The 288358-nt window shown below is 42.0% G+C and overlaps 4 protein-coding genes, 1 non-coding gene and 1 pseudogene across 17 annotated transcripts; 2 read left to right on the top strand and 4 right to left on the bottom strand.

The window, feature by feature from the left end:
- Positions 1-13944: 13944 nt before the first annotated feature.
- On the bottom strand, positions 13945-30733 carry FBXO47 (F-box protein 47). Its single transcript, XM_043963876.1, has 10 exons — positions 30553-30733; positions 29017-29187; positions 25719-25795; positions 23245-23322; positions 21670-21778; positions 21140-21316; positions 18044-18190; positions 17238-17380; positions 14507-14666; positions 13945-14057 (listed from the first exon to the last, which is right to left on the bottom strand). The coding sequence occupies exons 1-10, from the start codon at positions 30731-30733 to the stop codon at positions 13945-13947; spliced, it is 1356 nt and encodes a 451-aa protein (XP_043819811.1).
- A 50492-nt stretch (positions 30734-81225) lies between these two features.
- LOC122754815 lies at positions 81226-81948 on the top strand (annotated as a pseudogene).
- A 17314-nt stretch (positions 81949-99262) lies between these two features.
- Positions 99263-227909, bottom strand: PLXDC1 (plexin domain containing 1). Of its 6 annotated transcripts, none has more exons than XM_044003724.1 (14): positions 227804-227909; positions 200401-200588; positions 183293-183436; positions 181401-181470; positions 176484-176606; positions 175369-175487; positions 160839-160938; positions 136018-136113; positions 131495-131576; positions 119496-119556; positions 116655-116790; positions 111613-111648; positions 108054-108214; positions 99263-106225 (listed from the first exon to the last, which is right to left on the bottom strand). In XM_044003724.1, the coding sequence occupies exons 2-14, from the start codon at positions 200533-200535 to the stop codon at positions 106106-106108; spliced, it is 1383 nt and encodes a 460-aa protein (XP_043859659.1). In that variant the 5' UTR covers positions 200536-200588; positions 227804-227909; the 3' UTR covers positions 99263-106105. The 6 variants fall into 6 exon arrangements, with proteins under 6 accessions (XP_043859659.1, XP_043859661.1, XP_043859657.1 ...); XM_044003726.1 differs by lacking the exon at positions 227804-227909 and adding an exon at positions 217317-217339; XM_044003722.1 differs by lacking the exon at positions 227804-227909 and adding an exon at positions 216380-216732.
- On the bottom strand, positions 220020-220091 carry TRNAC-GCA. The gene has a single exon. It is a non-coding gene; the product is annotated as a tRNA-Cys (tRNA).
- A 22501-nt stretch (positions 227910-250410) lies between the features above and the next one.
- CACNB1 (calcium voltage-gated channel auxiliary subunit beta 1) lies at positions 250411-273982 on the bottom strand. Of its 7 annotated transcripts, XM_044004532.1 has the most exons (15): positions 273698-273982; positions 270170-270256; positions 266039-266158; positions 265715-265837; positions 265093-265229; positions 263448-263524; positions 262705-262859; positions 261449-261529; positions 259711-259769; positions 259391-259500; positions 258445-258596; positions 256489-256584; positions 255260-255541; positions 253242-253251; positions 250411-252935 (listed from the first exon to the last, which is right to left on the bottom strand). In XM_044004532.1, exons 1-15 carry the CDS (start codon positions 273779-273781, stop codon positions 252466-252468), a joined length of 2043 nt encoding a protein of 680 aa, XP_043860467.1. In that variant the 5' UTR covers positions 273782-273982; the 3' UTR covers positions 250411-252465. The 7 variants fall into 7 exon arrangements, with proteins under 7 accessions (XP_043860467.1, XP_043860462.1, XP_043860460.1 ...); XM_044004527.1 differs by lacking the exon at positions 253242-253251 and having other exon boundaries at positions 250412-252939; positions 255356-255541; positions 273698-273979; XM_044004525.1 differs by lacking the exon at positions 253242-253251 and having other exon boundaries at positions 250412-252939; positions 255356-255541; positions 270170-270259; positions 273698-273978.
- Positions 273983-282096: 8114 nt separating this feature from the next.
- Positions 282097-286793, top strand: RPL19 (ribosomal protein L19). Of its 2 annotated transcripts, none has more exons than XM_043964023.1 (6): positions 282097-282244; positions 283635-283741; positions 285079-285201; positions 285674-285794; positions 286117-286227; positions 286600-286793. In XM_043964023.1, exons 2-6 carry the CDS (start codon positions 283636-283638, stop codon positions 286721-286723), a joined length of 585 nt encoding a protein of 194 aa, XP_043819958.1. In that variant the 5' UTR covers positions 282097-282244; position 283635; the 3' UTR covers positions 286724-286793. The 2 variants fall into 2 exon arrangements, with proteins under 2 accessions (XP_043819958.1, XP_043819957.1); XM_043964022.1 differs by lacking the exon at positions 282097-282244 and adding an exon at positions 282269-282402.
- The last annotated feature ends 1565 nt before the right edge of the window (positions 286794-288358 follow it).

Genomic DNA, 288358 nt, shown 5'->3' with positions numbered 1-288358 from the left:
AAGGAAAAGGAGCTATCATTACTGGAAAGGTAAAGGACGGAAGGCTTTTTGAAGGAAGTGGGTCACTGATTCAGAGATGGATCAGTGGATTCCTACACAATATCTTATTTGCTTATATATATATATATATATATATATATATATGTATATATGTATATATATATACACATACATATATGTATATGCATATATGTATATATATGTGTGTATATATAAAAACCAAACTATCTTTAGGATTGGTTATTGAGTCACAGCCTATTACTATTTTTCTAGGAGCAGAATAGTGACTAGAGCGGATCAGGGAGGAAAGAGAAAGGGAGAAGCAGTAAGGGGTGGGTTCCCTAGAGATTACATCTTTTTCAATGATATGCCAGTTTCATATGTGGATACAAATGAATGAGACTACATTGCTGGAGAGGAATTATGTCTCCTCTGTGGTACCTTGTCTAAATCTAGCATTTCCCAGGCTATTTAAGATGCTGAATTTTTGATTGGCTGACAGAGAGAGGGGTAGGGAAAGAAAAGGGTGATGATGGAGTAGCAGCGACATCTCAATCCCCCCACCCCCCCCCACCAGCCAGGGAGGGGGGTGGGGATAAGGATAGGGGGGTAGGAGGGAGGAGGGAGCTTTCTGCTTTTCCTGCTCACTGTCTCACCTCCCTCCCTCTCTCCGTTTCTCCCTCCCTCCCTCCCTCCTTTGCTGCAGCATCAGTGCCTACGGCTCCTGGGCTTCCCAGAAGCCTGAGCATCCACCATGCTGGATATTTTTATTCTGATGTTCTTCGCTATTATAGGCCTGGTCATCCTGTCCTATATCATCTATCTGCTCTAGCATCCTAGGAGCCCTCTTGGTGGGGAGGAGGGCCTTGTGGAGGAGAAGGATGGAGCCCAGAGGCCGAGCAACCTGCCTGCCCACTTCCAAGTGGACTTGTGCTTCTGATCATCAGATCATCACTTCGGGTACTAACGGGTCCAGAAACCCCTTCTTCCCCTAAAAAGTATTTCTTTTCATTTTCCTTTGCTGCATTGCTCTAAAGCTTCTTAAGGTATACTGAAAATAGTCATTTAAACATAGCAGTTGTTTTCTGGTTCAAAAATATGTTTGGGGCCTGATTTAAACTATTATGGGATCTTGTTTTTATGCAACCGTTCTCTTCATAATAAAAAAGATTTGAGGCAGGAAGAAGGGAGGGGCTGGAGGAATTACTGTTCTTCGTTTCTTGTTTGAGTCAGGTTTTCAGTCGGCAAATCTCCTTTCCCACAAGCTGTAGATAGGGTGTTTGTACTCATCAGCAGACAGGTTTATAGAAACAGTGCAATTATAAATGCATTTGTCAGTGACTCATTCTGGCTTGAAGATGAGACTGCAAATGAAATTTATTTGGGGGAGGGGAGGGCTTGTGTTTCTCCTCATCTGGGGCACTCCAGGGATGTATTCATGCACATGTGTCTAGCTGGGTTTGGTTTTCTCCTTCATAGGGGAAGTGTCGGGGTGAGGGGGAAAGGGGGGATTCTGAGCAGAGGTTGTTGCTTGTGTTCACATCTGTGCTGTCCCTCTACTCTGGATTTTCCACAGCTCCTGGTCCTCCAGTTCAACAAGAGACTTCTTATCTTCAGCCGCAACCACAGATTACTGCCCTCGCAGGACCTCTCCCAGAGCTTTCTGGAGACTGTTAACCCTTGGCAAGCAAATGGCATTTTGAAATGGAAGCCAGAGGCAGACTGAGAAGCAGCTGCATCTCAGCATGTCCAGCAGAATCCATGGATGTTGCTGGCAGGCTATGCAGGCCATGATGAGTTCAAGTGGCAGAAGAATAGCCGTGAGAAGACAGTTGGAATGTGAAGTCATCAGAGTCCCCATGAAGGGCTGCTAAGATTTGAGACAGCCTTTTGTGGGTTGTGTGTGCAAGTGAATCTTACTGTACAATTTCCCATGTGTCCTTTCCCCCTTTTCCTTCTCACTAGGGCTTCCACATGCAAGGCTTTCCCATGTAAATTCAAGGACAACTTATATGTCTCCATATATGGACTGAATACATTATTGCAAGGGAGTAGGATGCATTTTTTTCACTTTGCAAACCCATTTTTAGAACTTGTCTCCAGCTCTGCTCTCTTTAGGCTGAAGAAACTTGTCCTTTCAGCTGTTGATGCTGCTTTATCATTCTTTCCCCCTCCTCTGGTCCAGGTCCTCATTATAAAGAGAAAAATCGTGGTATGTAAATCCTCATTCTTTGTGCCTGATGAACTGAGGAATTGGAATTGTAAATCATAAATAAGATGGCCACCTTCTTCACCTTCAGCCCTGAGAAGAGGGGTTTGTTGTGAAATCTCTGTATATATTATACCCAAAATAGGAATATTGTAGAGATAGTTGCACCCTCCTCCAAAAAGGCATTTTCTGTGTCTTTGTATTATCAACTACCATCAACTGAATCCTCAATCCAAACAGGGTTGAAGAAAGGATTAGACTCAGTCCAGCATACAGGTTAGCATCAGAATTCAAAAGCTGAGGCTGGGGCATCCAAGCCTGTTACTGTGCATTCCTTTGAAAAGGCCACAGCATTGGTTTAATATTGGGAATACTCCTTCCATGTCCTATAATCTTTTTAAAAAAGGAATGAACGTGAAAAATTAACAATTTTTATTATGGACTCATCATAAATGGAAGCATTTGCGCAGTGTTTTCAAATAATTAGGACTGAGGAGATGTTTTTTAGTTACATTGGAAATGAAAAGCTTATATTCTTTAAGCTGACACTGGAAGGAGAATCAGGTCAGGATTCTATACATAGAGCTGTGTTCCAGGCCCAATTTGTCCACTAATTAGCGGTATGACCTTGAGCAAGTCAAGTTCCTTCTCCAGCCCTCAGTTTTCTCATTTGTCAAATGATGAAGGTGGAATACATTGTCTCCAAGGTGCCTTCCAGCTTTAAAATTCTATGACTCAGTAGTTATAAAGACCAGGTCTTTGGAACAAACTCTTATGAATTAAGCAATAATCCCTTCTTCTCTTCCCACAAATCAGGTTTTATAATGAAAACCCTGATGCAACATAAATTATTATAGCATAAATAGCCAGATAAGGAAGAGAAAATGATGGCGATTTATTTTATTACTTGTGACTTTTAAGTTTTATTGTATGGTGATATTTGGCAATGACAACTTGAAAGATGCATAAATACCAAGAAGAGAATTTTGAAAAAAATTTTTTAAAGTGCTGGAATATTTGAGGACATCAGCAGAATTCTAAATGCATTGCTTCCTTTTCTTTTTTTCTTGCAGGGCAATAAGGATTACATGACTTGCCCAGGGTCACACAGCTAGTAAGTGTCAAGTGTCAAAGGTCGGATTTGAACTCTGGTTCTCCTGAATCCAGGGCCGGTGCTTTATCCACTGCACCACCTAGCTGCCCCCCTAGCATTGCTTCCTTTTAAAAATATTCTTCTGTTGTAAAGATCTATGGCATATGTCTCTATGGCATATGCATAAATTCTAGCCTGAAATTCCTTCCATTTTAGGCCAGAGTGCCAAGTCTATGCTAGCTTTTCAATAATTCAGACAAAATTGGCAATTTGGGGGGAGATCTAATGATGTAGTTAATGTAGCTCTTCACGGAAAAAGGTTCATTCATAAGTTATGCACCCTTCTTTAAAAAAACTGTTTTATTTTTATGAACTTGACAAATATGAAGAAACATGATCATTTCCATATTCATACAACAGAAAAAGAGGATTCTATAAGAAACTACAAATCTATTATGTGTAGCTTGTTTCTTTTTAAAGTATATAATAAAACTATCCTGCTTCTCTGTCTCTCTGACCTTCTTTTTGCTCTCCTCTGTACATCTTAAAAATGTTTTTTGGGGGTTTTTTTTGGTTTTGTTTTTTGTTTTTATGGAACAATGAGGGTTAAGTGACTTGCCCAGGGTCACACAGCTAGTAAGTTATTACTGTGATTTTTTAATCACTTTTTTTTTGGGGGGGGCAGGGCAATGAGGGTTAAGGGACTTGCCCAGGGTCACACAGCTAGTAAGTGTCAAGTGTCCGATGCTGGATTTGAACTCAGGTCCTCCTGAATCCAGGGCTGGTGCTTTATCCACTGCACCACCTAGCTGCCCCCTAAAAATGTTTCTTTAACACACTGTTTATTTCCTTCTTTTTTTTTTTTCTGGGCATCACTTTCCTTTCCCTCCATAACTCTCCTTGGGGGGAAAAAAGCCCACCTTTGTAACAAATACAAATAAAAGAAACCCACACATTGGCCATGTATGAAAAATATGTCTCATTCTGTACTTCTAGTGTAACATCTTTCTGCTAGCAAGTGGGGAGCATGATCAGTCTTCTGGAGTTATGGTTTGCCACTGCATCGATCAGATTTCTTATGTCTTTTACAATGGTTTTTCTTTATAATGTAGTTATTGTATAAATTATTCTGCTTTTTCTCACTTCACTCTGTATTACTTCATATAAGACTTCCCAGACTTTTCTGAATCCATCCCTTTCATTGTTCTTACATTGCAATAAATATTCTGTTCCGTTCATCTATCATCATGTGTTCAGCCATTTCATAGTTAATGGGCACCTCCCACAAGGAACAGAACACCAGGCCTGGAGTCAGGAAGACATGGGTTCAAATTTGGCCTTAGATGCTTAGTAGCTGTGTGACCCTGTGTGACACTTAACCTCTGTGTGCCTGTTTCCTCTATGTGTAAATGTGGTTCATAATGGATCATAATAGCACCTACCTCCTAGGATTGTTTTGAGGATGAAATGAGATAGTATTTGTAAAGCACTTAGCATAGTGCCTGGCACATAGAAGATGCTTAATAAATACTTCCTTCCTTCCTTCTTTCCCCCTAGTTTCTACTTCTTTGCTATAATAAAAAGAACTATAAATATTTTTGTACATATGAGTCCTATTCCTCTTTCTTTGATTTCTTTGGGGTAAAGACCTAGTAGTGGCATCACTGGGTTGAAGCTTAGTGACTTTCTGGGCATGGCTCTAAATTGCTTTCCAGATATTACTGGAACAATATATAGCACCAAAACCAGTATTTTTTTTTCCAGGGCAATGAGGGTTAAGTGACTTGCCCAGGGTCACATAGCTAGTGTCAAGTGTCTGAGGCAAGATTTGAACTCAGGTCCTTCTGAATCCAGGGCCAGTGCTTTATCCACTGCACCACCTAGCTGCCCCCCAAAACCAGTATGTTAATGTGCCTGTCGTATAATTGTAATTTTCCTTTTTGTTATCTTTGCCAATCTGATGGGAGTGAGGTGGAACCTAAGAGTTGTTTTGATTTGCATTTCTGTTATTATTAGTGATTTGGAACATTTTTTCATATGGTTGTTGATAACTTCACTATCTTTCCTTGCCTGTTCATATCTTTAGATGATTTATTTATTGGGGAATGGCTCTTGTTCTTATTTATTTGCTTTAGTTCCCCTTATATCTTGAATATCAGACCTTTATAAGAGAAATTTGCTGCAAAGATTTTTTCCCCAGTTAACTTTATTCTCATTTGATTGATTTTGTGTAAAAACTTTAAAATTTTACGTAATAAAAATTGACCATTTTATTTGTGATCTTCTCTGTACTTTGGTCAAGAACTATTCTCCTTCCTATAGTTGTGAAAGGTGCCTTGGTTCACGGTCCTCTATTTTGTTTATGGTATAAACTTTTATTTCTAGGTCATGTATTTATTTGGAGTTTATTGAAGTATAAGATGTGAGATATAGGTATAAACCTAATTTCTGCCAGAGTGCTTTCCAGTTTTCTCTATAATAAACCTGTTTCACAGTTCATTTTTTTTTTTGTTTTTAAACTAGTAGTTTTGATGATTACTGCTTTGTAGTATAGTTTGATATGTAGTACTGCTAGGCCTCCTTCCTTCTACAATTAAAAAAATTATTTACCTTGAAATTCTTGACATATTGCTCCTATAGATAAATTTTATTGTAATTTTTTCTAGTTTTACAAAGTAACGATTTAGTAGTTTGACTGGTATGGTACTAAGTCTGTAAATTAATTTAGGTACTGTTATAATTTTTGTTATGTTGCATATCCTCACCATGAGTAATTAATATATCTCCAATTATTTAAGTGTCTTTATTTCTGTAAAGTGTTTAAAGTTATATTCATATAATTATATAGTTGTATTCATATAATTCATGTGTTGTAATATATAATAATGTGTTGGAAGATGGCCTCCCAAATATTTTACACATTTTGTAGTTATTCTGAATGAAGATTCTATTACTTCCCATTGGGTTTTGTTGGTAATATACAGAATTTTATGTGGATTTATAATTTATGTGGATGTATTTTATTGTCCTTTGCTAAAGTTGTTGTTTAATTAATTTTTTAGTTAAAACTTTAGGATTCTCTTGGTCAATTATTACATTTGCAAAAAGCAATAATTATGTTGTTAATTCTCCTTTTTCATTTTTGACTTTAGTAATTTGGAACAAAACCATGGCCAGGTCTTGAATTTGTTTTTCTTAACTCCCTCTGTCACCTTTGAAGAAATTGTGATTTTTTTTTTTAAGGCAATTGGGGTTAAGTGACTTGCCTAGGGTCACACAGCTAGTAAGTGTGTAAAGTGTCTGAGGCCGGATTTGAACTGAGGTCCTCCTGAATCCAGGGCCGGTGCTCTATCCACTGCACCACCTAGCTGCCCCAGAAAATGTAATTCTGAAGGGGAACTTGTCTCTTCTTCCCCCATTAGAATGTAAGTAGATCATCCTCACTTAGTCTTTCAGTTCTTCAAATGTATTTACCTCTTTAGGTTCCTCTCAACTCCTATGTTTGCATTTCAAAATTTCTATTCCACTTTAGGGCTTTTCATCAGGAATGCTTAAAAAACTTGTTTTCCCCCTATGTGATTAAATTATTTGTAATTGTAAGCCATTTTTTTCCCTTTTGGACTATCCCAAAGTCCAAGATTTTTGCTTATTTATATGGTTCCTCAATTCTCAAACTCTATTTCTTCCTGTTTGAAGTATTTTGCCTTCTTAATCTAGGAGCTCTGAATTTTGGTTATGACATTCCTGGATGTTTTCAGTTTGGTATTTCTTATAGGAGGTTATCAGTGGATTGTTTCTATTTTCACTTTTCCTTCAAATACAATAGATTTGGGTATTTTTCTTTTATGATTTCTTGAAATATGGCATTCAAGTTGTTGTATAGTCATAGTTTTCAGAGTGCCCATAGAGTCATAAACTCTCTCCTGGATCGGATTTGCAGATTCATTGTTTTTGATTAGCAGATACCTTAGATTTTCTCCCACTTCCCCCCAAACCCCATCTTTTCATTTCTTGTATCCTAGAGTCACTAAATTTTGTATACTCCATTCTAATTTTCAGGTAGTCTGTTGTTGTTGTTCAGTGGTTTCAGTTGTGTCCAACTCTTTTTTCTTTCTTTCTTTTTTTTTTAGTGAGGCAATTGGGGTTAAGTGACTTGCCCAGGGTCACACAGCTAGTAAGTATTAAGTGTCTGAGGCCGGATTTGAACTCAGGTACTCCTGACTCCAAGGCCGATGCTCTATCCACTGCGCCATCTAGCTGTCCCGTGTCCAACTCTTTTTGACCCCATTTAGGGTTTTCTTGGTAAAGATACTAGAATGGTTTGCCATTTTCTTCTCCAGCTCATTTTACAGATGAGAAAACAGTAACAGGGTTAAGTGACTTGCTCAGGGTGACAGACCTGGTAAGTATCTGAGGTCAAATTTGAACTCAAGAAGATGAGTCTTCCTGACTCCAGGCCTGGCACTCTAGCCACTGTACCTACCATCTAGCTACTTTGGGTAGTCTACTACTTAAGTAAGGCTTTCCACCTCTGTCCCAAGCTATTTATGTTCCTTCTCATTTTTCTTCTATAGTTTTTATTTCACTCATAATTTAATTTTTTTATCTTTTAATTTTTTTCAGAAATTGAAATATAATTTCTTAATTTTTTTCATACTTTTAATTCCATATTTTTGAATTTTCCCTCCTTGAGGTTCTATTTGCAATATAGAATAATCATCTTTTGGGTTTACCTTTTGGGCATCTCTAAAACCATTATATTTCTTCATTGTGCTTGGTGCTTTCTTCTCTCTACTTATATTACCAGGGGCCAGCTAGGTGGTGCAGTGGATAAAGCACAGGCCCTGCATTCAGGAGGACCTGAGTTCAAATGCAGCCTCAGACACTTGACACTTACTAGCTGTGTGGCCCTGGGCAAGTCACTTAACCCTCATTGCTCCACCCCCCAAAAAAAGTTACATGGTCCATATAACAAAAATGTATTTCTCTACTTATATTACCAGCCTCAGTCCTGATCTGGGATTTTGTACAAGATCCAGAGTCTGCTCCTTCTGACTCTTTTGGCTGGAATAGTCAGGTCTCATTTGGTCCTGTCTTCAATTTCTTGGGTCTCTCTGCTCATTTCCATCTTCCTTGGTAGATGTGCTCTCAGGTTTCAGGCTCCAGTGACCTCACTAGAACATCCCAGCTGAGCTCTATTTACTTTTTGTACCCCCACTCTTGCATGTGTGCCTGAAAGCATGTCAAGTGATACCCCTGAGAGTCAGGACCATTTTCCCAAAACACACATGTCATTTGTGAAGTCCTGGGCCAGAAGGAGTGTACTATTATTTTGCTTTGGTTATCTTAATCATTATTCAGTCTGGTATCCTTTTTAGCTCTTTTCTGGAATACATGTAGAAGATTTGAGCTCTTCTATTATTTTTCATGTCACATTTTAGCCTGACCCTTAGTCTGATGCTTCTTTCAAACACTGAGGCTAAGACTCCCTGGGCAATACTATAACAACTAGTGTATTCAGTGAAAAAAAATCAAACCAGTCACAGTGGGATTTTTTTCAACAGTGTTATTAGAGAGAGGGCTAATACTTATCTCACCAAATGATTTTTATATTGTTTTTATTTTATTTGTGTTTCAGGGGATATGATTTGTCTGGTTGTATGTTTTATTTAATTTAGTAACATGCTATATTATAACATGGTTGTAATATATTTGGCATCATGTAGACCAAAACCAGATTGGTTGACTTTTAGCACATATTATAATAAAGAGTCAAAGCAAAAAATTCTGTAATATAAAATTTTTGACAAATTTGTATTTTAATGTCATAATTATAATGTATAATATAATGGAGATAGCCTGATTAGGATAAGCAAAACAAAACACTTTTTCAGATTGTGAATAATTTTTAAAAATTGATATTCATAAAAATGAATGTAGTATTATATTAAAATAACAAATCTGTTCAGAAAAGAGATTCATTTTTGATAAGGATTACAAAGTGGGGATAGTCTGAGAAGCAGCACTACAATGCGTAAGTGGTTATTGCTAAATTTGAACCAATCGAATTCTGGTACTGAGAGTTGTTAGCGAAATCCTATTGATATGACAATTTCTTGATTTTTAGGAACATTGCACATTTTTAAAAGGCTTGCAGAATCTTAGACTTCCAAAGACTCTCAAAATATAATTTAAATATAAGATGGCTTAGGAAAATTGGGGTTACATTTTTCTTCGTGATACTTAGGCTAAAAAGAGAAGTGGAAAAATGTCTTGGGAAAGTGTATACAGTGGATTTATCAAATCTTAAACATTTGCTAAGCCTGGAAAAGCCTTTCAAAAGTCTCCACTTCTCTCTTGTTTAAATATAAACAAGACCCAATTTTTATGATTTGGGGAAAAACAGTTGACCTCAACCACAGAAAAATCTTCTCTACCCCCAAACCAAGTAAGCAGTTGAGTAGAAAAATTTAGTATTTAAGACTATCTTGTTCTTTAGAGAAATTCTCCAAGGATTGATGATCTAAAGAAGATAGAGTAATGGGAAATTGCAAGTAATCCAAAACACTTAATTATCTACTTTGTTTTAAAACAAAACAAGACAAAAACCATTTACATGACAAATAATAACAGATATTTGTAGCATATCTAGTTTGGCAACCACTGGAATGTAAATTCTTTGAGTTTGCAGTGAGAATAGAATAGTGCAGATTAAAGTAATATTTCACTCATATTAAATGTTGCTTTACTTTTTTTTTTTAATTTTATTTATTTATTTTGCGGGGCAATGGGGGTTAAGTGACTTGCCCAGGGTCACACAGCTAGTAAGTGTTAAGTGTCTGAGGCCGGATTTGAACTCAGGTACTCCTGAGTCCAGGGCCGGTGCTTTATCCACTGTGCCACCTAGCCGCCCCCTGTTGCTTTACTTTTGTTAAATATGTAGGGCAGGCTGCAATTTGTATAACTAGAGGGAATAACTACACAGATTAGATCATAGATCCGCCGATGTACTGATGTTAAATGTTGATAACAATGTCAAATTATCGATGCAGTTACCTGCATCAGTAGGTATGTGTATATATGGCTGTGTTATTTAAATGCAAAACATCACTTTTGACCGTAATAGGATTGTAATAAAAATTGATGGAAAGATGAGTTTCTACAGAAACATAAACAAATTAAACTTCAGGTACTTTAATAAAGTCAAACTTGGAATAAGTTGGTGATACTTCCAAATTTACAAATTCACTTTATTAATATGAAATAAAATATAATTTAGCAAATATGAAATATTGGTCAGTTAAATACATTTAATCATAAATATAAAACTTTTTATAACAATATATATTTTTCAGTGTTTTATACACATTTAAGAAAGCAATGATCTTGGAATTTTACCTATATTAAATATCTTTTTTCAAAGTCAAGACTCCTGTAAGATACAATTTGCTTTTTAAAAAAAAATCCAGTTCTTATTTTTGGTATCAGAGGTATGTTCTGGGGGGGGTTTTCCCCCCGACTTTCCTGAAGAAAAGTATTCAGTATTTCTACTTATTTCTCTGACTGGAGAAACTTAGATAATGCAGATATCTTTTAGTTTATCTCTTCTTCCTCAATCTTGTTTTAGCTAAGTGGGTAGCATGTGTATCCTTATTTCTTCTAGACTTCATAGCTAACTGATTTGTAGAATTGGTGGTAAAGTCATATCGCTAGTAAGGTATATAATAACTATGTTCGCACCCACCAAATGCTTCCTTTTTATACTTAACCTTTTTTGACATAAAATATGGTTTCCAATTTTACGTTTGTATGTATGTATAGATGTACACATATGCACACATATACATATATATACATACATACTTACATAAGGGTGTATGCATATCATGGTTGCTCCAGTCCTCAGAAGGAAATGAGAATTTTGGCACTAACTCCTTTTTTATTAACAGAAGAACTGAGAGTATAAACTACCTTATCCAAAGAACCAAAATGCATAAAATAAGGTACCCATCATCTAACCCTTCAAGCACATCATAATGATCAGCAACTTGACAAGATCAACTTCTAGGTAGCAATATAGCTACTTACCACTTGCCAACTGAATAAGATGAAACTTGGGGTAAAAATTGTACAAAAATAACTGTTACAAGAGATAGTCTATAGTTTCATGAGGTATAAAGCACTTGTCACTAGGTAAAAACTGAATTCATTTTTAATTAGTATTATTATGATTAATGACATTTTGGAAACTGTTTTCTTGTGGAAGTGACTTTTATCCTATCAACAGGTCACAGGTGACTAAGGAAACCAATGGAAGAAAAGGCCAACAGACATGTCAATCTAATTTATGGAAAAATGGATGTAATTTTTAATATTTTCAATATTATTATGATTTTTTCTTATTGTAGTTGAAAATTTACTAACAGCCCTTCTTGTAGGGTATTAATGCTATTTATGTCCCCCAAATGCCTCTGCTTTGTAGCAACTATATATATCCCTCCCTTTAGTGGTGGTAATTTTAAAAACAATAATAATTTCTGAGGACAAATACACAAGTATCACTTCATGGAAAACTGGACTGGTTGGATTGAGGAAATTGAAAATTTGGTTTTGAATGTCTGTAGTACTCAAAGATAGGCCTTAAAATCTGTCAGTTTATTCTTTGTCGGTGGCAAAATAAGGCAAGTTGGCCACCATCAATAAAGAATGAATGTAGTTTTTGGTTTTTCCCCAGTTCTGTCTGGGAGGTGATTTAACATTTCACTGTGAAAAAGTATAACAAAATATAATTTTTCTCCTTTATAGTAGCCAACTTGTCAATATAAGTCAATACAACATAAGACCTAAAATCCAGGTTGGAGTATATTTGACAGAAACCTAACAACTATGTTAATTTTGCAATCTTGTTGAAAACAACCAAATAGCTTTGATAATGTTCAATAGTAACCCAAGAGAAACCTTGACATGCCAAATTTCTAGCACTAAGATGCATGATGCTTAGCTTTTTACGGTGAAACAATATGAAAAATCATTGCTACCTGCATGAAAAATTACCTTTAAAGCTAGTATTATCACTATTAAAAAAGAATTACCCCTTTTCACCCTAAAATTATTCAATAGGGTGTATTTTCAACTTAGGTTCAACGATATTCATAGGAAATAAATATTAGTATGTACAAGGCTTTTTATGGATACAACACTATTATATTGAAATGAAAATCATATTAGATATTCTGGTATCTCCCAACTTTTAATTTTTAGACCTCAACTGGGGTCTAAAAAGAACAAAATGAACCAAAAATAAAGGAAAAAGTTTTGTCTTTTGCAGAAAAAGCTAAACCAGAACCTGGAACAAAAACTCCCACTGTCAAAGAAATTAAAATTGGCTCATTTTTCTCAAATGCTTTAAAAAGTTCTATGCAAAAACTTTTATCACAGTAAGGAAATGTTCATTTCTGATCTAAAAGCTATATTTTCCAAGATAAATTCTGTTGGAACAGAAACAAGTGAAACCCTGCTTTTACGTTATCACAACTAATATTTTCCCACAAAATTTCCTGTCTTATTCATGTACCAAACACAACCAAACATGCCAGAATTTCTCACAATTGGCATTTCCTTATGCACTAGCCCCATTCACTAGAGCTATCCTATCTTCAAGTAACTTTCACTTCTTAAGCTTACTCTTCAGGGTCCTTTCTATATTCCCAGGAGAATTATTTCAAGTGGTTTGGGGAAGGAAGCTGGAGATCTGATGAAAGAAGTCAAACCTAGAGTGCCAGACCCAGAAAGGATCATGGTAGGGCACCAACAGTTTATCTTCAGTAGAAGTAAGTGATGAAAGGTATAGCTACAGAGAGATGGATTCCAACACAATTTTAGCCCCATTGGTGACTGACTTTTTTTATAATTGTGATATGGCAGAGACAGTTGGTTAAGTTGAAATTATCCTAGACCTATGCTCTTCCCAAGTTGCTCTTCCTGGCATTTAATTAATTTGGTTGTAGATACAGCACTGTCCTTTGAACTAGACCTCTCCGAGGCTAATTCATCTGTTCTAACCTCTGATATTTCCAGTTTTCTTTTTTAGACCCTCTTGAAGTAACTCACTTTCTGAGGATGAAGGAAAAACCTTATGGAAGAAGCATTGTACTAGAAAAAGTAATAGTTAATTCTGAAGCTGTTCAGGCAGCAAAGTAGGTAATTTCCTTCCTTTTATACTTTTCCTCTATTTGCAACATTTATCTCAATCCCTAGCAAAGTATATGATTAACTTTAAAGAAAAGGAGCAAAATGTTTTCTTTATATCTTGATGATGTTACTGTCTGCAAAAGTGAACAGTGACATGAATAATATTCTCATTGTGGTTATAGATTCAGAGAGATGGCAAAGAATGTGAATTTATATTTTAAACAGGTCCAAACTCCTTTACAAGTCTTAACAAAACATTCTAGTTTCAATGGTATAATCAGTTCTTGCTAATACTCTAGAGCACCTTTTTTTGGCTCTTAGGACAGGGTATCTAGTTGATAAAAAAAATCACACAGACATTTTTCATGTGTGAAAAGATGAACATGGAGAAAAAGCAGCTGTCTATAAAGGTTGGATCAGTGAGGCACTCTCTAAAATCATGTCTGAGTATTTAGGTGGAGGTACTGTTCATGGTTATATATAAAACTTCCTTATGGAAATTAGCCTGTGCATTCACAAGATGAAACAAATTCAAAAAGCTGCTATCCTCTTCATCTCGGTCTCCTAAACGCCAGAAACAGGATAGAGAGAGTGGGGAGAGGAAGAGAATTAATTTTAAAATATGATTTATTTGAAACACAAGATTTCCAAATTTTCCCTGAATAATTTTTTTTTTAAGTGAGGCAATTGGGGTTAAGTGACTTGCCCAGGGTCACACAGCTAGTAAGTGTTAAGTGTCTGAGGCCAGATTTGAACTCAGGTACTTCTGACTCCAGGGCTAGTGCTCTATCCACTGCGCCACCTAGCTGCCCCTTCCCTGAATAATTTAACAGAAGACAAGTCAGCAAGCTTCACCCAATCAAAAATCAATTATGACAATCATGAAATCCTGTAATAAAATACACTGGACTAGGAGTCAAAAAACATGGGTGCTACTTCTACCTCTTCCCTATCCTAATGTGACCTTGGGCGTTCTTATTGTACATTTGTGTAATGCCTATGTAAGTACTCACCAGACATAACTGACTGCAGCATGTCCATTATAACCCGTGCAAATGCATTTTCCACATTTTGTAGGAAGTTATTTCTCTCCACCTGAGTGCTAAAGACTTTGCAGACTTTTTGCATCATTTTTACTGCCCAGTCCATGCAGTACAGGTCCTTCTCGCAGACCTGATTTAAACACACAAAGATTATTATAAATGTCAGTGTTCTTGGAGTTGGAATTTGGCTCTTCCTTGAATACAACACTATCTTCTAACACACTATGCATTTTCACTGACTCTCCCCCATGCCTGGAATTCTCTTCCTCCTCTCCATCTCCTGACTTCCTTTGTTTCCTTTGAGAACCAGCTAAAATCCCACCTTTTTGCAAGAAGCCTTTTCTGAACCCCATTAATACTAGTTAGTACTTTCCCTCTGTTGATTATCATCAATTTATACTGCATATATCTTTTTTGTACATATCTGCGTGTTGTTTCCTTTATTAGACCCTGAGTTCCTTGAGAGATTTTCTTTGTATCCCCAGCACTTACCACAGTGCCTACCTAGCACATTGTAGGAACTTAATATATAAATACTTGTTGACTTGGCATAGACAGTAATAGTTGTGTAAGGTAACTAGATTAGGAGTCAGGGGACTTGGCTTTGGTACTTACTAACTATATGACCTTAGGCAAGTCACCACATTCTTGAATCTCAGTGCAAAAAATGGATATAATTATACTTGTATTAACTACCTCAGGGCAGCTAGGTGCTAGTGTATAGAGTGCCAAGCCTGGAGTCAGGAAGACCTGAGTTCAAATTTGACCTCAGACACTAGCTATGTGACTCTGGGAAGTCACTTAACCCTGTTTGTCACAGTTTCTTAATGTGTAAAATGAGCTGGAGAAGGTAATGGCAAACCACTCTACTATCTTTGCCAAGAAAACCCCAATGGAGTCGCAAAAAGCTAGACACAACTAAAACTACTGAACAACAACAATGCTACCTCACAGCATTGTTAGGGGAATCAAACGAGATAGTAACATATAAAACAATTTGTAAATTGTAAAGTGCTATTTAAATGTCAGCTATTATTAGGATGTATACTGCTAATAATAATTACAGTTATCCCTTTCACATCATGGGAGTTAGAGGTGCAGTGCCCCTGCAATCTGGAAAATCCGTGTAAAACTTTTTGGTCCTTTCTTTGTACTGGAGAAGTTTGAATTTTTTCTTTTTTGTTTTTGGGGTGTTTACATCACCTCATTGTAAAATTTGGGTTAAGTACTTGGTCTTAGGCTCTGTCTTGTCTGCTGGACTTCACGTGTTGTCTGTGGCTTCTGCAAAACTCCCCCAAAATTCCTATTTAATTTCTTATGCTGAACCTAGATCTATCAAAACCATGATGGGTAAAGTTGAGATGTGTAAAGAGAATGCTGAGCTAGATACAATTACTTTCTATACTATCACTCTTTGACTTTTACAGATATCTTTCACAAGAAAGAAATATTACTGTTGATTTTTAAAGTATTTAATTGGGTTGGGTCATGATGTGCTTTGAAAAATATTCAATTTTAGCAGAAATATTAATTATGAAATTATATATTATAAAAATTCTATTTGGCATTTTTGACATGAAAATGGGCTGACTTCTTTATATTAGCTCCAAAATTCTCCAAACCTCCTTTTATCTCAATGATAGCCATACCTCCCATCTTCCTTCCTCTAATTCCCACCAGCATATGTGGCTTTTATTAATATTATTGCAAATCTAAAAGTGTTCTACAGCTCAATTAATTTTGAGAAATTGCTAAAGAGACGTTCAGGTCCATGATTGTCACAAAATATTACTACTTAACATAAGAACCATCATAGGAAAAGTTATCTTTTAAAAATCTAATAATTTTAATGTATACATGGTATTTTAGAGGTTATTTATATTAATTTAAGTATTTTATAAGTAATGATTACATATATGTAGCATATATACACCATGAAAAACTAGATCAAAATATGGATAACTAATTATTATAGTTAGAGAGCAAGCACTTATTGAATATCTCCTACATACAAAATGCCACACTAGGGTCCTAATGAATAAAAAAAAAATCCCTTCCTATAAAGATTTTACAGTCCTTAGGAATGATGAAATATATACATATACAAATGACAAGAATAATAGCAAAGATAGTAGAGAAAGTAAAGATCCTAGAATCACAGAGTTGAGATAGAATACAAACTGAACATAGAAGTTTTAGAGAAAAGGAGAGCTTAAATTTAAGTCAAGTTAAATAGGAATGTATTCCTGGAGGTGTTTTGAAAAAAAAAAGTCAAAGGTATAATGGAAAGAATACTAGATTTGAAGTCAAAGGAACTGAATCTAAATTCTGGCTGTGCTACTGATTATCAAATTAATCTTTGGTGAATCAGTTTTCTCAAGTGTCAAATGAAGGGATTGATGATCACTAAGGTCTAACATTAAATTCTATCCTCCTAAGGTGGTGAGGGATATGAATTGGAAGAGGGGAGGGGATAAGGTAGGGAAGGAGAGAGAAGAAGGATATTTCAGAAGATGTTACTTTATTGTATATATTTTGAAAACATGATATTTCAAATTAAGATATACTTACACAATCCCTCAAAATACTTGATATTTTAAGTATATTTCTGTTATACAGGGAGAGTGATCCATCAGGTTTTTAGGTGGTAGTGAATATAGTGTTAGTCTGGGTACTAGAAGAGACTTTATTCTGCACTTACCAAAGCCAAAAAGACTATCATCCGAGCTAGTTCGTTGGCTCGTCCATTCACAGCTTTGCTAGCCATGAAGGTGAAACAAATGTTGTTCCCACTTAGGATAAGGAGACGTGCATTATTTTCCAGAAGCCATTCTCGGGGAACCACTTTTGTTGTAGAAAAAAAATTACTTAATGAGAAATTGTTCAATGGTTGCAGTAATAATTGTTAAACACATATATTACATAATGTTATTGAAGATAAAAAGAATATCAAGAGAACAACTCAAAAATACTTTAGTTTTTCAATTACAATATTCAATCAGAACAAAAATTTTAATGTTATGCAGCTATTCCAGATATATTAGAAGTATATTTATTACAACTCTTTGACTCATATATCACAAGGCAGGATGGTATGAACCTGTGTACAGTACCTTTCTTTAGGATTGTACAGGGGTCAGAAACTAGTCTTTCCTCCCTGTAGGAGTGGCAAGTGGAGAGTTTTCTCTCCAATGTATCATTAGAAGGTACTTTGTTAAAATATGCAGGAATGGAATTTGAGGCCTGAGCTGATTAATTTACTATAGTTCAACGAAGAATCTATAAATTGTATATGCATAGATCTAACTATAGCTGGTATTTGGATTAAGTTATATCCATTCTCTTCAACCTTAAAATCAAACTCCCTAAATTCACTATTATAAAAATATTTGAGTATTATGATTTAAAATAGGAAATTTATTCCCTGTAGAAATTGCCTTATGTTTAATAAGTATGATCTGATAGCAGAATTCTCAGTAATCAACATTGATAAACATAGAGTTTTACCTGATAGCTCATCTACAAGACTGATTACATCATCTGCTGTCCACTCTTTAGTGTCAGTGTCATACAGTAATTTAATGGCATCAGCTAAACCTTTTAGACTGGTTTCATCTGTAGGTCCTTCCGTCATTTTCTGCCAAACCACCTGTCCTGAATAATCGAAACAATAAAATGTGACAAAATTTCTTTGAGATGCAGATGGTTTCAGTAGTTTAAAAATAATAGGATTAGGGGCAGCTAGGTGGCGCAGTGGATAAAGCACCGGCCCTGGATTCAGGAGTTCCAGAGTTCAAATCCGGCCTTAGACACGTACTGGCTGTGTGACTCTGGGCAAGTCACTTAACCCCCATTGCCCCGCAAAAAAAAAAATAGGATTAGAAAATGAAATCCCATTATTTAAGCATATTACATTTATTTGAACTTTCATAATGAAAGGTCAGTTTAGATTGCAATATATTTTAAGATGTTCCTTATTAGAATGAGGAAACATATTAACAGCATTTAAAAGAATCAAAAGAAGGTTGTTTTTGGGCAGCTAGGTGGTGAGTCAGGAGGACCTGAGTTCAAATCTGACTAGCTGAGCAAGTCACTTAACCCCAATTGCCTCACCAAAAAAAAAAAAAAGAAGGTTGTTTTAGTAAGCAAAGTAATGTTTTCAGTATGAAAATAATGCTACTGATATGCCATAAACAGGGATAGAGAAAAATGGAATTTTTGTAACTTTAATATTTATTTGATAAAAATAATAAACACTGATTTGTACAAAGAATATGCCTATCCTTGGTACCTTTTAAAATATTTTAATCAGAATATACAAATCATGTCAATTTAAAAATTATCTGCTTGTAGGAAAGAAAAAGTACATATGGGCACACATATATCACAATACATTATAAAAAACAAATGTAGATTTTTGACTGCTCTTTTGGATTTCTAGTTGCATTATTCTTGTCTGGTTACCTAGACAACAAAGAATTGAATGAATATTGAAAAATATATAGCATCTTTTTTTTTTGCTGCCCCATAGCATCTTTTAAGTTAAAAAATCAGGGGGCAGCTAGATGGCGCAGTGGATAGAGCACCAGCCCTGGAGTCAGGAGGACCTGAGTTCAAATCTGGTCTCAGATGCTTAACACTTACTAGCTGTGTGACCCTGGGCAAGTCATTTAACCCTAATTGCCTCACTAAAAAAAAAAAAAAAGAAAGAAAAATTTAAAAATCAGGGATAATGGAAATATATTTGATAATTAATTGTAACAGAACAGTTTCCATCTTTGAAGTTTAAAGTTTACACAAGCTAATACACCTGTATAAAATATTCTGGGAAAAATGGAAATAGTGTGGAAGAAATTAGGTATATATAGACCAACCTCTTATACTAAATACTAAGATAAACTCCAAATAGATACATGACTTAGACGTAGATATTAACATAATAAACAAATTAGGAGAGCAAAGAAGAAATTATCTTTCAGATCTATGGATAGAAGAATTCATGATCACAGAAGATAAAATAGACATTTTTTTTTCTTTTTTTTTTTTCAGTGAGGCAATTGGGGTTAAGTGACTTGCCCAGGGTCACACAGCTAGTAAGTATTAAGTGTCTGAGGCCGGATTTGAACTCAGGTACTCCTGACTCCAGGGCCGGTGCTCTATCCACTGCGCCACCTAGCTGCCCCTTAAAATAGACATTTTTATTATGTAAAATTAAAAAGTTTTTGTACCAACAAAATCAGTCAGAATTAAAGAGGAAACATAATGGGGGAGATCTTTTTAGCAAGTTTCTCTAATAAAGGTTCTATATCCAAGATACAGAAGGAATGCATTCAAAGTTATAAGAACAAGAACTATTCCCCAATAGATAAGTGATCAAAGGATATAAACTGGCAGTTTTCAAAGAACAAAATCCAAGCTATCCACAACCATATGAAAAAAATGCTTCAAATAACTAAACATTAAAGAAATGCAAATTAAAGCAACTCTGAGTTCTACTTCATGCCCATCAGATTGGCAAAGATGACAAAAATAGAAAATGACAAATGTTAGGGGGCTATGGAAAAACAGAAACACTAATAATATATTGTGGAGCTAGCACTTTGGAACTATGCCCCCAAAATCACCAGACTTGGACCTAGCAATACTACTAGTAGCTCTATACCCCAGAGAGAGCAAGGGAAGAAGAAAAAGATTCATATGTACTATGTGTGTATATATGTATATGTATATGTATATCTATAGATATATAGATATGTATATACACATACATATCTATATCTATAGATATATAGATATGTATATACACATACATATCTATATATATTTATATAGTGGCTCTTTTGATAGTAGCAAAAATTAGAAACTAAAGGGGTGCTCACTCATTGGGGAATACCTAAATGAATTACAGTATATAAATGTAAAAGAATATTGCTGAACCTTCAGAAACTATGAAATGGAGAGTTTCAGAGGAAAATAGGAAGATCTCTATGAATGATGGCAGAGTGAAGGAAGCAGATGCAGCTGAACAATTTATACATGGCAACATTAAAAAGAAAAGCAACTTTGAAAGAATTTAAAACTCTGATCAATGCAAGGACAAGCCATGATTCCAGAATACCAAAGATGAAAAATACACTACCACTTGCTGCCATAAAGTTAATAGACTTAAAATACAAACTGACACATTCATTTCTGGACATTACTAATATGGGAATTTGTTTTTCTGGATTTTGCCTATTTATTATGAGTTTTCTTTTTTTATTGTTCAATTTTGGGGGGTGGGGAAGGCAATAGGATGGAAAGTAAATTCTAGTTAAAAAAAGTAAAATTAAAGTTAAGTAAAGCAAGAAAAAAAAAAGACTGCAGAGAGGTAGATTTAGGTTTAATATAAGGAAATACTTCCTAAAAATTAGATGGCTACAAAGTGAATGGGCTACCCCAGGGAGTGCTGTGTTTCCCCTCACTAAGGGTCCACACCTGTAGAATCATGACATATAGCATGATTATTAGGAATGGGGAAACCAAATAGGTATTACAAAACTATATTTCCCCCTTAAAATAAGTTAAACAGAAATGTGGCTTTACTGGAAAATAAGTGCTTACCATCCTGGGATGATATTGGTCCAAAGATTATATAGAGCAGTCGGGCCTGATTCACCATTGGCCATGGTTTTAGTATTCGAGTCAACCAAAAGGCAGAGTCACTTCGCTGTATCCAGTGATCTAGTAGGACACTCCGACAGAATAATCTAATCCTTAACTCCAATTTTCGGGCACTTCCTAAGAAAGAAATTAAATGTCTACCTTCAAAAAATTTCTGGAAAATCAGAAGCAACATAATGCCCACAATTATAACACAGTGATTCTTTTTTTTTTTTTGGCAGGGCAGTGAGGGTTAGGTGACTTGCCTAGGGTCACACAGTAAGGGTCAAATGTCTGAGGCTGGATTTGAACTCAGGTCCTCCTGAATCCAGGGCTGGTGCTTTATTCACTGTGCCACCTAGCTGCCCCCAAAAGTGGTATTTAAAATTAATTTTTCAATACTGTATTGGGCTACTGAATCTATGTTTGAGTTTGGTCTCTATTTCTTTTTTTCCCCCTTAAAATAGTTTGCTGGAATATCACATCTTTACCTGGTTTACTGCAAACAACTGTCTGCACCTTGCGGGGTAGATTAGTCAATTCACATAGGAAGTTATAAACCCGATGGCACTCCAACTCATCCCAACCTGCTGTTAGGGTCTAAAGATAACAAAATAAAGGAAACATTGCAGGTATACGAACCATCAAATTGAAGTTCAGGTCACTTTTGCTTTTTATAGAGATGATGTACAACATATTTTATTCATATCTATTATGGATTTTCCACATATACAGGAAATAATTTCTATAAACAATATCTTTATATGCTCCAAATCTAAATTCCTTTCTTTTATTGAGAAAGGCAACAACTTTTCAATGGACTGTCTAAATGACACCTGAAGCTCTTGTATATACATTTTATTATTTTATTACATGCACTGTGACTTGAACTTCTGATACCTGAACTGACACCTGATCTTTGATAATAGCATATTGAGGAAAATTTGATTTTTTTGGACAAGATTTCAGGAACACTGATTTAGGGATTTCACTTAGAATTATACTGTGGTACTTAGTTTTAGAATTATTAACAGAGATTATAGTGAAAAATAAACAAAATACTATATTTGCCAATAGTTAAAATATGATAAATATTAGCATTCATTTATAACACTTAGATTTAAGCAGCAGAAGAATTTATTGCAGCTAAAATTTCTGATTATCTATTAGGAAAAATAACAGAGCTAATCAGATATCTGTTAAAAGGAAATTAAAAACAAAAAAGGTGATTAGGTACATAAATTCTTCACTAGAATAATTCAATTGAATTTCTGCCATTTAAAAATGTCTTCTTTAAGTTATTTAGAATTGCTTCCAGCAGATTAAGTTAGAAAAATATTTAGCTTTTAAAAAAAGGTATCCCTAAATACAGCCTCAGAATTAATCAGTCTTTACTCTTTATAATATTAGCCATACCACAGCTTTTTATTAAAATGAGAATTTCAGTAACAAAAAGACTGATTCCTGAAAGTATAGATGTACCAGTGCTCGCAATATATTTTAATGAGTTAGCCCAAGTCTTTGAATTCATTAGATGTACTGTATTTTTAGGACCACAGTATTTTCTCTTCTCTTTTCCTTCTTTCTAGATCCAGAGATTACTGGTACAACTCCATAAATTTTATGCATTTATTCCAAACTTTATCTCTATAATGAGAAATTAATAATAAAAATTTAAGGTAGAGTACAGGCAAGCCCTACTTATGGTTTCAGGAAATCACAGATTTTGGTGAAACAACCTTATCAAGGGCAGCTAGTGTTCTGCAGGAACTATATTATAAATAGGATATTGGTCAAAGACATTAGAGTTTCACAACTTTAAGGTAGAGATTTAGTAAAATGTATTAATGATTACAAAATAGTGTCTATTAGAGCAATGTAGTTAGGGCAGATATGAAGTATGTTGCCTATAACAGAATAAGATGGTCAAAAGTTCAATTATTTAGTGTTGTTCCCTTTCGAATTATTCCAACCTCTATTATTTAGCCAGAGGACACACTTTAATGTTCCATTTCCTGCTAAGTAATAAAAAATACTTTTTCTCCTTTGCTTAAAAAGGTACATACCTGTAAAAACATTCCATAACATGGCAGTCCTAAACACTGCATAGGAATTCCACAACCACTGAATTTAAAACATGAAACCTGTAAAGAGAAAAGCTGTTATTTCCTCATCAATTAAATATTAGTTTGACTTTCAAATTTATTTTAATAACATTTATTGAGTAACTGGCTATGTGCTATATCTGTGCATGGTAGATACAAAAAGCCCTATTAAGTGGGGTCTATTCTTCCAAGAAATTTACAATTTCTTTGGGGGAGATAAATTTACACAGTTAAATAATAACAAAAGTTAGTTTATGTATAAATACTAAATTGGTTGGAAAAGGCAATTAATATAAGAGTTAAATGGAGAAAGAAATCCATTTGGAGTAGATCAGTCAAAGCCTTCATGAAAGAGGTGGGACTTGACTTAACCTTGAAAGATTGGTATGGTTTATTTATTTATTTATTTATAAATTTTTGCAGGGCAATGAGGGTTAAGTGACTTGCCCAGGGTCACACAGCTAGTAAGTGTCAAGTATCTGGGACTGGATTTGAACCCAGGTCCTCCTGAATCCAGGGCCAGAGCTTTAACCACTGTGCCACCTAGCTGCCCAAGATTGGTATAATTTAGACAGGGAGGAGAGAGAGGACATTTCAAGTGGCAAAATAGCATGGTTAAAGGAAAGTATACAGAAATTAATACAGCATATTCACAGAACAGTAAGGTATGCCTGAACAATGTTCATGTTAGATTGGTTAGATGGAACAAATTGGAGAGGAGATATAGGGTTAAGAAATTGGATTTTAGGGGCAGCTAGGTGGTGCAGTGGATAGAGCACTGGCCCTCGATTCATGAGGACCTGAGTTCAAATCCGGCCTCAGACCCTTGACACTTACTAGCTGGGTGACCCTGGGCAAGTCACTTAAAAAAAAAAAAGAAAGAAATTGGATTTTATCATGCAAAAAATGGGAAAATCTTGCAAGTTTTTATGTGGGAATATAACAAGAAAATAGTAGTGTTTTAGGAATTTTGAATTATAGTCAAGGAAGATACACTTTGGGTCAATGTATAGAAGGTACTGGAGAAGGGAGTCACAGAATGCAGAAAGGTCAGTTTTGGAGATATTGCAACAATTTAGGCTCATTTAAAATGAATACCATATCAGCATAATAATAACAATATAAAAATAATATATAAGAAATATTTTATATCCTACTAACTAGGAACTATGACTAAATTTGTGATTTTATTAGTACAGGGAACTTCTGGGCGAAGAAACTACCTCTTCTAACAAAAGTAGGAACCTTATAAGTTGCAATTACAGACTGAATTACTAGCATTAGGTGATTGTTTCTGTATAGTGAAAATTGTTATTTGAACACTGTATATATCAGTGTTGTTATAAATTTATGATACTATTACTGGTATCTTCTAAATTTGATGTTTTTGCTATGATTAAAGTCAACTTTAACTTTTTCTGGATGTCTAAACAATAAAGGTTTTTTCCTCCAAAAATGATTATTACAATATAGTAATAGAAGGAGGGCAGCTAGGTGGCACAGTGGATAAAGCACTAGCCCTGGATTCAGGAGGACCTGAGTTCAAATCTGACCTCAGACACTTGACACTCACTAGCTGTGTGACCCTGGGCAAGTCACTTAACCCTCACTGTCCTTCTCCCACACTACCCAAAAAAAGTACTTTGTAATAGAAGGAAAGTGCTAAAAACTCTATGCTATCTACCTCCTGATAGTGAAACATTGGATTCAGAGTGCAAATTAGGCCATATTTTTTTTTCTGGACATGACCAATCAATTCTAGAATTTGTTTTGATTGACTATGGGTGTTTGTAACAGGGGTTTTTGTTTTTTTGCTTTCTAAATAAGGGGGTGGATGGAAGGAGAATGGGAAGGGAAATGGGAGGTGGGAGAAAAAGGAGGTGGATATTTCTTTGAAAATAAAATAAAAGCTAATGAGAAAACCCCATTATAATAACAATGCATGTTTAAAAAAAACCCATGGGAAATCGTAATAGCTCACATTTATATAGTACTTTATAGTGCTTTCCACATAGCAACCCTATGATGTAGGTGGTATAAGTATTGTTTATCCACCTTTAATTCATGAGGAAACTGATTTAAAGAGTTAAGTGACTTTCCCACAGTTATGTAGCTAGGAAATATCTTAAGCTAGAAAATGAATCCAGATTTTTTTCAATTCCAAGCACAGTGCTTTTTATACTTGCCCACAGAAATCCCATGAATTTAAGTAAAGTCCTTAGTTACATTTAAAAGGTGATTAAAAAACATATCTGTTTTATAATATCTGAGCACATGAAGCATTTGATCATTATGTATAAAGTATACTTCATTGTCCTAAGACAAGAATTGGAAATTATAAGAAATAGATTTAAAATGATTGAAACACAGTTATATAACAGGTTTGCTATAAAATAAATTTATGTAAATATTCAGAAGCATAAATTTATTCTTACTTCTGAGAGTATCTTGTGAATGTACTTTAGCCTTTCTTTTGTGGGTAGCAGCAATGTACACCTTTTAAACAATAAACCTGAGAAAGGAAACAGAGAAAGTGGCAGATCATTTGAACAGACCAAGTAGACATTCTTTTGAGTGTAATACCATACCAAGTCAACTGTGACCTGGTAATACAAAGTTTGGCAAGAAGGTACAAGGTATATGCTGTTTACTAAGTTGTTTTAATATTCATTGATGATACCCAAGGCCATATTATGTAAAAAATATGATATTGTATCTAAAGTTGCAAATGTGGGAAAATATTTGGATTAAAAACAGACATAATGAGTAAAATCTGGAGATTTATTAGGGAAACCTATATGTCTTGGCATCATATAAGACATATTCTAGTTGTCAATGAAGACCCTGACTAGAGTGACAAAAACAATTTTAGCCTTTTCCCCAATATGTAGAAATTTAAAATTATAAGTATTTAAAATTCTAGCAGTTAGAAGTAGGTTTGTTAACACAAAGTGTTTGTTTTGGAATAACAATTGTGTTAAAAAATTTTCCTTCAGGGGGCAGCAAAGTGGCGCAGTGGATAGAGCACCGACCCTGGTGTCAGGAGTACCTGAGTTCAAATTCTGCCTCAGACACTTAACACTTACTAGCTGTGTGATCCTGGGCAAGTCACTTAACCCCAATTGCCACACTTAAAAAATTTTTTTCCTTCAAAAATATACTTTTGGGGACCATATAAAGGTATTACAGTATTGTTTTTAAAATTTAAAAAAATCTTTAATTTCAGATTGTTTTTAAAAAGCTTCAGTTTCCTTTGAACTATTATTACAACAGTGTCAGTAAGTAGATTATGTGCTTTCTGTGACTTTCTGTGGACTTTACTCCTAAAATGGAAATGTATTAACAGTCCTATGACAGATGTGATCTATCTATCCTTATTTCAGAGGGGAAAAACTTTAAAACATGGCTTCCATCAGCAGCAAAGGCAATAATTCTTCCATTAAAAATGTTCTACATGACTAATATGGAAAGTATGTTTTGTATGACTGCACATGTATAACCTATATCAGATTGCTTGCCTTCTCAATAAGGGGGAAGGGGAAAGAGGGTGGGAGAGAATTTGGAACTCAAAATTTTAAAATCAATATTAAGAATTGTTCTTACAAGTAATTGGAAAAAGTTAAAAGATTAAAAATGTTACATAAATTATATAAACTTGTAAATTCCATGCATATAATTTTTGAAAATTATTCCATTTGAACAACTTATGGTAAAATATGAAGTTTAAACATTGACCCTGCTTAGTTTTATATGTAATAGACTTCCAGTGGTGAGTGTTTTCCCTTCATATTTTTGCACTTAATCTTTAGCAAAAAAGCAATAATTGAACATTAGTTGCTTCCTGTAATATAAAAACCTTACTTTCAAGGTATATCATGTCCATAAAATGTTAACAATACTGGCTAACTTTTCTTTTCTTTTTTCTTCCTTTTAAAAAAAATTTTAGACACAAGGTGCTCAGAGCAGTTACAGACCAATTAAAAAAATTTTTTTCCTGCTACAAAAATAGACTTAGAAGCAATGCTCTCTCCATATTAGCCATCTGCTCTGTTTCTTGTGTGAAGGCAGTAAATTAAAATTCATAATCTTCAGAGTGAAAGAGTCTGAAAATGTTAGCTTATTGCCTGAAAACAATAAAAGATCTGGGAAGAACAGCAATAAGAAAAAATGATCCATGAACTTAAATGTTAAGAAACCTGAAGAATGAGGTATCTACAACCAAAGTAAAATGGAAGCTTAAGGTAAACACATGAATCAAGGGTAAATATATAATCAAATGAGATGCAATATAAAAAGTGATATAGAAATCTAAGATTATTATTATTATATAACTAATTCATTCAAGAAATTAGGAAATTCAGGCTAATGAAGGATTCTTGCTTGTTATTCAAGGCTTTTTTGTTTAAGTAGCTAAGACTTGATCATGGTAAAAAAAAAAACTATGCTAATTTGTTCTTTTGTTTGGTCAAAACCAAATACTGAAATAAGCATTTTAATTCTCCTCCTCCCCCCATAAACCTTGAAAAAATATATAATTTTTAATAAGAAGTAGCTAAAAATAATGGCTAAATTCAGTTAATCTTCATTAATCTGGTTTATTAATGCTGAAAAAATGTGGTAAGATTATACAACAAAATTTCTACTCATCTTAGTTAAATTTATTTATATATTTAAATATTCTTATTTTATGCTTGGAGTCTTACAGATAATTATCTTAAAATTTGGCATTCTTGAGCTACAAAAATACAGCATTTGCTTAGTTTTGCCTTTATTTAGGCCTGAATTTCACCCTGATGTATTTTGGTTTTATTACCATGCTAAGGTTAATTATATACAGCAGTTTCATGATTAAATTGATGCTCATCAGCAAGGTCCAAATTAGATTTTTATTTCATTATTCCTCTTAGAGAGAATGGGAAACAGTAAACCAGGAGAAAAAAAACCACACAAGATAAATGATTACAGGCCAAGGGAAGAAAGATTATATAGGACTCCCTTTGATAAGAGCAATTTATTTTTATTAAAAAAAATTTTTTTTGACAAGAACAATTTAGAATACATGATTTATTAACAAATGTGGATGGATAGTATTTTTTTAAAAGGAAACCATGATTTCTTATTAGAGAATAAGTGATTTTTTTTTCAATGTCTTATTTTAAAATCTTGACTCATTTTATACAGGATTGGAACATGATTGAAAGGAATAAGAGGTGGGGCAGCTAGATGGCACAGTGGATACAGCACTGGCCCTGGATTCAGGAGGACCTGAGTTCAAATCCAGCCTCAGAACCTTGACACTTACTAGCTGGGTGACCCTGGGAAAGTCACTTAACCCCAATTGCCTCACCAAAAAAAAAAAAAAAAAGGAATAAGAGGTTCAGAGATAAAGCTCATTATGTTTCACAGAAAGCTGCTGCACAAAAATGTCATTTCCCTAAACTCTTAAATTCCAATTCATGCCACATAACAAAATGAGAAAAAGTGGCCACATAAGTTTGTTCCTTTCAAATATACTCTGAAGATAAGCATATCACTAAGTAACTGTTGGAGTTATAGTTAGAAGAAAATATATGATTAATGGGAAAAGATCATATTGAAAGTAACGGAATCATCCATATATTAGGCAATATTTGGAAAACATCCCCACTTCCCACTGGCAAAAGAGTTATATAACAGAATCCCCTTAATTAAGTGTAGTTCTTTATTTGTCACAATTCTCATTACATAGGTCACCTAGAGATCTGTAGTGCTCCAGGATATAGGATCCTTGTCTTCTGCCAGACAGCTCCAGGTTATGAAAATCTTGCTGTAAAAGCCTTCTGCTTCCTGATGAAGTTGAGATGTAATTAATAAGGCGGTGGCTGATGGTTTTTGACACCATGCTTAGCATGCTGATATCCTTCACTAAAACAACAAAACCCAATACAACTAGCTTAATTATAGGAACTTCACTATTGCTATACTTTAGTTATATAACTAATCATATAAGTTAGCACAGAATAAACTATTGAAAAAATGGATCTTTTCTATCTTTTACTAATATATTAGGAACAAATAACAATAATATTACTTCAATAAAGCTAGGGCCATGCCTTAAAGAGCTGAAGCTACTTTGTTTCTGGTACATCCTAAGTTCCCCTTCTGGGGTGTGTGTCCACAGTGGATATGAGAAGCTTGTGTATCCACAGTGGATATATAAGGGTTTGTGGGGAATGTTTGGTAAATAACTCTATTATCCTATTGAAATATTTCCAAAGTAGAGTTAGTTAATTTGTGGACTGGAAAGAGAACAGGGTAGTATGAGGAAGAGAGGTTGGAGTGGAAAAGGAAGAGAGCATTATAGTACATCTGAAAAATTTGAGACAGGTGAAGAGATAATTTCTACTAGTCAAGACAAAATGAATTGAGGTTTGTTACAAAATTATTTGTATATTGATCTAGAAGAAATCAGCAACAATGACCAAGTGAAAGATAAATTAATCGATCTTGGAAATATCCAGAAACTTTGATTTCTAATCAGTGAAGCCACATAATTTTTGGTGTATTCTTAAAGAATATCCCATTCTTACTAAACATGTTTAGGCCTAATATAGTTCATAAAAACTCTTTGAATAAGTATTTACTGCTCTTTTAAAAAATTTATATCCAAAGCAAGAAGCAAATTGGAGGCTGAATATAATATGGAGGTATCTCTTTCAGAAACTAGATCTTAACTTTTTTTGTGTCACAGACTCTTTGGCAGTCTGATGAAACCTATGGACCTCTTCTCAGAATAATTTTTTTAATATATAAAATAAAATATATCAGACTACAAAGGAAACCAATTATACTGAAATACAGTTATTAAAATATTAAAAATCCAAGTTCACTGATCCCAGGTTAAAAACACCTACCATGAATAAAACTGTTGGCTGAGAATGATATTAAAATGTTATTTACATTTAAATTGTTTTCTGAAAATTTGACCTCTTTATTTTTTATGTGCATATGCTTGGTAAACACCAGAATTTACTTCCCTTCATACTGAACTGGAGGTGGGGTTACAAGAAGGTTACTTAAAGCCAAGAGATATAGGAACCAAAAAAAGTTTGGAACCCTCATCATAGGCAACTATTGTTACCTCTCAGAAAATTAAGCTTAGAAATTAGTTTAAGTTAGGTTGAAATATATTAAACAGGGTCCATTGGAAAAGTATAGTTTCTTAAGGAAAATGGATATAGTGAATTCTGTAGTTTACTTACAGCAATATTTCCTCTCCTAAAACCTCACCTGACAGATATTCCAAAATTATTTGGAAAAGCTCTAATGGCAGTGCTTTAAAATCCCCAAGTGTTGATAAGTTTTGAGAATCTGAACCAAGGATGTTGCAAGAATGGTTGGATCGTCTGTTGCTACGTCTATATTTCTGGTTGGGAATCAAGGTGAAGCTGGTACTTACAATGGATGTCATCCTTTCCTTATCCCATAAATTTCTCCTAGTTAAAAAAAATAGAGGGAACATAGAGGGAAGAGAATTAAAACAGTGGAAAGATCAAAAGAAGATGAAGATGTGAACGAATCCAGTACCACCTTACTGTTGTACCCTTGCCTCTTCTTGCTCCAGCCAAACTAGGTACTCTTTGTTCCACTGACTGGTTCATTTACTATCTCCATTCCTTTGCTCACATGGTCCTTCATAAGCCTGGAATGCCTTCCTTCTCAGCCCTTACTTCTACCATTCTCCCTGGCTGAACCTGCTTATCATTATAAGATTTAGAACTAGAACTTTGTAATTTTATAGATGAAGAAACTGAAGCCTGGTGAGGGCATGTGACCTGCCCAAGGCTACCTCCTTCATATACTTTCCTTAAACTCTCTGGCCAGAAATAATAAAAGTAGCTGACATTTCTTTTAAGGTTCACAAAATGTTTTACAGATCTTTTCTCATTTATATTTACTTCATATATATTTTGTATTTGCTTATTGTGTACATGTTGTTTTTCTCCCAAGAGAATATAAGATTCTTGAACATAAAGACTTTTCATTTTTTATATCCCCAGAATCTAGCATATTGCCTAGCCCATAGTAGGTACTTGATTAATGCTTGTTGAATTTAATTGAATCCCAGCTCTTAGAGTCACAGATATAGCAATGGAAGGGATTTTGGGGGTCATCTAGTCCAACCCCCTCATTTTACAGATGAGGAAACTGAGGCCCAAGGAAGTTAAATGATTTGCTCAAGTTCACATAGGTAGCAAACATCCGAGGCAGGATTGGAACTCATGTCCTCTGACTCCAGAAAGAGTTGCTTTTTTTTTTCTTTAAACTGAACCACACTGCCTCTGTTACTTACTAGCTAAGTATGACCTTATACAAATTACCTAACTTTTCTAAGACTCATTTGTAAAATGAGGAGGTTGGACTGGATGGCCTGGGATATAACTTTTGGTTCTAGATCTATGATACTATGATTTTTAAAAATGCCCACATGATAGCTCGATAGGTTACAAGTGTCTTCTCATATAAAAGGGGATACAATTTCTGTTTTAGTTAATATGATATGCAATTTATGTTGTTACCTTTATGGAGTTCTTGTACTCTAGTCATTTGCCATTCAGTATTGCCAGATGAATAGGGCAGCTTTGGAGTAGATCATAGAATCATACTCACATAAAAATGGGAGTCATTAATTCATGGATTAATGGATCAATTACTCCCATTTTTATGTGAGTATGATTCTATGATCCAGTCCAAAGCTTCTTAAACTGTAGGTTCCAACACCATAACTTAATGTGGAGGTCAAGAAAAATTTGCCAATAGTAAAAGGTTCTGTATGCCTATTTTATATACCTAGATACCCAGGGTCGAGTAAAAATTTCTTGGGCAAAAAGTGATGGCCATTGGGACAAATTTAAGAAGCCCTGATCTAGTCCAATCCCTTCACTTTACAGATTTTACTGAAACCCAGGGAGGTTAAGTGACTTGCCCAGTGTGATATGGATAGGAAGTTTTAAGAAGCAGGATTTGAAACCAGAGGCTCTGATCCCAGTGTTTTTTCTTTGAAGCCACTTTTACTTCCTCAGCTCTCTTCCTCCGCTGTTTCCCAAGCCTTCAATGTCCTCTCTACCATCTTTGTCTGTTGAAACTCTTTCAGGATTTAACTTAAATACTACCACCTCCATGAACTCTTACCTGGTCCCCCTAATCAAAATTTATCTTTCCCAGATTGGACCTGGCATGATACATTTTGCATTTCTCATATGTGATGTGCCAATCCATGTTGAAAAATAGTCAGCTAAATACGTGCCATATTCCTTTAGTAGGCTGTAAATTCTATGAAGGCAAGGATCATGTCTTATTTATCTGTGTCCACCCTATCTATTCAACAGCTTCTATTCAGCACAACCTTTGCACAAAGTAGTAGGCTTAACATTTAACTGAAATGAGTATATGCTAAGATAAGGAAAATAATACTGGGTATGAAGAATAGTGCATAAGTGCTATGAAAAAGATCAAAATGATAACATAAAGCATGAATTTCCATCAAATAGCATGGTGCTTCAAAATAATTATAAACAGAAAGCAAGGGGCAGCTAGGTGGCACAGTGGGTAGAGTACTGGCCCTGGAATCAAGAGGACCTGAGTTCAAATCTCACCTCAGACACTTACTAGCTGTGTGACCTGGGGCAAGTCACTTAACCCCAATTGTCTTAAACATCTAGGGCCTTCTCCAGTCGTCCTGATGAATATCTTGCCACTGGCCCTGATGGTTCTGGAGGAGAGAGTGAGGTTGGTGACCTTGCACAGCCCTCTCTCACTTAAATCCAATTCCCTGTGATGTCAAGGTCCTCTTCCAGAAGGAAGTACAAACGACAACAAAGAGAAAGCAGTTAATGTGTCTTTAAAAATAGCATTTTTTTTTGTCTCTTTGGAATTAAGTACAATCATGTACCTTGTTTGTAGCAAGAAAAACAACTAAAAAAGAAAGAAAATACAGATTTCCAAGACAGTCTATGCTGTATTTAAATTGGATGGCTCTAGTATATTGAGAATATAATTCGAAATATATGTATTATTATTCACAGACAATGCAACTAGACTTGTTCAATGAATAGAACCCAAATAGGAAACAACTAAATCTCCCTTTGATTCCATTTTAAGATAAAAATTACTTTCTTTAATGAGAGACTGGACAATGATTTGAAGAATGAAGATTTACTGATAAGGTTTATAAAAGTCAATAGATTATTTACTTGTATGAAACAATCAGTTATAAAGCATCTTTTTTCTTATGTATAGCCAAATTGCCAACATGATTTTGTGACACTTGATTACCACACTTCGGAAAATACTTAATTTCAGTGTAAATGCTGTTGGTTTGGTTTTTTTTGAAGGAATTAAACAATCAAGACATTTCACTAAAGCACCGCAAATATGGCTGAACAAAATCTATTTTCTGCTTTGTGCCCAAAATACTACTCTAGCTAATTTGTCACTTATTCACTTAAGGAACTGTACTCTATTTAACTTATCTTAAATTAGTTATGTGATGTATTAAGTATAAATAAACCAAAAGCTTAATTTTTTTACTTGGTTCATGTACAATTTTAGTAACTTTAAAAAACACCACAAAGAACTTTGCATCACTTTTTACAGATCATGCCCTATAGACACAAAAATTAATATGTATTTTTAAAAGTAATTTTTGTTATATTTACAAATGAAAAGCTCCATCAGTGAAAATAGAAGAGCATAACATAGCTTACGCTTCTCAAAGGTTCCAACTAAAACATGACACTAATAAGAGCCTGCAGCTTTCTTCAATGACTGAGTCCTGTAGTCACCTGTCTTCTTTCTGGGACATCCACTTATACCTGCAGATTAACTAAACCAGGGAAATAAAAACCAACTTAAAGTGCTTACACATTTTACACATATACAGAATTTTTTCATCCCCTCAAAAGACTAACACATTTTGCCATAAATTGGCTCTAAAATGAGAACCAGTGATCCCCTTCCCAAAAACCCCCTTGCTATTCCTCCCTGCCACATGCATAAGATCTTAATGTCACAGCTTTAGGTTGGAAGAGGCCCAAGAGTTGATCTAGTCCAGTCTCCTTTCACAGAAGAAGAAACCAAATTCCATGTTTTAAGGATGAGAATGGAGGGGGAATCAGGCTTCTTTGTACATCTCTAGGATATGTTTACAGTTCAGTTACCTTAGGCTGGGGTGTTTTTTTTCTCCCCTGCCTTTACAAATACCCTCTTGGGGTATTTCATGCCAATCTCCTGAAAACTTAAATTATGGGGTTTTTTGCTTGTTTTTTTTTTTTTTGCTTTTGATACAGTGGCAAGCTTTTGAAAGCCTACTAGGCAAAGGATTTTCTTGGGGATGAGCCATCAAGTTACAATTATTATTATTATTATTATTTTTTTAAAAGAACGAAACCAGCAGCCCAGGGGCAGACAGGCCCTGGAAGGCCCAGGTCGACGTCCAGGGGTCAGTCACCCTCCCCAGGCTCAGAGGGTGGGCCAGGCCTTGGCCATGGAGCCTCTCTGGTCCAGCCCCCACCCCCCCACCCCTCCCTGGGGGAGGGTTCTGAGAGGACCTCCAGGCAAGGAAGGAGGAAGGGAAGGGGACAAGGCGCGAGGGGTCTCCAGAAGGATTCAGGTCCCAAGGTGGCTTCCTCCTCCTCCCCCACTTCAGCTCCATCCCAGCTGCTACGAGCCTCTCCTCAAGAAATCGCCTGGAGCTCACATTTTACCACAGGGTTTGACAGTTCTCTGCCCAGGGTGTCACAGGAAAACGAGGCGGGGTCGATTTTTCGCCCCTTAACTCCCTATTTGAAGTCTAAACCTTAAAAAAAAAAATTCTAAAAAAAAAAAAATTTCCCTCCTCCTCAAGTTCTCCCCGCGTGGGAGGAAGTGGGGAGGGCTGAGAGGTAGGGAGGCTCGAGACCAGGAGGCGCTTCCGCTCCCTTCCCGCCCTCTCAGCCTCCTCAGCCGCCTGCGCGTGCGCCCTCACGAATAATCAATTTGGAACCCGCCCAGGAGCGGGGCGTGCCTGGTGCCTCCAGCCCCACCCCCTCATGAATAATCAAATGACCCAACTTTCAAACCTTCCCTTCTCCATCCAACCCAAGGCCTCTCCTCACGCCTAAATAGACACAACTGTCTCCCTCCAGCCCTTCACACTTTTGGGCCCCGCCCTCCCTCCCTTTCTTTCCCTTCCAACCTCCTGTGCTCATGAATAATATGGGAGGGTTAAGTCACCTTTGCTCAGGAATGGTTAAATGGAGTGTGTTGGGCTCACCCCGCCACCTTCGGCTCGTGAATAATTGATGTGGAAAAGCTGCACCACTAACCTCGGGTTTAAGTGAAAGGTTGGACCCGCCCATCTCTCTCATGAATATAATTATTCCTATAATAATTCTTATAATAATGATTATGTTCATGAATATGATTATGCAGTATGGAGAACCGAGGCCAATTACCACCTGTAAATATGAGAGGGTTGGGCCCGCCCACTTCTGTTATTAATATCATTAGTCCAATAATAATCATTCATATAATTGTGTTCATGAATATAATTATTCAGTGCGGAGAGCTGGGACCACTTACCCCAGTAAGTGGGACCCTCCTCCTTCTGCTCATGAATAATTAATTTGGAAAATGGGACCACTTACCATGGGTTTCAGTGAAAGGGTTGGATTGCCTAACTTCAGCTCATGAATGTTTACTCACCCACTTCTCATGAATAATTAATATCGAAAACCCGTCCACTTTTCACGAATAAGTAATGTTTGAAGAGGACATTGGTTAAATTGAAGGGTTGGACCCACTCATTTCTTCATTAATAATTAACGAATAATTAATAGAGATGGTCCCACTTCCTCTGATTAATTTGAGAAGGTTGAACATCATTTCCTCCCAGCCTTCCACTTCTGTGGAGAATAAGTAATATAGAGGACTGGGAGGGCTTATCTTTGGTTGATATGAGAGGGTTGAATCCATCTCCTTCTGTCCATGAATAATTGAATAATCAATCTGGGAGGGCGGAGTCCACTCACCTCTGCTTGTGGTAAATAAGGCTGTAGGACTTGGCCTCTTCTGCTCCTGAATAATTAATATGGAGAACCACACCCACTTATGTCTGATCAATGTGATTAGAGAATTGGACCTGGTCACTTCAGCTCATAAATGGTTAAAGTGGGAGAGTTGGAACCACTCACCTCTAGTTAAGGGTGAGAGTTAGATATGCCCACTTCTGCTTACGAATAATTAATATGGGAGATGGCAACTTGGTGGTTCAGTGGATAAAGCACTGGCCCTGGATTCAGGAGGACCTGAGTTCAAATCAGACCTCAGACACTTGACATTATCTGTGTGACCTTGGCAAGTTACTTAATCCTCATTGCCCTGCAATAAATACATTAATTAATAGATAGATAGATAAATGTGGGAGAAGGAGCAGGAGGGCCATTCTCTTTTAGTTAATAGGAGAGGTTGGACCCTCCCATTTCTGCTCAGGCATGGTCAGTGCAGACTGTAAGGTGGCACCTCTTTCCCCCAGCACTACAGGTCTCTCCCCCACCCTCCCACCTGTAACTCTGGAGTGGTTAAAGGTGGAAGACTGAGAAGAGAGCTGGGCCTTTATGTGTGGTATGTGTGCATGTGCTTTAAAGCATAGGGGGACATCCCCTTCTCCATAATGGGATTGGTTGTAAAGTTTATCTATCATAGGTTTTAGGGATGAAAGACACTTTAGAGATCTAGTCCATCTCCCTCACTTTAGATTTGAAAAAACTATGGTCCAGAAACAAAATAATCCGTCCAAGGTCAAGTAGAGTTGAGATCCACATTCAGGTCTGAATGATGCTGAATTTTGAATTAACACACAAAGCCCCCTAAAACAAAACAAAAAATACTATGTGTCAGAGACAGGATGTGAATGGAGGTCTTCCTGGCATTTGCTATTTTCTAGTAGTGTTGTTGTTTCAGTTGTGTCTGACTCTCTGTTACCCAAAGATACTGAAGTGGTTTTTCATTTCCTTCTCCAGATCATCTTATAGATGAGGAAACTGAGGCAAACAGAATTAAGTCTTTCCTAGGATCATACAGCTAGTAAGTGTCTGAGGGCATATTTGAACTCAGGAAGATGAGGCCTCACTTCAGACTAGGCCTCTATCTAATGTACCACTTAGCTGATCAATGCCTTGGGTAACATTTAGCTGTCCTTTGGCACTATATTAGATGGCAACAATACTAGAGCTATCATAAATACTAGGTCCTAGAGCCAGAAGAGGCACCAAAACATCATCAGGTTCACTAAAACTAAATCTCCTTTCATTTGATAGGCAATATAGGCAGCTAGTCGGCACAGTGGATAGAGCACTGGCTCTGGATTCAGAAGGACCTGAGTTCAAATCCAGCCTCAGACACTTGACCCTTAGTAGTTGTGTGACCCTGGGCAAGTTACTTAACCCTCAGTGCCCCACAAAAACAAACAAAACAAATAACAACAACAAAAACCCCAGGCAATCAAATGGCATGTCTTAGGGATAATCAGGACAGTTTGATTAGACTGAAGAGTATGGGAAGGAGAGTAATGCTTTTTTTGGTTTGTTTTTGTTTGGTGTTTTTTTGGTAAGGCAATTGGGGTTGTGACTTGCCCAGGGTCACACAGCTAGTATTAAGTGTCTGAGGTGGGATTTGAACTCAGGTTCTCCTGACTCCAGGGCCGGTGCTCTATCCACTGCACCACCTAGCCCGCCCCGAGAGTAATGCTTTAAAAAGCTATAAAGGAAGTTTGGAGCCAGGTTAAGACACCTGGCAGCTATATTACCACGGGAAAAAACATCCTATCTCCTTAGTCTGTCTGCAACCCATGCCTGAAATTCTCTCATTCTTTGTCCCTGCTTCTGGCTTCTGTTAACTTCTTTCAAGGCCCAGCTAAAACCCCACCTTCTATAAGAACCCTTTCCCAATACCCCTAAATTCCAGTACTTTCTCTCTGTTATTTCCATTTATGTAGTTGTTTGCTGGTTATCTCTCCCATTAGATTAGGAGTTCCTTGAGATCTGGGACTGCCTTTTGTCTTTCTTTGGAGGTTTAGCACAGTGTTTGGTAGATAGTAAGCACTTAATAAATGCTTATCAACTGACTGAGATAACAGGGATAACTGTCATTTATTGAGCAGGGGAGTGATGGGGTTAGATCTGTGCTTTGAGAATGCAGCTTTTGTGTGTTTTGAGAGTAGATTGGAGATTACTTTCCTTGAACATGGGTTATGCTTTTTTCTTTTCTTTTCTTTTTTTTTGTGTGGGGCAATGAGGGTTAAGTGACTTGCCCAGAGTCACACAGCTAGTAAGTGTCTGAGGCTGGATTTGAACTCAAGCCCTTCTGAATCCAGAGCCAGTGCTTTATCCACTGTGCCACCTAGCTGCCCCTGGTTATGTTTCTTAAGATGCATCCTACCCTAGTGCTGCCTAGCACCCAGGGTGATGGGAACATTGGTTTAAAGAAAGGATACACTGGGGCAGCTAGATGGTGCAGTGGATAGAGCACCAGCCCTGAATTCAGGAGTACCTGAGTTCAAATCTGGCCTCAGACACTTAACACTTACTAGCTGTGTGACCCTGGGCAAGTTGCTTAACCCCAATTGCCTCACTAAAAAAAAAAAAAGAAAGAAAGGATACACTAACCTTAGTACAGGTGAATGGTAATGTTAAAGTCAAAGAGTAGGATCAGATTCAGAATGACAACTACATTTCACTGCTTCTTTCACGAATTGATATTTTTAGGAATGCAGTACTAGAGAAGATGAGCTCACACACAAAAAATAAATGAATAAAAATCACACATTGGGTGAGATGTACAAATGCAATAACACAGAAAATATGTCAAAGGAGGGAGCTCAGATTTAATTCTTATTGTGATAAATCTGCAATTAAGGGAAACTGAGGCACAAAAGTGTGAATATAATCTATTTATTGGGAAGGTTAGCAATAACCAATAATAGAGGTCAATGGCCCTTCAGGGACCACAAATACACCTTACCATCAGAGCATCCTTTTATAGAGTCTGGTTACATAAGTGCATTACATAATGTCAACTAGTGCCAACTAAACCAGGACTATGATTGGTCCATAATTATGCTGACTTGCAAAAGAGGTCTTTCAGATCCCATGGTAACAGGGACACAGAATTAGTCAACATCTCTGGAAAGTCCCCAACCCAACACTCCTCTGTACTATAGATATCCAATGCTAGGAAAAACATCCTGTGACCAGGTTGAATCATCCTCCATTCATCTTCTTTATTTCCTTCAAGTGGCAGGTTCACTCAGAATGGCCTGCAATGTCTCCTATCAAGTATCATACAACCAAGGCCTACACAAAATAGTTCCAAATCTAAGCCATTGGAAAGAATGATTTTTGCTATGATAAGTTAAAATGTTAAACTATTAATCAACCAATAATCAATTTCTCATTCTCTTGTGAATACTTTCTCATGAGGGACATAAAATAAAGAAGGAACATGTGGGAATATAGCCCATGGTTGAATAAAAAAGAATTCAGAATAATGACTAATGCAGAAATATGTTTAATGTGATTGTACATATCTAACCCATATCAGATTGTCCTCTGTTTTAGGGAGGGGGAGAAGGAAAGGAGGGAGGGAGAAAAATTTGGAATTCAAAATCTTACAAAAACAAATGTTGAAAAAAGAATTCGGATTAGACTAGAAGGGGGTAGATATAAAGAACAAATCAATACTTTTTGAAAAAGGGTGAATAATGTAGAGTCATTTAATCTAAGAAGTTGTATAGGGTCACAGGAGAGAGCATTTTGAATATGCTATTTGGGCAAAGAGACAGTTAAAAGATTGTATGACATAAAATGTAATCATTAAATTTCCACCAAGATGTATATCTTTGTTTTGTTTTGTTTTGCGGGGCAATGGGGGTTAAGTGACTTGCCCAGGGTCACACAGCTAGTAAGTGTCAAGTGTCTGAAGCCGGATTTGAACCCAGGTACTCCTGAATCCAGGGCCGGTGCTTTATCCACTGCGCCACCTAGCTGCCCCCAAGATGTATATCTTTGGCTTGTGTTCCCTATATTATTTTCTATTTTATTGAATTGTAGTTGGTAAAGAATATTTAATATTTCTGCCTTTAAATATTTATTTTAATTTCTCTGTGCCCTGGTATATGGTCTGTTTTTGTAAAGGAACTATAAATAAATATTAAAAAGCAGAAATATCAAACATATCCTTTACCAATGATAATCCAATAAAATAGAAATTAATATAGGGAACACAAGCAAAAAAATATAGATCTAAATGGAGATTTAAAGATGATATTCTGAAGAACAGCTGAGACAGAGAACAAATCACAGAAGCAATTAACAACTATTCAAACCAAAGGATAATGTTTAGATAAGATAATAAAAATTTTTGGATGCAGCTAAAGCAGTCCTCAGAGGAACAGTAATATCTTTGAAAATATACATTAAAATATATTTTAAAAAAGAAAAAAGAAATTTACATGAGAACTTTATTATATATTTAAACAGAATAGCAAGTTGAATTTACTACTTTTGCAGTTTCATGTGCAATCATATTTTTTATTATACTATGTTATGGAAATTCTTGCTTTCCATAAATTAAAAATGAAAAAAAGAAATGTGAAAAAAAATATACATTAACAAAATAGAAAAAGAGAGGCAGCACACGTAATGGATAGGGCACTGGAGTTGGAGTCAAGAGGTCCTTCATTCAAATCTTGCCTCAGACACTAGTTGTGTGACCCAAGGCAAATGGCAAACTCTCTGTGCCTCACTTTCCTCATTTGACAAAATGGTTGTGAACTGTGGTGAGAAGCTGAATTTGATGACATCTAAGTTCCTTTCCAGTTCTAAATCTTTGGTCCTAAGAACATGCAACTTAAAAAACCAGAAAATCAACAAATGAACAAAATCAAAAGACATACAAAAGAAGTAATTACTAGAAAAAAGTTTCATTGTTGTTGTTGTTGTTGCTGTTGTTCTTTGGTTGTTTCAGTTGTGTCTGACTCTTCATGACATGATTTGGGGTATTCTTGATAGAGACACTGGAGTGGTTTGCCATTCCTTCTCTAACTCATTTGACAGATGAGGAAACTGAGACAAACAGGGTTAAGAACTTGTAAGTGTCTGAGACTGGCTTTGAGTTCAGGAAGGTGAGTCTTTCTGACTCTAGCCCACTTAACTTAAAGAATACTACACCAAAAAAAAAAAATAAAAAAAAAAAGAATACTCCTCCTCTGGGGCAGTTAGGTGGCACAGTGGATAAAGCACCGGCCCTGGATTCAGGAGGACCTGAGTTCAAATGCAGCCTCAGACACTTGACACTTACTAGCTGTGTGACCCTGGGCAAATCACTTAACCCTCATTGCCCCATCCAAAAAAAAAAAAAGGAGAAGAAGAATACTACTTCCAAAAACATTTCTCTATACAAAGATGTGAGAAAATAATGGGGTTTGGGGCTCCCAGAGGCCCTCCAACTTTAGGGCCTAACTCCAGAGCCCCAACTCAAGACCGACCCAGAGTCAGTCAAGTTGGACCTTGGACTGTGCGTACAGATAATAGAGATTAAAACCACACCTACCTGAAAGCCTTTCCCCTCAGAGGGTCTGTCCTCTGAGACTCTGACCTCAGCACGTACTGCTCAAGGACCCACCCTCAAGTACAGTAAACCAATAGATTTGAATGATGCTAGCCAATTAGCTTGGAGCAGTGTGTAAGGGCTGCCTCTCCTCTGGACCACAGGAAGCTTATACTCTTTCATGCTCTCTTGGCTAGGGATGCTGGAAAGGCAACCACACGCCTTGCTCTCTCTCCCTTCTGTCCTAAGTAGGGCTTCTGAACTTTTGGAGCCATGTGCTCTCTCTTTACTAATATTTAATATGCTTTAATAAATGCTTAATGCCCCAAACTAGTGCTATAGCCTCTAATTTCTAAGTAACAATATATTAGAAATCCCAGCTAAATTCCCTAAAACTTGGGACAGAGATAGGCACCCCCATGTAATTTCAAACGACACAAAGAACAGAAAAGTAGTATTATAAAACAATAAATACTGAATATTGCAAAAGTATAAAGAACAAGCTTGGCCCCAAAGAAGAGATATGAGAATACAACTAGCTACCTCTACTTCTTTGCAAAGGTAGGAGGCCAACAATGTGGAACATTGCATATATCAGGCTTTTTTGATGTGTTGATTGGTTTTGCTGAATTTTTTCTATCCCCACCTCCTTTTAAAAATTAAGATTCTTTATCATACAGGATTGCTTTCTGGGAGAAGAGAGCCAGAGAAATGGGGAAATCTAGGAGATGTAAAAACAAAGACAAAATTTTAAATCTATTTAAAAGATTATGTGTGAAGTTGTGAATCTCTATTATATGTAACTTATTTTTTAAAAGCATATAATAAATTAAACATGTTACTTTCAAAGCTGTCCTTGTCACTGTTTCCTTCTGGACTTCCTTCTGATCTTTTGTATGCATTTTAAAAGTTTAAATAACCCTCTTTTATTCCTTTTCTTTTTCTTCTTGGTAATTACTATCTTCCAGAGATGTTCAGGATTCTAGCGATAACTTGAGGGGCAGAGGCATTTCTCCTCTAATGTTATCATGCTAGTTTTTTCCTTAAGAGGTATTGAAATCATCCCCAAGACTTCACTGGCACAGAGGATTAAAGGCTCAGGACATGCAGTTGACATCCTGGTCACCTCAGTACAAAACAACCATAAGCATCTCTAGGTGCTCTCTGATACCTGACTGGGGGACTGTGATGGACAATTCAGGCAAGGAAACTTTGCTCAGCTGAAGCAACTCAGGGTGTTTTCAATGCATATCTTTGTGGAATATCCTTCTCCTGCCATAGCTAAGTTAACTGCCCTTTGTTAAATGCTTATTTCAATAAACATTTGTTAAGTGCCTACTATGTGCCAGACAGTGGACCAGGTACTGGGATACAAGTGAAAAAAAAAGCAGTACTTGACCTCAAGGAGCTTTCAATCGAATGGGGAAAGACAACACAGAAAAGAAAGCTAGAAAGTTGTGGGATGTGGAGGGGAGCTTCTGGGGGTATCTTGTTCTGTGGAGTTGAAACCAAACTGAGCTGCAGATGGAGAGTACCTCATTTTGTCCTAATAACAAGAATAAATTACCAGAGTACTGGCCTTTTTCAGACATAGGCCACATCAATCTACCAAGACATACTCAACCCTTATTGAAATATTTTTTTTGATTTTTTTTTTTTTTTTTTAGTGAGGCAATTGGAGTTAAGTGACTTGCCCAGGGTCACACAGCTAGTAAATGTTAAGTGTCTGAGGCCGGATTTGAACTCAGGTCCTCCTGGATCCAGGGCCGGTGCTCTATCCACTGCGCCACCTAGCTGCCCCCCTTATTGAAATATAATTACAAAATTCTCTTTATAGGAGCAATTGTAAAAGAAAAACTATGCTCTGCAATTTATCCAAAGTCTGTCAGATACAATTTATTAATATAGAAGCATTTCTCTCGGAGCAAGTTTCAGCTGATCCATGAAACTTCCAACTTACATTTTATAATATTAATGAAACAAAATAAAATTACACATCAAAGTGAAACAGAGATGCATTGTTGAAGTTTATGGTTGGCTGATTCACCAAACAGAATGTGAATGTTCAACACTGGGGAAGAAAATGTCTTCCTGAAACTGATGACTTCCCCTTTAGCCATTCCCTCAAAGAATTCCCTTTTCTGTTTTTTTGTTTTTGTGGGTTAATGAAGGTTAAGTGACTTGCCCAGGGTCACACAGCTAGTAAGTGTCAAGTGTCTGAGGCAGGATTTAAACTCAGGTCCTCCTGAATCCAGGGCCGGTGCTCTATCCACTGCGCCACCTAGCTGCCCCCGAGAATTCCCTTTACGCTAGTCAAATAGGGGCAAAGTGAAGTCTTTTAATTGAATTGATCAAAAGATGTTTCCACTCTTAGTTTCATCAACATATATAAGTCAAACTCTTTCAAAGAATTTTAGTTTCAGGGAATCATTGAAGTCCCTCCCTGAAGCTGATTAATTCTTCTGCTTAAAGAATGTTGATTAGGTCTTTGAAACATGGTCACAATATTATTTCTTAACACAACTGAGGTTTTAGTGGTATATGCTTCCACATAAAGAAAGACATAATTGGGGTGACATCATTGCTTATAGTTGGTCATACCAATATCAAAGCAAGTATATATTGGCTTACTTTCCCAGAAAAAGGTTGGCTACATCACGCTCTCAGAGTTTAGGGTACCTTAGAGGTTTGTGGGTTGTTCCTTCTTTAATGCTATGATGCTGTAAGCTTAAGTCTCCATTGGATATGTTTCTTCCACTGTTGGGTGCCAGTGAGTAGCACCCCAGTTTCATTTAATCACTTAATATCAATTAGCTTTTACAAAGGGTAATTAACTTTAAAGACATAGCAAGAACAAAACTACAAATATTTTCTCTCCCCTAACACTTTGGAGGCCCACTGTCCCCTACAATACTTTAGTTTGTGGGGAGAATGGGCATGCCCTTGACATAATTACCCTATAGCATAATTCCATATATAATATAGGATAGAATAATTGCCAAGTTCATGACCAGATAAGGCCCTGTCTTAGCTAACACTGGGCTGGGGTCACTCCTGGGAGATGGTCACACCTAAAGGCCACTCCTTGCTTGTTGGAGTACTGATGCTGAAGTAGCTGTTGGGATACCAGGATACCCTGGAGCTTGCTCTTCTGACCTTTTGAAACTCAGAAAATTGGAAGCTTCAAGCCTTTTCACTTACAATAGAAAAAAAATAGGTCCCAATATGTGTGAACAACGAATCCTGTGAAGTAGTCACATATTCTAATTCACACTATTTGAAATTATAATAGTATAAAATATTGTAATTCATCCTAGAATAAGAAAATAATGTGGGTACTAATAGGGAGATGGAGCCAAGATGGCAGAGGAAAGGCATTAACCTCTTGGACCTCCTGACACAATCATACCAAAAAACTCCAGATAATGCCATAAGACAATTCCTGGAGTAGCAGAATTCACAAAATGATGGTCTGAGATAATTTTCCAGCCAAAGATGGCTTAGAAGGTCAGCAGGATGGGGCAGCTAGGTGGCGCAGTGGATAGAGCACCGGCCCTGGAGTCAGGAGTACCTGAGTTCAAATCCGGCCTCAGACACTTAACACTTACTAGCTGTGTGACCCTAGGCAAGTCACTTAAGCCCAATTGCCTCACTAAAAAAAAAAAAAAAAAAAAAAAAAGAAGGTCAGCAGGAGGGGGCTGCTGTGCCAAGGTGGGAGTGGAGCCAATCCCCGTGGTCACACTGACACAGATCCAGACCCAGGCTGGTTGCCCAGACCTGGGTCATGCTAACACAGATCCAGCCCCAGGCAGGCCATGCCAGAGAAATTTACCCCCAGAGTCTCTGAATTGGCTGCAGCACCAGTGTCTTCTGGAACTAAGCCAATGGTCTGGTGAGAGGGTTGAGCAGTTATCCAACAGGAGGATTACAGGGGTCTCTGCTGGAGCTGAGGCAGAATTCAGTTGTTCTACCCCAGCTGAGAACCAGGAAGCAATCTTGAGTGGTGGCAGCCCAGGAAGGGGAGGGGCACAGGCTTGCCAGAGCTATCAACCACAGAAAACAAAATTTTGTTGCCCGGTTGAATAGCAAGTAGGTTTGGGGTTATTTACAGACCAGAGCACAGTCCAGGCAAGTGAAGAAGCTGCCCCGACTTAAATCATACCACCTTGGACCCCCTGAAGCTTGGGACAGTGCATCTTGTTTTCTGTTTTGTTTTCTGTTTGTGTTTTTGAGGGGCAATGAGGCTTAAGTGACTTGCCCAGCATCACACAGCTAGTAAGTATCAAGTGTCTGAGGCCAGATTTGAACTCAGGTCCTCCTGAATCCAGAGCCAGTGCTTTATCCACTGTGTCACCTAGCTGCCCCTGGACAGTGCATCTTGGAAGCAGTGCCCCACTTTAAGAAGGAGTTAAAAGTCAAGAAATAGGCAGGCAAAATTAGCAGACAGAGAGAGATGTGGACCATAGAAAGTTTCTTTAGTGACAAGGAAGATCGAGGTGCACCCTCAGAAGAGGATAGCAACATTAGGGCTCCTACATTCAAAGCTTCCAAGAAAAATATGAATTGGTCTTAGGCCATAGAAGTGCTCAAAAAAGACTTTGAAGATAAACTAAGAAAGGTAGAAGAACAAATGAGAGTGATGCAGGAGTCATGAAAAAAAGTCAACAGCAACAAAAAAGTCAACAGCTTGAAAAGCCAAATGGAAAATCTCTCTGAAGAAAATAATTGCCTAAGAATTAGGATTGAACAAATGGAAGCTAGTGACTTTATGAGAAACCAAGACACAATAAAGCAAATCCAAATGAATAAAAAAATAGAGGGCAATGTGAAATATCTTCCTGGAAAAACAGCTGACCTAGAAAATAGATCCAGGAGAGACAATTTGAAAATTATTGGAGTACTTGAAAACCATGATCAAAAAAAGAGCTTAGACATCATCTTCCAAGAGATTGTCAGGGAAAATTTCCCTAATGTTCTAGAAACAGAAGGTAAAATAGAAATTGAAAGAATCCACCAATCACCTCCTGAAAGAAATCCCAAGGGCCAGCCAGGTGGTGCAGTGGATAGAGCACCGGCCCTGGATTCAGGAGGACCTGAATTCAAATCTGGCCTCAGACACTTAACACTTACTAGCTGTGTGACCCTAGGCAAGTCACTTAACCCCAATTGCCCCACCCCCACCCCCAAAAAAAAGAAAGAAAAAAGAAAAAAGAGATCCCAAAATGAAAACTCCCAGGAATATTATAGCCAAATTCCAGAGCTCCCAAATCAAGGAGAAAATATTGCAAGCAGCCAGAACGAAACAATTCAAGTATTGTGGAGCCACATTCAGTATAGCACAAGATCTAGCTGATTCTACATTAAAGGATTGGAGGGCATGGAATATGATATTCTGGAGCACAAAGGAATTGGGATTACAACCAAAAATCACCTACCCAGGAAAGCTGATAATCTTTCAGGGGGAAAAATGGGACTTCAATGAAAAAGAGGACTCTCAGGCATTTGTGATGAAAAGACCTGAACTGAATAGAAAATTTGACTTTCAAATACAAGACTCTAGAGAAGCATAAAAAGGTAATCAGGAAAAAGAAATCATGAGGGATGTTAAAAGGTTAAACTGTTTACATTCCTACATGGGAAGATGATAGTCTAACTCATAAGACTTTCTCAGTATTAGGGCAGAGGCTAGGAATACATTTAGACAGAGGGCATAGGTGGGAATTGATCATGAAGGGATGATATCTGTAAAGCATTTATTTTTTATTTATAATTTTTTTGGTGGGGTGGTAAGGGTTGGGTGGCATGCATGGGGTTGTGGAGTTGGTGAGTGTCTTGTGTCTGAGGCTGAATTTGGGCTCAGGTCCTCCTGGGTCCAGGGTGGGTGCTTTGTCCACTGTGTCACCTAACTGCCCCATAATGACATATTTAGGGTAAAATTGAGGGGGGAGAGGATTGAACTGGGGGAGGGGGAAGGGGAGAGGTAGAATGGGGTGAAATCTCACATGAAAGAAGCAGAAAACGGCTTATGGAGTGGGGGGAGAGATGGGGGAGGAGTGTGGCAGTGAATGAGCCTTACACTCATCAGAATTGATTCAAAGACCTTTCTCTCATCTGAGTTGGCTCAAGGAGGGAACAACATATATACTCACTTGGGTGGAGTAATCTATTTAACCCTGCAGGAAAGTAGGAGGGGAAGGGGATAAGGAGGGAGGGGTGAAAGAAGGGAGGGAAGAGTGGGGGAGGGGGCAGTGAGAAGCAAAACACTTAAAAAATTTTTTTTGAAGCAAAACACTTTTTTTTTTGGTGTTTTTTTGGGGTTAAGTGACTTGCCCAGGGTCACACAGCTAGTAAGTGTTAAGTGTCTGAGGCTGGATTTGAACTCAGGTACTCCTGACTCCAGGGCCAGTGCTCTATCCACAGCGCCACCTAGCTGCCCCACAAAACACTGTTGAGGAGGGATAGGGTGACAGAAGATAGAAAATAGAGTAAATATCACGTAGAGGGAATAGGATGGAGGGAAACAGTTAACAATAGTAATTGTGAAAAAAATTTTGAAGCAGAGGCAAGAGTAATGTAAGATGATGATGATTATTGATTGGTTGATGGATTGATGATGATTGGATGAAGATGAGGATTGAATGATCAGGATTGATTGATGATGAGGACTGATTGATGATGGGAATTGATTGAGGATGATGAGGATCGATGGGTCATGATTGAGTGGTGATGATGACAAAATGTATGGTACTTATTTTGCTGGGCTATTGTGAAGAAAATTCTTTGTCAGGTATAAGGTACTATATAAATGGTATCTATTACTGTTGTTGCAATAATCAAACTTATGGGTTTATTGTAAGGAAATCTCTCTTTAAAGTACTATATAAACGTAGTTTACTATAAAAAGTGATGAGCAGGATGCTATCAGAAAAACCTGGAAAGACCTACATGAGCTGATGCAAAGTAAAATGTACTGTACACAAAATAACAGAAATATTCTTTTTTTAAAAATAAAAGTATTTTATTATTTTCCAGTTACATGTAGAGATAGTTTTCAACATTTGTTTTTATAAGATTTCCAATTTCAAATTTTTCTCCCTCCCCCCCCAGACAGCAGGTAATCTGATATAGGTTTTATATATATATATATATATATATATATACACACACACACACACATACATATACACATATACATATATACATATATACACATATATACATATAACACATCAAACATATTTCTGCATTAGTCATATTATAAGAGAAGAATCAGAGCAAAAAGGAAAAACCTCAAAAAAGAAAAACAACATCACCCAAACCAAAAGAAATAGTATTGTTCAATCAGCATCCATACCCCACAGTTCTTTTTATTTTTCTGGATTTGGAGATCCCCTTCCACCATGAGTCCCCTGGAACTCTCCTGTACCATTGCATTGGTGAGAAGAATCTAGTCCATCACAGTTGATTAACACACAATGTTCTCCTAGTTCTGCTCATCTCACTCAGCATCAGTTCATGGAAGTCCGTCCAGGTTTCTCTGAACTCCTGCTCATTGTTTCTTTTTTTTTTAATTAATAAAGTATTTTTTTCCCCGTTACATGTAAAGATAGTTGTCAACTTTTGTTTATATAAGCTTTCCAATTTCAGATTTTTCTCCCTCCCCCCTCCTCTAGACAGCAGGTAATCTGATATAGGTTATATATATATATATATATACACATAATAACATTAATCCTATTTCTGCATTAGTCATGTTATAAGAGAAAAATCAGAGCAATGATGAAAAACCTCAAAATAGAAAAAACAACAGCACCAAAACCAAAAAAAATAGTATGGTTCATTCAGCATCTATACTCCACAGTTCTTTTTTTTTCTCTTGGATTTGGAGATCCTCTTCTATCATGAGTTCCCTGGAACTCTTCTGTACCATTGCATTGGTGAGAAGAATATAGTCCATCACAGTAGATCAACACTCAATGTTGATGATACTGTGTACAATGTTCTTCTGGTTCTGCTCATCTCACTCATTATCAGCCCACGCAAGACCCTCCAGGTTTCTCTGAACTCCTCCTGCTCATCGTTTCTTATAGCACAATCGTATTCCTTTATATTCATATACCACAACTTGTCCAGCCATTCCCCAATTGATGGGCATCCCCTCAACTTCCAATTCCTTGCCACCACATAAAGCTGCTCATTGTTTCTTTCTTTCTTTTTTTTGGTGAGGCAATTGGGGTTAAGTGACTTGCCCAGGGTCACACAGCTAGTAAGTGTTGTGTCTGAGGCCAGATTTGAACTCAGGTACTCCTGAATCCAGGGCCGGTGCTTTATCCATTGCGCCATCTAGCTGCCCCTGCTCATTGTTTCTTACAGCACAATAGAGTTCCATTACATTCATATACCACAACTTGTTTAGCCATTCCCCAACTGATGGGCAGCCCCATAATTTCCAATTCCTTGCCACCACAAAAAGAGCAGCTATAAATATTTTTGTACATGTGGGTCCTTTTCCCTTTTTTTTATGGTCTCTTTTGGAAAAAGACCCAAAAGTGGTATTGCTGGGTCAAAGGGTATGCACAGCTTTATAGCCCTTTGGGCATAATTCCAAATTGCTCTCCAGAATGGTTGGATCAGTTCACAGCTCCACCAACAATGCATTAGTGTTCCAATTTTCCCACAGCTTCTCCAACATTTATTATTTTCCTTTTTTGTCATATTAGCCAATCTGATAGGTGTCAGGTAGTACCTCAGAGTTGTTTTAATTCATAATAGCAATATTCTAAGATGATCTTCTGTGAATGACTTGGTTATTTTCAGCAATGCAATGATCCAAGACAACTCTGAAGGTCTTATGAAAAATGCAGTCCATCTACAGAGAGAGAACTGATGGTGTCTGAATACAGATTGAAGCATAATTTTTTGTTAGTTCCTTTATCTGAAGTTCTGTTTTTGTTTGTTTTCTTTCACAACCGGTTAATGTGGAAATGTTTTGCATGACTGCTAGTGAATTGTTTGAGTTTTTTGAGGGGGAGGTGGGAAGAGAATTTGGAACACAAAGTTTTTAAAAATTGATATCAAAATTTGTATTTTACATGTAATTTGGGAAAATATAATTCCAAATATTGAAAATTTTAAAAAAGAAAATAATGTGGTTGCTTCAGGGGATTCATTATTCATACTAATTAATATGTAGCTATAAATATAAGACTAAGGGTTGAAGGTTATTTCTTGGGACCAAACAGCCTCAGAGAAGTTTTGTCTCTCACTTGATACCACTGGAGAAGAAAACATTTATATAATGCCAGATACTATCCTAAGCATTTTTTTTTGCAGGGCAATGAGGGTTAAGTGACTTGCCCGGGGTCACACAGCTGGTAAGTGTCAAGTGTCTGAGGCCAGATTTGAACTCAGGTCCTCCTGAATCCAGGGCTGGTGCTTTATCCACTGAGCCACCTAGCTGCCCCTATCCTAAGCACTTTTTATAAAAATTATCTCATTTGATCTTTACAACAACCCTTGGAGGTACATACTATTATTATACCTTTTTTACAGTTGAGGGAACTGAGGTAAGTGGGATTAAGTGACTCACCCAGTGTCACATAGCTAGTATTTGATATAGGATTTGAACTCAGAACTTGCTGAGTTCAGGCCCAGTGTTCTCCCTACTGCTCCAACAGCTGCCCAACACCACTAGTGAAGGATTCACATCATCAGAGAACAATTGAAGAGAATGAGGGGAAGAGACTGTGACAAGGCTGATTTAGGCCTTTTGGAACATGCTTCCAGTTCTAGACAAGCAGCCAATCAAAAAAGGCTTCTCCTAATTATGTGTTTCGGTGTCTTCAAGGCACTTTCATCACAGGTTATCAAGACTCTTCTGGGGCAGCTAGGTGGCTCAGTGGATAGAGCACTGGCCCTGAATTCAGGAGTACCTGAGTTCAAATCCAGCCTCAGACACTTGACACTTACTAGCTGTGTGACCCTGGGCAAGTCACTTAACCCCAATTGCCTCACCAGAAAAAAAAAAAAAAAGACTCTTCTGGAAGCAGGCTCCCTTTCCTTGCTACATGGGAAATTTGTATCAGTTGAATGCACTGCTAAATGACAAATGCTCCAGCCCCAGTTACACTCTCTCTCTGTTTGAAAAATTTGTCACTCTTGCTAAATTGGAACATACTGTCCATGTCCATATGCCCCATATCCCCATGGGTCTTGGGGAGGCCTAAGCATTGTCTTTTCATTTGCTTCCCTTGTACCATATAGGAAAGATTCTCGAAACAGTTAATGTAGCAATATGTTATATAGTTCCATGTATATAGATGAAAATCTATATCCATGTATATAGATGAAAATCACAATTGTCCTGAAAGATACAAGTATGCAGATTTAATAAACAAGGTAAATTTTGCAAAGTTTGCCAAAAGTAAACTGCTTAGTAGGCAACATTTGCCTGTCTTGGTGCTTGAACAGCTTTTCCCAACCTGAAGGCAATAAAGAAAAGAAAAGGATAAAAGAAAATTAGTTTCTGATTTCAAAATGAAATCTGGCCCCTACAGAGCTTCCTAGAGCATATATAGTTCTTCCTAAAGGGATTTGAGACCTCAAGTTAAAGTCACCCTAACTCTTAGGTAACCAAACCCACTTGGCTTAGTTCTTATAAACCCTCTCGGGGTGGGAAGGGTGGGGGCTAGGAGTGGGGGAATAGGGGGGTGCTTTACCCTTTGCCTTTTCCCCTAACCATCCTCTTTCCCTGCTCATTCTAGACCCATGCATATAAACCAGGTCTAAACATTAAGTAACTCCAAAGGGGGAAACATCTTTTCAGAGGCTCACTCTTGATTCCTTTGTTCACAACATCCAGTGGCACCTAACAGTGGATGAAAAGAGGACTTAAGTATGGCATTAGAGGAGAGACATCCTTAGTCTTTCAAGGTACCACAAAGCCATGAGGAAGAGATGAGGGGCTCAGTCATGCTCTGAGAGAATAAGGGTAGGGTATACTAATTTACAATAAGAATAATGATTCTACTTACATTAATTTATAGATTTTAGTGCTCTGTCAATCAAACTACTAAGGTATTTCTTCATAGAGGTGGTAAACAGTCATAGAAATCATCTGAAGGAACAAAAGGTCAAGAATCTCAAGATAAATATGGTGGTGGGGGGGAGCAGTACTAACAAAAGGGGAATCACATTTTCTGATTCCAGAAAGCTTTATAAAGCAGTAACCATCCAAAGTATTTGGTATTAGTTAAAAAATAGGTCAATGGAAGATGGTAAATAATTAAGAATAAACAAACTCAATAACCCAGTGTTTGATAAACCTAAGAACATAAATTACTTATAACTCTTTATTCAGTTAGCACTGCTGGGAAAAGTAGAAAGTAGTTTGACAAAAAATAGACTTAGATCAGTATCTTATACCATACATCACAAAAAAGTTCCAAATAGACTTATGGTCACATCTTTTTTTAAAAAATTGAGGAGAAAGTGAAAGGTGGTATCTTTCACAACTACTGTTGGGAGAGAATTCTTAAGAAAATAAGGAATAGAAAAGATCACAAAAGATAAATTAGACAATTTCAGTGACATAAAGTTGAAAAGGTTTTGCATAGACAAAATCAGGATAAAAAGGCAAAATACTGATTGGGGGAAAAACACCTTTGTATTAAATATCTTTGGTAAAGATTTGAAAGACACAATATAGAGGAAATTAATGTAAATATATAAGACTAAAAGCCATTCCAAAATTTAAGAAATGGCCAAAGGATATAAACAAACATTTCTCAAAAGAATTTCAAACTACTAATTAACACATAAAAATAACTCTAATTACAAGTGATAAGAAAAATGCAAATTAAAATAACTCTGAGGTTTTACCTCATACATAGCAAATTTGCAAAAATATGAGGCTTAGACAGAAATGTTCAATATTGGAGGATCTGCAGGAAGATAAGAATACCAATAGGTTATTGTTAATGCCATAAATTGATTCAACCATTTTGGAAGACAATTTTGAATTATAACTTGACATGTTCAAAATTGAATTCTTTCCTCTAAACCCTACACCCTTTCTACCTTCCCTATTACTGTGAGAGCAACACTATCCTCCAAGTCCCTCATACTCAAAACTATCATGAGTGAAATTTAGTAAAAGTAGACAGGGGGCAGCTGGGTGGCACAGTGGATAAGGCACCGGCCCTGGATTCAGGAGGACCTGAGTTCAAATCCGGTCTCAGACACTTGACACTTACTAGCTGTGTGACCTTGGGCAATTCACTTAACCCTCATTGCCCAGCAAAAACAAAAAAACAAACAAACAAAAAAGAAAACAAAAGTAGACAGAGGGACATTCTTTTTTTTTTTGGCAGGGCAATGAGGGTTAAGTGAATTGCCCAAGGTCACACAGCTAGTAAGTGTCAAGTGTCTGAGGCTAGATTTGAACTCAGGTCCTCCTGAATCCAGGGCTGGTGCTTTATCCACTGTACCACCTAGCTGCCCCAAAGCACATTCTTTCTAAGCAAGATAACAGTTTACTAACAGGGTGCAAACCTATTAATAAAGGGTCAATATCTTGCATTGATTTATTCCAAAGACCCTGAGATGAGCACTTACCTCATTTTTATAGGGTTAGAAGAAAGAATAGAGGACATCATGGGTGACATCATGGAACTAAGGACAACATGACTGGTTGGAAGTTGGAAATGAAGGGCTCACAACAGCTCCCCCCTTCCCTCCTGTGATTAAGAAAAATTCATTGTTTGAATCCACCTACAAGGTTAAAAGATAGTGGGCCAGACTTCTTTGGATAGCAAACCAGACATCCTTGAAGAATAGCTTGGTGGTGTAAAGATATTAGACCAAACTGCTTGATGTCCACCTGAATTCCCCAAAGATGGCAGAATTCCTCGAAGCCAGAATAGAACAGTGATAAGCAAGAGAATTGAATTTCTAAACTTAACTCATTACAGACTAGCTGAATTTCTGCACTAAGTTCTGAGACAGAGAACCATGACTTAGGCAGTTATAGGACAAAAACAATTCATTGTAAATAGCATCAATAAACAAAGAATATAGAGTCAATTTAATCTTCCCAAAACCTAGGTATCATCCTTGAGTGCTCACTATCTCTCTCTCTCTCTTTTTTTTTTTTTTGGTGAGGCAACTGGGGTTAAGTGACTTACCTAGGGTTACACAGCTAGTAAATGTTGTGTCTGAGGACGGATTTGAACTCAGGTCCTCTTGACTCCAGGGCCAGTGCTCTATCCACTGTGCTACCTACTTGCCCCTGAGTCCTCACTATCGCTCATTGAACTCCCCCTTCCCATATCTAATCTGTTATCAAGGCCTGTCAATATCACTTTTGTAACATCTCTCCAATAAGCCTTCTCTCCTCTGACATTGCCACCACCCTGGTGCAGGCCCTCATCACCTAGACTATTGTAGATGCCTGTTGGTGGGTTGGCCTGCCTCAAATCTCTCCCATTCCAACATGTCTCCCATTCAGTCACCAAAGTGATTTTCCTAAATCACAGGTCTGAGGATGTTATTCCTCTAATCAATAAGCTCCAGTGTCACTTCCAGGATGAAATACAAAATGCTCTGGCATTCAAAGCCCTTTATAACCTAACTGCCTCCTTCCTTTCCAGTCTACTATACCTTATTCTCTATCATATCCTCTTTGCTCCAGTGACACTGGCTCTCATGTGCTAGTGCTCCTCCTCACCCTAGGACTGTGACCTGGAACCCAGTATGGGCAACGAAACAGATAGTCCTATACCCCATTGCCTAAGAATTAGGATTGAACAAATGGAAACCAATGACTTTATGAGAAACCAAGACACAATAAAGCATATCCAAATGAATAAAAAAATATAGGGCAATGTGAAATATTTTCTTGGAAAAAGTGCTGACCTGGAAAATAGGTCCAGGAGAGATAATTTGAAAATTATTGGTCTACCTGAAAACCATGATCAAGGAAAGAGCTTAGACACCATCTTCCAAGATATTCTCAGGGAAAATTGCCCTGAAATTCTAGAAGAAGAAGCTAAAATAGAAATTGAAAGAATCCACCGTTCACCTCCAGAAAGAGATCCCAAAAGGAAAACTCCTGGGAATATTATGGCCAAATTCCAGAGCTCTCAGGTCAAGGAGAAAATATTGCAAGGTGCCAAAAAGAAAGAATTCAAGTACTGTGGAGCCCCAGTCAGGATAGCACAAGATCTAGCAGCTTCTACATTAAAGGACCGGAGGGCATGGAATATGATATTCCAAAGGGCAAAGGAAATGGGATTACAACCAAGAATCACCTGCCCAGCGAAACTCAGCATTATCTTTCAGTGGAAAAAATGGGACTTTAATGAAAAAGAAGACTTTCAGATATTTGTGATGAAAAGACCTGAACTGAATGGCAAATTTGACTTTCAAATACAAGATCCTAGAGAACCATAAAAAATTGGAGTTGGGAGACATACCTGGGGTCGTACAGTGAGCAACTGCCTTGTGTCTGAGGCTGGGTTTTGGCTGTGATGCTTTGTCCACTGTGTCACTTAGCTAGGTGATGACATCTTTGGGGTTAAATTGAGGAGTGAAGGGAATTCAGTGGGGGAGGGGGAAGGGCAGAGGTGAAATCCTACATGAAAGAAACAGGAAAAGGCTTATGGAGTGGGGGAAGAGATGGGAGAGGATCAGGGCAGTAAATGAATTTTATACTCATCAGAAAAGGTTCAAAGACCTTAAACTCTTCAGAGCTGCCTCAAGGAGGGATTAACAGACACACCCAACTGGGTTGAGTAATCTATTTTTTTTTTTTAGTGAGGCAATTGGGGTTAAGTGACTTGCCCAGGGTCACATAGCTAGTAAGTGTTAAATGTCTGAGGCTGGATTTGAACTCAGGTACTCCTGACTCCAGGGCGCTCTATCCACTGTGCCACCTAGCTGCCCCTGGAGTAATCTATTTAATCTGGGCAGTAAATGAGTCTAACACTCATCAGAATTGGCTCAAAGAGGGAATAATGTACACATCTCTCTAACCCTGGAGGAAAATAGGAGGGAAAGGGGGAAAGAGAGAGGGGCAAAAGAAGGAAGGGCAGAGTGGGGGAGGGGACAGACAGAAGTAAATCCCTTCTGAAGAGGGATAGGATGAAAGATGGATAATAGAGTAAATATCATGGGGAAGGGAATAGGATGGAAGGGAAACAGTTAACAATAGTAATCATGAAAAAGAGAAAAGGGGGAAAATTGTACAAGAAATATTTATAGCAACTCTTGGTGGAGGCTAAAAATTGAGAATCTGAGGGAATGTCCATCAATTGAGGAATGATGGAAAAAGTTGTGTTATGTGGTTGTAGTGGAATGGTCTTGTGCTACAGGAAATGACAAACAGGATGATTCCTCAAAAACCTGGAAAGACTAATGAACATCAATGTATAGTGAAGTGAACAGAGCTGGGAGGACATTGTGGGAGTGACAGCAGTATTGTTCGATGAGCAATTGTGAATGACTTAACTACTCTCAGCAATGCAATGATCCAAGACAATCCCAAGGAACTAATGAGGAAGCTTACTATGCACCCCTATAGAAAGAACTGATAAAAAGAACACTTGTGGATTATACATATATAACCTGGTTGCAATCTTGTGGAGGGGGGAGGAAAGGGAGGGAGGGAGGGAGAAAAATTTGGAACTCTAAATCTTATGAAAATGAATGTTGAAAAGTACCCTTACATGTAACTGGAAAATAAAATTAAAAAAAAAAAAGGAATCAGTTTCCCTAAGATCCCATGTGTGTCCCTGAGGTGTGTGTGTGGTATAATTGGAACTAAGAAAGAGATGATGGATGGTAAAGCATACAGGAGAGAGAATTAGGGTATTTTTTTTTAGCAGTCAGAGAAACAGACACAGACACATATATACCCAGAGAAAACACACACACAGAGGGTGTGAGATTTTTTTTAATCATTAGGGACTGGTGGCAGCTAGGTTGTGCAGTGGATAAAGCACCAGCCCTGGATTCAGGAGGACCTGAGTTCAAATCTGGTCTCAGACACTTGACACTACACACTTGAGCCTGGGCAAGTCATTTAACTCTCATTGCCCTGAAAAAAAAATCACTAGGGACCTTCCCAGTTGGAGGAAATAGATGAATAAGGGGGTTTTGGGGCAGCTAGGTGGGGCAGCACTGGCCCTGGATTCAGGAGGACCTGAGTTCAAATCTGGACTCATATACTTGACACTTACTAGCTATGTGACCCTGGGCAAGTCACTTAACCCTCATTGCCCAGCCCCCCAAAAAGAAAAGTTATGAGTTTTTATTATTTTAGGTTCCCAAGAGCAGAGAAGGACAAGTGAATCTGGACCATCCTGGACAAAGAATGAAACTAACAGCATGGGGGTACACATGGCGGCTCCTCAGGCATTACCTCTGTTTTCCAAAGTTGAGTTCCTTGGCAAGTTTATAAGCCAACTCATCACTCATAGGCAGAGCTGAAATGTTGATAAAGAGAAAAATTATGCCTGAAGGGAGGAAGCAGGGTTGAGAATTAGTTGTGCTGCCCGCGAGGGTGGAGTCCATCTAAAAGGAATTCACTACTCCTGTCCACCAGCTTTCATCTTTTATGCTATTGTTCAGTCATTTCTGACTCTTCATGACCCCATTTGGGGTTTTCTTTGCAGAGATACTGGAGTGGTTTGCCATTCTCATCTCCAGTTCATTTTATAGATGAGAAAACTGAGGCAAACAGGGTTAAGTGACTTCCCCAGGGTCACAGAGCCAGTAAGTGTCTGAGGCCAGATTTGTACTCAAGCAAGATGAATTCCAGCACTCTCTCCACTGTGCCACCTTGCTGCACAGACACTATTTTAGAAGTTTTGGAAAGGCTGTGCAGATAGAGTTTTTTTATTTTTAAAATGTGTATGAGTTAAAAAAAAAGTCTTGACAGAGATGAGCCAGCAATGATAAAATGCTTATATTATTAAAAAATGTATCCATCTTTCTTTTTAGGGGAGGGAGCAATAACATTATATAACATAAATCCTCTGAAATTTAAAAGAGTCTTTTTCAGCAATGATTATAGTAATAATAATTCAATTGTTCCATTGTCCTATAAAATACCTTTCCTCAGACATCATAACAACAGGCCTAACATTCAGATTGTAACTAAAACAAAGAATGTCTCAATAGACCTGGCAGTAGACTTATTACAAAGGTCTAAACAAGAAAGAAGAAACAAAAAAGAACTTCTCAGTGGAAAAGTGGAAAAGATTTTTTTTTTAAAGTCCAGATGGTCAAAAATGTACTAGTTTGAACTTCAGCCTGTTAGAATATGAAGCAACTACTTTGAAACTTAAAAAAAAAATTATTGATGGCTTTTTCCTTCCTCCATAGAGGCCTAATAAAGGAATACAGTTAAACAAAAGTAGTATTATTGGGCAATATATAGAATGAGACCATTCCACTCCTGAATTCTTCTACCTTTTTATCCATATATTTCGTTATCTGGCTTGTGAAATCACAATTGGTCATTGCATATAAATGATTCAGTTGCCTTTTACTATTTTCATTTACATTATTGTACTTAATTGAGTATGCTCTTCTCCTAGCTCTATTTTCTTCATTTATTGGGTATAATCAGTAATCGGGGACAGTCTAATTCCCTTCTCCCTATCACCATTGGTTCTGGCTAAAGATCACCCATTGTCCATGCCTGCAGTGGGGCCCCTTTAGGTAATATGCCACATGTGCCTCCTTGAAACTGGGCTCCATATGGTGATATATTTACAGGTGCTGAAAGACCTGGAATTTGGGATGATGCAGCATCCTTTGGTTCCCATGACAGCAGCTGTAAGAAGGGGCTGCGTCAAAGAGAACTGGCTGTTGATGTCAGAAGAGTCACCTACAGAGCAGATATTTAAAGGAGTCACCCTGGCCTCCGATGCTCCCTCTTCCTTATACTCTCTAGAATGTATGGATTGTACCTTTCTCTCACTGAGACTTCCCATTGAAAGAAGGCACTCCCCTCCTGCCCTCCCCAGCCAGGCTGGAATCAGGTACACATGCATAGGTTCAAAACTTGAGGCTTCTTTAGAAATCCGTCAATAATAATCAACAATCAAAAAGCATTTATTAAGTACCTACTATGTGCTGATGAGATCACCAAGGGAAGTAGTATAGAGGGAGAAGAGAAAAGGGCTCAGGTTCCTCAGGACCTGAGGGACATGTATGGTCAGAGGGCAAATGAACGCTCCAGCCACCTAGGGTTCAACAATGGTTCCGTATTATTGCACTTGTGGGTCTTGTCTAGGATATGAGGAATTTATTTGAATCATTCCAAGGAGTTAAGCCCTTTTTGGGAGGTCCACATGTGTTTATGGCTCATCTGAGTTTGTTAGCTTTCTTTTAGAATTAGGCTTGCTTATTCTAGCATTAAATGATTTCGGACCTCCTTTTGGATTGCCATACACATTATAGGGATCCATTGGATAAAAGTGGGGAGCCCTGTGTGTTTCAGGGACCCATGGAGAGATTTTGCATTAGTTCATCTACGTCTTCTCATGTTTCTCTGAATTACTCAAATTCATTGTTATTTACAGTGCAAAAATATTCCATTATATTTATATACCATTGCTTCTTCAGTCATCCCAAATAATTGATACCCATTTTGTTTCCAGTTTTTTGCTACTTCAAATAGTGCTACTACAAATATTTTGGGACCTTTCCACCTCTTACTTCTTTAGAGTATTTGTCCAGTAGTGGGATCACTGGGTCAAGTAAGATGATTTTCAGATAATTTCAGATTGTTTTCTTGAATAGTTAAACCATTTCACAGCTCTATCAATGACATTCTCATATTTTAGCACACTTATTTTCCCAAAGTCTTTCTAGACTATTTTTGCCTTTTATCATCTTTGCCAATTTATAGGGTGTAAGGCAAAACCTCAGAGATGTTTTCATTTATGTTTGCTTTATTTTTAATGATTTGGAATCATTTTTCATGTGATTGTTGATGGCTTGTATTTCTTCTTTTGAAAACCATTCACATGCTTTGAGTTTTCAAAGGAATTGTTAAGAATTTATGTGAAGAAAAAAGAGTGATTCTTGTCTCATGTATGGCCTCATATATTTTGAGTGTGTTCCATAATAATTTCTTCTTATATAGTGGGGATTGATTCTTAGTCAATAAATCAACAAGTATTTACTAAGTGCTTAATATGTGCCAAGAACTATGCTAAAGTTTCCCTTGCTTAGGAGTTGGTATGACTTCTAAGTGATGGATTTCTGTCAGTACCCTATATATTATATATTGAGGAAAACCCAAACACAACACATTAGTGCCTATTTGTTGGCTGAAAATTCTAGTTAAGTTACTATGTTACACTGGTAAGTGATTCCCCCTTTAGAGTTGCTGTAAGAGAGCCTATTTGATTTTTTTCATTTTGGCTATTGTCCAACAGGTGGCAGCAGAGGGCTACAGCAGCTTTATTAGGGCTTTCTCAAATTGCAGTAACATCTTGTCAAGATGAACTCTTGACAATATGCAAATGTATTATAAAATTATCCGAATAGTCTGTAAGCTAGCTCAACCAGGTATGTAATACATGATATTTAATATTAATATTGGCAAATATGATTAAATAAATTATTGAGATTTTCCACAACTCTAACAAAGTAAGAATTTACCATCCCAAACATTTTCATATTAAAAGATTTGAGAACCCATAGAAAGTTATGATGTGACAGGGAGCTTTTAAAGGAAGCATTAGTAGTTTATCTGAAAAAAAAATAGTGCCTCCTGTCTTGTGCATGACCTCAAATATTTTGACTATGTTCTATAACTAATATCTATTTATCTGAATTTTCTCTAATCTCTGTTGCTTGTATGATAATGACTGTAGACATATGAAAGAATATCCATGGTATGACAAATTAGCAACTTTATAACATTAGACTGTGTACTATGCAGTTTTAGAATCTTAACATAGGAAGGGACTTATGAGGTTATCTAGTCTATCTCCCTCTTTCATTCAGGAATCTCCTCTATGATTTCCCTGTGAGATGGTCATTTAGCCTCTATTTAAACCCTTTCAGTAATGGGAAAGTACCTTACAAAGGCATCTTATTTCATGCCGGGGTAGCTTTAATTGTTAAACAATAAGCTTTTCCTTATATTGAGCTAAATTTTGCCTTCCCGTGACTTCTACTTATTGGTCCTAGTTCTTTCCTCTGTAGCTATGTAGAATGAGTAATTCTTTTTTTCTTTAGGAAAAATGAATAAATGAACAAATAAATTTATTAAGTGCTTACTGTGTGCAAAGCACTGGGTATATGAACAGAAAAGTGGAGATGGTCCCTACTCTCAGGAACTCACATTCTAATGGGGGAGATAAAATATATAGGAGGTTTCAGATACAAACTAGATGGAAATGTTTGATGGTACTTAGGGGACAATGGCAAATCAGATGGTAATGTGTATTGCAAATTTGTAGATTGCATATGTTCTGTATAGGGGAACCAACACCTAGTTTTTTGTTTGTTTTGTTTTTGTGGGGCAATGAGGGTTAAGTGACTTTCCCATGGTCACATAGTAAGTGTCAAGTGTCTGAGGCCGGATTTGCCTTGCAACACCTAGTTTTGTTTTGTTTTTGCAGGATAATGGGGGTTAAATGACTTGCCCAGGGTCACACAGCTAGTAAGTGTTAAGTGTCTGAGGCCAGATTTGAACTCAGGTCCTCCTGAATCCAGGGCTGGTGCTTTATCCACTGCGCCACCTAGGTGCCCTCATAACACCTAGTTTTGAACCACCTGACCTGGCTTCAAAATCTAACTATCCCACTAACTAGCCTTGTGACTATGTACAAGACACTTAGCTTTCTGTTCCTTCTTGTCCTCAAATGTAAAAGCAGGAGTTATAATACTTGCGCATTTTCACTAATAGCCTCACAGGCTTATTGCAAGGATAGTGCTTTATAAACAATAAAATGCTACATAAATGTAAGCTATCATTTTCATTATCATGTTTTTCCTCTACTCAAAATCCTTCAATACTTTCCCATTGTCTACAGCAATGATCTCCGAACATTTTGGATCACAAGTACCATCAATAAAATTTTTTGAGCAAATGCCCCACTAGATGTATATTTTTTTTGTTTGCTTTTTTTTTTGCAGGATAATGAGGTTTAGGTGATTTGCCCAGGGTCACACAGCTAGTAAGTTTCAAGTGTTTGAGGCTGAATTTGAACTCAGGTCCTACTGGCTCCAGGGCCAGTGCTCTATCCACTGCACCACCTAGCTGCCCCCTCTTGGATAAAGTTTTGCACCTCTTGTACTAAGCTATTTATTTGCCTTTTGGTTCTTTCCTTTATAACTTGTTTCATTTATAGTATCTTTTTTAAAATTGAATTTTGTTTTATTTTTTCAGTCCATATTCTCTCCCTCCTGCTTCCCTCAACCCCAGAAAACAAGAAAAACAAAACCTGTTACAAACGTGTAGCCAAGCAAAAAAAATTCTCTCATTGACCCTGACTGGGGATTAGGGGCTGGTGGTGGGGAAAGCCTCAATCTGTACTTTAAGCACATGAGTTCTCTATCTGGAGGTAGATAGCACATTTCATTACTAGTCCTCTGGAATTGTGGTTGGTCATCATGTTGATCAGAGTTCCTAAGTGGTTCAAAGTTGTTTGTTTTGACAATACAATTATCGTATACATTGTTCTCCAGATTCTTCTCACTTCACTTTGCATCAGATCAGAGAAGTCTTCCCAGGTTTCTCTGAAACCATCTCCTTCATCATAAAACATCTGTTTCAATCTTCTGTTTTATCTCTTCCAGGAGTTCTAATCAGTCATATCTTCTTTTCTGAGTCTCTACCCATAGTAACTGTGGAGTTACTTGCTTCCTGTATGCTTGTATCTTGGATATCTGTGAATCTATAAAATTAATTTTTATTGATTTTTTTAATCCATATTTCTAACTTTCCTTCCTGAATTGAGAAGTGGTTGATCCCATACTCCTTGGAGTCATGCCAGAGCTCCTGCTTTGGAAACAATTAGCCTACAGAATAAAATTCAAATTCTCTAGCTTGGAAACCAAGCCTCTCTGTAGTCTGGGTCCTTTCTAATTAAATCTTCATATCTAATACTACTCCCCTCCACATGCTCTATATTCTGGTTAATTTAGACTGGTCTTATGAGGCTTATAGTATTTTTTTCTTTTTCCCTTCCTTTATTCATGTTGTTCTTTATATCTCAAATTCATTTTCTATTTCCTCTTCCTGATGAAATCCTACCACCCTATTAAAATCCAGTTCAAATGCTACTGCCTTTATGTAGATCATTACCAAGAGATAATGATCTTCCACATGTCTATTTGATCATTATTTGGTTGGCAAAAGGTAGCCATAGGAGAATCTGGTGCAAAAGAGTAATTACAATAAAGTTCACTTAGTATTTAATTTTTTTTTTTTTTGCAGGGCAATGAGGGTTAAGTGACTTGTCCAGGGTCACACAGCTAGTAAGTATTAAGTGTCTGAGGTCAGATTTGACTGAATAATTTTTTAAAACCAGTCTTGTGTTATAGAAAGAAGGCTGACTTGAGAATCAAGAAGACCTGAGGTCTAGTTCTACCTCTGACTTATACTAACTAGGTAGTACTAAGCAACTCTCTAAACCTCCAAGTACTCCAGGAAACTTCTCTATTACTAAGAGTTACAGATGAATTGATGATTAAGACACACACACACAAAATCCTATTAAAATGTGAATTGCTGGAGGGGAAAATTTTTTTCTAACTGCCTTATTTCCTATAGTTCCTAAGGCTCCACAAAGGGAGAGTATAAATGGGGGCTCTGTTTTCTGGCTACATGAATTCCTAGGACATCTTTCTAAGATAAACCGATGCGTTGTGCACCAAACATCTTTGAAGTCTCAGAGTTTTGTTTGCAATCTAAGAACTTCCCATATTCTGTTTTGTGTCTTAGGTATGTGTACAGTCTTGCTTATAAGAGAAATGATTTTTAATAACCAATGATTTGGGAGATTCAGATTTTCTCTCTTTTTTTTAAAATCATTTCAAGACCTCAGTCTCTGAAGTTTGAGTTAACCTTCTCTATTCAGACCCCACCCAGGTGGGGCAGCCATTATGTTCCACTCAGGTTTGAGTAGGTATAAATTTGAATAGATTGCCCAAGACTGGGGCTAATTTAGAAGTAGATGACATATTTAAAGTCCAGGTCCAACCCCTCACTGTAATAGTCATTCTTTCATTAACCAATAAGAGTTGATTGCCCCTCTTGGGAATACCTACTCTTCTTCCTAGAGGCTTAAAAACTGTAAGTCAACCCACCATGATTGTCTCTGGTCTAAGAGAGAGATGGCCAAATGATTATCCTTTCATTAAAGTGCTGACATTATTAATAAAATGATTAATTTACCCAGAAATTATGTGTCTCAAACCTTTTAAAACATCACACTTACTTCACTATTTTGTAAGCTCCCTGAGATCAAGAACTCATACATCTAATAATGATAATGGTAATACCAACATACACCATTTGTATAGTTCTTTACAATGTAAAATAATGATTTTTCTGTTTATAAAATAATGCTTTGTATAAATTATTTCATTTTACCCTCACAATAATCCTGTGAGTTGGGTAGGGCAAAGACCTTAGACAAGTCATCTAATCTCATTTCAATTTATTTATTTTGGGGGGGCAATGAGGGTTAAGTGACTTGCTCAGGGTCACACAGCTAGTATCAAGTGTCTGAGGCTGGATTTGAACTCAGGTCCTCCTAAATCCAAGGCCAGTGCTGTTATCCACTGCACCACCTAGCTGCCCCAAGTCATCTCATCTCTCTAGGCTTTAGTTTCGTCATCTGTATAATGAGGGATTTGTTGAGCCTTGAGGTCCTTTTTACTTATAAATATATGAAACTTATTATCCCCATTTTATAGATGAGAAAACCTAGGTACAGAGAAGTTAGCTGACTCGTCCAAGGTCAGTTTCCTGACTCTCATCTGTGCCTACTTTCTACCACTTCCATATAGAACACCTTGAACAGTATATTCAGTAAGTGTTGAAACTTAACTCAGATGAAGACATTTTCTAAGATAAAGTATAAGATAATCACCTGTAAAGAATATTTCCATAAATTGAATATTAAGGAGGTTGTAATAAAATTCGAAAGTCGATATATAATAATTAAGTTTAAAAAAAAGTTAAAGTAACAATAAAATTAACCCTAACCCTCCTCCCCTCCAAAAAAAAGAGTAGGAAAAACAAAACCAAGTTTTCTTTCCCAAAGGAGAGCTCAAAGGCAAGCCCCAAATATGTGTATATGGAGTTTCTAGAAGGGGTTTCTTCTGAGCTGTTCAGGCTTACTATATATTGGGGAAAATAGTCCAGAACTACTTAAAAAGGAAATCAAAGTATCTCAGTTAAGCTATGCTAACAGTCCATGTTAGAGAAGAGCTTTCCTAACAGTAAGGGTAAGTAGTGTAGTTATTTTCCTCCTAAAAATCAAGCAAAGACTAATGATACCTTTAATATATAGTAGTAATTCATGTGTCCAATAACACTAGTGGTAATAGTAGCATAAAACATTTATATAGTAATAATAACAATAAGAGCTGTCATTTATATAACACTTAAGGGTTGCAAAATGCTTTGTACATGTCATTTAGCTCTACCAGTTGGGGCTGTGAGTTAGGTACTATTATTCAATTGTTGTTGTTGTTTACCCTTCATTCTTTTTTTTTTTTTTTTTTGCAGGGCAGTGAGCATTAAGTGACTTGCCCAGGGTCACATAGCTAGTAAGTATCAAGTGTCTGAGGCTGGATTTGAACTCAGGTCCTCCTGAATCCAGGGCCAATGCTTTATCCACTGCACCACCTAGCTGCCTCAGTTTGTCCTTCATTCTTGAAGAGGATCATGACAGATGCCATGACTTTCATTGAATTGGGTTTAAGTGAGGGAGGACTGTGCAAAGTCACCAGCCTCACTCTCCTCCAGAGCCATCTGGGTCTAGTGGCAAAATATAGATCAAGACGACTAGAGATGTCCCAGGATGCAATGGGAAACCTAAGCCTTTTAAGCTAAGGCCTTTCATAGGTCTCAGTTTGCCTGAAGCAAAGCCCTTTCAGTGATTAAGGCTAGATCAGAAAGGAGGCAAAGAAAGGCCTCTTTTACTTAGTCAAAAAAAAAACAAACTGATAAAAAGATGGTGGTGGTGGTGGTGCGGAGACCCTCAAGGTTTCTGACCAAAAGAGATCCATTGGCTATTTAGGCCCACCCTGAGCTATCAAGAGGCCAAACAACGACAAAATGGGGCTTGAGCTGGGACCTATTGTTGGCCAATCAATGAAGTCCAGAATGAAATAACTCTGGTTTAAGGACTGGTGGTAGGCCCTGGGAATTGTGTTTTCCAAATTCTTTGGACCCCATCTGCATTCCTGGAACAGCAGGTTGAACTTTTTTCTCATTTAGCTAATTATGCTAAGAGGGAAAAGGTATAGAATCCTTCAGTCCTTTCAGTGGTCTGGGAGCCCAACACCCTATGAGCTACAGGCTAGAATTTTTTTAGCAAATGAGCTTTCCTGGCTTTGGTGGGTGGGTAAGAATCTGACAAATTCTTCTGAAAAATGAATGGGGGATATATGCCTATTTTAGCAGCTACAGAAGCATAGCAGTGACCAGCTGGGCCTGAATGAATGGACTCCATGCCAAAAAGTTAAAAACAAACAAAAAAACCCCTGACATATCTATCTACCCACAGGCCAATGCTAGACAGATCCTGGCTGACACATTGGATTTTGGTAAATAAACAAAAAAGGATATTAAGCAACTATTTTTGAATACTGTTTTCACTAGGGCCAAATATTTCCAGAAGATCCAGCTTTGGGAGAGATTACTTAACTCTAAGTGAATGGGCCTTGGAGTCACGGGAGCCCCTTTCGAACACACTGTTGATATGTTCTGAAAAAGTTAATACCCTACTTTTCCTGCTTCCTAGTCTGGAGGCATTGAAATTTAGACGTAGAAATAATCGATCTTAGCACCTTAGGAAGGGTAATTGCTTAAAATAGGAAACTGTCTCCTTGTTTCCTTCTTACATACACATGGCACCCTCTGTGATAGCATCCCAACTAGGTTACTCTCTGGTCTAGCCTAACCCTCCCAAACCCATGCACACTTGCATCCTAGGTCATAGCATCACAGGTGAATTACTCTTTGGCTTAGCCTGATCCAGCAGTGGTTACCCCACCAGTGGTTTCATGGTATTGTTATGGGCCCAGAGCACCCCAGAAGTTCTCTGGGGTACATCAAAGAACCTTCTCCTTGAGAAACTAAATCAGGGCGGCTAGGTGGTGCAGTGGATAAGGCACCAGCCCTGGATTCAGGAGGACCTGAGTTCAAATCCGGCCTCGGACACTTGACACTTACTAGCTGTGAGACCCTGGGCAAGTCACTTAACCCCAATTGCCTCACAAAAAAAAAAAGAAAAAAGGGAAACTAAACCAGGGCAGCTAGGTGGCGCAGTGGATAAGGCACCAGCCCTAGATTCAGGAGGACCTGAATTTAAATCTGGCCTCAGACACTTGACACTTACTAGCTATGTGACCCTGAGCAAGTCACTTAACCCCAATTGCCTCACAAAAAAAAAAAAGAAAAAAGGGAAACTAAACCAGGGCAGCTAGGTGGCGCAGTGGATAAGGCACCAGCCCTGGATTCAGGAGGGCCTGAGTTCAAATCCGGCCTCAGACACTTGACACTTACTAGCTATGTGACCCTGAGCAAGTCACTTAACCCCAATTGCCTCACAAAAAAAAAAAGAAAAAAGAGAAACTAAACCAAAGGACAGACACACCTAAAGAGATAAGTGGAACCTGATCAGGGCTGAGCTAGCTCCAGGACCATCACCCTTCATTCCAGTCTTCCCCACCCCTGGGGAGATAAGATTAGGTGTGGCTGCTGCCTTTGTGTCCAGAGGAGAGAGATGGCTGGAAAGATCTGCAGCCACCCCTCACCCAACTCCCCCAGCCACCACCAGGGGGGGGTGGTCCTCCCTCACTAAGGGAACTTTCCACAGTCAGATGTTCACCCCTATCAGTCCTCTATAAAAGTATCTGCCTGTCTCCTGCTCCAGGAGATTGGTATCTCAGAGCCACGCTCTGTGCCATGCCTTTCTCCCCATGAGAAGTCTGAGGATTTCTCTCTTGGATTCCCTTCCCTTCCCTTGCCCCTAAATAAACTACCATCTTATTCTAATTACTTTTGTGTGCAAGAGGTTGTAATTCCTTTAAGAGGAATTCCTAAGGACCTCAAACCCCTACCCCATTTTCCCCATGTCAGTATTCCTGGTCTCTGTCCATGGGATCCTGTGTCCTAGAGTCTAAGATCTCCCCAGTCCTCCTCTCCACCAATCCCCTGTTCATTTGAATTTGATTTTTTTGTTTTTGTTTTGCGGGGCAATGGGGGTTAAGTGACTTGCCCAGGGTCACACAGCTAGTATGTGTCAAGTGTCTGAGGCCAGATTTGAACTCAGGTACTCCTAAATCCAGGGCCAGTGCTCTATCCCCTGCTCCACCTAGCTGCCCCCGAATTTGATTTTTTTTTAAGGGAAGAAAGTTTCCTCCTTCCCTCCGTCCCTTTCTCCCTCCCTCCCCCTCTTTCTCTTCCTTCCTTCCTTCTTTTCTTTTTCCTTCTTTTCTCTGAGCTTTTTATTAGAAAGGAGGAGGTCTGGCTGTGCCATACCGTAAGTAACCTAGGAGACCCAGCAGGGCTGGTACCATGCCCATGCCCACAAGACAATTTTCACCAGCTTTTGCCAGTAACTGACTTGTACCAACACAATCGATTCTACCTCAAACTGTAGCACTGCATCCCCTGGGATAGAAGGTGGGCTAGTGGTAGGAGAGAGAATTCAACATTTCTGTAGGCTGAAGAGGACTGATTGTTCTTCATTTCTCTCCCCTACACATATCCAGCAGGCTCTGCTCCAGGCCTGAGATGACCTGCTTTTGTCCATCTCTCTGACCAAGGGGTCTCTGATAACTGAGGGAGGCATCTTACTTCTCCATCTTCGAGACTGCCCATGTAAGGAATGTGAAGCTTATCTCCAGAGGCAGTGGGCTCAGAGCACGCCTCAAGAGGACTTTACCAGGGTTTCAGTTGGCGGATCCTGATGGAACTTGCAGTCTCATCTCCAGGCTCCATCAGTCTCTTTGACCTGCCATGCCACAACAGCAGCAGCTAGTGAAAGTCCCAAGTGATGTGAAATCAGGGCTAGACATGGGGCAGGACAGGGGCATGGACACTGGGGCAGGTAAGAGGGAAAAGCAGAATTTCTTTTCTGAATTTCTTTTTAAAAGTTGATCTGATTGTGCTTTGCATGCCTCTTCCCCTGGCACATTTTTCAGTGCTTATCCCAGGTACCAGAATAGCTAATTATGACCTGGAGTATAATAAATGGTTTCTAATTTGAATGTGACTAGTAATCAGTCTCAGCTCCATTCTGAACAAAGTTAAGTTAAATAGTTCAGGGAAACAAATCCCAAACTGTCAAGTCTGGGAAAGAGAACACATTGCCAGAGGAAGTTGTGCAACCTCCTTCAGTGGTGTTACTCAAGAACAAGACTACATAGAGTATCCTTTGGCATTAATTAATGAATACAGGTAGGGATACCACTCAAATGGCCCCTCTGTGAAGCAGGGAACTTTTCAAGGGGGGGTAGGCTTATCTTGAAAGTGACAAAAGGGGGCAGCTAGATGGCACAGTGGATAGAGCACTGGCCCTGGATTCAGGAGTACTTGAGTTCGGATCTGGCCTCAGACACTTAACACTTACTAGCTGTGTGACCCTGGGCAAGTCACTTAACCCCAATTGCCTTACTAAAAAAAAAAGAAAGTGACGAAGGATTAGGAAGTTTTTGCTGATGTCTTCATTTGGGACCCTAGAATTTAAATTTATTCCCCATCAAAGGACAATGGAATCTGTACAGCAAAAAATAAACCAACCCAAAAAGCAGAAACAAAGAATTAGAGAAACCACTAGAGGTCTCTTACAAACCAAGAGAATTCCGTCGTTTAAATGGATGTGCCTCTTTTAAAACTGGAACCATTTTCAGAGATCTGGGCTTAGATACTTATTAACTGTATGACATTTCTCTTCCGACTGCCTCAGCTTCCTATTCTGTAAAAAGGGGGTAATAATAGTGCCTCCCCTTGCTGGGTTGTCGTGAAGATCAAATGAGACAATATTTGTAAAGTGTATTGTAAACCTTGAAGCACTTTGCAAATGCTAGATATTACGATTGCTGAGCACTGCTGCTTTTGAAATAAGATAAACACATTTGGAGCATCTTATTGACCTTGAATTTCATTAAACACCACAAAGTTCTTTGAATGTAATAGCTGATATTAGGGCACACCAAAGAAACAAAATACACAGCAGATAGGCTGTTCCCCAGATCTGTAACGCTCCCTCTCCTCTCTGCCTATTAAAATTCTGCCCATTTTTTCCGGAATTGGTTGAAATTTGTCTCTTCTGTGAAAGTTTCCCTGACCACTCCAGCTGCAGCCTATCTCTTCCTACACTGAACAATAGCTTATATTGTCCGTACTGATCAGTTGGCATTTCTTACAGATGTCCTTGGAGTATTTTTTTTTTTAATGTGGAGAGGTCAAATTTCCCCAGCCAGACTCTAAGCTCCCAGAGGGCAAATACTAGGTCTTATACTTCTTTGTCTTTTCTAAAAGCGTCTACCATAGTGCCTCGCACAACACAGGCCTTCAGCCAATGCTTTTGGGTTGATTGATATTTCAAAGACCTAGGATTCCTTTGGTGTTGGTTTATCCTTCACCCACATTGCTAGCTCTCCATTCCTTGGTGAATGGGCTTCATGGGTCATCCATCATTCAGTCACTGACCTTCTGGGGTAAAGTCTCTTTTCACTTAGGCTGGCTGGCCCTTGGAGAACAGAGACTTACTTGGGGCCTCTATTCAAAGCTTTTCCAACTAGGTAGGATCTCCCAGAGCTTGTGCATCAATGGACATCATCTTTGAGAGCCCAAGGTGGCCTTCCCACTACAATGAGGCCTCAGAGCAGGATTTCACTGGTTTGGCTGATACTTTGGCTCTTCTGTGGATGTCCTCAGCATGACAATGGGGGGACTCCCTTGGATAAGGGGGGTGTTGTGACTCCAGCAACTCCAAGTACAGCTTTCTTCCACAGAATTCAAAAACTTATGCTAATGTTATAAGGCAGGGGGCCTACTCAGGCTCCTGGGGTGAAAGGAGAGTTATATCAACTGTTTATGGGCTATGGTGGGTCCTTTAGGGTACTTTGCATCTCTGCAGTAAAATAAAGGCTGGTCTGTATCTGCTTTCTGTTGCTGTTTAGAAAGTTTGCAGAGAAATGAGGGACCATTTTTCCCACATCTGTAGAGATCTGGTCCTCATCCTGAGATTCCTGGAGGAAACTCTGGGTGGAGGTAAAGAGATATGTTTAAGTGGGGTCACTCTATAAAAATGAACCTGAAGCTTTGGGGCCATGGTACACTTTAGTAAGTGTCAGTCAGCCAGTAAACAAAGCATTTATTATTTGCTTACTTATGTGCTAGTAGTAAGGACTGGGGAGACAAATAGAGGCAAAAATATAATCTCTGCCCATAAGTTGTTAAATGGGATGGCAATATGCAAATAACTACATACATACAAGATAGATACAGTGTTATTGGAAAGTAATTTCAGAGAGAAGGCACCAGTAGCATGTGCATGTGCATGTGAGCAAAGGATTTTTGTTTTCTGGTTTTTTGTTTTTTTTTTTTCGGGGCAATGAGCATTGTAACTTGCCCAGGGTTGCATAGCTAGTAAGTGTCAAGTGTCTGAGGTTGGATTTGAATTCAGATCCTCCTGAATCCAGGGCCAGTGCTTTATCCACTATACCACCTAGCTGCCCCCTCAGGAAAGGCTTCTTGTAGAAGGTGAGATTTGAGCTGGGTCTTGAAGGAAGCCAGAGAAGCTAGGTCAGATCTTCTGTATAGCAAAATCACTTTAGCAACTATCTAGGGGATGGATTGGAGCAGGGAGAGACTTGAGGCAGGAAGATCAACCAGAAATGTATGGTAATAGTCCAGGAGAGAGGAAATAAGGGCCTCCACTATGGTGGTGTTAGGGGAGAGAAGGGGAAGTAGTTGAGATTTTCTTTCTTTCTTTCTTTCTTTCTTTCTTTCTTTCTTTCTTTCTTTCTTTCTTTCTTTCTTTCTTCCTTCTTTCCTTCCTTTCTTCCTTTCTTCCTTCCTTCTTTCCTTCCTTCCTTCCTTCCTTCCTTCCTTCCTTCCTTCCTTCCTTCCTTCCTTCCTTCCTTCCTTCCTTCCTTTCTTTCTTTCTTTCTTTCTTTCTTTCTTTCTTCTTTCTTTCTTTCTTTCTTTCTTTCTTTCTTTCTTTCTTATTTTCTTTCCTTTCTTCCTTTCTCTTCCTTCCTTCCTTCCTTCCTTCCTTCCTTCCTTCCTTCCTTCCTTCCTTCCTTCCTTCCTTCCTTCCTTCCTTCCTTCCTTCCTTCCTTCCTTCCTTCCTTCCTTCCTTCCTTCCTTCCTTTCTTCCTTCCTTCCTTTCTTCCTTTCTTTCTTTCTTCCCTTCCTTCCTTCTTTCTTATTTTCTTTCCTTTCTTCCTTTCTCTTCCTTCCTTCCTTCCTATCGGAGTTCGGTGACTTGCCCAGGGTCACATAGTTGGTAAATATCTGAGATCAGACTTGAGCTCAGGTCCTCCTGACTGTACTGTGGGTACTCTATCCACTATGCCACCTACCTGCCCTCCTCCAAAGGTCAACACTTCAAAGCTTTGTTATTTCTTTGGTGTAGAGGCTTCTTCCACTGACACAGGTCATAGGCCTCCAATGTCTCTTTTGGGGGAGTTACTGCAGCTGAAAATTTACCATACTGTGGCCAGTCTGGTGATAGGTCTCTCCAAATTAGCTCAGCTTGTCCTAAGACAATAAACACACTGAGCCAAGATTTAAAGTCTTTCCAGTTGGGCAAGGCCTTTGGAGCCTACATTGATTTTAATGAGTGATACATCCTGAAAAACAGTCCCTCCTCCTCAAGTCCTTAGTACAGAATGGGCTTGTCAGTAGATTGGAAACCTGAACTGCAGAGACTAAGCCGTAGGCTTCCATGGCAGCGAGGGAAAACACTGGGTGTGGTGTTCTGGCCCTGATGAGAATATCCATATGATTAGGACAAAGTGCTTTTCCCTGGGATTTCTACTTGAGGTGCTAGCTGTTGCAGCCTAACAGGATGGATCATTCCTCAAAGCAGGCTGATCTAATTCTCAGGAATCAGCCTTCCACAGTTCCCTGTTGCCCCCTGGGCTGAATACCAGCCCCTCAGCTGAAGCATTCAAAGGTCTCTGTAATCCAGCTCCAACCTGACTCTCCCCTCTCACCTTACTCTACTCCTAAGCCCCTAGACTGAGAGTTAGATATAAAGGACCTTAGAGGTCATCCAATCCACCCCCCTCATTTTACAGAGAAGGAAACTGAGGCTGGGAGACATTGAGTGACTTGCTCAGGGGTCACACCTCTAGGCTGAGCTGGGATTTGGACCCAAGTCTTTCTAATACCAAGTCCAGTTGTTTCTATGTCCCTTCACATGTCCTGTTTTATAGCCACATCGAACTACTTTATATTCTGATTTTGTCCCACTCTCTTCTGCCTCTGTGCCCTGGCTCATGTTGTCTTCCCCACCTGGAATAAATTTCTTCTTATTTCTGTCTGTAAAAAGTTTTCCTTTCTATCAAGACGCAGTGCACATTTAGGGCCAGCTCCTCTGTGGAGCCTTCCCAGATAGATGCTTTTGTTGTTCAGTTGTGTCTCACTCTTTGTGACCCCATTTGGATTTTCTTGGCAAAGATCCTGGAGTGGTTTGTCATTTCCTTCCCCAGCTCATTTTACAGATGAGGAAACTGAGGCAAACAGGGTAAGTGACTTGCCCAGGGTCACACAGCTGGGAAGAGTCTGAGGTTGGATTTGAACTCAGGAAGATGAGTCTTCCTGACTCTAGGCTTGGCATTCTATCTACTGTTGAGTAATTATCCATCTAATTACTAAAAAATTCTTGAGCACCTACACTAACTATACACATATTGACTTAAAAAATTATATGCACGTATTGCTGTACTAATCACTATCTAGATTACAAAATATATAAAAAGGAGAAATTTTACAAAGAATAAGCTAAATGTGAAATAATATTTGATCCTAGATTCAATAGAGAGCCTAGAGTTTACTAGAGTAATGATTGGACTCCAGAGTTAGGGAAACCACTTTGGTGGCTGTGTGGGTAAGGGATTGGAGAGACAAGCGACCTGAGGCAGAGGTAATAATTAGGAAGCTATTGCGGTGGTCCAGCAGAGAATGGATGAGGAGCACCTGAACAAGAGTGGGGGCTGTGTGAGTAGAGAGAAGGTGATGGATGCAGGAGGTGTTGTGGTAATAGAAAGGTTAGGATCTGGTGGCTAATTGGATATGTGGGTGACAAGTTGAAGATACCACTTAAGTTGGGAAATAAGGTGAGTGGAAGCATGGTGGTGTTTTGGAAAGGAGCAGGGATATTAAAAGAAGAGGGATGGGTCGGGAAGCGAGGTGGCACAGTGGATAAAGCACTGGCCCTGGATTCAGGAGGACCTGAGTTCAAATTTGACCTCAGACACTTGACTAGCTATGTGACCTTGGGTAAGTCACTTAACCCTCATTGCCCTGCCTCCCCCCCCCCAAAAAAAGGGATGGATTTGGAGGAAAGAGAATATGGTAAATTCTGCATTTGGTCATGCCTGATCATTTTGTGTGATTCACTCTGTCCTACCCCAAATGAAAAGGGATTGCTGGTCGTTTCCGGGAGCAAAGGGAAGCCAGGGAATGATCTGGGGGGCAGGGAGTGGGTATGATGGGGGAAGCGTGATTCTCCCAAGGACAGTTGCTACTGTGAGTGACCCCTATCAGTTAAGTTATCATTGCACAGATGTGGTAAGGCTCCCAGGATCAGAAAGGGGGAGGTTTGGAGCTTGCATAGTGGAAGAAGGGGGTGGTACTGGGAAGTATAGGAGAATAAGGGTAATTATGGTTATATTAGGGCAGCTGGGTGGCATAGTGGATAGAGAACCAAGTCTGGAGTCAGGAAGGCAGGGCAAATTGGACAGGCCTTGGGCAAGTCACTTAAATCCTATTTGCCTCAGTTTCCCCATATGCAAAATAAGCTGGAGAAGAAAATAGTCAACCACTCCAGTATTTTTGCCAAGAAAACCACAAATGGGGTCATGAAGAGTCGGATACAACTGAAAACAACTGAATAACAATGGTCATATTGGAAACAAACTCCATGCTTTGCCCAGGGTCACAGAGCTAATAAACAGTGAAGAAACCCAAGTCTTCTGATTTCAAATCCAGTGCTCTTTTCATAAGGTTCCTGTGCTAGATGAGCCCACAGTCTCTCAGTAGATGATACAAATACTGACTTCTTTTTTTTAGTGAGGCAATTGGGGTTAAGTGACTTGCCCAGGGTCACACAGCCAGTTAAATGTTAAGTGTCTAAGGCCAGATTTGAACTCAGGTACTCCTGACTCCAGGGCCGCTGCTCTATCCACTACGCCACCTAGCTGCCCCGCAAATACTGACTTCTAAGTTCCCTTACAGCTCTAAATCTAGAATTTTATATGATCCTCTATCCATCCTGTAATTCAAAGTTAGAATAAATGCAAAAGAGACTCCCGTGATGGACAGCTGGCACAAGAATTAGTGATCAGTAGTGTGTTGGCAAGCAAGTAAGTAGTGGAAACTGAACTAGAGCTCCAAACTACAGTTTATCAAATACTTCATTCATTCATTCATCGTTTCTTTCAATATGCATTCATTTGGATTTTTGTAGGACACTTCAGTTTGGTTTAAAAAACACAACAAAATGGGTGGAGGTGGAGGGAAGAGTGGAAGCAGAGAATTAAAAGGGTCCACTTTTTGTCTCCATCAGTGGGCTGTTTCTGTGTTCCAGGCTCTGTTGTTATTGCATTGTGGGCTAAGACAGAAAGGGAAAGACACAGAGCTGGGCAACTGACGTGACTCTAAAGGGTGTGTGTGTTTCTTTTCTTTCTTTTGGTGGGGCAATGGGGGGTTAAGTGACTTGCCCAGGGTCACACAGCTAGTAAGTGTCAAGTGTCTGAGGCTGGATTTGAACTCAGGTACTCCTGAATCCAGAACCGGTGCTTTATCCACTGCACCACCTAGCTGCCCCCGGGTGTGTGTGTTTCTTCATTTCTCTTCTCTCACCATCCTCTCTGTGGTAATTCCAACTCTTCCTTTCATAGATAAATGGCATTGCATAGCATGTTCCAGAATAAGGGGTCCTATACCTGGGAACATTTTCAGTCTCCAGCTGGCAAGTAACCCGCACTAATGTCACAGAGAAGTATGTGTTGTAATGGAGAAGAGTGAGATCACAAGGAATTGATTAACATCTCAAATTTTTCTTCCCCTTTCTCCCTCCTTTTCTTTTTCCTTTTTTTCTGTTCCCCCTCCCCATATCTCCCCTTTTCTTCCCCTTCTCTCTCTTTCTCTCTCTTCTCTCCATTTCTCTCCCTTTTCCTCTTCCTTTCTCCCTCTCTTTCCCCTTTCTCCTTTTCTCTTTCCCTCTCCCTCCCTCCTTTTCTCTCTCCCCCTTTCTCTTTTTCTTTTTCTCTCTTTGCCTATTTTTCTCCTCTGTTTCTTTCTCTCCCCTTCTCTCCTCCCTCACTATCTCTCTACCTCTTTTTCTCCCTTCTGTCTCCCACTCTCCCAAATCTCCCTCTGCCTTTGTCTCTTTCCTTTCCTCTCCTCTCCTCTTCTCCCCCTCCCTCACCTCTTTATCTGTTTTTTGTCTCCACCTACTCCCCTCTGTAACTGAGTGAACCCATCAAAGCATCACCAGAGAGTCTCCTTTTCTGGGGCTTTTAAAAACAGTGTTCAGCCTTAAACAGATGGGAACCTGTCAGAGCAGCACGGAGATAATTATCCTTTCAAACGGTGGGAGGCTCCTCGATGAATGGGAATTTAGGCACTTTCCTGCAGCTGCATCAGCAAAGCCTTGTAATCTAGTGAGCTCACACTAGGCATGCCAGACTCACCTGGCTCAGTACAAGGACAGAAGACAGTCAGCTCAGCCCTAAGCAGCTCGGAGACAAGGTGCTGGTGTTTGCCAGACTTGGGGACTCTGTTCAGTGTTTAGATTGCCAATGCTTCTTTCCTTCAAATTAGACATGAACTCTTTTTTTTTTTGGTGAGCCAATTGGGTTTAAGTGACTTGCTCAGGGTCACATAGCTAGTAAGTGTCAAGTGTCTGAGGCCAGATTTAAACTCAGGTCCTCCTGACTCTAGGGTCGGTGCTTTATCCACTGTGCCACCTAGCTGCCCCTAGACGTGAACTCTTATCAAAGTCTTTATTTCCCCCAGAAAAAGATTGTAAACACTGATGCTGTTGTCTCCTCTGGAATGCTCTTCTCTCTCCCCCTTAATCTCCCCCATTCTCCAAGCTCTGCCTTCTTCCATCCCTAATTTCTACCGCACTCTACTCCTTGAAACCAGTGGTCTCCAAAGTGGGGCCAAAGGGTGCAGAGACTGGAAGATAAGTCATATTGTACCTTCTGCTCAATAACCAAACATGGCGTTTATCTCCAACACAACCACAACTACCCTTTCTTTCCAGCTGATGTTGTTCATTTGTTTTGATCATGTCTGATTCTTTGTGACGCCATTTGGGGTTTTCTTTTTTCTTTTTTTTTGGCTGGGCAATAGGGTTAAGTGACTTGCCCAGGGTCACACAGCTAGTAAGTGTCAAGTGTCTAAGGCCAAATTTGAACTCAGGTCCTCTTGAATCCAGGGCTGGTGCTTTATCCATCATGCCACCTAGCTGCCCCCTTCATTTGGAGTTTTCTCGACAAAGATACTGGAGTGGTTTGCCATTTCCTTCTTCAACTCATTTTATAGATGAGGAAAGTGAAGCCAAGAGGGTGAAGTGACTTGCTTAGGGTCACACAGCTAGGAAGCGTCTGAGGCTAGATTTGAACTCAGATCTTTTTAACTCTATCCACTGCATCACCTAGCTGCCCACATTCTTTCCACATCCCCCTCCAACTCTGCCTCTTCCCCATCACTGTCAGAACTACAAAAAACTTCCCCTTTCTGGGCCATGTGTTTGCCTGTCAGAGCAGTTATAACCTAACCTATACCCCCAAGTCCACAACATTAGCTGTACAGGTGCCCTTGTGAAAATTCTGCCCTTCTCAACTTACCCAGTGCTTGGCCCCAATATGGCCTTTTATAGGCCCTCAGAGGGTGGGCTCTGTTTTCTAGGGAAGTGATCTGTAAAGAAGAACCTTGCTTCCTTCCTTTTAATTTTGGGTGAGACAGAGTGAGTCACACAGGATGAAAAGGCCTGGACAGATGCCAATCTCCTCACAGTCTTTTCCTTCCTAAACCCATCCCTTTTGCAATCCTCCTTGTTTTTGTCCAGTCCCCCACCATCCTTCCATTCACCCAGACTCACAGTTTCTGGCTCACCTTTTCCTCCTCATGCTCCCTTACCCCATATATCCAATTAGTCTTTTCTATCACCATAGCATCTCTCGTATCCCTTCCCTTCTCTACTCACATGGCCACCACCTCACTGCAGGCCCTCATCACGTCTCACCTGGACTGCTGCAATAACTTCCTAGTTGCTCTCCCTGTCTCAAGCCTTTCTCCTTACCAATCCATCTTTTTACATAGCTGCCAAGTGATTTTCCTAATGTTTAGGCATGACAATGTCACTCCTCTATTCAATAAACTCCAGTACAGAATCAAATATTTCATATTTAATTTATTCTTTAAAAATCTAGTTTTGCATAATTTTGCATAATTAATGATAGAGTAGTACATGTGTGAAGATTCAGTGTGTACATGTATATATATTGAATTGCATCTTCAACTTTTTTTTTTTTTTTACTGATGGGGTACACAATCAAGAGTTTGGAGACCTCTACTACAAACTCCGAGGTGGGCCAGTGGAGAGTGCACTGCATAAGGAACCAGAGGACAGTTTCAAATCCTGCTTCTCTGAGTCATAAGTTTCTGCATCTGGAAAATAAAGTGTTTTTTTTGCTCACCAGAGGCCCAGTTACTAACCAGCAAACAGCTTGTGGTTATTTGGTAGAAATGTGAATTAGATAAAGTTGTTACACTTTTGATAATTAAATGACACTTACCACTGCCCCCTCCCTCAAAATAGGGGCAGCAAGGTGATGTAGTGTATAAAGCACCAGCCCTGGAGTCAGGAGGACCTGGGTTCAAATCCAATCTCAGACACTTACTGGCTATGTGACCCTGGGCAAGTAACATAATGCCAATTGCTTCCCCACCCCCAAAATAACTTGTGTGTGTGTGTGTGTGTGTGAGAGAGAGAGAGAGGCAATGAGGGTTAAGTGACTTGCCCAGGGTCACACAGATAGTAAGTGTCAAGTGTGTGAGGCCATATTTGAACTCAGGTCCTCCTGAATCCACAGCCGGTGCTTTATTTACTATGCCACCTAGCTGCCCCTCCAAAGCACTTCTAAGTTTCCTTCTAACTCTAAATCTATAACCCTCCTAAAAAGTGCTCAGACTTTACATGAAGTACCTTCAAACAAAGATTTGGATATAATACCTGAGGATCCCAAGACTTAGAGTTGGAAAGGACTTAGACATTATCTGGGCCGCCTCTGTCTTTTTACAGATGGTTAAAACAAGGCCCAGAAAGGGCAAGTGAGTTGTCACACAAATATTAAGTAGTAGAATGGGCATTCAGACCCAGGTCCTCTGAATCGAAATCAAGTGCTCTTTCCACTATATTACATTGCTTTAATGCATTTTGTTTTCTTTTTTAAAATTCTGAACTTAAATACCAAAAAGAGCATTTCCCTATGCAAAGCAGAACACATAAAAGGATTGTATCTAAAACTGTGAATCTCCATTTCATGCTGTTTGATTTTTTTTAAAAGTATGTAATAAATTCTATGTTACTTTCAATGCTGCACTGCTTGTCTGTACTTCTGAATTTCCTTCTGTTTTCCTCTGCACATTTATTTTATTTTATTTTTTTGTGGGGCAATAGGGGTTAAGTGACTTGCCCAGGGTCACACAGTTAGTAAGTGTCAAGTGTCTGAGGCCAAATTTGAACTCAGGTCTTCCTGAATCCAGGAGTGGTGCTTTATCCACTGCGCCACCTAGCTGCCCCCTCCTCTGCACATTTTTTAAAAATGTCTTCTTTTCTCGTTCTGCCGGCCAAGATGCCAAAAGGGAAGAAGGTGGCTCCGGCCCCTGCTGTTGTAAAGAAGCAAGAGGCCAAGAAAGTGGTTAATCCTCTGTTTGAGAAGCGGCCCAAGAACTTTGGCATTGGTCAGGACATCCAGCCCAAAAGGGACCTTACTCAATTTGTCAAATGGCCTCGATACATCAGACTGCAGCATCAAAGATCTATCGTTTATAAGCGTTTGAAAGTACCACCGGCAATTAACCAGTTTACCTAGGCTTTGGATCGTCAGACAGCTACTCAACTGCTTAAATTGGCTCACAAGTACAGACCTGAGACAAAGCAAAAGAAGAAGCAAAGGCTGCTGGCTCGAGCTGAACAAAGAGCTGCAGGCAAAGGAGATGTCCCCACTAAGAGACCACCTGTCCTCAGGGCGGGCGTTAACACTGTTACTACCCGGGTGGAGAACAAGAAGGCACAGTTGGTAGTGATTGCACATGATGCGGACCCCATTGAGCTAGTGGTCTTCCTTCCTGCCTTGTGCCGAAAAATGGGAGTTCCTTACTGTATTATTAAAGGTAAAGCCAGACTGGGCCGCTTAGTTCACAGAAAGACTTTCACAAGCATTGTCTTCACACAGGTTAACCCTGAAGATAAGGGAGCCCTGTTTAAGCTGGTAGAAGTCATCAAAACCAATTATAAAGACAGATATGATGAGATCCATCGTCACTGGGGTGGCAACATTCTGGGTCCAAAGTAAGTGACCTGTATTGCCAAGCTGGAAAAGGCAAAAGCTAAGGAACTTGCAACTAAATTGGGTTAAATGTATGTCTGATTTCCCCCTGAGTAAAAATAAAAATTTAAACAAAAAATATGTCTTAAATGTTCTCTTTTTGTGTGAATCATTATTGCTAACTCTGCCCCCTGTATCTGTCACTTCTCCATTAAAAATTGAGGGGGAGGAAGGATGAAAAAGAAAGAGGGAGGGAGGAAGAGGGAAAGAAAGAAGAAAGAAAGAAAAAAGGAAGGAAGGAAGAGAAAGATAGGGAGAAGGGAAGAAAGAAAAAGAAAGAAAGGGTGAGGAAGAAAAAAGGAAAAAAGAGAGGGAGAAAGAAGGGAAAAAAGAAAAAGAAAGGGTGAGGAAGAAGAAGGAAGAGAGGAAAAAAGGAAGAGAAAGAAAGGAAGGATGAACAAACATTTTACAACAAATACACAGTCAATCAAAACAAATCCAGAGCGGTCATATACAAAAATGTATATCTGTTTCTGCATTTTGTGTCTCTCACCTCTTTCAGGAAGTGTTTAGCCTGTAGTTCATTATCAGTCTTCTGGAATCATGGTAATTCATTACAATGATCAGAGTTCTTAAGTCTTTCAAAGTTGTTTTTCTTTATAATGTTGTTTTCCTCATGTAAAGTGTTTTCCTAGTTCTGCTCATGCTTTAATACATTTTAATCAAAGATCATGACAACATTGCAAAGCTCTGCTGTAAATGGAATTAGTCTAATTACCTGAACTAATTGCCCTTGTAACATATCATTTGATTTTATCTTTTCATGGAAGTTATGAAAGATTTTAAAGGAGGTGTGCTTATTGTCCATAACACAATTTGGCATCAAGATACCGACTTGTCATCAAAACTATTTGGTACTGGTTAAGAAATAGAGTGGTGGATCAATGGAATAGGTTAAGCATAGGAGACACAGTAGTAAATGACTATAATAATCTACTGTTTGATAAACCCAAAGATTCCAGATTCTGGGATAGGAACTCAGTAGTTTACAAAAATTGCTGGGAAAACTGGAAGATAGAATGGCAGAAATTAGGCATAGACCAACATCTTACACCATATACTAAAATAAGGTCAAAATGGATACATGATTTAGATATAAAAGGTGAGACCATAGGTAAATTAGGAGAGGAAGAAATAGTTTCTCTCTCAGGTCTATGGAGAGGAGAACGATTTATGACCACACAACAGACAGAATATTATGAAATTCAAAATAGATGATTTTGATTATATTAAATTAAAAAGATTTTGTACAAACAGAAGTGATGCAGCCAAAATTAGAAGGGAGGCAGAAATCTGGGAAATAACTTTTACAGCCAGTATTTCTGATAAAGGCTTCATTTCTAAAATGTATAGGGAACTAAATCAAATTTATAAGAATGCAAGTCATTCCCCAATTGAGAAATGGTCAAAGGATATGAACAAGCAGTTTTCAGATGAAGAAATCAAAGCTATCTATTGATATATGAAAAAAATGCTCTAAATCACTATTGATTAGAGAAATACACATTAAAACAACTCTGAGGTACCACCTGACACCTATCAGATTGGCTAATATGACACAAAAGGAAAATAATAAATGTTGGAGAAGCTGTGGAAAAATTGGAACACTAATGCATTGTTGGTGGAGCTGTGAACTGATCCAACCATTCTGGAGAGCAATTTAGAACTATGCCCAAAGGGCTATAAAGCTATGCATACCCTTTGACCCAGCAATACCACTATAAGGTGTTTATCCCAAAGAGATCCTAAAAAATGGAAAAGGACCCACATGTACAAAAATATTTATAGCTGCTCTTTTTGTGGTGGCAAAGAATTGGAAACTGAGGGGTTGCCCATCAATCGGGGAATGGCTGAACAAGTTGTGATATATGAATGTAATGGAATACTATTGTGCTGTAAGAAACGATGAGCAGGTCTATTTCAGAGAAACCTGGAAGGACTTACCTGAACTGATGTTGAGTAAGATGAGCAGAACCAGGAGAACATTGTGTGATGTTCAATTTTGATAGACTTAACTCTTCTCAGCAATACAATGGTCCAAGATAATTCCAAAGGACTCATGATGAAAAATGCTCTCCACAGCCAGAAAAAATAAATGGAATCTAGATGCAGATTGAACCATACTGTTTCTACTTTTTTTGTTTTTTGATTTTTGAGGTTTTTCCCTTTTGTTCTGATTCTTCTTTCACAACATGACTAATGCAGAAATGTTTAATGTGAATGACCTATATCAAATTGCTTGCTGTCTTGGGGAGGGGGGAGGGAAGGGAGGGAGAAAAATTTGGAACTAGAAATCTTATAAAAACAAATGTTGAAAACTTTATATATATATATATATAGACTTGTTCTCTAATTGTTTCAGCGTTTTAGTCTTGTCTCCTAACTAGATTATAAATCCTTAAGAACAGGTGCCCTTTGTCCCCATGATATCTAGTACAATTCTGAGCACAGAGTAGGTGCTTGGTTGTTGTTTGTCCTTCAGTTTTCAAAGAGGACTATGACCTCAGGGAGGTGATGTCATGACTTGATAAATACTTGCTAGGTCACTGGTGGATGTCTACAAAGTCCCAACAAGGGTAGATGGGGATATTTTGCTTCCTTTAAATGCTTTCCTTTAGAAATTTTCTACTTTTTCATTTGGGTAGTTAAGGCCATCCTTCAGCTAGAAATATTGTCTAGAGTTTGGAACTATTTAAGAGCTATAATTCTTTCCTAGAAGTGGCTATATGTTAGTGAGAGTATAACATGGTCCTTCATTTATTGGAAAGATAAGTGGGTTCAGGAGATCTGGGTTCAAAAAGTCCGGGTCTGCTGTTAACTCACTGTGTGACTTTGAGTAAGTCACTTCTTTGGGACTCAATTTTCTTCTCTGTGAAATGAGGTAGTTGGGCTTTATTATCTCTAGGATCCTATTCTAGGGTTTTATTCTAAGGATCTTTGTGTAAGTCAAATTGGTACTAAGATCTTTGAGTTACTTTAAGGAGAAGTAAATAAGACTGGTGTAAAACTTGTAGAAATCTAAGTTCTTCTAACTCCTCATCAAATCCATATTCCTGCTTAGAAGGAAGAGAACTATAGTATATGGTACCCAGCATTTCTAGGGTAAGGAAGTTGGTCTCTATCCAACACTCCAGCTGAAGATCTAATCAGAGAAAGGAAAGTGCCAACAATGAGGCATTAAACTAATTAGAAACATGCCAAATGATCTCCTTGTAAAGTGTGAATACATTTTCCTTGATTGAATTGAAAGGGATACACTATTGACCAAGAAAAGACTGACCACACCTCTCAGAGGGCCCTTAAACAATAGTCAAACAGTTCTAACTTCAGTTCAGGTGAGTTCTAGTTAGGGACATATTTGTAGAGGATTCCTGTGGGCCCATGCCAGAAAAAGGGAAAAGGATTTTCTTTCCTTTCTTTTTTGGGAGGGCAATGAGGATTAAGTGACTTGCCCAAGGTCACACAGCTAGTAAGTGTCAAGTGTCTAAGGCCGTATTTGAACTGAGGAACTCCTGAATCCAGGGCTGGTGCTTTATCCAGTGCACCACCTAGCTGCCCCACCCCCCTTTCTTTTCATTAGACATGGCCCCTAGCAGTCTATCTACTTGCCTGATAGAAGACACTTCATCTAGAAGGTCAAGAATTAGTCAAGAGAAATTAAGGCACAGGTGAGATGCAGCCAGCAGGGAATATATTCTCCAAACAGACATGGACACAGAGAAACAGTCATTCAAAGGACAGAGATCATCTTCAAATAATATGAATCCTGACAGCATAGATAAGAGCAGATTGGGAGTTCAAAGGAGAACTAGCTCTGGCAGTTGAAAATTGGGCAACACTGAGGACTGTATGGGGAGAGAAAGGACATAGACTCTGCAGTACCAGAAGTCTGATTTTTCTTGGCCATATATTTTCCCTATATATTTGCCTTCCTTCCACTGTTCTTTAAGCTTGTGACCAGTTTTCACACCAATACCATGAACTTAATAGAGAATAAGTCACATGTTTATAGGGGGCAGGTTTTGTAGCTATTCCTTTTATTATGTCATTGTAGTAAAGGCTGTTGCTTTTAGCTAATTGGACTTAGCAGATGACTGTAGAGAAAAAGTTTGCTAATGGGGGCTTTAATTTTGGAAGTACTTACCCACAACGTTCCCTAGAATATAGAAGTAGCAGCTGCCCCCTGGATAAATAGCTGAGAGAGAATGTTACACTTTACTAACCAAAACTGCCAATGGTAGAACTGTGAGAAAACCTTATTTTTAGAGAAGACCCTTATAAATTACCCTAGAGTTTTGCAGAGGTTTAAAAAAGAAGACTAAAAGGACCCTTTGTAAACAAAAGAAAGGGGAAAACTTCCTGAACTCTTTTTTTTTACTGCTTAATTACATTGTGCCCCTAGTGGTCACACTCTTTAGTCTTCATTTACCTTCTTGTTTAATGCTGAGTTATGATCAAACTGAAGAATCCAGGTTATAAAGAACTATCAGAAGAACTGGCTTCAGGGCTTTCTTTTTTAAAAAGCTTTTCTCTGACTGTTGGCTTCCACTTCACTGTGTGCTATTTCCTTGCAATTTAGAGACCTCTGACTCATCTATTTGGGTGTTGATGGTTGAGATCTAATTCATGGTCTTCTGCTAAAGAATGGGAGGACCTCTTTTTTTTTTTTTTTTTTGGATCCTGTGTCAGTGGAAAATACTCTTGGGTTCACTGCTACGGTATAGGCCAGAGGGTATGTCTACCCTCGATGGGGGTGTGGGGGGAGGGACTCAAACTCTCGGTTGTTCTATAATTCCATGGGCAGCCATTGTCAACTTTGCATGGAGTGACTGAAGTTACCTTCCATTATCAGAAGGAGCCAGGATATTGGCAGCCCATCGTAATATAGCAAGCCTGCACTAAATCTTTGCATTTTTCTTTGCATTGAAGAATGTCAATCAACCCAACAGACACTTAGTAATTACTTACTATGTGCCAGGCACTGTATTAAGCACTGGGGATACAAAAAGGAGAGTGAAGCAGTCTCTACCCTCAAGGACCTTATATTTTAACAGGGGAAATATCACAAATATACAGTGTTCCAAAAGTATTATTTTTATATTTTTGCAGGGCAACAGGGGTTAAGTGACTCACCCAGGGTCACACAGCTAGCAAGTGTCAAGTGTTTGAGGTCAGATTTGAACTCAGATCTGCCTGAATCCAGGGCTGGTGCTTTAATCCACTGCGCCTGTCCTAAAAGTCTTAATGCAGTTTGAAACTTTTGTTGAAAGTGATGTTGACTCAGTTATCCATTATTCCCAGCCCTGCTTATCAACCAGTATTGGGGGAGGCTCTGGTGAGGAAGGAGACACCAAGTCTGCACAGTTTTTGTATCGCCTACTCTTTGTCAAATTACCCCTAACTGTAAATTGTCATGGTTCTTGCCGCCTTGAGGAGGAACTGAGATTTCAAGGACCCCACCTCTCCTGCTGAGGTCGACCTATCTGGATTATTTTAAAGTTACCTATAAAAAGCTCTCTCCACCTTGAAGCCATTGCTGATTTCCAGTGATAAGAGTTGCTAACCTTAGCTTAAAATAAAAATACTTATAAAAGTACTTATGATAAAATCCTTTGAATTCTCTTTGTTCTGAGTTTTGTCTTGTTAATCAGAGTGAAAGCCCAAATAAAAAGTGTTCCTTTCAGCACTTTGATAGCTTAAATTTATTAAACTCAATTAGCTTAAAATTGAACTAAGGCTTTTGGAATATCCTGTATATAAATATATTTGTAACTTATGCAATATTAATACAAAGGAGCTTTGGAAAGGGGGTCAGGGATCAAGAAAGTCTTCATGCAGACGATAGCTCTTGAGTCATCTCTTAAGATTCAATCAAAGAAACTATGGATTCCAAGGGGCAGACATGAGGAGGCAACTCTTTCCAGGCATAGCCAATGAAAAGCACCAAGGTGGGTGATACCCATGTGTGGAACAGTGAATAAGCCAGTATGGCTGGATTTCATTATTCAAAGAGGGATGTCAGGGATGTGCTGGTAAATGTTTAAAAACAAGCCCTGTGGTAAAGGGGAGGAGAGAGGGGAGATATATTTATAATACAACTTTGTTTATCTGTATTAACATTTTCTCTGTCACTTTAGGTCTAGACAAGCAACAAAACAAGTTAAACCCTTATCTGTAGCATTTGCTTATTTCTAAGATGTAACTGCTCACATTGAAAAAAAATTTTTTTTTTTTAGTGAGGCAACTGGGGTTAAGTGACTTGCCCAGTGTCACACAGCTAGTAAGTGTTAAGTGTCTGAAGCCGAATTTGAACTCAGGTACTCCTGACTCCAGGGCCGGTGCTCTATCCACTGCTCCATCTAGCTGCCCCACATTGAAAATTTAACAATCAGCTCTCTCTGGAGTTAGTTCAAGCTAGCTCCTGCACACCCCTGAATAATGTGTAAGAAGAATGGCAAAATAAGAAGGGAACAGGATGTGGAGAGATTGAAATGTGAAGTGGATGAGTTTATATTTAATTGTAGAGGCTATAGAGAGCCCCTGGAATTTAATTGGGGGGGAGTGGTATACCATGATCATACCTATGCTTAGACAAATCTTTGGCAACTGTGTGGAGTGTGTTTTGTTGTGGAGAGACTCTTGAGTCAGGAGGAAGAATGAGGAGGCTATTACAATAATTGAGGCAAGAGGTGATTAGGACCTGAACTAAGGGGGTACTTGTGTGAGTGGAGAGGAGGGTACTTATGCAGGAGAAAGATGAGGTGAGAATGAGGAGGAGATGGTGTCATCAAGGTTGCAAACTTGAGTGACAGGAAGGTTGGTGGTGTAATAGTAATAGACGATATCAGAAGAGGGATGGCTTGGGGGGGAAAAGATAATGAGTTTTTCACCCCTTTTTTGGGTGGTGGTAGGGCTTTCATAAAAACATCACAGAGAAGAGTTTTTCAGGGCTTACCACTGCTCAGATTTTCACAAACACTCAAACCACCTGTCTTTTGTTATCCTTTAACATATCGTTTTCCAAAACAGCAAGAGCGACAATTAATGTAATTGAGCTTAAGGAAAAGGGGGAAAAAATCCAATGTCTGGTCTGACCTACTTACAAGACAATCAACATGTGATACTGAAAACCCTACTTTAAAATGAGTCACTTAGGAAATTCTCCACGGTTTGATTTTTGGAGAAGAAATTCTGGAAAATCTTTCCCTTGTACTCCAAGTTCTAAGAAAGATAAGAATGACTTAGTATTTGGTTTTTTGTTTTTAACAGATGAATGCAGAAAGATAAAAGTGAGTGAGTAAGGAACTATTTTTAGTGCTTCCCTTCTTCAAAACAGTGAACTCCAGTCTGGCATTTATGGCAAAGGTTCTGAATTTGGAGATAGAAAGCCCTGGATTTGGAATTATTGTTAGCTAACATGCTACAGTGAATAGAATATTAGACCTGCAGTCTAGAGTTCAAATCTGACCTCAGATTTACTGCCTGTGTGACCCTGGGCAAGTCACTTAGCCTGTCTGCCTCAGTTTCCTCATCTATAAAGTGAGAAGGTTGGATTGGATAGTTTCTAGAAAATCATTTTCAGTTTCACAGCTTATGATCCTATAGTATTCTGGTGAAACTATTTTGGAGCAAGTTTTCTAGTTCTCAATCCTATTTCCTATATTTATTTGGATGCTTTATTGCCCCCCTCCCCATTTGTCAGTGAGTCAATAAGCATTTGTTAAGCACCAACTATATGCCAGGCACTGTGCTAAATGCTGAGGGTACAAAGAAAGGCAAAAGATAGTCCCTGCTCTCAAGGGGCTCATAGTCTAATAGGGGAGACAATGTGTAAACAGGATATAGATAAGGAAATTTGGGGCTAATCTCAGAGGGGAGGCACTACCATTAATGGGGAGCAGGACAAACTTACAGAAGGTGGGACTGCTAGGAGGTAGAGATAAGAAGGAGATGGGGGCAGCTAGGTGGTGCAGTGGATAAAGCACCAGCCCTGGATTCAGAAGGACCTGAGTTCAAATTTGACTTGAGACACTTGACACTTACTAGCTGTGTGACCCTGGGCAAGTCACTTAACCCTCATTGACCTGCCCTCCCCCCCCCAAAAAAAAGAGAGAAATAAGGAGGAGAGACTTCCAGGTATGGAGGACAGCCAGGGTAGCCTGGTTAAGGAGGGCTTTAAAAGGCAAATGAAGATTTTATATTTGATCCTCAAGGCGAAAGGGGGCCACTAGAATTGATTGGGGGTGGGGCAGGGTGACATGGCCAGACAGGTCTTTCCTGCCCCAGACTTGATTGTTGTTATTCAGTCACATGTGAGTCTTTGTGGCCCCATTTGGGGATTTCTTGGCAAAGATACTGGAATGGTTTGCCATTTCCTTCTCCAGCTAGTTTGACAGATGAGGAAACTAAGGTGTACAGGGCTAAGTGACTTGCCCAGGCTCATATGGCTATTAAGTGTCTGAGGCCCGATTTGAATTTAGGAAGATGGGTCTTCCTGACTCCAGGCCTGGCATTCTATCTACTGTGCCACCTAGCTACCCAATTCACTTGGATTTATCCCTTAAATCATAGTTGAGTGGTAATCTGTAGGTGAAAGGAACTCCCACACTGGGAGTTACTCATTCTGAGGAAAGTACAGATTCTTCTGGTATTGACCTATCAGTGGTCTAATTAAGTTCATGGGATTTGTCTAGAGAAGTTGATGTTAAGTCCCATTCTGTCATACTCTTGTTTCAGAACCACTTTAAAAATAATACATTCTTTGCCTGATTATATATGTATATATACACGTATGTTGATTAGAAGCATTTAAATATAAAGATGTATATCTTTACATTACATTGGAATAAGAACTTAAAGGAAGGACCTTTTTTGTGTCCCCATTGTTTAGCACAATCCCTGGTATGCAGTAGGAACTTAATAAATGCTTGTGGAAACATCTAGCATGAAGGAATGTGCAAAGAGACGTTGGAAGGGGGGGATAGAGGGGCTAATGGATAAGTTGCTATTGCTGTTAGTTTGTTTCTGGTATAAATCCCACCTGGTCATAGTGTATGATCTTTGTGATACATTATTGTAACTTCCTTACTAGTATTTTATTTAAAAATTTGTGTATCAATATTCACTAGGGAAATTGGTGTGTAGTTTTTTCAGTTTTTGCTTTTCTTGATTTAGGTATCAACACCACATTTATTTCATAAAAGGAATTTGGTAGGCCTTCTTCTTTGTCTATTTTTCCAAATAGTTTATATAGTATTGGAATTCATTGTTGTTTAAATATTTGATAGAATTCACTTGTGAATCCATCTGGTCCTGGTGGTTTTTTCTTAGGGAGCACATTGATGGCTTATTCAATTTCTTTTTCTAAGGTAAGGTTATTTTATTTCCTCTTCTGTTCTTCTGGGAAATTTATATTTTTGTAAATACTCATCCATTTCACTTAGGTTATTAAATTTATTGTCATATAATTAGGCAAAATGGTCCCTAATAATTGTTTTAATTTCCTATTCATTGGTGGTGAATTCACCCTTTTCATTTTTGATGGTGGTTGTGTCTGTGTGGGGGGAATAGGTGATGGGGAGTTCTTAGGTATTCCTCTTTAAAGAATTATAACCTCTCACACATAATCCAATTAGAATAAAATGGTATTTTATTTGGGTGCTAGAGAAAGTAACCAAGGGGGAAGTCAAAGACTTCCTTCAAGGGGAGAAAATGGCTTAGAGACAACATGATTTCTTTGAGACACATTTCTCCTTGACCAGGAGGGAAGCCAAAGCCTTTATAGAGAACAGGTGGTGGGGGCAAGGATGGGGTGACCACCTGACTATGGAAAGTTCCCTTTGGTGGTGGGGAAAACTTGACTGAGGGGGTGGTCCTGACTTCTGGAGCTATCTCTGTCCCTTGGTGCCAATCAGGCAGCAGTTATGCCTAATAGGCTTATCTCCCTTACTTCTTAGGTGTGTCTATCCTAATAGCTAGTTGCCCAGTTTAAACTTTAAGAGCCCCAACCCCCATGTCACTGGTAATTTGGTTTTCTTCTTTTTAAAATCAAATTAACCAGGGTCAGTTAGGTGGCACAGTGGATAAAGCACCAACCCTGGATTCAGGAGTACCTGAGTTCAAATCTGGCCTCAGACACTTGACACTTACTACTATGTGACCCTGGGCAAGTCACTTAACCTTCATTGTCCCACTCAAAAAAAAAAATCAAATTAACCAGGGAAGCTATGTGGCAAAGTGGATAAAGCACTGGCCTGGATTCAGGAAGAACTGAGTTCAAATCCGGCTTCAGACACTTAACACTTATTAGCTGTGTGACCCTGGGCAAGTCACTTAGCCCCAATTGCCTCACCAAAAAAAAAAAAAAAAGGTAATGGAATCTTGGAATGATGATATAACTATCATTGTAGGAGGAAACTAAGGGTTTAATTGCCATTCTGAAGATAATGCTCAGGAATGTGCTGGAGCCAGCTCAAACTGGTTCATGAGAGCTGGTTGTTAAATTTTCCATGTGAGCATTTACACCTTGGAAACTGGCAAATGCTACAAATCAGAGATTGAGTTATTGTTTTGTTGGTTTAAGAAAGAAATACAGGAAAGGTTAATAATGCAGATTAAATTTAAAATGCAGATTAAATTTGAATGCAGTGCATACATTTTCTCCCAGGGAGCTGGTTGTTCAACAATTACCAGCACATCTCTGCTGTTAACTATGATAACTGAAGAGAGGACAGAGAAAAAGGACTAAGAAATTATTTCTTGAAAGAACTGAGTTTACCTTATCTTATTAATTAACATAAATAGGATTCTTGAGAATTGGTATCCTGAGATAACTGAAAGGTAGTTCTGTGTTTCCAGAATTGAAAAGAAAGTAGCTGCAATGGTTAAAGGTGATTTGTGCTGTGATATTTCTCACAGCTGATGTTTTAAAAATAATTATTTGTCTTTGTTTTGTTATTGGTCACATTCTGAATAATAAATGGTGTAGACAGTAACCTTGGTATTTACTTAAATCTAGGAGATTAGGGAGTTTGATACAAATAGAAATGGGCAAATGCTTATTAACTGGGATGAGGGTGTAGAGCTAATTGTTTAATTAATGGGAAATCGTAATTTTAGTAATTAATGCTCAGATATCAGAATATACTCCTTGATTACCTTAGAATTGGAATTGAGAATGAATCAGGAAAATGTACCAGTAGTACATAGGGAAGGGGAGGAGAGAACAAACATTTATATAATGCCTACTATGTGCCAGGCACTGTGCTAAACGCTTTACAAATATTAACTCATTTGATTCTCACAACAACCCTGAGAGATAGGTGCTGTTATTATCCTTATTTTATAGTTGAAGAAACTGAAACAGACAGAGGTTAAATGACATGCATAGGGTCACACAGCTAATAAGTATGTGAGGCCAAATTAAAACTCAGGTCTTCTTGATTTTCAGCTTAGTTCTCCATCCACTGCATCCTCTAGCAGCCTGTAGTGACAGAGGATAACCCCCCCCCTCCCACCCCATTAAATACATATACTTGTAGAGACTATCTTCCCTGATGGAATGTAAAGTCTTTGAGAGCAAAAAATTTTCATTCTTGGAAGAAAAATGATTTTAAGCCAAGAAAAGCCTAATAGCATTTTTCCTGATAGGGAAAGCAAAAGGCAGGGAAGGGTATGCTGGGGCCAGATGGAACTGGCTCTTGAGGATCCATCATTAAATTTTTGGTGTGAGCATTTATACTTTGGAAATCAGAGACTGGCAAACACTACAAATCAGGGCTTGATTTATTGCTTTGTTGATTGTCTATACTTAAGAAAACGATCAAGAAAATGTAAATTATACAGATTAAGTGAAAAAGTGTCTCCTGCATACATTTTTCCCCCCAGAGTAAATTATTAAGTATTCACTAGCACACCACTGAAACTGTCTATGGTTTTGATAGCATTAGATATTAGAGAAAACCTTGGCTGGAGTGGTTGAGAGACTACAGTGTGGCTAGTGGGAGGGTATGGGGGTGGGGGTTGGGGGTGAGGAGGTAGGGGTCAGGTGTGTTGGAAAGGGGTGGCAGAGAGGTAGGGGGAGGGAAAGTTTTGGACTGGCAGTAGGGAGAGACCACAGGTGCTAATCTTATCTCTGCCAGGATTTGGTGTGACCTTGGGTAAATTGTTTTGGTTCTTTGAGCCTCAGGTTCCTCCTCTCTGGAACTACTCTAAAATTTCTAAAATGCTATCCAAGGGGCAGCTAGGTGGTGAAGTGGATAGAGCACTGGCCCTGGATTCAGGAGGACCTGAGTTCAAATGTGACCTCAGACACTTGCTAGCTGTGTGATCCTGGGCAAGTCACTTAACCCCAATTGCCTCACAAAAATAAATAAATGAATGAATGAATGAATGAATAAATAAAAAATGCCATCCAAGGTCCCTTCTTGCTCTGGAGGCAGCATGGTTCAATGAGAAGGGTATAAATCTAAGAGATTAGAGGATGTGACATATAGAAACATGAACAAAGGTTTAAGGGGAAAAGAAGTTTCTCTGGTTGATTAAATGAATCAACTGGAGTATGAGGCTCTGATGACAAAGAAACTGAATTCAAATCATCTAATAAGCTTCCTCTGAAGCTTATTAGATGATTTGCTTATTAGATGTGTGAACCTTAGGCAATTAATTCATAACTTTCTGGAGCTTCAGTTTCTCTAAAAAATGGGGACTAGATGTCCTTTGAGCTTCCTTCCAGCTGTAGATCTTTGCTCCTATGTAAGATATGAACTCTTTATTTAAAGTTTTGAGTTCCAAATTCTATCCTTCTCTCATTCCCTCCCTCCCTCCCCAAGGTTGCAAGCAATCAGTATAGGTTATACAAGGACCTGAAAACTCTTGATAGGATCTGTAATTTCTTAGACTGGGAACTTTGCCTACCAAGATTACAACTGCCTGAAATTTAATAGATAAGCCTTAGATAAAAGGCAGGTAGGAGGTACAGCAGATAGATAGAACACAGGGGTCTGGAGTCAGGAAGACTCGTTTTCCCGAGTTCAAATCTGGCCTCAGACACTTCCTAGGTATGTGACCCTGGACAAGTCACTTAATTCTGTTTGCCTCAGTTTTCTCAACTGTAAAATGAACCGGAGAAGGAAATGGCAAACCACTCCAGTGTCTTTGCCAAGAAAACTCCAAATGCAAAAAACCAAAACAAAACCCAAAACACCCTCCCCCCCAAAAGAAAGAAAACTCCAAATAGAGTCATGAAGAGTCAGACGGGACTGAAACGACTGGACAGCTAAAGCAGAGTTGCCTAAGTTTGGGAGGTGGTGAAGTGATTTGCCCAGGGTCATATAGTAATTATCTGAGGTCCAATTTGAGCCCAAGTTTTCCCAATTACATGTTTATTAGATCACACTGCTTTTCATTATGTATGAATTTATCAGTGGGACCTGGGATAAGGATATTGTAGGATAGGTGAATTCAAGAAAGAGGCAATCTTCAAACATACTCTTGAAGTTTCCCAACTCTTTGTTTATTTGTTTAGATTGCACTGTGAGTCTCATAACTTTGGGGGATTATCTAAAAAGACATCTGCTTTTTCATTAGATCCTGCCATAGATGCATCCTCCATCCATTTCAAAGTTGATATATCAGTGCAAGATGATCAATCTCTTTTCTGCAATTTATAGTTAGAGAGTTGTCTAGAGTACTGAGAGTTCAAGTCACTTGCCCAATCTCACACAGTCAGACTGAGTCTGAAGCAGGACTTGAATCCAGAACTTCCTGACTTCAAAGTGAACTCTCTATCTATTATACCATGTTGCTTCTTAATAATGAAGTAATAAAGGGGCAGCTAGGAGGTGCAGTGGATAAAGTACTGGTCTTGGATTCAGGAGTACCTGAGTTCAAATCCGGCCTCAGACACTTGACACTTACTAGCCGTGTGACCCTGGGCAAGTCACTTAACCCTCATTGCCCTGAAAAACAAAACAAAACAACAAAAACCCCCCCCCCACACAAAATAATGAAGTAATAGGAATTTATGAAGGTAAAGACTCCAGGAGGATGAGTTCATCCTCAAGGCATTAGGATTCTAAGAAGGAAGTTCAATGGTCCATTTCTCTAATGTGTTTCTGCCCCTTCAGTGCATTTAATTTTGTACTGAAATGTAGACATAAATCTTCTATTTCTCTAGACAAAATATAAAAATATGTTATGAATATTGGTAAAATTATCATACAGATAATTGGGGGGCCCTACCAGGTCAAATCTAGCTCTACCTCTAGGATCCTATCATCCAAATTAAGGGTTGCCCCCTCTACTCTGACAGCACTGAATGAAGTCATTGTCTTTCACTCAAGATTAATAACAGTGAAATAATTTTTTGTTTTGTGAGGTTTTACAGAGAACATTTCGGAGTTTTTCTGTGGTGTGTGGGGGTGTTGGTGGGTGGGTGGGGAAATGAGAGGATAAAGAGATGGTTGTTAGTAATAAAAATGAAAGTTTCTTGCCCTTGAGATAGAGATCAGAGCTGTAACCAGGGTGTGGTAACTTTACCTTTTTCCCAGGATACTTGCATTTGGGGAGGGGCATGTTTCCTTCTGACGGCAGTCCAGAGATTGCCATTCCCATGCCTGTGACCCTCCACTAGCCTACATTAAATAAATGTACAGGGTGTCATGCATAGAGTCCTAATGCTAAGGTGTTCCTCTCCGGGGGACCTCTTTCTTGGCCAGTCCCCTCAGGGGCACAGACCAGACTCTCAGAAGTCTGGGGACAATTCTAGCATTACACTACTTGCAGCTGGACTGTTATTTATTTTGTCACCTCCACCCCTACCTCCACCCTCACTGGCTTTGTGTTCCATCAAACTGCTTCTGCCTAGCTGTTGCTGTTCCCCTCTACAACTGTTTTTGTGCTGTGTGGAAAAAAAAATTCTAGGTACAGCTCTGGGGGGAGCTATGTAATAAGCTGAGAGTATAATTAGCCAAGAATTAGAATCTAAGGTCATATAGACCCCACTTTGAGCCTAGATGGTTGTTGGTAGTAATCTCCAAGCTAGTTTGATGTTTATTATTATTAATTGTACTTATGTGTCTCTCCTGTGATACCTGAAGATGACACTTAATTCTTCAATAAATTCCCATTTCTTTATGTGTAGGCAGCATATTCATTTACAACTGGTTCCAAGGTTGAAATTTGGCAATAGATAATTTTGGCTCAGGAGAGTGCAAACTTTTCTCTTACTTTGGGTTTGTTTAACTAGATTTTCTTGAACAAAAAAGCAGATTAACCCAAACACTGTTTAGTTGTGCCAGCCTATCTTTCCAGGCTGATTGCACATTATTCCCTCTCACATACTCTAGGGATTGCACATTCTAGCCAAATTGGCCCACTTGCTATTCCCAGTATCCAGCAGTCTATCTCCCTTCTCTATGCCTTTGTCTCCGATGAGTTTCCTCAGGGCTCAGCTGAAGGGCTGCTTCCTACAAGAACCTTTTCCTAATTTCCCCAGTTGGTTAGTGAAGCCCCACACAAGATTACATTGTATTTATTTTATATTTGCTTATTAGTGGGCACGGTTTCCCCAGTAGATTGTAAGCTCCTTGAAGGTAGGGAGGATATTATTTGTATCCCCCATGGCTAGCCCAGTGAGTGGGTGGTACACAATACTTGCTTAATCAATGCTTATTAAACTGAATTGAGCTGTTTTAGAAATATAAATGTAGTGGGAAAGATTGGTCTGGAGCATATCTCAGGACCTCATAATGAACTCAGGTTTCTTCTGGTGAGGTATGTTCTCTAGTCCCTTACTAATGGTCACATGGGAGTAGCTCCTGGATGGTCCTTTGGCTTCCATGATGGGGATAGGAAGGGGGATTGTGTCAAAGATGATTGGTGACTGAGCCTGAAAGAGCTGTTCATTTTTGAGGTTACAAAGGATTGAAGAAAAATAGGTTCTGCCCTCTTTTGATGCAGTTTCTTTGTTCAGATATAATTAACACCAGTCCTCCTTTGATCTTCCAGAAGTGAGGGAGGTTTCTTTCTCTTCCCCCTACTCCAAGGAACAATGATGACTGCATGCCCATGGCAGGAAGAACATACGCTTGCCAAGCTATCCTGAAGCTGGACCTCAAATCACTAACTGGTTCTTCTATTTTAGGTTTCTTTCCCTGAGCAAACGTCAGTGAACACCTATTCTGAGAACTGGATATTTCTAGACCCCACACCCTAGGTTCCCAAACTAACCTTGTGAATTTAAGAGGTTGGGAGGTGGCTGCCCAGTGGAAGGTATTTACTGCAAGAATTCCCTTTTCAGAAGAGATGACCATCTTTTGGATGATGCTATAGCTGAAAAGAAATTATCCAAATATCTAGATGTCCCTAGACTAGCTGGCTTGACCAGGCAGATCAAATCAATTTTGTGAGTTGCTCAGACAGTCTAGATCCATGATGAATGTGCTATCTTTGTTCAGCTGTTCCACTAGTCTACCTTTGGGGAGAGTGTAATAGAAATGATGGGTTATTGTTTCCTGTTTTTAATATTTGTTATCAGTCCTTTGTCTGTTAAGCCTTTTTTTGTGATGGAAGAAAAAATAGCTGTCCTATTCCAGATATGTAACACCTTGTACATATTTTGGGGAGACCCTAGATATGAGCCATCCCTAACCTTGTTTTAAGAGATTGCCCCCTGAGATTCTGGGGCTGGGGGATAATGAGCCAGAGTCATAGAGAAAAGCTTGACTTCTCTCTTTGGAGTTAGGCTCTCCTAGGATTTTTTTTTTTTTAGTGCGGCAATTGGGGTTAAGTGACTTGCCCAGGGTCACACAGCTAGTAAGTGTTAAGTGTCTGAGGCTGGATTTGAACTTAGGTCCTCCTGACTCCAGGGCTCTATCCACTGCGCCACCTAGCTGCCCCCTCTCTCCTAGGATTTTACTTGGTTCATGTTAAGTCCAGAATAGTAACTTCCCTTTTCTGGGAGGGGACCCCTTAGACTGAAGAGAACACAAAGGGTTGTTTTTTTTTTAAGTAACAGCATGGACTTATTCAGATTTATTTTATCTCTTGATAGTAGTGTAGGATCCATAAATTACTTCTAGGGAATTATGTCTCCCCCACCCCACCCAAAAAAAAAAAAAGGCTTATTGCCTCACCATGTTTCCAGGCTGCTGCCCTGGGAGGTTAGATAGCCAGAGGTTGACTTATATCTTTCCCAAAGATGATACTTAGTAATGGAAGGACGTGGGAGACTAGAAATGACTAAGAGGATTGAACACAGAGTAGCAGAATGCCATCAATAATCATTTACACTTTTTATTTGGAAAAGAAGGCAGTCCAAGGGCAATGGTTTCTTTTAGTACTAACACTGGATCCCATCCACATTGAACCAGGACACTTCATGACAAGAGACCTTCCATCCTCAGATCCATCCAGTTCTGGGAGTTCAAGTATGTGGAAATTTGCCTCTATTAGGAAAACAGTGAGTTTGTTTTGCTTTTAATCCCGAACTCTGATGAAGATTCCTGAACCCTGAACCTGCAGGCAGGCAGGCAGGCAGGCACTCGAGACATCTCTGACCCTGTTCTAAGACGTTTTTTCTCACCCCCACTCCCATCAACAACTCAGTCAGTGGTCATCTTAAAATGGTGCAGGCCCAGTACTTTACAAAGACCGATGGCTAGAGATTTCTCCATTGTCTTGATTTAAAGAACTGGGCAACTCAGGGATCTGAGCACAGCTAAAGGCCCCAGCCAATCCAATGCTTGGAGATATACAATATATACATGTATATTACATAGTCCCTTTAAAACAGGACTTAAACAAACCCCCACCAAAAACCTAGGCCAACTTGTAAAGGTGTCTTCAAATGACCCTGGGGAAAGATGCTTAAACTAAAGCTTTAGATCAGGCTTTGAAGATATTAAAACTGAAATCACAGCTGGCCTTAATGGAATGCCTAGGAAGTGCTTACTCATGCTAAAAAATGCTACAGTCAGTCACTCATTCAACTCAATATCTGTGATTTGACCTCAGAAGTTCAGGATGTTTTTGGATATATCCTGTAGGCAAAATGATTAAATACTGATTTTTAGGTAAAATTATTAAGTGCTGAATTGTAGGAAAGATTATTAATAATTTCATTGAATCTAGCCTTGCATGACAAGAAACCAGATTTGTATCGCTTAGCGATCAAACTAATTTAATACTTAAGCTTAGGATCCTGGGTTGTACCAACCCCAGAAAATTTCTGGGGACCCAAAGATTGCTGTTTGGCAGTTCCGGTTAATTTCTAGTTTCCTGAGAAGTACATTTTAATTAATCTATGTGAAGTTTGATTAATCTATTGTACCTTATTTGAAAAAGTTATTATGCATTAACCAATCAGCTGTTTCTTTGCTCCTTTGTTTGAATCCTATATAACGTACAATTTTTAGAGATTAGTGGGAGGGGACAAGTCACCTATTTTGATTCTCTCCTAGGCAGGACAACTTAATAAACTTCTGAAATTAGGAATCTTTTGTTCTCAGCTCACAAATTCATATAGTGTGATGGTAAGTTTCCTGAATGGCTTACTCCTTTCCCTTTAAGAGGAAGCTAGTATTGCTTATAACCTGATTATCTCTCTCTCCTGGCCTTCTTTTCCTAAGAGTTTCTGAGCACGGAGGGTCTTTTTCTTACAAGCTGAGTTATTGTTAGAGGTTTCCCAGGGATTTCTTGGCCTTACTGGAGAGCTGGTTATTGTTAAACAGTGACCCTTATGTTTATCCTCTAGTCTGGGACCAGTATGAGAATATCCATTGGACCCTTGGGAAAGTAACTCAACCAATACTCTCTACAAAGAGGGGAATAAGCTCATTTGATTTCAGAGAAAGGAGCCCCTGCCCTTCTCTGACCATCCTCAACCAAATCCAACCAATCCCTTAAATCCCTGTCTCTCAGACCAGTGTGGCACAATGCATACTGAGCATGAACTTGGTGCCAGAGGACCCAGGCTTGAGATGAGGCTCTGCTATTTATTATCTGTGTATCCTTGAGTAGGGACTGTCTTTTTTTTTTCCACTTGTATCTGTATGTCCAGTACTTGGCATAAAGCTAGCTAGTGCTTAACAAATGCTTGTTGTCTGCCTACCTGCCTTCTCTGGGCCTCAGTTTCCTTATCTGTAAAATGAAAGTTTTAGACGAGATGACTTCCGAAATTCCTTCTAGCTCTAAATCTACAGTCCTATTTCCTTAGTTTCACACTTGGGACATTGTGGCTTATGAAAACCATACTAAGAGAGCTTAAACATAAAACAGACTGCAAAGGAAAGTTGATAATTTTTTGGTAGCCATCCAATATACCAGAAAGACAGTGGTTTCAATAAGGTGCCTTAGGTCACAGAATCATAGCACTAGAAGAGACTTCAGACCTTCTTCAGCCCCCATTTTACAGACCTAGGAAACCAAGGCCTAGGAGAGATGATGGATTTGCCCAGAGTCACATAGATCATATCAAAGGCCGGATTTGAACAAGGATCCTCTGACTGTAGCCATAACTCTTTCCATTGTACAGGTGTGTCTCAGGATGCCTTGCATTCCTGGCCAATTCTGATCATCACAGATCAGAATTCTGAGGTTAAGGATAAAGCCCAAATTTCTATCCTGCCAGTGGTTCTCAATCTGAATTATTCCCTGCGCCTGATGCATCTGGCTCACTTTAAGCCAAAGTCTTAGAAGAAGTGGTTGGGAAAATGGAGAATGTTTAGCCCCATTAAAAATGTCACAGTTGTTGGGTAAACAGGCAGTTCACCCAATCACTTTCTATGTGCTGAGGGAACAGTGATAGGTTTCATGAATGAATATGTCCTCTGTCCTCTCTTTAATGAATGCAGATGCCTTGGGCTGGCATGCTGCCCTCCGCCTCAGCTTTCTCTGACCATAGGAGCAGCAGATGCTTTGCTTAACTTGGAGTGGATTGTGTCAAGCACCTCCTGACCCCACTGTAGAAACTCACACTTGGCAGAGTGCCTCTGCCAAATTGTTAATCCAAAGTTTGAGGCTTTTACCTTTACAGAATCCAGAGCAGTGGGGCTCACATTGGTTAAAAGGCATATTGGAAGATGTGTGGACCAAATGGTGGTACATATAGTACAGGGTCTCCAAAAGAAATTACATGCCATCCTTCTACCCCCATGTCCAATCTCTACATCTCCCATGGTGGCCACAAATGCCTTGCTAGTATGATATATTTTTTAAAAACACAACAGTCAATAGTTAGAGGAGTCCTGCCCTTGTGCTAGATTACTTGAAATGCCTCAGTTGTTCCTTTCATGACTAATGACTTATTAGCTACTTTTTTGGTCTTCTTTAGAAGCTTGAAAAGCATCCAGCTTTCTCTGTTGCTTTTGTTTTTTTCCTTAACTTGTGTGTGTGTGTGTGTGTGTGTGTAAGCTAGCTCTATCCTCCCTATGATTCTGTTTCATTAAGCACTAGTGCCAGAAGTCGGCCACATTTCCTCTTTTAATTGTCAATTGCTTCCTCACTGAGGATAAACCATGTAGCTACTGGAAAAAAATATCAATAAAGATTTTGTTTGAGGTGAATAGATTTGTCCCCACCTCCCACACATCTTAGAAGACTCTGCAAATGGATAATGAGCTAGGAACAGAAATGAGAAGCAGGTGGAGACTGGGTAGGGTTGCCTTCTGAAAATTGCAAGATTCTTTTAATGGCTCGAAGATTTATCCTGAAAAAGCGGCCCATCTTATTTAAACACCTATTCTCTTCCAGTGATATTCTATGACTGCTGGTCAAGGAGCACCACGGTCTCAGAAGAACTGGATTTGTTGCCCAAAGGGCAACAAAGAGGCCCGCAGTGGGTGGGAGACAGTTGTAGCCCATCCCAAGTCAGATATAAGGAGAAATCGTGAAAAGGATGTTCTTACAGAAATATATGACTGAAAAAGAAGATGGCCAGGCATGTGTTGAGGGGGAGATATAGGCCCCATGATGTCCTCACAATCTCAACAGAGAATAAGGAAGACTGGATGGAAGGACTCTGGGTATATCACCAATGGTGAACTTTTGGAGGATGTTGGAAAGAATCCAAAACAATGGGTAGACATGAATGGGAGGGGACCTTCATCATTGGAGGGAATAGCCACATTGTTAAGATCACATACCCATAGCTGAATGAAGCTGCTCTTACTATTCCCTTTATGACAACACCATGGGACAAGGCATAAGGACACTGAGACTTTGATATTAATTGGCACTTATTTTTCTTGTTTTTGAATAAGATGAATGGTGAGTTTATAATTTTGGATGCTTCAAGGAGGACATCACCCCAATTAGGACTATCTTTCAGACTGAATTGGGGCCTGAATTCTTGCCCCCAGAAATCTTCTGTCAAAGTTTATTTACCTGGGGAAAGTCATATCAACTTTTTAGGTCAAGTTATTTTTGGAAAAGGTCCTTAAAAACCTTGGAAAGACTCATATGAACTGAAAAGTAAGCAAAACCAAGAGTACAGTTTAAATGATGAACACAATAAGGTAAAAGAAAATAATACTATGTCTAATCAAAAGAATGACTAATCATGACTGCAAAGGATTGATGGTGAGACATTATCCTCTCCTTTTAGCAGAGAGGTGGTAGAATGTAGATGGGGAATGAGGTATACATAAGTTGCCAATGGTTTGTTTTGCTTAAAGATCTTTACAAAGAGGATGCCCAGGTGGGGTTTGGAAGAATAGGGCAATCACTGGAAAGTAAAAGGCATCAATAAAACATTCATAGAAAAGGTGGGGGGAGTCTTCATAAGTGAGACAGCAATTTAGCCTCTGATTGCCCCTACAGAGATAATGACCAAGCTCTGGTGCCCTGTTATCTCTACATAGCTTATCCTGCCTCCTTGGCCCCAGTCACTTTGGCATCCTTGTTTTCTGAAAAGAATTCATCAGAGGTTCCCTGGTGGGTTTATTTCAAGAAGTAATCGAGGAGGGAGGTAGGGGTGGAGCTGGACATCTAGCCACCATATTTATCTTTAATGGCTCCATGAATCCAGCCAAGGAGAAAGAAAATATCAATTAGGTCCTGCCTTTGAACAGAATTCCTGGCAATGATGGCCAAACAAGTCACTGGATAAAATTTGTGTCAGAGTGGCCTCAGTATAAATAACCCACAGCAGGAAAATATGACTTTGGGTTCCCACCTCTTAGCATCCTTAACTTCCTTCAAACTTGAGCTCATGCTCCATCTCCTATGGAAAGACTTTCTTTTTTTGTTTTGTTTTTTTGTTTTGTTTTTTTTGAAGGGCAATGAGGGTTAAGTGACTTTCCCAGGGTCACACAGCTAGTTAAGTGTCAAGTGTCTGAGGCTGGATTTGAACTCAGGTCCTTCTGAATCCAAGGCCAGTGCTTTATCCACTGCACCACCTAGCTGCCTGAAAGACTTTCTTGATCACCCGCTTTGTTCCTTCTCCTCAAATTGCCATGCACAGTTATCTTTTCCCTGTGGCAGGAGTTAGGGCATGAGACCCGTCATCGGGAAAGTCTGTGCAACATTTTTTTTTTTGGCTTTCCCTTTGTACCAGAGAAGTCTGTATTATTATGGTATTAAAAGATAAAATGTTGATATCATATAATACTATACATATATTTTATGCATTTCTGAGTTTCTAAACTTTTTCTGTGTCATCTGCAGGCTTCCACAAAAATTCCCCCTAATTCCCTTTTAATTTCTTATGCTGACCCAAGATATATGGAAACCTTGATGGGGAAAGTAGCAATGTAGAAGGGATAACCGTATATCCTTCTTTGCTGTATCCCGGTCAAGTAAAAAGTAAGCTCCTGCAGAGCTTACCAGTTTTTTTCATTTAATTGTTATATATCCACACCCTTGTCCCAAATGGGAATTTAATAAATGCCTATTGGGTTGGATATGATCAGAGAATCGGAGATAGTAGGGACCACAAGGGGCATCAAATCCAGTCCTCATCTTACAATGAGGAAACTAAGGCCTGGAAAGTTTTGATGACTTCCTCAGGTTTACAAAGCTAGGAGGGAGTTGAGGTGGCATTAAACTTCATTTTCAATGTTCTCTGTCCACCACACCACACTCTCAATAAGAGTGGATTTTTCATGGGAAACACTGTAAAAACAGCGTTTCATACCGGCTCACGGCATGAGGTATTTGCCTTCCAAATTTGGCAGACTCATTTTCTGGAGAGGAGCAATTGGGTAGGCAGGATGGGAATTCTAAGAGACGTCTTATCTTTCCTCCTCATTTCACCCTAGGTTGATGGAATCCTTGTTCTATTTCCAGTGCTCTGGGAAGAGTAGTGAAGTGCAGCAATATTTAGGATTAGCAGATGGAGAGTGTGCCTGTGTCTGGCAGGCTGATCCAAAGAAACTGATTATGTGCTGGATCCATAGCTGTGAGGACCAGCTCTCAAGTCTATGGATTATAGAGACCCAGCACCCTTTAGTCCTTAGTAATAGTGCGACAAATGCGTGGGGCAGGCGAGGTTCTGCAGGGTGTCCAAACCCTCTCCATTCCTATGCAGGAAGAGGCTGGAGGAATGGGGGCAGACTGACATATTTCTTTTTTCTTTTTCTTTTTCTTTTTTTTTTTTTGGTGAGGCAATTGGGGTTAAGTGACTTCCCCAGGGTCACACAGCTAGTAAGTGTTAAGTGTCTGAGGCCAGATTTGAACTCAGGTCCTCCTGAATCCAGGGCTGGTGCTCTATCCACTGCGCCACCTAGCTGCCCCTTAGACTGACATATTTCAAGACCCAGACAGGGCCGCTGCTATACATCATTGATACCAGGGGAGCACAAGGGCAGGCTATTATTTTTCCCCCACAAGACTGACTGGAGTGCATCGCTTCCTGTTCCAGGCCCTGTGACTTGGCTGTCATGTTGTTGATCTGATAGATCCTTCCTCACCCTGTCTGTCTTCATGCCCCAGGATACATTAAGAGGAGTTCCATAAAAGAAGAATAATATTGGCCTTGACTTTGGGGTCTCCTTGGGTCTTCCTTCCCACCCTCAAGGGCTCATCATAAAAGAGAGAAGACTCCATAATCAAGACCAATCGTTTGGGGTTTGGGGGCTTGGTTTTTGGTAGGAAGAGGAAGAGAAGAATGGAGGAAACACTGCTTTCAACACTGCTCTGCCTCCATGAAGCCCTCTTTCTCTTGCCCAGAAGGCTCCACTTCCGTGTAGGTTCCATGACTGGTTCGGTTGCGGAATTTCATGGCTGGCCAGTGATGAGGTCTCCGCTGCAGAGTCAAGCACACACACAGATTCGAAGTCAGTGCACAGACTGTGGAGATCCAATCACAGTGGGAAGAACAAAGGGCTACTCAGAGCAAGGGGACAAATACTGGGAACATTTGGAAATATGAAGAGAATTACCCTTATATAGCAGGAGTTCTTAATCCCTGGGGCAGTCTGGTGAAACTTATGGCTTCCTTTTCAGACTAATATCTTTAAATGCATAAAATAAAACACATAGGGTTCCTCTAAAAAGGAAACCAATTATTTTGAAATATAGTCGTCAAAATATTAGAATAATAAATTCAGACACCAGATTAAGAAACCCTGCAAAGAACATGAGAAAATAGCTTGTATTGAACTAATGGTTTAAGATTTGCAAAGCACTTTACATGCATTATCCTATCACAATAGCTCTATTAGGAAGGTTCTCTTAATATTCCCAGTTAACAGATTTGGAAACAGAGGTTCAGAGATGTTAAGTGACTTGCCCCCAATCATAGAGGTAGTAAATGCCTGAGGCAGGATTTGAACTCAGGTCTTCTTGAATTGGGATTTCTATCCATTCTGCCATGCTGCTTCAATAAATTGGGATACCAACTTATATGACCTAGAAAGAGGTTCAAAATGGCAGTAAGGGAAATAACCTTATATAATAACCTTAATAAGGGTTTGTTGGAGGTTAAGGTAGTTCACAAATCTGTTGTTTTGGGCAAGAAAATCTAGGTTGGATAAAGGAAGCTAAGAGTAAGGCAAGGTAAAGAGAGAATTTAGTTATATAGTTCAAAGTGAGGAGAAATAGAACATTACTTTTCATAGCTACAATCTATGTGAAATGGGCTCACTGGAATTGTAAAACAGCAAATCATCAGTATTATTAATGTTATTATTGTACATGGTATAGTGGATTAGTGTTAGGCTCAAAGGCAGGAAGATTTGGGTTCAAATTACATTGCAAATTGACTCTTACTATTACATAAGTCAATCAATCAATCACTTATCAATTGATTGATTGCCTCAGACAGCTCCCTAAGGACTAGTAGGCAGCCAGGTTGCATAGTGGATAGAGCACTGGGCCTGGAATAAAGAAGACAAGAATTCTAGGAAATGGGTGTTATCATTAACCCCATTTGACAGATGAAGAAACTGAACTGAGAGATTAAGTGATTTGAACAGTGTTCACAGCTGGCAAGTGTTAAGTCTAAGCAGCTAATCTTCCTAACTCCAAGTCCACTTCACCACCTAGCTGATTACCTAGCTGATGCTTCCAAATCAACCAAAACTTGAGGTTTTTTGTTTATTTTTTTGTTTTTTTTTTGGTGGGGCAATGACGGTTAAGTGACTTGCCCAGGGTCACACAGCTAGTAAGTGTTAAGTGGCTAAGGTGGGATTTGAACTGAGGTCCTCCTGAATCCAGGGCCAGTGCTCTATCCACTGCACCATCTAGCTGTCCCCCCAAAACTTGTTTTTGAGCCGCTAAATGTGCATGTTAAGGGAGAGACAATTTCCTCCTTCTGACTTTCCTACTTCCTTCTCTTAGTGCTCAACTGGACAGCAAGAGCTGACTGTGCTAATTATGTAGTATTCTTATATGATAAACCCTGAGAACATAAAGGACTGTGTGTATCCAGTGTCTTCAGTTTGGTAATCAACACAGTGCTACAGCAGATTTAATGAGGGTTTCTAATTTTTATTTTAATAGAAATATGATGTTCTGGGGTCTAGAAATCAGGAGCAGCGCTATATTATCTGTTCTGGTCCCCAAACAGAAAAGGGACACCTGTTTTTAAACTGTTTTTTTTTTTTAAACCTGTTGTTAAATCCTAAACTTACCTCAATGAAGAATAAGGCAGCATTAGAAGTGGGATGAGTGTTGATATAAATCCCAGCCAGGATGATAACTGCAACTAGTAGGACAGCTAGCACAATGCCCACAATGGCCCCTGAATGCACTTCAGGACCCCTTTTTTTAGGAGAAAGATTGTCCTGTAGATCTACAAAGCAAGCAGAACAGAGAAGGCTTAGACAGTGGGGGAGGGAGTACCAGCATCTTCAAATTCTGACAACTTTTTTTAGGTCGAGTTGACGGGTAAGATGTCACCCATATAGAAAAGCTATTCCTCTAGAAGAGTAGAACTGATGGAGAAGCCGCTCCCAAGAGGAGGCAGCCAGGGAGTAGTTGGGAAGGAGTAGGATAGGATTGTTGTTGTTGTTCGTCCTTCATTTTTGAAGAGACACCAGGAGGGTGATGTCTTGACTTGCAAGTGAATTGGATTTGAGTGAGGCAGAACTGTGCAAAGTTATCAGCCTCATTCTCTCCTTCAGGGTCATCTGAGTCCTTTAAAAAAAAAAAAAAAGAGGGACAACTTCTCTCACCAGCCCAGCTGTAGTGGAAATTTGGGCAGGAGCACTGCAGCTGTTGTAGTCAGTGTCTTATATGTTTTCCATCTTATCTATCTCTTGGCTCAGCAATCCCTAGTGTTTTGCAAGCCTGGTGGTTTGAATTATTAAAAGATTGGGGGGAGGGGGAGGAAGGAAAGTTGTCAGAAGTGTTCTCCGGAGCTCCTACTGCCCATAGGCTTCTTCCTTCCATTCTTGATTGTGGAGGGGAAGTCATGCTTTAGATTCTTTTCATGCTTGTACTACACGTTTTCAACTTCAATGATTAAAATAGTTTTAATTGGATTCACGAGAATATCTCGAGTTTTAGACAAAAGAAAGCCTTGAACTGTGGAGCCTTAGTCCACAGTACCAACCAAACACTACTATCACCTGCGCAGCTAGACAAGGATCGAGAAGATTGCAGCTTCTGGAATGATCCCTTGGTTGGTTTATGGTCCCGTGGAGGGATCATTCCAGAAGCCACCTAGACTGGGTGTTGAAATACATATTTTGGAAGAGATCTGGTCCTTGTTTTCTAGAATAGAAACTTTGTGTGTGTGTCCTGGACCCCTTGTGCAGTCTGCTGAAACTTACAGACCTCTTCTCGGAATATTGTCTTTAAATTAATATATTAAAATACTTAGGATTACAAAGGAAACCAAAAGTTAGTGAAAGTAAAAATTTAAATTTTTGTTTTCCATACAAGTTCATGGATTCTTCTGAAATCTATACAGAGACTCCCCCCAGGTTAGGAGCCCCTATCCTAGGAGGGTACCATATAATAGGGGAGTTAAGCTGAATTAATGTGTGATTAAAAAAAAGTGCTTGATCACCTCTACATAGATATTTGGTGGGATGAGGAAAGTCAAAAGGAAGAGATTCTTCCCATGTGGTCTCTCCGTGAGGTGGCCCAGTGGACAGAAAGCTAGGCCTGGAGTCTGGATGACCTGAACTCAAATCCAGCCTCAGACACTTAACTACCTATGTGACCCTGGGCAAGTCACTTACCCCTTTGCCTGCTTCAGTTTCCTCATCTTGTTGGTTTGTTTTGTCAGGGCAATGAGGGTTAAGTGACTTGCCCAGGGTCACACAGTCAGCAAGTGTCAGGTGTCTGAGGTCGAATTTGAACTCAAGTCCTCCTAAATCCAGGGCCAGTGCTTTATCTACTGCACCACCTAGCTGCCCCTTAGTTTCCTCATCTTGTAAAATGGGGATTAATAATAGCACTCACCTCCCAGGGTTATTGAGAGGATTAAATGAAATGGCATCTGAAAAGCACTTTCCAAACCTTCAAGTATTATATAAATTATATTACTATTACCATTATTATATATTATAATATACAATACATATTATATTATATATTATAATGATATAATACTACTGTTAGTGAGTGAAGATCTTTTAAGATCGAAGGATCGGGATAGCTAGGTGTCACAGTGGATAGAACACTGGCCCTGGAATCAGGAGGACCTGAGTTCAAATCCAGCCCCAGACACTTAACACTTACTAGTTGTGTGACCCTGGGCAAGTCACTTAACCCCAATTGCCTCACTAAAAAAAAAATTGTAATAATAATTAAGATCAAAGGATCACAGATTTAGAGCTGGAAGGGAATTTGGAAGCCACCTCGTCCAAACCCCTTATTTTACAGAGGGCCCAAGGAAGTTAGGTGACTTCTCTAAAATTACAAAGGTAGTAAATTACAGTGAGATTCAGACCCAGACTTTCTGACTGTGAATCTTGTATTCTTCACCAGCCTATGGCTGCCTCCCTAATGCCTCCTATCTGTGGTTTTCCTATCTGCTGCCAGGTATAATGCAAATAATAAGAAAACCCCCAAACCCAGATCTTCTCTGGTTCCCATAATTTACATTTCCCACCTCTCCAAAGCCAGCTTCTGATTAGCAATTGAGGGGGATTATTGAGCCAATTTTCCCAACTGCTTTCCCTTGACTTCGCTGGAAATTAGACATTGTCTGCAGTGATTCTGATTATGTGATTCAGCTTCTGATGATTAGACCCTAACCAGAGTATCTGGCTGAGGAGAGATTCTGGTGAATTGTCTTTGCTTTCCATTTGTTATGTTACCCCAACCCCCTGAGACCTTCTCTATTTCGAGATTCCCAGATAACAGTCCCTCATTTCTGGGGGTGGGCTGGTTGTCCATCCATCAGGCTCTGTGTTCACTGAGAAAATCCATTAAAGAGGTGGCAAGCAGCTTGGGACTGAGTCCTGTCCTGCTCAGGTATGACACACTATTAGGGAATCATGCATCTTCAAGATGCTCACTTTCTAGATAATTATGAGTAGGTACATGGGTACCCATGGGGAGAGTAAGGAGTGAGTTCTGGGTTCTGGACACTCACCCTTCAAATACCCTTGCAGGCTGCAAGTTTTTAGTTTTTCCTGCCAACACAGATTGGGAACTGAGGGAAGCCTCACCTCCTCTAAAGAGCTAAATCTATATCCTTCATTGATTGGGATGTTGGTACTGATGAAAACCCATTAGCCATCTGCCGAGAGCTGCCGTGAGGCAATCTCATCCCATCTTATTCAAGCTGCCTTCTTTTCATTCTGGAGTTATGCATATTCAATCACACAGAGGGTCAAGAAAGCAGAATTATTAGTGAAATTTAGAGTGGAGAAATTAGAAATGACCAGAGTGGAGCAATCCATCTCAAAGTCCCTGGGGCATAGCCTGGGGAAGACAGAAGGTATCTGGAGGATTTAGTCCTCCTCTAACTTTGGGGAACAAGCAAAAAGTGTGGGTTACCCCTCAGGGCCATGGGCACATGCCCCATTGTCCAAGTGTTAGCAGAATCTGGAGGGATCAACCAATTTAGACAAGTATTAATGAAGTGCCTATATAGCGTTAGGTTCTCAGGATATAAAGACAAAATTTATAAAGCCTTTCCTCCTAAGGAACTTACATTCAACTGGGAGAAAAAAATATATACACGTGCATACAAAATATACTTAAACTAAACACAAGCCACCATATACTTACCATCTCTTTCCCCATATGGATTCAACTTGGTGTCATCTTAAAGAAGGGGACAAGAATAATGAAACAATTATGTTCTATTCTATAGATTTTAAAAAAAGGTTTAAAAGATCAGTTTCTTGCTCCCCACCCCCAAAGAGATCAGTTTTAAAAAAGTGTTGGGGGGGCAGCTAGATGGCGCAGTGGTTAAAGCGCTGGCCCTGGATTCAGGAGTACCTGAGTTCAAATCCAGCCTCAGACACTTAACACTTACTAGCTGTGTGACCCTGGGCAAGTCACTTAACCCCCATTGCCCCACAAAAAAAAACAGTGTTGGGGCAGCCAGGTGGCGCAGTGGATAGAGCATTGGCCCTGGAGTCAGGAGGACCAGAGTTCAAATCTGGCCTCAGATACTTAACACTTACTAGCTGTGTGACCCTGGGCAAGCCACTTAACCCCAATTGCCTCACCAAAACCAAAAAAACCAAAAACCAGTGTTAGATTTAGGTCTTGTTTTTTTTCAGGAATGTAAGAGATTCACATAAGTGCGTTTTCTAGATAACTAAAATTGATTCCTCTAAAAACAAACTATTTTTTAAATGTAACCATTTTGGACACTTTTCTAAAATGGACTCACACATATGTGTGTGTGTATCTCCCTCTGATTTTTAAAGTAGAGAAGAATGAATATAATTGAATTTCATTTTTATGGAGTCATCCTTATGAGTGTTGATTGCATGCTATATAGTCTGTACAGGACTGACTGCACTATAATGTAATGATGTCCTCAGGGTGTTGCCATAAATTGGGGGGTTGGGGAGGAAGCAGCTGAGCTGTGGGGCTGGAAGGCAGCAGCTGCTGCTAATAGTCTAATGAGGACACCAGTCACTCTCCCACTCTGAGGCTGCCTGCGGGCAGAAGAGCAGAGAAGCCAAAACTTCTGGGATGGTGTTCCAATTGGCCCCATAAATTGCAGCTGCACAGCCTCATGTTGAAAGAAACAAGAACAAGAGAGCCACCACGCAAGACCTCTGCTCCGCAGAGGGGCAGAATGGATCCAGGGACCTGGGGTCCCAGGAGGAGTCTGGTGTCCCAGGCCTGGTGGCGGGCAACTGACCACTGAGAAGAGCAAATGATGAATTTGCCCTGCAAGGTCAATAGCAGCTGTGACCTTGATAATAACACCTGAGTCCGCTGTGATTTTGTGTCTACCTGTGCCAGAGGTAAAGGGGTCTTTGCTGGCAGAGTTTGTAAGGCCCTGACATGGAAGCTGTTGAGGGGTGTTTGCAGCATGTATACATTTGTGTATATGCAATGTGCATATGTGCATATTTATATTATCTATGCATACATGCACAAATAATAGTTATGTAAACTTGCAGCAATGTTTATGCACATACATATATTTATGTATACAAGAATACACATATCTGTGCATGTGTATATACATATACGCAAATATTTATACAATTTATATATTTATGCACACATGTATTTATGCATACAGGAATATACATATCTGTGTGTATGCATACACACAGATATTTATAATACAAGAATGCACATGTTTATATATATACGTGTATATACACACATGCATGCACATGTTTATGTATGTGTATTTATGCATGCAAGAATATATGTTTATGCACATGTGTTCATGCAAACAAGAATATACCTATTTAAGCACATTTATGTATACAACACACAAGTTTATGTGCACATGTGTAGATGTACACATGTGTATGTATATTTATTTATATGTGCACATATAATTGTGCTTTATGCATACAGATATACACATTTCTACATTTATGCATACCTGTGTATACATATATTTATGTATACATGTATACATATATACAGCTATGTATACACTTATACACACATATGTCTCTCCCTACACTAAATGACCCCAGAGTACTATGCTTTTAGTACTCATAGTTTTAATTTCTCCCCTCTCTGTTAATTGTCAGTTCTTACTATCCAGTGTGCTCTATGCTATACTGCTTTTAATATGTTTCCCAGTTAACTGTGAGAAGGGTGCTTCTGTCTCTCCTCAAAGCAAGGGCTGGCTTCCTACCATTTGCCACTTGGAGGCCATGGTTTGCCGATTTCTGGCTCACAGAAGATTCTTCTAGTTGCTTCTCAGAGAAGCGAACCTGAGAAAGTCAACATTTTGGAAAGAGACTTTCCCCTCCAGTGGCATCAAACCTTTTTGTCCCTTTGAGTGATCAGATGCCAAGGCAGGTCCCTGTATCCTCCCAACTATATCCTTCCACCCATGCACCCTCTTCTGCAGTCCTTCCAAGCTGAGTTGCCTCAAGCTGGAATCTTTGTGGCTCCTACACACATATTGGAGGGACTCTTGGGTAAATGTATGTCACTGGCTCCTTCTCCCAATCTAACTTTTTGTCCCATTCATAACACATGTGAGGTTGACTAAATGTTTATTCATTGACTAAAACTCCTTGAAAGCTGGGGAAAAGTAATACTTAAAAAGTAATATGGTTGGGAGCAGCTAGGTGGCGCAGTGGATAAAGCACTAGCCCTGGATTCAAGAGGACCTGAGTTCAAATTCTGCCTCAGAGACTTGACATTTACTAGCTGTGTGACCCTGGGCAAGTTACTTAACCCTCATTGCCCTGCCCGCCCCCGCCCCCCAAAGTAATATGGTCAGCTATGTTATTTCCTTTTCAGGAAGAAGATGGATTGATATTCATGATTACAATGAGTGACTATTAGGGATCTTTAGCAATGATGGGAGTAATACCCCTGGCTTTTGGGTTCAAAAGAAACTATATGTTAATAGTACAAATTAAAAGTGAAATGTACTATCCTTTGCTGGGGAAGATGATTCTACCCACAGAACAAGCCATTTTCTTTGTCCAATGGAAGGGATAAGTTCATAATAATTTGCCCACACTTTCTCTTTGTTCCCTTTTTCAAGGTGATTGTCTGGAGTTATGGTACAGTCCTTGGTTATGCACAAAGGATAAAACTAATAAACTCATATAATAGTAACACTTGTGGTTCTGCCTTCTGTAAATTTTTTCTAAAAAATTCTGAACAAACACCAAATAAAAGAATCTCTCTCTCTCTCTCTCATGTGTGTATGGTTGCACAGAAAAAGAGGATTGTACATGAAACTGAGAATCTCTATTTTGTACAGGTGCTTCCTAGGCACATAGGATTTAGAGTTGAAAGGAAATTTAGAGATTAGCTAGTCCATCCTGCCATTTTACAGAGGAGTAAACTGAGGAACAAACTAAGAAAGTCACTTGTTTAAGGTCATTCAACTCATTGGTGGTAGAGCCAGAGGAAAGAACCCAGGTCCCTTTATTCCCAGCCTGATCTTCTTTCCATCATACCAACCACATTCTAGAGTTAGAGTTTAAGGATTTATCCTCTTCCTTGGAATAACTTCCTTCTTCTCCCTCCTAGCCCATTTCCAGATGCACTTTAAGAGCCAGGGTCTGAGTATTCCAAGACTCCTCTCTTCCTTCACTGAACTTCCCTGGCTCATAGGCAATAGCACACAGGTCAGCAAAGGTTTGTATTCTGGTTGGTTCACATGTGCTCTTCAGCTAGCTTGCAAGCTACTTTAAAAGGGGGGGAGGAAGCCCTGGCATCTGCTTTTTCTCCATCACCCAGAGTGCCTAGCTCAGTGCTCTAGGAAGACCTCAATGATCTTTTGCTTGACTGACTGATTTCTTCATTCAAATGAGAACTCAACTACTTTGTTAGCTCCCTCGGGGTAAGAATTTTTTCCAGAGCAATTAACCAGTAATTCTGGTGCCCAGGACAAATTATAGCAGGAAAAAAAAGGGAAGGGGCTAGAGGTAGGCAGCATGAAAGACACTCTTATTTTAACTTTTTAAAAAGAAAAATGCATTTGGAGAAAGCTGTGAAAAAACCCCAGTATGTGGTCGTTGTTGGATAAAGGGGAGGGAAGAGGGCTGGGTCAAGCAGGGTCTTTAATGGGGTGCCATTGCTTTGGGGGACAGAGACACGGGGGAGGAATTATAATTATTCTAGCTAATTGGGTGCTAAATTGAGTTTTTTCATATACTATATTATGTATATGTTGTGGGGAAATAGGGTAGGGGGTTTGGCATAGGGGTAGGGGTTCTTACCTATAACATATATATGTAAATGCAGAATATAGAAACATATGGAATCCTATGTTTCTATAGCCTATATGTTTTTATATAGAAGAGCATAAATGCTATCAATGTCCTGATTGCCCTGCCCTAGTTACCCTCTGATCTTTTCTTTTTCTTGTATATCTCCCCAGAGTATTTAGTACAATTTTTTTTGCACTTAATATATGCTTGTTAAGCCCCCAGTTATTACCAGGGGAATTTGATGGTGATAGAATCCATTTATCTCTTATGTCACCTTCCCCCACCCCTTCACCCCCACTTTGCTACTATTTTTTTCCACCTAAAAATAAATATTTTTCCTTCTTTTATTTCAAGGATCAGTGTTCTTCCAATTGATTGGTTAATCCCCAGGATGTGTGAAGATGTCCCTCAGATAGAGATATAAAGTAAAGTTTCTGGAGTATGTATTACCCTGTTGCTCTTCAGGATCCAATGATGAATCCATGATTCATATGTCAACTCAGTGATTCCCTCCTGTCCTTGCCCTTCACAATTTTCTGGATGTAGGCCAATTTTGCTACCCAAGTCAAACTCTACAAAACTGTACCTAGGGAAAGGGGCATAAAACAAGCTCTCAAAACAATTTTTAAAGACCAATTTAGTTGGAGAGAGTGTTGCTAAAGATTCTAGGATACAAGACTGCATGGGAAGAGAGACCCTAGTCATAGCCTCATGGGAGAGGGCTGGGGCTGAGGACTGAGTTAGATTAAGGAGGAGAAAGCATGCCATCTGGCAGCTTCCTATTTTAACAAATCGTTCTGGCTAAAACTGGGTGCAGCTCAGTTTGATTTTTTTTTTTTAACAAAGATGGAATGTGAAAACTACGACATACTTTAAATTTTGTTGGCCTATGCCAATGCCCCACTCGCCTGTCCTAGTTATGGCTCTACCTGGATGTACCTTCTGTGGTGAGGTGGTCAATGAAGAGGGAAGAGGCAGAAGTGGTGAATTCTCCATCAAAAGGGGTGAAGAAGGTCTCAGGGGATGAGGCATAATGTTCTTCTTCCTGGAAATTCTCACATGTCCTGCCCTCTGCCTGAAAAAGAGAGGCAGTCTCTAAGGATTCTCCTTTGCACAGTGCTCTATTCTGCTTGCAACTGTAGGATTTTGGAGCTAGAAGGGATCTTAGCAATCATAGCATCAAAGATCATAGAAAAGGACCCCAGAAGTCTTCTAGTTCAACACCCTCACCTCATTTTTACCAATTAAGAGGCTTATGGGACAGCTAGGTGGCACCATAGTGCACAGAGTGCCAGGCCTGAAGTCAGGAAGACTTATCTCCCTGAGTTCAAATCTCATCTCAGACACTTACTAGCTGTGTGACCCTGGGCAAGTCACTTAACCTGTTTGCCTCAGTTTATTGATCTGTAAAATAAACCAGAGAAGAAAATGGCAAAACACTCCAGTATTTCTGCCAAGAAAACCCCAAAAGGGGTCACAAAGAGTTCGACACAACTTAACAACAAAGAAACTGATGCTTAGAAGGGAAAATTACACGCCCAAGATCACGTAGGTGGTAAGTGACAGAGGCTGGGATTGGAACTTAGATCTGAACACCCAGCCAATATGTTTTCTTTTTTTTGTTTGTTTGTTTTGTTTTGTTTTGTTTTTGTTTGGGTTTTTTGGTGAGGCAATTAGGGTTAAGTGACTTGCCCAGGGTCACACAGCTAGTAAGTGTCAAGGGTCTGAGGCCACATTTGAACTCAGGTACTCCTGAATCCAGGGCCGGTGCCTTATCCACTGCGCCACCTAGCTGCCCCCAATATGTTTTCTAATGTTAGAAAATGAACCTATGTGTAATTTAGTATGTTTCCTTTTGTTTGGTCTAAGCTGCCAGAAAACCTAGGGCCAGTTGTAGTGACCAAGGGCTTGACTCTTGGTGCCTGAAAGCACCTACTTGTTCCACCTTCCTCAGATAGGCTTTACAGGCTCTCCAGTGTCTCATTTGGCACAATTTTAATCTGCTTCAAGTCCTTTTAGAAAGAGGTAAGAGCCTGGGGCAGCTAGGTGACACAGTGGATAAAGCATGGGCCCTGAATTCAGGAGGACCTGAGTTCAAATCCGGCCTCAGACACTTGACACTTACTAGCTGTGTGACCCTGGGCAAGTCACTTAACCCTCATTGCCCTGCAAAAAACAACTTAAGTAAATAGAACACATATGAAATACTAATAGCTGTGGACTCTTTTAGAAATCTCCTAGGCTTGAAGCCATGATAAGAACTGACTTTAAATAGCACTTCAGACTTCACATCAACTCTATGAGGTAGATGACACAGGCTTTCTTATTCTCATTTTACAGATGAGGAAACTGAGGCACAAGGGTTAAGTTAGTGAGTAGTGGAATCAGAATTAGAACCCAGGTCTCCATAGGATCATAGATATGGAAAGGACCCAATGAGGCATCTAATCCAGCCCCCACATTTTACAGAGGAGGGCACTGAGTTTCAAAAAGGTTAGGTGATTTGTCCTTGGGATCACACAGCTGGTAATTATATCACTAAACAATCATCTGTTAAGTGCCTACCTTGTGCTAGACACTGAGGACACAAATATAGACACTTACTAGCCGATTCTGCTAGTAATTTGCCCTGCTCTCAAGAAGTTTAATAAGTGTTAAGAGTCAGAATTTGAACCCAGGTCTTCCTGACTCTAAGTCCAGAATGCCATCTACCATGCCACAATGTCACTCAGTTCATTTTTTAAAACTTTTTTTTATTTTAAGTGAGGCAATTGGGGTTAAGTGACTTGCCCAGGGTCACACAGCTTGTAAGTGTCAAGTGTCTGAGGCAGGATTTGAACTCAGGTCCTCCTGACTCCAGGGCCAGTGCTCTATCCACTGCGCCATCTAGCTGCCCCACTCAGTCCATTTTGGTAAAAGAGAAAGGGTGAGTTGGAGCAAGATAAGTTCAAGCACCACACTTGGAGTCAGGAAGACCTGAATTCCAATTTTGCCTCAGATACTTATTTCCTGTGTGAACCTGGGTAAGTCACTTAACCACTGTCTCAGTTTTCTCATTCGTTAAAGGAGGGAGTTGGACTTGATGGGTAGCATGGTCCCTTCCAGCTCTAAAATAATGATCCATGATAGCAGAGAAAGAGGACACTCAATTTGAGAGCAGGACATTTGTTTTTAATCCCAGAGCACATAAACAATTGGGCTCTGCCCAATCCATGCCCAATACTTGAATGACTTTCTCCCTCGGGATATGGTTGCCTGCAGTCAGGATTCCAATATGTCTGCAGAAATCTTTAATTTCCCTCTAAATCAGAGTGGCTCATATGAGGATTGAACCCATGACCTTTGATTCCCGACCATGGTTGACCTCTAAACAGCTGAGCGCCCAGTCTACCAGAAGACCAAGTCAGTTTGATCCCGGGTCTAGCTGTGTTGTGGTCTCTGTCCGGCCCTGACAAACATGATTCAGAGGCACTGTTCTCCCTCCTTCCATGCTCTGGGTAAATTTCCAACATTGGACTATATCACGGAACATTACTAATGATGTTTCTTTGTTCCATGGAACAATGGAATCATAGACATGTCAGTCTCCCGGTCTCTGTAGACCTAATCTGATTGGCTCCAGGACAGCCTAAGAAGCCAGTCACAGGTGGAGATGTTAACCTTAACAGCAGCCAGCAGAATCAACCACATGGCTAAGTCACTTGCCAACAGACCTCTGCCTTCCCCACATTCCAGCCCAGATGGCCAGAGGCAAATAATTTCTTTCTCTCTCTCTCTCACCTCTTGGGCACAGCCGTATGCCAACCATTCCTCCCGATAGCGGTCAAAGCCACTGGAACACCTGCAGGGAAGAAGATGCCACGGAAAGATTGTTGCTTATCTGATCACATAGTGAATGAATTCCTCATTCATTTCACCTGAGGCAGACACGGGGCCAACCACAGTGAATCATGTTTTCAGCAGACTGAAGCTAGGATGGGGCGATCTTCCCAAAGGAAGCCGGGGCACATTCCCGTGATGCCAGGCTATTGGCTGGGTGTGCAGGGATTCAGGCCATGGATACATCCTTCCCTCCTCTCCACTATGAAAAAGGGCAAAAAAAGAAAAGTTATATTCTTTACCCCTCTCCTCCCATCTAGAAATGGTCCGATTCCTATCCCTAATATACCACAAATTGTTTAGCCTTTCTCCAAATTAGGAGCACCCTTAACTGCTTTGTTTCTAGTTCTTTGTTGCCACAAAAATGCTACTATAGATATAGTTGGTTATTTTTTAAAAACAGGGTACAGGACCCATTGGGAAGTGATATTAATATAAAAACTACTTATTTTCCTATTTATTAATTCATTTGCTTATCCATTCATTTATATTTTTGTTTATTTAAATAAATATTTATCTATTTGTAGGAGATTTATTTACTTATTGAAAAACCAAAAGCTACCACCTTGTTGAAAGATAAAAATGGAGGTGTGAGGGAATTCATCAGGGCATTGAAGTAATCACCAGACTCAGATACTGGGGCCTGAAATTTAATTGAAGTTCATTGCCATGAGTGCATCAGAAACAGAATCTGAAGGGCCTGAGCTAGATTCTCCAACAGGCAGGGTTCTTGGAAAGGCATCATGGAATAATGGATGGGCTACTGGACTTGGCCTCAGGAACACTTGAGTTCAAATGCCACCTCAGATACTTATTAGCTGTATGACCCTGGACAAGTCATTTAATCTCTCTGTTCCTTGGTTCCTTTATAAAATGAGGGGTATGGAATCAATGGCCTCTAGGGTCCCTCCTGGCCCTTAACTCTGATCCTAGGCATACTTCACAGAAGATCTAACCTGGATGCTTTAGGGCAGCTGGGTGGCCCCAATGGATAGAGCACTGGGTCTGGAGTCAGGAAGATCTGAGTTCAAATTCAGCCTCAGACACTTAGTAGCTGTATGACCCAGGGCACCTGTGTGACCCAATGGCCTTAAACATCTGGGGTCATTTCCATTACTCCTGATGTACATCTTGCCACTGGACCCAGAGGAGACAGTGAGGTTGGTAACCTTGCACAGCCCTCCCTCACTTAAATCCAATTTGCTACAAGTCATGACATCACCCTGAAGTCATGGTCTTCTTGGAGAATGAAGGACAAACAAGCTGGATGCTTTACCATTGTTGGTCAGTTTAGCGGAGAAGCAAATTTATTGACTAATCTAAGCTGGCTGGAACTACTTAAGAGATATCCTAGTTTAAGTATAATAATAATTAATAGTAATAATAATATATTCTGGACTGATTAGAAGACCATTGGTTGAGGGGATGAAGTATCAGATGTTAGCAAGACCTGAGTTTAAGTCCTGCCACAGACTCTTCCTAGCTTTGTGATACTGGGCAAGTCACTTAACCTTTTCTGGCCTCCATTTCCTCACCTATAAAATGGGGTTAATAATAGTACCTACCTCCCCAGATTTTTGTGAGGATCAAATGAAATAATTCATGTAAAGTGTTTTTCAAATGTTAAAGTGCTACATAAATGCTAGCTGGAAGGTTCTTCTCCCACTGGCTTTGAGTTCTTTTTCTGGGGTTGGGAGTGAGTTATACTGAACCATCCCCACTCTTTTTCTCAGGCATACTGGTGACTAGTGGCCCATTTCTGCAAGGTACCTGGCTAGGGAGGGAAGCTTAGGCTGTAGCCATGGGGGAGAGGTAGGGCATGGTGGGAAGAGAGTAAAACTTCCTTTATCCCAAGTGATCTGATGTGTGGCCTTGGCCCCACTGGGTACTGAGGTGTGTTGGAGTTTGTTGCCCAGAGCAGCTTTAGCCTGCTTAAGAGTTATTTTAGACAAGATGGCAGGCTACCAAAAAGTGGTACGCATCCACATTGTGGGATTTGGGTTCCCCAGGAAGTATTAAATTCAGGAGGGGTTTGAAAGCAAGAAAACAGGGAGATGGGGCTCTGTGCCCAGGGTTACATTTTGTACCTTTCAAACTCAGCTCAGGGCTATAACCCAAGATGAATGGTCTTTCCCTGCTCTGGCTCACTGAAACACCCAGTAGGTTAAGTACAAAATATGAGATTGCTTCCATGGGGATATCTGTTAACAATTTCCATCAAGCGTAGCTATTCATGGCTAAGTAATTCCAGAGCTGTAACTAGGCATTTTTGTACTCAGGGTAAGTATAACAAGCCATGCCCAAGGCAAACAGCATAAAGTGTGTACTCAGGTATACAAAAGGGATGGGGAAGACAGCAAGTGGGGAGATTTTAACCCAGGCAGATATACGATAGCTTTCCATTTTAACTAATTATTCTTGTAAACTTTGCTCTAAAGTCAACTGTTTCCCCACTACTAAAGTACTAAATGTGCTGTCAGAACCCTCTAAATTCAGCACCCTGGGACAAAGTCCCAATTGACCTGCCCTAGTTACAGTTCTGGGAAATTCGAGTTTGCAAATGTGTCTCATGATCTCAAATCTGAAGGGACAACCAGAAAATGAAATCATTGAAAGCTTGTAAAAACAGCTACACACTTCCTTTTTCTTTGGAGGCAGAATCCCAAGAAGGTTGCAGGAACTTGGTGAGTTCCTAGGAACAACTCTGCCAAAAAGAGAGAATGTGCCATCACTCATTGGTAACTTGGGGGGGCGGAGATTAGCTCACACTTCTTCCCAATTCTTTGTCATTAATGACCAGAAATAATAGTCCTGCTGGGAAGGATAAAAACGCTGCAAGTCAGAGGTCCCCACAGAGGCCATTCCTTTATCCAGCTGTGTTGGAAGGCACCAAGGTTTCCTGTGGGAAAGATGGAAAGGTGAAGAGGAAGATGGGGCAAAATGAACAACAAAAAAAAGAATTCTCAAAATCATGATGTTGAAATTTCCATTCTCTAGTCTCCAATGCCAGGGAAATCTACAAAGCCTGTGTTTAGGTCCAACAACATCTGTGCAGGGAAAAATAACAAAAAAACCCCAACAAAACAAAGAAAGCTAAGAAGAGATTATCAGTAAGAAAGCCCCACACATGTCCTGCAACACAGGGCTACAAGATGCTCTTTCTCAAGAGGGGCATCATGACTTTGTTATCTGATGATAGCTCAACATCGCTGGGACACCTGCTCTGAGATGTTTTTTTCAGGAATACCAATAGGCTCTTGAGTCATCCCATACAATCTTGTCAAGTCAGAACCATTTCTATCACAGTCAGAAAGACCTTTAGAGGCGATGTTGTCCAACCTCTTCATTTGACAGAAGAAATGAAGTCACTTAACCTAAGGTCACACAGCCAGTTTGTGATGGAACTAAGGCTACAACCCAGGGCCTCTGTCCTGAGCTGTGCTTGGGAATTTACTCATCTGGGGCAAGTGGTACCTTCAGGTGAAGGGGGGTGGTGGAAAGAAAGTTCACTCCAGCCCACAATCTTATTTTGACTAATTATCCTAGGTACTAAGCTCTGTTGTTTCTATGGTGCCGAAGGACTGTAGTCAGTCAAGCTCTGTCAATCTGAAATGATGGGACAAAACCCTAGTCATCTCTCCCTAGTTATGACTTCCTCCTGATTCCTTGTTTGGTGTTCTCTCTACTGCATCACATTGGTCCCTCTTATGCCCAATGATACACATTTTTGAGATGGTTGGTTGGTTATGGTCATTGTCTGTGTTGGGAGAACTGGGATTTTTCCTCTGTGAAAGGCTCTCTGTGCTTTGACAAGGAGCAAACCTGCCAACTTGGCCTTACTGGCATCATATCACACTGACCCAAGGCAAAAGAAGCACATCTCAGTGAAGGGATGAGAGGGAAATGCCTCACATATTGACTGAATTAGCTGAAATCAGATCCCACCACAATGTGTCCTCACATCATCATAGAAAGAATGCCAGATTTGGAGTTACAGGACCTGAGTTTGAATTTGTTAGTTGGGAGGATGACCCTTAAATCCCCCAGTTTACTCATCTGTAAAAAGTGTGTGTGTGTGTGTGTGTGTGTGTGTGTGTGTGTGTGGCAGGGGGAGTTGAATCAGATGATTCTGAAGTTGTCTTTTTACTTTAAAACCATGTATACTCTTCAACCTAGTAATACCACTACTATGTCAGTATCCAAAAAAGAGATAAAAACCCCCAAAAGGTAAAGGACCTCTATGTACAAAAAATATTTATGGCAGCCCTTTACTAGTGCAAATAATTAAAAATTGAGGAGATGCCCATCAATTGGGGAATGGCTGAACAAATGGTGGCATGAGATTATGATGGAACACTATTGTGCTGTAAGAAATGATGAGCAGGATGCTCTCAGAAAAATATGGGAAAGACCAACATGAGCTAATACAAAATGAGATGTACTCTATACAAAGTAACATCAATATTGCAAGATGATCAGCTGTGAATGACTTGGCTATTCTCGGCAATGCAATGATCCAAGACAACTCTGAAGGACTTGGGTAAAATGCAATCCATCTCCAAAGAAAGAACTGATGGTGTATGAATGCAGATTGAAGTTTTTTTTTTTTAGTTTCTTTTTCTTAAGTTTTTTTTTTGGGGGGGTCTGTTTTCTTTCACAATCTGACTAATGTGGAAATGTTTTACATGACTACACATGCATAACATATTCAATTGCTTACATTCTTAAGGGGCGTGGTGGGTAAGGAGGGAGAAAGATAATTTGGAACAAAAGTTTTTAAAATGGATGTTAGGGACAGCTAGGTAGCACAGTGGATAAAGCACTGGCTCTGGATTCAGGAGGACCTGAGTTCAAATTCGGCCTCAGACACTTACTAGCTGTGCGACCCTGGGCAAGTCACTTAACCCTCATTGCCCCCCCCCAAAGGATGTTAAAATTGTTTTTATGTGTAATTGGTGAAAATAAAATTATTTTTAAAAAAACCAACATGAGCCCATGATTCCCAGAATGAAAAGGGGCAAAAGCTTTGAATTTACAGCAGAGGAAGGATGTAGATGGGAGGGAGGAGGAAAAGAGAAAACATTAGAGTCCATGAGATAATATTAAGAAATTAGATGTTAGGAGAGACCATGTTGAGTTGAGTATCTCACCCACACCACCAGCTTTGTCTGTCCGTTGGTTTTCTGTTCTTTCTTTTTCTTTCTTTTTTTTTTTTTGAGAGGCAGTTGGGGTTAAGTGACTTGTCCAGGGTCACACAGCTAGTAAGTGTCTGATGCTGGATTTGAACTCAGATCCTCCTGACTCCAAGGCCAGTGTTCTATTCACTGCACCACTTAGCTGCTCTTCCTTTGGTTTTCAGGAAAGAGGATTTTCCCCATCTTTGTAAAAGTTATAGTACAAGGTGGTAGTTCCCACACCTGGAATGCACTTCCTCCTCTTCTACTCACCTTCCCGTCAGAGAATCTCTTGCCTCTTTCTTTTTTTTGGGGGGGGGCACATTAGGGGAGGAGACTGGGTGCCCCCATCTCACCCAGGTTGGAAGTGCATCGGCACAGGAAAAGAGGAGAGATAGAAACCCAAGGAAGGACAGAGGAGGTGTGGTGTCAGCATATTTTCCCACTTAATACTAAAGTTATAGCCTTGCATTTCTTCTGAGTGAATTACACTGTAATTTTACAGTACAGTACTTTAGTTGAAAATGTAGGCCTTGCATAAGCCCCTCCCCCAACTGTGTGCTGGCCAATTTCTCTCAGAGTTGAGACTGACCCAAACCTCATTAAACTGTCACGTTCTTTGGCTGCGTTTCTCTTCTCCTCCCTCTCCTCCCCCACTCTCCCCCTCCCCCACCCCTCACCTTCACCAGTCATAGCCTGGGACCGGGCCTACATGTGAAATAGAAGTGTCTGATTTTTGCTTTTATAACATTATGTTCTGTCACCACCATTGCCGTCTCAGATGCCCCAGTTCAACATTTATTTGACTTCAAGGGACGGTGTGATGCTTTCATGAAACATTATCCTTGCCTCTGAGGAGTGAAAATGACTGTATTCTTTGTCCTAATCATTCCATTACAGCAAATATACCATAGGAATAATCAGCAAAAAGAGGGAGAGGGAGGGCAAGGAAAGAGAGCACAAAGGGGTTTGTTCAAATAGATTGATGGCACCATCATTTGTCACTGAAAAACAAAACAAAATGCCCCAAACTAGAAACAATTGTCCAACGGTAGGGAAATGCCTTAACATATTACCATATGTCTGAAAAAATGCTCTAAATCTCTAATGATTAGAGAGATGCAAATTAAAACAACTCTGAGGTACCACCTGACACCTATCAGATTGGCTAAAATGACAAAAAAGGAAAATAATAAATGTTGGAGAAGCTGTGGGAAAATTGGAACACTAATCCATTGTTGGTGGAGCTGTGAACTGATCCAACCATTCTGGAGAGCAATTTGGAATTATGCCCAAAGGGCGATAAAGCAATACCACTTTTAGGTCTTTTTCCCAAAGAAATCATGGAAAGGGGAAAGGGACCCACATGTACAAAAATATTTATAGCTGCTCTTTACGTGGTAGCAAGGAATTGGAAGTTGAGGGGGTGCCCATCAATTGGGGAATGGCTGGACAAGTTGTGGTATATGAATACAATGGAATACTATTGTGCTGTAAGAAATGATGAGCAGGAAGAGTTCAGAGAAACCTGGAGGGTCTTACATGAGCTGATGATGAGTGAGATGAGCAGAACCAGAAGAACATTGTACACAGTATCATCAACATTGAGTGTTGACCTACTGTGATGGACTATATTCTTCTCACCAATGCAATGGTACAGAAGAGTTCCAGGGAACTCATGATAGAAGAGGATCTCCAAATCCAAGAAAAAAAAAGAAAGAAAGAACTGTGGAGTATAGATGCTGATTGAACCATATTATTTCTTTTGTTTTGGGTGCTGTTGTTTTTTTTTTCTATTTTGAGGTTTTTCATCATTGCTCTGATTTTTTCTCTTATAACAGGACTAATGCAGAAATAGGATTAATGTTATTATGTGTATATATATATGTGTGTATAGATATATATCTCTCTATATGTATATGTATATAGATATATAGATATAAAGATATAACCTATATCAGATTACCTGCTGTCTAGGGGAGGGGGGAGGGAGGGGAGGGAGGGGGAAAAAATCTGAAATTGTAAAGCTTGTATAAACAAAAGTTGAGAACTATCTTTACATGTAACGGAAAAAATAAAATACTTTATATGTAAAAAAAAAATAAAGACAAATGTGATCATCAGGGCTCTCTAAAAAAAAAACCAAAACCAACCAAACAAAAAAAACATATTACCATATGTCAACAGAATGGAATACTATATCACAATTAGGAAAAACAAATGTGAAGAATGTAAAAAAATGTGGAAAACTCATATGAAATAATGTGAGGTGAAGAAAACAGGGCCGAAAGATTGACTACAGTTACATAAAAAGAATGTACAAAATACAAACTGAGGTAGTTGCTGATGTGGTAGCCATTCTCCATACATCATTTTCCATCTCCTGCCCCAGTACAAGGTGGTAGTTCCCACACCTGGAATGTACTTCCTCCTCTTCTACTCACCTTCCCCTCTTTCTTTTTTTTTTGGAGGGGGGGCACATTAGGGGAGGAGACTGGGCGCCCCCATCTCACCCAGGCTGGAAGTGCATCGGCCAGGGGCTAATCCCAAGAGTGATGGGCACTGAAACATTAATCTGTTTCATTTTTCTGACCTGGGTTGGTTTGTCCTTCCTGGGATAGCCTGGTGGCCCTCTGCTCCAGAGGCCTTTCTATACTGCCCCCGACTTGGTTTGGACATTCAATTGCCTTTATCCCCACTGCAGCTCAGAATTCAAGAGCTCTGCCAAGCTCAGCCTCCCCACAAGCAGGGATTTCAGGTGTTCTGGCTTCCAAAGCATAGTTCAGGTTTCACTTCCTTCATAATGTCTTTCCCAATCTCCCCAGTTATCAATACATTCTCTTGAAATTTTGTTGTTGGGTCGTTTTTCAGTCGTGTCCAACTCTTCGATTTTCTTGGCAAAGATACTAGAGTGATTCTCCATTTCCTTCTCCAGCTCATTTGACAGATGAAGAAACTGAGGCAGAGGAGACTGTTATATGACTTGCCCAGGGTCACTCAGCTAGTGTCTAAGGCCAGATTTCAACTCAGAAAGACAAGTGTTCCTAACTCCGGGCCTAGAACTATATCCACTCTTATTTTCTGCACCACCTGGCTTCCCTATTTCTTGAAATTACTTTGTGTTATTTTGATGGTGTTTCCTATTTGTTTTGTTTGCATTCTGTGTTCCCTCAGGAAAATGTAAGATCCTTGATGGCAAGGTTGTTTCATTTTTTGCCTTTGTATCCCAAAGCCCTAGCAGACTGCTTGCCCTCGTAAGCATTAATAAACAAAGATAACAAATATGATGAGGATGATGGCTGGCATTTATAGAAGGTTGGCAAAGTGTTTTACAAATAGTTTCCCATTGTAGGTGCTATTATCATCCCCTTTTTATACATGAAGAAACTGAGGCTGAGCAATTACATGCCTTGCCCAGGGTCACACAGTTACTAAATATCCGAGGAAGAATTTTAACTCGGGCCTTCTGGATTTCAAGTCCTGTGCTCTATCCCCAGTGCCACCTAATTATTGTCATAGAATGGAATGAAAAAGAACAGTGGACAGAAATGTAGAAAGCAGGAGTAACTGACCAGTAATGTTTTTTTAAGTTTAAAAGAGTTGTTTAGTTGTATCTGACTCTTCATCACCCCAATTGGGGCTTTCTTGGCAAAGATACTGGAGTTGTTTGCCATTTCCTTCTTCAATTCATTTCATAAATTAGGAACAGAGGCAGAAGAGAGGGTTAAGTGACTTGCCCAGGATCATATAGCTAGTAAATGTCTGAGATCAAATTTGAACTTGGGTCTCCCTTACTCCAGGCCTGGCACTCTATCCACTGCACTACCTAGCTGTCCAAAGAGTTGTAGTTGTAAATTCAATTGGGTTTCTCATTTTTTAAGATACAAGTTCTTGCGGAGCAGCTAGGTGATGCAGTGTATAGAGCACCAGCCCTGGATTCAGGAGGACCTGAGTTCAAATCCTGCCTCAGACCCTTGACACTTACTAGCTGTGTGACCCTGGGCAAGTCACTTAACCTCAATTGCCTCCCCCCCCCAAATATATATATAAAAGTTCCTGGTTGTTGTTTGTCTTTTTGTTTTGTTTGTTTGTTTTTTTGATTTTGGTGAGGCAATTGGGGTTAAGTGACTTGCCCAGGGTCACACAGCTAGTAAGTGTCAAGGGTCTGAGGCAGGATTTGAACTCAGGTCCTCCTGACTCCAGGGCCGGTGCTCTATCCACTGCACCACCTAGCTGCCCCTGTCCTTTGGTTTTTTTTTGTTTGTTTGTTTTTTTAGTGAGGCAATTAGGGTTAAGTGACTTGCCCAGGGTCAGACAGCTAGTAAGTATTAAGTGTCTAAGGCCGGATTTGAACTCAGGTACTCCTGACTCCATGGCCAGTGCTCTATCCACTGTGTCACCTAGCCACCCCCCCGTCCTTTGTTTTTGAAGAGGACCTATGATATCACAGGTGATACATTGACTTGTGCATGAATTGGATTTAAGTGAGGCAGAGTTGCACAAAGTCATCATACTCACCTTCTCTTCCAGAGTCATTGAAGGAAGTCCTGTGGCAAGACAAAAGTCAGGACAACTAGCGATGGCTCAGGATACGGTAGATGACCTTGACATTTTTGATGCCTGACCAAGTTCTGAGCAGTCATTGGAACAAATTATTTTCATCTGCCCATTCCCATTGGGGAAGTCTTCATATGCTTGGGGTAGACATTTTCCTACCTCACCGACAGATTTGAGGTCTGTTACCCTCAATCAGGTTTAGTCCATCTGCCAAGATTGTCAGCTGGGCTGTGGCCACTGTATATGCTTCTTGGAGCCACAGGTCAGAACTGGGTGAATCGGGTGGACACCAAAGGTGGATGAGCAGCCCTGAAAAGGGCTCAGCAAGCCCTCACACCAGAGGGGCCAGTCCTCCTGAACACCCCATGTGCCCCAAGTGCCTAGTAGATTTACTTGGATACTTGGGTGGATTGATGCTCTCATCTGTGTGGGTGCTCTGTGGTTGCAGATAATAACCCATCCATGTTTTTCCCCACATGTGGTACTATTCATTTATTGCTTTTTTAATGTAATCTACTGTAATCTTTTACTGTAATTTACTGTAATCTTTTCCCCAACCCACATGACCCCAACCCATTTGGCAGGCAGGCAAACTGATGTCTAATGAGGAAGAGTAAAAGCACAACTATTGGGAAAGGAATGTAGGCATCCGAACTTGCAAACTTTCCCCCCTCTTTTCACCCCAGGACTAAGGACAATATCAGTGCCATGCAAAGTCAGCTGATTACATAGGAGTCAGTTTCTATTTATGCATCAAGATTTTGGAAAGAAGCAAAGGAAATAGTGACTGAAGAGATGACAGCTTCATGGGAACTGTGACACTGTAATTTTCGAGAGTGCCTAAAGGGCTTTTTAAAAGTTGTTCTTGCTTTTCAGACTTGCAAGAGCTAGCTCTCCAAAAAGGGTGTTTTTCTCCTGTCCCTTATTTATCAAAGTAAATTCCTGCTCAGGACACCAGGGCTTGCATTCCCAGGCTGTTCCACGAGGAACTGGGTTCTGGATGGGAAAATGTGTTTGATTTCAAGACTTTTCATACCCAAACTTGAATGTAACCCAGAACTTTTTGTGCTTCCAAAAACAAACCAGTCAAGGTCTGTGTGCACTTTTTCACTAACTTTTTGAGAGCTGGCAAAATCATTTAATTGAAATAGAAAAAGAAAACATTAGAAATAGTCTTCCTTCCTCCCTTCTTTGCAGAGGTGGGGTATCATGGGGGTGGAATACAGCATATACTATCAAACTTGAGTGACGAGTTGGTTAGTTTTGCTTAAACTACTTTTTCCTCCCTCTTTTTTAGTCCTTGATATAAGAGGCGGCTCTCTGGCTTGGGGCAGTTGTTGTTCAGTTGTTTCAAGTCTCGTCTGACTCTTCATGACCCTATCTGGGGTTTTCTTGGCAAAGATACTGGAGTGCCATTTCCTTCTCCAGCTCATTTTACAGATGGGGAAATTGAGGCAAATAGAGTGAAATGACTTGTCTAGGGTCACATAGCTAGTAAGAGTCTGAGGTGAATTATTGTAATGTATAACCTATATCAGATTGCTTGCTGGCTTTGGGAGGGGGGAGGGAAGGGAAAGTGGGAGAGAAATTTGGAACTCAAAATCTTACAAAAATGAATGTTGAAAACTATCTTTACATGTGATTGGAAAAATAAATAAAATGCTATTTTAAAAAAAGAAAGGTGAGTGGAGACAGCCTTTAAAACAAAACAAAACAAAAACAAAAAATTTGAGGCCAGATTTGAACTCAGGAAGATGAGTCTTTCTGGTTCCAGTCCCAGTGTTCTATCTACTGTAGCACCTAGCTGCAAGATGACAACGGAAAGGGATATATTGGGAAATAAAGATGAGTCCAAACAAGAGATATCAATAAAAAAAAGAAAAAAAGAAACATTCTCAGCAACCATTACCCAAATACGTGCAGACTCTTCTCTTGTGAGGTCTCCAGGCTAATCTTTAGACTTTGGAAGTCTGATAGATTTGAATCAGGGCAGGACATACTCCCCCATACCCAGCTGGGTACATCCCCATAATGCCAAGCAACAAGGACAAGAGGAACGGTCATGGGAGTGCTAAGATCATGGAGGAGGTGGTGGACGTACCATTTCCCTCTCCCCTTACCCCTACTGCCTGCACAAAGAAGACACCAGGGTCAACCTGTCCACGCTACCTCTGGAGGACGTGACACCAGCTGCAGTTGAAGGTCAAGTCTGAGGAGACGCAGACTTCACAGCTCTGATGTTGCAGACAGGCTGAAAGAGAGAAAGCAGAGGCATGGGTCCCCTTGCCATCAATATCGCCTACAGTGGGTCATGGGAGTTTCCAAGGCAGGTACACAGAGTTATCAAGTAGTGGGGTTATTGATGAAAACATGATACTAATACTGAAGCTGGGGTTATGATGGCATGAAGCTGACCCATTACTTTCAAAAGTGTTTCATGTCTATTCTACCTTCTAAATGACCTTCTGTTCTCCTCTATATATTTCTATACCAAACTCTGTGTGTATTGTTTAACTCTCCTTTGTTTGATTCAGATAAGAGTAAAATTAATGAGATGCTCCTTCTTTCCTGTTCGCATAACCCTAATTATGTAAAATAAATTCCTTCCCCTTTACCCCAGTTTCTTTCCTATTGTATTCCATTTCTCTCTCTCTTTTCTTTCCTCTCTTAAAATCAACAAAACCAACAACAAAGCCAGTCCCAGTGTTTATATGCAGTTTTACTTATTTGGTGAAAGGACCCTTGTCTCCTTTCCCCCTCATAAAAGCTAAGAATTTCATCATCATTGGTTTCTCTTTTCTAATTAAAGTACATTTGCCCATTCCTGTAGGATAATACTCAGTTTTGCAGGGTCAACTCTTTCTTTATGGCTGGTTTCAGTAGTAGACTTGGAAGCTCTGGATTTTAACTATGATATTCCAGGATGTTTTCAATTTGGGGTTTCTTCCAGGAAGTTATCATTGGATCATTTCTATTTTCATTTCATTTTAAAATAATTTCTTGACATATGTTATTTAGATTGTTTTTGTTGTTTAATCATGATTTTCAGAGAGGTTGATGATTCTTAAGTTATTTTTCCTGAACCTATTTTCTAGGACAGTTATTTTTCATCATAGATACCTTTCATTTTCTTCTACTTTTTCAATCTTTTGACTTTGTTTTAATATTTTTATTGTCACATGGAGTCAACAAATTCTAAATTCTCTATTCTATTTCTTTCAGGAAGTCTAGCCCTTGGGTAAGTTTTTCTAAAATTAATTTAATTTTTAATCTCTTTCTTCATTTTTTCTAGCCATTCCTTTAGTCTTTGCAGTTACCTTTTTTTTTCCCTCTGAGATTCTGCTTGTACTTGTTTTAGAATCACTCGTCATATATATTTACCTCTTGACCTTCTCTTAATGAACAGTATTCATTGTTTTCATTTTTCCCCCTTCTGTTTACTCCTACCTTCCCTAGGAGTGCCCTTCTCCCATTACTCAAAAGTTTCAGGTATGTTTTATGTGGATTTGCACAGTGTAAACTCTTTCCTACACTCCACTGAATGCTGGTCATCATTTTATGCCATTCTAGAATAAATAAGGGAGTTTACTTTTTTTCTCTTTGATTTTCTTCAGCATTATTCTACTTGGCATCCTTTTTGGATAGTTGCTGGTGTAGGTGGGGGAGCTCTTGGCTCCTCTACAATTTTTCACATTGCCATCTCAACTGGAAGCAAGACATGAATTGCACTGTTCATGGGATCCGTTGAATGTATTACAGGACAAAGTAATCTGCTGGCTTCTCTGGACTGAGGGTAGGCAAGGTTATATGTGGGACAGGGGTGGGGGGAACAGAATAGAAAGAGGGTCCTTGGAGCCTTAGTCATCTTAGCCCAGGACCTGCTGGATTTTGGTTAACCCCACCATTGGTTCCTCGTAGACTAGGTGGAGGGTAGGGAGCAGAAGAGGGTGTTGGTCAGCCCTGCTATTGTCTCCTCCAGGCTGGACAGCTGTTGGGGTACAGGGAGTGAAAGAAGGTGGGGCCACATAAGACATTAGTTGCAACTCTATGGCCAAACCATGCTTAAAATATAATTATATCTTATATAAACAAATGTTGAGAACTTAAAAAGATATAATTATAATAGCTAGCATTTACATCATGCTTCAAGGTTTGCAAAATACTTTGTATATTATCTCATTTGATGATGGAAAGATTACTGAATTTGGAGTGAGAAGATCTAGGTTCATATTCTTGATTTCTGCTACTTACTATCTGTTTAACCTTGGGCCAGTTGGGTCACCTCTATGGGCCTCTGTTCCTTCATCAGTAAAAGTAGGTGGTTTGGATTCGCTGACTTCTAGATTCCCTTTCAGCTCTAAATATATACTCCTATAATAATAAAAGCATCACATGGTTTTAATAAAATCAACTAATCTTTATTTTTGCTATGGGTTTCAGGTACCTTGTTTGCTGTTAAAGGCTCACTTAATTCACTGGAGAAGGGGATGATTTAAATGTACAGAGAGAGTGTCCCAGAAATATAGTCTCAGGAGAGTTTGATTTATTCCTTAGTACTTATGTATGGAAATTAGCCTTGCACATCTATGCCCTTGCTACCAATTGCTGCTTTTTTTTTCTTTGAAAAAATAGGTCTTGTCACCAAAAATAATATAAAATAAAATAAAATAAAATTTTTTTAAAAGGCTTGAGAGATAGGCTTTGTAGGATGATGCTTGGCTCCTTTTTCCTTTCTACCCATGAACTCCAAAATCACATTTCCCCAAAGTAAAGGAATTCTAAGGATTGATTCCCTTCCTGGAAGCTCCTGGAAGCTCAGGCCTAAGTTTCTCAATGGCAGAATCTTCCCTGGGTTTCTGTGTTAGCACTGGGATGGGTCCCCCCACCCTTTTCTTTTGTTTTGATTGTTTCTTAATATATCCCTGGTTCTGAAATGTTTTTGGAGATCCTTTTGGATTTCTGCAATCCTTTTGGACAGGAGCCTGAGTAAATCAGCACTTTCAGCCTGCGGAAAATTTGGAGGCACTGCGCCTGTTAGTGGTTTTATCCTCCTACTTTGCAAGACAGAAGGACCATCACAGGCAAGAGGGCACATGTGCTCTGGGTCTAGTGGGTGTCAGCGTATGCTTTCTGAAGGGTTTGAGAGGGAACCAAAGTGAAGCTAGAATTATTCTCTCCTTCTTCCCCTCCTCCCCTCCCCCTCCTTCTCTTCCCCCTCTTCTTCCTCCCCCTCCTCCTTCCTCCCCCTTCTCCTTTCTCCTCTATCTCTTCCTTCTCCTCCTCTTATTCCCTTCCTCCTCCTCCATCTCCTTTTCCTCCTTCCCTCTCTACCGCCCCCTTCCTCCTTCTCTTTTTCTTCTTTCTCCTCCTTTTCCTTTTCTTCTTCCTTTCCCCTTCCTCCTTTCTCCTCCTCCTCTTACTTCCTCCTTCCTCCTCCATTGCCTTTTCTTCTTCTTCTTCTTTTCTTTTTTTGGTGAGGCAATTGGAGTTAAGTGGCTTGCCCAGAGTCACACAGCTAGTATGTATTAAGTGTCTGCGGTTGGATTTGAACTCAGGTCCTCCGGAATCTAGGGCTGGTGCTCTATCCACTGCGCCACCTAGCTGCCCCCCTCCATCTCCTTTTCCTCCTTCCCTCTCCTCCACCTTTTTCCTCCTTTCTCTCTCTTCCTCCTCCCCTATTCCCACCCTCTCAGACAGAGCCTGGTACCTGGAACAAATGATATGAAAAGCTCCCTCAAATTCAATTTAAAAGATAAATGCAGTTGGTGTGTTGGGGAGGCAAAGCTGCTGGGACTTAGTGAGACAGTGACACCATGGGGAGAAGAGAAGAGCTTCCTTTGGGTGCAGCAGCCGGGGGGTGGGGTGGGGGGGGTGGGGAAGCACTCAGCAGCTGGCAGATTTTTATATTAACTAACTGTTGCTGCTAGCTAGATGCTAAGCTCAGCTGTTTCTAGGCTCCTGGAGAAGTATAGGAGCTATTAGTGTTCCTTCAGTTTTGGCACCCTGGGGCAAAGTCCTGGCCACCCTATCTTAGTCATAATTCTCTTCTCAGGTTTTGTTCCCTTCCCCGGGAAGAAGATAAGGGAAGAGAGAAAAGGAGAGGGAAGACTAGGAAAGGAGGCATATAAGCAAGAGAAGAGGCCAAAAACAAGAACAGCAACAACAAAAACAATACAGGTTAGGAGTAAAAGGGAACAGGAGAAACCATTGTGGGTATTCACAGGTGGTTTCACCCCCGAAGGACTATGCTGACATTAAAAGCCAAATCCAAATAGAAATGCCACTTTCCCTTCCTTGCTTCCACCTCCAGTCCTGACTTCACCATGAACATCCATCAGTGGTCCAACAGCTTGGTCTTGTTGGAGATGGAGCCACTGTTTGTGGCAGTATCATTTAGTAGAGGCTCAAAGGAAACTGGGAAAGGAGAGAGGCCTATTGGCTTCGAGCTTGTCTCTGCTTTGCGACTGATTCTCAGTTTTCCCTTTTCACTGGTGAACTCCCAAACCATATCTCCCCAAAGAAAAGGGATGCTATGGCTCAACTGGCTTCCTGCATTCCCATCCCTGGGAGCTCAGACCCAGGTTTCTCAAAAGCAGCATCTTCCACTAAGATTCCAAATCCCATTCCAATGGGAATGTACTATGATGGTGGACTCTGGGATGGCACAACTCCTTGGCAAGACTCCTACTCACTTGGCAGAGGAGTAAACTCCACAGCTGATGTGCTGGTGACCTTGCTGGTGTCCAACTCAACTCGGTGATACTCATAAATTGTCCTTCGGCGAGATTCTGAAACAAACATCGGACTGATCAGTGTGGAATCACTCTGTAGAAGGAAGAACTTTCTAACGGTGTGCAAACTCTCTTAATTCTAGTGTCATTCCTCTTTATAGTCAGTCACATTTCTGTTACCAGCATGGCCATATGGCTTCTGGTACTTTGGACCTCAGTTTCCCTATCTATAAAGCGAAGGCATTCCATAAATTAATTTTTAAGGTCTCTTCAAACTCTTTCTATGTTTCTGTGGTCAAATAAAGATATCCCATGCCTATAGGCAATGAGGGCATGTGTCTAGGGATCTGATAGGTAAGCAACATAATCTGTAACTTTTTTCATTCATTCAACAAACATTATTTATTATATACCTACTGTATATTATATTAAAATTTTTTGTTTCTTTGTTTTTGCAGGGCAATCGGGGTTAAGTGACTTGTCCAGGGTTATACAGCTAGTAAGTGTCAGGTGTCTGAGGCCGGATTTGGACTCAGGCACTACCGAATCCAGGGCTGGTACTTTATCCACTGTGCCACCCAGCTGCCCCTATACCTACTGTATATAAGGAGCTATTTACAGTGTAGGAGCTGGGAGAGGTACAAAGTTTACATAACGCATGTTTTCTTCTCTTATGGAGCTCACAGTCTAGTACAGAGGTTTATTAACCTTTTTGTGAGTCCTGGATCCCTCTAGCAGTCCAGCGAAACCTTTGACCCAGTGACACTGACCTCCTTGTTGTTCCATGAATGAGACACTCTATCCCTCGGTTTTAGGAATTTCCTCTGGCTGTCCCCCATGCCTGGAGCACTTTCCCTCCTCATCTCTGCCTACCTGTTTCCCATGTTTCATTTAAGTCTTCTATAGGAAGCCTTCTCCAACCCCTCTTAATTTTAATGCCTGTCTAAAGACCATGAAGCATCATGGGCAGCTGTGTGACCCTGGGCACATCACTTTACCTTAATTTCCTCAACTATAAAATAAGAATCATAAGAGCATTTAGCTCCCAGGGTTGTTGTGAGGATCAAATGAGATAATATTTGGAAAGACCTTAGCACACAGAGCCTAACATATAATAGGCACTTAATACATGCTTGTTTATTCCCTTCCTCGTATTTGCTACTCCTAGACCTGCCCACCAGAAATGTATATACGTACACATATACATGCACATGGGACAGGTAGGTGGCACTGCAGTAGATAAAATACAAGGCTTGAAGTCAGGAAGACTCATTTCCCTGCGTTCAAATCTGGCCTGAGACACTCACTCACTCACTGTGTGACCCTGGGCATGTCACTTAACCCTGTTTGCCTCAGTTTCCTCATCTATAAAATAAGCTGGAGGAGGAAATAGCAAACCACTCCAGTGTCACTGCCAAGAAACTCCCAAATGGGGTCACAAAGAGTTGGACATGACTGAACTATCACAACCAAAAATACACAATATACATACATGCATGCATGTATGTATTCATACACATTTATATACATGCTTAATTCATGCAAACATATCATCAGTAAGATACTGTTTTTTATTTTCCACAGCTCTAGAAATGTGGCAGTTATCCCAGTCTGCTCTGGGGACACTCCAACCTTTTTTTATATCCCTCTCTGCCTTATCGAACTCTGCTAAAGATCAATGGCAGGAAATTACATTCAGAGGTTTAGTCAAGGACTGTCTAGAAATGGAAATCTTTTCATATGTAAGGGCAGAAGAAATACTCGTCTGTCTGGGACAAATGAGCAGAAGCCTGCTTGGCATCAAGGGGATGGATGAGAATACGTTGTAAGGATTTAGTGATTTTATGATGGGCTAGCTGGGCAGTTGTACCAGTCACGATTGCTCTTCAGGCTACCATCCACAAGACGAAGCTAAGGCCGTGGCATGATATCTTGGCTGGGCTGGCATCGAAGTTGCTCTGCCTACTTGGAGTTCCACAGCTAAGTGGTGAGGTACCCAGGCTCAGGTCCTGTCACAAACTCTATCTCAGAATCCCAGATTTGAAAGGAACTTCAGAGGATATCTAGTCTAACCCCTATGTAACTAATACCCTCTAAGATTTCCCTGACAAGCCATTATCTTGTCATTCCCCACCTCCATGGAGGGGGAAAGCCACCACATGCCAAGGTAGCCCCTTCCATTCTGGGATCAATTTAGTTGCTAGAAATTGGTTCAGGTGGCTTGGAATCAGGAAGACATCCTCCTGAGTTCAAAACTGGCCTCAGACAGGTTTTGGCTGAGATCCCCCTGGGTCCAGAGTGGATGCTTTGTCCACTGTGTCACCTAGCTGCCCCAGCAGTATTGTTTTTTTGGCGGGGCAATGGGGGTTAAATGACTTGCCCAGGGTCACACAGCTAGTAAGTGTTAAGTGTCTGAGGCCAGATTTGAACTCAGGTACTCCTGAATCCAGGGCTGGTGCTTTATCCTCTGCGCCCCCTAGCTGCCCCCAGCAGTATTGTTAAATGAGCAATTGTGAATGACTTAACTACTCTCAGCAATGCAATGATCCAAGACAATCCCAAGGGACTAATGACGAAGCTTACTATCCACCCCCATAGAAAGAATTGATAAAAAGAGCACTTGTGGATTGTATATATAGAACCTGGTTGTAGTCTTATGGAGGGGGAAGTGATGTAGGAGGCAAAAAAAGGGTTAATAGAAAAACCCAAGACCCAAGCTCTAATTCAGATATTAGCTCTTAAAGGGAGTCAGACCCCAGTTAATGGATAACTTACAAGTCAAAATGCTAGGTTCTTGTACTCACAGTGATCAACATCCATAACGGACCAGAGCGGGTCAGGTCAAAATAACAATAAAGGAAAAAGACAACCTATAGAAATTCTAATGAAAAATGATTATATTTTGAAACTAGCCATGGGAATCAGAGACATGCGCAGAAAAGGCCAAATTTGTCCCCAGATTCACCTTATGATGAGTAAACCCCAAAACACACCTCCACTGAAAAAGGTTCCCGCCTTGGGGGTTGGCTTAGGACCCCCAGAAACTCCAATTAGGATAAACCCTCCCTTGTAACACCCCTAGGTGGAGAATATTATAATGAGAAGGACAGGCCCTCCCCTGTACCTCCCCAAGGTAGAGATTATTATAATGAGACTGATAATTTATTTATTTATATAAATATAACTGTCTTTCCTTTCCTTATTCGAGAGATACCTTTCCACTATTCTGGTTCTCTCCCTGTGGTCACCCACAGTATTGCAATAAAACTTGGGAAACTGAGTCACTGAGTCTTATAATTCTTTTGGGACAACTCACGATCAATTTGACCCCCTAATTCCATCCCACATCAGAAGGAAAGGGAGGGAGGAAGGGAGAAAAATTTGGAACTCTAAATCTTATGAAAATGAATGTTGAAAACTACCCTGAAATAAAAGAAATAAACAAAAAACTGGCCTCAGATACTTATTAGCTATGTGACCTTGGACAAGTCACTTGACCCTGTTTGCCTCAGTTTCCTCATCTATAAAATAAGCTAGAGAAAGGAAATGGCAAAACCACTCCAGCACCTTTGCCAAGAAAACCCCAAATGAGGTCATGTAGAATCAGACACTATTGAAACGACTGAACAACAACAAATATATACATACATACATACATACATATATATATATATACACACACACATACACACACACATATATATATATATATATATATATATATATATATATATACACACACACACACACACAGAGGCACCCCTATGTCTTTTATATACATATATATATAAGAAATAATAATAGTATTTATGCTTTAAGACTTACAAATTTCTTTATAAATATCATCTCATTTGATCCTCACAACACCCCCTGGAGGTAGGTCCTATTATTATCCCCATTTTACAGGTGAAGAAACTGAGACAGAAAGAGATTAGATAATTTACCAAGAGTCACACAAACTAGTAAGTTCCTGAGGCTCCTGATTCAAGGTGCAGGGCTCTATCCACTGTGCCATCTAGCTCCTTAATAAAGCTTAAAGCCGAACTAAAGACTTTTGGGACACCCTTTTAGCACCATCTCCCATGCTCTGTATAAATGTAAATAGAAGTTAATCTCAGAGGGAAGGAACTAGCATGTTTAGTTTGTTGTTGTTTTTGGAGGGAGGGACCTTCTACACAAGGCAGGACTTGAGCTGAGTTTTTTTTTTTTAGGTTTGTTTGTTTGTTGTTGGTTTTTTGGTGAGGCAATTGGGGTTAAGTGACTTGCCCAGGGTCACACAACTAGTAAGTGTCAAGTGTCTGAGGCTGGATTTGAACTCAGGCCCTCCTGAATCCCGAGCCAGTGCTCTATCCTGTTAAGGGCTAAAATTCTAGCTAAACTGTCTAAAATATCTAATGAGTGGTTGCCAATAAATTATAAGCTTTAGCAAGAGTTAGACTTTTAAGCATTTATTAAGGAGAATAAGAATTTGGTAAAGAGAGAGAAAAAGGCCTAGATTCCTATCTATTAAAGGGAGAGTACATTTCTAGCTCCGCTCTCCACCAGAGTCCTCAGGAAAAAGAGCGAGACCGAGCGCCAGTCTCTTCCTTCCTCCTCCCACTAGCCCGCGTCACTTCCTGACGCCCGGTCTTGCCCTCAAAGACCTTCGCTTCATGGGCAGAACTCTTCTACAGTAAGTCTCCAGCAGGTGGCGTCATTCCAATCGTTACAATCCACTGAGCCAACTAGCTGTCCCTTGAGCTGAGTCTTGAAAGAAAGCCAGGAGGAATAAGTGAGGAATGAGGGCATTCCAGGCACAGGATCCATTCAGTGAAAGGCATGGGAGTTGGGAGATGTAGGATTCTAAGTAAAGAATAGTTGGGGTAGCTGTATTGAAGAGTACTAGGAGTAAGTAAAGTGTAAGAAGCTTGGAAATGAGCCAAGTTATGAAGCACTTAAAAAAACCCCAAAACCAACCCAGAGGATTTTCTATTTGATCCTGGAGCTACTGGAATTGACTGAGTAGCAGCATTCAGTGGAATCACTTTGGCAGCTGAGTGGAAGATAAGAGTTGGGGGGGGGGGTGGAGACTCGAGGTAGGGAGAATAATTAGGGGGCTACTGCAGTGATCCAGGTGTGAAGTGATGCATGAGGGGGCCTGTACCAAGATGGCAGCAGAATTGGTGAAAGACTGGATTTAGAATTAGAGGATTTGGGTTTAAATTCCAGCTCTGATACTTGATACCCATGTGACCTTGGACAAGTCATCCCCCTCTTTTTGCCTCTGTTTCTACATCTCTAAAATGGGATGTTGAACTCAAGGATCTCTCAAGGTCCTTTTCAGTTCTAAATCTAAATCTAAATCTAAATCTAAATCTAAATCTAAATCTAAATCTAAATCTATGTTAATCCTGAGATAGCAGAATTGGGGTTTAAATGCATTTCTCCTAACTACAAAGCCAGTGCTCTCTCCATGGTATCCCTCAGTGTCTAAGTGAAGAAAGGCTTGCCGATAGTGTCACTTCATGGTCCCTGTCTGGACATGCACCTTGCTCTCATGTCAACCTTCCTGGTTTCTTTTTTTCAGTGATGAACTTGGCCTTCCCCATCCCTGCTCCATCCTGAAATGTTTACCTTCTCTCTATACTGACTCCTGTTACAACAAAATTCCTATGTAATTTTTATAATAGCAAGGCCAAATGCCCTCTTAGTGTGGCAGTATTTAATACAAAAAAAAAGAAAAAGAATTAAATCAGGACCATCCCATGGAATACATGTTGATGGGGACTATTCTGATTCAACTGAACTACATCTAACATAAACACAGAGGAACCCTTTTATGATGCTAGAAACCCATTACAAGACTGATTCATTCTATAGGAGCTAGTCATGTCATATCAGCTTATGTTCCCCCATTAGGGCACATGAATTTCCTTGAGTCATATCCAATCCCTGTCATAAGTCGAGTTCAAATGAGAATCTATCAGGTCCAATAGTCAGTCAATAAGCATTTATTAAGCACCTATCTGCTAAACTAAGGGGTGTATGGGGTGTTCAGGAGGACTAACACCTCTGCTGGGAGGGCTTGCCAAGACCTTTCTAGGGCTGCTTATCTAGATTTGGTATCCACCTGATTCACCTAATTCTCATTTGTGGCTCCAAGGAGCCACAGCCCGGCAAACCATATTGGCAGATGTGCTAACCCAGGTTAAGGGTCATTGGCAGGCCTCAAACCTGTTGGTGAGTTAGGGGAATGTCTACCCTAAGCACATAAAGAATTTCCTCATGGGAATGGGCAGATGAGAACAATTTGTTCCAACAACCTTGAAGGTGGATGAAGCAGGAGCTGTGGAGCCCTTAGAGCTTGGTCAGACATCAGAGTACTAAGGTTATCCACTGTATCCTGGGCCATCGCCAGTTGTCTTGACTTTTATCCTGCCACTAGACGTCGATGACTCAGGAAGAAAGAGTGAGGCTGATGACTCTGTGCAACTCTGCCCTACTTAAATCCAATTCATGCAGAAGTCAAGACGTCACTCATGATGTCATTGGTTCTTTTTCAAAATAAGGAACAAATAACAACAATGTGCTAAGTACTGGTCCATTCATATGTTGGGTTATTATTTGTCTTCTGTTTCAAACTATGCCACTGACTCATTCTGTAACCTTGGGCAAGGTCACTTCTCCTCTCTGGGCCTCTGTTTTCTTATGTATAAAATGGTAGAGTTAGACTAGATGACCTCTCCAAGGTCCCTATCAGCCCTGGTGCTCTGTGGATCCAATATAACTTTGTCTACTATCAAGGCTGAACTAAGTCAACAAGCATTTATTAAACACCCACTATATGCCAGCCACTATACTAGTACAAAGAAAGGCAATGCCTACCTTCAAGAAACTTACAACCTGGGGCAGGTAGGTGGTGCAGTGGGTAAAGCACTGGCCCTGGATTCAGGAGGACCTGAGTTCAAATCCAGCCTCAGACACTTGACACTTACTAGCTGTGTGACCCTGGGCAAGTCACTCAACCCTCACTGCCCCACAAAAAAGAAAGAAAGGAAGAAAGAAAGAAAGAAAGAAAGAAAGAAAGAAAGAAAGAAAGAAAGAAAGAAAGAAAGAAAGAAAGAAAGAAAGAAAGAAAGAAAGAAAGAAAGAAACTTACAATCTAATGAAGAATATAAAATGCAAACAGCTATGTATGAGCAAGAGATATATAAGATAAATCAAGGGTGATTTCAAAGGGAAGGCAATAAAGGGAAGGGGTTTGGGAAAGGCTTCTTGCAGAAGATGGGATTTTAGTTGAGACTTGAAGGAAGTCAAGAGAAGGAAGTGGAGAGAGAAATCCAAGCATGGAACAACTAGTGAAATGCTTGGAGTCTCATGTGTAAGGAACAACAAAGAGACCGGAGTCATTGGATTGCAGATAATGTGGGAGATGGCAGGAATGAGGTATAAGATGACTGGAAAGGTAAGAGGGGGTGAGTTTGAACACCAAACGGATTCAATATATTTGATTATATTTCATCCTCCAGGTGACAGAGAGCCACTGGAATTTATTGAATGGTGGTGGTGTGGGGGTGATATGGTCAGATGAACTCTTTAGGAAGATTAATTTGACAGTTGAATGGAGGATGGACTGGAGTGGGAAGGGATTTGAGGAAGAGAAAGGAATGTGGGCTATTTTTATAGCCCAAGCACAAAGTGATGAGGGTTTGCACTAGGGTGATGTCAATATCAGAAGAGAGAAGGGGGCATATTCAAGAGATGCTCCAAAGGTGAAATTGACAGGCCTTAGTAACAGATTGGAAAAAAGAGGGTAAGAGATGATGGGGAATCAAGAGTGACACCAAGAGTGTGAGCCTGGGGGACTGGGAGGGTGGTGGTGCCCTCCATAGTGATCGAGAAATTTGGAAGGGAGAGGGTTTGTGAGGAAAGCTAATGAGCTCAGTTTGGGGCATATCTGATATCTATAATATCATACGATATGTAATATCTGTTTAAGATGTCTATGTGACATCCAGTTCAAGTTGTCCAATAGGTAGGTGGATATTCAAGACTGCCTCAATTTCTACAGGTTGTGTGTTGGTGTTTAGTCATTTCAGTTGTGTCTGAAGCTTCATGACCTCATTTGGAGTTTTCTTAGCAAAGATACTGAAGTGGTTTGCCGTTTCCTTCTCCAGTTCATTTTACAGATGAAGAAACTGAGGCAAACAACATTAAGTGATTTGCCCAGGGTCACACAACTAGTAAGTATCTGAGGCCATATTTGAACTAGAAAGGTTATGGCTAAACTAGTAGATCTAAGAATCCTCAGCAGACAGATAATAATTGGATCCATGAGAACTGATGGAATCACCAAGCAAAATAGTATAGAGGGAGGGGCAGCTAGATGGCGCAGTAGATAGAGCACCAGCCCTGGATTCAGGAGGACCTGAGTTCAAATCCGACCTCAGACACTTAACACTTACTAGCTGTGTGACCCTGGGCAAGTCACTTAACCCCAATTGCCTCACTAAAAACAAACAAACAAACAAAAAATAGTATAGAGGGAGAAAAGAGAGCCCATGTCAGAGCCTTGTGGAACACCCAGGGATTTCAAGTGCGACCTAGATGAGGATCCCACAAATGAGACAGCAAGAACAGGCAAATGGGTGGTAGGAAAACCAAGAGAGAGTAATGTTATGAAAACCTAGAGAGAAGAGAGTATCAAATTGAAGAGGGTGATCAACAATGTCGAAGGCTACAGAGAAGTCAAGGGGGATAGGGATTGAAAAAAGACCACTGGATTTTGCAGTTAAGAGGATGGTGGGGGTAATCCAAGGCTGGGACTTGGCAGGACAAGGCTGGTGCTAGGATAAGGGGACAAAGGACTCTAGAGAGGAGGATAGTATAAAGATGAATTTGTTCATTGAGGACTCAAGATGAGGAAGGGAGTAACCAATGTAGGAGTGATGGCTTGGGAAAGAATTGGGAGTTCAGGCGATTGGAGGTCACGTTGAAGACAAAGAAAAGGGTTAGTAGTTATGGTTAGATGAAGGAATTTCAGAATTTATAAACCTGGAAGTGGAATACTTGTGGATAATGGCGAGATCAAGGGTATGAATTAATGTGACCTCGTATGACCTTCCTTTCTAGGAAGTACAATCTAACAAATGAACAGAAGACAGAAGAGGTATTTTAAAGAATCACCATGAAAGGTCAAATAGCCCTGCCATGCTTGGGGTGGGGCAGTTAGAGTAAGTGACTGGTTGATTGAATGAATGAATAACTACAAGCTTACTACCCAAAGGCATTGCAGTAGGTTAAAGTAGTCAGCTTTCATGCTTCTCAGATGTCATGGGAACAGAGAGATATGTGGATTATTCCAGAAGCTAGGCACAGGGAAAAGGGTAAGTTTGGGGGGTTTGTTTTAAAGTATTGCTGGAATAAGAATTAGGTTCAGAACCTTAAACAGAGTCCTGGTAGTCCTATTTGGGACCTGGGAAGTAGATTCCAGATTTCTTGTTGTTGTTCAGTCATTTCAGTTGTGTCCGGCTCTTTGTGGCTCCATTCTCTTATGCCTAGAGTATATTAACTCACTGGTCCTCCATTAGCTTTACAGGCATCACTGTCTGTTTGGTGGCGCCAATCCAACTCACTGGCAACATGCCAAAGGCTCTAGAAAATGTGCCTTTCAAAGGCAACTCCATTCACTGAAGCAAACAAGCATCATGATGCTTCAGACTGCAGAAGATGCTTCATGTGCATTAAGCGTCCCAGAAATAAGCTTTCCCATTGGCATGGATTCTGGCCTGACTACTCCGATGAACTGAATCAGACCCTGCAGCTTTTCCATCAAGGCATAGGGCTTTGGTTCCTGCCATAGTAATTTTCCAAATGGTCAATCAATCAAGACGCATTTATTAAGTGACTATTGTATGCCAGGCACTAGGTTAAAACACAGTAGCACAGTAATATTCCATTGCACTTATATACCACAACTGGTTCAGTCATTTCCCAGTCTATGGGTGTCTGCATTCATAACATTTTTTAAAAATTTATTTAAAATTTTTTTTTTTTTTTTGCCGGGCAATGGGGTTAAGTGACTTGCCCAGGGTCACACAGCTAGTAAGTGTCAAGTGTCTGAGGCCGGATTTGAACTCAGGAACTCCTGAATCCAGGGCCGGTGCTTTATCCACTGTGCCACCTAGCCACCCCGATTCATAACATTGTTAATGATGACACACATTTATCTGAGATGTTCAAAGTGCTTTTTCCTCTCAATAACCTTGTGATGATGATGATGACGACAACAATGACGATAATGATGATGGTGGTGGTGGTAGTGTCACTCTTTTTTTGGTGAGGTAATTGGGGTTAAATGACTTGCCCAAGGTCACACAGGGTAGTGTTACTCTTACTACTCCCATTTTTCAGATTGAGGAAAAGGCTTAGAGATGTTAGGTGACTTAGGAAGAGAAGGAAAGGGGCAAGGAAGTTAGAGGAGACTGGAATGAAGTTCATGGGTTCACAGAGTGAGAAAGAACCAGAGTTCATCTACTTCAGGGGCTCTCAACCTGCGGTCTGTGAACTTTAAAAAATTATTTCAATAGCTGTATTTGAATATAATTGGTTTTCTTTGTACTCTCATGTATTTTATTTTATGCATTTAAAAACATTAATCTGAGAAGGGACTCATAGGCTTCACCAAAGAGCAAAAGGGGTTGATCTGGTCCAATTCCCTCATTTTACAGAAGAGGAAGGTGAGACACAGAGAGGTTAAGTGACTTTTTCAAGGTAAGTTGGAAGAGCTAGGATTCAAACTCACATCTTCTGGCTCCAAACCTAGTGGCCCTCCCACTGTATTATAAAAGTAAAATAACATCCAGATGGGAAGAGGAAGGGGAATAGAACAGAAAGCTCCTGGAATAATCCCCAAACTAGTGTAACTCCTGTGTAATTTGTTCCAGTGTAATTTGGTAATTATGAGTGATTCGTAATTGAGTATACCAAAGTTAAATCTTGAGTTGTCCATTCTTGATTTCTTAAGGAAGAAAATATTCTAAATCTGAAATGGTACAAGTTCCTTTAAAAATCTTGATCGTGGGCAACCAGATGGCGCAGTGGATAAAGCACTGGCCCTCAATTCAGGAGGACCTGAGTTCAAATCCAGCCTCAGACACTTGACACTTACTAGCTGTGTGATCCTGGGCAAGTCATTTAACCCTCATTGCTCCAGGAGAAAAAAAAAATCTTGGTAGTATACGGCTTCAACAACACAAATGGAGAGAAAAAATATATATAATTATAATGACCAAATTTGGCTTTGAGGAAAAGTTGAGAAAATGCCCTTTCCTTCTTTCTTTACCAAAGTGGAGGGCCATGGTTGTATAGCACTGCATATATACCAAATTAGACTTAGCTGATTTTTTAGTTTTGCTGAACCGCTTTTGCAACTGCATTAAAATTCCTTGTTACAAATCATGAAAAAGAGAAAAGGGAGAAAATTGTACAAAAAATATTCATAGCATCTCTTGGTGGAGGCTAAGAATTGAGAATCAAGGGAATGTCCATCAATTGAAGAATGATGGAAAAAACTGTGCTATATGATTGTAGTGGAATGGTCTTGTGCTACAGGAAATGACAAACAGGATGATCCCTGAAAAACCTGGAAAGACTAATGAACATCGATGTATAGTAAAGTGAGCAGAGCTGGGAGGGAGCAGTGCATAGTGACAGCAGTATTAGTTCAATGAGCAATTGTGAATGACTTAACTACTCTCGGCAGTGCAATGATCCAAGAGAATCCCAAGGAACTAATGAGGAAGATTACTATGCACCCCTATAGAAAGAACTGATAAAAAGAACACTTGTGGATTGTACATATATAACCTGTTTGCAATCTTGTGGAGGGGGGAGGAAAGGGAGGGAGAAAAATTTGGAACTCTAAATCTTATGAAAATGAATGTTGAAAACTACCCTTACATGTAACTGGAAAATAAAATAAATGTTTGTTGCTGGATGTACACTAGAAAAAAAAAAGGAAAGAAAGAAAATAGAGGGCAATGTGAAATATCTCCTTGGAAAAACAGCTGACCTGGAAAATAAATCTAGGAGAGATAATTTGAAAATCATTGGATTACCTGAAAACCATGACCAAAACAAGAGCTTAGACACCATCCTCCAAGAGATTGGAAGGGAAAATTGCCCTGATATTCTAGAAGCAGAAACTAAAATAGAAATTGAAAGAATCCACCAATCACCTCCTGAAAGAGATCCCAAAAGGAAAACCTCCAGGAACATTATAGCCAAATTCCAGAACTCACAGGTCAAGGAGAAAATATTGCAAGCAGATAGAAAAAAGGAATTCAAATACTGTGGAGCTCTAATAAGGATAAAGCAAGATCTAGCAGCTTCTACATTAAAGGACCGGAGGGCAAGGAATATGATATTCCAGAGGGCAAAGGAACTGGGACTATAGCCAAAAATCACATATCCAGCAAAACTAATCATAATCTTTCAGAGGAAAAAATGGAATTTCAATGAGAAAGAGTACTTTCAGGCATTTGCTATGAAAAGGCCTGAACTGAATAGAAAATTTGTCTTTCAAATACAAGACCCTGGAGAAGCATAAAAAGGTAAACAGGAAAAAGACTTCATGAGGGATATTAAAAGATCAAACAGTTTATATTCCTACATGGTATGGAAATATTTTTACTAACTGCTTGGGTCTAATCTGGGGGGACTAATCTGACTAGGGGGCCTAATCTATCTGGGGACTAATCTGGGGACTTTTGACTGGCTGGCTATCTGACTGCTATTAATTTAATATGGGGGGCAGCTAGATGGCGCAGTGGATAGAGCACCAGCCCCGGATTTAGGAATACCTGAGTTTGAATCCGGCCTCGGACATTTAACACTAGCTGTGTGACCCTGGGCAAGTCACTTAACCCCAAGTGCCTCACAAAAAAAAAAAAAAATTTAATATGGGCCATTTATAAAGTTCCCCCACACTTGTTCTGCTCCCAAATTGATAAGTAAATGGTTAAGAAGCCTCTTAAGTAAATAATCAAAGCATTTTATTTATGAGATACAATTTAAACATAAAAATATAGGTAAATATAATGTACAACCTGAAAAAAAATTCCTTGTTACAAGGGATGGCTCACTGGTTAGAGTGAGGGAGAGGGATATATTTAGAAATGAAGGTAAGAATGGAAACAAAAGAGGATAATAAAGAGAACAATAAAATATATATATATTTTTAAAGCCCACCTTGATGACAAAATGTGGGAAAAGAGCAATGGTTCTTTCATCACTGTTTTTGCATCAGAGGCATGAATGGGATATTTTGGAGGCAAGCTTAGGGTACTTAGAAGACAAGCATGGGATATTTTGGAAACAAGTATAGGATACTTCAGAGGCAAGCATCTTAATTGGGTCTCTCCCAGCAACTCAAAATCTCTGCCCTTGTTTATAAACATGCCAGTGTCTATGAACATGAACACAAGGTCCAGAGACACATTTCTTCTTACTGAATCACTAAGTGGGTCTCTTAGCAGCCTTCTTAACTCCTGAGGGAGCTGTGGAAATGAGGAGACACCCTCAGCCAGAATCATTCCAACAGCCTTCAGCTAGGTTGGCTAATTGGCTGCCCTCTTTCCCTGTCATTCACAGGCTTAGTTTCTGGGGTTCCGTGACTCAGCTCCAGGGATCAGCCCTCTAACTCCTACTTCTCTGTGGGCCTCTACTTTTCTGTTTTTCCCTCTCCCAGGCTCCTTTCTTGCCTTGGTAATTTCCTTTCATGCTACCTTAGCCAGCTATATTAACTCTTCAGGGGGTTATGGGATGCCAGCTGACAGGGTAATTAGTAGTCACTAGTGAGTGGCCCATGATGGAAGCTGAGCCTTGTGTAAATGGATTAAAGGGGTAAAAAGGGAAATTAATGGATGTATTAATCAGACCATAGTTTAGAGACCAGAGATTGAGAATTAAAAGGGATTTCCTAGGTTATCAACTCTGACCACCCCTCATTTTATTTATTGGGGGGGGGGCAGGGCAATGAGGGTTAAGTGACTTGCCCAGGGTCATACAGCTAGTGTCAAATGTCTGAGGTTGGATTTGAGCCCAGGTCCTTCTGAATTCAGGGCCGGTGCTCTATCCACTGCACCACCTAGCTGCCACCACCCATTTTAAAGATGAGGAGGTAACCAAGGTCCATGGAGCTTAAATGACAAGCCTACGATCACATAGCTGTCTGAGGCAAGATTCAACCCACATTCTCCCCGCTCTAAGTCTAGCCTTCTATCTACTACCCCATTTGCCTCTCAATACACCTTTTATTCCTTCTCCTCTAGAAGTATTTATAAGGTCCATCCCATTGCTGTTGAGGGGAGAAGATGAGTGGGTTTTTTTTTTTGTTTCCAACACTGCAACATAACTCCTGCCCTAAGACACATGTAGCTTCTGCTCCCTAAGTCTGGAGTTACTGATTTTTCCTTAAATACGTGCTTGCATTTCCCGCCCCCCCAATACATACAGTGCCTTCTCTCCTTACTCTAGTCAGATGATGGCAACAAGCAAGGGAACATAGGATAGAAATGGTGGCCACAGGGCCACAGATTTAGAACTGGAAAGGTCCTCAAGGGACTATCTAGTCCAGCTGCCCGATTTTACAAATGAAGAAACTGAAGAACAGAGAGGTTAAGTGACTTGCCCAAAGTCACACAGATGGTAAGAGCCGGGATTCAAACCCAAGTCCTGTAAATTCAAATCCAGCCTTCTCTCTATTTTACTGGGTGGGGGTGGGAGGAGTTTGTGGGGGAAGAATCCTAAATGAGGAATAGGAGACCTTAGTTCTAGTCCCAGTTCAGCCTCTCACCATCCATATAATCAACCAATCAATAAACATTTATTAAATCCTTACTATGAGAGGCAACTAGGTGGTAAAGTGGATAAAGCACCAGCCCTGGATTCAGGATGACCTGAGTTCAAATCCGGCCTCAGACACTTAACATTTACTAGCTATGTGACCCTGGGCAAGTCACTTAACCCTCGTTGCCCTGAAAAAAACAAAAACAAAACCAAAAAAAGCCCACAAAAAACCCTTACTATGCTCTAAGTACTGTGCTAAGTGCTGATAAAATTTAGCTTCTTCATCTGTAAAATGTGGAGAATATCTCTTATTCTGTCAACCTCATTGGACTGTTGTGAGGATGAAAAGAGATAACAAAACAATGATGGTAAAAGCTGAAATTCATATAGCACTTTAAGGCTTGCAAAGAGCTTCATATTATCTCATATGACTTAGTCTCATAACAATCCTGCAAGGTAGATATATTATTATTATTATTCACATTCTATAGATGAGGAAACAGACTAAGAGAGGATAAATGACTTTTCCAAGATCACACAGCTAATAATGTAAAACACAGGATCTGAACTGAGGTCTTCCAGACTATGTACCATGCCATACTGTCTTCTGATATAGGACCACAGGGGCAGCTAAATGACACTGCTGTGGATGGATTTCCAGGCCTGGAGTCAGGAAGACTCCTCTTCCCGAGTTCAAATCTGACCTCAGACGCTTACTAGCTGTGTGACCCTGGGCAAGTCACTTAACCCTATTTGCTTCAGTTTCCTCATCTGTCAAAGGAGCTGGACAGGGGGCAGCTAGGTGGAGCAGTGGATAAAGCACAGGCCCTGGATTCAGGAGGACCTGAGTTCAAATCTGGCCTCAGACACTTACTATCTGTGTGACCCTGGGCAAGTCACTTAACTCTCATTGCCCCACCAAAAAACAAACAAACAAACAAAGGAGCTGAAGAAGGAAATGGAAAACCACTCCAGTATCTTTGCCAAGAAAACCCTGAATGGAGTAGTGAAGAGTCAGACACAACTGAAACAACTGAATAACAACAAAAAGGACCATAGAGAAAAGATTTTAAGCTGACGGTTACTGAGCTCCATCCTGATGTCAGTGCTTTCCTGGAAATCCTTTCTAACACTAGCTCACTGGTCATGATGGCAGAGTAGGAATACCCATTAATGTCCCCATTATCACATCCAGATTCTCCCTCTATCATTGCCACCATCATTCAGTAACCTCTCCTCCTTTAATGTTTACCATATCCAAATTTATCATCCAATCAAGACCCTGCTAGCCATTTTCTGCTGACCTCCATTCCATCCTTTATCGATGAGTTCAGTTCCTTGATCAATGTCTTTCTCTCCACCCAAACTACTGCCCTCATATCAGGAGACGGCTACATACATGTTGATGGGCCCTCAAATATTCTAACTTCCCAGGACTTCAATCTACTCAGTTCTCTAGATCTATTCCTGTACTCCATGTCAGGTAAACACAGAGATGCTCATACCCTTGAACTTGCTGTCACACACACGTGTTCTACTTTCATATTTGGGTACTCTGAAATTCTTTCACCTAATCATAATTTTTTAGCAGACTATCTTCCCCTATGCCTTTTGACCCCTAATCCTGTTCTCACTAGGACCTCCAATTGTTCCATCCCTCAATACTTTCCCAGGTTATCCTCCCTGTGCTGCTATACTCTCTTCTCTTCCCAGCCTTGGTCCCTTAGTGAAGCAGTTCAACCCTATACTATTCTCTACTCTCTAATGCCTTGCCTTCTCATCCTATTGCCAATCAAGCTGTTCTAGATCACTCCAACCCATCTGCTTCCTCTCCTATTCACATTTCTACACAGAGCTGGAAGAAGTCACAAAACCATGCTTGACTGAGTCCACTACAAATCTGTGTTATCTCAACTGGGTCCTCACCACAGCAAAGCAATCCTTCTCTTCTTCTCTTAATTGTTCTCTATGCCACTTACTATAGTGGCTTTTCTAATCCTTTTTTCCTCTTTCCTCTAGCCTCCCACACCACTCTACAACCCAACAATACCAGCATACTTGCTGTGCCTCATGCATAACACTATCTCCCACCTCCATTCCTTTGTACTGGCTGTTTCTCATATCTGGAATGTTCTCCCTCCTCATCTCCCCTTCTTGACATGGCTGACTTCTTTCAAGACTCAGTTTAAAAGCTACTTTCTGCAGGAGGTCCTTCTATTAAGCACCTTGAAGGTAGGGACTATTTGGTGGTGTTTTTTTTTTTTTTAACCTTTCTTTAATCCCCAGTATTTAGTATAAGTAGAGCTTAAGAAACGCCTATTGACCAATTTATTAAAAGAGACTAAGGCTGGATTTGAACTCAGGTCCTCCTGAATCCAGGGCTGGTGTTTTACCCACTGTGCCACCTAGCTGCCCCCTATAATAAATTCTTTAGGCTCATAGATCTAGAACTGAAAGGAACTTCAGAGGCCATTTAGTCCAATCCCTGTCTTTTGCAGATGAAGAAACTGAGGCCCAGGTTAGGTTAATGCATCTGCTCAAGGTTTTCATAGGCAGGGATCATTAGAAGTGAGATTTGAGGGGCAGCTAGGTGGCACAGTGGATAGAGCACTGGCCCTGGAGTCAGGAGTACCTGAGTTCAAATCCAGCCTCAGACACTTGACACTTACTAGCTGTGTGACCCTGGGTAAGTCACTTAACCCCAATTGCCTCACTTAAAAAGAAAAAGAAAGAGGGGCAGCTAGATGGCGCAGTGGATAGAGCACTGGCCCTGGAGTCAGGAGTACCTGAGTTCAAATCCGACCTCAGACACTTAACACTTACTAGCTGTGTGACCCTGGGCAAGTCACTTAACCCCAGTTGCCTCACCAAAAAAAAAAAAGAAAGAAAGAAAGAAAGATGTGAGATTTGAACCCAGGACCTCCAACTCCAAAGCTAAGGCTTTGGATAAGATAATTATTTTGGATAATTATAATTTGGACAAGATAATTTAGATAATTGCTTATCTGAGTCAGATGGCAAGGAGAAGTAAGGATTAAAGAAAACCAGTCTTTTATTAAGTCAAACTCCTATTTCACCCAAGAGTGTGGCTTTGAGGCTTCCTTGACCCTACAGCATCTGAGGGTGAAGGCGAGGACTTCATTCTTCTCCATTCTGGTTTGTTTGTTGTTGCTGTTTTCCCCCCTGATTTTCCATCCTAGCATCGGTCTAATTCTCTTGGTATTCTATTCCAATTGACTTGGCTTGGGTTGAGTTTCTACTCCCATCTGTTCCATTCAATTTGACATTTCGGCTTCCTTCCCTGGCCCCCCACTTGCTCAATGTGATTTCCTTTTGATTGTTCCTTTGATGTCTTGCACAAACATTAGCTTCTCACAGGGACTCTTCTTATATCTGTGACTCTGATTGCTGTCTGCTAACCCCTCTCATTTCAGTGGGGCTCTCATACACTGATGAGAAGAAGGCAGGCTGGAGGCAGGCTGGAAGGGTGGTTGAGAGGGTACAGTGTTGGACTTAGTGTCAGGAAGAGCCAAGTTCAAATACTGCCTCAGACACTCTGTAACTGCATGATCCTGCACCAGACACTTTACCTCTGCTTCTCATTTTCTTCATCTATAAAATGAGGATGTAGGCCTCCAAGGTCCATTTCTGTTCCAAATATATGCTTCTAGCAGCCTAAATACCTGTCTGTGCTGGTGGAATTCCCTTGTCCCCTCACTCTGCCTTTACAATTCCCCAGCTGACCTGTTTCCCTACAGAACCCTGGTGGCATTTCAAAACCTATGCTACTTTTTTTTGGGGGGGGGAGGGAGGGCATGGCAATGAGGGTTAAGTGACTTCCCCAGGGTCACACAGCTAGTAAGTGTCAAATGTCTGAGGCTGGATTTAGCTTAGGTCTTTCTAAATCCAGTGCCAGTGCTTTATCCACTGTGCCACCTAGCTGCCCCGACCGTCACTACTTTTGATGGACCTTCCTGCAAAGTTAAGCCAAATGAAAGCAGTTTTATTAAATAAAGAGGTTGGCTACAATTGGAGCTGAAGCCCCATAGACAGACCCAGACTGCCAACCTTCTTTCTCAGTAACATCCAAACTGATATATTGAGAGGTTAAGGGACTTGATCATGATCACATAGCTAGGATATCTCATTTGATCTTCACAACAACCCTGTGAGGTAGTGCTATTATTATCCCTATTTTACAGTTGAGGAAACTGAGGCAGACAGAAGTTGTGACTTGCCCAAGATTACCCAGCTAGTAAATTATCTGAGGCTGGATCTGAACTCAGGTCTTCCCGACTCTAGGCCCACAGCTCTATTCACTGTACTATCTCCTTGGTAAAGGTGCCTTTCCCTTCCAGGTCCAGCTAGGCGGGGACCTCCAATAACAACTCTTCATTCATTTATTCATTCGTATGTTCATTCATACCTACTAGATTCTTTTTTTTTCTTTCCTTTTCTTTTCTTTTCAGGGCAATGACAGTTAAATGACTTGCCCAGGGTCACAGAGCTAGTAAGTGTCAAGTGTCTGAGGCCGGATTTGAACTCAGGTCCTCCTGAATCCAGGGCTGGTGCTTTATCCACTGTGCCACCTAGCTGCCCCCTTGTATGTTCATTCATGCATTCATTCAAGACATTCCAACTTTTGTCTGTATGCACATGTTCTGCATGTCTGGAATGCATTCCCTCCTTACCTCTGCCTCTTAAAATCTCTGGTTTTCCTAAGAGCTCAGCTCCAGTGTGATCTTTAACATGAAGCTTGCCCTGATCCTTTTACCCCCTTCTATTGCCTCCTCCCATTACTTTGAATTGATTTTGTTTATACTAATATATGTATAATTTGTTTCCCTTGATAGAGGATAAGATCTTTAAGGGCAGGGAATGCTTCATTTTTTTTTCTTTTTATCCCTAGACAGACAGGTAATTGGAAAGAAAGAAAGAGCAAGAAAGAGAGCTAGATAGATGGAAGGAAAGAGAGACAATGGAAAAGAGAGGAAGGAAAGAAGAAAAGAAAGAGAAAGAAAGAAAGGAAAGAAAGAAAAAAGAGCAAGAATGGGAGAAGGAGGGAGGGAGAAAGGAGGGGAAAGAAAGAAAGAGAAAAGAAGGAAGAAAGAAAGGAGAATGGTAAAGAGAAGGAGGGAGGGAGAAAAGAAGGAAAGAGAAAAAGAAAGAAAAAAGAAAAAATTGGGAGAAGGATGGAGGGAGGGAAGAAAGAGAATGGGAGAGAGGAAAGGAGAAAAAAAGGAAAAAAGAAATAGAAAAGAAAGCGAGAGGATGGGAGAGAGAGGGAGGGAAAGAGGGAGAAAAGAAAGGATAGGGAGAAAAGAGGAGAAGGAAAAAAGAGAAAGGAAGGAAGGAAGGGAGGGAGGGAAGAAGAGAGGGAAGAAAACACGTAAGTGCTTATATGCCAGGCTCTGTGCCAGGGGCTGGAGGTATGATACAAATATAATCAAGATAATTCTTCTCTTCAAAAAGCTTCCGTCCCAATGGAGGAAGACACCAGATAAAGGAGAGCTGTATGGGTAGGCAGGTGGGAGGTGGCTTAATTTGACCTTGATTCCAGGTAAGGGAAGGTGAAAATTTCCCTCTCAGGCCCAGGGTGGTTCCCAGGATGGGAACCTCTTTGGTAGACAGGAGGTAAGAATATTGACCAGAGTGGAGGTACTTAGCAGGTGTTTCATAAATGCTTGTTGATTACTTGATAGATTAATAACCATTAAAAGAATCTACTGAAGGGGTTCCCACTTTAGGTTATGCATAACCCCAGGGACTAAGGAGCTTGCCGAGGTGGCTAGAAAATATTTGGTAAATAACTATATTCTTCTATTAAAATGGATCCATTTTCTTCTGTGCATTCATAAAGAGGCAAGGCAAACTCTAGAATTCATTTCCTGTCATATGAATGAGGATAAGGGAAGGTCGTATGAAAAGCCAAGAGAAGTGGAACAGAACCGAAAAGGGTTGGGAAGCCCTGATTGACTGACGGTTGCCTTGAGAGCCGGGGGAGAAGAAAAGTTTAGATAGAGCTGGGATTATATTGGTTTATAGGGGTCATCCCACGGATCCTACTCAGAGTTGCTCAGAGCTGGTTCTGGTCAGTTGTGTATTGCGCCTTGTTATGTAGACATAGCATGATCTCTCTCCTCAGAGAACATATAGTTTAAAAGGAAGATAAGATACAAGAGAAGGCTAATTATGCACAGTTGTAAAACAAAGTGCCAGGTCAGCACTGACTTTTTAGAGGGGGGAATCAAGGAAGGCTTCATGGAAGAGATAGCTTTCAAATATTTGGCAGACTGTAGTCTATTGCAAAGTCCATACACAAAGCCTTCCCAGCTTGGCAGAAAATGACAGAGTTTATAATCCTCTGGTTTAGCCTTTCAGAACCCAAGACTACCTTCATGCAAGGAGGACATTCATGGAAGAACTTACTCATACTAAAGTGTAAATGGTGGATTCTTTGTCTATGAGCAAGGTTTAATAAGGGAGAGGGAGGAATGTACCCCTACAGAGATTGGGGAATCCAAGAGGAGAGAAAATAGAGCACAGAACAAGTGTGTTTTGAGGTGCTGAAACTAAATCTTTACCCCAAGGTTTTCTAGTGCCACCCCTGTTTCCAGAGTCCAGTGGCCTTTAGCTGCACAGACCTTGTCTGATTACCAGCCGGCTTGCAGATTAAAAAGAAAAATGTTCTCTTTCAGTTTCAGACACTGGCCTAATGTGTTTGCCTAAAGCCAGTAGTCCTGGACAAATCAACCCCACGCAGCAGGGTTGTTCTCCCACTCAGCTTCCCTCCTCCCCAGTCAGCTGAGGACTGAATCAGTCATGTTGACAAAGCCCCTTCAATTGTTAGGAGCGATAATTTGGGGGCCTGACCCCATCCATGTGCTCTCCCTCAAGGAAAACCATGGGCACATGGTGCAAATTAGCTGCCACTTCCTGACTTCTGCCCACCCCAACATTTCTCATATCTCAGCAGGCAGTGTGAACAAGAGGTATTTGTCATGGGACAAGCTTAATTCACAGTTAGTGCATTTGTATGGTAATGTCGGTACCATGTAGTGCTCAAGTCAACAAGTCAAGTTGAGAAGCATTACTAAGCGCCTACTGTTTGCCAGGCACTGTGCTAAGTGCTGGAATCAGAAGTAACTTAAAAGAGTTCATGGACTACCTGGGGGAGGGGGGGTAGAAAACATGCAAACCACTATGTACAAATAAGATAAGCTGGAATTAATAAACAGAGGGGAGGCACAAGTGTTATGAGGGCCCAGCAAATGATTCTTGTAGAAGGAAGGTTTTCAGCTGGAACTCGAAAGAAGCTGAAGAAGTCAGGAGGGGTAGGGGCAGCTAGGTGGTGCAGTGGATAAAGCATTGGCCCTGGATTCAGGAGGACCTGAATTCAAATCCAGCCTCAGATACTTGACAGTGGCTGTGCGACCCTGAGCAAATCACTTAACCCTCATTGCCCCACAAAAACAGTCAGGAGGGGTAGTTGCGAAGGAAGACAATTCCAGGCATAAGGGACAGCCAGTGAAAATACAAGATGGAGTGTCTTGTTAGAGGAAGCCAGTGTCACTGTATCACAAAGTGTGGGGAGGAGGAAGGTATTGTTTGTCCTTTGTTCCCGAAGAGGACCGTGACATTTGGGTGATATCATGACTTGCATCCTGAGGGAGGGCTGTGCAAGGTCACCAAATTCATTCTCTCCTCCAGAGCCATTTGGATCCAGTGGCAAGATAGAGATAGATGATAAATGGATGGATAGATGGATGATAGATAGATAGATAGACAGACAGACAGACAGACAGACAGACAGACAGACAGACAGACAGATAGATAGATAGATAGATAGATAGATAGATAGATAGATAGATAGATAGATAGATAGACGGACAGATCAGAACAACTGGAGATGGCCCTGAATGTTTAAGGCAACTGGGGTTAAGTTGCCCAGGGTCACGCAACTAGTAAGTGTCTGAGGTTAGATTTAAACTCAGGTCTGCCCAACTTCTTGCTCTATCCACTGTTCCACCTGGCACAAGTCCAAGATGTGGACATATATGAGTGTCGGGAGAGGAAAATAAGCAGGAGAAAGAGAAATATAGGATGAAGGAAGAAGTGGAAAAGAAAGGAGAAAGGAGTGGTAGGAAGTGATAGAGTGCCACAGACTTTATTACCACTCAAGAAAGGTCACTGTGTGTCCTCAGCTCCATAGGCTGTCAGGAAGACTTAGGACAGTGATACCCATACACTGTCACCCCATGATCCTTTTTAGAAATCAATTTTGCCAGTTCTCACTTCCTAATATAAGTATAGCAATAATTATTATTAATAACTCCCATTTCTATAGCACTTTCAGTTTTACAAAGCATTTCCCTCACAACAACCCCATACAGTAGTGTAAGGGCTAAAATTCTAGCTATACTGTCTAAAATATCTAATGAGTGGTCGCCAATAAATTATAAGCTTTAGCAAGAGTTAGACTTTTAAGCATTTGTTAAGGGGAATAAGAATTTGGTGAAGAGAAAGAGAAAAGCCTAGATTCATCAATCTATTAAAGGGAGAGAGCATTCCTAGCTCTGCTCTCCGCCAGAGTCCACACAAAAGAGAGTGAGTCAGAGCGCCAGCCTCCCCCTTCCTCCTCCCACAAGCCAAGGTCACTTCCTGATGCCAAAGAAAAGACACATGGTCCTGCCCTCAGAAGCCCTCTCCTTATGTTGGAGCTTTCCTACAGTAAGTCTGCAGCAGGTGGTGTCATTCCAATCATTACAGTAGGAAAAACAGACTTGATTATCTGCATTTTTTCACACATGGAAACAATCTCAGAAAGGTTGAGTGACTTACCCATCCATGATCCAACAGCTAATAAGTATCAAAGCTGGGCACTATCTAATCCACTGGCTTCATTTTTAGGTGAAGTCTAGGAGGTCCAGGGATCTCCCCAGCTGGCACTGTCCCCTGCCTCCCCACCCTTCATTACTCTATATACATATACATATATATACTCTATATACATATATGCCCTTCTGGTGTCTATCTCCCAATGTCTGTTCAAGCCCATGTCACTAACCATGTCATTAGCCATGTCACTATTCATCTATTTCTGCCATCCCCTTTTCCTTTTGCCTTCAATCTTTCCCAGCATCAAAGTTTTTTCCAATGAGTTGCATCTTCTCATTATGTGGCCAAAGTATTTTAGCTTCAGCTTAAGCATTTGACCTTCTAGTGAACAGCCCGAGTTAATTTCTATAAGTATTGACTGGTTTGATCTCCTTGCTGTCCAAAGGACTCTCAAAAGTCTTTCCTGGCAACACAATTCAAAAGTAGCGCTCAGCTTTCCTTACAATCTAACTCTCACAGCCATATGTTATCAGCTTTGACTATATGGGCCTTTGCTGGTAAGGTCTTTGCTCTTTAGTCTGCTGACCAGATTTGCCATATATTGGACAGGGAGTCATTTTAAGCTTTAAAAGCTCATATATTTTGTATTTATTTACCTTAGCCTTTCCTTACTTGTTGGCAGATTGACTGCACACACTGTGTCTTGTTAAGACCTTCCTCTGCCTATAGAACTAGGAGTCTGTATTGTTTGATATTATCTTAACACACTATGTTCTAACACAATAAAATAAGTGAATCTATCTAGATATGAGGCCTAGAAGAGAGCTGGGTTGTCTGAGAAAGAGCAATCCATAGGTCACTGGGTGAACACTGTGGATAAATTATCTAATCATCTCCCCTGGGAAACAAAAAAAACACACCATCTAATCACCAGATATTGTGATTCTGGGGATCCCTGAACCCAAGAAATGACTGGACATGGCAAGGTAGTTCCCAGTTCCATCTAGCACTTACTGATTGAGCCAGTGACCCTCCACCCACCCTGGGAGGTAAGGGGGCCAAAATGGGGCCAAGTCCACACTGGCTATACCCTCCTTTGGGCCCTGAAGACTCACCTGGCATGTCAGGGGCTGGACTGAGAATCATGAAGGCATCAGACAGGCCGGCTTTGACGGGGTGCTGGGTGGAATTGATGTCCAGGACGGACATTGGGATCTGAAAGGGGGAGAAGATCCTAGTTAGGCACATTGCTTGGGGGGAGACAATGGCAGGCAGAATGGTCATGACCTCTATATCCCAAAGGGAATCTCTAGCCCTGAAGAGCTATTCTCCCCCTGTGCTCACAAGCAAACCCACATGCCCCTCCCACCCAGGTGATACCCTCCAGCACATGTGGAGAAGGTTTTAGGCTGAGCTCCTAAGTGACCCCTTAGTACCTGATGGATCAAGTCTAAACTCTTCAGTGTGACCTTCAAGAGTTCTCCACTAATGGTTCATGCTCTCTTTTTTTACAAAGGTCCTTTTTTTTGAAGGGTAATGGGGGTTAAGTGACTTGCCCAGGGTCACACAGCTAGTAAGTGTCAAGTGTCTGAGGCCAGATTTGAACTCAGATACTCCTGAATCCAGGGCTGGTGCTTTATCCACTGTGCCACCTAGCTGCCCCATGGTTCATTCTCTTACCCCTCAATTCATGGCTGTTTTACTTCAGTCAATCTGTTCACCATCCTATGTGTTGGACCACCCTACATGCCTTTGCTCAACCCATAGCCTTTACCTGATACACCGTCTCCCTCTCCTCTACTGAGGAGGTGTTCATTGTGCACATGCTGGAACAGCACTGCTTTGGAGTCAGAGGACTCACAGGATACCCTCATTTCTGAGTTAAAAGGAACTTAAACAATCATCTAATCCAAATAAAAACTGAAAAAACAATCCCCACTGTGACAAGTGGTCAACCAATCTTGACTCAAAGACCTCTGGTGAGGGGGATCCCACTGACTCCCAAGGGATCCCATTCCACTTTGGGAATTTCCTTATATAAAGCTGAAATTTGACTGTGAAACTTTGACCCAATGATGCCAGTTCTGCCTTCAGGGCCAAGGAGGACAGTCTAGTCCTTCTCCCATCTAGTCTTGAAAATGCTGGAAGGCAGCTGTCATGACCCTCCTCTTCTCCAGGTTAACCCTCTCCAATTCTTTCAACCAATCATCAAATAGCATGGACTCAAGGCAATTTTATCATTCAGATCACCCCTTTATGGAGACATAACTACTTATTAATGTCTTTTCAAAAATAGGATGCTCAGGAGGGGCAGCTAGGTTGTGCAGTGGATAAAGCACCAGCCCTGGATTCAGGAGGACCTGAATTCAAATTCGGCCTCAGACACTTGACACTTACTAGTTGTGTGACCCGGGGCAAGTCACTTAACCCTTATTGCCCTGAAAAAAGGAAAAAAAAAAGAAAGGAAAAAATAGGATGCTCAGAACTGAACTTATTCCCATAAGATTTGAATAAGACAGGATACAGAGGAACCATCACCTGCCTATTCTAGAAGTTAGGCCTCTCTTACTGCACCCCTACATTGCATTAGCTTGGGGACTACCACATCACACCATGAATTCATATTGAGTTTGCAGTCCACAAAAACCCAGAGAGCTCTTTCTGATGGACTTCTTTCTTGTCATGCCTCTCCCATCTTGTGCTTCTGAAGTTGATTTCTTGAACCCAAGTATAAGACCCCTATTAAAATTTATGCCATCTGATTCACCCTAATTTTCTAGCCTGTCACCTGTTGTGTTCACTAGATGACAAAAGGCAAAGAGTGGTGTATGTGGTGTCAGGAAGACCCGAGTTCAAGTTTCATCTCTGACGCTTATTAACTGTGTGACCCTGGGCAAAATCCTTCTGCCTCAGTTTCCACATGTGTAAAACAGGATTGCAAGAGCACCTACCTCACAGGGTTGTTGTGAGAATCAAAATGAGATAGCACATGAAAAGCACTTGGCAAACCTTAAAGTACTATATAAATGCTAGCTATCCTTATTATTATTTTTAGTGAGGCAATTGGGGTTAAGTGACTTGCCCAGGGTCACACAGCTGGTAAGTGTTAAGTGTCTTAGGCCGGATTTGAACTCAGGTCCTCCTGAATCCAGGGCCGGTGCTCTATCCACTGTGCCACCTAGCTGCCCCCTATCATTATTATTATTAAAGCTCTGGTTCTATTCCCCATACTACCTGCATAGCCCTGGAGAAATCACTTCATCTCTTTCTACTTCGGTTACCTCAATTATAAAATGAAGAAATTAGATTAGATGATTTCTAGGGGGTTTCAGTTTTATATCTTCTGATCTTATAACTTCCAAAAACAGTGCTATTTAACTCTATTACATTGATCACTTTATATTCTGCATCCCTTAAGACCTCCCAAATTAACTTTTTTGGGGTGACTTGTCCAGGATCACACAGCTAGTAAGTTGTCTGAGGCCAAATTTGAACTCAGGTCCTCCTGACTCCAGTGCCATTGCTCTATCCACTACACCACCTAGCTGCCCCTCTCCCAAGTTATTTTTGCATTTAATTTGTTGGGACTAATTTGCCCATGTGCACATACACATGCGTATGTTATGAAAGCAGGGGCTATGTTTTATATTATGCTTTGGTGTCCCCCATGGTGCTCTGTTCAGCAAACTTTCTACAGAGCCTACTCAAACACTATTGGTTAACTATTTCGTTGGCTTCTCAGGGTCACAGAATCATAGAATATTGTGGTTGGAAGAAATATTAGACTATCAGAAAACACAGACTATCAGAGCTGAGAAGAACCTTAGCATATACGTAGTCAAATTTCCATATTTTCTATTTGAAGAAACTGAGGTCCATGGATTTACCTAAGGTAGTCTGTGACAAAATTATGACTCTGGGTCTCTTTACCTTCAAACCAGTGCTATTTGTATCATACCAAGGAGTTTCTTATGCATAACAGAGAGGCTAATACCTTGGACTTGACATCAGCAGAGCAGCATTTGCTTCACGCACTTCAGTGCTGTGTGATCATAGGGGCACCTAGGTGATGTGGTAGATAGAGTGCCGGGCCTGGAGTTTAGGAAGACCTGAGTTCAAATCCAGCCTCAGACATTTACAAGCTCTATAACACTGGGCAAGAAACTTAACTCTGTTTGCCTCAGTCTTGTCATCTGTAAAATGAGATGGAGAAGGAAATGGCAAACCACTCTAGTATCTTTGACAAGAAAACCCCAAATGGAATAACAAAGAGTGGGACACAATTGAGCAACAATCATAAAGTCCGCATTTAGTCTCTCTGTTTCTTCATCTGTAAAAGGGGGGTATCATTGGCTTTCATTACTTATCTTTCAGGGTTAGGAGTAGATCTTTAAAAACTTAAAGCGGAGGAGCAGCTAGGTGGTGCAGTGGATAGAGCACTAGCCCTGAAGTCAGGAATACCTGAGTTCAAATCCGGCCTCAGACACTTAACACTTACTAACTGTGTGACCCTGGGCAAGTTACTTAACCCCAATTGGCTCACTAAAAAATAAATAAATAAAAATAAAAAAGCTTAAAGCGGGCAGCTAGGTGGCACAGTGGAGAAAGCCCTGCCCCTGGATTCAGGAGGACCTGAGTTCAAATCTGGCCTCAGACACTTGACACTTACTAGCTGTGTGACCTTGGGCAAGTCACTTAACCCTCATTGCCCCACCCTCAAAAAAATAGCTTAAAGCACTATATAAATGGGTACAATCATGTTGTTTGGATTTCATTCCTTGCTGAATGACACCAATTGTATGTCAGTTCTCGATTATCTGTTTTGTGGACTCTATGACAAATCTTCTATCCTTTCTGCCAAACAACACAGTTTGGGGGCCAGCTGCTATGAGCCTACAGGATGCATGACTCTTCCCATGTCATCCTGTGCCAAAAGTAATTTGGAAGATAAAGTTACGCCCTTCTCTCAAAAATCATTGATTGCATTCCAAAGCTAAATTAGACTGCATTTTTGGATTAATCATGCCAGGGCTCTCTTTCATGTGTGTGGATAATTGGGAGCTGTGTGAGTCTTCTCCTCTATCTCCTGCACAGCCCCACCCGCTCCCCTCACCTCAATTCAGTTGCTTCATTGATGATATAAATGATAGTAATTATTAGAGTTGACATTGATATAATTCTTTCTTTCTTTTTTTTTATGGTGAGGCAATTGGGATTAAGTGACTTGCCCAGGGTCACACAGCTAGTAAATGTCAAGTGTCTGAGGCTGGATTTGAACTCAGGTCCTCCAGAATCCAGGGCTGGTGCTCTATCCACTGCACCATCTAGCTGCCCCTGATGTAATTCTTTATCTTCAAAGCTCCTGGCTTCCTGATTTAACCTTAGCCCAAGCTCTAATTCCTTTGAGCCTCATAACAGTTCTGAGGTAGGCGTACACATAAATGCTATGGTGGATCTGTGATCTCATCAATATGGACATCCCATCCATCAAAGCAGACCACAACCCATCCCTGCCACTCTCATCCATGTCTGACTTTAAGATGTGCCTCCTATAAAATCTTCCATAAGGAGTTCACCCAATATGCTGAGGGCCTTTCTTCAGGTCCTCCGAAGTTACATGCATGCTAATGATTCCATGGCCACTGATGCAGCCCAAACTTCTTTGCCTCTGCCCCTGGCCCACTTTCCAGCTGGCTTCACCCAAGCTTCTCCCTTGAGGTCTGACAGATCTGAGTTAGTCACTCTTGTGCTCTCAGGGGCCCATTCCTAAAGAGACTCAGGGATAGATGAGGGCAACTTTTCTTGCCCCTGAATACTCCCATTGTCCATTAGTTATGATTCCACCTCTCTGGTCAACCATACTAACCCTGAGCACCTCAGGGCCGGATCTAGGTTCTCATGTAGCATTAGGTATTACTATGATAGCAGTAAGGGGGCTTGATGCTGATCTATTCATAGAAGGGATAGTTTCAGGCAGCTAGGTGGAGCAGTGGATAAAGTACCAGCCCTGGATTCAGGAGGACCTGAGTTCAAATCTGGCCTCAAACACTTTACACTTATTAGCTGTGTGACCTTAGGCAAGTCACTTAACCCTCATTGCCCCACCAAAAACAAAAAAGAGAGACAGTTTCCAGCCAGCCAATACTCTTTTGGCTACAGCTTTTCAAGTGTGTCTCTGGTGTGGGAGGGGGGAGGGTTGGAAAAGGAGGATAATGGGGACCTGCTTGCCATTCCCCACGTGGATTGGGGATTCAATTAGATGGGCCTATGCCAAAGGTTACTGGCTGCCTTTGCCTTTGTATTATTTGTTCCTGATCTGGGCAAAGGCCATGGATGCATCCGGGACTTGTGAATTCTAAAGGTACTGGGAAGCCTTCAAGGTAGTGGCTATGGTGTTCCTGAAGTGGTAGTGGCTATGGCAGTAAGAAGACAAATACAGTAGCTTCACTATCCTTTATGTTGTTTTTTTGGTTTTGGGGGGGTTTTTTGTGGAGCAATGAGGGTTAAGTGACTTGCCCAAGGTCACACAGATAGTTAAGTGTCAAGTGTCTGAGGTTGGATTTGAACTCAGATCCTCCTGAATCCAGGGCCGGTACTTTATCCACTGCACCACCTAGCTAACCCCCCTCCCCCCCCCCCCCACACACTGTCCTTTATGTTATAGACATCTTTGCTAATATCCTGTATCAGAGAGGTTGGCAGAAGGAAAGAAGACAGAGGCTGGCCATGTGGTTGAATAGTGCAAACCCAGATTAAATATAAAATAGCTAATTAGCAGTCCTGCAAACCATTTTATGTCCTAAGAGGTTTAAATATTATCCTCCCAACCTACTGTTGCCGTGGTTATAGGTTAAGTTACTGAATGCCGTCAGTGTGGATAATTTTATTAATTTGCACTGTGATTCTTCCATGATTAGCAGATCTTTCTGTGTAGGAGTGAATTACTTGTTTTATGACTGATTGATACTATACTTTGAGTACCTTTTTTACTTCACCCCTTTAGAACTTTGGGGAATCCTTTAGATTTGAAAGCTATAATTTTTACTATACATGGCATTGTCCCCAAATGACAGACTTGGAGCTTGTTAGCAGAAACAATGTTCTAGAATAGAAAACCCAATTCCTCTCATTAAAGGTCAGGCTTCCCTAGTATCGAACCCAGTGCAGTAACCAAATGTCTGGGTATAGAATATGTGCAAGACTGCAGTCTTTGTGGGGCTATATGTGGTTCCCCAGTAGTGGACAAGGATATATAAAATAAATGCTAGGTAATTTGGTGGGGAGGCACTAGCAGCTGAGGAAAACCTCATACAGGAGGTGAGGTTTGATTGGAACTTTGAAAGAGCCTGTGAGGGGGCAGCTAGGTGGCGCAGTGGATAGAGCACTGGCCCTGGAGTCAGGAGGACCTGAGTTCAAATCCAGCCTCAGACACTTGACACTTACTAGCTGTGTGACCTTGGGCAAGTCACTTAACCCTCATTGCCCAACCAAAAAACAAACAAAAAAAATTTTCTTTTAAAGAAAGAGCCTAGGACTTCCTAGAGGTAAAGGTGAGGAGGTAGGGCATTATAGACAGGAGAAGACAGCTTGTTCAAGGACATGGTGGCAGGAGTTGGAAGGTCCTAAGTATGCAGTACATTACACAGTGTCATTATGTATATCATACAACTTACACACAAAAAAATAGAAATTAAAAAAAGATGAGAAATGATGAAACAATTTTTTTGTGGGGCAATGAGAATTAAGTGACTTGTCAAGGGTCTGAGGCCAGATTTGAACTCAGGTCCTCCTGAATCCAGGGCTGGTGCTCTATCCACTGTGCCACCTAGCTGCCCCTAAAACGATATTTGATCCTCGGATTAACAGAGAGCCCCTGAAGTTTATTGAATAATAATATGTGAAAACTGTGCTTTGGGAACAGCAAAAAGGCTGGACTATAGAGCATGTGAAGGATAGTAATGTATTTTTTTCCTTTTGAAATTTTATATGTATATTTTTATATAAATTTATATTTATATTTTGGTTGTTTCCAATTACATTTACAATTCTCTCTTAAAGGTGGCTTAAAGACAGATTATGAAGGTTTCAAAAGCCAAACAGAAGCAATAATTCACCATTAGAGTTTATCAAGCAGGGAAGTGAAATGGTCAGACCTGTGCTTTTGGTATATCACTCTGGCAGCTATGTGGAGGATGAAAGTGCCCTTCCTTTTTTCAAATACCTTGAGAATTATCCCTTGGTGCTATCAAAATTGTGTCCCCTCCAGCACAAATTTCTTTGTAGAGTGAATGAATGAAAAGCACTTTTTGGCTTTTTATGTTTCAAGCACTCTACTAGATGCTGGAGTTACAAATATAAAAATGAGCTTACACTCTGGAAGATGATGTCTAAGCTCTTTCCTTGATCATGGTTTTCAGATAGTCCAATAATTTTCAAATTATCTCTCCTGGATCTATTTTCCAGGTCAGCTGTTTTTCCAAGGAGATATTTCACATTGCCCTCTATTTTTTATTCATTTGGATTTGCTTATTGTGTCTTGATTTCTCATGAAGGCATTAGCTTCTATTTTCTCAATCCTAATTTTGTTTTTGTTTTTTTGTTTTTGTGGGGCAATGGGGATTAAGCGACTTGCCCAAAGTCACACAGCTAGTAAGTGTCAAGTGTCTGAGGTTGGATTTGAACTCAGGTACTCCTGAATCCAGGGCCGGTGCTTTATCCATTGTGCCACCTAGCTGCCCCCTCAATCCTAATTTTTAAGCAATGATTTTCTTCGGAGAGCTTTTGTACTTCCTTTTCCATCTGGCCACTTTGGCTTTTCAAGCTATTGACTTTTTTCATGACCCTCCTACATCACTCTCATTTCTCTTTCCATTTTTTCTCTACTTCTCTTATTTTGTCTTCAAAGTCTTTTTTGAGTGCCTCTATGGCCTGAGACCAATTCATATTTTTCTTGGAAGCTTTGGATATAGGAGCCCTGATGTTACTATCCTTTCCTGAGGGTGAGCCTTGATCTTCCTTAGCAGTAAAGAAACTTTCTATGGTCCACATCTTTCTCTGTCTGCTTATCTTGCCTGTCTTTTACTTAACTTTTAACTCCTTCTTAAAATGGGGCACTGGGACAGATAGGTGGCACAGTGGATAAAGCAATGGCCCTGGATTCAGGAGGACCTGAGTTCAAATCCAGCCTCAGACACTTGACACTTACCAGCTATGTGACCCTGGGCAAGTCACTTAACCCTCATTGCCCTACCAAAAAAAAAAAAACCCAAAACATCCACATAAAGTGGGGCACTGTTTCCAGGCTGCACTGTCCCAAGCTTCAGGGGGTCCCAGATGGTACAATTTAAGGAGGGGCAGGTTCTTCACTCACCTGGCCTGTTCTCTATTCCATAGATAACTCCAGGCCAACTTGCTAATTAACCAGGCAGCAAAACTTTGTGTGCTCCGGGTGTTAGTTCCAACAAGCCTGTACCCCTCCCCAACCTGGGCCACCACCATTCAAGCCTACTTCCTGGTTCCCAACAGGGGTGAAACACTCAAGTTTTGCCTCACTGCCAGCAGAGACCCCTGTAATCTTCCCGTGGTCAACTGCTCAGCCCTCTCCCCAGACCATGAACTTAGTTCCAGAAGATGCTGGCCCTACAACTGATTCAGAGGCTCTGGGGGTCTCTTTCCCTGGCTTAGCCTGCCTGGGACTGGATCTGTGCCAGCATGACCATGGGGTTGGGCTCCACCCCCATCCCAGCACAGCAGCCCCCTCCTGCCCAAGGAGCTTACATTTTAATAGAGGGAGGTGATACATATAGACAAGTGGCAGCCAAGAAGGAATATTTCAGTTTGGGGTGGTCTAGGTTGCTTTTCTGATCTTTTTTTTCAGCACCATTTTCATTTTCTCAAGCTGCATAATTGGGACCATGTTGGGACAGAACAAATGTGGTAGCTTCACTGTGCTTGATGGTAAAAAGAGTTTGTTATAAAATCTTTGCTGATCTTTTCCAATTTTTGTCATTGTCCTTCTAGCTTCATCCACAAATGCTTTGGGGATGTTGTTTTTTTTCAATTGGATATCTCACCAAACTTCTTTTAAACCTGATTCTTCTACTGCTTCTCACTTTTTATATGGCTTGTAATTTTCTATCATCCTTCTCCTTAATTTTTTACAAATTAATTTATATTCTTTTTTTGTGTGTGTGAGGCAATTGGGGTTAAGTAACTTGCCCATGGTCACACAGCTAGTAAGTGTCAAGGGTCTAAGGCCAGATTTGAACTCAGGTCCTCCTGAATCCCGGGCTGGTGCTCTATCCACTGCACCACCTAGCTGCCCCATTAATTTATATTCTTAACTGGTGTTGTCTTTAGGCACAAAGTCCTTTTTTGCACGGCAAAGACATCAGCTGAATGAATCAACTTCTTGGCTCTTTTGGTCGCCTCCTTATGGCAAATATGCCTATACATGCTCTCCATATTGATGTTTGGCCTAGAGTATGCAACCCTGGTATGTGATGCTATGTATATGTATCTTCACATGATCTGCATGTTGAGTCTCACAGGTTTTCAAGGTGGGAAAGGATCTCCAAAGTCTCCAAGGAAAAGATCTCAGGGTCTAATTCATACCCAACAAAGATCTCTGATGCAGCCTGCCTTGCAATTGATCTTCTATCTCTTACTTAAGGGCCTTCAGTGAGAAGAAACCCACTACTTCCTCAGGCATGATAAGACCACATTCACTTTCTTGGCTGTCATATCATACTGCCACATCAATACATATGCATATGCACACATACACATGCATACATACAGTACATATGTGTGTATATGCATGTGTGCATACACACATATATACACGTGCACATATGTATCCCATCCCAGGCCAACATCCTGTCATTCCTAAACTGTAAGCCATGGTCCAAAAATCCAAATCCCATTCTCTGACATCTTTTTTTTTTTTTTTAAGTGAGGCAATTGGAGTTAAGTGACTTGCCCAGGGTCACACAGCTAGTAAGTGTTAAGTGTCTGAGGCCAGATTTGAACTCAGGTACTCCTGACTCCAGGGCCAGTGCTCCATCCACTGCGCCACCTAGCTGCCCCTGACATCATCTTCTTAACCAGCTCACACTTACTCCCCAAATCTGAGTTTTTCTTTTGAAGTTCTTGACTTTAGTGGTCAGCGGTGATGATATCACCACCTGTGCCCCTAAGGTGTTTAGGTTCTTTTGCCAGACTCTGGAATTGTTAACAATGCTATCTAAGCTACTACCTTCTGGCTTTATAATTTGTGCCCAAATGAATCACTAGAAGTGGGTAATCGTCACCAGGCTTGACAAATCTGGTTCTCTGTTATGGCTTGGATGTATGCCCTGGGAAGGCAGAAGACCTGTCTCTTGTTATCAGGTTAACAAACAACCATTTCAGTACCCTTCAGCAGGGAGTCACTGTTCGTTGCTGCTTGTCTCCTTCCTCTGAACTTTACTGAATGATCTCTCCACCAAAGTCACTTATACATCTACATTGCTTCTTGGAGGAGCTAGTTTCTCTTGATAGTGGACAGTTTTCTCCATTTTAGGAAGAGACATCTTTATTTCTTAGTTCCAGGTATTAAGTGGTTCTTTTCCCCTTTCTTATTCGTAAAAGTTATTCCATCCTCCAACCTCCTAACACATGGCAGGGCTCCCCTGCACCCCTGCAGATCTTTTTTTTCCTCTTTGTTTTCACATTGAAGCCTTTCTTCTATAATTTTAAATTTTTTTCTATTTTTGTGGATATCCTGGAGAACAGAGAGCTAGTTTCTCAAACCCTTTTACTTTCTCTTCTAGGATGGAGATTGGCCTTCATGTTGAGCATAGATGGCAAACACTTGACTGTAGTAGAACTGAAACTATTACACACTCAGTGCAGGATTCTCCTTGCTCTTGCTGGAAGTGGGATTCTGTTTGTAACTACCATATCCAACCTAAATATATAAAGCTATGTACCATGCACCTGCAGCTGGCCTATGTGTCAGGGTATGTAGCCCTGACATATGATAGTTTATATTATGTTCCCCAGAATACCTGGGTCCAGAGCACAATCACTCATTGGAGAAATTTCCAGGGCTCCATTTCCCATGAGACAATGTGTCAATGACACAGCTAGGAATTGGGGCAACAATGGCAAGAATTATTCAGGTGAGAAGATAAGATTTTTCCTTTTAATATAGTGAGTTTTTAAACTTTTTTGTCAATCAGCAAAAATTCACCTGCTATTCCTCCTCCTAATTGATAAAGAAAACAACAATAAAACTCATGTTAAAAGGATGTATAGTCAATCAAAACAAATTTCTGCATTGGCCATGTCCAAAAAAATATATGTCTCATTCTACATTCTGTATCTTTCATCTCTCTGTCAGGAGGTAAGTTTCATGTTTCATCATTAATTCTCTAGAAACATGGTTGGTCATTAGACTGATCAGAATTCCCAAGACTTTCACAAAGTCATTTGTCTTTACAAGATTGTTGTCTTTGTATAAATTGCTTTCCTGAATCTGCTCACTTCACTCTACATCAGCTCCCAGGTTTTTCTGAAGCCGTCCCCTACAGCGCAATAGTATTCCATCACATTTATATACCATGACTTATTATGCCGTTCCCCAACTAATGGGCCTCTCCCCAGGTTCCAATTCTTTGCCACTGCAAAAAGAGCTGCTATAAATATTTCAGTTCATCCTTAGAGTTTATTTTACTCAAAATTAAACCCTTAATTTACTCTCCCTCTAATTTCTCCCTCTCCCTTTTCCTTTTTCTCCTATATCCCTGTTAAGTGAAATGTATTTCCATACCCAACTCTGTGTGTGTGTGTGTGTGTGTGTGTGTGTTCTTTCCTATTTTGACCACCTAAGATGAGACTGAGGCTCAGGTATCAACCTTTCCCTCTGTCCCTTCCTCTTTTTTCATAAAGATTTCTACTTATGCACCCTGTTATAAAATAAAAGGCTGGAGTGGAATCTAATATGCTTCAGGCTGAAGTATTAAAAAAGGCAGGGGTAGTGGCTTTGATCTCAGACAAAGCAAAAACCAAAATAGACCTAATTAAAAGAGATAATAAAGGAAACTACACGTTGCTAAAAGGTACTATAGACAATGAAGTAATATTTTTAAAAATTACAGCAAGTTTCTCTGATAAAAGTCTCATTTCTCAAACATATAGGAAACTCAGTCAAATTTGTAAAAATATGAGCCATTCCCCAATTGATAAATGGTCAAAGGATATGAACAGGCAGTTTTCAGAAGAAATCAAAGCTGCCTATAGTCATATTAAAAAATGTTCAGGGGGGCGGCTAGGTGGTGCAGTGGATAAAGCACCGGCCCTGGATTCAAATCCTGAGTTCAAATCCGGCCTCAGACACTTGACACTTACTAGCTGTGTGACCCTGGGCAAATCACTTAACCCCCATTGCCCTGCAAAAAAATAAAATAAAAATGTTCAGGCAGCTAGGTGGCACAGTGGATAAAGCACTGGCTCTGGATTCAGGAGGACCTGAGTTCAAATGCAGCCTCAGACACTTGACACTTACTAGCTGTGTGACCCTGGGCAAGTCACTTAACCCTCATTGCCCCACCTAAATAAATAAACAAACAAACAGATAACTAGATAGATAAATGAATGAATGAATGAATGAATCCTCTAAATCACTACTGATAGGAGAAATGCAAATAAAAACAACCCTGAGGTACCAGATCACACCTATCAGAAATGATAAATGTTCGAAAAGAAAATGGGTACATTAATAACATTAATAAACTGTTGGATGGAGTTATGAATTGGTCCAACCATGCTGGAGAACAATTTGGAACTATGTCCAAAAGGCTATAAAACCATGCATACCCTTTGATCTAGCAAAACCAGTGCTAGGTCTGTATCCTAAAGACATCAAAGATAAAGGAAAAAGACCTGTATGTTTGAAAACATACAGCTTTTTGTGGTTGCAAAGAATTGGAAGTTGAGAGGATATTTATCAACTGGGGAATGGCTGAACAAGTAGCATATGATTGTGATGGAGTACTATGGTGCTATAAGAAATTACAAGGGGGGTTGGTTTTAGAAAAACATGTCAAGACCTATATGAACTGATGCAAAGTGAAGTAAGAAGAACCTGGAGATTATTATGCACAGTAATAGCAATGTTATAATGATGATTGAAAAGACTTGAATACTCAAATGACCCAAGATGATTCCAAAGGACTTATGAGGAAAAATGCTATCCTGATTTCAAATTGAAGTATGATTTTCTCCCTTCCTTTAATTTTTAAAATTTTTTTGCTTTTTTTATGATATAGCTAATATGGAAATGTTTTGCATGATTTCACATGTTTAATTGATATATTGTTTGTTTTCTCAGGAGATGGGGGAGGGGTGGGAGAGAGGGAAAGAGTTTAGAACACAAAATTTTAAAAGGAAAGAATGTTTAAAATAAATTATATATGTGTGTGTGCATATATATTTTAATCTCTACAATTTGACCCGGAGTTCAAAAAGGTCTTCGAAGCATAGAACCTAGGGGTTACAATTTTTTTTATAGCCAAACCATAAGTACAGTGGGATCTTCTATTCTCTGCACCTTCTAGTGCTTAGTGTAGGACCTAGCACATATTAGGTGCTTAATAAATGTTTATTGACTGACTGACTGACCTTTCAGACCACTGTGTGACTGTGAAGATATAGTTTCTTGTAGCATAAACATGGGGACTGAGCCCATGATTTCATTGTTTTAGGAAACTACCTCTACCAACGAACTTATTGTCATAAAGAGTTGCTTAGAGTATTGAGAAGTTAATTAACTCCCCCAGGGTCATAGAGGGTCATTCCAGAGCTTAGAACAGTGTACTTAATAAATGTTGATCGACTGATTGACACAACCACTATGTGTCAGAAGCAAGATCTGAACCCAAGTCTTCCTGGTTTTGATGTCAGCTCTTTCTGTACTACATCAAAATCTACTTATTTCTTCTTCTTCTTCTTCTTCTTCTTCTTCTTCTTCTTCTTCTTCTTCTTCTTCTTCTTCTTCTCCTCCTCCTCCTCCTCCTCCTCCTTCTTATTCACCTTCTTCTTCCTCTTCTTCCTTTTTCTTCTCCTTTTCCTCCCCCTCTTCCTCTTTTTTCTTCTCATTATTATTGTCTTTTATCAAGGATAAAAGGTGCATAAATTATTCACAAAAGGAATTTTATAGAGATGGGTCAGTTGTTATGGGGGCAGTGATAACACCTATGATTTCCTCTAATTATTCAGTATCATTAATATATCCTGAGAATTGATGCTTCAATGACTTTAAAACTACATCAACTCCCACACAGATCTCTTCTGTGTATATTTGGTCTGACCCAGCTATTCTCACTTTCTTTTTCTTTAATGGCATTTCTATTTCCTCATGAAGCACATTGGGGATTGGGACGGAAGACATAGGTACTACAGGTATTGTTGTTGTTGTTGTTGTTGTTGATTCTTATTCCCATTTTATAGATGAGGACACTGTGGCTCAGAGAAATTGACTTGCCCAGGAAGTGTCAAGAGGCAGGATTTGAACCTACATCTCTCTTAACTCCAGGTCCAGTGTTCTTTCTATTATAACATATTGCTTCTCAGATTGGGCAGCCCAGCTCTGCCTTTACTTACTTCCTTGTAGCCAAAGACGATCCTGCCGTCGATGTGCAGAGCTGCCTGGAAGGTGAAGCTCCCTGTGTTCTCATGGCCCTGGAGGTAGACGTGATCCCACTGTACCACAAAGACTGTCCCTGAGGGAGAGGAGCAGACATCCCAGCTGAAAAGGGAAGGAAAGATGGGGGTGGGGAGGCTGAGAAAGGGATCTTGCAGAGGGTATGGCCAATGCATACTGAGGTCCAAGGATCATAGGTTTTATTTATTTATTTATTTTTGGCGAGGCAATTGGGGTTATGTGACTTGCCCAGGGTCACATAGCTAGTAAATGTCAAGTGTCTGAGGCTGGATTTGAATTCAGGTCCTCCTGACTCCAGGGCCAGTGCTTTATCCACTGTGCCACCTAGCTGCCTCCAGGATCATAGGTTTTAGAACCAAAAGGGACCCAAGAAGTCTTCTAACCCAAATCTCTTTTCTTTTTACAGATGAGGAAACAGGGACCCAGAGAGGTTAAGTGGTTTGCCTGAGGTCACACAGATAATAAGTGGAAGAACCAGGATTTGAATCCAGGTCTTCAGATGCCAAATCCAACACTCTTTTCACTATACCACACTGCTAACTATAGGTTGCAACCCCAAGGAGGGAGTCAGGGGAGTATTGGAGCTAGCCAGACCTTGTGAGGATCTATTGTTAAATTTTACATGTGAGCATTTACACCTTGAAAATTGGCAAACGCTACAAATCAAGCCAAATCCTTATGGATTCTTTTGTTGACTTAAGAAAGTGATGGAGAAATTGTTAATTCCAATTAAATTTAAAAGCATGTCATACATAGAATTGGTGTTAAACAGTTACCAGCACATCCTGCTATGTCTTTTTCTTCACACCTATTCCTCCCACTGACATGTAAAGAAAGGAAACTTTATTCCCCTTGGAAAGACGCCCAGGAGATATTCTGGGGGAGAAAAGAATTCTCTGTAGTTGTAGGAATAGAGGCAGGGGAATGGATAAGGTGGCTTTAAAGGGAGTAGGGGATGGGGATGGGTCCTACAGTGCTTCCCACCTTGAAATTCTTTTGTTTGGGGTGGGAATCTAAAAGGAGTGGGGGTGGGTGGGAAGTTTGCACGTCTCACCATTGTCAAAGTATGTGACTGTAGAATTTGGGGAGTATCCAGGATTAAAGTTGGCCATCAGAGGTGCCACATACTGGGTGGCTGTGAGCATCCGATGGATGACATCCCCCATGAAGATGAAGCCTATGGGAATGAGGGTGAAAGAGAGAGAGGTGTGTCAGAAATAGATGAACCAGAGCTGGCTATCGTGAAAAATAGAATCAGTTACTTATTTTGTAACTTTGAAATAAACCCCTGATTCTGTTGGGGGTTTTTTCTGATTCAGTTTTATTATGGAGTTAACAACATAAAACTATTTGGATCCCTATTATGGAATATTCACAGTGCACTTTTCAGTCAATAAACATTCATCATGCCTCTACTATGTTATGTGCCAAGCCCTGGGCTAAGCACTGGGAATACAAAGAAAGGTAATAGACCCTGTCCTCAAGGAGTAACAGTATATTGGGGGAGAGAACATGCAAACAAACAACTAGGTACAACCAACCTATAATACAGGATAAATAAGAAAGAATCAACAGAGGGAAGGCCCTAGAATTAAGAGACTGGGAAAAGCTTCCTATAGAAGGTGGGATTTATTGTTCAGTCGTGTCAAACTCTTTGTGACCCCATTTGGGGTTTTCTTAGAAAAGATACTGGAGTGGTTTGCCATTTCCTTCTTCAGCTCATTTTACAGATGAGGAAACTGAGGCCAATAGGGTTAAGTGACTTGCCTAGGGTCACACAGCTAGTAAGTGTCTGAGACCAGATTTGAACTCAGGAAGATGAGTCTTATTGACTTCAGGCCTAGCACTCTGCCTCCAGGTGGGATTTTTTTTTTTAAGTGAGGCAATTGGGGTTAAGTGACTTGCCCAGGGTCACACAGCTTGTAAGTGTTAAGTGTCTGAGGCCGGATTTGAACTCGGGTACTCCTGACTCCAGGGCCGGTGCTCTATCCACTGCGCCACCTAGCTGCCCCCAGGTGGGATTTAAGATTAGATTTGAAAGAAGTCAGGAGAACCAGGAGGCATACTTGACCCATGGGAATTCATCTGACTTTTTAGCAACTATAATCACTTGTTTCTTTTTCTTTCTTTTCTTCTCTTTTCTTTCCTTTTTCTTTTTCCTTTTTTTTTTTTTTTTTTTTGCAGGGCAATGAGAGTTATGTGACTTGACTAGGGTCTCACAGCTAGTAAGTATCAAGTGTCTGAGGTCAAATTTGAACTCAGGTCCTCCTGAATCCAAGACCAGTGCTTTATCCACTGCGCCACCTAGCTGCCCCACTCCTTTCTTTTTCTTTATGTAACTACTCATTTGAATTATAACTATTACATAGTACTATCTCCCTCCTTTCCTCCTCCTAGACATGTGAGTCATGTCTAGCCCCATCTCTGTTGATCCAAAGCCTATAACTGGATGTAGGATGTGTGGAGACCAATTTTTAATTGGGGCGTGTTAGCTAAGCGGCTCGCTGCAATATTGGGGCAAGGAAGGAGACCGGCAGCCTCCCTCAAAACAGAACAGGATTTATTTTAACAAGAATGAACTTAAGGAAAACAACACAAAGAGGATCAGTAGGATTAAGGGAAAGGAAATAAAATGGGGAAAGGGAAATTATACAACCTGAAAAATACCACCACCCAGGAATCAGCTGAGAATACACAGCAGAAATCCTGTCACCTTCCAGCTTCCAGCCAGAATGCCAGAAAAAACAACCTCCCTTCTCCTAGCACCCTCACACAGCCCCCAGCCAATTGGATGGCTGCTCTGACAGTCACATGACTGCCCTCACTAGGCTTCCAATCATTATAATTTTGCCAGGCCCATGTAGGCGTCAGCAAGTGGTGATGACGTGAGGTGCCAGAGCCATGGCAACAGCTACAACCAGTGGGTAGAGCACCATGCGGTTTGCGGAGCCTGAGGCCAGTGCACGCCAAGGTTTTTCTTTCAAATTCTAGCCAAAAGATGGGGTCATAAAAACCTCAAATAACAATTAATTCTTTACATTCCCCCCTTTTTTCATCAAGAAACACAGCGTGTTTCCTTGATGAAACAATAAATAATAAACAATAAATAAATAAAAAATAACAGAATATCATAACCAATGCTAACAAACAATATACTAATAACAATATAGGAAAGGGAAAATGCATATTTTATCTCAGGTGTCATGATAAATACAGTGTTGAATTTGGCCTTGACATCTGTTACCAATTATATTAGATTTTTACATTTCTCATAATGGCATGAGGATAATTAGGCAGATGATGCAAAAAGTGATGAAACAAAGATAAAAATTATTTTTAAAAATTAATATCACAGCAATTGTCTTCTCAATTTACCCTCCATAAGGGGGGACTATATAGTAATATTAAGTTTTAGAGAATGTTTCAATTTTTGTTTAATTATGTTTCATGTGTAACAACCAAGATTCTGAATCCCCTTAGACATGTTTTTGAGAACTTTCATTGTTTGATTTGATTATTGACAAAGCTATTTTAAAGTTGTGTTAAGCTCAATTTTGTAGGAAATTTTCCTGGCTGATTACCAGCACCCACACATCAACCCCTGAAAATACTTCCATTCCATGACTACACCCAGAGGACATCTGAGAAAAGACTTTCAAAGACTTTAAATGAACAGTTTGGTTTTGTTGTTTTTCTTTTTTCCTTCTGTTATTATATACATCATTTGTAGCATGTACTCTCTGCAGAGGCCCTCCCTTTGCAAGACCAATGTCAAAGCGCCAGTTCGTGAGGGACTGCCCCCTGGACAAAACTTTCCTCTCTCCCTTTTCTATATTGTTATTAACATATTGTTAGTTAGCATAGGTTATTATATTCTGTTATTTTTGACTGTTTCATCAAGGAAACACCCTGTTTCTTGAAGAAACAAAGCAGGGACTGTAACGATTGGAATGATGCCACCTGCTGGAGACTTACTGTAGAAAACCTCCGCCATGAGGAGAGGGCCTCTGAGGGCAGGACCATGTGTCTTTTCTTTGGCATCAGGAAGTGATGTTTGCTTGTGGGAGGAAGAAGGGGGAGGCTGGCGCTCTGACTCTCTCTCTTTTGTGTGGACTCTGGCAGAGAGCGGAGCTAGGAATGCTCTCTCCCTTTAATAGATAGATGAATCTAGGCCTTTCTCTCTCTCTTTACCAAATTCTTATTCTCCTTAATAAATGCTTAAAAGCCTAACTCTTGCTAAAGCTTATAATTTATTGGTGACCATTCATTAGATATTTTAGACAGTATACCTAGAATTTTAGCCCTTACAGATGGCTTCCTTCCTTTCTCTCTTTCTTTCTTTTTCTTCCTTCCTTCCTTCCTTCCTTTTTCTTTCTTTCTTTTTTTTTGTAAATTTAACACTAATATCCAAACATGGAAACGTGCAAAAAGCAACTCTTTCTCAGAACTCTGAATCAAAATGCTACCCTGAGAATCTACCTCCCTCCCTCTGTCCCTCCCTTCCTCTCTCTTGCTATAAGATAGAGTTGTAGAAATGGTCACTAGGTAGTCCCCCACTCTGCCCTGCCCTGAATCTGGATCTTATAGGATGAGTCTCTGAGTGCAGATTGAGACATTTTTTTTTTGACATGATCATTGTGGAAATTTGTTTTGCTTGACTATACATATTTGTTACAAGGGTTTGTTTTTCTTTTTCAATAGGGAGATGGAGATGAGAAGGATTTTATTTGTTAAAAAATAATTTACATGGGGCAGCTAGAAAAAATTTACAAAAAAAAGAAAGAAAAAGGAAGGAAGAAAAAGAAAGAAAGAGAGAAAGGAAGGAAGAAAGAAAGAAAGAAAAAGGAAGGGAGGAAGGAGGGAGGAAGGAAGGAAGGAAGGAAGGAAGGAAGGAAGGAAGGAAGGAAGGAAGGAAGGAAGGAAGGAAGGAAGGAAGGAAGGAAGGAAGGAAGGAAAAGAAAGAGAGAAAGAAAGGATGAAAGAAAGAAAAAAGGAAGGAAGGAAAGAAGAATCTCTGAGAGTCTGTCTCTGAGTAAATCCCAATTTTCTTTTCCTGCCAGATCTAGAATGGAACTTGGGGTACAGGAAAGATTATACCAGGTTCTTTTCCCCTCCACTCAATTGATATATGGAGAATATTTTGGGGAAATGGGCAAAAATCAAACATGGAATTCTCATTTTTCACCCTATCTCCAACACAATAGAAGGCAGAAACTCAAGGGTCAAGTTCCCAGGGAAATAAGCTTCCCTGTGGGTTACATATGCTCCCCCTGTCATCTTCTTCCCATCCTCCCACCACTTCCCACCATATGTACTTACACAGATATATGGACAGCAAGGAGATCAAATCAGTCAATACTTAAAGAAATTAAATCAGGCTTTTCACTGGAAGGTTAAATACTGAAGCTTAAATACTTTGGCCACATAATGAAAAAAACAGGCCTCATGGGAAAAGACCCTGGTGTTGGGAAAGATTAAAGGCAAAAGCAAAAGGGGATGGCCGAGGATGAGATGGATAGTGTCATGGAACAACAAACATGAACTTGGACAGACTTCAAGTAACAGTGAATAGAATGGCCTGGTGTGTTACGGCACATGGGATCACAAAGAGTCGGACATAATTGAATGACTGAACAACAAAACAAAAAATAGAGAGAGATAAATTAACACTAATATCCAAACATGGAAACGTGCAAAAAGCAACTCTTTCTCAGAACTCTGAATCAAAATGCTACCCTGAGAATCTACCTCCCTCCCTCTGTCCCTCCCTTCCTCTCTCATTCCTTTTCTTTCTCCTTCTCTCCCTCATTCCCTATGGAGAATCAGGTCACTGAAGGAACCAAGGCTACATCCTTCCCTCCCCTGCATACCTATTATAGTGCCTCCCCAGAAGAAGTCCCTAGGGATAGGTTAAGGACCCCCAGCCCCCACTGCCCACCCACCTACTGGCTGCTCCCAGTGACAGCCTTACCTCCGGTTGCTATGGTGATCTGCCGCAGATGATGGCCATAGAATGGGAAATCAAAGGACAGGACCACTCTCTGCGGGGGATGGGAGAGGGAAAGAGAGAGAGAGAGAGAGAGAGAGAGAGAGAGAGAGAGAGAGAGAGAGAGAGAGAGAGAGAATCAACATGGGCAGTAGGGGCATAGAAAAAGGCCAGTGGTCCTCACCTGCCCCAAATCCCATCTAACCTGCAAAGGCAGGGAGAGCAGCCTCTCTACAGTTGGCCAGCAACACCCCTGGGATGCTGGGCCATTGACGGGGGGGGGGGGGAGGAACATTTAGGCTATTGTTGTGCCCTTCTCTCTCTGACAGACCAAATAACACAGGAGTCAATCCTGGCCCCCTGTCACACAACCAAATATGCTGATGGAAACACTGTTCTCTCTACTACTCAGTGGTAGAGAAAGATATTTACTTTAAAACAGGAACCAGTGACTGTCAAATCTTCAGCAAGATATTAAAATGGTGCTTCTTACTTTCTGGGTGACCTGGGGTAAATCACTTTACCACTCTGCATTTTCTAGTCCATAAAACAGGTATGACAGTGCTTGTACTTCTGAGCTGGGGCAGGGTGGGGTGGGGGGGTGTTGTGAGGAAAGTAGTTTGTAAAGCCCTGTCGTTATTATCATCTTTACAGAGTAAAGTTGGCACAGTGTTTTACATTTCTTATCTCATTTGAGTCACACAATAACCCTGTGACATAGGCACTATAATTGGGAGAGAAGAAAGTATAATAGCTCTCATGTCACAGGCCCTGGGATCAGATTCTGTCACTGACATGCTACCTGTGTGACCTTGGGCAAGTCAATTAACTTCCTTGGGCCTTGGCTTCCTCAAAAGTAAAATAAGGTGATTAAACTAAATGTCCTCTTAGGCCTCTTCCAATGATTTCCACTTTTCAGATGAGGAATAGTGAGGTTCAGTAACTTGCCCACAGTCACAAAGTGTGTGGTGTCAGAAATAGGATATGTGGGGCAGCTGGGTGGCACAGTGGATAGAGCACTGGTCCTGGATTCAGAAAGACCTGAGTTCAAATCCGACCTCAGACACTTGACACTAACTGTGTGACCCTGGGCAAGTCACTTAACTCCAATAGCCTCACCCCCCCCCAAAAAAAAGAAGTGGGATATGTGCCTAGATCTCCCCATCTTCAAGGCCATTATACTGGCCCTTATGATGATTAGTATTATCTTATACTACTTAGTGACTGGGGATTGAAGAAAGAGTTCCATTTTTTTCAATGACACATGGAAGAAAATGAAGTTCCTTCTCCAGCTTATTTTACACATGAGGAAATTGAGGCAAACAGGGTTAAGTGACTTGGCCAGGGTCACACAGCTAGTATCTGAGGCCTTTTTTTTTAAGTGAGGCAATTGGGGTTACGTGACTTGCCTAGGGTCACACAGCTAGTAAGTGTTAAGTGTCTGAGGCTGGATTTGAACTCAGGTACTCCTGACTCCAGGGCCAGTGCTCTATCCACTGCGCCACCTAGCTGCCCCCTGAGGCCTTATTTGAATTCATGATGATGAGTCTTCCTGACTCTAGATCTGATGCTGTATCCGCTGCACCACCTATCTGTCCTACATCTATTGTATTGGGAGTCAGAAGAACTATACTCTAATCATGATTATAAATCTAACAAATTACATGACCTAGGATCAAGTCATTCCTTTCTTTGAGTCTCTGCTATAAAAAGAGGGGGTTGGACTAGGTCATCTCTAAGAACTTTTTCGGTTCTACTCTCCCATGTTTTATGGCTCTAAGCCCTGTGGCCTGCGGGGGTAGGTAAGCTGTTTTCATATGTCCTTAGTACAGGGATGGAGATCAGTGAAAGGGAGAAAATGTCTCAGGGGCACTCACTGAAGCTTGGCGGTGGGTATTGGAAAGGATCCCGTGCACTATGACTTGACTTCTGTTGGCTTCTGCCACATCTACCCACAACTCTCGCGTCCGGGGTTCACTGGGGCCATACATCCGAGAAATATAGTAGCTATGGTTGTCTTCCTGTCAACAGTCCAAGAAATAGAAGGACAAAAGCATTCTGGATGTACAATCAAAGAACCAAGGTTCCAGTACTGGTTTTCCCAACCTACCACCCATGTGACCTTAAGCAAGTCACTTAAAGGACCCCTTTGGGGCTCAGTTTCCTCATATGTAAAATGAGGAGTTTGGAATAGATGACTTCTAAGGTCCCTTTCAGCTCTAAATCTATGGTTCTATGATCTTAAGGAACAGGGAACAGCACACTTACAGCAATAAATGTGGAGCAAGTAACAGTAAGAGATGATTCCCAAACAATAGGGTAAAAGATATGCCCCATTCAGGATATCTGAGATAGATGTGAAGCTGTATCCTTTAGTGCCTCCTCAAATCTTCCTTCCTTCCTTCCTTCCTTCCTTCCTTCCTTCCTTCCTTCCTTCCTTCCTTCCTTCCTTCCTTCCTTCCTTCCTTCCTTCTCTCCTTCCTTCCTTCCTTCCTTCCTTCCTTCCTTCCTTCTTTCCTTCCTTCCTTCTTTCTTTCCTTCCTTCCTCCCTCCCTCCCTATCCCTTCCCCTCTCTCTCTTTCCTTTTCCCCTTTCCCTCTCCCCCTTCTCCTTCCTAGAATGTGACATCTGAAACTAAACACAATATTCCAAATGTGGTCCGTCTAGGGCAGTGTAATTAAACTCTTTTCTTAATAAGCTCTTTATTCAACCAATTAGCAAGAATTTATTAAATGCCACTATATGTCAGGTACTATATTAGGTACTGAGAAAACAAAGACAAAAGTGAGACCATCTGAACCCTCAAAAAACTTACATTCTATTGGAAAAGATGACATGTACAGATACAGATTGTCCCAAAAGTCTCTGGGCAGTTTTAAAGTTTTCATGACTTAAAACTACCCTAAGACTTTTGGAACACTTTGCACAAGTATATACAACCCAGTCCTCCAAATACAAGGTAATGGGGGAAAGCAATGGTATCTGGGGGAAAGGAGAATCAGGAAGTGGAACTTAAGCTGAGATTTAGTGTTGTTCATTGATGTCCAAGTCTTCGTGACCCCAACTCAGGTTTTCTTGGCAAAGATACTGGAGTGGTTCGCTATTTCCTTCTCCAGCTCATTTTACAGATGAGGAAACTGAGGCAAACAGGGGTAAGTGACTTGCTCAAGGTCACACAGCTAGGAAGTATCTGAGGCTGGATTTGAACTCAGGAAGATGAGTCTCCCTGACACCAGACCTGGCACTCTATCCACTGTGCCACCTGGTTGCCTGAGATTTGGTAGAAGCTAGGAATTCTAATAGGAGGAGACAAGGAGGTAAACAGGAACCAGGTTGTGAAGGGTTTTAAAGGCCAAACAGAGGAGGTTCTATCTGATACCAAAGGCAATAGGGAGCCATCAAAACTAATTATGAAGGGGAGTGACATGGTTATGATGTGGGATGGCAAATTGATTGTGAGGCATCTCAAAGAATTACAAGACTCAGTGACTCAGTTTCCCAAGTTTTATTGCAATACTGTGAGTGACCACAGGGAGAGCACCATGGAGGTGTCTCTTGAATAGAGAAAGAGAAGACAGTTATAGTATGAATAAACTGATTATCAGTCTCATCATAATAATCTCCACCTTAGGGAGGTACAGGTGAGGGCCTATCCTAATTTGGAGTTCCTGAGGTCCTAAGCCAACCCCCGAGGTGGGTACCTTTTTCTGTGGAGGTGTGTTTTGGGGGTTTACACATCATAAAATGAACCGGGGATAAATCTGGCCTTTTTTACACACGTTGCATCAACTTGCCAAGGTCAGAGTGTCCCTGTGTTCTTCATTCTCAGGCCTAGTTTCTGGGTATTAACATTTATCAGTTAGCATTTCTATAACCTGTCTCTTTATGTTTTTGTTGTAGTTAAGGTCTCTATGACCTGCCTCTTTATGTTTCTGTTGTGGGTGGTGATTAATGGGGGTAATTAATAGGAGCCAGACCTCCAGGTACCAGTTAACAAGAACCCAGTCCCTCGGGGGCAGCTAGGTGGCACAGTGGGTAAAGCACCGGCCCTAGATTCAGGAGTATCTGAGTTCAAATCTGGCCTCAGACACTTGACACTTACTAGCTGTATGACCCTGGGCAAGTCACTTAACCCCCATTGCCCCGCCAAAAAAAAAAAAAAAAAAAAAAGAACCTAGGCCCTGACTTTTATGAGGGGCCAAGTCTTAAGTTATCCATTAATTCCTTTCAGAACTGGGGTCTGAATCCCTCTTGGAGCTCAGATCTAAAATCAGAGCTTGGGTCATAGGTTTGTCTGTTAACCCCTTTTGTTATCTATAAACCCTTTTAGCCTCCTCCATCAGTTAGACCCACACTTTAAAAATGTTACGTTGGCAGCTGTGCAGAGGATAGGCTTAAGAGAGAAAAAACTTAAGGCAGAGACCTTTTAGGAGTCTCCTTCAATAGGACAGGAGACAAATGAAAAAGACTTGAATTAGAGTGATGGCCATAAGAGTGAAGAGAAGAGGACAGATTTGAGAAATGTCATTGAGGTACATGGTGACTGATGGGACATGGTAGGTGAAGCCAAGTGAGGAGTAAGAGATGACTCCAAGGTTTAGATCTTAGATGATTGGAAGGATAGTTACATTCCTAATAGAAATAGGAAAGTATTATGGGAGGTGGATAGAGCACTGCCCCAGGAGTCAAGAGGACCTGAGTTCAAATCCAGCCTCAGACACTTACTAGCTGTGTGACCCTGGGCAAGTCACTTAACTCCAAATGCATTTCCCCGCCCCCCCCCAAAAAAAAAAAAGAAGTAAGAAGAGGGATGGGTTTGGTATAAAAAACAGTGACGTCTGTTTGGATACATTGAGTTTGAGATGTTTACTGGGTATCCAGTTGGAAACAGCCAAAAGGCAATTGGTGATGTGAGACTGGAACTCAAGAGAGACCAGGACTGCATTCCTGAACATGATTCCTTTATTCATGCAGCCTAATATCTCATTCACTTTCTTGGCTGCCATATCACACTTGACTCAATCCACTAACATTTTTAGATGATTTTCAGACAAACTACAATCTAGCTACATCTCTAGTTTATCTTACCTACAGCTTATCTGTACAAAGTTGTTTGCATGTTGTCTTTCCCATATATTAGACTAGGAGCTAGATCTTTTGCTTTCTTATCGACTGACTTTACCCATTCTATATTTGGGGCACTGATTCTTTGAACCCTCAGAGGAGACCATATTTATCCCTGTTAAATTTCCTATCACTAGATTTGGTCCAATGAGGAATGATACTAGGCTCATACCAAATCTCCATAGCATGCTGAGTACAGTTCCGGGATATGAGGCTATTAGGAGTTCAGTTCTTTCCACTGCTGGAGATGGACAAAGAGGCAGGTTTCTCCCAAATCTAGTTGCCTAACACAACTTCTACTGTGCCTGGTGAATCTCAAACTCTCTTCACCTCTTTCCAGTAACTCCTTAGGTTCACTGAGGCCAGAAATGCAAAGGGCAGATCTTGGTTCGGTAAGCTTTACAATACTTTCCATGGGATCTGAAAATTCCATCTAATTATTCCCTGGGGCAAGGAGAACTTGTCCTGCATCTAAGTCTTTCCTAGGTCTCAGTATAGGTTCAGTATTAGATAAGAGGAAGTCTGGAAGACCCCTGAACTGGCACAGAGAAGGTGTGGGCTACTGCCTCAACTCTGCTGCTAATTCATTATATGACCTTGGTCGAGTGATTTCTCTCTTGGCATTAGTGTCCCCCTCTGGAAGACTAATAGGTGGGACTAGTTGACCACTAAGCTTCTTTCAAGTTCTGGCATTCCAGGGAAGTATAGACAAGTATTCCTCATCTATCCTCTAGCACCCCATCCTAAGCACCCTCTGAGGGAGCTGGAATTGCAGAGGAAGCAACATAGTTTTTGACTTCTTGGAGTTCTTGGTCCAATGAGGGATCTTCCAGTTTGACAGAAGAAATATAGCCCCTGGACTAAGGGGAACCCTCCCCCCCCCCACAGGTTCTGAGAAGAGACACAGTATTCAGGAAGTTCCTTGTCTGAGCATGGGTCCAATCTCCTCCTCAGACAAGGAACAGTGAGTACAGCCTGTAGGCACCGATGCCAAGGGAATGAAGAAGAAAGGAATAAGCAAAAAAGGCTGGGGTTAATCCAACAAGCCTTCTGGGAAGAGGGGAATATCAAAACCAGATCAGAAGGCAAGAAGATACAAGGTTTTTTTGTTGTTGGGGTTTTTTGGGGTTTTTTTTTGGGGGGGGGTGTCAGGGCAATGAGAGTTAAGTGACTTGCCCAGGGTCACACAGCTAGTAAGTATCTGAGGCTGGATTTGAACTCAGGTCCCATTGAATCTGGGGCTGGTGCTTTAGCCACTGTGCCACCTAGCTGCCCTGAGAAGGTACAAGTGAGCTGGAAGAAAGGAATGGAAGCCCACAGGAAGGGGGAGCATGGGAGGATTAGGCTGGGCAATGACATGAACTGTGAGCAAAGGAGGGGGGACTAGATTCACCTGGATGCAGGAAAGAGAAAGAGTGGCTTCACACCCGATGGAGGGGAGACCTGGAACAAACTGTCTAATAGGGATCATTAATCAAGCTGCCAGGAAGTAGCTAGCTGCGGGGACCAGCATGGCAAGAGAGTTGAGCCAGGGCAAGTTTCTCCCCAGAGAGACAATGTTCTTACTGCCAACCTTCATCAGTGTGATCCCAACCTTGTCTAGCTAGATCCCTGTGGGAGGCTGAGCCTTCCCTAGCCATGGTAGCAAGGATAAGCTCCTGGAAAAGGAGAATTCCCTCTCTGTCCCTATCCATCAGTCAGGAAGGGGGTCAGGCTCTAGTTCTCTTTGGAGAAAGAAAGAAAGAAAGAAAGAAAGAAAGAAAGAAAGAAAGAAAGAAAGAAAGAAAGAAAGGAAGGAAGGAAGGAAGGAAGGAAGGAAGGAAGGAAGGAAGGAAGGAAGGAAGGAAGGAAGGAAGGAAGGAAGGAAGGAAGGAAGGAAGGAAGGAAGAGAGAGAAAGAAAGAAAGAGAGAAAGAAAAGAAAAGAAAGACAGAGAGAGAGAAAGGAAGGAAGGAAGGAAGAAAGAAAGAAGGAAAGGAAGGAAAGGAAGGAAGGAAGGAAGGAAGGAAGAGAGAGAGAGAGAAAGAAAGAAAGAAAGAAAGAAAGAAAGAAAGAAAGAAAGAAAGAAAGAAAGAAAGAAAGAAAGAAAGAAAGAAAGAAAGAAAGAAAGGAAGAAAGGAAGAAAGGAAGGAAGGAAGGAAGGAAGGAAGGAAGGAAGGAAGGAAGGAAGGAAGGAAGGAAGAGAGAGAAAGAAAGAAAGAGAGAAAGAAAAGAAAAGAAAGAGAGACAGAGAGAGAGAAAGGAAGGAAGGAAGGAAGAAAGAAAGAAGGAAAGGAAGGAAAGGAAGGAAGGAAGGAAGGAAGGAAGAGAGAGAGAGAGAAAGAAAGAAAGAAAGAAAGAAAGAAAGAAAGAAAGAAAGAAAGAAAGAAAGAAAGAAAGAAAGAAAGAAAGAAAAGATAGAAAAGAAAAGAAAGGAAGGAAGGAAAGGAGAGAAAGGAAAGGAGAGAGGGAGGTACTATGTGGTAGTACTACTATGTGGTAGTACTACTATGTGGTAGTACTACTATGTGGTAGTACTACTATGTGGTAGTACTACTATGTGGTAGTACTACTATGTGGTAGTACTAATATGCGGTAGAGGTGGTACTCAGTGCTAGAGGTGAGTTAGCTCTAGGGAGGCATTTTACCCACTGATTGGGAAGGCAACCAGCATTATTTACTCTTCTCTAAGGTAGGGAGATACAGTAGAGGCCTGAGCCCCAGGATGCTACTGAAAGCCATATTGGATATAAACCTTCTTCCATAAAAATACTCTCATCTTTTTCTGGTTGTTACTCAGGGTGTTGGAGTGGGATTCAAAGCCAAGTCTTCCTTATTCCAGGCCCAGTATTCAATCGACTACACCAAGCTGCTGCCTATTCACAGGATGCCTTGAAGCCTAAACGTTTCCCCTCGAACTCTGCTACTAACAGTGGACCACCTCTAGCTAATCGGTCATTCATTCCCGGGGTTATCCCTAGAGAGAGGCCATTGGGGCTTTGTCCCCAGAAGCCAAAATGTAGAGAATTCTGATGGCCCTTTCAGTCCTTCAGCTGAGGAGAAACAAATGAGCTTAGCATCTAGTTAGGAGAACTAGTTCACAGGGGAAGTCATCAGATGGCTCTTCCTCAGCCTGCACCACTCCCTCCCCGCAGGGGCCTCCTCGGCAGGACATTTGAGGTCACTGTTTCGTGGCATTTGCTCCTTTCTCTGGCTTAAAAATTGGTAGTTACAGTTTAGTTTTGGTTTTTACCAGCTTTCTTTCCCCACCCAAGACACCTTCCCTCTTTTGCCAATCTGTCTCTTCCCTCTTCTTTTCTAAACCTCACTTATATCTCTCCACATCTTATTTCCTCTGGGAAAGTCTTCCTGGATTAACTTCATCCAGTTCCGTTCACCCATTACTCCACAGGCTACACCCTTGCTCAGCTACACCCCATCTCTTAAGGATCTCACCAAATCCCACAGATTCTATTCTCTCTAGGAAGATGGTTCCCAGGTCTGCATATCCTAATCTCTCCTGAACTGCCTCTTTCCAACTGGATATCCTGTAGGTATGTCAAACTCAACACTCCCAAAGCAGAACTCACTATCTTTTCCCCAAAATCCCTACCTCTTCCTCACTTTGCTATTTCTGTTGTATTATCATTCTTCTAGTCACCCACAACCCTTAGAGTCATCCTTAACTGTTCCCTTTCCCTCACTCCACATTTCCAAGCAGTAGCCAGATTTTAGTGATTCTACCACACTATACAGTTATCCCTTCCACATTGCGACTTTTCCCATCACAGCTTCAATATATCGTGGGGGGCCGGCAAAAGAAATTAAACGAGAGGGGGCAGCTAGGTGGTGCAGTGGATAAAGCACCGGCCCTGGATTCAGGAGGACCTGAGTTCAAATATGACCTCAGACACTTGACACTTACTAGCTGTGTGACCCTGGGTGAGTCATTGCCCCACCAAAAAAGAAAGAAAGAAAGAAAGAAAGAAATTAAATGAGAACTTTTGGGGAATTTTGCAGAAGCCACAGAGGACGCATGAAGGCCAACAGACAACACAGAAAAAGTTTAGAAACTCAGAAATGCATAAAATATTTGTAGAGGATTGTATAATATCAAACCAAGTTTTACAATAAGGCACTGTTAAGACCCCATAAAAGAAAAAGAAAAAATTCAGACTTCTCTGGTACTAAGGGAAGAGCAAAAATTTTTACATGGATTTTTGAGATCACAGGGGGGCCCTGCCCATAACCCCTACAATGTGGAAGGGATAACTGTATATCCTGCCTTTCTTCCCTTCTCTCCTCTCATACCCAGCCTTCTCAGTCACTATTGTCTCTTGCCTAGACTATTAGAACAATCTCCTAGTTGGTCTCTTTAAGTCTCCCCCTTCTCCCATTCTTCCTCCACACTGCTGCCAAACGGATATTCCTAAAGGATTGTTTGGCCATCTCAACCTCTGTTCAAGAAGTTTCCGTGGTCCCATCTTCCCTCTTGGTAAAATTCAAATTCCTCCATGTAACATGCAAAGCCTTTTACAATCTGGACCAACCCACCTTTCCAGACTCATACATTAATCTCTTTCATATGCCCTTTCGTCCAGCCAAATTGACCTACGTTAGTTTCCCATTTCTGTGACTTTGCCCTAGGTGTCCCCCACCAATATAACCCAATGCCTTCATTTTATGGAAGCCCAGAGAAGCAAAATGAGTAAGCTGTGAGAGGGGGAGAAGGAATGGGGGGAAAGAGGGATGGAGGGAGAGAAAGAAAGAGGGAAGGAGGGAGAAAGAAAAAGAGAGAGGGAGAGAGAGAAAGAGAAGGAGGGAGAGAGAGGAGAGAGGAAAAGAGTGGGGGTAGAAAGGAGAGGGAAGAGGGGTAGCTAGATGATGCAGTAGTTAAAGCACCGGCCCTGGATTCAGGAGTACCTGAGTTCAAATCCGGCCTCAGACACTTGACACTTACTAGCTGTGTGACCCTGGGCAAGTCACTTAACCCCCATTGCCTAAAAAAAAAAAAAATTGAAAAAAATACCAAAAAAAAAAAAAAGAAAGAAAGGAGAGGGAAGGAAAGAGAGAAAAGGAGAGAGTAGTAAAGAGAGAAAAAGAGAAAGAGAGGGAGGGAGAGACAAAGCGAAAGAGAGAGGAGGGAGAGGGTGGCTGGAAGAGGGACAGAAAGGATAGAGGAGGGGGGGGTTAGTGGAAGGGAGTTGGAGGGAGGGAGAGAGGGAGAGGGAAGAAGGGAAGGGTGGAAAGGGTAGAGAGGGAGTGAGGGAAAAGGATAGCAGAGTCAACAGTCAAACCCAGGTCCTCTCACTCCAAATCCAAGTTTGATTGAATTTTGTCTATCGTCACCAAGATTGCTCTGGACAGAAAAAACTCTCCGGTGTTTAGAGATTCTCTTTTGCTTCCCCTTCCTCCATCTACCCCCATAAAGAGAGGCCACAGCCTGTTTCAGCATCTTTCACCTCTTCCCATAGGCAAGACCTTTTCTTGCATTTTTGGTTTTGTGTCTCTGGAACTCAGCATAATGTTCTGCATATAGTAAGGGCTTAATAGATCTTTTGAATAGAAATGATCTGGCAAAAAGTCAGCTCTCTTACTAAGACATAACCTGACTTATCATCTCTCTCTCTCTCTCTCTCACACACACACACACACACACACACACACACACACACACACACACACACATACACGTCTCCCAAATCATCAGGATTAGCCTTAGCTGAAAAAAAAAAGCTTGGAAATCATGAGTCAAGGCAGGAGTTTCTGGTTTCCACCAGGGATATTGTGGGGGGTAGGTGGGTGGGTAGGAGGGAACAAAATCCTGGGAAACAGATTCTGTTCTAGGAATGACTCAAAATTGTGGTTAATCGTTGGGAAAGAACAAGCTAAGGGTGTTAGGGCTGGACAGGATTCTCTACTCTGTGTGTGTGTGTGTGTGTGTGTGTGTGTGTGTGTGTGTGTGTGTAGGAGGGAGTATATGGGACACAAGGAGGTTTGAGGAGAAGAGGTAAGCAGAGAGAGGGAGAGAGTGACCACTACCTTTCAAGTCCCATTGATCCTCTGCACTAGACAGAAGAAGCAATGCTGGCTTGGGGGGGTCAAATGACAGAGGTTCAAATCTGAGCTCTGGGACATTCTACCTGTGTGGTCTTGGAAAAGTCACAACTTCTTGGCCTTAGTTTTCTCATCTATACAATCAACGGATGGTAATAGATGACCTAACATAAAATTTGTGATTCTAAGACAAAAAGATGACATATCTTTGAAAGGTATATTAAAGGCATTCTGCCTTCAGACAAGAGAGAGATTCTGATATCACAGGGAGTGGTGACCAGAGATGACGGACTATCTTGCAAGAGATGGGCTAGCATCATGGGATTTAGGGGTGGACCATAGGTCCTTAGAGGTCATCCAATCCACATTTTACAAAGGAGGAAACTGAGGCCCAGGGAGGTGAAAAAATTTGCCCGAGGCCACAAATATAATAAGCAGCAGAGCTAAGATGAGAATTTAGTCTTCTCTCAATAAAGCCAATGCTCTTCCTATCATATTAAACTGTTTTTGGGGTGTCCCCAGAAATCTCCCTCTTTTAAACAAACTGCCTCTACAGATTGAAGCATCATTTTTTTTGTTAGTTCCTTTATTTGAAATTTTGTTTATATCTGTTTTCCTTCACAACCTGGCTAATGTGGAAATGTTTTGCATGACTGCTCATGTATAGCTTATACTGAATTGCTTGAGTTCTTGGAGGGGGGGAGGGAGGGAGGAAGAGAATTTGGAACACAAAAAAATTGATGTCAAAATTTGTATTTTACATGTAATTTGTGGGGGCAGCTAGGTGGTGCAGAGGATAAAGCACCGGCCCTGGATTCAGGAGGACCCGAGTTCAAATCTGGCCTTAGACACTTGACACTTACTGTGTGACCTTGGGCAAGTCACTTAACCCTCCTTGCCCCACAAAACAAAACAAAAACAAAAAAAACATGTAATTTGGGAAAATAAAATTCTAAATATAAAGAATTTTTTTTTTGGCGGGGCAATGGGGGTTAAGTGACTTGCCCAGGGTCACACAGCTAGTAAGTGTCACGTGTCTGAGGCCACATTTGAACTCAGGTCCTCCTGAATCCAGGGCCAGTGCTTTCTTTATCCATTGTGCCACCTAGCTGCCCCCTTTTTATTTTATTTTATTTGCGGTGGGAAGAAGATTCTTTTTTTTTTCCTTTTTTTTTTTTTCTGCGGGGCAATGAGGGTTAAGTGACTTTCCCAGAGTCACACACACAGCTAGTAAGTGTCAAGTGTCTGAGGTTGGATTTGAACTCTGGTCCTCCTGGATCCACTGCACTACCTAGCTGCCCCTGAAATATAAATAATATTAAAAAAAGAAAGAAAAGAAAAAACAAATTGCCTCAAGGAGAACATGTCACCTGTCCTGATGGAAGTCAGGATGCCCTGGCTGCTTTGACTAGAACCAGGAAATCAGATTGCCTTTACTCATTCAAACACTGATTAAGTACCTACAGTGTACAATGTGCTATGCTGTTGGGAAGAAAACAAAAACCAGGCAGCATAACCTCTGTCCTTCAGGACAGTATGGTCTACTGGATATTATATTGAACTGGGAGTGAGAAAGATTGATGTTCAAATCCTCCCACTGGTACTGACCAGCTGTAGGCAAGTCACATAAAACTCCTGAATCTCTGTTTCCTCATCTGTAAAATGGGAATGATAATGCCTTTTTACCTATCACAAAGGGTTTTGTTTTGGTTTGGTTTTGGTTTTTTTGCGGGGCAATGGGGGTTAAATGACTTGCCCAGGGTCACACAGCTAGTAAGTGTCAAGTGTCTGAGGCTGGATTTGAACTCAGGTACTCCTGAATCCAGGGCCGGTGCTTTATCCGCTGCGCCACCTAGCCGCCCCAACAAAGGGTTTTTCTGACGTTCAAATGAAATAGTGTATGTAAAACATGTTGTAGTCTCCATGGCATAACATAAATGTCAACTATACATTATTAGACAAACTACAGGTATTTAGGATAGAAATTAAAATGGCTGACATCAGAGTTGCCATTAACTGAAACTGCACCTGGAATAAATTCGGTTGTCAGGGAAGGGAAGGAGGCAAAGGGAGCTGGAGGCATAGAAAACAGTCTGATGGGGCTACGTAGGCATAGCAATGCAGAGGATTGTCTCACCAGGGCTGTGATCACAGCCCAGATTGTCCCCCAGGGATGATTCTGCCCCTAGATCTGCGGAATAGATTGATAATGGGGGTGGGGGGAGAGGAAATATGAAGGGATGCTGTCCCAAGAGGGGAGCTGCCCCCCTGACACATCTGTGCATCTGGTGCTAGTTGGAGATCTCCCCCTACCTCTCTGCTCTACCTTATTGTAGTCTTATCCATAGTTTGAAGCCCAAGTTAAATGCTGTCTCCAGGAAACCTTCAGTTTTGTTTTAAACATTTTAAAGCAATTGGCCTGAATTGTTTTGTTCCGTGGTTATGCATGTGTGTACCGCACTTCCCAAGCAGATTACAAGCTTTGTGAAAGCAGGGCCTGTGTCTGATGTGACCTCTGTGTGCCTGAGATTGGGTTTTCAGAGACCAGACCATGAAGCATGTGTGAAGTTTTCTCGGTCCCTTCTATCTGCCTCCGTGTTGAAGTCTTGGGAGCTTTGGAATAATGAAACAATTAATTGCCTTATTGGTGACTAGGATGGCAGCAAAGGGGGTATCCATACCAGGAGGTTTGGCCACTGAGCAAGGAGGACCGGCACACTCGATGTACTTGAAAGAAAGTGACTGCATCTCTGGTATGTTCCCTCTGCTAGTCCCTCAGTCTACCCAGGATGTCGGAACTCTTCAAGCTTCTCCCTGGAGGAGTGGGGAAGGGGCTGCTCCCCTCCTCAACCCTAGCTGAACTGGCATAGTGATTACACATGGCAGCTAGCCCATGTGCTCACCAAGGTGAGCTTGAGACTGGATATCAATGCCCTAGTTGCCCCTTCTGCTTTGTGTTTCTTCCCTGAGTAAAGGTGACTTGAACAGTAATCCTGAGATGGTCATCTCAAGCATCAGAAGCTATTTTGAGAGATCAAGAGCTCTCTTGGAGCTCTTCATGGAGAGCCCAGACAACTATGGCTGCACTTCTTGAAGATAACCAGCAGCAGGAGGATGAACGCAGTTCCTAGCCTGGCTCCCCAGATCACAAGGACTTGAAGGGAATCATTGGCCCAAAGTCTAATGCAAAATGCTTAAGCCATAATGGTAGTTATAATTGATGGCTACCTAAGTCTTTTCAATGCACTCTTGTGAGTCTTTTGTGTTTTACACTTCTTTTGCACAGAGGAAATAAATAGCTGTCCTATACTTGATGTACATTGGATCTCTCTTTTGGGGAAGACCCCAGACGTAAGTCAAACTTAAGTTTTGAGTGATTTTACCCAGGGCTCCAGGGTAGGGGTAGGGGCGGTGTATAAAGAGCCAATAAGTTTAAGGAAAAGACTCTGACTCTTTTATTTAGGCTCTTCTCCAGGACTGAAGCTAAACTGCATACTTATGTCCAAAGGTGAGAGAGGCCCCTTAGTGGTAAGAAAGAGGTTGAGCCACTCCCCAACCTGTCCAGCTCCCTGTGGGGGTTACATTTATATCTGCCCCCAGAGCCTTGTTTATTGAATTCATGAACTGAGGACAGTACACCAATTGTCTAGAACAGTCTGTGCCTCTGCATCTCTCCTTTTCCCCCTTTTCATTTGGGGGGAATGGGTGTATACCGATGGATACAGATGGCAGGGGTAGGGTAAGAAGAGTGGGTGCTAGCTGGGGAAGGGATTGATGTCTTCCCTAGCTAAGCTCCCAGGTAAAGTACCTGTGTGTTCCAGTTCCTCCTGGAGGAAACTGAAATCGGATTGGGTTATTTGTTGGGATATGAGGCAACTTTCCCAAAAGAGAGCACTACCCTTAGACGATCTTTTATATCCCCTCCAGATTCTACCTCTATCCTCCCCACCCCAGTTCTCACAAACACAGCCCACACTATTGTCTAGATCAGGTTTCACAGATCAGAAGAGATGCACAACAGGAAGAGCCGCAGAACTCATGTCTTTGGGCTCCATAGAATCTGATACTCATGGGGATGGGCTTGTGGATTGTGGGGGTTGGGGGGAGGGGAGGGAAGAAAAGGATAAAAAGAATCAGAGAGAAGGAGAAGCAAAAAGCAGGGCCTGACAGAGGAATCTGGCCTAAGTGAGGAGAGAACTAGCAGGCTATGTTGGTAAAGTTTAACATTATTAACATTTTCCCCATCATTTTCTTAAATCTAGACAATCAACAAAACCATAAATCAAGGCCTGATTTCAATTTATTGTTCAGTCCTTTTTTCAGTTGTATCTGACTTTGTAAACCCATTTTAGGATTTTCTTGGCAAAGATACGAGTGATTTGCCATTTCCTTCTCCAGCTTATTTGACATATGAGGAAACTGAGGCCAAAAGGGGTAAGTGACTTACTCAGGATCCCATGGCTAGGAAAAGTCTGAGCTCAGATTTGAACTCAGAAGTCTTTCTGACTCCAGGCCTGGCACTCTGTGCACTATGGCGCCACCTAGCTGCCCCTGATTTGTAGCATCGGCTGATTTCTGAGGTATAAATGCTCACCCTGAAAATTTAACAACTGTCTCTCTGCATTGGAGCCAGCACACCCATGGGCTACTCTGAGTGACCAGGAAACAGGAACAATGGTGCTAAAGAAACAAATCCCAGCTTTACTCCTTACTAGCTATGTGACCTCGGGTAAATAATTGAATCCTCCTCATCTCAGCTTCCCTGGAATGAAGGGGTTGGATTAGGTGATCTCTAGGGTCCTTTTGGCTCTTTTTTTGTGTGGTTTTTTTTGTTTGTTGGTTGCTTTGGTTTGGTTTGGTTTTTTGGTGAGGCAATTGGGGCTAAGTGACTTGCTCAGGGTCACACAGTTAGTAAGTGTCAAGTGTCTGAGGTCAGATTTGAACCCAGGTGCTCCTGACTCCAAGGGACGTGCTGTATCCACTGCACCACCTAGCTGCCCCCCTTTTGGCTCTTAAAGCCCATGGCCTAGGATTTACTTGTACATGTCTGAGAATACAGTAGATTTAAGACATGGCCCTTTCTTTCAGAGAGTTTTTAGAAAATCTTCATAAAGAAGCTTCTGTGTGCTGATGGGAAGGGCAACTAGGTGGCTCTATAGTACACAGAGCAACAGCCCTGGAGTCAGGAAGACCTGAGTTCAAAACTGTCCTCAGACACTTACTGGCTGTGTGACCCTGGGCAAGTCACTTCACCCTGTTGGCCTCAGTTTCCTCATCTATAATATGAGCTGGAGAAGGACATAGCAAAACCATTCCAGTATCTTTGTCAAGAAAACCCCAAATGGGATCACGAAGAGTCAGACACGACTGAAAAATGACTGAACAACTGATGGGAATTTAAACTTGGAATTCTCTCAGAAGACCAAAAAGACAGACAATACTCACGCACATGTAAATGTGAGCCAAGTGCACTCATGTGCCACGGGCTTGAATCATGGGTCTTAATGCAAATGTATTTTAGTAGATTTGGGGAATTCAGAGCACTCACACACCTTGCTCACCACCATGAAATGCTACACACACACACACACACACCACTCCATCAATTTCCCAATGGGAAGGCTGGCATAGGTGAGTAGGGCTACAATGATCCTGCTGGTGAGGCACCATGCCAGGGCTGAGCCCGTGGCTGAGCTCAGCTGCACTGTCTTCACTCCCTGCCTCTCTAATCCCCTCCAATCCTTTTACTCCCCATTCCCCGCTCCAGAGCAGCACCTCAGAGGACTGGGCTTTTTTCTTGCACATCAGACCTAATTAGGTTCTTTTCTTATTGAACGTCAAACCTGCCTCTGGGTCCGTGTCCCGTATGGCCAAGGCAGCCTCTCTCCTTCCACAGCTACCTCCCCTCCATGAGGCTATAAGTATCCAGGAAAGATTGGCATACTAGTCTGTCTGGAGGATACCAGGCGCCCTCACCCCACCAATGTGGGGACATGGGAGCATTGTGGAGAGAATGTCAGGGCTTTAGGGAGACAGAGGAACCGAGCTGGGAGAGACAGAGACCTGGATATTAGGGGGCCTGTCCCTGTCTCTCAAAAGAGATCTCAGAGAGAGGGAAGCCCCCCAAACCCCATCTACTTTGAACATTTCCACTCTGTTCAATATTCTAGTCCCATGCCATGGAAATCCCCATAATAATACCTTCCTCTCCTTCACAAAATAAAAGTCTCACCATGTTCGCCATACCCTCTGAGGGAAGACAGGGAACTCTTTGAAAAAGTCATGATCCCTAATGATTTAGAGCATTTTTTCACATGACTATAAATTGTTTTGATTTCTTCATCAGATCCCAAGGCCTGAGGAATATAACAACCTCTTCAGAATTCCCAGGGACAGAACAAGCTCTTGTCCTTGCTAGCGTCAAGGCAGAATGGAAAAAAAGAAAAGGACATTAATTTTCTCTCTAGCCCTGTAACACTCTTTTAGGGTTTTGGTTTTTTTAAGTCTTGAGGCAATTAAAATATATGGCCCAGGACTCTGAATGTTGCCTGCTGCCTCCCTAGAACTGGGTGGATCAATCTTATTACTGCTGACTACTAGGGACCCAGAACCACTGATTCAGGAAATCCTGAGAGAATGGGTGAGGGCTCAGAAGATGTTATCAAAGCCACACTTACCAATGGCCTCTTGAAATAGTCATCACTGTCTAGCCAGCTCTGAAACCTCAAGTGTTCTACAGCACAGCCCAAGCCTTATCCATGGAACATATATAACATAGGGTGATACAACTATAAATATATGCCCTCCCTCCCCATCTTTAACTGTTGAACTTCTACCTAAAGCTCAATTCAAATGTCGCTTCCTACATGAAGCCTTCCACGGTCTCCCTCTTTCCGTGATTTCCCTCTTTGAGGTCACTTCTAGAAGTCACCTTCTGTTTTAACATTTGTTTTTGCAGCTCTCTGAAGCAATTATGTAATTTTGTGAATGGTTATCTGTATTTGTGCCTCCTCTTCTGATAAATTGGAAGTTCCATGAGAAAGGGACCACATCTTAGCTCAACTTTATGTCTCCCCACAGTTCTCTGCAAACATTAGAAGTTCAATAAATATTTATTAGGGCAGCTAGGTGGCGCAGTAGAGAGAGGCCAGGCCTGGAAGCAGGAAGACCTGAGTTCAAATCTGCCCTCAAGACACTTAATAGCTATGTCACCAAGTGGAAGTCACTTAACCTTGTTTGCCTTGGTTCCTCGTCTGTAAAATGAGCTAGAGAAGAAAATGGTAAACCACTCCAGTATCTGTGCCAAGAAAATCCCAAATGAGATCATGAAGAGTTGGATACAACTGGAACAACAACAATAATTAAATATTTATTACACATAGAATGCAAAACACCCAACTGAAGGACCCTAACATGAGCCAGAGGTTCAGATTTGCCCAACTTTTATCTACAGTACACTGCAGATAAAAGAGTGACGGAGAGAATGTTGGTGCCAGAGTTAAAAGTCTTCCTTCCCCAAAGATCAACTGATCTGCCTTCTTGACTGTGCTAACACTGGGCCACTATGGTCAAAGTGAAAGGTGTGCAAGGCACAGACAAGTTTCAGGCAGGATGCCTCCTTTGCCTGCTGTGTAGAGCCGAGCACTATGCTAATTAAGCACTGGGGGAAATACAAAGGACCTATCTGCAGTTTGTGTTTATGAAACAGAATTCCAAGGTCTGTGAGGTTTTTCTTCCTTCTTTGCCCCTCCCCTTCCTTCTCATCAAGCAACTTTGATAGTCTGGAAAGGACTTCTGGGAAGACCATTGTGATGTTACCCACTTACCACAATCTTTGTTTCATTATCGGGGAATGTATCAATAGCCAAGGTACCCCCACGCTGGTCTTGGCTCAGTCGCTTCCTATTCGGCTCAGGTGCCCGGCCGGTGCTCTCTCGGACCCTCCTCCTCCAGCCCAGCATCCTTCTGTCTGTGCTCCACTCATCCCATCCTGGGCTTCTGCCTGGTCCCTGTCCTGGGGGTGAGGGGAAAAAAAGAGTCATATCAGTCCCTCCTTGTCCCCAAGCTGTACTTGAGCTAGAAGGGGCAGGGAGGAAACGCTCTTTTTTTTTTTTTTAAGACAACGCTGACACCATCCTGCTCCTTTATAAAAGATATTACTAAAGAAGCTAAGCCTATTAAAAAAAAAAAAAACCCTACTTCCGTATCTCATTGTGACACAGGGGAAAGAGCCATGAACTGGGTACCAAGGGACCTGAACTCTAGTCACCGTCACTAATTAACCTGAGAAGAAGAAGCAGATCACTTCTCTCTAGGTATCATTGTTATTCCACTAGATTGTCAGAATCCTGGGTTATCTGACACAGAAATATCCAAGAAAGTAGGGAAAGTGCTTGTGACCATCATCATGAGCCAAATCTTTCCATGTTCTCTGTGCTCAAAACCTCAGGCAGTTTAAAGCTTTGCCTGACAAAGAAAAATCACCAGGAATTTCCAACAGTCAATAAGAACATAGACAATATAGGGGAATACATACACAGGCACATGGGAAAAGTTACTGAGGATGCACCAAAATTTCTGAAACCATAACTACCTTGGGATTAAAAAAAAAAAAAGCTTCACTTGAATTTCCTGCTTAGTCTTCTGGCAACATCAACTTTGTGATCACAGTATTAGTAAGGGCCAGTTTAGGATATGGCTATCCCTGTTTTTTTACCTGTTAGCTAGAGTAAACCTCAGAGTGGGAGAGAGACACTAGTGCCCACATTGGAACTTTTGGCAAGAGATAGCACTAACTAACATAGCTGCTCATTAAGGTTCACACTATGGACTCATAATGACAGTCACAAGGGATGGCTGAGTCCTTGATGACACTTTTCAAACTCTTCTTGGATATTTCTGTGTCAGATAATCCAGGACCTTGACAATCTAGTGGGATAACAGGCTGGCTACTCCAGCCACCTTCAATTTTTTTTTTTTCAGGGCAATGAGGGTTAAATAACTTGCCCAGGGTCACACAGCTAGGAAGTGTCAAGTGTCTGAGGCCAGATTTGAACTCAGGTCCTCCTGAATCCAGGGCCAGTGCTTTATCCACTGCGCCATCTAGCTGCCCCCCACCTTCATTTTACATGAGCCTTTCTTCTTCTTTCTCCTTCTTCTTTCTTCTTCTCCTCCTCTTCCTTCCCCCTCCTCCTCCCCCCCCCATCATGGCTAATTAGTGGCAGTTTTGAGAATGTCCAGTTTTGACATCCCATGTACTAGACTCTAAGGTCCTTTCCAGGTCCAACATTTATTGTGGGTGTGGTGGCATATGCCTATAAACCTTCTTATGAGAGAGATTGAGGTTGGTGGTTTGGGAGTTCTAAGCTAAAATGGCTAAAGCTCATCGAGACATCAATCGTTATTCTGAGAGTGGGGAGCCACCAGGCTACCTGAGGAGAGGTGAGCTAGCTCAAGTTGAAAATTTTGTTGTTCAGTTATATACGACTCTTCATGACCCCATTTTGGGTTTTCTTGGCAAACATACTGCAGTAATTTGTCATTTCCTTCTCCATCTTATTTTACAGATAAGGAAACTGAGGCCAACAGGGTTAAGTGACTTGCCCAGGGTCATACAGCCAGGAAATGTCTGAGACCAGATTTAAATTTAGGAAGATGGGGTCAGCTAGGTGGCGCAGTGGATAGAGCACTGGCCCTGGATTCAGGAGGTCCCGAGTTCAAATTCAGCCTCAGATGCTTGACACTTACTAGCTGTGTGACGCTGGGCAAGTCACTTAACCCCAATTGCCTCACCAAAATAAATAAATAAATTTAAGAAGATGTCGAGACCTCCTGACTCCAGGCCCTGGCACTCTATCTATTGAACCACCTAGCTGCTGGAAATGAAGCAGGTCAAAGCTTCCACACATTATCAGTAGTGGGATTGGGTCCATGAGTAGTTGCTGCCCTTCTAGACTGGAAGACATAGGGAGGAGGTAGCTAGGTGGTTCAGTGGATAGAGCACGGGCTCTGGAGTCAGAAGGACCTGAGTTCAAATCCAGCCTCAGACACGACACTAGCTGTGTGACCCTGGGCAAGTCACTTAACCCCAGTTGCCTCACCAAAATAAATAGAGAGATTGAGAGCTAGTCTCAAAAATAAACAAATGAATGACTTCCCTATAAATCACCCCACTTCATTATCTCTCCAATTAAAACACCATTTCCATGATACTTCCTTTCAGCACCACAGATGTGCATCTCAATGACTGTTTGATGGATTTGTCTATTGCAGATAAACTTAAGGACCAGGCAGGTGGATCAGAACCCTGATAACAATGCTCAGCTGCCTCTAATTAGTCTAAGGACTTTGCCTGGAAATTGAGGGATCCTGGGCTTCACAGGGGGCCCTACGTGATCACAATATGATTTCTTTGCTCATTCCCCTCAGTAGGTGGGGAAGAACAGAGCCTGGGGACTGGACTGGGTAAAGTGGCATCTCTTAGGAGATGATGAAGATGGGGGATTCAGGAGCCAGAGATAAGAATGGGGATGGGGATGGGAATGGGAATGGGGACAGAGCCTGGGGGGAAGGAGATGGTGCTCCCCACTGTAGGGAACATGGTTCATCATTAGACATTTTATTCAATTAAGTCATTCTTGGCGGCTGGTGGCTGCTGGGCCCCTGCCTGCTGGTTCTCACTTCTCTGCCTGTAATCGGAACCAGATGCTCCCTGGGAAAGGACAAGACCACTCTGGGGGAAGGGGAAAGAAAAGATGGAAGGGAGAGAGGAAGTCTGAGATCCCCTTCCCTTAAGATGCCCAGGGGTCACCCAGGGATGAGCTAGGGATCAGCCCTGGAAAGAGCGACACCTTGTCCTGTCTTAATTTCCCTTCAAAGGTGCTCCCAGGAATTAGAGGGGACTCTGGCTCCGTGCCTTCCCTCTGGGCTGGGGTTGAGCCACGGAATTGCCTCCTAAGCTCCAGGTCAGCCCTGCCCCTTTCTTCCTCCCAACCAGGACTGTTTGTGCTAAGGAGCTGGCTGGGCTCCCTCACTTAGTAATGGGATTTAGCTCTAAAACTTGGGTGTTAGCCAGAGCAGAAGGGGAGCATGTGCAGAGCACCAGGGGGGAGACATATCGCCCAGGCTGGAGGAAGGTGGGATGGGGAGAGGGCTCTGAAGCTACCCTTGGATAAACCCAAACAGTGTAGCCCAGACAGGGCTGTGCTGAGGACATGGCCAGCATGGGCAGCATGTTGGCTAAGAGCTGAAGGGATGGAAGATGAGGGAAGAGGGTGAGGGAGATATTAAGTGCTGAATGAAAGGAACAAATGCTCACCCTTGGCAAAGAGCTTTCTTTACAAAAACAACAACAACAAAACCCTGAGATAGGTCGATTTATTCCCATTTTACAGATGAGGATAACCAGATCAAAGAGGGTTAGAGGACTTATCCAAGATAGCATAGCTAATAAATAGCCAAACCGGGACTTAATCCTGGACCATAAAATTATACTGGGATTAGGAGAGACTTTAGGAATCATCTAGGCCGTAAATTCAGAAAGAGAACAAGCAAAGCAGTATTGGTACTCTCATGTTACATTTAATATACATTTTTTAAAAAACCCACAACTGCATATAATAGACATTCATGGTTTCATATATAATCTGCTTTTTGTGTTCTTTTATTGCATATTGAAACATTCATGTTTGTTGATGTTTATGTAACACGGAACTGATCCAGGAGGGATCAGTTCTGGGAGTATGCCCATGTGGATGTTTAGAGAGCCTGCTTCAGCTCCCAGGGCTGAGCCCTCATTGGCCAGTGCCCCCAGATGTGATAAGTATGTACTAAAAATTTTTTAAAGAAATTATCTAGGTCCACTCTTTTTATAGAAAAGGAAACTGAGGCCTAGGAACATGAGATGACATTGCCCAAAATCTCACTCAACTATAGTGGGCCAAAACTCAAACCTCAATGCCAGAGAACATCTGTAGGAACATATGCCTGGCATGGGTACACAGACCCACCCAGGCTTTTCAGACCATTAACACATGGACATGACCCATGTCTCTCTGCTTTCCCCAACATGCCACTCCCCAGAAGTCATTCCTCCTGATTCCCAGACCTATCTCCTCTTATTCTTGTCCCTTAGACTATCAATCACCCCAGTGTGGGCGCAGTGAAGGGGGCTGAGGCTCAGTATTGGGAAGCATCAAATACAGTGTCTTTCACCACCAGCCACAAGAATGTTTCCTGTTGACTGAGATGCCTGAGGTAGACCTGCCCCAAGACACAGTTGGGCCTGTTTGTAGGCGAGAGGGCTGCCTTGTTTGTCCTTCTCCAAGGAGCACTTGAGGCTTGAGCCACGGGCCACCACGGCCAGAGGCCTGGCATCCTAGAAGTGTGTCCAACTGGCTCCGGGGGATGGTGTCCCCAGGCTGATGACAGTACCACCCACCCACCCCAGCAGTCCTCTGCCCCCTGGATACAAGAGAAGTCTGGCAGTAGGCTCAGACCCTGTCATCTAAAGCCTAAAACCTGTCAACAGCCCTTTTCCCTACCCTTAACACAATTCTCCACTCAGCTCTGCCTTCACATATAGTCCCAGCTGGATCAGAAGCTGAAGAAGGTTTTCCCTTCTGTATTTACCTTGTGGTCCAAGTTCTCTAAACCAAGAATTAGGAAACCTGGGTTCTAGGGCCACTTCTCCCACTAACTTGGGTAAGTCCCTCACTCCCTGGGCCTCAGTTTCCCCCTCTCTAAAAGAAGGGGAGGGGGGGCAGCTAGGTGGCACAGTGGATAAAACACTTGCCTTGGATTCAGGAGGACCTGAGTTCAAATCCGGCCTCAGACACTTGACACTTACTAGCTGTGTGACCCTGGGCAAGTCACTTAACCCTCATTGCCCCACAAAAACAAACAAACAAATAAGGGGAGGGGGGGCAGCTAGGTGGCACAGTGGATAAAGCACTGGCCCTGGATTCAGGAGGACCTGAGTTCAAATTCAGACTTAGACACTTGACACTTACTAGCTATGTGACCCTGGGCAAATCACTTAACCCTCATTGCCCTGAAAAAAAACAGCCAACAACAACAAAAACAAAAACAAAACAAAAAAAAAGGAGCTCACATTCTAACGGAGCTCTAGAATGTAAAAGAAGGGGAATGGATTAGATGACCCAAAAGGTTCCCTGAAGATCTAGCTCCTATGACCCTTCCAGCCCATGACATTCTGCCCATCCCTCCTCCACTGTGCCCAGGGCAAAGGTCACCCTTGACAGTGGGTCTCCTTACTTCCTGCCTTCTAATTTGGTTAACGCTGGGGTGGGGTTGTTCCCCACCCCTGTAAATCTTCCTTCTTAGGTGAACTTCCATCATGGCTATTTGTTTTAATTCTCATCCATAGACTAGTCCCAGTGAGACTTTCTGTTGTCTCCCATTTAAATCTTCTGCCCAGGGACTAGGGCTGGTGTCCAGGGTGAGGAACGCTATAGAGAGCAAGAAGGTACTGGTTTGGAAAATACAAGGGAAGTCTGGAGCTGTGTCCAAGAGCTAAGAGACTAAAACCCAGGGAAATGGGTGGGGGGCACTGGCTCTTCCTCTTTCCCCCACAAAGGACTTCTAGAATGTCCTCATTTCTTTGGGTGACTGGACTGGACTGGACCAGGACTGGGAATACATGAATTTTTGATATTTAGTATTCATATCTGACACTGATCTTATCATCCCTAACAGAAATCCTTCAATCGCAGATACTGACCCTTCTTTCCTTGACCATGCCCCACCCCCCCCCATCCTTGACATTGAGCCCCTGACACTGACCCCTCATCTTCAAGATAGAGATCACCAGAATCTGCCTTCCACAGAGACACTGAGGGCTCAGACAAAGTCTTCCCTCCCATTTAAGAAGGTCCTGACCCTCCCACAGTGCCTTCACTTACCTCTGAGAAGGCATAAATTGACCATACCCTTAGCATAGACCTAGATAAAAACATTGAACATCAGAGCATACAGGGAGAGGAGGGGTGGGTTGGAAGTTGGGAGGAGGGATTGAGATGTTGGGGGAACCAAAAGAGGATCAGAGAACAGATTGGAGATGCAAGGGAAGATTATATATACAGCAAAACTGACAAGGAAAGACTGGGAAGCAAGAAGGGAGACATGAGGAGAGAGGAAGGGGGCAGCTAGGTGGCGCAGTGGATAAAGCACCGGCCCTGGATTCAGGAGGACCTGAATTCAAATCCAGCCTCAGACACTTGGCACTTACTAGCTGTGTGACCCTGGGCAAGTCGCTTAACCCCAATTGCCTCAGTAAAAAAAGAAAGGAAGGAAGGAAGGAAGGAAGGAAGGAAGGAAGGAAGGAAGGAAGGAAGGAAGGAAGGAAGGAAGGAAGGAAGAAAGAAAGAAAGAAAGAAAGAAAGGAAGGAAGGAAGGAAGGAAGGAAGGAAGGAAGGAAGGAAGGAAGGAAGAAAGAAAGAAAGAAAGAAAGAAAGAAAGAAAGAAAGAAAGAAAGAAAGAAAGAAAGAAAGAAAGAAAGAAAGAAAGAAAGAAAGAAAGAAAGAAAGAAAGAAAGAAAGAAAGAAAGAAAGAAAGAAAGAAAAATATTTGACTGTTTTCAAGGCTCTCCTACCAGAAGACAGTGGGATCTGCAGTCCCATCTCAAGTCACTTCCTGGGTAGGTAAAAAAAATTGGGAAGGACTGGTAGAAAGGGGAGAGGCATCAGGCCTTCCTGCTTTGGCCACCTACTCTAGCCCAAGTTACTAGAAGCACAAAGCATCAAATCATGGGCTTTGTCCCTTCCTCCCCCTTCTCCTTGCCCATCCTCACCCAGCCAGCCTTCTGTATTCAACTGTCACCCTGTCTCTACCTTTCTTCCTCACGTTGTTTGTCTCTCCATATCTTTGTATTTCCATTTTAAAGAATCACTGCACGTTAGAAACAGAAGGGACCTCAAAACCTTCTGGCCCAAACTCTTCATCTTATGAATGAGGAAACTGAGGCTGAGGGGGAGAAAGTGACGTGGTTCATGTCATCTATCAAGTAAATGGCAGCTCTGGGATTCGAACTCAGGTCTCCTAACCTCAAGTGCCACCATACCTCTGGAAGGATGCTTCTCCATCTGTCTGTCTGTCTGTATCCCTACCCCTCATCTACTTATTGTTTCTATCTCACGTTATCTATCTTTGTCTCTGTCTCCTTTCCTGATCCCCATGGGGAATGAAGTTTCCAACCTCCACCAAACCAATGCATCCATCAAATGTGGAGGAAAAGAGAAAAAAGAAAGGGGTGTCCCCCTTTCCCTCCCATTGTCCTGACCCCAGCTTTCCGAGTTGGATGTAGGGGTCTCCTCTCCATTCCCTTCCAGTTCTGTCCTCTTTCCCAAGTTCACTTAGAAAACCTGACAAAGAGATCCAGAGATACCTGGTCCTGGGCTGACAGAAGTCACTTTGTCCTCACCTCCAGGCAAAATGCCCCCTCCTCTCAGAAAGTCAGATTAAAGCTCCCCTCCTCTCAATTTTCTTTCTTCTCTTCCACCTCCCTCACTATCTCTACCTTCTTACAATGAGTGATTGGTAAATTTCACCTCTATTCTACTAATCATATCAGTGTCAGATTGGGGAGAGAGAGCTCAGAAAGGGGGAAGACTCTCCAGCTGAGGAGACCTGGGTTTAGCTCCCAAACGCCTCCTTCCTCCATCATCCCACTCTTACCCATTTCCACATTCCTCCCTCAAGCACACAAACTTTTCCAAAGCAGAAATCCTCCTCCTTCTCCCCCCACCTTAAACCATGTGACTCAAGGAGACTCTATTCTGTTTACAAACACACCCTGCTTCAACAATCTCTCCCATGGGCCAAGAAGAAGACTCCATTGTTGAAACTCAATCCTGACCCCAGCCCAGACACACAAAAAAGTACTGCCATTTCTGACACTGAGAATGTTCTGGTGTCTTCCACCCATTTGGGTCAAACCACAGTCCTTTCTATTCATTCCCATTGGCTAGAATTCTCAGCTTTCTCTACAAAACTATGATTGGGGCAGCTATGTGGCGCAGTGGATAGAGCACTGGCCCTGGATTCAGGAGGACCTGAGTTCAAATCCGGCCTCAGACACTTAACACTTATTAGCTGTGTGACCCTGGGCAAGTCACTTAACTCCAACTGCCTCACTAAAAAAAAAAAAAAAAGAATAAAACTATGATTAACCTTTAGCCTTTTCTTTTTCAGACTCAGTCATCCTTTGGCTCAAATTATTACCCACAAAGCCTTCAAACATCAACCATGGGGGCAGCTAGGTGGTGCAGTGGATAAAGCACTGGCCCTGGATTCAGGAGGACCTGAGTTCAAATCTGGCCTCAGACACTTGACACTTACTAGCTGTGTGACCCTGGGGAAGTCACTTAACCCCCATTGCCCTGTTTAAAAACAAAAAACAAAACAAAAAACCAAACATCAACCATGGGCCTTCTGATCTTCCCCACTACATATTTTCATCCAGAAGGGGATCAACCCCTTGGGCCTGAGACAACATCTGGAGGGATCATTTCCTGGCCTCATCTTCACCTTTGTCCATCATCCCAAGACTCTATTTGAGATACAGACATGATATCCATAAACACAGATCCTTCAGTGGCAATGAATAGTCAGTTTTGATGACAAGGAAAGGGGCATTTAGGAGCAAAAGGGGAACTGATGACAGGAATTTTTAAGAAGGCAAAATGAAAGAAAAGGGGATTATTGCCACATTTTTAAAAAATACACAAAAAAGAATAGGAAGCGGTTCAGGAGGAGACACAAAAAAGTATGGTATTTTTAAGCAAAATCTCAGAGCTATTTTTTTTGTATTTCTTTTATAATTATTGATTCAGATGGTTCTTTTATAAGGTTGTTCATATTCTTTGGCTGTTTATCTATTAGAAGATTACTCTCCTTATATTTTGAATTTATTGTATTTCTTTTTTTAATGCAATCTGCACATAACAGATTCAAGGTTTCGTTTATAATCCTTTTTCTGTTCTGTATATATGGAAATGTTCATGTTGGTCAATGTTTATCAGGTACAGAATTTTTCAAAAAGAATCACAGCTTAGAAAACATATATCTCATCTCTTCCTAGCTAAAAGAGTATCCAGGTAGATTTATGGAAGAGAAAAGACCTTAATGATGCTCATTGGTATCCCTCCAGAATAAAGGCCTTTGCAGGCTTGTCCAGAGACAGCGCTTGCCAAATTGGGGAGGGGGGCAGCTAAAACAAGACAGGGCTTTTGAATTGAAAGGGTCTGACCACCATGGGAATCTTAGTTTAGTTCAGTTTAGTTCAATCACTTCATTTTACAGATGAGAAAACTGAGGCACAGAGAATGTCTTTCTCAAGGGGACGGAAGTTGAAAGTAGCAGCTAAGATAGACAAGGAGGAATACAAAGAAATCTAGAAACACCTTTATGAAATAATGCCCATTTTTTCAGAGAAATGAAGGACATGCTAATATTATACTGCTATCAGGCAAAGTGAATGAGAATAAATATACAACCTAATGGGAACTGAGGATGTATGTATGTAATAATATTTTATACATTGAAATTAATTTAAATGTAAATAGTCATTAAGCAAGTAGAAATATTATTTCTATTTCTTTTTTGTTAAAATAACAGTCAGGATCTGAATCCAGCTCTCTTAGCTCCAGATTCAGAAGCAGTGTTCTTTCCACTACACAAGGCCACCTCTCATGGACTAGAGAGGGAGGGTCCCCAACGAAAGTGAAGAGATAGTATTCAGGAAAGGGTAAAGGATAAATTCAATTAAACAAACACTTATTATGCCTACTATGTGGGACAAAGACTCCCTATAAAACAAAAGCTGCTGGGGCAGCTAGGTGGCATAGTGGATAAAGCACTGGCCCTGAATTCAGGAGTTCCTGAGTTCAAATCCGGCCTCAGACACTTGACACTTACTAGCTGTGTGACCCTGGGCAAGTCACTTAACCCCCATTGCCCTGACTAAAAAAAAACAAAAAAAGCTGCTGTCAAAACTGGAGTCAGGGGCAGCTAGGTGGCACAGTGGATAAAGCACCGGCCCTGGATTCAGGAGTACCTGAGTTCAAATCCGGCCTCAGACACTTAACACTTACTAGCTGTGTGACCCTGGGCAAGTCACTTAACCCCAATTGCCTCACTAAAAAAAAAAAAAAACTGGAGTCAATTGGGCAGAAATTAGGTTTAGACTAGCATATATATACCATATATTATCACAATATGCTCCAAATGGCTATACAATATATAAATATAAAAAAATCACATCAAATATTAAAGTCATATAAATATGAGGACTGTGACATCAGGGTGATATGATTTACACTAAATTGGATTTAAGTGAGGGAAGGCTATGCAAGGTCACCAACCTCACTCTTTCCTCCAGAGCAATATGGATCCAGTAGCAAGATATATATATATATATCTATCTATCTCAGGATGACTGGAGATGGCCCTGGATGTTTAAGGCAATTGGGGTTAAGTGACTTGCCCAGGGTCGCACAGCTAGTAAATGTCTGAGAGGAGATTTGAACTCAAGTCCTCCCAGTTTCAGGGCTAGTGCTCTGTCCACTGAACCACCTACCTGCCCATGAGATACCTTATACAATTATGAAGAGAAGATAAATTATTTTTTCCCCAGAAGGCAAATTCTTAACTAAAAGAAAGGGATAGAGGTGATCATAGGAGATATCATAGGAGATAACAGATAATCTCTGTTACATAAAACTGAAAAGCTATTACACAAAATATTCAGCTAGGATTAGAAGATAAATGTGTAACTAAAGAAAATATTTGTAGCAAGTTTCTCTGGTAAAGATCTGATATGCAAGATATGTAGGAAATTGACATGAATATATAAGAATAAGAGTCATTCTCTAATAGATAAATGGTCAAAGGATATGAACAGGTAGTTTTCTTTCTTTCTTTCTTTCTTTTTTTTTTTGCGGGGCAATGGGGGTTAAGTGACTTGCCCAGGGTCACACAGCTGGTAAGTGTTAATTGTCTGAGGCCAAATTTGAACTCAGGTACTCCTGAATCCAGGGCCGGTGCTTTATCCACTGTGCCACCTAGCTGCCCCCGTTTTCTTTTTTTGTTGTTGTTGGTTTTTGTTTGTTTGTTTTCATAAGATTTTTAGTTCCAAATTTTTCTCCCTCCCTCCCTTCCTTCCCCCTCCCCAAGACAGAAAGCAATCTGATATAGGTTATAGATGTACGATCACATTAAACATATTTTTGCATTAGTCATGTTGTGAAAGAAGAATCAGAACACAAGGGGGAACCCTCAAAAAAGGTGAAAAAACAACCAAAAAGTAGAAACAGTATGTTTCAATCTGCATTCAGAATTCACAGTTCCTTTTTCTGGATGTGGAGAACATTTTCCGTCCTGAGTTCTTTGAAATTGTCTTAGAACTTCGCATGAATGGGTAGTTTTCAAAAGAGGAAATGCAACCCATCAACACTCTTACAAAAGAATGCTCCAAATAAATCATTAGAACAATATAAATAAAACCAATTCTGCGGTTTTACTTCATATACATCATACTGGCAAAGATGGCAACAGTCAGTGTTGAAGAGGCTATGGGAAGACAGGCATAGTCATACACTGTTGGTAGAACATTCATTGGACCAACTCTTTAGATAATTTGGAATCACATTTTAAAAGTCACCAAACTACACATACTCCTTAGCACAGCAATACAACTATTAGACATATACTCCAAGGAAGTCAAAGACATAGTTCCATTTGTAGTGTCAAGGAACTGAAAACAAAGTAGGTACCCATCATCTAGAAAATAGCTGAACAAACTGTGGCATATGAACAAGAGGAGATGGGATTACGCCATATGAAATTACAAATATAAAGAAATTAGATAAATTTAGGAAGGCTGATGCAGTGTGATATAAGCAGAACCAGAACAGTCAGTCAATAAACATTTATTTGGAGCAGCTAGATGGAGCATACTTACTAGCTGTATGACCCTGGGCAAGTCAAAACCCTCATTGCCCCACCAAAAACAAACAAACAAACAAAAACATTTATTAAGCACCCACCCTGTTATATATCAAGTAAATAGCAACACTGGGCTTCATACTCAGGTCTTCTGACTCCAAGTTCAACCCTCTTTCCACCATACCTCTACCATAATGCTGGTCTGTCTCCCTACCCCTCATCCAGGTGGCAAAGTGGATAGAATACCAGGCCTAAAGTCAGGAAGACTCATCTTCCTGAGTTCAAATCTGGCCTCAGACACTTGCTAGCTGTGTGACCCTGGGCAAATAACTTATCTCTGTTTGCCTCTGTTTCCTCATCTGTAAAATGAGCTGGAGAAGGAAATGGCAAACCATTTCAGTATTTTAGCTAAGAAAACACCAAATGGTCAAACACAAAGAGTCAGATATGGCTGAAATGACTTAACAACAAGCTCCTACTATGAGCCAGGTACTGTGCTAAGTTCCGGGGATACAAAAAAAAAGGGGGGAAAGAATGTAAATTGATGTTCTCCAATGATTTACAAGATGACCACAATAACATAAATGAAAAAAGGGGAAAAAAACCAATGACCCTATGTTTTCTTTTTTGTTTTCTTTTTTTTGTTTTTTTGGTGAGGCAATTGGGGTTAAGTGACTTGCCCAGGGTCACACAGCTAGTAAGTGTCAAGCATCTGAGGCCAGATTTGAACTCAGGTACTCCTGAATCCAGGGCTGGTGCTCTATCCACTGTGCCACCTAGCTGCCCCCCAACCCTGTTTTCTGAAGACTGTTGGAGAAGCAGGTCTCCCACCTCTCCTGGGAGACTAGAATTTCATAATGAAGCATGCATTTTCTGGCATGGCCAAGAGGTTGATTTGTTTTGCCTGACTATACAGGGTGTCACTGAGATTTGGGGAACTTATTTTAAAAGGACGGATCTATATGGAGGGAAATGAGAGGAGGTGAGTCTTTGGAAATAATATAAGAAAAAAAGAAAAAAGCATCAAAGTTTTTGGCTTTGTTTTAAGTACCTACTATGTACAAGGTCTTGCTATAGGTACTAAGGTTCAGAGAGAAAACAAAATGGCACCTGCTCTTGAGCAGGGAAGATACAACATGTAGCCAGTAGCCAAATAAATTAAGCATAATACAAGATAACTAAAGGAAGGAGAGATTACTAGCCACAGGAGGGAGCAGGAAGAGCTAACATCTGAGATAAACCTTGAAGGAATTTAAGTATTCTGAAAGTCAAGAATCAGGTGGGAGTGCATTCGAGGGACAAATTCAGGCTTCTAAGAATGCATGGAAATGGGAGATGTGTATCAACTTCAGCAAACAGCTGGTGATCTAAATTGGCTGGAATATAAACTACCAGAAGGGAAGAAATTGAAATAAGCCTGGAAAGGCAAATTGAAGTAAAACTATAGAAGGCCTTGAATACCAGGCTAAAGAGCTTATATTTATCTTGGAGGCAATAGGGAGCCACTGAATATTTCTGAGCAGAAGAGTGACATGTTGCATCTTAGGAAAATTATGTTGGCAGCTATGGGAAGGATAGATTGGAGATAGGAGAGATGAGATAAGGAGATTGTAGGGGGCAGGTAAGTGTACCAGTGGATAGAGCACTGGCCCTGGAGTCAGGAAGACCTGAGTTTAAATCCTGCATCAGACACTTGACACTTACAATCTGTGTAATCTCGGAGAAATCACTTAACCCCAATTGCCTTGCCCTCCCCCCCAAAAAAAGGCTATTGCAGTAATCCTGGCAAGAAGTGATAATGAGCCATACAGAACTGTGTGAAGAACAAGAGGACATGCTTGGTTTCTTTTCAGAGAGGAGCAGTCCCTAATCTACTAACTTCCCACCCACCTTCCTGATGAGTCTTTCCCTACTTGCTTCTCTAACTAATATGCCTTTGTGTCCTTATGAAAACTCCTGAGTATAACCCCTGGTGGCTCACACTTAGCCCTTCACTAAGGTCTCCTTGTGCATGCAATCAGACAGAAGGAACCCTGTAAATCAGGTCTTTCCAAGGCTTGGGGAATGGTGGTGAGGAGGGTAGAGGATCATAGAAAATTTGTCATTCCAGAACTAGTTCAATTTCAGAGCAGCCCAGATTCTAAGGGTGTAATAGATCCCAAGGGAGGTCTGAGAAAATGGCTAGCATGCTAGGATTTGGGTTTAGGAGAGCTGGCTTTGAATCCTGCCTCTGCCACGGGCTCTGGGATTGAAGCTCTGGCCTCAGTTTCCTCAGCTGCACAATGGGAACAATAACCTATAACTCACTAGGTCATCCTGCACTCTTGAAATGTGTCGGTGCTATGTAGCTCAGGGGAGGCTGAAGGTGAAAAGTGTGACAGAGAACCTAGTCAAGGGTGTGAAAGCATCTGAGAAAGTGGAATGAGGGCAGGAGAGAAAGTAGGATATGAAAGTTACAGCCTGTGCTTTGCCCCACTGGGGGCGAGGCGCAGAGAACACGAGTGCCCGGACTGAGACGGTCCAGTAGATCACTCAACAATAACAAAATCTGCCTACACAATCTTACTCTCCTCCCCCCCCCCCCGCCCCCAAACAACAGAAGAATCTCTTTCTCTTTGAGATCTTCCTCTCCTCCCCTTCCCCTCCCCACTTCACCACAAGAAGACTCCCAATCCTCCTACTCCAGTCCTTTCCTTGTGGCCGGAAAATCCTCCTTGGCTTTAACTTAATTTGGGGGAAAGGATAAAACGTCCTGAAGGTTCTTATGGGGGAGGAGGAGTGGAGACCAAGGCTGCCTTAGTGTTCCTCCCCTTCCACCCAAAGACATAGGGTCACACTTCGAGCTACAGCAGGAGGAGGAGAGAATGATGGCCGCAGAAGCAGTGCCAAGGGGACCGTTACTACCTATGTCAAGGTAGAGGTGCCTTAGCTGGCCTCAGTGTACTCTCCCACAAGCGCGTTCCCCGCGGGCTCTTCCCACCTCACCCTCAAATCCTGTGCCTCCAAGGGATACTGGGTCTCTGGTTCTCCTTACCCACACTAAAGCAGAAGGGAAGCAACCGTGGAGGGGGCAAAGCACAGCCCTGGGAGGGGAAGCCATGCTGACTTAGACCACAGCTGGGCTCCCAGCAGTGACCCTCCCCCTCTTGTCCTATTCCTGGTCTCCCGTCCTATGGGGTGCGCCCCCCCCACTTCAGCTCCCCTGGTTCAGCCTGGCGCTTACGATCCCACAGAGTCTCCAAACTATTCTCTTAGCCACCAGAGTCTCTCCACTCCACTTATGGAGGGCTAGGGTGGATGGGCACCCATTCCCTCTCCCAATATCCCCCCACCCACACTCACACATACTAAGATTCTTCTGGAGGACTCCAGATCTGGGAACACGACTGCCTCTATTGCAGCTAATCCCCAGGTGTCCGGTACCCATGTGCCCACATGCGTGCTCACCTAGAGCCACCAAGAGTCACAGCACCAGAACATGTCAGAGCTGGAAAGAACCTCGACAAATCTCGTCCCACCCCCACATTTGAGAAACCTCGAGCTCCGGGAAGGGGAAACGGCTCGTGTTCTTCCCCTCACCTGTGGTCCCCCCACATACCCTCATGCACCCTCGGAGCCAGGATGCTCACAAATGCATTCATCGGGCGGCATGTTTGCACATGCATGTAGCCACCAGGAGCACACACACGCGCACACACACGCACACACACACACACACACACACACACACACACACACCTGCGCGCCCTCTTGCACGCCCCAAACAGCTCGCTCATAGCCCTCTTTCCAGGGACCCCCTCCCCACCTGCCCCCGGCCATGCCAACTTTATCCCCTCCTCCTACCTGCTCCCTGATCCGGGCTCAGCCCACCGGCTGCCTCCCTAAGCACCGCCAGTAGGAGCCAGAGATCCCCCCTCATTGTGGAGTTTGGGGGCCTGGGGCCCCGGGACCTTGGCCCCCCAGCCCCTGGGACCCGGAGGGGACAAGGGAGGAGGGGAAGGAGGGGATAGCTGGGTTGGAGGCAGAGGCGGGGAGCTCCGACTGCGAGGTCCCGCTCCCGAGCTAGGGGCAGGAGGACGGGCAGACTGAGAGAGGGCCGGCCGGCCGGGAGCCTGCCTGCTGTGGGCTGGGAGCGAGGGAGCAAAGCGGCAAGGGAGCGAGGAGGGAGGGAGAGCCGCGGCAGCTGGGAGCCAGGGGGGAGGGGGCGGAGAACGGAGCGGGGGAGGGGGGTGGAGGAGGAGCTCCGGCCTGCCCGCCAGCCCTCCTGCCCGCCAGCCTGCAGGGAGTCGGACTGCTGCTGGCAAAGGGGCCAGGAGCCCGCGGGCGGCGTGCCCTCTCGTGGCCTCCCCGGGGACGCCTCTGGCCGCCGCCAGCTGGGTCGGGCCACGCAGCCCACTCCCACCGTAATAATGGGAGCAGCACACTGCTCCCCCCCCCCATCCCATTTCTATAGCGCTTAAAGGGTTACGAAGAGGTAAGGCGGTCCTCTCTTACACCCATTTTACAGAGGAGAAAACTGAAGTTCAGAGAGCAGCACTTTAGTGCAGCGGACGTGGACCTGGGTTCGAATCTTGTCTCTGCATCTTACAAGCTGTGTGACCTTGGGCAAATCACTTCTTGTCTCTGACCATCAGCTTACTCTCCAGGAAAAAGGGGGTTCTCATTCTATAATCCTTTTGGCCCATTACTTGCCCGTGGTTATAGAATTAATGATACCAGCACTCCTGGAGGTTGGTTGTAACTGTTGGTTGTCACCAGTCCCAGAGTTAGAATTTTTTACCTACTCCACATCCTCAGGTTTGCACTGCTTAGCGCCTTCTCTCGGACATCTCCCACCTAACCTGTATTTATATTGCACGTACACAGACGGACAGAGAGTTGTTTGACGTTCTCTCCCCCGTTATAATGTAAGCTCCTTGAGGATAGGGACTGTCTTTTGCTTCTTTTTGCATTCCCAGCTCTTAGCACTGTGCCTGGCACAGAGTAGGTGTTAAAACAAAAATATTGACTGAATATTTTTTTATTGCTGTTGTCAGAAAAGAATTGATTCTTATTTAATTGTATTTTTCAATGAACAAGCATTTATTTTTTCTCCCTCCCACTCTCTCCCCTTTGAAAGACACCAACAAAAAGAAATTAAAAATGAAGCCGTCATAACAAATATTCATAGTCAAAACGAAGCAAATTCCCTCACTGGCTATATCCAAAAATATATGTCTCATTTTGTATTTTGGGTCCATCACCTCTCTCTCAAAAGGCGAATAGCGAGTGCCACCCACATCCCATGTCTTCCGTCCTCTGGAATTGTGGTTTGCTGAATGACTTTGTAACCACCACCACTACCCCCCAGGTGCTTCCCTGAAGGGAAACTGAGGCAGAAGGGGGAGGAACCCTGAATGCTCCCGATTTATCACTCTACTTAGCCCTACTCCCACTGATGGATCTTATTTGCATCTCATTTCCCTAAATCCTGCCTTAGTTCTCAACACAATTTCTAAATTAAAGTGTTGCTCCCTGTAATTCTGTTCTTGTCTTCCAGTTCTTTATTTCACCTTCCTCTGGGCACAGGAATCTCCCCAATTCTGCAACAAGTCAGGAGGTAAGCCAAATCAGACCTCTAGTCTGCTTCTGCTCACTTGGAAATATCATTCATGGTGTCTGTTCCTAGAGTTTCTCTCTTGGGTCACCCAGGCCAGCAGGCCAAGAGAAGGAGACAGGAACAGGGAAGGGAAGGGTGATGGTGGTGATGGGAAGACCTTGACTACAAATACCCTGGGAAAGGTCCCTCCCCAAGAAGCCACAGTTAGTCAAGATGCTGTCTTTCCATGACAGAAATCTGGGAAGATGGGGGCAATAAGTTCTATTTTAAATTCTGACCTATTATATAAGGCAGAAGCTGAGAGAGAGAGACAGAGACACAGACAGACAAAGAGACACAGAGATAGACACTGAGACAGAGACAGAGAAAGAGGAGAGAGAAAATGTTCTTTCTGCATTCCCTCTTTTCCTTCCCTCAACTCCCCTCCCCACCTGTCACTACCTTATAATAGACTCAAGTGATAAATCATCTTTTTCCCCTTTCAGGGCAAGAGTAAAAATATCCACAATTTAGGAGACTTAATAGACAGCAGGGAATCAGGTCAGGACACTGAAGTGCCTTTTTCTTCCCCTGGCCTACTTAAAAGTCATGCAGAAGGAGCTGGGGTGGCATTGGGTACCGAATACAGTTCTCACCTAGGACAGGTCCTTGAGAGAGGTGTATGGGGAGTGTGTGGAAAAGGAGGGAGAGGGTACAAGGGACAAAGGAATATGGGAGAGACTGGAGGGTGCGGGGTGGGATGGGGTTATCTGCAGAAAAGAGCTGAAAAGGTTCTGGGAGGCACTGAGAGAGGGAGGGGCTTGGTTGGAGAGTTACATAGTAGGGACCAGGGACTTGCTCGCTTTTTTACGCGAAATGTATAATTTACAAGTTAAGACACAAACCAAATGTCAATCAACTTCTTCCCGGGGTTTCCCCCACCCCCTACATCCCCTCCAACCCAATTCTTTGTTCTAGCACCCACGGCCCTGTAGTCTAACTCTTCCAACAAGCCTTTCATGATTCCCCTAAGTGTTAGTGCTAAACTAAGCACTGTTGTTGTTGCATATATCCCTGTGAATTTGTTGTGTCCCATTAGTAGACTGTAAACTCCCTGAGGGCGGGGACTCTCATTTTTCTATGTCTTCGGTTGCTAACGCAATGCATTGGAACATAATTAGGCACTTATCAAATAAATGCTGATGATGATTGATTCCAGCCCCAGAACCCTCGTGTGCTTTTTGCCCTGGCACAAGCTCCGTCCCGTAGCCTCCCGTTGGCTTGACGGGGGCTGCACTTGGCATCTCACTGAAAAATCCCCTCTCCCGGGTGGCGCGGGGGATGGCTGGAGCCGCTTTCCAACGCGGCCTCCTGCTGCCCTCTAGTGGCTGCTGGGAGGGAAGCCCCGGCGCCTTCAGGCGGGATAGTTCTTGGTTGCCGGGTTTGGCCTGGAAGCCACTTTCCGGGACTTGGCACAGACCCCGAGGCCGGCAGTCATTCTTCAGCGCGGGGACCCTTCTCGCTGTCCTCAATGAGGAAAGGGGCTCGAGGTGGAATCCCTGAAGACGGAATCCAAGCTCTGGCCCCGGGGTCCTAGTGGTGTGCCCTTCAGCGGCTTGGGGCGGGGGTTCTGACAAAGAAAGTCTCCCTTCGCCCACAGGAACATGGGGAGCGGAACACGTGCAAATTTAAAGCCCTTCAAAAGTGAAGGAGCTTCTACGTGCCCTCCCCCTTTCCACCCGGACTCCTCCTTCAGAGAGCAAAAGCGGCGGAAATCTCTCTCTACACGCTTAACATGAAAAAGCAGGGAGCTGGAGATCTAATGTTCCATTTTAAATGCGAATCTCGTCCCTCACGCCAGCGAAATACAGGGAATTAAAATCTTTTAAAAATGGACAATAAAGAAGGGGGCACCCGGATTTGAACCGGGGACCTCTTGATCTGCAGTCAAATGCTCTACCACTGAGCTATACCCCCTCTGCCGGGCGAAAGTGGCGTAAAGAGAACTCTTAGAGTTTATTGCCGCGCAGGCGCCATAGGTTTTTATCTGCAGCTGGGGTTGTATTCATAATATAACCATTTAATGTAGGAAAAGACTGTGTAGTTGGCACTGTGTTAGGAACTACCAATACAACAAAAGAGTTTGAGTCCCGGCTCTCGAGAAGCTTACCTTGTACTACTGGGATACAGTAAATCCATAGATGTGTAAATAGAAGATATAGGAAAAAAGTTGTTTGCAGAACACGAGAGCTCAGGATTTCTGTTGATGCTGGAAAAATGCTTGCTGAGAGGGTGCCCCTTTCCTACAGGACCCAAGCAAGAGTCTCGCAACTCTTGGGCCCCTTCTTTGGGACCTCACATCACGGGGAACTCCGGGGAGGGGTCTCCTTACAGGAAAAGGAGACTCCCCAACTCCAAGCTTCCTCCCTCCCACATTTCAAGGATGGTCCTTGTTCCGCTCCAAGGCTCTTTCCTAGTCTGGCCCAGTCTTACCACTGGTACTCATGCTTCTCAGTCCCAGAGGCCTCTGTGAACAATCTCCTTCACTCAGCGTGGGCATGGTGAAAGCAGGAGCAAAGGGCACCAGTCTTGACCTAAGCATTCAACAACATGCTGCTCACTTCCCCTACCACTCCTCCCCCCCCTGCCCCCCCCCACTCCACCTCCTCACACCGCTACCCCTTTATATGTACACCAGATTCCCCAGGAGAAAAGAAGTTAGCTCCTCCAGCCTACATTGTGACAACATGGGATGACTGGTGGTAAGCCTGCCTTGAATAGAAGGTCTCAGTCCTGGCTTCAGTCCAACACAAACAAGAGCCTGTTCCTAACCCCAAACCACCTTCAAATCCGAGGGTTGGGAAGACAGGAGTGGCTTTTAAAGCCAGAGTAAAATATTTTAGAAGGGGGCACCCGGATTTGAACCGGGGACCCTTTGATCTGCAGTCAAATGCTCTGCCACTGAGCTATACCCCCACACCTGTAAGTTACCTGCCTACACATTTAACTTTGTAAATGAGGGGCGTGGTATTTTACTGATTACTGGTCAGTAAGGGTTTCAAGGGATAATTCGTCTACCTATACTTGAAAAAAAAAAGAGTAGATTGAGGAAAGCACAGAATTAAGGCAGGAGCAACCAGTCTAGATGCCAAAACACATCCACAAGTTTACTTCAAAAGGTCCGCCCTATCTCAGTTCTCCTGAATTGATACTGCCCTGTATAGAATGGGTTCACCCTTAGGGCTCTCAGAGGTTATCCGGGTGCCAGTGCCACCCAAAGGCAGTCCCTGCCTCTGTCTTCCTGTTCTGTCTAGACTGTGGGTGTATACCGCCTGAGACCAAACACTAAAGACCCTTTATCCCTCAGGGATGAGACAAGCTCAAACCAATCTAGCTTCCTCCCACCTCTTCCCAATGCCCCCGAGACTGTCTCCTTAGGGAAATTCTGAGCCAAAACTTCCAAGCATTGTCACCTCAGCTATCAAGCCATGCCAAGCTGGCACAAACCGGGAAAACTACTACAATAAGCACAAGTACTGCTCATATTTCTCTCTCCCTTTTAAGTTTACAAAGCTAGGCAGAGATCCAAGCCCTCAGTTACATATAACTATCTAACTTAAAGTTAGATACTCCCAAGCATATCTCTGACATTACACGGAAATGAACACAAGGGTAAGCTAATGAGTCAAAGTTATTGTTCTCTACCCACTCAACCACATTCCTGTCTTTATTACAAATATCTGGCAACAGTTGAATTTTGGCCAGCCAGAAACAGCCCAAAGTACTTTACAAAATCATTGTGAGGTTGCCTCTCCTTGTATCCCCTCAATTTAGCACAGTGCCTAGCACATGCTAGGTGCTTAATAAATGCTTATTGACTGATGTAAGTAGGACAAATGTTAAGACCCCATTTTATAGATGAGAAAACTGAGGCTCAAAGCATGCCTTGCTCAAGATCACACAGATAGTAAATGTCTAAAAAACAAACAACAACCAAAAAACCCTTAAGTCCAGTTCTTCTGATGACATTAACACTAAGCTGAGAGGAGCTGGTGGCCAGCCTTAATGAAGCCTAGCAAGTAACCCCAGCCTATTCTGCCCCCTTCATTTTCTGAAGTTTGTCTATTCAGGCTTGAAATGTAGGATCTATCAGCATCATAGCCAGGAATGCTTCTTGTCCCAGAGCCAGAAAGTATAGGGAGAGCCCAAGGGTATGGTTTAAAGAAGCAGATGTCTTAAGCAGGCATTTATTATCCCCAGGATATGGTTATTGCTTTTTTAATAACCAACACTTTTTTTAATCATTGCAAAAAGATGGGTACATGGACACTGAAAAGACTTGGGTGGGAGTAGGAATTGAACAAGGTGAAAGGAATAATTGACAAAAAGGACAGAAAATAGAGGATTGGTGTGACCCTGGGCAAGTCACTTAACCCTCACTGCCCTGCAAAAAAAAAAAGAAAGAAAGAAGGGGCAGCTAGGTGGTGCAATGGATAAAGCACAGGCCCTGGATTTGGGAGTACCTGAGTTCAAATCTGGCCTCAGACACTTGACACTTACTAGCTGTGTGACCCTGGGCAAGTCACTTAACCCCCATTGCCCAACAAAAAAGAAAGAAAGAAAGAAAGAATGAAAGGAAGAAAAAGAAAAAAATAGAGGATTGGGATTGGAAGGAGAATGGTAGAAGGGATGAGAGCATAAAGTTTGTACCAAGGTTGCCTTGATCTATCTCCCTGACTTGCTGAAACCTCTCTAAGGTTGGGAAAAGGATGAATAAAAGAAAGAAAACCATGAAAATACCCTTATTATGTGCTCACAATATTCAAAACACTGTGCTAAGAGCTAGGGGGAAAGGATGCAGGAAGAGAGATCTAGAAGGTAAGAAAGAGGTCCCATGAAACCTCTGTCTGCCCCTTTGTCCTCACTCTTCTCTTCCTTTCTCCCCAAAAGTATATTATAAAGATGTCAAGACCTGGTGTCTGATGAGGATGGTGGTGGAGAATGCTCAATTCTCATTCTCCTCCTCCTTGCCCCAGCATCTCCAGCCAGCGTGCTGCCCCTGAGAAGGGCACATATTTCCCTTTGGGGGAGAAATGCAGCTCCCTCTTCTTCCTCTCTCTCTCTCTCTCTCTCTCTCTCTCTCTCTCTCTCTCTCTCTCTCTCTCTCTCTCTCTCTCTCTCAGCCTGAGGATGGGAGGGCAGGCAGGTGGGCTGACAGCTAAGTCCCAGGAGATTTGCAGTCTCACTGTCCAAAAGCCAGACTCTACCATCTGCCCCCAACAACCTCTCTCAGAAATGTAGAAAAACAAATGATTTTGCTATTTTTCTTCCACGCTGTCCTTGGAAAAACAGAATACTCAAACCTCTCTGTTTAACCTGAGGGCTCAAAGCAAGAGGGAAGCTGCTAAGTAGATGTCACTTGGCAGTAACTGGAAGATTCATCCACTGTGAGATTTCATCCACTCTAGCCTCGCTGGCAGCCTGTATGTAAGAAGAGTCAAAGGGTGGTGGTTAAATGCTCTCCCCAGAGAGATGCTGGTCATCTCCCAAGCACCACCTCAATACCCAATGGTTGGGCTGGGCTTCCTCCACTGGGCCTACTTCTCTCCCTCGGACACCAGCCCTGCCCTCATTTTGGGCAACCTGTCCTCCTACAGTGCCATAATTTGACAGTGAGAGTCGAGAATCACCAGTGACAGAGGATAAATGAGCTCTTTAGAATTACCCTCCTTTCCCTCAGGGTTTTCCTACTCCAATTTGTTGTTCAGTCTTTTCAGTCCTGTCCAACTCTTCATGACCCCATTTGGGGTTTTCTTGGAAAAGATACTGGAGTGGTTTGCCATTTCCTTTTCCAGCTCATTTGACAAATGAGGAAACTGAGGCAAACAGTGACTTGCCCAGGGTCACACAGCTAGCGAGTGTCTGAGGCCAAATCTGAACTCAGAAAGATGAATCTTTTTCACTCTAGGCCTGGCATTCAATCCATTATGCCACCAGCTCCACATAAGGCATGTGCCCTCAAGCTGGTCTGTCTTATCTGCAAGGCATGAAAGTAATTTAAAGAATGTTTCACTTGGAGCAGGAGATTTAAAGGGTGGCTATGCACAGGGTAGGCCTGATCCCCCTTTCCTACTCCAAAAGGGAGGGCAAATTTCAGGATATTGTAACACATCAGGGTGGCTAGGTTAACTCCCTCCTGCCCCTGGGATAGGACAGGGATGGCACAATCAGAAACAGGCTTGCCCCTTATCTGACTGAGCCCTGGATCTCTCCTCCCTGACCTCTAGATGATAGGTGTCTGTAACCCTGCAGGTCTTGTTTGAGAACAGAGGGAAGAGAGAAGAGATTGTTCTGGGGAACAAGGCCAGGGTCCCAGGCTCTTGGTGCTGTCCCCAGTCTCAGTCTTCACTCACCCTTCCCCTGTAAGGACACAGCAAGCTTGTATGTGCCATAGATTGTCTTTGATAGAACCAAGGGTGAAGGAGAGGGAGCTCTCTGGTCATGGAGTTCTTTCCATCATGCTTCTTAGCAAAGATGAGCAATACTACATCAGGAATATCCTGCCAGAGAAACCCCTTCCAAAATTAGAATCATATAGATGAATCCCTCCCAGTACCCACCCCCATCCCCAACCCAGGGCCACCATTCATTTCCTACCCTCACCCTAATAACCAGCACCAGATTACCCTAGGCTTTTTTAAAAATTTATTTATTTGTTTGGGTTTTGCAGAGCAATGAGGGTTAAGTGACTTGCCCAGGGTCACACAGCTAGTAAGTGTCAATCATGTGAGGTCGAATTTGAACTCAGGTCCTCCTAAATCCAGGGCTGGTGCTTTATCCACTGAGCCACCTAGCTGCCTCCCCCCTAGATTTTTTTAAATGCCCAGATCAGGAGACTGGAAGATCTAATTGCTACCAAGGTGGGCACTAATTCCAGAGCTGCAAGTAAGGTTGATGACCTTGCCAGTACCATCAGAAACAAAGTGATGGATGTAGGCTTGACTGCCCCTGGGCAGAGAGCAATTGATACTTTTCCTAGATGGGTGTTCTGGTAGGCAGTGTTTGGTTCAGAGGGGGCAGGTAGGTGGTGAAATGGATAGAGCACTGGCCCTAACTTCAAATCTGAACTTAGACAACTACTAGTTGTATGACCCTGGGCAAGTCACTTAACCCCAAATGCCTTAAAAAAACTCGAGTCATCTCTAGTCATCCTAATGTATATCTTGCCTCTGGAGCCAGGTGGCTCCAGATGAGAAAGTGATGCTGGTGACTTTGCACAGCCCTTAAATCCAATTCATTACAAGCCATGACATCTGTCATGGTCCTCTTCAAGAATGAAGGATAAACAGCAGCAGCTTGGTTCAGAGTTTAGGACCAAGCCTCCAGGGTCCCTGAGAGGAGGGGACCAGACTGGGCCAGGGGGTAGATTGCTCACTTCTCAAGTAAGCTCTTGGCCAGTTGAGCATTGTGGTGTTCCATCTCAGCAGCCCCTCAGCCTCACCACAAGTGGCAGCATCTCATTGGCAGACATTCCCTGTTTGTGCTATCAATCACTGGGATGAAGAACTGGGTAGCAGAAGGAAGCTGTGGAGGGGCAGCTAGGTGGTGCAGTGGGCAAAGTGCTGGCCCTGGATTCAGGAGTACCTGAGTTCAAATCCGGCCTTAGACACTTGACATTTACTAGCTGTGTGACCCTGGGCAAGTCACTTAACCCTCATTGTCCCAAAAACAAAAACAAAAGAAGAAAGTTGTGGTTACACTGGGCTTTCCCTCAGCCTACTTGCTCCCTTTTCCTCTGGGTCTCAGTTTTGGTGATGCTTGGATGAGGCACTGGAGATGTTCTCTAGAGGAATCACTGCCCTTGTGCCAGTCCCTGGGAAATATTCTGGTCCCTATCCTTATTCCTAACTTTTAAAGTTATCTTCTATAAATCTGGATTGGGCCTAGGTATGGCCTCTACTCAGGGAATACCATGGATAGTAGCATCCTAAAAAGAGAAGACAAAGTAATAAAGCACCGGCCCTGGATTCAAGAGGACCTGAGTTCAAATCCGGCCTCAGACATTTGACACTTACTATCTGTGTGACCTGAGCAAGTCACTTAACCCTCATTGCCCCACAAAAAGAAAAAAGAAAAGATTTGAGAAGACAAAGTAGAACTCCCAGAAATGTGGGGAACATCCTACCTCGAACGACAGTCAAATGATTGGCAAGAAAAAATGGGCAGGGGACAGCTAGGTGGCACAGTAGATAAAGCACTGGCCCTGGATTCAAGAGGACCTGAATTCAAATCTAGCCTTACACACCTGACACTTACTAGCTGTGTGACCCTTGGCCAGTCACTTAACCCCCATTGCCCCACAAAAAAAAAAAAAAGAAAGAAAGAAAGAAAAGAAAAGAAAAGAAAAAACGGGCAAAACTCCACACCACATGATTGTATCATTTGTCACCCAGGCTGCACTCAAGTTGGGGGCCAGGAGGAGAATTGAGTCAGCTATAGCATTCCAGACAGGGGGCACTGATTCAAGGTCAGGTCAAAATATGCTTTTAGTTTCACAAATTCAAGATGGGTGAGTAAGTTGTCACTAGGCAACAACTATGAAAAAGATCTGAATGTTTTAATGGTTCCCAAGCTTGATATAAGCCAGCAATTCTATGTAGCAGCCAAATAAAAGCTAATTCAATATTAGCCCATGGTAAGAAAGGCAGAGCATCTAAAATGAGAGAAGAGAGGGGCTGACCACTTCCTGAATAGTGTAGCCTATCCTTGCTACCACATTTTAGGAGGCACATTGACAGTCAAACAGAGGGTCCAAAAGGATATCCTGAATGATGGATGAGCATGTCATAGTTGAAAGATTTGTGGATGAGAAGACGGGTGGGTAGTCTGGTAGGCGGTGTTCAGTTCAGAAACCCTCAGGGTTCGGGACTAACTGTATAGGTTCTCCAGGAATAAAAGTGGTTGGGGGAGAAATAGAGAAGAGGTTTCATGTGTCTGAAGAACTCATGAAAGATGGATTTTGCTTGGCCCCAGAAAGCACAAGTAGTAATAATGGGTAAAAGATGATGAGACAAATTAAGGGTTAATTTAAAAGAAAAAAACCAACCCAACAATCTAACCATTAGAACTATCTAAACTATAGGCCCTCATCACCACACATCTCAATTACTGCATGAACCCAAAGTATCACAAGTTGCTTGCTGCTGCTGCTGCCTCAGGGGGTGGTGAGTTTCTCCTTATTACCATTCTTCCATAGATGTGTCAGGAGAGTTATATAAAAGGTTGCTGGTCTTATACAGGTTGGACTGGGTGGCTGGAATAGGGCCCCTTCCACCTCTCTGATTCTGATGGGCACCTCCCTAATGCCAGGTCATGGGTGGGGTGTCCTAGGACTTGGGCCACTTTTGCTCCTTCCCTGGGAAAAGGAGAAAACAAGGAAGCCCTTGCCCCCTTCCCCTGCCCCCTCAGCCGCAGCCTTTAATCTCGGATGAGGGCTCCACTTCTACGTGCCCTCCCTCCCACCCCAGTTCTTCCCTGCCTCCCTGGGGCCAGGGCTTCCAAAAACGCCCATTAAGCTAACAATCAGATGCTCCACTGTGGGCCAAGACTTCGCGAAGCCGGGAGCTGGGGTTGGGGGGGGGGCGGGGAAGTGGGGAGTCCAGCTCCGATCTTGCGGCCCGAGTGCTTACCCCTCCCAGCAGGGTCTGGGGGCGTGGCCTAGGCTCTGATTCTTCGTCCGGTTACCTGCGTCACGCAGTGGGAGGGGTAGAGCCTGGAGGCAATGAACTAACCCTGCAAGAGGAAGAACAGCTAAGTCTGGAGTTGGTATTCCCCAGACGTTCCTTTCCTCGTGCTCGATCCGCGCTATGACCTCATAGAGACGTCTGTCTCTTGCCCTGATCTACGTTTGGGTTGCATAGTAACTCCTAGCTTCTTCCCTCCTGCGGTGCTTCACACCCACTCTCTCCCCTCCCACACGCGGAAAGCTACCTGAGCAGTCTGCGGAGCCCTGCCTCTCCTAAAGCCCTCAGGCTGATTTAAACTCAATTCAATATGGACAGGCTATATCAGTCATTACCGTAATTCCTATTTATATGCTGTGGTGGTGGTGTTGGACACTTGGATGGACCAGGGATTGCATCCCACTCCCTTCCCTAATGCATATGCCAACTTATGAGCACCTTCTCCTCCTTGTGCTTGTTCTTCCATAAATCCTCTATAGGAGATCAACCAAAAGGGCTGGGTCGTTTTTTAAATGAATTCATTTTTATTTCAATTCACAAGCATTTATTTCCTCTTTCTCACTCCCCGCCCCCCACCCCCACCCCGCAGAAGGAAAAAGAAAAACTGTAACAAATAGGAAGCAAAACAAACCCCACATTGGTCATTCTTCAGCATATTTAGTCTATCACCTCTTTATTGTTAAGTGGGTAGTATCCTTTGTCACAAATTCTCTAGAATTCTGCCCTTCTGGTTGAGCTTTGGTGGGGGCTCATGATACAGTTTTAGGAGTACCTTGAACACAAGGTAGTCACTTCCTGGGGGTTCCCAACCTGTGAGTGCAAGTTGGAGAGGGGGTATATCAGAGGTGGTGTTATTATACACCTTAATGTGTAAGTGCTATCTCCCCCTTTAGAATTTAGGGTAGGCATTGTTTCATTTAGGTCAGCACCTAGCATAGCACTAAGCATATATAAGGAGTTTGATTCAGGCTTGCTGATTGATTGATTTGATTCACTGATTGATATATAGCTAGCCCACTTCCTGTTCCAGCTATGCATGCCCTTAACAGTGATTTTTACTCCACATCTTATGGCACTACTGAATGGGAAGGCTCCTCCTGACTTTGTGGATAGTCACAAGGACCAAAGGACAAATTAGGAGTTTCTGGGTCACATCTCCTGTAGAAAGGAGTCCCAGCTTCATGAGAAGTACCCCAGTCCACCAATACTCCCATTATACATTCATTCATTAAATAAACACGTTTTGAGTTTATATAACTGCATGCAGAGCCCTTTATGAAGGACTGATAGAGATACAAAGATAAGAGAATTCTGGATCACATGAATAGCAAGATGGAAGACTAAACATATTATCTCTGATCCCCATAACCGCTCAAACCTCTCCAAAACAGAAGTTATATGCCAAAGATAAAGCAATTTGAGCTGTCTCCATGGTCTAAGACACATAGAAGTCAGTAAAATGTTAAAAAGAAAAAAGAAAAAAAAATCAAAACCCATGAACCAATGCTCATTAATCCTGAGCCCATTCAGCATCCCTAATCTGCTTCCCATGCTACCAGCAGCAAAGCTCTACTAGCAGACCCAAGGACCTGGACACACAAACTTACGACAAAACCCAACAGTATACACTTTGGTCCCTTCTCCCTCTTCCAGCAACCATGGAGAACCTGGCTCCAGGCTTTAGAAGGCTGCCTGGGCAGTTATAGACAACCAGTGTGGCCAAACAAACCCATAACACCAGAGCTGCATAGCTCTGAACTGCTGGTGCAGGGTTAGCAGAGCAGGTCCCTGAGCTGCTGGTACCTGGTCAGAGAACTGAGAAACACAGAGAGTGGAGCAGAGCAGGACAGGACACTGTGTGTGTGTGGGGGGGAGGGGCAGGGGTTGGGGGGACTGTGCAGGACAACACTAAGCCTAAGGGAGACATCCAGCTGAGGTCAGTTCTGACCACCCAAAAGTTACATGGGGCAGAGACCTAGACTAATGAACTATGAGATGGTCAGCATTCGAGGAGTAAATTGCCCAACATGTGAGGAGGCTGAGACATCTAGCCCCCAGGGAAACCACTATCAGCAGAAGAATTCAGAGTTAGGAAAAAACTGAAATTACCAAAGATCTCAGGAAGACAAAAACTCAAAGACCTTGAACATATGCAGATAAATCAATAGGGAAAACATTAACAAAAGAAGGAAATATAACCTTCAGATCTAGTAAAGTTCAGATATCTGTGAATAAATACTGTAAAACAAAGGAAATCAACCTGAAACTCAGTGAAACAGAGGACCTTGTGGAATGTAGAAGAGAACATAGAACCATAACAGAGCATTCCTGAATGATTCAAAAGAAAAATTTTTTAAAACAACCGTAATGAACTGGACCAATTGGAAGGGGAGGAGAGGAAGAGAGAGACTACTGAGAGGAAAAAAGAGGAGAGGCAAAAAATTACATAACCAGATAAAAGCAGGAGAGGAAAAGCAATTAATAAGCAAAACCCCAAAAGGAAATAGTGAACAAGTGAGAAGAAAGAGTCTGGGGTAAGAGGAAAAGAGCCAGTGGGAATAAGGCCAGTTTAAAATAGGTTAAGGTAAAGTAAATGAAGGGGTATCATACTGTGTTTATGGCAGAAGAGGGTAAAAATTCATAACTTGGGAAAAAACTACAAAATTAGAAACAGGTGGAGGAAAATATAAACCTAACTTTCATAAATTAAACTATAAATGGATTAAACAATCCAAAAAAATGAAAAAGAGTGACAGATTGGATAAGAAAACAACAAATGACGATCTGTCACTTACCAAAAAATACATTTTAAAAATAAAAATACACAAAATAAAACTGAGGGGATGGAAAATTTTTTTACTATGCATCAAGTGAATTCAAAAAGGCAAGAGTTACAATTATGATATATGACAAGCAAAAATAAACATATAAACAAGAAATAAACCTTATGCTAAAAGGAACCATAGATAACAAACCAATATCAATAATAAATCTACAAGCTCCAAATACTTTAGCATCAAAGTTCACAAAAGAAAGACTTTCAGAACTATGAGAAGATATAGACAACAACACAATAGTGACAAGAGACTTCAATATTTCTTCAATATCTCAGTTTTGGATAAATCTAATAAAAGTAAACAAGAGAGAAAATATGGAACTAAATAAATAGCTGGAGAAACTAGAGTTAAAAGATGTATAATGTCTGCTAAGTGGAACAACAAAAGAATATACATACTTCTCAGCACCATATGGAACTGTTACACAAATTGACCATGTACTAGGGCACAAAGATATTGCAAACAAACATAAAAAGGCAGAAATAGTTAATACATTCTTTACTGACTATAATGCAATAAAGGTAGTCATTGGTTCAGGGACCACAAACAAAAGATACAGACCCAACTGGAGGCTTAACAATGAGATCATAAGTAATGAATTGGTCGAACAATCATAGAAACAATAATAACTATGTAAATGAACATTATAAGGATGAAACAACATACCAAAATTTCTGGAATGCAACTAAAGCAGTCCCCAAGGAGGAAATGATATCCCTACAAATATACAATAATGAAACAGGAAAAAGAGAGGGTTAGTGAACTGAATACACATGTTAAAAAGTTAGAAAACAAAAAAAAAACTCTAAAATAAGCACTAAAAAGAAGATATAGAAAATTAGAGGGGAAACAGATAAATTGGAAATAAAAACCTCCATAGAAATGATAAATAAAACTAAAAACTGGCACTTTGAAAAGACTAATAAAATTTATAAATCCCTAACTAATCTTATTAAAAAGAAGAGAGGCCCCTGGGCAAGTCACTTAACCCCAATTGCCTCACTAAAAAAAAAAAAAAAGAAGAGGGGGGCAGCTAGGTGGTACAGTAGATAGAGCACTGGCCCTGGATTCAGGAGGTCCTGAGTTTAAATCCAGCCTCAGACACTTAATACTTACTAGCTGTGTGACTCTGGGCAAGTCACTTAACCCTCATTGCCCTGCCCCCCCCAAAAAAAAGAAGAAGAAGAAGAGGGGACAAAATCAAATCAATAAAATAGCAAGTGAGGGAGGGGGGGGAATCACAACAATCAGAAGAAATTAAAAAATAATCAGGACACATTATGCAGTTATATGCATAATCAGACTTTTAGAAGACAATTATCTGTACCTCACAAATTGAGAAAGAAATCACTTTGTCAGAATACTTTTATATGACAAATATAGTTCTAATATTTAAACCAGGGAAAGATAAACACAGAAAGAAAACTATAGACCAAAATTTTAAACAAAATCCTGCCAGACTACAGCATTTTATCCGAGAAATCATTCATTATGACCAACTGAGATTTATGCCAGGGATGAAAGGATGATTCAGCATTAGGAAAGCAAGGAACATAATTAACCATATTAAAACCAAAAATATCCAAAACCACAGAGTCAGCTCAATAAATGCAAAAAAAAAAAAAAAGCCAAGCACAACACTCTTTTATGCTAAAAATCCTACAAACTATAAGCACAAAGAGATCTTTTAAAAATACATTTAAAACTATTTATCTAAAACCAAAAGCAAGCATCATATGCAGTGGAGATACATTAGAACATTTTCTGATAAATGTGAAGCAAGGATGCCAACTATCCCCACTATGATTTGATGTAGTTTTGGAAATGCTAACACTAATGGCAAAGGAAAGAAAATAAAGCCATAAAGTTAAGTAAGGAGATAAAACTATCTATCCATTTGCTGATGATATGATGGTATACTTGGTATGGTAAAATAATGGGAATTGGCAGACTGATTGGGATGGGCCACACCTGGCCTGTCCTGAGTGACATATGCTGCTGATGTCAGCAGGAGAAACCACTCTTCACAAGCAGTTTGAAGGACCTCCCCTTTTGGGGGAGGGAGAAAACGCTCACTGAGGGGAGCTCAGTCTCTTTCCAGAGTCACTTTCCTTCTGGTGGAACGAGCTGCAAGAGCAGGCAGAAAGAGGTTTTTTTCCTGCCAGTTTGTCCTGTGGGTCCTGACTAAAAAGCTGTTTCCCATTGAAGCTACAGACCTCAGGTGGTGAGTTAATATATGAGCCCTGCTCTTTTGAATTAGCTGAACTGGAAGCAAGTTTGGGGATTGTATAGACTTACGGGGATTATCCATTTTTCTTTTTCCCTATTCCCTTGTCTTTGATTTTATTAATTTCACCTTTACTGCTTATTTTATTCCCATTAATAAAACCTTATTCATTTGTGGAAAAGAGGCTGTTAGGCTCCTTTCTTATTGACCTGGGAGAAATATATAAAAAGGCAGTTCAGAGGGGAGGGAGCTTTGGGCCTAGAGGTCCCTCATTATTTCTGGGACCCCAATATTATGGCAAGCCACTCAATTAACTCTCCCTATATCAAATCTGGCCCCAACAGTTTAGCAAGGAAAATCCTAGGGAATCAGCAAAGATTCTAAATAGCCTCAGAAAAGTTGTAGGTACAAAATAAACTATCAAAAATCAATGTTATTTCTACATAATAACAACCCCCAAGAAGCAAAAATATAAAGGAAAAATCCCATTCCAAATAATTACAAAATGCATAAAGTATCTGGTATCAACCTACCAAAACACACAAAAGGCAAGTACAATAAAGGGAATTACAAAGAGGCAATTACAAACAAATAAAGAGCAGCTTAAATAGCTGGAAGAATCTTCAGTATTAATGTAAGGCCTTGTGAATATAATAAAAATGATGGTATTCTCAGAATTAATTTACACTTTTAATGTTATACCAGTCAAATTATCAACTGGATACTTTATAGAACTTGATAAAATAATAACAAAATTCACTTAGAAAAAAAAATACAGAATATCAAGGGAAATGATGAAAAGAAGAAACAAAAGAAGACTAGCATTTCTAGACTTCAAGACAATAGAACTCAATAACCCGGTGTTTAATAAAGTGAAAAATATAAATTACCTAGGGAAAAGTTCCCTATATAAAAACTTCTGGGAAAACTGGAATGCAGTCCAGCCAAAATTAGGCTTAACCAAATACCTTACACTACATTTTTTTTTTAAATCATGTAGGGGAAACTTTTACCTTTATTTATTTCTTTATTTTGCAGGGCAGTGGGGGTTAAGTGACTTACCCAGGGTCACACAGCTAGTAAGTGTCAAGTGTCTGAGGCCGGATTTGAACTCAGGTACTCCTGAATCCAGGGCCGGTGCTTTATCCACTACGCCACCTAGCTGCCCCCTTACACTACATTTTATATAACATTCTAAATAGATATGCAACCTTAATATTAAAGATCAGACTATAAAAATATTAGAAGAGAAACAGATGATACATATTTCACAGCTATGGGTAAGAGTTGTATTCTTAACCAAAAGATATGAACAAACAGTTTACAAAAGAACTGCAAAATATTCACAGCCACATGAAATAAATTACCTGGCTCTCCCAAATTCCCCTCCAAATAACTTTAAATAAAGCTTCAAATTGAATTTTAGAGTGGCACAAATAACAAAAATTGGGGTGAAGCATTAATTCACCCTAAAATACTTGGGAAGACATTAGGAAAGATTTGGCTACCAGGGTGGTGGCCTGGCTAGGAGTAGAGTGTTGACATTGTCATGTCAACAAACAGCAGGTCTTGGAGGTGGTGGTATAGATAGGGGGCTCAGCTTTAGAACTTTCATCCCACAGATAGTAAGGGGGGAGGATGTACAGCTGATCAGAGGAAGTTTGGGAGACCCTCTGCTGACACTGGATGCAGGGCCCAGGAATGTTGACCAGGCTTAATCCCAGGCTGTTGCTACAGGTGAGGTGGAGTGAGGACATGAGGTAATTGAGGTGACTGAGGGGAAGGGACCTGCTCTTTGTTATTGATTATGGTCACTCATAGGAAACTGAGATCCCCTCATTTCAGTTCCAGGACAGAGGGGCAAACTGCTGCTTGGCGCAGTGAAACAACAGAGGCTGGTAGTACATTTCCAGGACTTTGGGAAGTGAGAGCATTTGTTGTGGAAGCAGTGGATTGGGGGAAGGCCCTGGTAGTGGCTCAGTGGTAGAGAGGAGTACCTGCAGTCTCTCATAGACCAAGGCATGTGCCAGAAGAGCAGTGACCACACCTGACCTTGGATCATAGCACATTGGATGAAACAAAAAGTAAAAGACACCAACATAGACCTATGAAAAGCCTGAAGGCTAAGACATTATCTCCCACACCCTAGGAGCAGAGCCCAATCCTAACAAAGTTAACAGCCAATAAATAAGACATTAAAAATGACTAAACAAGGAGACTTCTGGGGCGGAGCCAAGATGGCAAGGGGAAAGGCAGTGAGCTCCTGAACTCATGACACGATTGCTCCAAAAAAAATCCAAATAAGGTCTTAGGAAAATGCCCGGAGCAGCAAAACTCACAGAAGAATGCGCTGAAATCATCTTCTAACCAAGAATGGCTTGGAAGGTCAGAAGGAGGGAGCTGCTGTGCTAATACAGGAGTTGAGCCCGACTGCACAGTCACCCTGATAGAGATCCAGTCCCAGGAAGGCCTCACCAGAGAAGGAGACCCCCAGAGCCTCTGAATCAGCTCAAGCACCAGTGATGTCTGAAACTAAGCTCACAGTCTGGGGAGTGGGCTGAACCCTGGGTAGGGGGGAGACTACAGGGGTCTATGTGGGTTTTAAGGCAGAACTTGGATTTTACACCCCTGCTGAGAACCAGGAGGTAGGCTCAAGTAGCAGTGGCCCAGGTAGGGGAGGGACACAGGCTCCTCGGAGCTAACAACCACAACACACAAAGCTGGTTAATTAGCAAGTTGGTCTGGGGTCATCTAGGACCAGGAAACAGGCCAGGCAAGTGAAGAATCTGATTCTCCTTAAATCATACTACCTGGAACTTCTTAAGCTTGGGATACTGCAGCCTGGAAACAGTGCCCCACTTTAAGGAGCTAAAAGTCAAGTAAAAGGAAGGCAAGATGAGCAGACAGAGAAAGGTGAGGACCATAGAAAGTTTCTTCAATAACAAGGAAGACCAAGGGGCACCCTCAGAGGAAGATGTCAACATCAGGGCCCCTATATCTAAAGCTTCCAAGAAAAATATGAATTGGTCTCAGGCCATAGAGATGCTCAAAAAGGACTTTGAAGATAAAGTTAGAGAGGTAGAGGAAAAAATGGAAAGAGAAATGAGGGAGATGCAGGAAAGACATGAGAAAAAAGTCAACGGCTTGAAAAGTCAAATGGAAAAGGAGGTACAAAAGCTCTCTGATGAAAATAATTGCCTAAGAATGAGGATTGAACAAATGGAAGTCAGTGACTTTATGAGAAACCCAGACACAATAAAGCAAATCCAAATGAATAAAAAAATAGAAGGCAATGTGAAATATCTTCTGGGAAAAACTGCTGACCTGGAAAATAGGTCCAGGAGAGATCATTTGAAAATTATTGGTCTACCTGAAAACCATAATCAAGGGAAGAGCTTAGACTCCATCTTCCAAGATATTCTCAGGGAAAATTGCCCTGAAATTCTAGAAGAAGAAGCTAAAATAGAAATTGAAAGAATCCACCGATCACTTCCGGAAAGAGATCCCAAAAGCAAAACTCCTAGGAATATTATAGCCAAATTCCAGAGCTCTCAGGTCAAGGAGAAAATATTGCAAGCTGCCAAAAAGAAAGAATTCAAGTACTGTGGAGCCCCAGTCAGGATAGCACAAGATCTAGCAACTTCTAGATTAAAGGACTGGAGCGCATGGAATATGATATTCCAAAGGGCAAAGGAAATGGGATTACAACCAAGAATCACCTACCCAGAAAAACTCAGCATAATCTTTCAGTGGAAAAAATGGACTTTAATGAAAAAGAAGACTTTCAGATATTTGTGATGAAAAGACCTGAACTGAATGACAAATTTGACTTTCAAATACAAGACCCTAGAGAACCATAAAAAATTGGAGCTGGAGGGACAGCTAGGTGGTGCAGTGGATAGAGCACCGGCCCTAGAGTCAGGAGTACCTGAGTTCAAATCCGGCCTCAGACACTTAACACTTACTAGCTGTGCGACCCTGGGCAAGTCACTTAGCCCCAATTGCCTCACTAAAAAAAAAAATTGGAGCTGGGGGACATACCTGGGGTCATACATGGTGGGCAACTGTCTTGTGTCTCAGGCCGGGTTTTGGCTGGGACCCCCCTGGGTCCAGGGGTGATGCTTTGTCCACTGTGTCACTTAGCTAGGTGATGACATCTTTAGGGTTAAATTGAGGGGCGAATGGGGGAGGGGAAGGATAGAGGTGAAATCCTCACCAAAAAAAAAAAAAAAATGAAAAAAAGAAAAATTAGAATTGGGCAAGAGTAAGCCAATGACTTCATAAGACATCAAGAAATAATAAAACAAAATCAAAAGAATGAAAAAATAAAAGAGAACATGAAATATCTCATTAGAGAAAAGTCAGGGTCAAAAAGTCTAGACATTATACTTCAAAATAATAATAACAATAATTATAATTGTTGTTGTTGTTATTTAGTGAGGCAATTGGGGTTAAGTGACTTGCCCAGGGTCACACAACTGGCAAGTGTCAAATGTCTAAGGTCTGATCTGAAATCAAGTCCTTCTGACTCCAGGGGTAGTGCTCTATCCACTGTGCCACCTAGTATCCCCTCAAAAATTTTTTTAAGGAAAATTTCCCAGATGTTTTAGAACTAAAGACTAAAATAGAAATTGAAAAAATCTACTGATCACCACCTGAAAGAGATCCCAAAATTAAAACTCACAGGAACATCATAGCTAAGTTTCAAACCTCCCAGGTCAAGGAGAAAATATTTCAAGCAACTAAAAAGAAACAACTCGGGGCAGCTAGGTGGCGCAGTGGATAGAACACCGGCCCTGGATTCAGAAGTACCTGAGTTCAAATCTGTCCTCAGACACTTAACACTTACTAGCTGCGTGACCCTGGGCAAATCACTTAACCCCAATTGCCTCACTTAAAAAAAAAGAAAAGAAAAGAAACAATTCAAATATTGTGGAGCTACAGTCAGGATAACAAGATTTAGCAGCTTCTACATTAAAAGACCAAAGAGAGTGGAAAGTGAAGGAAAATGCTACCTACCTTCAGAGAAAGAATGTGGGGTTGGGAAGGAAGGACAGAGACAACTCAGAACTCAAAATGTAAGCCAAAAAAAATTTTAAAAGAAGAAATATGTGTGATGAATACAGAGAAGCATGGAAAGAGCTATATAAACTGATGCAGTGTAAAGTAGGCAGAGTCAAGAAAACAACATATTCAGTAATTACATAAACATAAATGTGAACAACAACTATAGACCAAAAAATCAAAGTAAATGCAACAAAAGTGTAAAGATTAAGCAGGACATGGATGAATTAATATGAAATAACACCCTTAACCCATCCCTTCATGGAGGTAAGAGGTCCACAGGAATTACACATTTTACATGTTTTTGGACTTTTTGTTTTGTTTTGTGGGGCAATGGGGGTTAAGTGACTTGCCCAGGGTCACACAGCTAGTAAGTGCCAAGTGTCTGAGGCCACATTTGAACTCAGATCTTTCTGAATCCAGGGCCAGTGCTTTATCCACTGTGTTACCTAGCTGCCCCCAGACTCTTTTTTTTTTTTTTAGTGAGGCAATTGGGGTTAAGTGACTTGCCCAGGGTCACACAGCTAGTAAGTGTTAAGTGTCTGAGGCCAGATTTGAACTCAGGTACTCCTGATTCCAGGGTGTTATATCCACTGCGCCACCTAGCTGCTCCGCCCCCAGACTTTTTTAATGTATTAATCAGTTGTGCTGATTTTTTCCCCTCTAAATAATAGTACTTGTTATATTGGATGGATCTGAGGGAGGGAAAAGAGAGACATTTGGGATAACTATTATGATGTAAAAAAACAGATGATATTAATTTTTTTTAATTAATACAAACATTTCAAGTCCTAAATAAACAATAGAAAACTGGAAGGAAAAAGATTCCCAACCTTAAGGAGCTTACCATCTACTAGTGAGATTGGACATGGACACAAAGAACTTTACCTTTTAAAGAACCCTAAGTTTGTCAGTGTGGATACCATCTCTAATGATAAAAATTGCAATGCATGAAACATTTAAAAATATACATTGACATGGGGGCAATTAGGTGGCTCAGTAGATAAAGCACTGGCTCTGGATTCAGGAGGTCCTGAGTTCAAATCGGACCTCAGACACTTGACACTTACTAGCTGTGTGACCCTGAGCAAGTCACTTAATCCCAATTGTCTCACCAAAAAAAAAAAAAGAAATGAGGGTTCTTAATCGGAGGTTCATAAATATTTTGATAACTGTATCTCAGTGTAGTTGGTTTCCTTTGTAATTCTATTTATTTTATGCATTAAAAATTATAATTCTGGGGCAGCTAGGTGATGCAGTGGATAGAGCACCAGCCCTGGAGTCAGGAGTACCTGGGTTCAAATCCAGCCTCAGACACTTAACACTTACTAGCTGTATGACCCTGGATAAGTCACTTAACCCCAATTGCCTCACTTAAAAAAAAAATTCTAATTCTCAGGTGTCACCAGACTATCAGTGGGGTTCATGATGCAAAAAAGGGTATGAACCCTTTGAGAGGATAGTTCATGTTGATAATAGCATGAGATAAAACTTCAAAGTTAGTGTGGAACCACATTGCCTTGAGTGCCAAGCTAAGGAGTATTCCATGAACAATGTAAGCCATTAAAGGTTTTGTATCAGGAGAATGACATGATCAGTTGTGGATAGAGTGCCAGGCCTGGAGTCAGGAAGACTCATCTTTTTTTTTTTTTTTTTTTTTTTGGTGGGGCAATGAGGGTTAAGTGACTTGCCCAGGGTTACACAGCTAGTAAGTGTCAAGTGTCTGAGGCTGGATTTGAACTCAGGTCCTCCTCCTGAATCCAAGGCCAGTGCTTTATCCACTGTGCCACCTAGCTGCCCCAGGAAGACTCATCTTTATGAGTTCAACTCTGGCCTCAGACACTTACTAGTTGTATGACCCTGGTCAAGTCACTGGACCTTGTTGACCTCAGTTTTCTCATCTGTCAAATGAGCTGGAGAAGGAAATGGCAAACTACTCCAGTGTCTCTGCCAAGAAAACCCCAAATAGGGTCACAAAGAGTCAGACACAATGGAAAAATGACTTAACGACAACAAATAAAAATCAGGAGAGTGGTATGATCAGATCTATGCATTAATTAGAAAGATTCTTACAATCTTAGATCTGGAAAAGACCTCTGGCTGAGTTTCTCATGGATTCCTTATAAACTAAATTCCCTGATAAGAAAGGATTTTTGTATTACACTATATTTATGGATCTACCTGTTCCTTCCTTGTTGCCTAAAAGCACAATTGAGTCTCCCAAGTTCACAACCATAGTGTTATCCTCAAATCCTCACCCTCCCTCATCCATATATCTATCCAGAGTTGCCCATTTTTTAGCATTCCTACCTCCACAGCATCTCTCCCATCTGACCCCTTTCCCTTTGTCCCTCCCACAGCCACCATCTTAATTCAGGGGTTCATCACTTCTGTCCCAGACTATAGCAATGCCCTCTACTCCTTAAGCCTCTCCCTACTCCAATTCACTCTTCGCATTGTTGCCAAAGTGATTTTCCTTTAGGGAAAATATGGACATGACAATCCCCTACTCAATAAACTCCAGTGGATTCCTACTGTCTCTAGGACAAAATGTCAATTACTCTGGTTAGCTTTTAAAGCCCTTCACAAAATGCCCCTGGTATTGTTCGGTCATTTTCAGGTATGATCCCATGTGGAGCTTTCTTGGCAAGGGTAACTGTAGTGATTTGCCATTTTTTTTTCTCCAGCTCATTTGACAGATAAGGAAACTGAGGCAGGCAGGGTCAAGTGACTTGCCCAGGGTCACACAGCCAGTAAGTGTCTGAGGTCAGATTTGAACTCTGGAAAATGAGTCTTCTGACTCCAGACCAGGCACTCTGTCCACTGTGCCACCTAGCTGCCTGGTATAATAATAGCTAACATTTATATATTGCTTTAAGGTTGGCAAAGAATTTTACAAATATCTTATTTGACTCTCCCAACAACCCTGGGAGGTAAGTGCTATTATTATTTCCATTTTACAGATAAGGAAACTCTATCCAAAGTTCCATCTAGCTGCCCATAAGGCATATGCCCTCAAGGTCTAGGGCCCCCTCATCTTCAAGGCATGAAAGTAATTTAAGGAATTTTTCACTTGTAGCAGGAGGTGGGTGTACCTAAGATAAGCTAGATCCCCCTTTCCCAGGTTTGGCTTGCTTTTTACTTCAAGAGTTAGGCTGTTGTTTGTCCTTCGATCTTGAAGAGGACCATGACATGCAGGTGATGTCATGACTTGCAATGAATTGGATTTTAAGTGAGGGAGGGCTATGCAGAGTCACCAGTCTCACTCTCTCCTCCAAAGCCATCTGGGTCTAGTGGCAAGATATATATTAGGACAACTGGAGATGCCCAGAATGTTTAAGGCAATTAGGGTTAAGTGACTTGCCCAGGGTCAGTTAGTAAGTGTCTGAGGTGAGATTTGAACTCACATCCTCCCAACTTCAAGGCCAGTGCTCTATCTACTTAGCTGCCCCCAAGGGATAGGCAGCTAAATAGTGGATATACGGAAGAGCCTGGAGTCAGGAAGACCTGAGTTTAACTCTAACCTCAAATACTGTGTGCCTCTGAGCAAGTCACTTTACCTCTGTTTGCCTCAGTTTCCTTATCTATAAAATGGGAATAATAATAGTATCTACCTCCCAGGGTAGTTGTGATGGTCAAATGAGATAATAACTATAAAGTGCTTAGCACACTGCCTGACACATAGTAAGCACTTAACAAATATTAGCTATTATTATTCAAAGGTCTAACTCTACTAGGTCTAAAGTTTACATGTGTGTGTTATGAGTCTCTTTCTGCTTATAGGCTCTCCTGCTTATAGAAGCCTATAGTAGCCTAGTGGTATGATCTCTACTTCCCTCCATCGTGTCTGGGACTTCTAGAATCCTTGTCTGCCCTTTCTTTCCTGGAATCTCAATGGAGAAGGAAGTATCTTTTTGTAGTCACAGCCAGCATTCATCACAGCAGACAAGAATTTAGAGGCCACTGGATTTTCTCTTATTTAATGAAGGAATAAAATTATTGTAAAAGAATAGTGGATAATGCAGGGAACAGTTCCTTCAGAGAGGAAGAAGATAGGGGCTAGAGATGCCCGTGTAGAATCAGCTTCTCCTCTTGAGCTCCCAAAGGGAGAAAATAACCTCCACAGCTTAAAGGAGACCAGAACTTAGAGCTAATCTCTTTTTTAACAGGTAGGTGAAGGAAACATAGAATTCCTTCTGGTTTTTTTGCTACGGTCTCAGCCTGCTCACTCCTCCAGTTTTCCTCAGCTTCTTGTTGTCAAGGGAAAGAGATCAAAGGAGCCAACTCTCAGAGACTAGGCCCACCTTCCTCGTGTGAGGTGGAGAACAAAAATAGTTGCTTGCTTAGGCCCTCAGCTCCTTTCTCCCAAAAGCCTCCAAAAACACAGCCGCAGAAATCCAAGTTCAAAGACATCACCAACTGGTGAACACCGGGAGACTATCTCCTTGCATCTTCATTTCCATAGCAATACTTTCTAGGCAGGGGGCCTGTGTCAGGGTTGCATCTGTAAAATGCTGGGAAGAGGCACAAGTTCTTTCCAGCTCTGGCATTCGATAGGTCTATGATTCTAATACAGTGGAGGTGGGGGTTGGGAGCAAAGGAGGCAGTGGTAGGGATCAGGGTGGGGGAGTTTCTTGAATGTAGAAATATTTCTTTAAATATTTCTTCATTCTGAGATGGCAGAAAAATAGATGAAATTACATTTTGAGGATTCAAAAGGACTGATCCAATTTGAGTCTAGGAAGTAAATGGGCTCCATGGGAGATAAGGGGGACGGGAACCACTTAAGAGAAAGAAGATCAAAGTGTTTGGGCATTTGCCACCATCAGTTTCCTGGTGGGGAGGATCATCTGTTCTCACCCCGACCTACTCTCCTCAGTGGCAGAAGTGAAAGTGAATCTCCCTTGTCTATACCAAAGATCATTAACTAAACAAATAAGTGTGGCACCTGTAGACTGCATGTGATACTTTGTATGGATGCCATGGGACACAGGTCACTGGTAATATCATTACAACTGAGGACTCATATCCTGACTTCCTTAAACTTGACAGCAAGGCAATGTGGAAATCTTCAGTGTTCCCAAGAACCTAGAACCCCCAGTCAACATTGAAAACTCCCCTCTCCCGCTCAATGATCCCTCATATTCACATGACAAAGAAACTCAACATACTGCGGCCACGTACTTTATTAACTATATCAAAAATGAAAGGAAAGAGGTTTAAGGTTCCTACATCTCCCCAAACTAGGATGTCATGGGACCAGGAAGAGAGCTAGTTGTCAGGATCCGTGATAGAGGGGAAGGAGGAGAAATATGATGGGAGAAACCTGTCTTCCCCTTTATTTCACCAATGGCGGGTGCAGGTGCAGGGAGGTTTCCTTTATTTAAAAAAAAAGTTAATATTTTTTGTTTTATATCACTTATTTCTAAGTGTATCCCTGCCCCCATACACTGAGCCTTCCTTTATGGTACAGGAGAAAGGGGAGAGAGAGACAGACAGACAAAGACAGAGACAGAGACAGAGAGAAAACCCAGTCAAAGTATACATTAAGGGGCAGCTAGGTGGCGCAGTGGATAAAGTACTGGCCCTGAATTCAGGAGTACCTGAGTTCAAATCCAGCCTCAGACACTTGACACTTACTGGCTGTGTGACCCTGGGCAAGTCACTTAACCCCCATTGCCCCGCAAAAACAAAACAAAACAAAAAACTATACATCAGCCTAGGCTGCCTGAATTTGCAATGCTCCACACCCCTAGTTCTCCCTGATACCCCCACTCCCTAACACATACAAAGAAAGAGGCAAGATATATTTTCTTATCTCTTCTCTTGGTCAAGTCTATATCTTTTCTTTCCTTTTTTTTCTTTTTCCTCCTTTCCTTCTTTTCTTTCCTATGCTCTTTCCATTTATATTAGTGTTGCCATTGTGTATAGTTGTCCTAGCTCTGCTTTTTTCAGCCTATATCAGTTCATAAAAGTCTTCCTATCCCTCTCCAAATTATGCTCATTTGGGGGGACATTCCATTCATGTATCACAACTTGCTTTGTCATTTCCCAACAGATGAACATTTCCAGTTCTTGCTGTAAATGAGACCTTTCTTTCTGTCTCTGACCTCCTTGTGGTCAAATATGGCTAGCAATAGGATCTCTGGAACCAAAAGTGTGAATGTTTTAGTCACTAAAAAATAAAACAAACCATAAATATAATTCCAACTTGCTTTCCAGAATAATTGGACCAAGGAGCAGCTAGGTGGCACAGTGGATAAAGCACTGGCCCTGGATTCAGGAGGACCTGAGTTCAAATCCAGCCTCAGACACTTGAAACTTACTAGCTGTATGACTCTAGGCAAATCATCTAACCCTCATTGCCCCGCACAAACAAACCAACAAAACAACAGAATTGGAACAATTTATAGCTTTCCCAACAATGTATCAGTGTGCTTTCTTTTCCAAAGCCCCTTCAGCACTAAGCATTTCTATCTTTTGTGTCATCTTTGCCCTGAAGGGCAAACAGGAAGCTCCTCATCCCAAAAGCAACTGTACAGAAAACTATCCTAGATACATGCACCAAGGTATGGATCCTGTCACTTCTCTGTCCTCTGTCTGCCCTAGGGTGGATCAACACAGTTTGACTTCTGATAGTGCCTCACTAGTTCTACTCTGCCCCTCTCTTTCTGGGGAGTCTAAACTTCTGGGGTCCCTCAGGTCCCATAGAAATAACTAGACAGGGGCAGGTAGGTGGCACAGTGGATAAAGCACTGGCTCTGGATTCAGGAGGACCTGAGTTCAAATCTGGACTCAGACAAGGGGCACATAAATGCACTTAACACTTACTAGCTGTGTGACCCTGGGCAAGTCACTTAACTCCAATTGCTTCGCACACACATACACACACACACAAACTAGACAATACAGAAACCCTGCTACACAGGAAAACCCATTCCACCTCTTGGAACCCCTGGGCTCCCTTCAAGACTCAACTCAAGAGGGCAGCTAGGTGGATAGAGCACTAGCCCTGGATTCAGGAAGATCTGAGTTCAAATCTGGCCTCAAATACTTGACACTAGCTGTGTGACCCTGGGTAAGTCACTTAACCCTCATTGCCCTGCAAAACAAAAACCAAACAAACAAACAAAAAAGACTCAACTCAGTTGCTACCTCCTATAAGAGTCATTTCCTGATCCTTCCCCCTTCTCCAGGTAGGAGTGATCCCAACCGCCAGAAATTATATTTATTTTGTCTATGTTTTGTATTTATTTATCTGTGTACATTTTGTTTCTCCTCAGTAATACAAGCTCCTTAGGGGGCAGCTAGGTGGCGCAGTGGATAGAGCACTGGCCCTGGATTCAGGAGGACCTGAGTTCAAATCCGACCTCAGACACTTAACACTTACTAGCTGTGTGACCCTGAGCAAGTCACTTAACCCCAATTGCCTCACTAAAAAACAAACAAACAAACAAAAAACCAAGCTCCTTGAAGACAGACTCTTCCTTTTTTTGTTTTTGTATCTCTAATACCCAGTAAATAGTAGATACAATGTTTGTTGAATTGAATTGAATTCAGGCCCGCTCCTAGGAACCCAATGACCACAATAATAATTTATTAGATCTAAGGGTCTCAGAACTATAGGAGCCTCCTGGAGCCAGAGGCAGGAGAAAAATCTCCTCCAGAGGTAACTCTCATCCATCATCATAATCATCCTCACGGATCCCAGGCATCAGGCTACCAGAGGTACCTGAGAGCCAAGGCTTCTGGGAATGAAGAGATTGGGAGCTGAGTTTTTGTTCTCCATTTAGGGCATCTTCTAGGTATGTCTCATCTTCCAACATTTTGGAATGAGGATAAATGTGTTTTCAGTCTGGCTTAAGAGAACCTATCACTTGCTATTTATTGACACAGGCACTCAGGCAGAAATCCCTGCTGCTGCACCTACCACCTACATGCCTAACTTTTCCCTACTTAGAGTGATCAGCTATGGAAGCTAATGCCAACCAACACTCCCTTATTCCAGTTATTCAGAGTTGAATCTGCTGAATAAGATTGAGGAGACATAAGGCAGAGGAAAAGATAGATGGATAAGAGCTGTAATAGCCCTCTTCCTCTTCTACTACCTACCCCACCTCAGCTTTACCCCTCCCTAGTCTATCCTCTGCTTTCATATTCCACATGAACTCTGACCTTCCCCCCCACTCACTATTGTTAACCTTCCCTTGGTCCTAGATCTCTTTGCCTCCTTCTCCTCCATCTTCTTACCAAAAACCTGGCTCCTTCTGGAAGACATTGCACCCTTGCCCATCCATCCTTGGCCAGTCATCTAGAATTGGATGTTCCTTCTTTCATGTCCCCTGACACACTGGGACAGAAGGAAGAGTAAATGCTCAGGCTGGCATTTAAAGGCCTTTACAATCTGGCTCCCATTACCACACACTATTATCTCTCCTCCTTTGAAGTTCACTCCATCTTTCTCCATTACCCAGTCCAGATCTGTGTTGAAAAGATCTACTGTCCCCCAGGTCATTTTTTCCTCCTTTCTAAATGAGTTAGTGACTGGCTCATAGACTCCCTCTCCATTTCAACCTGAGCTTTCATAATGGAAAACAACAGTATAGATTCTCATGTACCCTCAAAAATCCTGCCTTCCCAGTTCATCAGCTTCCTTGATTCCTATGACCTACATCTTCATTCCATCCTAGCCACCTGGACAGGGTATCCATCTCTGTAGGAATATGGTCATCTCTATAGGGATGGATCTCCCTATCCCCTTATCACTGTGCTAACTTCATGATCTGTGACTCTCTCTAAGAATCTCTGTGGTAGGAGTAGTATCCTATGGTCCTTCCCACACAACCTAGGCTAGTTTTTCCTTCAAACATATTGAAACAGGAAGCAGCTAGGTGGTGCAGTGGATAAAGCACTGGCCCTGGAGTCAGGAGGACTTGAGTTCAAATTCGGCCTCAGACACTTGACACGTACTAGCTGTGTGACCTTGGGAAAGTCACTTAACCCTCATTGCCCAACCAAATAAATAAATAAATAAATAAGCAGATATATAAACAAATAAATAAATAAATAAGCATATTGAAATGGTCCTTGAGAAATTCTCCTTTAAGGCAGCTGGGGGTGCAGTGGATAAAGTACTGAGCCTGGAGGCAGGAAGCCCTGAGTTTAAATCTGGCCTCAGTCACTATGTAAAACTCTATCTATGGCAGTTTCCTCAACTGTAAAAATGAGGATAATGATAGCACCTACCTCTCAGGGTTGTTGTGAGGTTCAAATGAGCTAACATTTGTAAAAGCACTTAGCACAGTGCCCCTTCCCTCAAAGACTTATGTGGTCCTATGGACTAAGGCTCAGACTGTTGTATAGCTTCCTGGAGGTTAAGTACAAAAAAGCCAGGACTTGAGGAATCAGCTGCTCTTACCTCAGGCTTCGGAGGAACCCAACTGTACCAAAGTCACATCATTGTTGAATGATCATTCCATGACATGGTTAAGTGAACTTCCTTTGTTAACTATCATATTAGTGAATTTATCATTTCATTATAACCTAGGATTTGAACTAACAGAGCAGCCCAAGCCGTTCCATCTTGTCTTCGTCCTTACTCCTCTTCAGCCTTTTTTCATCACCATTGAGCCCCCATCTCTCTACTGAATCTCATTCGTCACTCTTGCTTGCTTTTTTCTCACTTTCCTCTCTTTTCATATTTGACCCCAATAGTTAACCAGCTCAACTGTACACTGTCATCTACCCTTGAATTCCCTGCCCTCCTGGCTGTGTCACCAGTCACGGCTTTGCCAAAATCCAAACCTCCACCAATTGCCTTAAAAAAAAAAGTCTTAGTGGCAGCTCAGTGGCACAGTGGATAAAGCACTGGCCCTGGATTCAGGAAGACCTGAGTTCAAATCCTGCCTCAGACACTTGACACTAAGTAGCTGTATGACCCTGGGCTTAACCCTCATTGCCCTGAAAAAAAAAACAAAACAACAATAACAATGACAAAAAACAAAATCCAAACCTCAGTTGCCCCCACTATTTGCCTTCTCTATAACTGATTGAGCACAAGTGTTGACAAGGTCCATTATAATGTATAATGGCTAAAAAAGATGGCTGGCTATCTTTTTATTCCTCCTTAATTAACTTTCTTTCACACTCTCTCCAATGGCTACTCTAAATCTTCTTTTCTTTCTGCAAGGTCCCTATACCTCATTCCCTTCTCCCTCAGAAGAGTACTTCATCTCCCTTATTGAGAAAATAGAGACCAATGATGTAAGCTCCTTCTTCCTATGCCTTGGCTTCTCTTCTTTCCTTCTTCGCTTCAGTCTATGAGAAAGGGGAGGCGCTTCTTGCCAAGATGAGCCCCTTCTACCTGTGTCCTTGATTCCAAACTGTCCTGTCTCAACCAGGACCATATTGCTCCCTCATCCTCTCCTCTCCCAACTCTCCTAATCCAATGGCTCCTTTCCTGATGTCTACCAACACATCCAGATCTCCTACATCCTCAAAAAAAAATCTTTTTGATACCATCATCCTACATCTCTTCTCCATCTCACAGCTGAAGTTCTAGAATGGGCTTTCTACACTGAACTTTATTTCCTCACTCACCATTCACTTTTCTCTCCTATCCCCTGCAGTCTACCTTCCGACCTCAACACTCACCCAACACTGATCTCTCTAAAGTTATCAATGCTCTCTTAACTGTTATGCCCAGTCTTTCTCCTCCTTGACCTCTGCAGCTTTTGATACCAACTCCTGCAGGATACTCTTTTCCCTTGGCTTCCATGATGTGTTCTCTGTTCTCTTTTGGTTTTCTCTTCCTTGTCTGACCATGCCTCCTTAGTCTTTGTGGGATTATAATCCATTTCCCATTCACTAAACATGTGTCCTACAATGCTCTATCTCTTCTCTCCCTCTACACTTTCCCTTTTGGTGGTCTCATTCTCTCTTGTGGATTCAATTATTTTCTCCATACAGGTGACTTCCAAATCTACATTATCTAGCCCTAAACGTTCTTCCAAACTTACATGGCTGCTATCCTGGTCCAGGCCCTCATCACCCTTGCCTGGACTGTTGCAATGTACTCTTAATTGGCTTTCTCGTTTCCAGTCTTTCCCCTTTGTTTATCGTCAATAAAAATTTAGTAAGCCCCTATCATGTCACACACTGTGCCATCATTCTCCATACAGCTGCTAAACTAGTATTACTAAAACATGTCTTTGTCATTCTCCAGCTCAAACATCTTCAATGGCTCCCTATTACCTTTAGGATTAAAATGAAAATTAATCAGCCTGGCATTTAGAGCCCTTCAAAGTCTGGCTCCCATCTACCTCTCCAGACATTTCACGTTATTCTCCTTCATATATTCTCTCCAGTTCAACTAGCCTGCTAATTATCCCTCAAACATTCCATCTCCTAATTCTGTGCCTCTTTACAGGCTTTCCTCCATATGGGGGATAGCAACTCCTGCATCATCTCTTAGAATCCCTAGCTTCTTTTAAGGCTCAGCTCAGGCACTAGATCCTCCATGCAGCCCTTCCTTCATGCTGTTTGTTAGTTGTTAGTGGTCTCACCCTTCTGAAATTACTTCTCTGTGTACACATTGGGTCCCCGCTCCCAGTAGAACGTAAACTCCCTTGGTACAGTGACTATTTTTCTTTCTATTCCCCACGCTCAACAGAGAAAAGCCCATGTCAGAAGAATGAATTGACCAGACACCCAACCCTATAGAGAGACTTGGGAGTAGAGAGGAGAATGCATGTGTTGGGGGCTGGGGAGAAAGGAGGGCAAGGGTAGGGGAGGTCCTGTGGAAACAGGTGTCCAAAGCTTCCATCACCTGCACATCTCATCAGCTGTGGGCAGTTAGGCAGGGGCTGACTGGGGAACCTGTCATCTCTGGTCTATTAGGTCTGTCATAGGATGGGGTGTCCCCATGATATTTCCAAACAATATAAAATCTGACCAAGCACCCAGGTGGGCTTCCTAGAAGCACTCATAGCCAGATTTGAGCTCTTTTCCCCCAAACAGTATTTTACTACTTGGGGGGGGGAGATAAGAGGAAGATGCCGTTTTGTCGGTCTGTGAGGGATGGCAGTGGTCAAGAATTTGGATGCAAGGCAGACAGCTCCGCAGAGGGAGCAGCCAAGATCCAATTGTTTCCAGGAAGAAAAAAAACAGAGCACCATTTCCAAGATTGTAAAGGCTGTGTCTGGTCCCTTCTGTGTGTGGCAGTCACCCTGCCCCACCCCCCCCCCAATTGTTTTTCCTCTCCCTGTGCCCACAGACTTGGGAGAAGAGTAGGGAGCTGAGGCAAAGGGAGCCCACTCAGGCCTAGTCAGTTTCTGTGCTTCTTGGATGAGACAAACCTTGGGGAAATAAGAGTTGCACAACGGTATGCAAATGAGGTGACTTTCTCTTTGAGTCAACAGCTCTGGCACTTTTTATTCATAGCTCCCACCCCTCCCCCTGCCGACTGTGGTCCCACACACCCCCTCCCTCTCCCATGCATGTCAGCTCACGAGTATGTCCATGCACGCACCTGCTCCCACATGCATGGTGGTGAAAAAGGACCAGGCTTGGGGAAAGGGCAGGGGGTTGGGGGGGCAGGAGTGGGGGTTGTTTGTGTTTTTTAATATATATCTGGCAAAATATTCAACCAAGAGATGGGAGGGAAAGACATCTAGGAGAGACAGACGCTTAGGAGGAGGGATGGAGAGAGGGGGGAGAGGCTGGGCAGTGGTGTCTTCCAACGGGTGAGTTGAAGCTATGTCCCCACCTACCCCCTCCCAAGTGAGTGAGGGGTTGGGGGTGAAGTTGGCACAGGAGGTGGTGAGACAGGCATGATGGCGCCCATCCCTGAGGCAGGCAGGGCCCAGACCTCATTGGCACAAATGGTTCTCTTCCCCGGAGAGAGCTGGGGGGGTATTACAAACACCAAGTCAAGATGACAACCCTACGTGGGATGAGAGGATGGTGGTCTCACTGAGGCCTGGTGCCTCTCCTCAGAGCATTGGGGACTTGGAGATGGAGTTAATAACACAAGAGGTGTAGACACAGCAGCAGCGAGCAGGGGCTCCAAAGGGAGAAGCTGAGGTCAGTATGGGGCAATGCCCATAGGGTGAGGGCACTGCCCCAATGCCAGCCAAGGCCTTGGCCTCTTTCCTTGCTAAGCCTGGGCCAGGGAAATAGGGCTGGTCTCCAGGGCAGGAATAGGAAAAACAGTTTTTTGGTTTCCAGAAGAGACAGGGAACAGCCTACCATGAGTACCATACCACAGAGGCATAGAGTTAGGGGTGTGGGGAGGAGAGACTCCCTTGTTTAGGCTTGGCAAGAGTCAAGTGTACTGGCAATTGAAGCGAAGGTCATGGGAGAGGGGACAGAGGCTGAAGCATGGGGGTGGACAGATGGGCCCCAAGAAAGGGGGAGGTCCCCATCTTCCTCCTCCCTCAAGTGTTTGAGGCACTGGGCCAAGACCCCACCCCGCTTTGGGATCTGTGATCCTGTGATCATGAACTTGATGCTGGTTACTCACTCACACCCAGAACCCCTCCCCACCAACATGAATGAGACAGAGCTGCAAGCTCTGTCCTTTACCCCTAAACTCCTAACAAAGCTGCCAAGAAACTGGAGAATGAGGAGGGATCTGGGTCTAGGGTTCTAGGGAGGAGATAGATCTTCATGGAAAGAATGTTCTGTGCATTTCTCAATACAGGAAGAACCCTTCTTCTTCTTCTCCTCCCTTCCCAGCTCCCCAAGAGTAGGCAAGTGGGGGAGGGGCCAACTCTATTAGGATTTTCACTTATGACCTGGGGCTGAAAGGGTTAAGGAACTTTGGGGAGAAAACACCCTAAAGAGAAGAAGGTAAACAGCCCAGAGAAGGGCACTTACCTCAGTCCCTCAGGCAACCTATCTGCACCCCTCAGCAGGAAAATACTCTGCACGTGGGTGTTAAAGCCCTCCCCCCTCCCCCTACTTCCCAGGAGGTGAGATCATATCCCACAAGAGTGAGCAAAGGCATCCAAAAAGGGCGGGACTATCTCCCTAGAAGTGAGACACCCACCCACAGAAGGGTCATTCCCCCCTTAGGGAGTGAGATCACACCCCACAGAGTAGTTGGAGAATACTCTATACCTATGCTCTTCTAAAAAAGAGTGAAGTAAAGGCATCCCAAAGGGGTGAGATATCCCCTCGGAGGAGTGAGAGATTCCCCTAGAGGTGAGGTAACCTCCCACAAGAGGGTGAGGTACTGCCCCCAGTGGTGAGATAACCTCCTCAGGGGTGAGGATAATGCCACCTGGCCCCTCCAGGTGAGATACCCTCCCCCTAGAGGGAAAGCTATTGCTCCTTAGGTGAGGTGACTCCCTATGTGAGGGTGACATAATGCCCCCAGGAGACGAGACACCCCGCTCTTCTAGCTCCCCAGGTTGGCTGGTATTTGCCCTCTTTCCTTACCCTAAAACCTGTCTCCTCCCTGCCCCTGCCCTCCAACCTCAGCGATTATAAACACCCCTGCCCCAGCCCTCTAGCTCATTCTTGTTCCGGCCCACCATAGCCCCACCCCCTTCTGGACAATACTGGGGTTTGGCAGGACCCCGGGGTGTAGCCCGATTTCGGTTGTCAGGCAGCTCTTCATCTTCTTCATCTTCCTCCTCCCATGAACCATGTCGGGCAGGTGGAGAGCTGCCCCCAGCAGGGTCTCCTGGCCCAGGGCCCTCAGAGGGATCAGTCTCCATGTCAACACAAGAGTCCCCCAGCTCAATGTAGGCAGAGTTACGGTTGCCTGAGGCATCAGCATCAAAAGTGTCCTGGCGGGACAGTGCCCGAAGAGTGCCTGCCCGGCCTGGAGGATGATTGCCGGTGTGGAGGCCCGGGGTCTGGCCCAGCTCACCCTGGTACTCATGTAAGCTGGCTCGCTCTCCCACTGCCCGCTCAGGTGGTTGGTCCCCAGGCACACGGTACGCTCCCTGGTTAGCAGCAAGGCAGCACACACCATGCAGAACAGACAAGAGGTAAGAAAAACACAAAAGCAGGGGAAAGTTAGAGTTAAAGCACTCAGACTGGCAGAGGGGCGCCCCACCAAGGCTCCCACCTGCAGGGATAGAGTGGTGACTGGGTTGAAGAAGACAGGTCTCCCTTAAGGGATTCTCCAGGAAAGGCTGGGCACATCTGCTTGGCACTGGCTCATTGGCTGGCAATGGATTCAGTTAAGAGGACATTCTATACTCCTCAAGGATAGGATGTCCTAGTTAAGACTGGCTAGGCAAACGCCCAAGATTCTAGACCTTGGGCAGTGTTTAGGGCTATTCCTAGGGATTTGCCCCTTTAGCCAGATGGTAAAGGTGGGGGGGATACCCAACCTGGGTTTCTATCATTGATGAGATGTTTATAATTGTTCATCAACGTCAAAATAAAATATGTGAATTCATAGGCATGAATAAATAGGCAGTGAGCTGGTAACATCAAGCTTGGTTACCATGAAGAATCATTAATGCTCTTAGCTACCCAGCATTAATGTCGCATTTATGTTAATAATCGTTAAAAAAAAATCTCATTAGAATCACCACTCATTAATACTTAGTTGGGGTTAATAATTGCTCCAGTTAGGGTGACTAATTGCTCCATCTTTACAACTACAGTCTAATGAGCTACTTAGTTAGAAATAGATGTTTCCCCTTAAAGGACCCCTGGGGCCACAAGTTCCCTTCTACTAGGCCCCAAATCACATTCCCAACAACCCCCCACCGCCATCACAGAGCCCACATGCAAATTCACATGCATTCACATGCTAAGATTAAGGGTCACAAGTTAATACTAAAGCCAACCCCACCCAAGGATCTCGAAGCATGAAGTTGGGAAGGTTCTGCTACTTTTTCCCCATTTGGAAAGGAATGAAGATCAGGTGCTCAGGCACCCAGAATTCTGTTGACATAGAGGTGTTGTGCGGTGTCTAAGAAGAGATATAGCCCTAACAAGGGGATCTGTTGGAAGGATTCCATAGAGGGGTGGCTTTCATACTCTGAATTCTCAGGAAAGCTGGAGGTGAGGGATACAACCAATGGGAGAAAGGGATGGTGTAGAATCAATTCATGGAATTCATCAATTCAGGGAGCCCAAGGTCCCTCTGTTGCAAGGGTTCTTAACTGTTTTGTGTCATAGACTCCCTTGGGCAGTCTGTTGGAGCCTATGGACCTTTGGTGTTTTTAAATAATTGAAGGAAATGCTAAATTTCACTTATAGCTTATTGGAAATAAAAATGCATCCCTCCCCCCCTTCAAGTTCAGAGACATCTTGAAATCTATCCATGGAAGCCTTGGGGATCTATAGACTCCAGGTTAAGAACTCCTGCTCAGGGCAGCTAGGTGGTGCAGTGGATAGAGCACTGGCCCTGGATTCAGGAGTACCTGAGTTCAAATCCGACCTCAGACACTTAACACTTACTAGCTGTGTGACCCTGGGCAAGTCACTTAATTGCCTTACCAAAAAAAAAAAAAGAAAAGAAAGAACTCCTGCTCTGCACAGTGGATAAAGCACTTTCCCTGGAGACAGGAGGATCTGAGTTCAAATCCTGCCTCAGACACTTGACACTTACTAGCTGTGTGACCGTGGGCAAGTCACTTAACCCTCACTGTCCCGCCAAAAAACAACAACAACAACAAAAATCTCCTGCTCTGTTGTGTCTCTGAGGATCCTAATGTATGGTCTCTCTGGGTCCTGGGGGCCCCCTGCGGAAGACTATTTCTATTTAATGTCTCTCAGAAGTGTCTTTCCAATGAGATTCCTGCCTGAAGGCTTCCTCTACTTGGTAGTGGTGCCAGAGGGTGGAATTGGGCATCCAAATCAAATCACATTCCCACTCTGGGACTCAATGCCCTCCTCCACAAGGTGAGAGCCAGGGATATAGTGGAATAGACAGTGGATCTGAAGTCAGAGAGAGCCTGTATTTGAATCTCATCTCTGTTACTCATTTCCTCTGATAAGATGTCATTGGAACTTGGGTTCCTCATTGGCTTGGATGAAAGGATCTCTAAAGTCCTTTCCAAGTCTAAACCTGAGGATTCCATGAACTTTGGTCCTTTTCTGACTTTGGAACTAAGGATGGGTACCAAGGTCAGGAATAGAGCCTAGCAATTAGCTTACTTGGTAGGCCATGACTAAACAAAGACCACAAAGACAACAGCAGCTGCTTCCCACTTTTTTACAAAATAAAATTCTCCCTGCCCCGATGTCCGCTGCTGCTGCTGCTGGAATGGGTGGGTGGTCGGGCAACGATGCCCACTAGAAAGCATGCTCTTGCAGTGGGGACGCAGCAGTGCTGGGTTGGGAGGCCTCCTGCCCACCCCAGAAGCTGAGATTGCGCTTGAGGGAGGTGAGCACCTGTACCTGGAGGTTGGAGACTGGGGCAGGGCTGGCGGCCAGGGCTGCAGTGGCCATGGTACGGTTGAGCAGTGGGTTGGGTGGTGTGCTACTAGGCGGGTGGGTAGCTTTCCAGTAGGCCTCCAGGTACTCTGCCAGGTGCTCACAGGCATCCTCCAATTGGTTCTCATCCAGGATGATGTCAAACATTTCCTGTAGAGGAGAGGAAGAGATGGCCATGGTCAGCAGGGAGTGGAACCAAGGAGGAAAGAGCTTAGAAACAGTGCTAGTGCAAACCCATTACTTTACAGGTGAAGGAACTAAGGCTCCCAGAAGTCAAATAACTTTCCTAAGATCACACAGAGAATAAATAACACATCTCAGATTGGAGTCCAAGCCCTTCTCCAAAGTTAACGATCTTTGCACTATATCATCTTGGTGTGACCAAAGGATTGGGCATGGTGGGAAAAGGTTGAGAAGGGGGGAACAAGAGAAGGGAAAAGGACAAAGAAGAAGAGCCATTGTGAGACCAGAGGGAGAAACCCAAGTGAGCATCTACTGACTATTCTGAGCTAGAAGAGGCATCCTGTGCCCATCGACAAGTCATTATTAAGTGCCTACTGTATGCCAGAGACTAAGCTAATCTCTGGGGATATAATGAAAAGCAAAAAACAGTCCTTGCCTTCAAGGAGCTTACAATCTAATAGGAAAGAAAACAAACTGTGTACAAACAAGAGAGATACAAGATAAATTGGAAACAATCTCAAAGGGAAGGCATTGGTTTTAAAGACAACCAGGAAGGGCAGCTAGGTGGCACAGTGGATAAAACACCGGCCCTAGATGCAGGAGGACCTGAGTTCAAATCCAGCCTCAGACACTTGACACTTACTAGCTGTGTCTCCGTGGGCAAGTCACTTAACCCTCATTGCCCCGCAGAAAAAACAAAACAAAAGAAATAAAGACCACCAGCAAAGGTTTCTTGCAGAAGGTAGACCCATTGTCAGTCTAATTGGTACCCACCCCCAAAGGATATCAAAATACTTTGCATATCTGGGCTTCTGTCACCACCTAGAAAGACTAATCTTCTATCTAAACTACTACCTCCTATCTATTCCTTCCACTGGTTAAGGGAAGGAGGAGGGGATAGAAGTTATACTCACAGGTGGGCATTGTGCCAACTTTTCTGATGCTGCTATCTGAACATTGAGGTGTTTGGACTGAGACTTTCCTCGGGACTTAATGAGGCGCTGGAGTACCTGTATTTGGGAATTGGAGGAAAGTAGGGAAAGAAAAATAAGAGGTGAGGAAGGCCATAGGGGAGGAAGTCCCTTGGGGGGGGGGGAATAGGAATACCAGGTACTTGGGAAAGAGGCCAGAAGTAGGACAAGAGAAGGGTGGGAGAAAGGAATAAATGCTATTTATATCACACCTACTATGTGCCAGACACTATGTTAAGTGCTTAGAAATAGTACTTATCGGGGCAACTAGGTGGTGCAGTGGATAGAGCATCAGCCCTGGATTCAGAAGTACCTGAGTTCAAATCCGGCCTCAGACACTTGACACTTACTAGCTGTGTGACCCTGGGCAAGTCACTTAACCCCCATTGCCCCACCAAAAAAAAAAAAAAAAAGAAGTTGCAGGATCTTTTGGTCAACTGACCTAGAGTCTCATATCAATCTTCCTCAGGAAGCTTTTGCTTGGGATTAAATTAATTAATTAGCTCCTCCTACTGTGGCTGTGACCCCCTTCCCTGTGGTATTCTCCATGGCAATGAGAAACAGCAAGGTCCTCATGTTCTCGTGATGATGACACCTTCAAGGATTGCAGGATGTAATTAAGCTGCCTTCTCACTTTTTCTTTTTCAGGCTGAAGCACCCACCTCCTCTAATATTGATTTACAGCGTTCACTCTCCACCTCTCCCCCTTTTCCTTGGTCAGCCATTTTGAACTCAATTCCATAATTATGAATCATCTACTGTGTGCAAAACACTGTGCTAGGCTCTGGGAGAGATACAAAGATCAGAAAAGACAATATTCCTGTTCTTGTGGGGCTGACAGGTTAACAGAAGACTATGACGCACACATCTACCACTGTGTCAAAATCTTTCTGAGAAGTGGAGGGAAAAATAGGGGGTAAAGGCAATGTCTGAAGTTCATTCTCATATGAATTGATTCAAAGAAGGAAAAATACACAACCGAATTTGGTGAGAAATCTATTTAACCCAACAAGGAAGTAAAAAGGGGTAGGAGTTATAAGAGGGAGGGAAGATTGGTAGTGGATCTCTACCTTCCTCCTAGAAAGGAATATTATTATTTTGCAGGATATATTGTTTTAAGATAACCATTTGCTAGAAACTTTTCTGTTTTTTGATCGATTGACAACTTGAATAAAATAAAAGTTAAAAAAAAATTACAGCTTGATCTAATTCTGTTATCTTTGAAATGTAAATCTTACAAGCATAGCTTTGAAATGTTAATCTTTGCCTTTCCTTTTTGGATTGATTGTATCTTCCTTTTTCTCAGATATAACTAGAAACAATATAAACTAGGGGAAATTTTTTATTTTCTTTTCATTGGCCATCTTTGGAAACCCTGAGTCCATGCTCTGAGGATATAAAATATAGATTCTTAATTTTTTCCAAAATTCCCCCTAAGACAACAAACAGGAACAGACAAAAGAGTTGATGGGGGAACTAAACCAGCATTCCTCTTCCCTTCCCTCTTTTTTTTTTTTCTAGTGAGGCAATTGGGGTTAAGTGACTTGCCCAGGGTCACACAGCTAGTAAGTGTTAAATGTCTGAGGCCAGATTTGAACTCAGGTACTCCTGATTCCAGGGCCAGTGCTCTATCCACTGCGCCACCTAGCTGCCCCCTTCCCTTCCCTCTTTACTGAAAGCCAAACAAAAGATAAATACATTGAGGGTGGGATGGAAAGCAGACAACAAGAAGGACATCCCAAGTGTTAGTTGAGTGTGAGACACTGGGATGGAGAAGGGAGGGGAGACCAAGATGTCTCTGTCCCTAAAATCTCTCATCTGCCTTAGCTCTGGCTAGGGGCAGGTCTAGGAATTATACAGGATGACCCGAGAGTGGAGCTGGGATGAGGGGGAGCACACCTTGGGGGAGGTAATCTTGATGTAAACGATGATAGGGGCCAAAGACGTCTTGGCCAGCTGGGCTGGGTGGTTGATGGTATCAGCATCCAAGGCAACCAGCTGCAGGGTCCTGGCCAGCTCAAAGATCCTTTCAATCTCACTCTGTACCTCAGCTGAGAGATAAGGGAGACCATAAAAGGAAGGTTAAAGGGTACACACAGGGACTGGGTAAGGAGACATGGATGGTGGGAAAGGGAATCACAGACTTGGAGTGATTTATGGTTTACAAAACTCTTTTCCCAAAACAACCCTGTGAAAGGTGATGTAATTATATATAATTAATAATATATGATGTTATAAATATAGCTATATATATTTTGTAGATGAGGAAACTCAGGTTCAAAGAAACTAAATAACTGGCCCATAGTATATGAGCCTTGACATGAATCCTCAAACTCAATTCTGACTTCAACCCCAGGGCTCTTGCGGATATGCCTCGGTGCAGTAATGGTATACAAAGATTATAGAAGACATACAGACGATGGAGGAAGATCATAGAATCTGGGGATGTGGATATGGAGAATGAGGGTGGGGGGTAGGGGAGACAGACAGACAGACAGACAGACAGACAGACTTGGGGAAGGGGACCAGGGATTGTACAGTGAGAAGCACAAAGATTAAGATCAAATGAAAGTGGCCAAACACTGGATGCTGGAAGGAAGCTGCAATATAGATGAAGAGGGGTAAGCCATTAATCCACCTTAGAAAAAGTGGGTTGGGTAGCAAAGCTGGCACCTAAGGTATTAGAAGCAGGTAGAAAGCCATTATGTTGGAGGGACATTGGGGGAAACAAGATCCACCGCCAATACTGACTGCAAGCCCTGTTCTGTTGCTGTTCTGACCGAATCCTTCTGGATCCTGCTGTCTATATCAGTCAGACCACCCTACCCCGCCCCCCCCCCCTTACCCAGACTGGATCGAGTGTTGGAGCGCTCAACAATGATGTGTTTGCTAGGGTTGTTGAGGACAGAACGTTTGGCAAGAGAGATGTCGGCTGTTACCCGAGTGATGGAGATCCTGGGGGCAGGGATGGAGGAAATGGTCAGTCATTTGCCCTCCTTTCGGTTCCTTCCTCCCCTTTCCCAAATTTTAGGTCCTTCCACCAAACTTCTCTTCCCCTGGTTCACCTTCCATTCCTGGTTACTCAGCAGTCATAACCTTCCCCAAGAGTCAGCCAAAGACCAGGTTGGTCTTTGAGGATAGGGAAAAAAACACCCAGGGTCTCACCTGCCATCAAACCGATGCTTCAAGAAATCAAATAAAGCCTTCTGCATCATATCTGTGACCTAGGGAAGGAGAGGAAATAGGAACAAGGGCAACTAAAGGGAAAGAGAGGATTTGACCTTCAGCTCTGGCTCTTTCTCCTGCCTGGCTTCTGACAATTCTTAGGAAGGATTGATGGGGCAGCTATGTGGCACAGTGGATAGAGCACCGGCCCTGGATTCAGGAGGACCTGAGTTCAAATCCGGCCTCAGACACTTAACACTTACTAGCTGTGTGACTCTGGGGAAGTCTCTTAACCCCAATTGCCTCACCAAAAAAAAAAAAAAAAAAAAGATTGACACCCAGGGCAGCTAGGTGGTGCAGTGTATAAAGCACTGGCCCTGGATTCAGGAGGACCCGAGTTCAAATGCGACCTCAGACACTTGACACTAGCTGTGTGACCTTGGGCAAGTCACTTAACCCTCACTCCCCGCCCCCCAAAAAAAAAAACAAAATTAAAAAAAAAGGATTGACACCCATTTGAAAAAATGTTCCAAATCATTAATGATTAGAAAAATGAAAACTAAAGCAACTCACAGGTTCCACATCAGATTGGCAAAGATGATAAACGTGTAAAATGACAAAGTGGGAGGGGCTGCAGGAAAACTAGGCATATTAAACATACCGTTAGTAGAGCTATGAATTGGTCCAATCATTCTGGAAAGCAAATTGGAACAATTCCCTCAAACTCACTAAATTCTGCATACCCTCTGACCTAGCCATACTATTAATTAGGCTTATAGTCTAAAAGGATCAAAGAAAAAAGAAATGGGCTCATATGTACAAAAATATTTATAGCAGCTTTTTTTTTGTAAGGGCAAAGAACCAAAAACTGGGGAATGGTTCAACAAATCATGGCAGAAGGAAGTAGCAGAATACTATTTTATTCTACTATTACATAGTAATAACACATAGTAAATATCGAATACAATTGTATTTATAATACATGGTCAAAAAGGATGGTTTCATAGCTTTTTTAATTGTTGTTCAGTCATGTCTGACTCTTCAGGACCCCATTTAGGGTTTTCTTGATAAAGGACTGGTTTGCTATTTCTTTCTCCAGCTCATTTTACAAATGAGGGAACTGAGGCAAATAGGGGTAAGTGACTTGCCCAGGGTCACACAGCTAGTCAGTGTCTGAGGCCAGATTTGAATGCAGGAATATGAGCCTTCCTGGCTTCAAACTCAGCACTCTATCTACTGCACCTAGCTGCCCTCAGAAAAACTTGGGAAGACATATAAATTGATTTAAAGTGAACAGGTCAGGAGGACAATTTGTACAGTTACAATACTGTTAAGACAAACAAATTTAAAAAGACTTAAGAACTTTGATCAATGCAACGATCAGTCACATTTTTAGAGAACTGAAAATGACAAGGGAAGACAGACTCAAGATATAGACCAGGCCAATACACAAATTTGTTTTGCTTAACTATGCATATTTGTTACAAGGATTTGGCTTTTCTTTTTTCAATTAGGGAGACAGAAGTGAGAAAAAAAATTAATGTTTGTTAATTGAATTTTTTTTAAAAAGTCTGCAACTCCTGCGTCAAAGCGGTAAGTATCAGGTGATAAGGGGATCCTCCATCCGGTCTTTCCTGAGGTCCCATCTGTGGGATCTCATAGGGAAGTCCATCTCTCTATTATAGAGCTCCAACTTCCAGTATCCTGGTTTAAAGTCCAGGAAAGAGGGGACACTCACCTCATAACCCTTGAGTGATGGTCCCACCAGGATAATGGGCCTCATGGAAGGTACCACATCATAAGGGGGGACATGTTCCGCCTAAGGAAAAGGAAAGGCCCTATGGTGGGGGGCAGCATTAGCCCCTTCTCCACCATCCTTGGGCCCCACCCCACAGTGATCCTTCCCTTTCCTACTTCCATCCCTTGGTCCCAGGGCCCATACGTGGTGAAGAGAAGAGAAGGGAGGGAGGAGTGCCCATCCACTGGAATGGGTTGGGATGGAGGAGAGAATTGGGAAAGTGGGTATTAGGAGCCCCACCCACCTTGCTTTGTCCCACTGGGGGTGGGAGGAGACACAGAAAGCCATCTTACTTACCGATTTCTGCTTCTGTTTGGCTGGGTCCAGTGATTGCCAGCATGGGGTGGGAATAGGGAGGGGGAAAGGGAGGGGGTACCCAGGCACAGGGGGCAAAGGACAAGGAACCAGGGGAAACAGGAGGGTTGTAGAGAGCAGGGTGGATGAGAAGAAATAACAAGGCATGCGTGTTAGTGACAAGCAGCTGAGGGAGAGGGGCAGGGACCCCACATGAAGGCAAGGCCCTGCCTGCCACTGGCCCCCCGCCTGAGACCCAGCGAGTGGTGGAAGGATTCAGTATGCCCTACCACCAACTCCACTCCTTCTTCCCCAACCCGGGGCTCTGAGATGAAGATGAGGAAGAAGCAAATATTCCTATCCTTTTGGAATCCTGTTGGCTAGTGACCAGGCAAGGTCAACCCGTGTTCTCTGAAATGGGTCCCTGGGAAAATTTGGAATGTTTTATCTTCTCCTATGGGGGGGGTGGGGAGGAAGGGACTGGAACTGGCTAGTCTCATTGCTACAAAAAGTTTGGGGACTGAGGGAAGAGAGCTATGGACTGTCATTATCAGGGTCCCATCCTCTTAAGGGGGTAAAGGTTTTTCAAAGCATTCCATGCACAGAAATAAGGGTCCACGTGATTATTGGAATAACTCCTTAGACATAGCAGGTGTAGATGAGGATCTGAATTTGCTACACCCCCCTTTAGAGGCACCCTTCTCACACACCCCTTACTCCTTACCTCATACTTTCAAAGGACCAGGTTGGCTTAGTGTCTGGGCAGGGGCCCCTAGGAGTCAGATATGTCTCTTCCTCCTCCCACCCCCACCCCAAATCTCTATTTCCTACACCTTCCCGGTCTCTGCTACTCTCCACCAAAGGACCCAGGAATGAATACAGAGAATGAAGAGAAGGATTACCTTCTTAAAGAAGGGGATTCGCTTGCCATGGGGAGACGGGGTTGTTATACTGCTAACACTAGGCTTAGGGGAGCCGGGATGGTCACAGAATTCAGCTTCTTCCTCCTCTAATTCTAGGGGATCTAACTCAAAAGCTAAGTTAGTCATATCATTACCTGGGTCGGAGAAGGAGAGAGTGAGAGGGAGACGGAGACAGAGAGACAGAAGGAGAACGCAGGAGAAAGAAACACACCACACACACACACACACACACACACACACACACATACACACACACACAGAGAGAGATACAGAAGGTCATGGGTAGAACAGAATAGAAAACAGGGATGGGGAAAGGGGAAAAAAAGAGAAAGAAGAGGTGAATGAAAGGTGCTGAGGAGGATGAACATGGGGTTGGGTGAGGGTGAGAGAAATGGAGCCACCAAAGAAATGGGAGGAGAGACATGAAGGGGTAGGGAGGGGTGGCAGGCAATGGGGGTGGTGCTAATGTGCCCAGCCTGCTGAATCTCTTTACCCTTTAATGGAAAGGGAAGAACCTTAAGGGGATGATGTGAATGTTGGGGGCAGGGCCAAGGAGTAGAGGGTACTGGTTGGCCTCTCCATCATCTAGGTGCCAAAGGTTGGAGCAGGTATGAGGAGAAAGGGAACTATTATTATGGAGCTCCAGACTAAGATTCATCTCTCCAGGAAAGCTCCCTCCCTGTCACTCCCTGGTCCCCTGAGGAAGGGGAAGGCGCTCTTACCGCTGGCTGGTGGAGTGGGTCTTCGGGTGCCAGTCACGACATCTCCCAGACTGGAGCTGGAGTTGTCGCCCGATTTGCTGCAAGGGAAGAAAGATGAGGAGAACGAACTCATGAGCAAAGAATTCAGGGAACCATCTGTTAATAATAAATAATACAGGGATAGGGAATGGGATTGTGATTTCACTCATACAGGAAACTCTATCGATGCAGACTGGTGACTTCTGTGCTACTCATAGTCTGGGAGTTGCCCCAAACACTGAGAGGTTAAATGATTTGAGCCCAGGGTCACACAAACAGCATCTGGAAGTGGAGGGATCTGAACCTAGGGTTTCCTGACTTGAAGACCAGCTCTCTATGCACTACATCATGATTCTTCTTTTCAATGACAATAATAGGGCATTGATTAGAAAAGATTAGACAACTTAATAATGATAATAGATGAGATTCTAGGATGAGAAGAATGGAATAATCATTATTATTATGACAAGAATGAGAAGAAGAAAAGCTGATTTTGAGGTCTCTGGACTTGGGATTTCATTGATATACGATGGTCTATGAACTCCTGGGGGTCCCTGAGACCCTTTCACAGAGTCTACCAGGTCAAAACTATAATAATACTTAGATGTTATCTGCCTATTAGAATAGTCTTCCTTTTTCTAACTACATATTAGTGTAAGGCTGGATTTTCTTCCTATACTTGAACCAAAACAATGTATCTCAACACACTGAATGCAGAAGTAGATACAAAAATCTAGAGGTCTCAATTTATTAAGTTAGACACTGAAGAGATTTGAACAATATGTCATTTTTCTCAAATTTTTTTGTTTTGGAAGTTATTTTTCCTTAAAATATGTTATTTATGTTAATGTATAATGAGTTTACTATTTTCGATGAATTAATAAATACATTTAAAATATAATATATCACTTTTAATTTCTAGAGTAAAGGGGTCTTGAGACCAAAGAATTTCATTAACACTGGTGTAGGGAAGTCAGTTTGAAAACTACCTGATTTGGATCAGAAATTTGTAGCTTAAGGCCTTGGAGAATTGCCCGGGGCTCCAAGAAGTGAAGGGATTTCTGGGCAGGCAGTCACATGGCTAGCATGGATCAGAGGTTTCTGGCTCCCAAGGCCAACCCTCCAACTAGTAAGTCACTTTGCTTCTCTCATAGCTAATATATGGACCTTTATAGGTTACAAACTGATCTATATACATTATCTCATTCGACCCTTCTAACAGCCCTGTTAGGTAAACAATACTATTTTACAGATGAGGAAACAGACTTGGGAAACAGAGGTTGTGACTTGTCCAGGACATGCCACTACAAATATTAGAGGGAGCCTTGGTCTAGCCAGGTCCAGCTCTCTAGCCCCAGGACATCGTGCTATTCTTTCATTCTGCACCCCCTGGACCCCCAGCATCATCTTGGGCCACCATACACCTTGCTCTATATTTTGGACCTATGTGTCAGTGGTTAGTGCCAGACTATTCATGGAGTCTCCTAGACCTAATGCCCAGAGTACTCAGATAAAGTCAAAGCTTGGAATGAGCAATCATTGGGATACTACACTTGGGCCAAGCTAAGGGCCACAGGGATGCACAGCTACAGATGTACACACCCATTCTCCCCCCCCGGAAAAGTACCTGGAGCTAAGACGATTTTGACGCATCTTCTGTTCCTGTACCATCCGTAGGCTGTCCAGTTTGACAGGGCTGGGGATGAAGCCCACCTCACAGCCCTCCTTCACCAGGCGTCCTATCCACCAGTCATTGTTGTACTTCTGCCCATACAAGGGGAGAGAGGAAGGGGAGGCTGAGCCAAGAATTGGGAGTAGAGCTTGACCCAGAGCAGGAAGACACAACAGTCATTCCCCCCCCCCCCCCACACACACACACACAACATACGGACATTCCCTGCCTGCCACTCCTTCTCCCCTCTAGCTCATAAGAAACCCCTTCAGCTTCAGTAACACTGACCCACCTTAGTCTCAGAGGAGCTGCCCCTCAAATTGTATCCTCTAGTTTAACTCCATTTTGAATAACTCCCAAGAACCAATCCCTCCCCAAGTCCCACTTGATGGTCAGTCTGAGCTCACCCTGTAGATTTGCTGTCCAGAGCTCCTGCTTCTTTTTGCACCAATCTTCACCAATACCAGCATCTTATACACTGTCACTCTAGAGGGCCCTACCTTCTACATGTGACTACCCAGCCCTTGGGTCACTTTGTCCCACCTCATCTGTATGTCTCACTTTCTCTGGCTCCTACCTCCTTGATATGCAGGAAATCCTTGGGTTCAAAGGTGATGGCCATGCCCTGGACAGGCGCCTCATCCCCTCGAGATGGGTTGTAGCCCACATTTGTCCTCACTGCAAATGCCACTGGCTTGGTCTGGGCAAGAGTGAAGAAAGTATAACAAGCCAAGAGTGAACCCCCTCTTTCCTTGTACAGAACACACCACTCTTTGGAGGGAAGGTTTGAAACAGAGGAGGCTTAGATGGAAATTGAGGGTGGGTCAAGGAGAAGGTTAAGCCATCGGTGGGGATGGGAGCATAACAACAGAGACAACATATCTCCCATCCCTGAGCCTACCTTAGCTTTCTCGAGCTGTGCCAATGCCTGGCGCTCTGCCTCTTTCCTCAGGGCTTCCCTGTCCTCCTCCAGGGAGACATCTGAGTCTGAGGGCCGACTGGTATAGGACTCTGCTGAGCCCTGCAAGTGGAGGGGAGGGGCATCAGAGTAGTCTTTCCTCCTCCCCCAACTCAACAGGCCCAGCTCCACCCCAGTATCAGTTGCCCTGAGAGTGGGTAAGGGGACCAAGGACAACCCACACTAGAGATTCAAGAATGAGTTAGTTCCATGTAACACAAAAGAGGTTGGGAGGGCACTAGGAAATGAATGGGAACTGACTGCACATAGCAAGACAGTTGAGGATGGAAGGACAGCCTTCTGAGGATAACAGGAACACTGGGATGAGAGCGATAGAGTGAGGGAGGCCAAGAAGAAGGGAGGTAAAAAGGCCTTAGCAAGCCCTAGGGAGATGCTGAGGAAGAGTGGTCATGGTTAGGGTTGAATTCCCAAGGGAAGAAGGAAAGAGGCAGAGGAGACTTTGGACAGCATGAAGGAGATGCTGGGGAAGAGTGGGCGACAGGAGAGCAGAAGGGGGTCACTAAGGCAGCAACTGTGGAAACACTGGGGCAAAGGAACAGGGATTGGAATAGAGAATGGGGAGGAGGGGGGAGGTCAGGGTCACTGAGGGAAAGGGGTAGCCCTTGCCTAGACAAGATTAAGGTGAGGAACAGCTGTTCTGGGGGCCAAGGGAGGGGAAGGGAACTTGATAGGGACAAAGCTCAGGGAAGCCATGCCAACATGAATGTCACTGCAGTCTCCTAGCCCTCCCCCCTTTCCTGCATCACCCCCTCCAGTTGAGTCTGACTAATTCATATCACCCATGGCATCCCTGCCAGCCAACTGCGCTTGCCCAGACCTGGAATTGGGCTCACCACACTGCTAGAAATGGGTGCCCCAGCCTGGCATGGGGAACCTGGTTGCAACAGATGCCAAAAAACAAAAGTTAGACTGTTTCCTGTTTATTTGAGGGGCAGAATCAGACCTCTTCCCTGCTCCCCTCCTCCACCCTGCCACCACCACAATGACCAGACCCTCCTGCCCACTGAAGTCATCTTTCTGGTTGGCACTGTCAGGTGCCATCCCATAGGCCCAAGTGCCTTCTTTGAAGTTAATCAAATCACAGACTGGGTCTTCAATCATAGCCCCCAACCCCTTATTCAGCACTGTAAAGACACAAGGGCTTCCCAAAGAGGACCCACTGAAGAAGCAAGTCTGGAACAGATGTTAGTGACAGCTTCCCACCTATGAGAGGATTCCTTGCTTTCTGCCCTAGGGCCAAAGATGGAAAAAAACATTGAGCACTTCCAAGGATGCAGGAATGAGGGCACAGGGATGTTCAAACTAAGGTGTACCTGCCTTGGAAGCTGTGCCCAAGCTGTGCTCGGCATAAATCAGCATATTTTTCTGTACGTACCCATGATTATTTGACTTTCCATATATGTGGCTGAATGAATGTTTCTGTGTGTGCATGTGTGAGCACAATTGTGTATTATGAAAGAAGATGAGAGAGATTAAGATAGAGAAAGTGGGAAAGGAGGAGGGAGGGAAGGAAAAAGAGAAACACACACAGAGACACAAAGAGAGACAGAGGATGCTTGCAGCCTGTGTGTGCCTCTGACCGTGTGTGCCTGATTGTGGGTGTGTAAGTGAGGGGAGCAGTGAGGGTTGGTTATGTGCCCGCCAGTGAGGGGGTGTTTGAACAAGGCTGAGGTATGGTGCTGTGAAGGTGGTCAAAGCTAGAAGAAACCTTTTCTTAGTCTGCCGCAAAAAGCAGGAAGAGGGTCTACCTGCCCAAGATGACCCTTTGGCTCTTTCTGGGGATCTCTGGGAAGTGGAGTGAGGGGAGGGGAGAGTGGGAGTAAGGGAACTGGGAGGAAAGAGCCAAGCTGGTCCTAGAGAACAGGCCCAGGCTGTGACTCAACTTAAGTGATGGGTAGAATGGGTCCAGGCAGTGAAGGGATTGAAGAAAGGAGCAGGAAAAGAGAAGAAAAGGAAAGGAATAAAAAGACCCCCCCTCTCCTCTCATCCAGTCAATAAACTACTTAATCAACCCCTCCCACACAGACAGCAAAAGTGGAGGGAACTGGGTGAAGGGGGAAGACTAAGTATAGAAGACTGAGGAGGGGAAAGGCTAGACAAAAAGATGGGAAAGGGATAATTCCAGATACCCACCTTCACCCTCCCCCTTCCTGAACACCTCCCCTCCAGACTGGGCCTACTCAGGATGGGAGAAAGAGAGAAAAAAAAAGAGAACCAGAGATGAGGAGAGACCAGAGACACAGGAAGATACATTTAGAAACGGACAGACGGGAGGAAAGAAAATGGGAAGGCCAGGGTAAAAGGAGGTGCTCAAAGGAGACGGGCCATCCACACCAACCCCTCAGCTCCCTCTAAGCCCCTCTGAGGGGCTGCATGCACCCACACCCCCGTGCTCACCACCACGGCCTGTCTGGTCCGGCCGGGTGTCTCCATGTTGGCGCCCTCTATGCCCATCCCCAAGGGGTAGGCAGGGGCTGCCCTAGCTGCCCGATCCCCTCAGGGGGCTCAGGTTACAGGCAGAGTTGCTACACTTGCAAACTGCTGGGGTATATTTAGCCCAAAGACACAGCGGGAACTGGGCACCCTCTCCTACCACGAGTGGGGTCAGGGAATGGGGAGGAGCTAGAGAAACAGGGATAGGGTGTGGGGGGGGGGCGGAGGGTGGTTGGAGACAATCCTGACTCCCTCTGAGAGTTCTTTTTCTACCAAAAGGTGCAGCACTGGGCACAGTTTCATCTTTTTTTTTTTTTTAAGTGAGGCAATTGGGGTTAAGTGACTTGCCCAGGGTCACACAGCTAGTAAGTGTTAAGTGTCTGAGGCCGGATTTGAACTCAGGTAATCCTGACTCCAGGGCCGGTGCTCTATCCACTGTGCCACCTAGCTGCCCCTCACAGTTTCATCTTATATCCCAGCACCAGTCTATCTTTGCAGCAGGAGAATAGACCAACAAACGGACTTCCTCATTGTTAAGGGGATAGAAGACCCCGGAATGAAGGTTTACCTCCCAACCTATTCTCTCTGGTTGTTTCTGGGTCCACAATATGACAACTTGTTATAAAGGCAAGAGACTCAGACAAGAAGACTTTGCCTTAAACTGGAGTGAATCTCACTGCGCTCAAACCTCTCCTGGACTCAGGAGGAAGTGATCTCTGGAAGTATATCCAGTCTCTTCTCATCTGTTCCTTCCGGCCATTCACCCCCTCTCTGTTCTCCAGCAGCGCCCCGCCCCCCACCCCCCACCCCCAGCACCAGGAACTCTGCCATTGGAGCACCATCTATTCTGGGTACCAGGTCCTTGTCAAGATGCATGGTTGCCATGACAACTGCATCGCCTTTCTTACTGCTTCTCACTGGGGCCTGGGTTTGGTTGCTTGGGGTTGGGGGTGGAACAAAGTGGGGTGTGAGGAAGAGGAGCAGAGTGAAAAGGAGACCCATAAACAAGCTTTTCCAATGTTGCTCAATCACACCATAGCCAAAATCTCTGGTTGAAAGCCCTCTGCCTCCAATTTCACTGTCTCTTTTCCCTCTCAGCACTGCCTCCCCCTCCCCCTCCCCAATCAATCTCTCCTCAAAAAAGCAGTGTAGACAGATTTCCTCTTGCTATTTTCAGAACAGAGTTTTCCAGGGGGCCTATGTGTCCTGAGGATAAAGTCACCCCTTGTTCCCAGGGAGCCCTAATGATCTCACACCCTATTCCTACTCTCAGCCTAAGGAGGTGGAATCTGGAGGAAAACAGGTAGAGCTAAGAGCCTGTTCTATCTGAAGAAACCCCAGGTGTCCAGGGGTAGGTGTCAATGGAACTGACTCCAGGATGGGGGTTATAAGCCAGTGCCATGAATGTGACCCCAAGAGTTCAGACAAGTCAATAGTACACACCAAATGAAGACAGAAGTGTTGGGGGGTGGAGAGAAGCTCCCAGCCTAGTAGCAAACAGCATCTCTGGAAGCAGAAGCCTGGGGTCGGCAGCCCCACATCCCAATTCAAGCCAAAGTTCTCCGCCAAGACTCCCAGACCACTGCCCTCCACTCCCACCCCCTGCCCTCTTCCACTTACCTGGCGGACAAAGCTGTTAGATGTGGTGTCAGAGGAGGTGCTGCCATCTGAGCGTTTAAAGCGTCCCTTTCTTTTGCTATATTTGCCCTGCTAGTGGGGGGACAATAAGGGCAAAGTCAGAAGGGGGTCTCCTCACCTATCCCCCAAACCTGACCAAGATTTGTAACTATAGATGGAGTCTTTTCCTCCACTCCCCATCCCATATCCTTTTTCCCAGGTGGTATGGCCTGAGAGGGTCCCCCTTCTTCCCAAAGGCATGGACCAGGCCACAGCCATTTGCTGGTGTATGGAGGTGGGGCTGGGGGATGCTAATGAAATATAACACATTCCAGTTGGGGAGGTCAGGAGGAAGGAGTAGAGGAGCCACCCCAACTCCCCAGAGCTGAAGCCAGTGTCTGGTTAGCTGAAAAAAGCTAATTAAGATGCTGGGCAGACTTCAGCAGCATTTGGGAATATGGAAACTCTAGCCTGTGGTTATGGGGGAGTAAAGAGACTGAGGAGAGGGATCTCCCCCACAACTCCCCCCTTCAGTGGTAATGTCCTGTATTAGTGTCCCCAAGAGAAAGGAGGAATTGAAAACCCAGCATGTAGACTCGCCACCAGGCTCTTGGGGAAATCCTTTTGGATTTTCCCTTACCTCCCCAACTCTTCACCAGAACAGTGGCCCTTTCTCCCAGTTCCTCCTGGGGGCTAAGGGTTGGGAAGATGAGACTCAGATAGGAAGACTTTGGGAAAGAGGGAATTAGATCTAGAGTAATCCTTAAAGATGCAATAAGAGACTGAAGGGGTAAGGGGTGGGGGAGGACTAAGGGATCTGAATTAGGAAGAAGGCAGGGAATAGGGGGATACAGAAAGTTCCAACCATTACTAAAAAGCAATATCCCCTCCATACCCCCCATAAGAAGAGGAGGTAAGGGGCCACTGAAAAAGTAAACAAGCTAACTAGGGCTCTACCTCCATTGGTAGCCTATTTCCCCTCCCGTCCTCATTTGCCAGGCCCTCTATCTACTGGCAATGACAAGTCCTGTACAATCCCCTGCATCCCCAACACATATATCCTGGACTCACCTCCCTCCTTAAGGAAAAAATTCTCCACCCTATACTTCATGCCTTCTCACATACCACCTTTCCAAATCATTTTTCATTCCACCTTTCATGTAGCCCAATGTGTCATCATCTCTCATCTCATACAAAATGTCCCCTTTCCCCTTGGGCCTCTATCCAGATCTGGAAAACAGAACCCCTATAACACCCCTCAACACTACTCTGGAGGGGCCCCAGATGGCTCAGTTAGGGCCATCTTTCCCACCATCACACGCTCAGTGTATAGGACATGACCACTCTAGGTAGTAGAAGATTTCTTCTCCTTCCCAAAGTGGGACTAATCTAAAACCCTCCTCCTGACCTTCCTTTACACACAAACCCCACAAATGCCTCCCCTGTTTTGAAGTGGGTAAGGTAACAATGCTCTGGCCCCATGTTCCCCCAAAGAGTGGACGATACTATCCCATCTACAGTTGAACAGGTCATAAGGTCATACAAACTTAGCTGGAGTCAGGAAAATCTAGATTTGAATCCAACCTCAAACACAACTAGAGGTGTGACCCTGAACAAGACACTTAACCTCTCTGGCCTCAGTTTCTTCATGTGTAAAATAATGAAATTGGGCTCATTGCGCTTTAAGTCTATGATTCTATAACAACCTTAACCTCAGCATTTAAGGGGGGAGGGGACTAAAGTGTCAAGATAGCAAGTCCCAAGGAGGAGGGGAAGGGTAGGTATTTAGGGGGAAGGGACCATCTAAAGAAGTTCTGGGACTCAAAGTACTCCCCTACCACCAACAACCACCACCACTCCAGAGATCTTTCTCGAGGGATAAGCCTAGAAAGGGAGAGAGGTGGAAGGAGTCATACTCATATAGAGCTGGAAGGAACCTTAAAGAGTATCTAATCCTCCTTTCTCATGTTACAGATGAGGAAACTGAGGCCCAGAGAGGAAAACTGACTTGCCCAAGGTAACACAGTGAGTTAATGGGAGGGAGCCCTCACCTCCTCTGGACTTGTCCCCCACCCCCACCACAGGCGAAGGAAGCAGGGAGTGGCATGGAGAAAAGACAGGGGACAGCTGAGGAGAAGGCCCAAGCCAGCTGCCTCCTGGCTCCAAGGGGCCTGGGGTGGGAGGTGGGGGATATTTTTAGGTCTGACACCCATTGAGCCACATTCCCACAAAGTGCTTCCTGAAGGCCAACAGCAAAGGAGAGGTTAATGTTACCCCCCTCCCCTCAGTTTTAGGAGACTGGGGAACTGGGGAAAAAGCAATTATCACTGGATTCGGGGTTGAAATAGGGAAATTCCTAGTCCTGGTAGCTGCTCAGCTTCGTACTGCCCCCTTGTGCCCCACTGTCCAGACTATGGGTCTCCATCACACCAGGGAATGCCTCACTTTTGGGGGGAAACTTGCCTGCTAATGCATAGCAAAACTTAGGAAAAATGTATATGCATGTGTGCATGGTGGGGAGCATGCCAGAAGTACCCCCTGTCAGATGGTATTTTCTTCCTATCCTCCAGAATGGGTTGGCATTCACCCAACTTTCCAAAGTTTGGGGTGCCTTCTATGGCTCTAGGAAATTGTAATTTTGTATTGGGGTAATCTATGTGTGGGGCGTGGGGTGAAAGGTGGTGGAGGAAGACCCTTGGCCAAGGTTAGTAATGGGAAGACAAGAATAATCCCTAGTCAAGAGCTGAAATGGCCTGGTAGTGCTGATTGCTGCCCAAGGCATTGCCCAGGTTTGGGGCCTCCCATCACCCTGAGTGCCCGTCCCTTGGCAGCAACTTATTCACTAGTCTGCCCCTACCCTGCTTTAAAGCACCCTAGAGGATTAGTGCCCAGGCTGTGGTGTCCAGGTGACCCCATCCTCAGCCCTTAAACCAATGCCTCACCCAATACTGCTGCTGTCTTCAGAGCATCTTCTTCATCTCCCTGCTTGGTTCTCCCAGATGCTCCCAGAAAGCTACCTCCCTCCACACCAACTGCCTCTCCAGCCTCCCTTCCTATTCCCCCCACCCCCACCCCAAGCCAATCTCTTAGATTTATAAACCAGCCCATGGGGCCCCTATAGCAAGGACCCCTCCCCATACACACACACACACACACACACACACACACACACACACACACACAGCCGGTACTCAGAATGGTCAGAGCACGGGAGGAAGGAAGGTGAACAGCAGGGACCCTTGATACCAAGCCCTGTCTAAATTCCCACCTCTGCATTTATCTGCCTCAGTGCCAATCACCCATCAATCATTAACCCATCAGGTATGGGGAGGCAGCGAACTGCGGCCCCCCCAACCTTAGCTCCTTAGGGTTTAACTCCTTCTTCCCTGGCATCCTCTCTCGGGTTGGCCAGAGCTCCCGAGGTCTTTCAAAGAAGAGCTCCCTTTGGACCTTTCCCGGCTCTCTGCCTTCTTCCCCCACCAGCCTCCCCCATCTCTGCCAGCCAACCATCCCCCAGCCCCCATATCTCACCTGTAAACTGGGGTCGAAGACCTCCATCGGGATATCCTGGGTGGGTGGATAAGAGGCCCGAGACATACTGGTCTTTTGTACCATGGAGAGGCCCCCCCACCCCGCCCCAGCCCCAGCTTCAGTCTAGCCTAGCCCAGCCCAGCCCAGCCCAAACCGGCTCACTCACAGCTCATGGGAAAATCCAGTGGAGAGAAGAGACACCCAGCCTCCAGATGCCCCTTTCCCTCCCTCCCCTCCAACGCCTCCTACTTCTCCTCCGCCCCGGGAGCCTCAGCATCTCCCCCGCCCCAACCCAGCTTGCTCCTCCTTCCTGGGCCCTCCCCTTGACTCCCCCCTCCGCCCCCCCACCCCCAGCTCCTCTCCTAGACAATGAGCAGGCAGCCTGAGGCAGACACGCCCCTCTTGGCGCTAGTGGGGCTGAGCTATATAGATGAGGGCCCTTTGCCAATCTTCCCCCCCCACACACACCCCGCCCCCCATCCTGGCTGGGGATGATGGGGAGGGGGCAGGTGGAAAGGAGTTGAAGGCTGAGTCTAGAGATAGCCTCAGTGCATGTGTGTGTTGGTGTGTGTGTGTGTGCACCTCTTTCTCCTTTGGGGTCAGGGTAAGCCGAGGCTCATATCTGAGCATAATTAAAGGGGAATTTCAGATTTACTCTCCATCCGCAGCTCTACCTCCTAGCCCTCTACCCGCACCGCCCATCCTAGTGCTTTCTCCTGGACCCAGTTCCTCTTTTTAAGTTCCCATCTTTCTTATCTAGTCCTTATATTATAGACCCTTTCTGAGTGTTGGGAGGCATGTGGGGAGGCACCACCCCAAAATCTCTCAAGAGCCCAGATTTATAATCCAAAAATCTGAGTTCTAATTTTGTTCCTGCTCCTACCTGATAAATCGCTTCTCCTTTGGGCCTCAGTTTCCACAAATATAAAATGATGAAGTGAGTCTGCCCTGATTGCTGTGCCTGGAAGTGAGAGGTTTTGTTGGGTGTTCCCTTTGGAAGGATCTGAGGGTGAGGAAAGGCCCGGAAGTGGGGTTAAAAGGAGCAGGGGCTATAGCCTAGGGATGACTCTCAAGGGCAAACAGCAGGAGATTCCTGAAATCCAGGCATCTACTCATGCCTACTCAGCCAGTTTACATTCTATTAGGACTAAGTTGGAAAAGCAAAAGGGAAAGGACCAAAGTAGAGCAAGGTTCTCTTCAAGAGGGAGTAGAGGGCAAGAGACGAGAGATTGTAATTTGAAGAGGATGGCAGGAGAGAGGAAGACTCACTAATTTTAAAATAAGATCCAAGGGGCAGCTAGGTGGTGCAGTGGATAGAGCACTGGCCCTGGATTCAGGAGGACCTGAGTTCAAATCCGACCTCAGACACTTTACACACTTACTGTGTGACCCTGGGCAAGTCACTTAACTCCAATTGCCTCACCAAAAAAAAAAAATAATAATAATAATAATAACATCCAACCTTTCTGTCCCTCAGTTTCCTCTTCTGAAAATGAGGTTTAGACTACATAATTTCTAAAGTCCCTTCCAGCTCTGAATCTTATGATCTGACGATCTTTGATTTGGGGCAAAGATTTGGGCAGAGCAGCTGAGAGCCCCTAACCACCACTACATTTAAGGAGGGAGCCAGGTGGGAAAGAGTGATAGTTGGCCTGCCTCACAAGAAAGAATTTTGTAAATTGTAAAGTCCTACGTAGGTGGAGGCCATAGTGATAATTGTTATTGTAAAGTGTGGGGCCAGAAGGCCAGGGGATGAGAAAGATAAACAAGTGGTGGATAGAAGGGTCCCTTTGCCCTAAACAGGGCTTGATTAATTTGGGTTGGGAGTGGGGAGGGGCAGTTGGAGAATATTTATCAAAAATACTTCTTGGGGCAGCTAGGTGGCGCAGTGGGATAGAGCACCAGCCCTGGAGTCAGGAGGACCTGAATTCAAATGCGACCTCAGACATTTGACACTAGCTGTGTGACCCTGGGCAAGTCACTTAACCCCAATTGCTTCACACACACAATATTTCTTGCTATTTCAGTAGAATAGTAGGAACTTTTTCTTTATTTTTTTTGTTTTGCTTTGTTTTTCTACTTTTTAATCTATCCCCAATGCCTAGCATTGTACTACTGTTGGTTGACTTGAAGTGAATTGGTCCACTGAGCAATCAGTTTTCCATTATGCAAGGTTCTGATTAGCCAGTGATTGGATTATCCAGACACTTCTGTTTTCACTCTTAGTGGCCCTTCCTTTAGTAGGGATAGGTAGGGCAACAATCACATTCTACATGATATCAGATTCATTTTTCTACAAGAAAGGTAGTTTGGTGTCTCAGAAAGCTGTCTCTCCCCTTCGCGCCCCGCCCCCCCCCCCCCCAGTCAGAAGCCTGAGTTCTCAAATCCTGGGTTTGACATTGGCCTAGTTTTGTGACCTTGAACAAGTAACTTCTCTGAGTTTACATATCTGTAAAATGGAGATAAGTAATATTTGGACTGCCTTCCTGGCAGTGTTGTTTAGTGGACAGAAGGCTTTCAAAATTTTATGCTATTGTTTCATCTTAATAAATAATAACTGCCACTTGTACAGAGTTGTAAAGTTTCTAAATCAGCATTCGTAGATAATCTCTTTTATATTTCATAACAACCCCAAGATAAGCACTTCAGGTATTATCTCTATTTTACAGATGAAGAGACCAAGGCTCAGAAAGGTTATGTAACTTATCTATGGTAAAAGTAAGAATCAGAGACAGGATTTAAATCCAGGCCTCCCTCACTTTTCTTTTTCTGGGCAATTGGGGTTAAGTGACTTGCCCAGGGTCACACAGCTAGTAAGTCTCAATTGTCTGAGGCCAGATTTGAACTCAGGTCTTCCTGAATCTAGGGCCGGTGCTCTATCTGCTGCGCCACCTAGCTACCTGCCTCCCTCACTTCTTCTTTTTTTTTTTTTTAAGTGAGGCAATTGGGGTTAAGTGACTTGCCCAGGGTCACACAGCTAGTAAGTGTTAAGTGTCTGAGGCCAGATTTGAACTCAGGTACTCCTGACTCCAGGGCCGGTGCTTTATTCACTGTGCCACCTAGCCGCCCCTTGCCTCCCTCACTTCTAACTCAAGGTTCTATCACTTCATCTACTATATCAAAATGGTTCCCACTCCGTTTCTCATTTCTTCTTCTTCCCTCTATTCCTCTAAAGAAATGCTATTCAGATGCCTCAAACACTGCCCCACAGGACAGGTTCTGGGAAATCATGTTAAGCTAGAAAAACTTTTGGAGCCTGGCCCCACTAAGGGATTGTATATCTGGTGCTCAAGGATCACCAAATTAAGCCTAAACTAGATGTCCAACCCAGCTAAGTATGTGGAGGTCCATTACCACATTGGTGTCAGTGATATTTTGGTTTGCTTTGTCTTTTTGGCCAAAGAAACTCTTCAAGGTCTACTAATTCATAGAGATGTTGAAGTCTGTACATACACTATTAGAATGTAGCCTCCCGGAGGGCAGGGAGGAGCCCTTCATCTTTGTCATCTTTGAAAGGCAAAAGATTTATTATCTTTGAATCTCTAGAGCCTAACCCAGTATCTTCTGTAAATGAAAGGGTCTTAATAATAAAAGTGGATTAATTTAATTAGTAATTGTGTGACAACTGAATCACACGGAAGTTGGGGAGGGGGAAGAAGGACCAATCTATAAATGAAAGGAATCTCCATTATAACAGATCCAACAAATAGCCACCCAGCCTCTACTTGAAGACCTCTGATGTAGGAGAACCTACCAGCACCTGAGGGAGCCTGTTCCACATTTGGACAATTCTCATCATTAGGAAGGTTTTCCTGAAATCAAACCTAAATTTGCCTTTTTGCAAATTCCACCCATTGATTCTGGTTCAACCCTTTGGGGCCAAACAAAACATGTCTAATCTGTCTTCTAGAACAGTGTTTGGCACGTAGTAAATACAGAATAAGTGCTTTTTCATTCATTCTTCCACAAATACCTTTTAAGATCTGCAACATTTTGCTTTTCCTAGAGTCTTCTCTTCTCTAGGCTGAACATTCCCAATTCCTTCAGTGGCTGGTTAAATGACATGAACTCAAGGCCTTTCACCATCCTAATTGTCTTCCTTTGCACCATTTCCATTTTGTTAATATTCTTCTAAAACCAGGGCACCCAAGACTCAACACAATATAATCAGGCCTGGGCAGTGTAAATAAGGACTATGACCTCTTTCCTCCTGGAAGCTCTGCCTCTTAATGAAGCCCAAGATCATATCAGCTTTTTGGGGGTTCCTTATCACAATGCCGACTCATAGTGAGTTTGCAATTAATTAAAGTCCCCAGAACTTCTCCAAACAAACTGCTGGCTAACCATGTCTTCCCTAACTTTTATCTTCTATTGTGAAATTGATTTTTTGAACCCAAGTGTGAAACTTTACATTTATCCTTAGGGAATTTCATCTTAAAAGACTCAGCTCAGTAGAGCTGGATCTTTACTGTCATCCAGAGTTTTATTTTTGTCTCTCAGCTTCATGTTATATGCAAATCTGATGAATGTACCCTCTTTGCCTTTAAGTTATTTTTTCTTTCTTTTTTTTTTTTTGCGGGGCAATGGGGGTTAAGTGACTTGCCCAGGGTCACACAGCTAGTAAGTGTCAAGTGTCTGAGGCCAGATTTGCCCCCCCCCCCATCTAAGTTATTTTTTTTTTTAAAGTTTACTGGAGAGTGTCTGCCAAGTTAACATTTATCCTCTTTTTTTTTGGGTGGGGCAATGAGAGTTAAGTGACTTGCCCAGGGTCACACAGCTAGTAAGTGTCTAGTGGGGCCAGATTTGAACTCAGGTTCTCTTGAATCCAGGGCTGGTGCTTTATGCACTGCGCCACCTAGCTGCCCTGCCAAGTTAACATTTCATTTAAGGGGGAGTGGCTTTGAAGGAAAAAGCAGTTGTCACAAATGGAAGCTTAGTGGTTTTTTTTTTTATGGTGGCAAGAATTGGAAACTAATGGGTTACCCATCAATTGGGGAATGGCTGAAGAAGTTATGGTATATGTAGGTGATGAGACACTGTTGTGCCATAAGAAATGATGAAGGGAACAGTTTTGAAGAAACCTGGTGGGGCAGCTAGGTAGCACAGTGGATAGAGCGCCTGCCCTAGAGTCAGAAGGACCTGAGTTCAAATCCGGTCTCAGACACTTAACACTTACTAGCTGTGTGACCCTGGGCAAGTCACTTAACCCCAATTGCCTCACTAAAAAAAAAAGAAGAAACCTGGGAAGACTTGTATGAACTGATACACAGTGAAGTGAGCAGAACCAGGAGAACAATTTTACAATTACAGCAATATGGTAAAGACAAACAACTTTGAAAGATTTAGGAACTCTCATCAATACAATGACCAAAAACAATTACAGAGGATTCCAGATGAAACACATTATCCACCTCTTTTTGTTTGTTTGTTTTGTTTTGGTGAGGCAATTGGGGTTAAGTGACTTGCCCAGGGTCACACAGCTAGTAAGTGTTAAGTGTCTGAGGTCGGATTTGAACTCAGGTCCTCCTGACTCCAGGGCCCGTGCTCTATCCACTGTGCCACCTAGCTGCCCCTATCTACCTCTTAATAGAGAGTATAGATTGAGACTTTTTGGGGGGCCAGGGGGGTGGGACATGGGGGATGGGACATGACCAATGTGGGAATTTTTTTTTTTTACTATTCCTGTTTGTAAAAAGGGTATTCCTTTTTTTTTTTATTTCTTGATTGGTGAAATGGAATAGAATCTGAATGAATCTGAAAATAAAATCTGATATAAAAAAAAAATAGAGGCTTTGGATTCTTAGTGAGAACCCAACCATATGCTCAAAATTTAGAGCTGAGAGGGATTAGAAGTCATATAACCTGTGAGGAAGCTGATAGAGAAAGAAAGCAGTTTACCCTTGGTTATATAGGGAAGATCTGGAACTGGAGCCTAGGTTTTGAGATCCTAGCTCTGCTGGGTTTTCCACTGCACTACTACTTTGCTGATGTGCTGCTTATTTTTGTTTTTGTTTTGTTTTGTTTTGTTTTTTTTAGTGAGGCAATTGGGGTTAAGTGACTTGCCCAAGGTCACACAGCTAGTAAGTGTTAAGTGTCTGAGGCCGGATTTGAACTCAGGTCCTCTTGAATCCAGGGCCGGTGCTTTTTTATCCACTGCTCCACCTAGCTGCCCCTGTGTTGCTTATTTTTAACCTTCTTGCATCTCAAAGGGCTTTAACAATGATTCTCTCAAATCATCTTCATGGTAGCCCCCCCCAAAGATCTGACAGAGATTATTTCTGCCCATTTTACTTTCATACTTCAAGGATTGGTGATTGTTGCTCTTTCATGGTAAGGGCTATCTTCTTTTTCCCCTTCAGGTTAGCAAACATTTATTGTTTTTATTGTGTGCAGAAGACATGGGGAAGATACAAAGTTTGCACAGTTTAGATAAAACACTGGGTCTCAGATCTCAAGGAGCATGCAGTCTATGTCTGCTAGAAGGTAAGATGTAAATACAGAAAACCACATATACAACAATAAGTGCACTGGAAAGATACAAACATATGAGGTCTGAAGGAAATGGTTATTAACATTACCTCATTTAAAGTAGCATGTTATTCACAGAGAGAACAGTATGGGTTATTAGGCAGAGGGATCCTGCCTTGGATTGGAATGAGAGAAAAGGCCTACATCCCTTGTATCCAACTTGGGCTAGGTACTTAACTTCAGAGTGTCTCAGGTAACTCTTTAGGACTATATTTATAGATAAGTTGCGTATCCACATCAGTGGAGGGAGGTTCCATATTGGGAATTCCCCAAGTTGATGGAATTACAAGAGAGACTGTATCATTTTTCATTTTTCTATCTCCAGCCTTCCAAAGATGTCTTGCACATAATGTTTGTTGAATGCAATCTTAAATGTTTCTTCCTTCTGAGTCCACTGCTGAACTCTGGGGATACGATTTAAAACAAAACAAAACAAAATCAATAAAACCCCTGATCTCAAGATGGGATATGGACGAGACCTGTCATTTCATCAGTGTGGGAGAAACCCCGGTTTGGAACTTCCTTCTGTTAATGTAGATCAACACCTTCTCTTCGCTTGTAGCTAAGTGGCTTGTTCCATCACCTTCCTGGTATGTGTCAGAGGCAGAACTGGCCAACTCTGTCCACTAACTAAACCATATGGAGTATGGAATCTATTAGCGTGGGGGGGAGGTATTTCAAGGATCACCTTTGCTGGTGTGATGATTCCTTTGACAGACACGGATCATTGTCCTCCCATTCCATACTAGTCCCCAATCAAGGAACTAATACTTTCCTGTACTTCCCTCCCTTCTGGGGAAGATAATCTATTCAACACAGCCTATCTGCCTGAGGGTGAGCAGGGAGGGGAAGGAGGTAAGGAGCTTATTAAGCATCTACCTGGTGCTAGGAACAGCGGTAATCGATTTACAAACATTATCTCATTTAATTCTCAAACATGTTTCATCCCTCTACAACCCATCTGGCCCCAGAGCTCTCATTTGCCCTGCCAAGCAGAATCAGAGACTGCACATCTCTGCATCTCGGCTCCCTATTCTACCATTTTCTGAGACTGAAAAATCCCTATTATCTCTGCTGAGAAAGACTACCCTATGGTTCCACTCAACATCGGTGCTTCTAGTTCTAAGTGGTCCTGGCTGAAGCTCCCTTCCTTGCTCCCTCACACTTACCTGCTAGTCCCAACTTTCCTCTGAATCTGACTCTTCCCTACCCTCCCTTTGAGCCCTCTGTAACCCTAGTTCCAGTGTGGTGGGTTTTTTTTTTAACCTAGTTCCATTGTTAACAAAGTGTCCTTCCTATGACTGTACCCTCTTTCCAGAAATTAATTTTTAGTCTATTTTTATGAATATATTTGTTTCCTATTGATAGACTGTAACTGGCTTGAGGGCAGGGTCTGTTAATTTCATTTTTCTGTTTCAAGGGCCTAGCACAGTTTCTGATACAAGGTAGGTGCTTAATAAATGCCTGTTGTTTTCTCCCCAAGCCTCCCCTTCTGTTCTCAAGTCCTGTGTCAAGGAGAGGGGAGGAGGGGAACAATCAAGAGGAGTTAAGAGTAGAAGCTGGAAAAAATAAGAGTTTCATCAAAGAATATCAGATTTAGCGCTGGAAAGTCTTAGAAATTATCCAGGGTGTCCCAAAAGTCTTGGTGCGGCTTTAGTTCGGGACGCCACGTATTTCCTTCCACCGAATTTAACAAAACTTCAAGGAGTAGCATAGATAACTCCCGCTTCCCCCCCCCCCCAATTCCCCCCCCAATCCCCGGTCCCCCCCCCCCCACCTCTGCCACGCCTGCGCAGTTCACCGGATCTAATTTCCGTCGATATCGGCTACTTACGCCACTTCCGAGCCACCCACCAACCCAACACCCACAGGCCGGATCCACTTTCTACGCAAGCGCACTGCGCAGCACCTTCGGATTGTACCACTTTTCTAAGCGGGGAGGGGTAATTTTTCTGCCGTTCTTAGATCAGAACGGGACTCTGCGTCTAACTTGGCCCCAATTCCAGCTGGATACTAGAGGTAAATGGAATTTGGTTTGAAGGAACGGCAAAAGAGGGGCGGAGCTGGAAGTCTGGGAGGGGTGTCTAATGGCCTCTCCCCTACGCTGATAATGGGAGGGGCTAGGCCTGCGTCTTTCTCTCTCCCTTCCTTTTCCGCACTGCGGCTGCAGCCATGAGGTAAGGTCTGCGTCTAGCTCTGTCCCCGTTCTCGGACTACCCCTTACCCACCTGGCCCAGCCGGGTTAGGCCCAAGGCACTGGCGTGGGATTTTTGCATTGAGAGAGGGTGGCCGAGGGAGTTGGCGCGGGGCGTATGGGACCGGGGTCGGGCGGCGCCAGAGGCGGAGATAGACCAGGCCTCGGCCTAGGCTTCAAACTAGGCCTCGGCCTCGCATGATGGGGAAAGGGGGAAGTGTTAGGGGCGAAACGGGCTAAACTCGCGCCTGAGGAGGTCTGCGTGGTGCTGGCCGACCCTGGACCTGTCTTTATTCTTCTAAGAGCCTCGGTCCTTTTCTCTATTAACATGGGGAATACGGTAGCTGTTTGTTCTGCCCCACGAGGTGGAGTTAAGTTCGGTCCTTTGTAAATTACAATGGTTACAGAAAGTCAAACTTTATAATTAACCCTAGGTAGCTTGAGGTAATGGTGGTAAGAGCACTGGTTTTGAAGTCTGTACTTGAGTTTGAACTCTACCCAGGGCAATTAACTCCTTATCTGTTAAGAGGGGTGGACGAAGTCTTATGGTCATCTGATTTAAGTCATCCAGTCTAGTTACCTTATAACACATTTGGAAACTGAGGTCCCCCTTTTAAGTCACTTTCTTTCACGTGGTTAAAGCTAGGACTCAGACTCGGGTCCTTTGATTCCAAATCCAGTGTTTTTTCTATTTTACCAAGATGTTATTGTGAATTCTAAAGTCCTGCGGCCACAAGCAAGTTGGTTCAATGTAGATCTCAGTTTCCTTGGGTAAAGTGGGGATGCTGGTACTCGTATTATTTATTAAACTACCTCATGGGGAAGTTCTGAAGATCTCAAGAAAGAGTTTACAGGGCTTTGTTTCACTGTAACGCCTGAATTATTCTCCCAAATCCACTGACCTGGCTGGGCTTCCCTGAAATAAAGGAAGGTAACAACATAGTAAACTGAGATTCTTGGGACTTGTTAAGAGGAAAAGGGAATGAGACAACTTGTCCATTTCCTTAACATAATCTTCTTTCAAGATATAGTGCCTGTACTCTTTCTCCATTTAGGAAAATTCTACATGAGGGTCTGTAGTATAGTTTAAATGGTAAACTTGTTGGGGAAAGACTGCTAGGTGTTGGTTTGCCCTTGTGACAAGGGGATTTAGCTTGAAAAATAGGATTGTTTGTCCCTTTCTGACTTTCTGTTCTCCCACCCTCCAATTTGCAGTATGCTCAGGCTTCAGAAGAGGCTTGCCTCTAGTGTCCTTCGATGTGGAAAAAAGAAGGTATGGCTTGACCCCAATGAGACCAATGAAATTGCCAACGCCAATTCCCGTAAGTACCCTTTGGGTTTGTGGACATGGATGGAGTTTCTTTTCTGAGTGATTGTGTTTCCATATTTTCTAAATATCTTCAAACTTGGGCATTCTTTAGGACTCGCTCTACTACCTTGGAGTTTTAATTTGGTATTGGGGAAGGGCTGGGCAAAAATTGAGAATCCTTAGGATCTCTCTCCCCTCCCACTCTAATTTATGTGTGTAAAATGGAACTGTTTTAATAGCAAGTATCTGATATTCTTGATTCAGACAGGTATCGCCTCCATAAAAAGTCTTTAATTGGTATCCCTACCTCAGATCCTTCTTTTCCAATCCATTTGAGATACAACTACCACAGTGGTATTTTTAAAGCATGGACACTTTCCTGTTTAATACATTTCAGTGGCTCCCAAAGTCCATTAAATCAAATACAAACTTGCCTCTGTTTTACATTTTAAAGCTCTTTATATACTGGTTCCAACCTACCTTTCTGGGCTAAAATATTTTTTCCACCTTCATTTACTCAGCCTCTTAAGTCAAATTTGCTTTGCTTTTAGAACACAACAAGCATACCATCTCCCTTTTCTATGCCTTTGCATAAATTATTGTCCATGCCTGGAGTACACTTAAACCTCAAACACTACTTAAATGTGACTTTTAGTGATTTTTCTCCTCCAGATTACTACCTGTGCGTCTTTTCCTAGAGAGAAGGGAAGGTACTTGCCTTGAAGGCAGGGACTTTTGCTTTTCTTTATGTCTCTAGTACCTGACATAGTATGTGCTTGACAAATTCTTATTGATTCAATAAGCCAGATAATAGAAAAGAACTGTAGTCTAGTTCCATGGTCAGGTGAAAAGCCAAAGGGGATAGTAAGTAATGATAGGAATTAAAGGTGCCGAACTTAGGGAAGAGTCGGGGCAATTTGGGCTTTCAGCATGTACTTTTTGAAATATAACTATATCAGGAAGATTATATAATTGAATTAAACTGTCCAGAGTGCCTAAGCCTAAGGAAGATAAAATTACAAGTAGATTCCTGCCCTCATGAAACTAGTTTGATGAAATAAGACGTGGTGAAAATCATCAGAAAGGAAGGGAGAGTAAGAATAATACAGAATTGAGTAATGCTTCAATATAAAATTGATGCCTTGCTTGATCCTGCTTGCTATTTTTACTAAGAGCTTTTTTCTAGATGTGTGTGGTGGCAGAATATGAAGAAAACCCTTCAACTATGGTAGTATCAGTAATTATCTAGCTGGAGTCTGTGTGTATGTGTTTTGAGAGTGGGAAACATTTTCTATATTCCACATCCCAGTCCCCTTACCCTAATTCTAATTTTACTGATTGTATCCTTAGGTCAGCAGATACGGAAGCTGATTAAAGATGGGCTGATTATCCGGAAGCCTGTTACTGTGCACTCCCGTGCCAGATGCCGAAAAAATACTCTGGCTCGACGGAAGGGCAGGCACATGGGCATTGGTAAGTACTAAGATATGTCAAAGGTGGATCTTGGACTTGGGTTGACCTAACTCATGGTGTCATCAATTTATAATGAAGACTTATAGAAGCGTTTGAATCCAATCTTTATGACATGGGGAAACTGAGGCACGGTTGAGTGACTTGCCCAAGATCACACATCTGATTAGCATTGTGAGCAGCAGGATTTGAACCTAGATCATCCTGATTCCAAGGCTGACTTCTTGTCTCTAAAACCATCCTGTCACTGAATAGGGAAATAAGTCTTGTTTTTCTTTTAAATTTGAGGGTGATTGAGCAGAAGTGTTCTTCTTGCTCTGGGCACTTATACATTGGATTGACATGTATAAGCAGCTGGTCTTGATCATGTGTCTTGAGTCACAATTCTCTTGGGTTGGGGGAGTATCACTATGAACCCAAGAAAAAAATATTGTACCCTCCAGAAATCTGGCTAACACTCCAAATTTTCTCCCAGGTAAGAGAAAGGGTACTGCCAATGCTCGTATGCCTGAGAAGGTGACCTGGATGAGGCGAATGAGGATTCTACGGCGTCTACTCCGAAGATACCGTGAATCCAAAAAGATTGACCGCCATATGTAAGCACACCTACCCCTTAGCTGCTTGTCCCACTTTTATTCTAATTACGTAAAACTAGGTCTGTATCCAGTTTGCTTTGGATTAAGACTCAAGTTCCATAGGTAGTGTGAAGCCCCTTGCTGTGTTGTTTATTATCACAGGATGAATGTGGAGGGAAAGGAAAGAAGCCAAGCCCTTGTCCTGGCAAGTTAGGCCAGGACTGATTTCATCTTTGTCTTTGTACCATAGTGCCTGCCACAGGGTAGCAGCTTTATGTGGAAATGAGGGGCAGTAAGTAGGTGGGCAACCTTGCTGGATCTACCGGTCTCTTCTTACTTTCAGGTACCACAGCCTGTACTTGAAGGTGAAGGGTAATGTGTTCAAGAATAAGCGGATCCTCATGGAGCACATTCATAAACTGAAGGCAGACAAGGCCCGGAAGAAGCTCCTGGCGTAAGTTTTTAAGATTCATTCCAAAGTTCCCTTAATGAATTCCCATAGAACAGTTAAAATAGGCCTAAAACGTTTTGTCTTAAATGGTTTTTTGAAACATCTATTGGGTTATGTATGAAACACTTAGATACTGTGTTTTAAGGTAGGATTAGTTCTATCAAGATCAACATTTCTCTGCCAGAGTTAGAACTTAGAGGGAGAGAGTGCCTCTTCTACTTTGGCCTAGCTTTGGAGCCTGTGGTTTAGAGCCCCTGTGGCCCTGGCAGAGCCATAGTGTTTGCAGGAAAGGGAAGATAGTACTGAGTGGGCGCCCCGACAGGGTATCTCAAACTGCTTTCCACTGACTCCACCTTTCTCGTCCTACCCCTTCAGTGACCAGGCTGAAGCTCGCCGGTCCAAGACTAAGGAAGCACGAAAGCGTCGGGAAGAGCGTCTACAGGCTAAGAAGGAGGAGATCATCAAGACTTTGTCTAAGGAGGAGGAGACCAAGAAATGATTCTCCCCTATCTCCTCTGTACATAGTACCCTTCTATTTGGCTCATAAAATAAAACTTGACAGACTGTCAGTCCTGGATGGTCCCGTCTTTTTATCTTGGCCAGGTTTTGGCTTTGCTTTTGTTTGGCACAGCCATACTATTGGGGTTTTATTTCAGGATGTTTGCACATTTGTTGTTTTGAGATAGCCTATCACCACCATCAGTCTGAGTTGAAGGACCAGTCTACTGTGTAGGTGTGGGAACAGAGAAAAGCCAGGGTTTGTTTTGTTTTTTACAACTGCGGGGCTTTAGTTCTGCAAGAGAAGCCCTCTGGGATTCAACTTGACATTTATTAACACACTGCTTGGCATATAGTAAGTACTTAATACTTTTCCATTCATTAATCATTTGCTCAATGTGTAAGGCAATGTCAGGCTTACAAAACAAGAAATTGATCCCTGCCTTAGTGGGCTTTATAATCTAAGCAAGTAGGATAATACAAGGTAGCATGTGATAGGGCAAAGGAGAGAAATCACTTTCAGCTCTGCAGATCAGGAAATGGCTTCATGGCAAAGAGGACATTAACTTCATAGTATTTCCATTGTAGGGTGCTCTAATATGAGGACCCTTAGATTAGTCCTCTAGTGCGTGAGGAGCATCTGGATTTGTGGTTCTGGTGACAAAAAGATGGTTGTGAACATACCTAACATAAGAAGTGTTTAATGAATTTTTGCCTGGTAACTTTAAGTTGAGATTTTCCTCCCGAAGACAGTTACCAGGCTCTATAACAGGTCTCTTAATAGAACTAGCTTAGTCCTCTTATGTGAATGAGATACCACAGGAAGAGTCTTTCAAGGTACATATATGACTAAGTGGGTTCCTTCCTATTTCCTTTACAGGGTGTAGAATCTTGGAAAGGGCCTTAGACTGCAAGTCAACCAGCAAGCATTATGATCCTGCTCTGTACTAAGTGCTGGGTCTACAAGTACAAAAAAAAAATCAATTTTTTCTACTCACAAGGAAGTTAAGGGGTAATGGAGACAACACTCTGTAAAAGTGAATGAGTACAATATGTACAAGGTTATTTGGGACTGAGAACAGCTGTGGGAGATCAGGAAAAGCTTGAAGATGATTCCTGGTCTCTTTTTGTGCGTGCGTGTGTGTGTGTGTGTGTGTGTGTGTGTGTGTGTGGCAATTGGGGTTGAGTGACTTGCCCAGGGTCACACAGTAAGTGTTAAGTGTCTGAGGTCAAATTTGAACTCAGGTCCTCCTGACTCCAGGGCTGGTGCTCTATCCACTGCGCCACCTAGCCGTGCCCCTCCTGGTCTCACATCTTAAAGGAAAGAAACTGAGTAAAGTTCATTTCAGTTATGTTGGACAGCCAATCCAGAGTATTTTGTGAGGGCCAATTTGGCTTGATTAAAGCGTGCAGGATGAGTAGTATTCAATGAGGCTGGTAAGAGGGGGACCAGCATGTGAGGGACTTTAAAAGTTAAATGGAGCTTATATTTTAACCTCCAGGAAATTGGAAGCCACTGGAGTTGAAGAGGGGAATAATTTCTCCATCCAGTTCTGCACTAAAGAGAAATGATAGCAATATTCAGGGTGGAGGAGTGGTGGGATAAGAGGCTAGGAAAATAATTTAGGAAGCTGTG

Source organism: Dromiciops gliroides, chromosome 4, assembly GCF_019393635.1.
Source record: "Dromiciops gliroides isolate mDroGli1 chromosome 4, mDroGli1.pri, whole genome shotgun sequence".
NCBI lineage: Eukaryota > Metazoa > Chordata > Mammalia > Microbiotheria > Microbiotheriidae > Dromiciops > Dromiciops gliroides.
Note: the sequence above shows the minus strand (reverse complement) of the source record. Positions and strands in the feature narration are given on the sequence as shown.

Bases quoted from the DNA above. Each gene is read 5' to 3' on its own strand.
- RPL19 (XM_043964022.1), top strand. The intron at 283,742-285,078 runs GTAAGTACCCTT...TTGTATCCTTAG, and splicing joins AATTGCCAACGCCAATTCCC to GTCAGCAGATACGGAAGCTG. The intron at 285,795-286,116 runs GTAAGCACACCT...TCTTACTTTCAG, and splicing joins AAAAAGATTGACCGCCATAT to GTACCACAGCCTGTACTTGA.
- PLXDC1 (XM_044003722.1), bottom strand. From the start codon at position 216,455: ATGAGGGGGGATCTCTGGCTCCTACTGGCGGTGCTTAGGGAGGCAGCC. The intron at 119,557-131,494 runs GTAGCGTGGACA...TCTTCCCTGCAG, and splicing joins TGGTGTCACGTCCTCCAGAG to GTGTTCCAGTGGCTTTGACC. The intron at 106,226-108,053 runs GTAAGTTTAGGA...TTGACTCTGCAG, and splicing joins CTGCCTTATTCTTCATTGAG to CGGAGACCTCATCACTGGCC.
- FBXO47 (XM_043963876.1), bottom strand. From the start codon at position 30,733: ATGACATCCATTGTAAGTACCAGCTTCACCTTGATTCCCAACCAGAAA. The intron at 14,667-17,237 runs GTAAGTGCAGAA...TGTTTAAATCAG, and splicing joins TGATAGTCTTTTTGGCTTTG to GTCTGCGAGAAGGACCTGTA. The intron at 14,058-14,506 runs GTGAGTACTTAC...TCTGGCGTTTAG, and splicing joins GCTGCAGTCAGTTATGTCTG to GAGACCGAGATGAAGAGGAT.
- CACNB1 (XM_044004532.1), bottom strand. From the start codon at position 273,781: ATGGTACAAAAGACCAGTATGTCTCGGGCCTCTTATCCACCCACCCAG. The intron at 265,838-266,038 runs GTAGGCTCAGGG...ACTCTTGCCCAG, and splicing joins CACAGCTCGAGAAAGCTAAG to ACCAAGCCAGTGGCATTTGC. The intron at 265,230-265,714 runs GTAGGAGCCAGA...TTGTATGGGCAG, and splicing joins ATTTCCTGCATATCAAGGAG to AAGTACAACAATGACTGGTG.